Genomic DNA, 265,408 nt, shown 5'->3' with positions numbered 1-265,408 from the left:
CCTCTTTCATTCATGATTTTATTTATTTGGGTACTTTGTTCTTTTTGATAAATCTGACAAGGGGTTTATTAATCTTATTAATTATTTCAAAGAACCAACTCCTAGTTTCATTGATCTGTTCTACTGTTCTTTTTATTTCTACATCATTGGTTTCTGCTCTAATCTTTATCATTTTTCTTCTCCTGCTGGATTTAGGCTTTATTTGCTGTTCTTTCTCCAGCTCCTTTAGGGGTAATTTAGGTTGTGTATTTGAGACTTTTCTTGTTTCTTGAGGAAGGCCTGTCTTGCTATATACTTCCCTCTTAGGACTGCCTTTGCTGCATCCCAAAGGTTTTGAACAGTTGTGTTTTCATTTTCATTTGTTTCCATGTATTTTTATTTTTTTAATTTTTAAAAAAGATTGTATTTATTTATTTGACAGAGAGAGAGAGAACACAAGCAGGGGGAGCAGCAGGCAAGGGAGAGGGAGAAGCAGGCTCCCCGCTGAGCAAGGAGTCCAATGTGGAGCTTGATACCAGGACCCTGGGATCATGACCTGAGCCGAAGGCAGCCGCTTAACCGACTGAGGCACCCAGGCATCCCAAGCTTCCATGTATTTTTTAAATTCTTTAATTTCCTAGTTGACCCATTCATTCTTTAGTAGGATTTTCTTTAACCTCCACGTATTTGTAATCCTTCCAATTTTTTCTTGTGGTTGACTTCAAGTTTTATAGCACTGTGGTCTGAAAATATGCATGGTATGATCTCAATCTTTCTGTACAAGTTGAGACCTGATTTGTGACCTAGTATGTGATCTAATCTGGAAAATGTTCCACGTGCATTTGAGAAGAATGTGTATTCTGCTGCTTTAGTATGAAATGCTTTGAATATATCTGTTAAGTCCATCTGGTCCAGTGTGTCATTCAAAGCCCCTGTTTCCCTGTTGATCTTCTGCTTAGATGACCTGTTCATTGCTGTGAGTGGAGTATAAAAGTCCCCTACTATTATTGTATTATTATCAATGAGTTTCTTTAATTTTGTTATGAATTGGTTTATATATTTGGCTGCTCTCAAGTTAGGGGCATAAATATTTACAATTGTTAGAGCTTCTTGTTGGATAGACCCTTTTATTATGATATAGTGTCCTTCTTCATCTCTTATTACAATCTTTGGTTTAAAATCTAGCTTGTCTGATATAAAGATGGCTACTCTAGCTTTCCTTTGATGTTCATTAACATGATAAATGGTTCTCCATGCCCTCACTTTCAATCTGGAGGTATCTTTGGGTCTAAAATGAGTCTCTTGTAGGCAGCACATTGATGGGTCTTCTTTTGTTTCTTTTTTTTTTTTTTTAAATCTATTCTTACACCCTACGTCGTTTGATTGAAGCATTTAGTCCATTTACATTCAGAGTAATTATTGAAAGATATGAATTTAGTGCCATTGTATTCCCTGTAAAGTTGCTGTTCCTGTAGACAGTCTCTGTTCCTTTCTGGTCTTTGTTACTTTTGGGCTCTCTCTCCACTTAAAGGATCCTTTTTTATATATCTTGCAGGGTTGGTTTAGTGTTCACAAATTCCTTTAGTTTTTCTTTGTCCTGGAAACTCTTTCTCTCTCTCCTATTCTGAAAGACAGCCTTGCTGGATAAAGTATTCTTGGCTGCATATTTTTCCCATTTAGCAATTTGAATATATCATGCCAGTCCTTTCTGGCCTGCCAGGTCTCTGTAGACAGGTCTGCTGCCAGCCTTATGTGTCTACCCTTGTAGGTTAAGGATCTCTTGTCCTGAGCTGCTTTCAGGATTTTCTCTTTAACTTCAAAATTTGCAAGCTTCACTATAATATGTCAAGGTGTTAACTTATTTTTGTTGATGTTGAGGGGGGGTTCTCTGTGCCTCCTGGACTTGAATGCCTGTTTCCTTCCCAGATTAGGGAAGTTCTCAGCTATAATTTCTTCAAATAAACCTTCTGCCCCTTTCTCCTGTTCATCATCTTCTGGGACACCTATAATATGGATGGATATTATTTTGCTTTATGGAATCACTGAGTTCTCTAAGTCTCCTTTGTGATCTAATAGTTTTCTTTCTTCTTTTCAGCTTCCTTATTTTCCATCATTTTATCTTCTATATCACTGATTTGCTCTTCTGATTCATTCATCTTCACTTTTATGGCCTGCACTTGGGACTGCATCTCAGTAATAGCATTTTTAATTTTACCCTGACTAGATTTTAGTACTTTTATTTCTACAGTAAGGGATTCTCTAGTGTCTTTTCTATGCTTTTTTCAAGCCCAGCTAGTATCTTTATAATCATTGTTTTAAATTCTAGTTCAGACATCTTACTTATATCCATATTGATTAAATCCCTGGCAGTGAGTTCTACCTCCTGTTCTTTCTTTTGGGGTGAATTTCTCTGTCTCATAATTCTGTCCAGAAAAGAAGAAGGAGAAAAAACAACAACAGAAAAACAAAACAGAAAACTAGATCCTGGGTGTGTTTTGGTCTGCTTGTTAAAAGAAACTAGATCCCTCCCCCCTGCCCCCCAGGAGCTTTGTACTATCAGTTTGCTATCACTCAATAAACCTTGCTTTGCTGCCCACCAAAAGAAGAAAGAAAAAGAAAGAAAGAAAGAAAGAAAGAAAGAAAGAAAGAAAGAAAGAAAGAAAGAAAGAAAGAAAGAAAGAAAGAGAATCTAGATCCCAAAATAAGAAAGTAAAAAATAAAAAAATATGTTATATAAAAATAATTACAAAAGAATAAAAAAATATTGAATAAATAACAAAATAACCAAAAAAAAAAAAAAATACTGCAAGACTAAAGAATAGAAATACAAAGAATACCATATACTGTTTTCCCCAAGAGCTGAAGCTTTGCAGCCTTCTGTGATCAGTAAACTTGGTGTGATCCAGTTGTTTGTGCTGGTCTTCTGGCGGAGGAGCCTGTTGCACTGATTCTCAGGTGGACTTGCCCTATTGAAAATGTACTTCCCTTGCACAGAGGCTTGGCTCAGTGTAAGCGGCTCCAGATTCCACTGTGTAGCACTCTTTTGGTCCGTGCAGGATTTCAGCACTGATGGGCAGGATGAATATGGTGGTGCCCTATTCTCTAGCCCTGAGCTGAAAATTTGCACCCCCCATTCTTCAGTGAGCCCTCACAGAAAAGCAATCACTCTTGTCTCCCTGGTTTCCGTCAGAACTCTGTGTTCACCTGACCTGTGACTGTTTTTATCTCAGGCATGTGACTGAATTTCAAAACCCCAAATTTTATGGATTCCTGCAGTGCAGACTGGGGGAGGGAGGAGGGTCTCACCACCTTCTGCCTTTTGCTGGACCCCTCCCAGGAAAGTGGTTGCACGACCATGCAGCAGTTCACAGTTTATGGCAACATAGAGCAGAAAGCCAGCACCTAGACTTGCTGTTTTCAACCGGCTTCCCCACTCCTACGTCTGGGAATTCTGCCCCACTCAGGCACCCCCCATTCTTCTTCTGACCCTGGGGATCCTGAGACCATGCTGTCACACTTGGGATACTGCCCTGCTTCACCACCTAAGCACCTTTAAGCCAGGACGTCCCCCACTGTAGCAGATTTCTAAGAGTTCCAATTTTGCACTCCACTGTTTATAATACTTTGCAGTAGCCTCCATAAGCAGACTCCCTCCTCCCTGCCATATCCTCAGCGATATCACGACCCTGATTCAAGTCTCTGCACTTCCCACCTTCCAAAAGGTGGTCGCTTTTCTACGTGTTGATTTGCAGCATTTCTTTTCTCAGATCTCTGATTGATTTCTCAGGTGTTCAGAATGATTTGATAACTATCTAGCTGTGTTTGAGGGATGAGACTTAGGGTCCCCTACTCCTCGGCTATCTTAACTCCTCCTCTCCACTTTTTTTTTTTTTTTTTAAGAGATGGAGGTGGGGAGAGGATCTTAAGCAGAGTCTACACCTAGCATGGAGCCCAATGCCGGGCTTGATCTCACAACCCATGACCTGAGCTGATATCAAGAGTCAGATGCTTAACCAACTGGGCCAGCCAGGTGCCACTAAATCATGTAATTTTTAATACAGGATAGTAAGTCTTCTTTTTAAAAGTCTTCTTGGCTCTTCTTGTTTATTTTCTCTTCTAGGTAAACTTCAGAATAATTTTGTCCAGCTTCCTCAAGATTGAGAGTCAGAGCTACCTCCCATGAGAGAAACAGTCAGGTCTGGGAAACTACATTGCATTTCTCAGGAGGATAAGATCATAGACTTTTTTTAAAAGTTTTAATTTTAATTCTAGTTAGTTAACATGCAGTGTTATATTAGTTTCAGGTGTGCAATATAGTGATTAAACAATTCCATACATCACCCAATGCTCATCACAACAAGTGTACTCCTTAATCCCCATCACCAATTTTACCCATATCCCTACCCACCTCCCCTCTGGTAACTATCAGTTTGTTCCCTATAGTTAAGAGTCTGTTGCTTGGTTTCTCTCTCTTTTCCCCTTTGCTCATTTGTTTTGTTTCTTAAATTCCATATATGAGTGAAATCACATGGTATTTGTCTATCTCTGACTTATTTTACCTAGCATCTCTGGCTCCATCCATGTCATTGCAAATGGCAAAGATTTCACTGTTGTTTTTTTTTTTTAAAGATTTATTTATTTATTTATTTGACAGAGAGACACAGTGAGAGAGGAAACACAAGCAGGGGCAGAGGAAGAGGGAGAAGCAGGCTTCCCACCGAGCAGGAAGCCTGATCCGGGGCTTGATCCCAGAACCCTGGGATCATGACCTGAGCTGAAGGCAGACACTTAACGACTGAGCCAACCAGGTGCCCTGATTTCATTGTTTTTTATGGCTGAATAATATTCCATTGTATATATATACATCTTCTTTATCTATTCATCAATCTATGAACACTTGGGCTGCTTCCATATTTTGGCTATTGTAAATAATGCTGCTATAAACACAGGGGTGCATGTATCCCTTTGGATTGGTGTTTGGTGTTTGTGTATTCTTTGGGTTAATAGCCAGTACTGCAATTGCTGGATTGTAGGATAGTTCTATTCCCCACCCCCCCTTTTTTTAAGTAGGTTCCACGTCCAGCGGAGAGCCCAATGCAGGGCTTTAACTCACGACCCTAAGATCAAAACCTGAGCCGAGATCAAGAGCTGGACACTTAACTGACTGAGCCACCTAGATGCCCCAGGGTAGTTCTGTTTTTGACTTTAAGGAACCTCCATACTCTTTTCTAGAGTGATTGGACCAGTTTGCATTCCTACCAACAGTGCACGAGGATTCCTTTTTCTCCACATCCTCGCTAACACCTGTTGTTTAGATCACAGACTTTTAAAAAATAGCTGAGGAGATGATAACACAATGATAAGGCAGGGATTTTATGGTTCTTCATGTAATCTCTGTTCCTCCTCTGGCCATCAGCAAAAATTGCTAAACATCATGAAGTTATAACATGAGTAAATTTCTTTTTTTTTTTTAAGACTTTATTTATTTATTTGTCAGAGAGAGAGAAACAGCAAGCACAAGCAGAGGGAGGGGAGGGGGAGGGGCAGAGGGAGAAGCAGACTCCCCGCTGAACAGGGAGCCTGATGTGGGACTCGATCCCAGGACCCTGGGATCATGACCTGAGCTGAAGGCAGACACTTAACTGACTGAGCCACCCAGGCATCCCTAACATGAGTAAATTTCTTATAGAAAATACCTAAGGGGCCAAAATCTGCACATTGGGCAGTACAAAAATAGAATTATGAGGAAGTTCAGGTATCTGCACAAATTATAGGAAAGGTGAAACTGGGATGTTTAGTTACTTTCACTCCAGGATTTGAGAGATTATACAGATTAAGTGGGATGGAGTTGACATTTTTGCACTATTAGTCCCCCACTTAGTGACATACTATATATCCCTGTGAGGAAGATAGAGAGTTGTTGGTGTATCCCTGGGAAGCCACTCTTTTGTGCATTATTACGATCATGTCTGTATAGTTACTTTGCTAGCAATACATATGAGTCTTCCTTGGGCTAGGTTTATGATCCAGCTATGCACCTTCTAGTGTGTTCTACCAAACTAGTGCATTTCTTTCACATTGTTTCATTCTAGTGATTACTAGGATTAAGTGAATAAAGGTGGGGAAAGTTGAAAAGGAACTGATAGGATCTTTTGTTGTGCCTTGTTTTGACAAGTTAGTGGCTTATTTACAACCTTGTGATACAAGAACTTCAGCTAACCATTGTAGCTTAGGTTATCCAAAGAAGTGGAACATGTATGGCTCAGATAATTTAGCTGCATCTAGGATTTAGAGCTGCTAGTTGGCCTATGCTATTTGTGCAGGGGCTTTTTCAGGGGCCCAGATAGCTGCCTGATTATGGCAGAGTATCAGGGTAGCATTGGTATTTCTACCAGTGTTGAGGTTATTCAATCCCTGAGTAGGCTAATCTACTATGTTCATACTCAATAAGCTTAGGCAATGATAAGTAAAATCAGTCTCTCCCATGCCATTTGACCCTCTAATCATACCCAACCAACCAGCACAGCCTCTCCATTTATTAAAAAATATTACTTTATAACTCTTCATAAAGTTCTAATATTTTCTTATTGAATCTTACATTGCTTATTAAATTTAATCCTAGATATTACTATTTTTTAATTTACTAAAGGTCTAACAGGTTTTTCCAGCAACTCATCTGGGTGCAGCAGACTATTCGCTCTAAGCCCATCAGTCCCAAGATATACATGGAGTCCAGGCTCTGTACAACAACTTAATACATACCTCCCTCTTTGAGTTTAAGAGTAAAGTAAAGCAGGGGTGCCTGGGTGGCTCAGTTGGTTAAGCGGCTGCCTTCAGCCCAGGTCATGATTCCAGGGTCCTGGGATCGAGCCCCATGTTGGGCTCCCTGCTGAGCGGGGAGGCTGCTTCTTCCTCTCCCTCTACCTGCCGCTCCCCCTGCTTGTACTCTCTCCAATAAAAAATAAAAAATCTTTAAAAAAAAAAAAGAGTAAAGTAAAGCAGGTAGATCCCAAAGTTCAGAGCCTGAGTTGGTGGAGACAGACTAAGACTCTAAAGTGGGGGCAGGAGTAACCTTCACCTAGTTCTGGCTCTTTGATATCACATCTTTCATGAAAGAAGAGAAGGAGAAAAGAAAGTAGGATTTCCAATAGGAAGGGAAGAGGAATTGAGGGCTAGAAAGTCAGATTTCAGAAGATGCCTCTAAAAAAGGAAAGCAGGAATGATGAGAAAAGTGGTTAAAATGTCAGTTGGCACAACCATCTAGGAGAAGAAACTCAAAGTCTGAGTGAGACAGAAGACAAGCCTAAGGAAAGAAAGTAGCCAGTCATGTTTGAGACAATAAAGGCAGTCAGGCAGTTATTTTTCAGACTGGATAATAAAAGATTAATTCAAGATTCACCAAAACGACAACAACAACAACAACAACAACAACAAAACCAATTTGCTAGGGCTTGTGACTACTGTTGAGAAAAGACTGGGATGACTGATTGTTTACCCCATTACTTGTTAATTCAAACTTTATTTCTGTTTGGCTGAAACAAGAGTGACAAAATGTGAATTATGGATGAGAGGTTAGAACTATAGAAGACTAAAAATTAGATTAGACAAGGAGAGTCTAGAAGACAGTCTAGTTGAAAAGGTCCTGACTACAGAATTCAAGGGCACAAACACCTAGCTTAGCCTCTGGTGACTGGAAAATGCATCCATCTTTGGTAACTAAGGGTTGAGTCTACAGCCTGTTGAATGAAGGCCTGGTTTCAAAGGGACCTGTGTTGAGATCAGAGCTAGACTGTGGGTGGTGAAAATAATTGAACTGAAAGGGCCATTTTGGTGAAGCAAGGCAACGTGGTATTATAAAATGTGCACTGGACTTAGAGTTTAAAATTATGGTAGCCTCCAACAGTGGTTAATAACATGAGCAACTGAGTCAGGCTGCCACGGTTCAAATCTCAGTTTTCCACTTACCAGCTATGTAGCCTTGAGGGAGTTACTTAACCTCCGAGACTCATTTCCTTCATCTATAAAATTGAAATGATAATAATACCTATTCATAAGGTTATTGTGAGGATTAATAAATTAAGGCATACAAAGCATCGTTTTAGAACAGTTCTTTTTTTTTTTTTTAAAAAGATTTTATTTATTTATTTGACAGAGAGAGAGAGAGCACACGCAGGGGGAACAGCAGGCAGAGGGAGAGGAAGGAGCAGACTCCCCGCTGAACAGGGAGCCCCACGCTCCCTTTTGAACTTTCAGCTATCTCCTGTGGATTTACAAAGCTAATCTGGTCAGTAGAGAAGGAAGAGTACAAAAGCCACAGTCTAGTGAGGGGAACTCTACTCAAGCCCTTGGTGGGATGGTAGTAGAAGAGAAGTGTCAAAATAGGAGAAGCCTCGGGGTACCTGGGTGGCTCAGTTGGTTAGGTGACTGCCTTCGGCTCAGGTCATGATCCTGGAGTCCCTGGATCGAGTCCCGCATCGGGCTCCCTGCTCGGCGGGGGGGTCAGATTCTCCCTCTGACCCTCCCCCTTCTCATGTGCTCTCTCTCATTCTCTCTCTCTCAAATAAATAATAAATAAAATCTTTAAAAAAAAAAATAGGAGAAGCCTCTGTCTAACAGTGTTCTTAGTATTTTGATTCAAATGCCAGGGTGAAAAACTTAGCTCTTATGCAATCTGGATATAATCCAATCTCAGGTTTTAAAGGTTAAAGCTACCGAAGATTGGAGATTAGCCTAGACAAGGAAATGGCAGAAATTAAAAAGGAAAATGAGCTCTGTAAGAGGGAACTAGAGAAAGAGGCACACTGAAAAATAAGTAACAAGGAGGAAGGAGGAGGAAGGGAGAAAAAGGGAAGAAGGCCGTTGGTCAGGTGGCAATTAGGCTTAGGAGGATCTCAGCAAATATCTCCTTGCTCATAGTGGGAACTCAATCACAAATGGAATTTTCCAGCTAAGAAAGAAAAGCAGTGAGATGACTCACTTCTCAGCAGGGAGCCCAACTTGGGGCTTGATCCTAGGACCCTGGGATCATGACCTGAGCCAAAGGTAGATGCTTAACTGACTGAACCACCCAGGTGCCCCTTTTGTTGATCTTTCTATGCCAAGGTCAGCAAACAGGACGATATTCAGCATGGTTGAAGAGGGTGGGTAGAGTGTAGTGTCAAAAAGAACCTGGAGACTTATTCAACCATAACAGGAAGCCTGTATTTCCTGAAAAAGTCATGGGAATAAAAGGCACAGCATCAGCAATATAGTCAATAATATTTTAATAGCGATATACTGATGTATCAGGATAGATGCAAGCTACACTTGTAAACATAGCATAATGCATAAACTTGTCCAATCACTATGTTGTACACCTGAAGCTAATGTAATATTATGTGTCAACTATACTCAAATTAAAAAGAAAGAAAGTAAAAAAGAAAAAAAAAGAGGTAAAAATGTTGAAGACATGAAAGGCAGGGAAAAATAGAGAAGTTTCACACTGGAGGAGGCTAAAGAGATAATAGGAGCATGTGTTACTGAAAGGGATAGCATAGACAGGAAGAAGAGACATTGTTAGGGAAGTTGGTGAAATTTAAATGGAGGTGACATGGGGGGTACAAGAGTCTATTAATTGAATGATAGTTTTGTATTAATGCTGACTTCCTAACTTGGATGGTTATATGGTAAAGTAGCAAAATGTCCTCAATGTGGAGAAATATACACCCAAATATTTAGGGGTGAAGAGACATCATGGATGCAACTTGTTTTCAAAAGGCTCAGAAAATGGGATGCCTGGGTGGCTCAGTCAGTTAAGCATCTGCCTTTGGCTCAGGTCATGATCTCAGGCCCCTGCTCAGTGGGGAGTCTGCTTCTCCCTCTCCCTCTACCCCTCCCACCACCCCTCCCCACCCGCTCATGCTCTCTCTCTCAAATAAATAAATAAAATCTTAAAAAAAAAGGCTCAGAAAACAACTAATTATTATATATATAATAAATATGTTATATATAAACATAATATGTATAGTAGGTACACACACATATAGAGATGAAGCAAATGTGATATTAGCAATTAGGCATCTGGGTGAGGAGATTATGGATATTTGTGCTGTACTTGTAATTTTTTGAAAGTTTAAAAATAAAATTACATATATTTTCAATTAAAAAAAAATAAAAGAGGGGCGCCTGGGTGGCTCAGTCATTAAGCGTCTGCCTTTGGCTCAGGTCATGATCTCAGGGTCCTGGAATTGAGCCCCCAATCGGGGTCCCTGCTCTGCGGGAAGCCTGCTTCTCCCTCTCCCACTCCCGCTGCTTGTGTTCCCTCTCTCGCTGTGTCTCTCTCTGTCAAATAAAAAAATAAAATCTTTAAAAAAGAATTTAAAAAAAAGAATCTGGAGAGGAAGCTCACTAAAGTCTTGAATGTCATGAAAAGTCCAATTCTTGAGGTACTAGCTCTTCTGTTACCTCTGCCTCTGCCCATTCCCTCCATAACTTCACTAACTTTCCTGTCCAAGCTGAGCAGAAATAAGAGTAGAATTACTCAAAGGACAATCAAAATGGTAATAAAAGAAAATAAAATAGTAATAAAACAAATAGAAAATCAAAATAGTAATAAAAGCAAACAAAACAAAACAAAACACCCAGAAAATCCTAATTTAGTAATAGGGTGACACAGAAGATTGGTCAGTTGGCACAGTTCAGGACATGATCAGAACTAAAGGGGGGGCTCTTGGGTGGCTAAGTCAGTTAGGCGTCCGACTCTTGATTTCGGCTCAGGTCATGATCTCTGGGTCATGAAATCAAGCCCCATGCTGGGCTCCGTGCTCAGCAAGGAGTCTGTTTGAAATTCTCTCTCTTCCTCTCCCTTTCCCTTTGCCCCTTCCCCCACTCATGCTCTCTCAATCTCTAAAATAAATAAATCTTTTAAAAAACCAAAAAACAAAACTAAAGGTCCTACCCACTATTCCTGTTGGAGACCTTTGGTTTCTTCCCTCTTCTCTCAAGGGAGAAGCTGACAGGAATATCATTCATATCACTCCATATAGAGCGAAGTTGGGAGTGGTGCTTTGCCATTCTGACATCATTTGGAAAGTAGAGCCAATGATTTTTTATCAATGTGGTAAAGGTAAAATTAATCATGTTTGACTGAACTGCTAGATATCACTTTCAGGGTTTCCCAGTCATGAAACCTTCCTTGGGATAGGAGATGAGAGGTTGGAAAACTTATAATAAAGGCCATCATTTAGAAACAAAATGCCATTCACACAAAGCTGGATCTAATAGTAAATCCTAGTGATACTAAAGAAGCAATTTCACTCTAAGAGATTCAAAACTTAATTCCCTTTGTTTAGGGTTGCCAGATTTAGCAAATAAAAATACAAAGACAAGTATGTCCCAAATATTTACGTGGGACATATTTATACTAAAAAATTATTCATTATTTATTGAGATTCAAATTTAATTGGGAATCGTGTATTTTATCTTGCTACCCTGCTCCTGTTACTGAGGTCAGGAAAAGTTCCTACAAATTAGTTCAATTGTTGCTTTATATTTTCTAAAGAAACATAATTCTAGAAACTAACTCTAAAAACTGTAGATGTCTTTTTTATCCTAAATAACTTTATTGAGATATACATACCATATAATTCACCTATTTAAAATAAAATGTACAATTCAATGGTTTGTAGTATGTTCACACAGAGTTATGCAATATACATGGTCTATTTTTTGTTTTTAAGTGTGGTATTGTGTAGGATTCTATTACTAAAGCTCTGATTAATTTTCTGCTCTAAATGCCACAATATCTATGCCCTTCCTTCTTCCTATTGTTTTCCTTTTTTTTATTTTTCTGTCCTTTCCTTTTAGTTTCTCCAACTTTCTTCCCTTTGTGATTACACTTTTTTCTTTAATGATTTTTCAAATAACCCAAAGTAACACATAAATATATTTTAACTGTAAAAGATCTAAAATCAGAAATATAAAGAAAGAAAGTTTCCTTTCCCCTCTTTCTCCCTTTCTCCCAGACAATTTAGTAGAACCATTAACAGACTCGTGTATATCCTTTGTGTCCCTTCCTCTTCAGGGCATTTACATATAAATGTATACATATATACTTTCCAGAACAGAGGAAACTCTGTAGGCACTGTGCTAGGCAGACAATTTAGTAGAATCATACAAGATATATCCAAAACAGCAAAGCAACAATTCAATATAGGATATAAGTAAGACTTAAAATTAATTGCACATTCAAGAGAATTGAAATGATATGTTCACACAAAAGCTTATACATGAATGGCTATAGCAGTATTGTTCATAATAGCCCCAAAGTGGAAACAACCCAAATGTCTATCTACTGGTGAATGGATAAATTGTGGTATATACATACATTGGAATGGTATTCAGCCTTACAAAGGAATGGAGTACTGATACATACTACAACATGAACCTTGAAAATATTAAGTGAAAGAAGCCAGTCACAAAAGGCCAGATATTTTATGATTCTATTTATGTCATGTCCAGTATAGGCAAATCAACAGAGATAGAAAGTAAATTAGTGGTTGCTAGAGGCTGGGGAAGGCAGGAATTGGGAGTGACTGCTAATGGGTATGGGGTTTCTTTTTGGGGTGATGAAAATGTTCTAAAATTAAATTATAGTCACAGTGGCACAATTCCATTAATATATTTTAAAAATCACTAAATTGTATGCTTTAAAAGGGTGATTCAATGGCATGTAAGTTATGGTTCAATAAGGCTATTATTTTTAAAAACTCCAGAAGCCAAGCACTGTAAGAATTCAAGATGGAAAGATAATGCAGGGGAGGGGGCAGGGGAGGTTGGTGGCTGGAATTGCTGGAGAAGGCTTCATGGAGAATTGTCATGCACTAAATGTCATGCGCCATTGTAACTTGCACTAAACCTAAACGATGAATATCGGTTCAATATAAATATAGGAGACAGGTATGTAAGCAGGAAGAAGAACCTAATGAAAAGTTTGGCACTGAGACTGGACAAGTTGTATGATATTACAGAGGTAAGAAGAGTCTGAAGGAGGCAGGAAACAAGACTATAAACAAGGGCTTTAATGTTAGGCTGATGACCTTAAAATTATTAGTAGCTGACAAGGAATCCCAGAAAGACTTTGAGCAGGGAAAAACACGATAAAACTGGAATTTCGGAAGATTAATATGACGGATAGAATGGAGAGGGTAGATAAGCAAGACACTAGAACCAGTCAATATTCACTCTATGTACTCTAAGTTTTCCAACTAGAATAGGTTGATAGCCTAGAAAAGGGCAGAAGCCAAATTACTGGGTTTGCCACTGTTATTTTGTTGACTCAAGCTAAGAGGCCAACATCTTGGAAGGACCAGTATTAACTGCTCACTGCTGAAAACAGCACAAGCAATAACTCTACTGTAGTAGGTAGGCCTCGCCTACTTAAAGGGGTTTAGGCCAGGAAAAGTGGTTTCAATTATTTTTCACTGGAAAAACTTTGGACTTTTGAAATAACCCCCATTTATAAATGTTCAAGTTCTTAGTTATCTTCCCGAACAACAACAACAAAAAAATCAGAGCTCCTATAGATTAAATATTTTTTTTTACATATTTACCTAGTGTTTACCATGTACCAGATACTGTCCTAAGTGCTTTACAAATATTTCTTCATTCAATCCTCACAACATACTTATGAGGTAGCACTGTTATTAGCCTGATTTCATAGATGAGAAACTGGAGCATAGAGAAATTAAGAGACTTGCCCAAGATAACATAGTCAGTGGCAGAGCTTGGATTCAAACCTAAACAGTATGGCTCCAGAAGCCATGCTCTTAACCACAATGCCCCCATATGATCTTACTTCACAGCACTTATTGTAGATATAATTTGATATTTCTCTGTGCTATTATTTGATGTGTTATTACTTAATTAAAGATTGTCCTTCACTAAGCTGTAATTTCTGTGAGAGCAGGGATTCTGTGTAGGTTTGTCGCCATTGTATTACCAGCATGTAGCACAGTGGCCGGCATTCATTTGGTGATCAATAAATATTTGTTGAATAAGTAAATCAGTCTTTACTGATTATTGCCACATCGTTCTTTTGCCTTGAATTTACTGTTCCCTACAGTATTCTCCTCTCCCATATTTTCTGTTCATAAGAAGATGCGGGAGAAATTGGTCAGTTAACTTGTTTTTTCCCCAGCCTTCTTTCCTTTAGCAGTTCTGAGAGTAGGAAAGGACTCCCTGGTTTTTCCCTCAGTTGGGAGGTCCCTGACTTCCTCTTCCTGGAACTAAAGCCTGTGCCCTTGGGATGGAATTCTTCTTTATGGAACTATGTGCCCTTGAAATGAGTTCCCTTCAGGAATCAGACAACTGCACAATGACAGAAAATAAAGGTTTAGTGTGACCTGAAATCAGTGACCTAATTTCATTCTCTGCACCTTCTTCATTCCTCAAAAGGAAGCCTAAATATAGAACTATATTCTGGCTTGCTTTTCAAAATTTTATGTCAGAAAAAAATTTTTTTTCATGTCAGGCAGTTCTAAATATAGAACTACATTCTGGCTTCCTTTTTGAAAATTTTATGTCAGAAAATTTTTTTTTTTCGTGTCAGGCTTGGGTGTGATTACCCCAGCTCCCTTTAGTACTTGGATTCACCACAGGAGAGCATGGAAGTGGTATGGAAATCCTCCCTAATACCATAGCCAGATCTATTTGCTCTGTCCATGAAGAGTCTGCAAAGGATGACCTTATCTGTTTCAGCAGCCTCTTTTCACACTGAACACTTCTTTTTAGCAGGAGGCCGTTGTGAAGGATGGGGAGAGGAAAAGGAACACAGGCTTTTCTGGTGAACTTCCAAATAAAAGTACAAAATAAAATAGAAATAGAAATAAAAGTACGAGAGACTGGAACTACTCACATCAGAATTCTCAGATAACCAAACAGTGGAGTTTGTACTTGTAAGGACAAAGTATTTACTTCTGCAAAGTATATTTCCTTTCCTGGTCAGTTGTTTGGTAGATTGGTGGTTTGAGTGATAGACTGGCCAGTCTATTTGTCTGTCCTATGTACATTAGCACGTGTACTCAATGCACACACACTTACTTTTAGAGGCAATAATAATGACATAGAGACTTAGATATTTACTGAGTTCACCTACCTTCACTTTGTCTGTCCTCACTTTGGCTTTCAATTAGAGACATTGCAGAATAGTACCAACTATAATTCCATGGAATTTCTGTAAAGGAAATAAAAAGATTCAGTATAAGAATTTCTCATGCCAATACCATTTCACTTAAACATGTGCTTAAGAAACATGTGCTTAAGAAACATGTGCTTAAGAAACTTGGAACTTGTTCCCTGAATTCCAAAATAATCTACCTCTAAGATACATATGCTAAATTTTAGAATTCATTTCATATGTCCTCATCATAAAGTTATATTTTCAAAGCTTGGCAAACAGATTCCACTTTCTGGCAATCAAGTCTAGGCTGATGACTACACTTTGTCAGAAAAATTATCTGTTTTACAGATGTAACAGATCATTGGAAACAGACAAAGAATTATTGGGTGATCTCTTAGTGCAGTTCTGGATTGACATCTTTAATTTTCTATTGATGGGACTATTCTATAACTCTGTAGGCAGAGGTTAACTTGTAGATTTTTATCCCATAGAAATAAAAATATTTTATGTTTGGTGAAAAAGATAACTCCAAAGGTTATGACTTGTGCACTTTAGGAATTCAATTAGTTTTATGTATAATTCAGAAATCTTATCTTAACCTTTATTAAATTTCCTGTAAATACTTAGCTCCTACATTTTCATTTGAACTGGTCTTATTACTGATTACCTCACTAATTAATGAGTTAAATAAAATATTTGACACCTACAAATAAAATATTTGTATTTATATGACAGTCATATTTTTTTTTTTTAAGATTATTTATTTATTTATTTGAGAGAGAGTGAGAGAGAGAGAGAGCACAAGACGGGGGAGCGGGAGAGGGAGAAGCAGACTCCCTGCTGAGCAGGGAGCCCGATGCGGGACTCGATCCCGGGACTCCAGGATCATGACCTGAGCCGAAGGCAGTCGCTTAACCAACTGAGCCACCCAGGCGCCCCAGACAGTCATATTTTTTAACTTTTTGAAAATTATACTTTATGAAACCCCATGAGTTTGCTACACAGAAAAACTCTTCTTTCTCTTTATCCTTAACCCAACCCAGAAAAGGCCAATAAAGTATATTTATTTTAAACAATTTCTTTCAGGTCTCCCAAGCCACTAAGTGTGGATAAGCCAAGACTAGAAAACTTTATAGGTATTTTCATCTTAATCACCCCAAACAGGATTAGATGGGAAAAAAATTCATATCTTTAGGGAAATGTAAAGTCTAAATAAAAGGATATTTCCAGCCAAGAGATGTTCAGCTATCAGAAAAAACAACAACAAAAACAACAACAACATAAACCAAACCAAAAAAAACACAACTAGCTGGAAAACTGTGATTTGGAATAACAATGTATCTTCCAGTTCTGCTGTGAGGCCCAAGTGACCTCATTAAGGATAAAATGCATATTTCAGTAATCTAGGCAGAGTTGCATCAAATAACTCAAATAGGAGCCAGGAAGTTAACAGCAGTTAGATGTAAAACAATAGGAAATGAAATGCTGGGTACTGGGACAAGTGCTTGGAGAGTGCATGCTTCCTATAAAAGTATCCAAATGAAAAAGAAAGAAAATTAAATATTGTGCAGGCCAAACAAAATTATTTGTGCTTGTTGGCTACAAGGTTTGTATCCCAACCTAATGTCTGTTTCTTCTGTCAACAGAATCTGTGTTTTCCTAAATAATTTTAGCAGTTCTAATATCACCATTCTCTAGGAATCCAATCCTACTGTAAGTTGCCTACATCTTCACAGTAGGCTTGGGGTTTCTACAGCTGCCAAGAAAGGAGAGCCAAGGATGGGATGTCCTGAAGTTCTGGCTTCTCTCCATCCCCTGCAGGGCCATCAGCAGCTCTGAGAGGGTAGTCTGGCCAAATCCACACAAGGAGTATAGCTAGGAATGTGAAATGGTTATAAGGGACTTAATGGCCAGCCAGGGGCCTGAGTAATGACTGTTTAGCTAGAATCAGGAACTCACCCAATCTGGTGATGTTCTCTGCACACACATCACATTACAAAGCACCCATGTGGAAAGTATATTTAAGCTGTTAAACTCAGAGGAAGAAAACAAAAACAAACAAACAAAAACCTCAGAGACGGAGAATGTGAGGGAAGGGAGGAAGAAATGGAATGTGGGAGGAAAAAGGGAAGAGAGAGAGAAAAAAAAGAGAAAAGAAAAAGATTGGGAGCTAGGGAACCAGGTTTAATTTCAGTCTGCTACTAATTAATGACAGTGTGAGCTGGGGTAAATTATTAACCACTTAGAAACCAGAGAGCCTTCCCTCAAATTTTTTCTAAACTGAGATTTAAAAAAAAGAAACAGGAAATAAATTAGGGAGATACAAGATGGAGAAAGACCCACTAAAGAATAAATCTGTCAGAGAGAGAGAGTTAGGGGTAATTATGTATTACAAACTAAGTACAACATTTGTGTCTATTACGGGACAGAGAAGAAGAGTTATGAGAGGATTAAGTTAAATAAGGTATGAAAATGTCTGCCATAGTGCTTGATTCAGAGTAGACAATAAACGGCAATGTTTTAAAATTTTAATACACATACCCACTAAATTGGTAAAAAAAGTTTTAAGTCTAATAATACTGTGCTAGAGAAAAAGTGGAACCAGTGGAACACTTACATACTGTTGATGGTCTTAAGAATTGAACAACCACTTTGGGAAACAATTTGGCTTTATCTTATAGAGTTGATGGGGCATTTATCCTATGATCCAGTCAGTCCATTTTATGTCTACACCCTATGGAGACTCTCATAATATGTCATATACAGGATGTGTATGGTAGCATTCTTCAGAACAGCAAAATTGGGAACCAACCAAATAGCTATTAATGGTAAAATAGAGAAGTAACCTGTGGTATGTTCGTACAATGGAAAGCTACATAGCAGTGAAAATGAATGAACTACAGTTAAGCACATTAACATGATTAAATCTCAGGAATATAATATTTAGGGGGAAAATTGCAAAAGAATACATATGATGTTCCACTTACATAAAGTTAAAAATCATGCAAAACTCTATCATTAGGAACACATACTTTCAAGGTAAACCTATGAAGAGAAACGAGAGAATGAAAAGTACAAAATTCAGGATAAAGGTTAGGGAGAGGGTGGGGAGGATGGAAAAGCCATATATACTGAGAGCTTCAAGCTACACTTGTGTTTATGTTATTGTTACTCTTTACAACTTACACATTTGTTATAAACTTTACATCTATTCAACCCATAATAACAAAAGAACTAAAAAATTAAACTTAAAAAAATAACAAAAGAACTAAAAAATTAAATATACCAATCATATGAAATACCTTTCCTATCTTATTCAGGAGAGTAATTTTTTAATAACCCTTATTGAAAGAATAGACCAATTTGGGTCACCACATTTAAAAGAAAAACATTTTATTTTGAGATAATTTTAAACTTACAGAAGAGTTGCAAAAATAGTATAGAGAATTTCCATATACGCTTCACACACTGTATTCTTTTTTTTTTTTTAAGATTTTATTTATTTGACAGTGAGAGAGACAGCGAGAGAGGGAACACAAGCAGGGGGAACGGGAGAGGGGAGAGGCAGGCTTCCCGCTGAGCAGGGAGCCCAATGGGGGACTCGATCCCAGGACACTGGGATCATGACCTGAGCTGAAGGCAGACGCTTAACGACTGAGCCACCCAGGTGCCCCCCCACTGTATTCTTATGTTAATATCTTATATACCGTAATAGAACAATTATACACTAAGAAATTAACCTTCATATAATAATATAAACTGAAGTACAGAAATTATTTTTTACCAATGCTTTCCACTAATGTCCTTTTTTTTTTTTTGGCTCTAGGACCCAATCCAGTATCCTACATTGCATTTAGCTGCATGTCTTCAACTTGTCAATGTTCCCGATTCTTTGTTTTTCATGATCTTGACACTTTTGAAAGGTACTGACCAATTGTTTTGTAGAGTGTGCCTCAACTTGTGTTTGTCTGATGTGCCCTTCTCAGGGCATCCTATCAGGGGATACATGCTGTCATGTGTATTCCTGGTGATATGAACCTAGATTGCTGGGTTAAGATGGTGTCTGCCAGAATTCTCCACTGTAAACTTACTAGTTTTCCCTTTGTAATTACTAAATATTTGGGGGGGGGGGACTCATTACATTTTTAAAAGAAGGTTGAAAAACACTAGAGTCATAAGAAGAGGCATTGAAGAGAAGTCAAGGAATAGCATCAGCTTCTATAAGACATGGGGCACCTGGGTGGCTCAGACTGTTAAGCGTCCAACTCTTGATTTCAGCTCAGGTCATGATCTCAGCATTGTGGGATCAAGTACCTGTCGGGCTCTGAGCCGAGCGTGGAGACTGCTTAACATTCTCTCTCTCCCTCTCTCTCCCTCTCCCTCTGCTCCTCCCCTACCACCACCCTTACATGTGTGCACATGTTCTCTCTCAAAAAAAAAAAAAAAAAAGAAGACATGGTTATAGGATCTCAAACTCTTTCATTTAGATATGAGAATCAAAGGTAGAAATAACAGGTCCCATCTTCAGCTGATAATCTCTAAGCTGCCTTGACCTTGAACTGAATCATGTAACATAAAGACAACCTTACTGAAACTTGGGGTTGGGGGTGGAATATTGATCTACCAGTTCGCAGTCTTCCAATTGGCAAATAGTGCAAACCAGCTTCGAGTCCCTCCAAGCCCTAGCTGTGATTCTGTGCTGCCAGCATCCTGCATTCACCCCACCCAGTTATTATACACAAAAAACTAGTAAATTTACTAAGTATAAAGGTTTGGAGAAAGTCTTCAAGTTTATATTTAGCTCCATCTGAAAGCTACATAAACTACAATAAACAATGAAGTCTGGCAGCAGCATAGCTGATGACTCTCAGTACTAGAATGTCATAGACTGCATGCATACAAGTCATAATTGGCTCTTAATGAACAAATCTGTCTTTCAGAGAATAGATTTTTCATCAACAAAGGAACAAACTTCTGCATGTCAGAATCTGAGGATAGGATTCTCACACAGAAGCAGATATGCCCATCATCCCCTGACTACAACTAAGAGCTACATTTCCCCCAGACTGTCATATAAAATCATGAAAGCTTTCAGGCCATTTTATTAAGGTTTCCCAGAGTTCGCTATTATATCCACTGCACAAATCCCTAGTTACTCCAGAAATCAGGTTCTCCCATCCCAATTCATATCACGTGAATCTCAGCAAAGCTAACAAAAGTTTGTTTTTTTAAAGCAACAGAAGCACATACATAATTAAAAAGCAAGTTTACCCCAAAATGCTTTCAAGCACAGTCCCAAACCCACCAGCACTCCACATTCTCCCTTTCTTCTCAGTTACAGTCCCCACTTCATGTCCTCATTTCAATCACAACTACTTTCTGACAGGAAAACACGGATCTTCTTTAAAATTCTGGGAGGGGTGGGAGTATGTTGAAACATCTACTTGTCTATGAGGTCATTTAGATGACAAAATTTCCTTCCATTTTCTACTTCTAACAGCGTCTTGGCTTTTGGGAAATTGCCACATTTCTTTTTTGTGGATTTTTTTTTTTCTTTTTCCTCTAGAAAGGGAAAGCGAAGTGAGTCTCAGTACCCCAATTTTCAACCTGCTTCTTCCAAAGGTGATTCATAGACCTCGAATAACCTTTCAATTAACTTGGATTTAGTTTCAGGAGGTTTAAAACAAAAAAGCTAAAGATTAATATAAACTTCAAATACAAAATGGGTGGAAAGGAACCCACAAACTACTACAGTTTCTTAGCTACTGCTTCTATTTTCAAACTCGGAGTCTTCCTCAGGAGTTATTTGCTTCATCTAGAAGGCAGGTTTTATAAAGCAGTTGTGTGTTACAAAAACCCCTCTTGTCTGCCTAGAGCTTTAAATTGGGTCTGACCAAATAATCTTCTGGTGTTTGTAATTTTGCAGTCTCACAAAGTAAGCTCCTTATTAAGTAGTAAAATATGTTTTTGGGTAGTTTATTTTCTTTTTCTTTTAGTCTATAAAAGTAAGTCAACATTTACTTAGTCTTAACTGTTTTGCACGTATAGGTAGTTAACAAATGTCTGTTGAATGAAATCTTAGAAAGCAAATGTTACGTTCCTTTTTAAACAAATAAAATTTGAGTCAAGGGCCAGAAAGAATACTGACTGATGGGGAGTTTAGAAACCTCTGTTCTATTCTCAGCTGGATTCCTAAATTATTTGTACCTAAAGCAAATGACTTTTACCTTCAGTTTTCTAGCTTTTCTTACCTATAATAATAATCACTTCCCTTTCTCACTGAAAAAAAAGAAAAAATACAGCAGGGTTTTCAAATGGTGTTATGTAAAGCAGGCAGGTTTCTCAGGGCCTGAAATACAGTTTAGGGTAGAGAGGAGCAAGGAGGAGGTAGAGAGCACTTCCTTTCTCTCAACTTGAATAACTCCACTTTTATCTGGTATTTTCCTATATTTTAAGTTTAAAAAAGTTGTTTCTCCTGCTAAAAAGAAGGTTGGAAAATCATCTGGATGCTTCTGGGTAAGTGTTTCAGTAAGTTAAAATGTACAATTGTAGATGGAACTCAACCTCCAGCTAGGCCAAGCACAGTTCAAGGTCCCTACATAGCCTTTCTTGATGTCCCTAAGCCTGGCATCTATGTGGCTTTGGCACCAATCCCCAACAAAAGCTGGAGCTACTAGGAACCATTTGAAGACATTTCACCTCCTTACCTCAGTCTTTTCTATCCCGTGGCCCCCATATAGTTCATTAAGATACTTGGTCTTTTCTTTCCTTGTTCTCATGATAATTCATTTCCCTCATTTTTCTTCCCCTACCTCTTTGATTGCTTTGCAATGTGATGTAGCAGTTAGGCTGACCTAAAGTTAAACGCTGGAGCCAACACTTATTAAAGTGTAACCTTGGGGTAATGAGATAATCACTCTGAACTTCAGTCTTTCGTCTCTCACATGAAGATAATTGCTTCACCTTGGTTGCAAAGATTATATAAAGTATATCAAGCATTTTCTACAGTGCCTTGCACATGGGCTATTCCCCAAAGCATTGTTCTCCCTGTTGTCTGTGTGTGTTTTCCTTGAATTATGATATCAAATCCTCTCATTGCATCTCTGCCCCTGGCTCCTAAAACCATCTTTAATCCCAAATGTTGGACGTTTCCTCTTAGCTGCTCACTAGCATCTCAAGATAATCATGTTCCAAAATGAGATTTCTTACCTTCTCTGATTTTTAACATATCTGTTTCTCTGTCTTACTATTCTTTTTTTTTTTTAAGATTTTATTTATTTATTTGACAGAGAGAGACACAGCAAGAGAGGGAACACAAGCAGGAGGAGTGGGAGAGGGAGAAGCAGGCTTCCCGCTGAGCAGGGAGCCTGATGTGGGACTCGATCCCAGGACCCTGGGATCAGGACCTGAGCCAAAGGCAGACGCTTAATGACTGAACAACCCAGGCGCCCCTCTGTCTTACTATTCTAACTTGTTCATGAAATCCAAGAATCACCTTCAGTTGCCCCTCTGATTACCTGCCAGGTCCTATATATTCTATCTGAAGATCTCTTGAAGCTATTACTTCCTTTCTAATCCCACGACTATCATCTCAGATTCCTTTTACTTTCCTTCTGTATTCAGTATCCTGCTTCTGACTTTTACACACTATCCACTGCTGCCCTAAAGCAGAACACTGATCATGTCTTCTTCCTGACAGGTCAAAACCCGCAGTGGCTCCCCATGGATTACTGAATGAAGTCCAGATATCAGCCACACATTCAAGATGCTCCCATTTGAACCCTAACTATTCTTTCACCTTTCTTTCCCACTATTTATCTTTATTCAAACTGGCCTATGTACAATTCCCTAAAAATGGCCCAGACTTTCCTGCATCTATGCCACCACTCACGCTGTCCCTTCCAAGGGTAAAGCCCTTGCTCTGTATCAGTCAAAATCCTTCAAAGGCTATCTTAAGAAAGGCAAGCTCAAATTCCATGAATCCAATATAGTTTCTCCCTTTCTCTGATCCAGAAATAATTTCCCCACCTCTCCAAACTGCTATATTACGTCATCGGTATTATTCTCCTAATCATTTGTTCTTCCTTATGTTATAATTATTTTTTGAATTTTATCTCCTCTATCAGATTGGCTAGTGTGAGCATGTCTAATTAATTTCTGTGTCTTCTAAAGCCCTTGCACAGAGCCTGGCTTCTAAGTAGGGAATTGGGAAAAAAAAAAAAAAGAACGAAGATAAGCAGTAGGTAAAATTATTAAGAATATTAGCTCTTCTGAAAAATACAAGTTATAAGATGTCCCTTCATCAAGACAAGTGCTATAAAGAATACAAACACTTTTCAGGTGATGTTTAAAATCAGCTCTGGGATCTGTACACCTCTTAGTTAAAATCAATCCAAAGACACATTAGCTTAGCTTAATTACCTTAGCTGCCCTACTTTATTAGATACAAATGTGGCAGCCATGAAGTGGGGAGGGTCTGTGACTCACAGAATCCAAAATCATAAGTTGTGAGGAATTTTCTGGGCCCCATATGTCAGTTCTCTGCTAGTGATCTGTGCTCTACTACTCTACTTCACAGCAGAAGGCAGAATATTCCTAATGCTACCAGGTCAACAAGCTGTGGGAGTTTAAGTCACTCCAGTATTAATTAGGCTCCCTGCTATGTCCCCAGGAAATGCTGGCTTTGAGACTAAACTGGGAACATCCCTGGATCACAGTGCCAAATGGAGTTGTCAAGTGGTTTTCTCATATCATAAGGGGTTTTATTGGGTCTAAGGAGAGTCACTGAACAACCAGGGTGAACTAAATTAAACTAAGCCCAACTAAAAATAATTACTTTCAGAATTGCCCTCCACTCCCACCAGGAATGTCTGTGCTGGGAGCCAACCTGGATCTTGGATAACCTCTCAGAGTTACTCTGATCCTGGAAATTACAGAATTTCACAACTAGAACGGGGACTGGGAGATCCTTAATCCATCCTCCCATCCAGAGCAGTCATTCCCTGTGTTTAGCAACCCTGGCTGCCTCACTTAAATACTTCAAGTACAGAAGAAATCACTCTCAAGATGGTCTCTACATTTTCAGACAGCTCTATTTATAAATTCCTTTATTCATTAAATTTCTCCTGAGTCCTATAAGCCCTGGAGGCAAGCAAGAGCCAAAAGAAAAGCCTGCGTAAGTTCCATCCTTATCTCTTCCCAGCTGGTGAGTACTGAGATAAACCCCAAGTTCTTGAGTGTGCTACTTAATATAGTACCATCCTCACCTTCCAGCATATGGTAACTGTGGTAACTGCACTGGGTATTCAGGGTCCTGAGGCCTAAAATCTGGCTGATCCACTTACTTACTGAATGAGCAGCAGCCAATAAAATGAATTATGAGCACTTTACTAGTTTCTCAGCATAGATCTAGGACATCTCAGCTTTGCTGCTTAAATGCACTCCACTCCAAGCTTATCCAACCTCAAACCATGTTAGGGATTTCAATTCTCCAATTTATCTTTCAGAGATTTCCAATATCATTACTGACATTCACTGTACATATTTTCATTCTAGTCCAACAATTCCAAATCACATGGTAGCCTGGTCAGTTGGGCCCACCCAGATAAATGCCATCTAAAGCAACAGTAACAGTTCTGACAAAAGATTGAGCAGGTGGGCAACTCCACCTAACAGAGAATCCTGACAATCCCTGAATTTCAATAACTACTGATGGGTCATGCTTAGTGGTCAGTTTTATAGTTGATCTCAAGAAGCTATGTTATGTTTGATAGGGAAGCTATAGGACCAAAAAAGGTATCTATAGAATTTGGGGACCAGATTTTAAACATACCTACCATACCCTTGAAAGGCAGTTAACAAGTATCAACATTAATAAATGTTTAACCCATCTATGGAAATATTCCTGAAGTAATCTGCTTAAAAGATGATAGGGGCACCTGGGTGGTTCAGTTGGTTGGATGTGTGACTCTTGATTTTGGCTCAGGTCATGATGTCAGGGCAGGTTGTACTCCGCACTGAGTGTGGAGTACCGAGCCTGCTTCGGATTCTCTCTCTCCCTCTTCCTCTGCCCCGCCCCCATAAATAAATAAATAAATAAGCAAGCTGGTAAGATTAAAGTACAGCCTAAATACATTTCAGCATGGAACTTAGGGTTCTTCTCTAGAAAGGAAGCCATGGAGTTAAAATAGAGCTAATCTAAGAGAAGCTCTACTCTTTTAAAACTAACATGTTGGTCACGAGAGAGCGAAGGAATGACAGTTTTTAGAAGAGAAAATACTGAAACATTTATCACTGTTTCAGCCATTGCCTAGGGAAAGTTTTCTCTCACTATAATGCCTATCAGAGTTATTTGGAAAGAAATATCATTGGACATTTATCTAATATCATGATTAAAACAGAAAAGAATATCAGAGTACCATATCTTAATGTAAATACCACATAAAAACATCCCGTTCTCTTTGCTGTGATTCTGGGATCTCTAATTTGCTCTCCTGAGTAGAGCTGGCCATGAGAAGATAATGCCCTGGATGTTATTAGATTTTCCATGTTAAACTGCCAACTTAGCTGTCTTGTTGATAAATTTTTCTTGCCAGAAAGAAAGGAGTGAATTGATCTCCTGAGACCGGATCACTCCTAAGACAAGCTGTACATTGAATTTCTGAATTTGTAAAGCTTGGATTGGTGATGACCACATCAAGATACAGATTTAAGAGGTCCAACCTTAGCAGTCTGTTGTCTCAGTCTTGCTCCCTTGCCTCTTTACAATATTTTGTCAAACTCAATGACTAGAGATTCATGAGATCTAAGATTTCAATCAAACCTGTTTGGACTACTCTGAGTCTTATCTGTACATGAGAAGGTTGGACAAGAAAATTTCCACTGCCCCTCCTTTCCAATCTTAGGACTACTCCATAGAAATAACAAGATTTTGGTAAGGTGCCCAGTCACAAAATAAATTTACAATGAAATAGCCTTTCTAGATACTTATAATAATCAGTTAGAAAAAATAATGGAAAAAGTACCACTTAAATAGCAACAAAATTTAAAATATCTATGAATAAAGCTAACAATAAAGGTATGGGTCTAGGGGCGCCTGGGTGGCTCAGTCGTTAAGTGTTTGCCTTCGGCTCAGGTCATGATCCCAGGGTCCTGGAATCGAGCCCCACATCAGGCTCCCTGCCTGGCGGGAAGCCTGCTTCTCCCTCTCCCACTCCCCCTGCTTGTGTTCCCTCTCTCGCTGTGTCTCTCTCTGTCAAATAAATAAAATCTTTAAAAAAAAAATAAATAAATGTATGGGTCTATATGAAAAGATACAAAATTTTACTGAGGGCCACAGAAGAAGACCTGAATTAATAGAGAAATTGAGAGAAATTGAGTCTCCTGGATAAGGAGACTCAATATTGCAAAAAATACAAATTATCCCCCAGATTAATCTATAAATCTAAAGCAATCACAGTCATTATCCAATAATTATCCAATAATTAAAAATGTATCTGTAAAGAGACCATTCATTCACTACCTCTTCGAAATAGGATTTCCTAGAGGAGGTGGAAATTCATGAGTCCTTTGAATAAAGGGAAACATCTGTATACTTTTTGAGGTCAAAACCCATAACTTACATTGTTTAATACATCATCAAGCCTAGCATATATATGTGGTACTGCAGACCTGGCATTCTCAGATTCAATATTTGTATAACTTTCATGAGCAACCTTGAAAGCTCACAAGACCTTGAAAATCCCCAGAGTGATTTTACTGAAGCATAAATCTCAATTGGATGCTCTGTGTGGTGTGCAGTACTCATTAAGGTAGTGGGTGAACCTAGCCAACTGCTTAGGATTTTCATCTCAAAGATTTTTTTTTTTGTCTACTTGCTATCGTTTACATAGTAATTTTAAGAGCCAGAGGTTACCTACATTTTCAGTTACATTTTATTTAAACTATTTTTATTCAATCATATTGTATTCTATGGGAGGAATTATACATATATATATATATATATATATTTTAATAAATGACAAGATTCTGCTAGAATCTTGAAATCTCTCTCTCTTTTTTTTTAAGATTTTATTTATTTATTTGATAAGAGACAGAGAGACAGCGAGAGAGGGAACACAAGCAGGGGGAGTGGGAGAGGGAGAAGCAGGCTTCCCAGTAAGCAGGGAGCCTGATGTGGGACTCAATCCCAGGACCCTGGGACCACGACCCGAGCCGAAGGCAGACGCTTAACAACTGAGCCACCCAGGCGCCCTGTGAGGAATTATATATTAAAATGATATTTCACAAACTTGTGATACCTGACAATCTCCTTAATGGACACACATGCACACACACATGGTAGTTTGTTGGTCATATGGCTCTGAAGAAACAGCAAGAGTGTGACAAGTTCAAAGTGGGGAGAAAAGTAGCTAGGGATAAATGTTCAGATCGGAAGAGATGAAAGGAGATGCAGAACCTTGTTGAAGTTTAAATGAAATGAATAAAGTTATAAGAGAGGTTCTTAAATTCATTTAACAGATCAAGTATTATACTAAGAGCTAGGGAATATAGAAAAGATTCAGACAATATCCCTATCGCTGCTGTGAAGAAATTCACTGTCCAGTAGGGGAGACATATGAGTAAACAATTGCTCTATAGTGTAGTGGATAGTATGATAGAGGTAAGGACAGGATGTCATGGAAGTGCAAAAGAGGAATATCTAAACCAAATTGTGGGGGTCAGTTAAAGTTTCTTGGAGCAGATCCTGTGCTGAGTCTTAAAGCATTAATATAAGTTAGCTTAATGAATATGGGAGACAGAATTTTCCAGGTAGGGCTGAGGAACAAGATATGAAAGGTAATGGAATGGAGGACATTGCAGAATACCATTAAATACTTTAAAAGTTAACATAATGAAACTTACGTTTTAAAGATACATCAGTGTGCAGTGTATTCTGACTGATGGCCAGAAAATGAGTTGAGATACTATTATTTTAATCCAGAGGAAAAATAATAAGTAGGTGAATTAAGGCAATGGCAATGGGGAGGATGTGAAAGGGTTACATTTGACAATTATATGAGGTAAAATTCAACAAAGTGGAATTTATCTTGTTGAATTCACTGAAGTCCAGGATCTGGACTTCAATTTTTAGGCTCAGAAACTTGGTTTTGGCTCTTTACTGAGATAGAACCTACAATTCAAACTAACATTAAAAAGGGGTCAGAGGCTGATGTAAAACCAGAATGGTAAATGATTCTTTTCAATGAAATAGATTAACTGTCATAGTGATGATAATACTTGCTTTGGCATGAAGTTCATTTTCTCCTTGTAGAAAGATACACATAAGAAACGAGTCATAATCGGAAAGAAAGTTGCTTGATGAACTTGGAATTTGAGGTAGGGAAATTAAATTGCATGTTTCAAAGGTTTAATAGCATCAGGCCACAGATGGGAGATAGGAATGTTCAAGCTGGTTGGCTACATTCTCTCCCCTGGACAGTAAGGCACAAGCTGAGTACGCCTCTCGCTGTCCTATTTCTATGTTTCCACTGCTAACCAACAGTGCTTCAGTGAATGTTCTTTAGATAAATATCTTTAATCAAGTCTTAATTTGTCCAGTTTTCCTTTTTAAGATGATTTTTGATAACTTTGCCTTGATATATGTTAATGTTAAAATTTAATTCTCAGTCATAAGTATAACTTCCCTTATTTCCAAGTTCTTAGAGATGGTGGTGGAGTAACAACTGACCTCTCAGTCACTATTTACTTCCTACAAACTCCAGGTGAAAGATGAAAGACAATGAGATAGAGAAATGGGTAGGATCCAAACAAAATGTGGTTTACAAAGAGAAGGCTCTTAAAGGTGCCTGGCTGGCTCAATAGATACAGCATGCAACTCTTGATCTCAGGGTTGTGAGTTAAGCCCCATGTAGGCTGTAGAGATTACTTAAAACAAAACAAAACAAAATCCCAAAACAACAACAACAACAACAATTAAAGAAAAGGTTCTTAAGGGCAATTAACCATATCATAGGCTGAATACATAAAATTCATCATTTAATCAAATCCTGACATTTTACCACTAAGCCATCTGAAGAGATTGTCTTTGGTACAGTCATTTGGCCAGAATCCTTGTCAGAATATACTTTATTTATATTAATACATCTATCATTTATTTAATACCCACAATGTTCCAGTCCCAGAAACTATGGGGAAAGTGGAAATTACCAACACACAATCCCTATCCTTAAAGAGCTCACTATTTAGAAGGGAAGACAGACACATAAAAAAGTAATTACACAACAGCGGGATAATAGAAGTAGCTTCAATTGGAGCACAGAGAAAACAGTAATCACTTCTGTTTGGGGAAAGGCAGGATGGGGACAGTAAAGTTATGTCACAAAAGACATAATGCCTGTGTGCTAACTTGTTATCACCAAAGTTAAACTTGGCAACTGGCTTATTGGAAAGACCTAACTGAATGGATACCTCCAACATAGCAGAAGGATTTAAAACACAACTTCTAACACTGGTCATAAAACACCTCAAATTGTTCTAGCTTTTTCTAAAATAATGAAGAGATCCTAAAAATTAAATCTATTAAAGTTCACTTTTTAGTTTATTAAAAACAATAGAAACAACAATAGCAGTCTTATAGTCATTTTAAGGAAAGGGTACTGTAATATCAAAATCATAGTTATGGGATATCACGGCTGCAAAAATGATGGGAATCCCTGACACCTTATTTTCTTCATTTTCTAATTTAATCTTTAGTCTATTAAATGTTCACTTAGTACCTACTATGTGCATTTTGCAATATATATCATGTTGTACATCTTAAACTTACACAATATATGTCAATTATATCCCCTCAAAGCTGGGGACAAAAAAAAAAAAAAAACAACCAAAAAACCTTACCACGTACATGTTACAGTGAGATACGAAAATGAAGACTGTGAATAGGGAAAGGAATTAGCTCTAATGGTACAAATAAATATAATGCAAATGGTAATTGCCTTAAGGGAACTTGGAGGAAGGGATAGTAAACAAAGTACCAAAATGGTTTGGAGGGAAGATAGTTATTCTAGTCAGAGAAATCAAGAAAAGTTTAATGGGGAAAATGATATTTGATCTGTGTTTTACAACAGCAGTGAAAGTCTTGGTGAAGAATAGATCCAAATATTTTTTCCCGATAATCAAATAACCTTTTTAAACAAAGATAGGTGTGTAAAGGAAAAACTTCAGCTTTCCTTCCTAGGTAGGGAAAACCCAGTCTTCCCTACTGTCTCTCCTTTGAGTCTCCTTTACTACTCACACAGAACACTTCACTTCTGACACTTTTGGTCACCAAATGTATGAGACAGCAGTGGGGGGGGGGCGGGGAGGGGTGTCCTTACAATAAGCAAGTCTCTGACAACACCAGCTGGGTATCCTATAATTTAAGTCAGTTCTGACACTATCTACCCAGAGATAGCATCAGATCTCAAGGTAAAGGTACAGCCTTATGAGAATCCCCCACTCCCCAATTTCAGATATTAATTGTAAGCTCAAGCTATTACCTGTGCTTCTGACCAACCAGCTGTAGATCAGAGGTTCCAATGACCCTCTTCTCAAGTTCAATTAATTTTCTAGAGCAGCTCACTCAGGGAAATATTTATCAGTTTATTAAAGGCTATGATAGAGGATACAGATGAATAGCCAGATGAAGAGATACATAGGGCGAGGTCTGAGAGGGTGCGAGTGCAGGAGCATCCGCTGCAGTGGAGTTGGGTTGCAAAACCAACTCCTCATGTGAATGTATTTGATAGCCTGAAAGCTCTCTGAACCCCGCACGGAATTTTATGGAGGCTTCCTCACATAGGCATGATCAATTATTAACTCCGTTTCCAGTCCCTCTCCACTCTCTGGAGGATGGGGGAGTGGTGTGGAGCTGAAATTCATGTAGGCCTTACAGAAAAGACGAGACTGAGCAAAAACTTGAAGTGGACAAGGGAGTTAGCCAAAGGCTTATCTGGAGGAAGAGTGTTGGCAATCAGAAGGAATAATGAGAACAAAGACTGTTTAAGGAAAAGCAGGAAAGCCAGGGTAGCTGCAGCAGCGAGGTGAGGAGCAGAGTGGTAGGAGAGATCAGGCAAGGTGGGGGCAGAATATTCACAATCTAAAAGGCCATTGCGAGGACCTCGACTTTTTTTTTAACTGAAGTATAATTAACATACAGTGTTGTATTAGTTTCAGGTGTACAATATAATGATTCAACAATTCTATACATTACTCAGTGTTCATTATATAAGTGTACTCTTGATTCCCTTAATCTGTTTCACCCATCACCCCACCCACCTCCCCTCTGGCAGCCACCAGTTTGTTCTCTGTATTTAAGAGTCCTGGGGGTTTTGTTGTTGTTGTTGTTTGGTAAGGACCTTGGCTTTTACTCTGAGTGAAAATGGGAGCCACTGTATATCATTGAGGAACATGCCCTGTTTTGCCATTTATTCAGGCCATCTTTTTTTCCATCAGTAGTCTTAAAGTTTTCTTCATATAGGTTTTTGTGCATTTCTTTTTATGCTTAGTCTTAGATATTTTAAGGTTTTGTTTCTAATATGAATGGAAGGGAGGAGGGAAGAGGTAAGGAAAGAATCTCAAGCAGACACCTCGAGCTGCTCGAACCCACAACCCTGAGGATCGTGACCTGAGCCAAAACTAAGAGTCTGACGCTCAACTGACTAAGCCACCCAGGTGCCCCTGCTCTATTCTCTTAACATCTCCCTCCCCGTACACTGGTGGCTTAAAAAGTTCTTAAAGTACTATAGTCTCAGGGTGTCTTTCCAAGTTTTTTGTCCCAAACCTGCTCCATTGCATCCATTAGGATGGCTACTATTAAAAAAATAATAAGTATTGTCAAAGATGTGGAGAAATTAGAACTCTTGTGCACTATTGCTGGGAATGTAAAATGGTGTGGCTGTTATGAAAAACAGTATGGTGAGTCCTCAAAAAATTAAAAATAGAATTACCATACAATCTAGCAATTTCACCTCTAGGGACACACCCAAAAGAATCGAAAGCAGGGACTTGAAGAGGTATTTGTACACTCATGTTCATGGCAGCACTATTCATAATAGTCAAGGAACAGAAGCAACCCAAATGTCCAAAAACATATGAATGGACAAAATGTGGTATATATACATACACTGTAATATTCAATCTTAAAAAGGATATTATGACACATGCTACAACACAGATGAACACTGAGAACATTATGTTGAGTGAAATACGCCAGTCACAGAAAAAACATACTATGAGATTCCACTTACATGAGGCACCTGTAGTAGTCAAATTCATAGAGACAAAAAGAAAAATGGTAATTGCCAAGAACCAGGGGTTGGAGGAATGGGAGTTAATGCTTAACGGGTACAGAGTTTCAGTTTAATAAGACAAAAAGAGTTCTGAGATGAATGGTGGTAATGGTTGCCCAGCAGTGTGAATGGACTTAATGCCACTGAGCTGTACACTTAAAAATGGTTAAGATGGGGGTGCCTGGGTGGTTCAGTCGTTAGGCATCTGCCTTTGGCTCAGGTCATGATCCCAGGGTCCTGGGATCGAGGCCTGCATGGGGCTCCCTGCTCCGTGGGAAGCATGCTTCTCCCTCTCCCACTCCCCCTGCTTGTGTTCCCTCTCTCGCTATGTCTCTCTGTCAAAAAATAAATTAAAAATCTTAAAAAAAAATGGTTAAGATGGTAATATTATAGGGGTGCCTGGGTGGCTCAGTTGGTTGAGCATCTGCCTTTGGCTCAGGTCATGATCCTGGGCTCTCTGCTCAGCAGGGAGCCTGCTTCTCGCTCTCCCTCTGCCTGCCGCTTCCCCTACTTGTACGCTCTCTCTGTCAAATAAATAAAATCTTTTTTTTTTAAGATTTTATTTATTTATTTGAGATAGAGAGAGTGAGAGAGAGTGCACGAGAGGGGGTAGGGTCAGAGGGAGAAGCAGACTCCCCACTGAGCAGGGAGTCCGATGCGGGACTCGATCCCGGACTCCACGATCATGACCTGAGCCGAAGGCAGTTGCTTAACCAACTGAGCCACCCAGGCGCCCTAAATAAAATCTTAATTAAAAAAAAAAGATGGTAATATTATTTGTGTTTTACCAATTCAATTTTTTTTAAAAATTAAAAACAAATTTTAAACCTGGTCCATCAATATTTTTGTGTTTCTTGTTGCCTCTTTTATTCTGTGAGGCCCAGTTTTGTCCTCTACCTAGTGCTTTGAACTCAACCTTCCTCACTGACCTTTGTCTCCAATGTTACCTTTGTCTGGGTTTGGAACTCCTTGAGTCCCTCAACATTCATCTTTGCCTGGATTATGGTTCGTTCCCCTTTTCTTGGAGCTCTTATCAGCCTTTTTTTTTTTTTTAAATCCAATCTTGCTCCTAAGACCCCCCCGTTTGGGCCAATCTCACTTCTTCTTCTTTTTTTTTTTTTAATTAAAGATTTTATTTATTTATTTGAGAGAGAGAGAATGAGAGAGAGCACATGAGAGGGGGGAGGGTCAGAGGGAGAAGCAGACTCCCTGCCGAGCAGGGAGCCCGATGTGGGACTCGATCCAGGGACTCCAGGATCATGACCTGAGCCGAAGGCAGTTGCTTAACCAACTGAGCCACCCAGGCGCCCGGGCCAATCTCACTTCTAAAGAAAGATCTGAGAAATAAAGCACACAATCGTAGAATACAGACTATCTGTACTCCAGGTATAACTATGAACTTAATGCTGTTTAATATAAATTAAGAAATCACATTTATGCAGAATTGCTTGAATGATATACTGTTTAGCCACTGCCTGGAAAGGGTTTGTTTGCTTGTTTTTGTTTTCTTTTTTTTTTAAGTTTATTTTTTTAGTAATCTCTACACCCAACTCACAACCCCAAGATCAAGAGTCATACGCTCTACTGACTGAGCCAGCCAGGCATCTGCTTTTGTTTTCTAAGCCAAGGCTCAAAAGAGGAGCTTCAGAAACTTTGTGAACCTCCTGAAATTGTCTGTAAAAACCTGTATGATTTTATATATATTCTAAAACTTGTTATTCCTTTGATTGAAACAGATCATCAAAGCCTTACCTCAACTGAAATGTTCTGCCCCAAGCTCAGAACGGGTTTCACTGAACAATGCTTTGACACTATATCAACAACCTACATTGAAGGACATTAAAAAGAAACAGTCTCAGCTCTAAAAATCTGTTCAGGGAACTACCATAAAAACAAAGAGAACAAGACAAAGATGGGCACAGGATCTGCCTGGATATCTCAAGATCTTAACCAGATAATATGTCTGTAAATGCAGAAATACGCTGATGCTATCATGAGACAAGAAGAGATTATGAACAAGGCCAAGGAGAATGAAATTCCCTATGTAAGAACTGAGTCAAATGTAATGGCAGCACTAAAGGTTCTTCCTTCATAAACACAAGCATAGGATTTGGAGAGCTACCAATGCAGATAATAATGGCAATTTTCAGATAAATGTATGTAAGATTTTACATATGCATTGAGTGTACCTAAGTTAAAGAAAGGTTCAAACTACAAAAGATGTCATGTGAGATTTTTAACAATTCTCCCTTCCCAATTTCAGGATAATTCTCTTTTATGTAACTTGCACATTCCTTGATTTAGCTAAAATCCATCCACCCATTCTTCAAAGCTCAGCTTTAAAAAATATATATATATAGGGGCGCCTGGGTGGCTCAGTCGGTTAGGCGTCTGCCTTCAGCTCAGGTCATGATCCCAGGGTCCTGGGATCGAGCCCCGCATCGGGCTCCCTGCTCAGCGGGGAGTCTGCTTCTCCCTCTCCCTCTGCCTGCCGTTCTGCCTACTTGTGCTCGCTCTCTCTGTGTCAAATAAATAAATAAAATCTTAAAAAAAAAAAAAAAATATATATATATATATATATTTTTTTTTTAAGGCTCCACACCCAGTGAGGGGCTCGAACTCACGACCCAGTAATTAAGAGTCTCATACTTTACTGACGGAGCCAGCTAGGTACCCTGTCAGCTTCTAAAATTATGACAACAAATGTAGTTCAAATAGAATTGCTTTTTTTTTTTTTTAAAGATTTTATTTATTTATTTGACAGAGAGATAGAGAGAGAGCCCAAGTAGGCAGAGAAGCAGGCAGATGGAGAGGGAGAAGCAGGCTCCCCGCAGAGCAGGGAGCCCGATGCGGGACTCGATCCCAGGACCGAAGGCAGCCGCTTAACCGACTGAGCCACCCAGGCGCCCAAAATAGAATTGCTTTTGTTTCACTAAACCGAAAACCACCCTCTCTCTTCCTCAAACACACACACTCATAGCTCTTTTACTATTTTAAAAATTTTTCAAAAGCATATCCACAAAGAACTATGACAAAAAGTTTTCCTTTTGTTGGAGGGAACCCTCTCAAATAGTCAACAGTCATTTGGTTGGAATTATGTGGAGAGTTTAGTTCCAGACATTGGTGGCAAGTCTAAGCTTTCTCCAAAATAGCCACAACAGAAACTGACTGATATTAATGAGGCAAACTGTGATACTAAGGATGCAAATTGTATGGTCTGGGATTGGAGAAATGAGTTATTAATTTAGATCTCTATAGAAAGGGAAACAAATTCAACAATACCCTTTTGATCATCTTAAGCTCCCATGGAAAAAGGATGTTGAGTGTTCAAATCATGGTTCATCTTACTATAATATCAATAATTACAATTACATCAATGAGCCCAGTGAAAGTTTCTGTTGGACTACTCCTATTTCCCTTTGAACGTACACAGATGAGAAACATTCACTCACCTTTACTTTTTGCTAAAGATACACCATGGTTTTCACAGCAGACCTTTGGCTTTCTGTTTAAACACCTTCAAAATTAAATCACTTATCTGTCTGCCTTAAGGCTTTAGGTAGAACATTCCTCTCACTGCCCTCTAAACAAACAGTCAGGGGTGCCTGGGTGGCTCAGTCGTTAAGCGTCCCAGGGTCCTGGGATCAAGCCCTACATTGGGCTCCCTGCTCAGCGGGGAGCCTGCTTCTCCCTCTCCTACTCCTCCTGCTTGTGTTCCCTTTCTAGGCTTTCTCTCTGTGTCAAATAAATAAATAAAATCTTTAAAAATTTTAATTTAATTTAAAAAAATTTAAAAATTAAAAAAACCCACTTAAACATTACTCTCTATGTGAATTAATGTGAACTAGTATCCTCAGTGGCTATAGCCAAAGAATTTCTACAATAACCTCAAGTTCAATTTTGTAATTTTTTTTCCTCCCACCTTTGCAGCAAAAATAGTCTCAAAGCCAAATCAGAGGGAAGTCAAGTCTGTGTCCTCCCCTAAGAAGTTTCTTAGAGATCCAAAATTGTAAGAAGCTTCTTAGTGGGATTTAGTTCAATCCTTTAATGAGTGCTCTGAGAGCACAGCAACCAATTTCCTGGCTTTGTGGGTAGAACATGGTACAGTAGAGTAGTAAGTAAGATGTTGAACTTGAGAACCTCAGCAGATATAAGATGAACACTTACCTGAAATAAAACGTTTTATGTATTTCATTTCAGAGAAACACCACCTAAGGATAAAACAAAAACTGCTTATCAGTCCAGACCCTGCTGACATAATACTTACTATTTATCAAAATTTACTGTGTGCTGGAAACTTTACTGTGTGCTTTACAAAGATCATCTTGTTTAATTTTCACGAAAACCTGGGCCTAGAAAGAGGGTTTTATTCTTTCCTACAGATGAAAAACATGGGCCTAAGATTAAGTGACTTGCTCAGAGTCATACAGAGAGCAGTTGAGTCACAGTGGTAGAGATCTGAAACCCTACTTGCCTGACTGCTCTTGACCACAATTCTTATCATCTCTCTTGCAGACTTGGCCACAGATGAAAAGATGACTGTCAGGTGCATTTCTAGGGCAGTAACTAAGAACTGTGGTCAAGGGGCGCCTGGGTGGTTCAGTCGTTAGGCGTCTGCCTTCGGCTTGGGTCATGACCCCGGGGTCCTGGGATCGAGCCGAAGGGGGGCCTGCTTCTCCCCCTCCCACTCTCCCTGCTTGTGTTCCCTCTCTCGCTGTGTCTCTCTCTGTCAAATAAACAAAATCTTTAAAAAAAAAAAAAGAACTGTGGTCAAATACCATGGAATAGAATTTAAAGTCTTAAATGCCCACATGCTTCTCTTTGGTAGATCTGGCACTGAGCTCAGGAGAAAATCCACTATTCCACTATGTCCCCACATTTCAGCATCCCTTATTTCTTTACTTTACACTGAGATCGTCTTAGAGCAATCATTCCCAAAAGCATGGTCCATGAACCAATTGTTTCAAAAACATGAAAAGTTGTTTGTGGAAAATACAGACAACCTGGCCCCCACTCAGGATGTACTGACTCAGAATCTCTGGGAGGGGTGGCAACAAGAAACCCAGGAGGTCTTTTTGCCTATTAAATTTTAGACTATTCATTGCCTTGCAGCAAAAGAGCGAGCGTAATGCGTAATCAGCAGGAGGTAAATTGAAAGCCAGCCTCCAATAATCAGTCTGACACTGGGTCAGATTGGTGTTAAGAAAAAGGACAGAGATCTTGTGAGAAGGCATAGGGTCCTAACATTGTTTTGGAGCTGGAAGAGATCTTGAAAATGGTCTATTCCAATGTTTTTCTAACAGTGTTCTATGAAGCCTTAGGAGTTCTAAAATGGGATATGAGAAAAAAGGATTGGCGGAGCTTAAAGTCCTAAAAAAATGACTGCAGAAGCTTCACTGGTAACCTGGAATTTTGTGTAAGATTGTATCTGAATAATGGTTTTGCTGATTTAAACAAACAAATAAAACAAACCTTGGCTGCAAAAGAGAAGAAAAAATTCTCAAGGCCTAGCATGCATCCCAAACCAATTAAATCAAACTTATGCTAGTTAGTTCCAGGCATCAGCATTTTTCAGTACCAGGTGATTTCAATGTATAACCAAGGGTGGGAACCACCATACCAATTTGCTCTGTGCTTCTCATTTGAGATAAAAGAAAATTAAGGCCCAACGAATTTAAAGGGGATCAGGATTAAAACCAGCATCTCAACTTCTAGCCCACTATACTATCTTCTCTCCACAATCCAGAATGAACTAATTATTCCTCTAAAATAGAGAGCATATAAATCAAGATTATTATGTAACCTCATATTTACAGAGTTCTCTGGACTTTTAAAGAGTACTTTATATATATTCTTTTTAGATTCTTATAAGATACTGGGAAGTAAGCAGGATAAAACTCTGTCTCAGAATGAGGGAAACAGAGGTCAATTAAGTTAACTCAAAGTGGCTTAGAAGTAGAGCCAGAATTAAAACTCTTTATCTTCTAACTTCTGGATTAAGTAAATCTAATTTGGCAAGTGTTTGCGTGCCTAGTGTGTGTTAGTTAAAACATGGTCAAAGATAAGACATCATCCATGCCTTCAATTAGTGTACAATCCTCTTAGAAAAACAGAAATAACTAAAATACTGTGCTGTCTGGCTTATTCCTTGAACTAGCAGAAGCTGAAAACACTCCCTGATTGGCCTTGATAACAAAGTCCAATTCTCTTCAAATTCAGTCTGTGGCTTCTACTTTTTTTCTGACTACGGCAACTAATGTTAGGGAACACAAGGGACTTGTACATAGCTATTGCATCTCTAGGCAAGGCCACGTAGCTGAAAAATGTCTTGATAGGGGTAGAGAAGAGAGAAGAAGGGTGCAATTTCAGTGAGGTTCATTTCATAATCTCTGAAGCCAAGGCTATGACTCAGAAGACTGGGAGATTCCAAAACAAAGGGCTGGATGGATAAGACAGAGTATTCACATAAATAATTATTTCCTTTTCCATGGCATTTTAATAACTTGACAGTTTGCAATTTATGTTGAAGATAAGTACTACACACCAAAGAAGAAAATAACATGTAGGGAATAGTATTTGTATCAGTAATTCAGAGTGGTGGAGAAGGTCACAAATAGACAAGAATGTTCAACTTTTTTCACGAGGAACTTATCAGACATTGCAAAATGTTGCCATCCATATCTTACCAAATAAAAGTTAATGAAAGAACCAGGAAACCAGGTTTTATTTATGAACTGAAACAAGTTGGCCAGGAATGGTCTATCTCAGTTGTTCTCAAACTTTAACTTACATCAGAATCACCTGAAAGGCTGGGTCCCATGAATTTCTGATTCAGCAGGTCTGTGGTAGGACCCAACAAATATTTCTTACAAATTCAGGTGATGCTGATGCTGTTGGTTCAGATCCCATACTTTGAGAACTACTGATTTATCATAAAGTCCACAATATACTAGATACACACAGGCGTGCACACATGCTTGTTGCAAATTATGACAGCTTAGTCAATTCTCTATTATTGACTTTGTAAATGATACTCTCCCCACCAACCTAATGGCCAAAAATAAGACTAAATCAGGAAGAAGTTATGGCTAGTCACTTAATTAGACCATCTATTCAAGAGCACAAATGAATGAGTTTATGAAATGAATGTTTGGGTATTTGACAAAGGCAACCTGTGAGGTGTATCTAACAACTAGGAAATGACATTGCCCTTTAAAAGCCTTTACTTATCTTGAAGCAGACATGAATTTTATTTCTTGTATTTAAAACAACACCCTTTGGACCTCTCTATACCTTAAATGTTACCCAAGGTCCCATCCTCATTCTTTTCTCACTACTCACTTTCCCTGAGTTTTCTTAACCACTTCCCCCCCCATCCCCTCACCGGCTTCATTTACTATAAGCATCATTGATTAGTAACTTTGTTCAGGTTAAGAAATTCCTTTGAGAATCTGATTAATGCTCTTTCTTCATAAAAATAAACATACACACTGGGGCACCTGGTGGCTCAGTCGGTTAAGCATCTGCCTTCGGCTCAGGTCATGATCTCAAGGTCCTGGGACTTGAGTCCTGCTCAGTGGGGAGTCTGCTTCTCCCTCTGCCCCTCCCCCCCCAACTTGTGTGCTCTCTCTCTCAAATAAAAAAATCTTTAAAAAAACACAACATACACACCTATATACATTTTACATCCAATTCAAGACTGGGATTTTCACTCAGGTTCATAGGCCGCAGGTTAAGAGCTCCCTATCTATATGCTAATGATTCAAAAATCTATATCCTTCAGTCTGAATTTTTATTTTGAGCTTCAGTATTACATATCCAAATAGCTACTTAACATCTGTTTTTGGATGTCACACAAATGTCAAAATCTACAGGTACTGAGGAATGACTGACTGCTTAATATGGATGGGGTTTCCTTTTGGGGTGATGAAAAAGGTCTGGAATAAGTATTAGAGACAGTTGTACAACATTGTGAATAGACTTAATGCCACTGAATTGTGATTATATTTTTATATGGTTAAAGTAGTAAATTTCACATAATGTGTATTTTACCACAATTAAAAAAATCTACATTTACAAAACTGAAAGAATCTCTATTCCACATCTCTCACACACCCAAAATCTGTGCTTTCTCTTGTATTTCCTGTCTTTGAACATCAGTTACTAGTCTTACCATTCATCTAGTGGCCCAAGCCAGAAACCTAAGAGCCGTCTTTGACAATGCTTTCTTTCACTCTCCCATTTGTAATTAATTATTAAATTCTGTACATTTTCCCTCATTAATAAAGAGTTAACTTGGAATAGTCATCTACTTCCTCTATCCCCAAAGCTTCTACCTAAGTTCAGGCCACCATCATTAACCTCAGAGTCTCCAGTTTTGTACCTTCCCACCCTCCATAGAATCCTCACAATCACCCTGGGACAAAAGCATTACTATCCCCATTTCACAGCTAAGGAGACTAAGCCTTAAAGTAGATTTTGAATTTATGAACTTAGGTAAAACTTTCTTGGTAAGAGTCCAGAGTGGTGACTTTTCCTTGCCTAGATCCCTTGTACGCTGGTTATTCTGTGTGCTGTGCCTCCTCCCACCCAACTCCCTCTGCCCTATTCGGGGAAGCTGACCTCTATGAACTGCATCACCCAAACTACCTTACCCCTAGGCTTCTGTTTGGATTTTGCCAATGGAAAGCATTAGCTGGAGACCTGAGAGCAGGAAGAGAGAGAGAAAGGTAAGAGCATCTATTTCTTTACTTCATTTCTGCTTATAGCAACTGCTTAGCCCTTATGGCCATAGCTCCTGTCAGGCAGTCCTTCTTCCAGATTGTAGCCGTAAGTGGGCTCTGGTAACAACACTCCTTCCTCTTTCCCCTCAGGCCTAGGAGTCCTACTAACTTGCCACTGTTGATGTATTTCAACATTCCTTTCTAATTCCTGCGAATACTGATCATATTTCTGTAAACAACCCTTTGGTTAAACTCTCTTCAGTTAAACCCTTTTGAATGCACCAGCTGTTTTTCTGCAAGGATTCTGATAAACTAGGAAAACAAACAAACAAAAAAAATGGCATGTTGTTGCAGTTCCATTCATTAAATTTCTAATATCTATAATAGACTCTCCTTCCTTCCCTCAGATCCAAAGTTTTCCATCCTTCTGGGACTCCCTGGTCTTCCAAGAAGCCTCTCTAAATACTCTGTTACCTACAGAAAAACACTGTTGTTACCACTACTGTGCTGTATCTAGTGTGACGTTAGTACTCTATTGTCCTACAGTTCTATGATCATTCAGTTTCATTAGTCTGATCATCCCTGCAGGACAATAAGCTTTTAGCAGTAGGGAACTTCAGCAATTAGAATCTCTAATGACAAACGTATTTTAGAAGGAGCCTTAGTGGTTACCTTGTCTAACTTCCTTATCTTATAGATGCGGAGGTTTAGTTTTACACAGCTATAGAATAGTGGCAAACCTAAACCCATCATCTAGATTCTTCATATTGCTTCACCATGCTGTGATACTGCACTGGGTACTTAGTGGGCACTTAATATGCTAATGACTCACTCTTAAATTTATTCAGTTTTTGTTTTGTTCAATGCTAGGCCTTGTGCCTAGGTAGCTATCTGGCATATAGGATGTGCCCAGCAAAGATTTGCTCATTCTGAAGCTGTGATGCAAGGCTAATTCCTTAGAAGTTAATCAGAACTCAGAGGATCATTTATAATAATAGTCCTTATAACCTAGAGAAAGTGTATAGTTTTCAAAGTGCTTTCACATTTAAATGAGCCCATTTGCTCCCTCTGAGGTAGACATGGGAGGAATTATTAGTCTATTTTAACAGATGCAGGAAACTGAGCCTCTGAGAAGTTAAAAAGCAAGGTCCCTTTATTAGTACGTAGTAGAGCTGATACCAGTATTCATGTTTTTTGACTTCTACTTCAATACCATTTTCATTATTCCATGTGGCTTCTTCAGCTTTGCTGTTCTGCTTCTATAGCAGTTTCATTTAGGGAGTGAGTCCGAATATTCACAATGAATAGGTAGATCATACACTTGTGTTCAAAGAAGTGATTTTGCTCCTTTAAAAATCCACTATTGGGGCACCTGGGTGGTTGGTTAAGCAAAGAATTCTTGGTTTCTGCTCAGATTGTGATCTCAGGGTCATGAGATTGAGCCCCATGTCGGGCTCTGCTCTCAGCGCGGAGTCTGCTTGAGATTCTCTCTCCTTCTGCCCCTCCCGCTCGTGTTCTCTAAGATAAATCTTTTTTAAAAAATCCATTATTAAAGGTACTTCTATTCTACTTCTGATTAGATATAGCCTGCAGATTATCACTTTTTTTAAAGATTTTCTTTATTTGGGGCACCTGGGGGGCTCAGTCGTTGGGCGTCTGCCTTCAGCTCAGGTCATGATCCCAGGGTCCTGGGATCGAGCCCCGCATCGGGCTCTCTGCTCTGCGGGAAGCCTGCTTCTCCCTCTCCCACTCCCCCTGCTTGCATTCCCTCTCTCGCTGTCTAACAAATAAATAAAATATTTTTTAAAAAAGATTTTATTTACTTATTTGGTACACAGAGAGAGAATGAGAGAGAGGACAAGCAGGGGGAGCGGCAGGCAGAAAGAGAGGGAGAAGCAGGCTTCCTGCTGAGCAGGGAGCCCGATGTGGGGCTCGATCCCAGGACCGTGAGATCATGATCTAAGCTGAAGGCAGACACTTAACCAACTGAGTCACCCAGGCACCCCAGATTATCACCATTCTTGATTATTATGAGGCCTGTTATTTTCCTGAGGGAGGAAGGAAGGTTACCATCCGTGTGTTTTGGAACAAGGGAGACAGCACCTTTGAGACATCACTTCCTATACAGACCAGAGCCAGGCCCTTACAAAACTAGGTCTTCAAAGAGAAACAAGTAACCTCTTGTCCTTGGCCTGACCTCACCAGAGAGGGGCTGGGCAAAACTGGCTTTCTTCAAGAACAAATGTACAAGAGAGCTACCTATAAGTATTTTGATTGAATTCTCTTACCAAAAAAGACTTTGGTACAGATTTCACCCTGGGTTTTAGCTATTAGGATGATTTCTGATCCTAATCAGAACACTGCAGAAACCAAAAAAATCTAAACATATTAGCCATCTCCTTTGGATTTCACTTTCCATTAAAAGCTCAAAGTGTTGGCTCAAAAAATGACCCCAACCAAAGTCCTACATAAGCGGCACAAACTCAAATGCCTACCAGATGCCAGGCAAATAAAGCAAAGCCCACTGTAAGTAAACAAGGAGTAATGGAGTCTGTAATGAGCTATCGTAAATTAACAATTGCTTCTCAGTTCCAACCACCAGTTGCTTTGTGGGAATGTGAGTTAAAAGTTAACAGATCTTCCTTTAAAAAAAAAACAACAAAAAACTGGAAATCTGCATTTTTTAAATGTGAAATCTGGTTTTAAATAGCTACTAATTCAAACTTGCAAGGCTGTTGCAAGCCATGGATACCCAGTCAGAGTTTGATTTTTCTTTATGGAGGTCTCCTGTGCCATATCAGAGAATGATAGCTAATGTGCCACTTTCAAATCAAATGTGGTGGAAGACTTATGCTTTTTCTCGGTGAATCTGGATATTGCTGGAGAAGTGGAAAAACTCCGTGAGTTAATATAATGTGCCTTAGCTAGAGGTTTGGGGTTATCTGTTTCAGAAGGTAACTGGATAAATGTGTCCCGCTTTGGGAAGTATTTAGTGGGGAATAAATATCCCCTTTGCTAGGTATTTGGGCAAATAGATCTTCTCTGAAGTGTCTGGGAAACCCTTATGTATACTTCAAGTATGGGGAGGGGGCAATAACCTCGGGGAGTATCGGGAGAACTGTTTACAAGAAAGTATGAGGATAGACAGGTATTAGTGGGAAGTACACAGAGCTGTACGAATGTCAGGTAGTACGGGGTTAGTCTCTTCAGTGTTGGGAGAAGATGGCAATAACCTCTCCTCCGGCGCCACCTTCGGGCGCTTCTTGCTCACCATTGCCGTGCAGCCGTCAACTCCACCGTTCTCCATCTTAACGCTTTCTGCGCAGGCGCCCTAGAGCCCCAGGTTTGGGCCTAGAGCAGAGCCCCGCCTCTGACCACGCCCCTCCCCACAAGCCCACCTCCAACCACACCTCTCTCCTCAGGAGCCCGCCAACCGCCCCACCCTGCCTTGGTTTCCCGAAGGGGTCCTGCAGCTGTTGGCCTGGCTCTAAGTACCTGAGCGCCCTCTGTGCCGGCTGCTGGGGAACACAGATGAAATACTCAGACCCAGCCTTTCGGTGGATCACAGACTTTTGAGGAAGACAAACAAGTAAATTATAACTATGTAAAGTGCTGCTGTGAAGGGGTTCAGGTTGGTTGGGTCCTAAAGGCTGCCACGAAGTATCAGAACCTTGAAGGCCATGAAAAAGACTGCAGGCCATTCCAGCAAGGGGGAACAGAATGTGCCAAGGCACAGAAGGGTAGGAGTGCACAGTGTGTGTATGGGGTTGTAACTTCAGGGAAGTGCTTTAGAATAGCTACAGGATGGTAGGGGGATGTCTGCACTGTCTTGGAGGGTCTTAGAATTTCAGCCCGAAGGCTACGATAGATAACCACTGAATAGTTTTAACAGGAGAGAGACTTACCAGAGTATGTGAGGAAGGGAGGGGCAGAACGGAGGCAGGTGATTATCACAGTAATACAGACAAGAGGAACTAAAAGCCACTATTCCACTTGTGGTACTGGGAACTGAGGTAAGACAATGGATTCAACAAATAAGTTTAAGGCAGAAATGATAGAGGGCAAATGGCTTGGGGAAGAAGGAGGAAATTTAAAAATGACTAGGGGACTTAATTGTAAAGATTTATTTAGCAAGCAAATGGAAATGAGGAACTGGAAAGCTGGAGTTAATCCCCTGTCTTGTGCTCCCACTCAGCTCCCACCCCACAAGGGCTAAGAAACTAGGTAAGCACTTTCTTGTGACAGCTTCTCCGATTCCCGTTCCAAGAGCCTCACTTTTACCTTGTTTCTTCCAATATAGGAGGAGACTTTTTACTCCAGCTTTCCTTCCTTGAATTTTCCCAAATGAAAGGCCAATTTCTACTCCTAGGACTACTCCTCTGTCCTGTACATGACAGCCTCAGCCTTCTACCAATCCCCAGAGTCACACCCTTACTAGCACATGACATCTGGACTTTCTGCAGGAAGCTGATACCTTGGGTCCCATGACTCTGTTAACTGGATTGGTAGTCTCAGGTCAAGGCCAAGATGCTAACCCATTACCTGCTTTACCGCATGGTGCTTATCCAGAGCTGCTTTAGGTTCCATCACTTGTTGGGGGGACAAGGCAGCGGAGCGCCAGGTACAAAATTTACCGTTATACAGGATTATACAGGATAGTCATTTCTACAGCTTTCCACACCTTAACAGAATTACCAGACCCCAAAGGCTGCTATAAGATAATTTATTACAGACTAGCCAAAAATGTCCCGTAACAATGGCACATACAATAATTAACAACAGCAAAGATGCTTAGTTTCTTATTACATGTAATGGCCAGTACAGCTGTGGATAACACAGAGTCCTCAGGAGGTCCAGGAGGCTGCTACCAAGGATATCCAAGAACCATGTCACATCTCTGATCAAGGGCCTGAGAAGTCCATACAATCTCCTAAAAGAGTTTGTCTCGGACTTCCCAAGGAATGTTGATGCCCCCTCCATCCAGCCTGTACAGAGGGACCATAGTCCAAGCTCCTTCTGTAGGGTTGAATATCTGTGAGGGGAACAGCAGCTGACCTAGATGAAGGGGAGTGAGGCCAAAGACTAGATTCTTTCCACAAAGGAGAGGACAACCAGAAGGCAGTAGCCATAGGTGAGGAGGACTCCTTCTAGACTGGTTTCTACAATTTTTGGCTTTGTTCAGAGCCTACCCAAGAAGAAAATACAGCCCTCTCTTCTGGATCCTTCAACTAGCCTCAGGTGCATACACAAAGGAATAGCCTCTCATGTCCTGAAATATCATTGCTCCCCTTCCTACAGGAATGAGGGAGGGAGACTCCTGAGCAGGTGGCCTCTGGTGCTTGCGTTCCAAAGAATATTCTGCTCAGGGCTCTGAAGTATCATGTGAACCTCATTCTACTCATGACATATAATTTGGGGGAAAAGATTAGCACAGCTCATTTCTAGAAGGCATCTTGTTCAGTCTCAAAGCCTTGTTTTCATGGAGCCACACAAAACCAGTGGATCCTGCTCAAGGGAGAGTCTAAATTCTATTCTGTATGTTCCTGCCCTGGCCATACTCCAATACAGACTATAGGGCTCAGCAACACCTGGAGGCTCAACTGACTATTTAGCTAACCAGGTACATGCTCCAAGCTCTCTAAACTTGTTCTTCTAATGGTTGATATGTACGGGTCTAGCTGGATAAGATGTGGCATGGAGAGGGGTGGAGATGGGGTGTGGGGTGAAGGAGTGTCTACCAAGAATGGCTGACACTCTCATAAATGTCTGTCCCTCCCTTTATGGAAAACCTCCTTATGCAGTAACCCCCACAGCCCAGCTCCTAGCACCACAGACCTGCTGGTCAGGGATTCATGACCCTTTCTGTGAAAAGCCATATTCTTATCACCCCAAATTTTTCCTTTAATTTCCTTAAACTGAAGGAGTCAGCCTCTCAACAAGCTGGCTACATAGTAACTCTCACTGGCTATGACTTGTGGAACTGATGCCATCTGGTTGGCACAGGAACCCAGGTGCTCAGCTCCCCTCTTCTATGGAACGAGACTCCGATTTGAGCTTCACAAACTCTCGAGCCACTTCGTCATTGCTTCTCTGAGATAGAATCCGGAGAATAGTCATGCCTGTCTCATCCATGTGGATCTTCCGGCCCAAGGGGCACCAGCAAGCACAGCTGCCTTTGGCTGCCACATCCCTCAGAGGCATCACAGCCAGCCCCAGAACACGATCCTCACGGGCAAAGCAGTAATCCTTCACACATATTTGCAATTCATAGGCTTCTGGTCCCTCTTCATTTCCCAGGAGGCTGTGAGCACAAGGTGGGTGAAAGGGAGGAGGCCAGAGCTGAAAGAGTCTTCAACTGAATTCACCCCAGCCACCATCCAACCCATCCCTCCTTTCCCCTCTCAAGTCTTACGCCCCTGCTCACCCCCATCCCAGAGTCCTGCAGGTTCCCTACCCCATAACTCACAAGTGAAATGTCTCATTGTACTTGGGAGCCCAGTTGTTGCTCTTTGATTTTGTTGTGAACTTCCTCTTCTTGTCACTTTGGTGTGGGCCAATCATGGTCACTTCCACAAAGGGCCGGAACATACCCGCTGTCTGCCATTTGAGGTCATTGGCAGCTACCACTGCCCAAACAAAGGAAGCCTGTGAGGGATCCCACCAAGTGTTCCCAGTTTTTAAGCCCCCAGGTGGCATTCCCCTTGGAGGAGGGCTAAGTAGGAGGACTGAGATAAAGCAGCCCCTGCCTTCAACTGATGAGGCCACTGCATAAGAAAAGGTCTGAGACCTGTAAGTCTGTGCCACTCACCTTTCACTGTGACCTTGTGCTCCCCAGTTCCAGGATGTGTAAACAAGTCCACCTGAATAGAGACTTCTCCCACAGGATCATCCACACCAGACCCTGAAAGACAGATGGACAGTTGATCCCTCACTGAAGAACTCTTAAGACTTCAGGCCTAATTATCCCAGGTAAAACTGAGGAGTTAGGAGGCCACCACCTCACACCCTAAAGCCTGAAGCAATCACCCAAAGTAGCCATGGGGAAGTAAGCAATGGGAGAAGGGAAAGCAAGGGGATAAAGAATGAAGCTATGTATTAAAATACATTAGGCTGACAACATCTCAGGTGAAATGTTCCAAAAATGCACCAGGAATCTCTCAGGTTCCCCAAACCTCTCTTATCTCCTAGGCTGAAGAATTTTTCATTGAAAGACATTAGAGAGGACAGTACTGCCACCTTGTATCTTTGTCTGGGAATTATGTCCACCCCATGGTGTCTCAATGGAACAATGTGGGTCCCTTCTAGCCAAAGGTAATACTCTCTACTCTCCCACTTATCCTCAGATTCCAGGAGGCCCCTGGTTGGGAGGCTGCCCTGCTCAGACTTTGTCCTATTCACACCTGGACCCCTCTACCAGCGACTTCCCAGTCCCAATCTCTGGCCAGTTTTTTTGTTTTTGTTTTTTAAGATTTTATTTATTTATTTGACAGAGAGAGACACAGTGTGAGAGGGAACACAAGCAGGGGGAGTGGGAGAGGGAGAAGCAGGCCTCCTGTGGAGCAGGGAACCCGATGCAGGGCTTGATCCCAGGACCCTGGGATCACGACCCGAGCCGAAGGCAGACGCCTAACCACTGAGCCATCCAGGCACCCCTCTCTGGCCAATTTGTAGGCTCCCTTCAGCAGAGGTCTAACTATTTTGGGAAAATACCAGTACCCTGCACCCCAGGTAAAACTCTGTCCTCAAGCGGAGGGGTGGGGGAATCCTGAGGATAGAACTACTGTCAACCCCATCTCAGACTGTATGAATACATTGCTCATCTCTGAGACTTGGGATAAAGCTTCTGGACTTTGACACATAGCTCCCCTACCGCCAGCCTAAGCAGCTCATTCTAGTTCATAGGGAACAGTGTTAGCTTATGTTAGATTCACGTGTGCAAGGTATACAACATACCCTTTTCCGGCCGAATGTCCTCATTAGCTGTAAACCTAATACCTTTCCCATCATGCACTGAGTGAGAACAGGCAAGTCAAGAAGTAGTAGCAGCAGCAGGACAGAGAAAGAAGAATCAGTTAGAGGTCTAAGGAATTAACAGCCATTCAGAGCAACTCTACACATATTTTTTTTTTTTTTAAAGATTTTATTTATTTATTTGAGAGAGAGAGAACGAGAGAGAGGGGGGAGGGTCAGAGGGAGAAACAGACTCCCTGCCGAGCAGGGAGCCCGATGCGGGACTCGATCCAGGGACTCCAGGATCATGACCTGAGCCGAAGGCAGTCGCTCAACCAACTGAGCCACCCAGGCGCCCACTCTACACATATTTTGATGGAGCACAGAGATGAGGTGAAGAGAGGTCAAAGAGCTGGGGTCAATGCCCCAGTGCTCCAAATTAGACTTCATGGGTCAAAGGTCAACCAGATCATTGGGGAAAAGCAAAAGAACATACAGAGAGAAGGTATTTGAGACCATCAGGCCAGGAAAGAGAGCCATTGTAGGCTCTAATTTCCTAGGCCTTAACTGATAAAGCAATGGGTACAAAAGGTACACACACACACTCGGATCCTCCCTGCAGTATCCACCCTTCCTCTTACCACATATATGCCCATTTCAGCCTTTCCTTATCTTTACTTCTAGCCTAAAGCTCAGGATTTCTAAAAAGCCTTTCTGGATTAACTCAGATCCTCCCCTGGATGTTACAGGTCTTTCCATGTACAGCTCTGTAAAAGATCTCCCTGTTCCCTTGGGCAAGGTTCATAACTTCTTTGCTCTCTCTTCTTCCCATCCTGGACTTGAAATAAGAACAGATGTGGAGGAAAAAAAAAAAAAAAGAACAGATGTGGAAAATGGAGCAAGTCCCTTGCATCTTTTCACCTTCCATCAATTCTAGTCTAACTGCTTAGATCCCTCTTCCCCTTGAGGTCAGCTCTGTGCTCTGAATCCACAGCTCAGGAAGGCCTAAATCCTCCCACTCTCGCCATCAGATTCATTCTTCCAGGCATCACACCTGGGTTTCCCCGGAAGAAGAAATAACAAATGTGCCTGAAAGTCTTTCCTGGGAAGGCCCTGCTCCAGGGCTAGGGGCAGAATTTCACAGGGCCCGGGGCAGAATTTCAGTCTGAACCATATCTAGATGGATGTGTTTTGTTATAGAGAGGCCTGCCTAAGACAGGGTGGGGTTCTAAGGACTGGAAGTCCCTGGGAGAAAACCATCTGCCTGGGTCCCTATGCATTAGCATCACCCATGAGGCTGGAACCTCAGATATGCACAGAGCCCCATGATCCATATCCTCTCTTCAACTGCTCCCATAGTTTGACTCTCCTAGTCTTTTTCCTCATCCACACCAGACAATCTGTAGTCTTTTGCTTTCTCTCCCCAGGACAACTTCCAACAAGATTCCCAAAGCTATGAGTTTTCATCAGTGTCTCAACCACTCATTCTCAAGGCTTCCTGACAGATACTTCCTAACAGACAGGGTACACTCCTTGATAAACATGCACTAGCAGGGCAATATCTGGGAAAAGGATCTCTGGCACATTTCCCAGGTCCCTGTGATTTTCCTGTCTGGTATGGGTATGGTGTGGGGGTGAGTATTGGGGTCCCTCAAGAAATCCTGGGATCTGAATTTGATAGGCTCTCTGAAGAAGTACCTAGATCCTCCTTAAGGGCTGGAAGATATTGACTCCCTAGAGGCAGAAACGTATCAAGGAGTGGAGATAGGGACCCAAAGTTCTTAGGCCTTACCCTGGGCAGTCTGTGAGCGCACAAAAGTTTTGATGAGTGTGTCTGTGGTCTGTGTGTACAGAGATAGGGCATAGCGTAGGGACTGCAGATCTGGGCTCTTCTCCAGGAAGGTTTTCTTCAGCCCATTACCTCCAGCATGAAAGTATTGCTGAAAGACAAAAGAATACCTGCTACAGCCTTCTCCTCTTACAGAGAGGCAGCTTTCTACACTGTCCTCAGAGAAATCACATCTGAGCAGAAGCTCAGTGAAGATGCCAAAAGAGGATGGTGAGGACAATAAGCCATTCAATAAACAACAAGATCAGGAATACCACGTAGAGTCACAATCTCTCAGGTGAAGAGTATTATTTGGGTAGGAGCAGTAAGGGATGGCCACATTCCTGGATGCAGGTCTGTGAAGTATGGATCTATCCAGACAAGCAAAGATATGGAATAGAAGCATTTCAGAGAGTAGCCAGAAGTGCTCTTTTACCCCTCTGAACTCTTAGAGAACATTATACTTATGACAAACCTCTTCCAAGTGCCCTGCATCACGGTTCATGTGTACCTGCCTTATTACAGCCTTACCAAATTATAAGCATCTTAAAGCTAGGAACTATATCTGATTCTCTCTGTATCCTTCATAGTGCACAGTGCCGTGTGCATATGTTGCCTGGTTGAGTGAAGGAATGGGTAGTAGAAAACCCAAATAAATTTATATATAAGTGGAAGAGGGAAATTTCTGCTAGATCTGGGGTATGAGGATCTGGAAGATTAATTCCCAGTGGAAAATATTCAGGAATGGCAACGAGGAACTAAGTAAACTGAACTGTACTCAAAACCCAGGAATAAGTGCTCTGGGTCTGTGGTAAGTCATCTGAGACCATAAAGGAGGTAACTTTTGGTTGCTCCCAAGCAGAAACATGGACATAGCAGAGAAAGAAACAGACATAAAAAATCACTCCCTTCTGGATGTGGGGTGGCAAGAGCCCAGGGGACATCAGTCTGGCAGAGTGGAATGCCAGGGCCACGAGGTAGTGTGACTGAGGTAGGGTAGTATGATTGTCTGGAGAAGGGGGAGGTCTCCACCTTGATGGTGTCCAGAGCAAGGTCAAGGATGGCACACTGCTTTGGAGTGAGACTCCGGGTTTCCTCTCGTACCATGTGGTCCTAGAAACGCAGAGAAAGCAACAGCATCAGCACAGCTTGGGGCTGTCATGACAGTCTTTCCCCCACCCGCCAACTCACACTACACGTTCCTCTCATTCTCTTCCTCTTCTGTCTCCAAAGCTCATATTTCCTTCCTCCTGGCACCCTGTCACCCCCAGCCTCAGAAGGATCCCATACATCCACAGTACCTTGAGTTTGGAAAGATGACTCAGCTCCTTGGCAGCAGTGAAGATCAGCTGGGTGCCCTGGGCAGAGAGGGGATCGGTCAAAAGCAGAGGACTCCAAACTCAATCAGGAAGTGTGGGGCAAGACAGGGGAGACAGCCAGAGGAAGTGGAAGGGGAGTGTCCTTACCGTCTGGTCAGTGAGTGGGGGTAGAACAATCATCCTTTCCATTGTGTTCATTACCACTCGCCAGAGCTCCTTCAGTACACGCTTCAGGACTGTCTTCTCACACACAGTGGCAAAGAGTGTGAGGCTGTAGGCCCACGTAACAGGTAAGACTAGAGTGAGTTTGAGAGCCCCCTTCCCTGAGAGGCTTCTCCATCTGACTGCCTCTGCTTTGCCTATCCCATAGGACAGTCAAGTGCTGTACTCACTTGCCATCCAGGAAGTCCATGAGAGGCCGGAGCACACTATCTGCATCCTGAGCCACCGAGGCCCTGGCGTTGGGGGATGCATTCCCTGGGCCCCGCACCTGGCCCAGGATGTCAGCCATTTGTTGAACACACTCATCAATCCGCACCTGAAAACTACACATGTGCCCACAGTGCAGCCCTCCCCTGCCCAAACAGACACTGTCCTTGGAGCAGCACCAGCTATTCAGTCCCACTCCAGCATACTCCTGGTGCAGCTCCAACAGGAACAGCCAACAGGAGGAGAGGGAAGATCCACACACCTGCAGCTGGATGGAGGGTATGGGGCACGGGCTTTGCGATTGGCCAGGGGCCACACCTGGCTCTTACGGCTGTGTGTTTGGGGCCACTGACCTGTTTCCAAATACCATGCTGAGCTCATCCAGAACTGTATTCAGTTTCACCTGCAGCTCCTTCAAACTGTCTGCAGCTTCAGGGTCCAACTATATCCACAGAAAGTGTGCTCAGCTGAGCTGGTTTTTGTACACTTTTCTCCCCTCCTGTGCCCCTAACTCCTCCCTCAGAGAGCCTTTACCCCAATGCCTACTTAAATCCCTCAGCTTAAACCAGCCCAGACCCTAAGCTAAATTGCTATGTATACCCAGTCAGGAGAGGATAGAGTTCTATGGCCAGGGGGCTCAGGAACAAAGGGAAAGTGCAGCAACCCCACACCCTGAGACCTACCTCCTTGCCTCCCATGGCCTCAAACATTTTCTCCAGCTGGACCCTCAGTTGCTGCATGTTGTTCATCAGGATGCAGGGCTTTGGGGACAGATGGAGCCGTTGAGTCTTGACTCCTTTTGGCACAGGACCTGTCAGCCTAGGGTACCTCTCTCACACTACTCCAAAAACCACAGGGAATTTACAACACATATTATATGCATCTCTTCCTAAGCACTGAGATCTGGAACCAATTTAGACAGTTCTCCTTGAATGAAGACTAGAAACAAATGTTTCTGTTTTTAAGCTGGGTGGTGGGCCTCAGGTGTTCATGGTATTATCCTTTTAACTCTTTGAATGTCTTAATTTTTTTTTTATTAAAAAAGAAAGATTAAGTAAAGCTCTAGCTTAGTAGAAAATAAAAGTACCAAAATGGAGGCTCAGAGGAACTCCTAATCAAGTTCTTATTATTTTGTGTCATAATCTCAAGAGAAGCCCTACTGGGAATCAAGTCAGGAGCATCACCCCCACCCTCAGCTCTGAGGATAGCCTCAAAAGCAAGGATTCAAATGTCTTCCACTCTCTTCTCTAGGGTCCCAGGGCCTGACCCTCACCATTTTCTCCTTTGTGCAATAATCTGGGAAGCTCTTTGATAAGATGTTTGCATACTGCATCAGCACCTTCCCGATAGTCTGAAAAAAAAAAAAAAGAGAAAAGGAAAGGAGAGGGAACCCTTAGCTCTCCCTACAGGGATCTTGCCTGAGGTCATACCTGTCATCCCAGAACAACAACAACAGGGAGGTACAGGGGAATCTCACAGTAAGGGACAAAGCTCCCTCTCAACCTCAGAACAACACCAAGATAAACCCACCAGTCTGCCCCAGACACAAGCAAATGAGAATGGGGTGATGCCAGACTTGAGGTCACCACAAAGAGGAATTGAGCTCGGGCCTGTGATGAGGCTGTGAGCATGGTAAAGGCAAATGGAAGGGAGAAGGGAGGGTCATGGTCACCTTAGCAAATCTCCTCATGTAGTGGGCAAGGATGTTGGGGTCTGGGCATTCCAGCTTCCGGATGATCTCAAAGCTCTGGTTGAGCTGTGTGAAGACATCCACCACAGAGCAGGAAAAGAGTGCATGTTCTGATGTCTGCTGGAACTACGGAAGGCCAACAACAGGATCATCATCTTCAGCCACTACCTTTTCCCAAGTGTGTAGGGTTCAAAAGGGCTCTGTCCAGTAGTTGCGGCTCTCTGGCCCTCAAAGGTCCTCCTTATGAATTCCACAGGGAAGAAACTAAAGCCCTGGAACTTTTGCTGGCAGCTAATTGCTGGGACACCTGGCCTGACCCCTGTGCAATCCAAGCCTCCAACTTACCCCATCCTTCTTATCTCGTTCCAGGGCCCCACGCAGGAATTCCAGGGACACATCCTCATTTTCATTCAGCCACTGCAGGACAAACTGCTCAAACCACCTACAGCCAGGCAGGAGAATTGGGGGTTGGAGCCAGTGGTTGGCATATGCCATGTGCCTAACAGCTCCCCCAGACTAGGGTCTTTGGGAAGATAGGGCACAGTTTGATGTTTTCTCTTTCTACAACAGAGCCCAGAACTGGCAGTCTCAAGGCTTGCTTGCTAAACTGAATTGAGGACACAGGTCCTGCCCACCCCCTAAGATGGAGGGACCCCCTTCCCTTCCCTGTGTAGTGCCCACATGATGACTCACACTGGGTACTCAGGCACCTGCCCCTGGAGGGCAGGCAGATCTCGCACATATTCATTGTGGAGCCACTTCACCTTGAAGTGTAGGTTCATGTAGTCAGCACTCTTACACAGCCGGTCTTTCTCATGCTCTAGTGGTGGGGAAGGAGGCTGAGTCAGGTCCCAGCAGTAGAGGCCACGGTTTCTGAGCTTTCCCAAAGCAGCAGATCTGGTCAGGCAGCTCTATCAGATGTCTTAGAACAAGGGTGACTCCCAACCACTTCCTCACAACCATCTCCCCCTACCAGTACTCTGCTCTCCAAGAGCCTGGCCCAAATCTTCTTTTAGAGACTAAGCCAAACTCCCAGATAGGGTCAATAGTCTTCTTGCTCTATCTTCTGGAAGTGTCAACTGAGATACTGGCCTCTGGTGAAGAAGAGGAGAAAGGGATGTGGGTGCTAATGTTGATTAGTGGGGAGACTGCCCAGGACTAGAAAGGGATGGTGGTTTCCTAGGACTTCTCTAATCCTAGTAGCTGGGCCATTCCCTCAGATGGGCTTAGATGCAGTGATGAGCAGCTATACACGGCATGAATGAGTCAATGACAACTACACAGAGACAGGGAAAACCACAGTGGGCCCAAGCTGATAGAAAGGGCAGTTAAGCAGCCAGAGTGTAACAGCATCTTTGAGGTAAACTGAAGTGCCCCAGAACACAGTGGAGACACAGAAAATGAACTCTCCAAAAAGTATGCAAACATGAATAGTCAGTTTGGAAACCATGGAAACACAGCCAGATGAAAGGGCTATCATGGTGTAAAAACTGGGATGCTTATTATGGACTTTTAAGGTCATCTAGCTGGATCTCCAGAACCTTCAGGAGAATCCAGGACAAACATCACCCCTGCCCAGAATGCCTGGAGCACTGGCTATAACCACAGGTTCTCTTCATCCACCCCTTTAATAGATAAACCATTAATTTGAAATAACAAAAGCCAACTGTGTGCTTACATATAACAATGTAAAAAGCAGGTAAATGGGGAAGAGTACTGAGCGACAGAGAAAGGAAGGTCAGGGTCCTTGTGACTCTCTACTGTTTAACTTTGAGTTGCTATGGGTGATGCTCCTCCACATCAAGACAGAAATCCAATCTGCAGCAGTTGGCCCTTGTGCATTAGTACAACAGACACTTGAGGAGGAAATAGGAGCCTGGGATTCAGCCTCAAAAGGCTCCCAGTCCCAGGAAATTTCATCTCCTGGAGCAGGCAGCACCACTTCTGGGGACATCAGAGAGACTTCTCAGGGCTTGCCCCTTCTCTTCCACCCCACACTCTGCTATCCTTAAACCAGTCCATGAACCTAGAGACATAAAAAGGTACCATGAGGAGGGCTCTCCTTCCTTCCTGTTAAGTAACCTACTAGAAGTGGAGACAGTACTGCTCCATCACTCCAAAACTCCCTAACTGCTTTCTTCTAGGGACCTTTAAGTTACTGTATTTATATAATTCTCCCTTTCTGTCAATCCATTATCTGTACTCTGGTCCCAAACCTCAATTTCTATATTAACTTCTGTCATACAGAAACTAACAGGATGACTGCTGAAACACTGGTCACACTTTATTCTAACAAGTCCCATGGAGTCATGCTCCAGTAAAGTTGCTTGAGGTTGTTGGGGGTAGAAGTACAGGGATGATTAGTCTCTCAAAAGGGGCAATCAAGTCTCTAAATCTTTCCCTGCCCCTGATTTCCACATTCTTCCTTCCATGCATCTTTCATCTTTGAAGAGTTCTTTCAACCTCATGATTTCAATTATCCAGCTTACTGCTATCTCCCCCAAATCTCTCTTTGGTTCTAGTACTGTCTAAGACTTTGATGGAACATCTCACTTGGCCAGAGTTTAACTCTAGTCCCCATCTTTCGCCATTTAACATCTCCAGCTGAAGCTGAACAGAGTACACACACTAACCATAGCCTCTTGCTCAATGCTGAGCATCATCCTCAAGTCTTCTTTCTTCCTCTTTATTCACATCCAGTTAAATCACCAATCCCTATTGATTTCACCTCCAAAATTTCTCTGGAATCTATCCATTTTACACAGTCATCTGCCTAGGTCTTGTTCCCACCACCTTTAACCTGGATTACTGTAATAGTCTCCAACCTGGTCTTCCCTCCTCCAAACCATTTTCCACACCATAGCCACAGTGAGTGGCCTTTCCACGTTATACACCTGATCTTGTCAATCCCTTGCTTAACATGGGATTGCTGTTCAGTGGCTCCAAACTGCCTTAGGATGGAGTCCAAAAGCTTAAACATGGCTTACCACCTCCTTGATGATTTGGCTGCCCTGTTTTTCTATCTTCATCTCCTACTTATCTCTTCCCCCTACACTCTAACGTGCTAGTCACACTGAACTACTGCTTCCAGTTCCCCAAGCATGACAGCTCTTTCTAGACCCCACATCTCTGAACATACCGTATCCTCTGCCTAAAATGTTCTAGGTCTCCTTTTCCCATCACTACTACCTCCCTTCCCCACTGGCTAAGTCCTCCCATCCTTCAGGTTTCAATTTGTATATCACCTCCTCCAGGAAGTGTTCCCAGGTCCTTTCCTCAGGTCCTCCTAGAAGCCTTCCCAGGTGTGGATTACACTGTTCTCCTCTCAGCACCTTATTCCTTTTGTGGCACTTATAACTTTGAACTGGAACTGCCAATTTATATGTCTGTTGTCTAGACTGGTGTGTGAGCTTCTCAAAGGGCTGGGTCTATGCCTCATTCATCTCATTGTGGTTCCAACAATTAGCACAGTGCCTGACATATAGAAAATACTTAAAAAGCACTTAGTGAATGGGCTGAGGATCTATTACAAAAAGGCATGAAGAAACTTTCTGTTCTATATTTTAATTAGGATAGTGGTTACACAAGTGTGTATATTTGTCAAAATCATCAAATTATACTCTTAGAATGTTTTTATTTTATGTATGTAAATTATACCTCAATAAAACTGACCAAAAAAAACTGGGTGAAAGATACCATTTTCACAGTTGGAGTCAACGCTATCCTTTTATCATCCAGGTCTCCAAACTCCTCCCCTTGTCTTGGCCTCCATATTCTGACAGTCATGAAGTCCTGTTACAACTTCCTTCCAGTGGCTATCAAAACCCATTCTTCCCTCTCCAATTCTCTGCTCTAACCCCATCCTCTCAGCCCTAAGTTACTATAACATCATCTGCAGTCCCTGCTTCTAGTCTCTCCTTGTTCTAGCTGCCCCATTTTCCCCTGATGTGAAATCCTATAAAAATGCTGGGTGATAGGGGCGCCTGGGTGGCTCAGTTGGTTAAGCGACTGCCTTCAGCTCAGGTCATGATCCTGGAGGCCCTGGATCAAGTCCCACATCGGGCTCCCTGCTCAGCGAGGAGCCTGCTTCTCCCTCTAACCCTCCCCCCGTCATGTACTCTCTCTCTCATTCTCGCTCTCTCAAATAAATAAATAAATCTTTAAAAAAAAAAATGCTGGGTGATATACTCAACTAATGAATCAATGAACATTATATCAAAAACTAATGATGTACTATACCTTGGCTAATTGAATTTAAATTAAAAAAAAAAATGCTACTTTGCAGGGTGCCTGGGTGACTCAGCTGGTTAAGTGTCTGACTCTTGGTTTTAGCTCAGGTCATATGACGATCTCAGGGTTGTGAGATCGAGCCCTCATCGGGCTCTGCATTGGGTGTGGAACCTGCTTAAGATTCTCTTTCTCTTTCTTCCTCTGCCCCTCCTCACCCATTCACAAGCTCTCAAGCTCTTGCTCTCACGTGCTCTCTCTCTCTCTCAAAAAAAAAAAAAAAAAAAAAAAGCTACTATGCTCACACTGCCTCTCTGCTCATGAGCCTATGGGGTTTCTTATTGTCCTTAATAAGATTTATTCAGTGCCGAGTAAATGCCAAGCAGTATGCTAAGTATGTTACACATTACTTTATCAGCTCAATGAAACAGATGCTATTATCACTCCCATTTTACGGATAAGAAAATGTGAGCTCACAAAAATTGGCCTAAGAACACACTGCTGATTAGGTGGTGAAAGTGAGATTTGCAACCAGGTCAACATTCTTTCTTTCTTTAAAGCAGTTTTCAATCCTTTTGTGTTTGTTGTAAACATTAGCAGAACTCCCCTTTCAAAAGAAATCTCACCTAGAACCCCATATAAGATTGACAAAAGCAGAACTGACTTAACTGGCACCAGATGAAAGGCCTGAAGCCCAGCAACCCTCTCCCCCTACCTGGCTATTCCCTTTTCTCTTAGCTCCTAAGATACCTGTTTGAAAACCGCTGCCCCACCTCATACTATCCCTCTTGTGAAACTGATTCACTTTTCACAGGTATTTATCTTTTTTTCCCCCCAAAACCCATCAGAGCTGGGATTCTTCAAGAACTTGGACCATACTCCCCCCATTAGGCTTGCTGAGTGCTACCTGGAGAGGGGACAAGTGACTTCCTCACTGGCCTGCAAGGCTAAGCCCTGGGCTACAGCCCCAAGCTTGACCCAGTGTGGGAAAGAGGCAGCCATTGCTCTGGGGCAGAATTACAGAATGTGCATGTACAGTCTCTGGCTGTCTCAAACTTAATACAGATCTTCAAGGTTTCTTTCAACCTCAAAACTTATTGCTCCTAAACCTCAGAAGTTTCAGTCTGAGGGTTACCCATTTTCCCTGCCACTCCATCAAAATAACAGATCCAGACTCTGATTTGTCCTTGCCCCAGACTGCTCCCTTTCCTTGTAGGTCCACTTGCAAAACTGAGGAGACAAACTAACATATATAAACAACAGGAAAGGCAGCTAAATAAGTGAACACAGAAGGGTACAAATGGGAAAGTTGGAAACAGGCAGACAGTGATATCTTTGTGAACCAAAGCAGGAAATGAATAAAAGAATAAGCTGAATGAACAAGATGAATAGTAATTTGTCCATGACATTGCTTTACAGGAGAAGGTAGGGAAGAAGTATCTTTCTGGCTCCAGAACAGCTTTTTAGGAAAGCCAGGTCAGGCAGTCTCTAATAAAAGCAAATAATCTTATCTGTGTATTTAAGGTTCTACCATTCTTTAAAACTGTAAAGATAAACTTCACAAGACCATTCATACTCCAGGAAGTGGGCCACTTGAGACTACCCAGAATGGGATGAGTTGATTTTTGGGCTACGGAAAGTCTTAAACAGGCACTTGCTCTAAAGCTGGAAGGAGAAATCCACATCCACACAGCCATTTCCATTATTACTCTGGCTGAACCTCTGCCTACCTAAGGGCTCCTGACACGTCAGCCTAGAATCCCTCTGGTTTCTCACCATACCATTCACCCAGAACTTATAATTGTCTGGGAGAGGAAAGGGACGGCAAACAAGGTGCTTGGACTAGAGGCCTACAGCCCACTGCCTTGGGCACACCCTTACCCTCCAGAGCATATTTCATGTCTTGGGCAAAGAGCTGCCACATCACTTCTGCGCTGACTTTTCCCACATTCAACTCCTGAGGAAACCTGGATGATGGAAAGAAGCCACAGTCAGAGAACAAAGCAAGAGCTATTTGATTTGACTGATTCCAAAGCTAATGTGCCTAATCTCTTAGAGGTCAGATTGAAGAGAGGAGAAGCCTAGGAAACAGGACTAGGCTCAATCTGGAGAAAAGGGACCCAGGAGCCAGTGGAAGGACAAGTGGGGGCAGAGGATCCCCTCAGGCAAGGTGGGCCCAGGGAAGAGGATGCCCAGAAGGCAGGGATTTGAGGCCCAGGGGAGAAGGGCTGAGGCTAGAAGGCAGGCCCAGGCTAAAGAAGGTGGACGAGAAAGTGCAAGGAGGTGGGCGTCAGAAAGCCCACTTTATTCACAGTGGACAGACACATACACACATGATCTCTGGATCCCCTGGGACTCCTATGGCAGCCATTCCCAGGGGCCTCTCACTCCAGGGAGGCTGGCTCAGTCTGGGCAGGGCCCCCCATTATGTTTCCACACCTGTCTCCAGAAACAGTTACTCAGACAGATACAAGGGACAGAGGGACAGATGGACGTACAGGAGGAAGAGGTGGCACTGCAAACACACAGAGATAGGAAAGAAAGAGGCTGTTAGACAGATGGACCAGCCAACCACCAACCACACAGGGCCAAGTGGGTTGATACGCACTGGTTCAGAACAAGTGTGTAGGAATTCTTATCTTCCTCTATGATTGACACAATGAGTGTGATGAGTTTGGGCCAAAAATCCAGGTTCCGAATGCTGGGTCCTTGTTCCTCTGGAGGTAGTTCCTGTTTCTTGTTCCAGAGGAGACAGTGAGAATCAGAGTAGAATATGGAGAATGTCTCCAATCTTCCTCTTTCTCTTCCCCTCCCCATACCCCTTCCTTTAGAATCAGGTACTCTTCTTTTCCTAGAGCCTGTCTTCCACAAGACTGCCCATGTTCTGTCAGAGGGGTGACTGTTGGGAGGTCCTTATACACAAAAAGTCCATCCCAGAGAACTTCTCTCCCCAGCTCCAGGGCACTAATATGATAAGTTTGGTCAGTATAGGAGACATAAGGATGCCAGCCCCTCTTCTTCATTCTCTCAGTAGCTATGAGTATAGTGACTCCTCAGCCAAAGTAAGTTGCTCCTCCAGCGTTACTAAATAGGTCTAGTTCCATGTGACCCCCAATGGCAGTCTCCTCCAACACCTCCCCTACATCATCACACATGTACATATACATCTCAGCTCTGAGAAACTCCTTCAAGTTCTGCAGGAGTTACTGCACAGACCTAGCATGCAAGTGGGTCCAACCTTCAGTGGGTTAAGGACTTCCCTTAACCTCATGAATGCTATTAGGAGGAAGAACTGTTATCTAGGAAGCTATCTGCCTAGCTGTATAAGAAAAGGTCTTGATGAGACAAGAATACTCAATGGGGATAGGATAGTCTCTTCCATAAATGGTGTTGGGATAACTGGATATTCACATGCAAAAGAATGAACCTGGGCCCCTATCTTATACTGCTCACAAAAACTAAGTCAAAATAGATTAAGGACTTAAATACAAGACTTGAAAACATAAAACTCCCAGAAGAAAACATAGGGGAAAAAACTCCTTGACAATGGTCTTGGCAATGATTTTTTGGATATGACACCAAAGTACAAACATCAAAAGCAAAAATCAACAAGTGGAACTACATCAAACTAAAAAGTTTCTGTAGAGCAAAAGAAACAATCAACAGGGGCGCCTGGGTGGCTCAGATGGTTAGGCGTCTGCCTTCGGCTCAGGTCATGATCCCAGGGTCCTGGGATCGAGTCCCACATCGGGCTCTCTGCTCCTTGGGAGCCTGCTTCTCCCTCTGCCTCTCTCTCTCTCTGTCTCTCATGAATAAATAAATAAAATCTTAAAAAAAAAAAAAAAGAAACAATCAACAAAATGAAAAGGCAACCTACAGAATGGGAGAGAACATTTGCCAACCCTCTATCTGGTAAGGGATTAATATCCAAAATATAAGGAATTAATATAACTCATTAGCAAACAAAAAAATCTGATTAAAAAATAGGTAGAAGACTTGAATAGACCTTTTTCCAAAGAAGACATACAAATGTCCAGCAGCAAGGGGTGCCTGGGAGGCTCAGTCGATTAAGTCTGCGTTTGGCTCAGGTCATGATCTCAGGGTCCTGGGATCAAACCCTGAATCGGGCTCCCTGCTCAGCTCTCTCTCTCTCAAATAAATAAACAAACAACAACAAATGCCCAGCAAGTACACGAAGAAGTATTTAATATCACTAAACATCAGGAAAATGCAAATAAAAACCACAAAGAGATGTCACCTCACACCTGTTAGAATGAGTATTTTCAAAAAGCTAAGAGATAACAAATGCTAGCCAGGATATGGAGAAAAGGGAATCCTGGTGCATTGCTGGCAGGAAATGTAAATTGCTACAGCCACTATGGAAAACATTATGGAGGTTCCACAAAAAATTAAAAAGAAAACTACCCTATGATCCAGCCTTCCCACTTCTAGGTATATATTCAAAGAAAATGAAGTAACTATCTCAAATATTTAATGGTACCTCCATGTTTATTATAGTATTATTCATAAAAGCCAAGACATGGAAACAACCTAAGTATTTACCAGTGGATGAAAGGATAAAGAAAATGTGATATATATATATATATAATGAATTATTACTCAGCCATGAAAAAGAAGGAAAGCCTGTCATTTGCGATAACAGGATGGACCTTGAGGGCATTATGCTAAATTAAATAAATCAGACAGAAAGAGACAAATACTGTATGATCTCACGTCTGTGTAAAATCTGAAAACATCAAACTCATAGAAAGAGTGGAATGGTGTTTGGCAGGGGATGAGGGGTAGGGGAAATGATGAGATACTGGTCAACAGGTACAAACTTTCAGTTCAGATGAGTAAGTTCTGGGGATCTAAGGTACGGCAAGGTTGACTATAGCTAACAATACCATACTATATACTGGAAAGATGCTATGAGAGCAGAGCTTTAATGTTCTCACCATAACAACAAAAATGATAATTACGTGAGGTGCAGGCCTTACTGTGGTAAACATCTCACAACATACACTTGTATCAAATCATCACATTGCACACCTTAAGCATACACAATGTTATACATCAGTTATATTCCAGTAAAGCTGGGGGAAGAAAAAAAGACTTGGTTGGGAAGAGGTAAAGGAATACAATGGTGAATCTCAGGAAAGGAGAAGCAGTTCTACATTCAGACCCTGGACAGGAGAAGAGGGGTCACTGCTGGAATGGACATTTATCTCCCACTGGGACAAAAGCAAAGTTGGAACCACCCAGAAGAAGAGGGATAGGACTTTTATGTGCGATGCCATATGTCATCACAGACTTCACAGTCCTTAATAAGCCTGCATTACAAGGAAGTTACTAGAAACAGGACAGAACCCACAGAATGTGGATTCTGCCCGCTTAATATCACTTAAATACATCTCTTCCTTTAACTTTTTCTGCCACTACCTTATCCTTATCATTCAAGGGTCTCCTAACTGGTCTTTAATCTTTATTCTAGTCCTCTTCCACATAGTTGTTAGTGATCTTTCTGCAAGGAGACTCTCATAGCGTGACTCCTCTGCCCTTCAATGGCCTTCAGTCAAGGTCTTCAACAACTCCACCACTTAACACAAAAGGCCTTCATAATATGACCTCTCTTCTCAACCCCACACCTTACCAATTCCCTTTCCTTGCAGCCATTACCTCCCCACTACCACCACTTATTTAGTGCTTATTAGGTGCCAGGCACCCTAAGAACTTTACATGGGTTATCTCATTTAATACTCCTAACAACTCCACTGGGTAGAAATTATCATCACCTTACTTTGACAGAAGAGGAGACTGAAGGCAGTGAGGTTAAATGACTTGTCCAAGGTCTTATAGCTATAAAGAGTAGAACCAAGATCTGATCCCAGATAGCTGAACTCCAAAGCTCCTGACATTGTAACTACCCTAATTAAACTGCTTATATTTCGGGGCGCCTGGGTGGCTCAGTCGGTTAAGCGTCTGCCTTTGGCTCAGGTCATGATCCCAGAGTCCTGGGATCGAGCCTCACATCGGGGTCCCTGCTCAGTGGGAAGCCTGCTTCTCCCTCTCCCACTCCCCCTGCTTATGTTCCCTCTCTCACTGTCCCTCTGTCAAATAAATAAATAAAATCTTAAAAAAAAAAAATAAACTGCCTTATATTTCTTCAAATTAACATACTCATTTACAATTTTGTACCTCCAAACATTCTACTACCTCTATATGGTATCCCTCTCTTCCCCAACCCCTTTCATTAACCAACTCCTGCTCATTCCTCAAAATTCAGGTTGAGCTTTACCTTTTCTGAAAAGTTTTCCCTGATACCACTGGTCTGCTTAGATGCCTCTCTTGTAGGTTCCCAGAACACGCTCTATGAACCTTTGGCAACTACAATGAAATTCAGTAATAATAAATAATAATAATAAAAAAACCCAATAAAATAAATTAAAAAAAATAAATCTAGTAATTTGTGCCACCTACCTCCACCAAATGATGAGCTCGCCAAAAACAGAGATGTGTTTTAATCAACTTTACATCCCTACATGTTCAGTTTGTTAAGGCAATAAATGGATGAATGAACCAATTACTAAAGGTAAGTAGAAAGAAATAAAAAGACTCCAATGGTTTACCTCAGTGTAAATAATGAATAATGAGAAAATGAGAGTGAAAAAAAGTAAAAAAACAGTTGGCAAAATTCAAAGGCTAAATAAAGTACCTGAATGGTTTATAAGCCCTCTTTCAAAGTCCAGGTTCATCTCATGCTAGGGAACAGAGACTAAATATTCAGATAGACCCCTGCATAGTTGAAAAATCAAAGCTGAGAACAGTGTCTTCTCCAACCAAAGAGAATCCACAGATGGATGACAGAGGAGCCCAGAGTGTGGTAAGCTAAACAAACAAAGCTAAACATGAGCTTCAGAACCAATAGGACATTTTATAAAACTTAAAAGGAGGAAGCCTTAAAGATATGGCTGGCACAAAAAGTGCATTTGGTAATGGGAGGAGGCAGTGTGAACAAGAGTTTAGTCTTTAGTGAGGTACTCCTAGGAAGCATTACAAATTGGATGTATTTTTTTTTTTTTTTTAGCCTTCTGATTTTTTTTATTACTCAAAAAAGCTTCATTTTTTTATTTAGCTTTCTGACTCTGTGCTTGGGCCTTCAACACTTTCACAACGATTTTCTGCTCCTCGATAAGGAAAGCACGCTTGATCCTGTCACGAACACACTTAGCACACATGGAACCACCATAGGCGCTGCTGACGTGTTTTTTCGTTTTGGACAACCTCATAAGGACTTTAGGTCTCACAGCACGAACTCCTCGAAGTCGGCCTGGGCACACGCCACATGCAGATTTTGGTGCTTTCCCAACCTTCTTGGTATAAAGGTAAACGATTCTATTACCAGGGGTTCGGGACAGCGTAGTTTTGTTAGAGGCTGTATTATAGGACAGCCTACGACAGTAGGTCAAACGCTGGACCATTCTGAATGCCTACGGACACTGTCCCCGGAAGAGCACAAATTGGATGTATTCACCATAGGGCAAACGTCTAAGAGATTTAGGTTGTCCTCCCATCATTTGCTGTCCAAATCCTACTGCCTTTTAAGGTCTATGTCAAATGCCCTTGTTTTAGTAGCTTTTCCCAGTATCTGACTTCTTCCTTCTTGGAATCCCTTCAATTTTACTGAGGTTTCAAGGCACTTCTCACAGACTGCTTTGATTAGAGTTCTATATACGCTTAGGAACTGCGAACTAATTGAAGGAGCACTATGCTTTCCTCAGACCTGACTCATTCAATACATATTTGTTGGACTAAAGGGAATCTATTCTGCAAATGCATGGTCTGCAAGAATTATTAAGACAGGGGGCGCCTGGGTGGCTCAGTCGTTAAGCGTCTGCCTTCGGCTCAGGTCATGATCCCAGCGTCCTGGGATAGAGCCCCACGTCAGGCTCCCTGCTCCGTGGGAAGCCTGCTTCTCCTCTCCCACTCCCCCTGCTCGTGTTCCCTCTCTTGCTGTGTCTCTATCAGACAAATAAATAAAATCTTTAAAAAAAAGAAAAGAATTATTAAGACAGAAATTGTAAACTAGTAACTAGACCCAAAAAGAAGTCCTGGCTTTGAAATTAGAAAATAAAAGATACTATTGAAAGGATCTAGAAAAATATACACAGTCACCAGATAGTAGGTTAGGATGTCAGCATAAAACAAGTGAAGTACCTCAGCCTCACAGAAGGGTAAGAGTCAGCCTTGACAGTCAGCTAATGAACAAATCTCAGAAGACCATGCTGTGCAGAGAGAAGTGTCAAAGAGAAAAGTTAAATTTCCACAAGCCGGTAGTTCAGAGAGACAACTACGGATCTCAGAGGAAGGCAGCCTGGAACAAATAAGCTTGGGAGAGAAAAGAAACTCTGAGATGGACTGAGAATTTACCTACTCACCCCTAAAACTGCCCAAATTTTGGTCACTTAGATTAGCACCAAACTAAAATTTACTGTTGCCACTTCTGCTCAACTCAGTTATGTCACATCTTGTCCAATGGTCCCTATCAATCCACAAATGTCTCATGTGGTCTAGAAGGTCCTCACTCTACACTTTACTCACCCTCAAGAACATCAAGGACTTTGTCCTGAGCTCCCTTCCACCATAACCACAGTAAAGAAAAACTGAGGATCCAAGGGCCACTGACAGTTGGTCCCACCTGATCCTGAGTCTCTTACCAGCTGGTACTGGCGACTGTACAAGTCATGGCAGTTGTTGAAGATATATTCATATGTGGAGTTCAAACAGGCCTTCACACAATCCTTTACCACCTGGCTGGCTCTTGGAGGGCTCTGCAGTTCTTGCACCTGCCAATTAATAAAAGAAATATGGGCCCATGGTCCTGCTCACCTGAGTGGATCTCCTCCTAGAGTTCCCCTCAAACTATTCCAGATCCCAGCATCTCTCGATGGGTCCCTGCACCCTGCCCTAGGATGAAATTGCTAGGATATCTGATTGGGAGAACTGCCCATCCCATCCCTGCTGATCCATGGTCTTCTCAGATGTAACCCAGGGAACAGGTGTATGGAAATGTGGGCTTAGAGGTGATGAATACTATAGCCTCAGATTGTGCCCAGTGATTCTTATTCTCCATGTTCCTGTGGCCAGGTGCCCAGTCCATCACCATCTAGCCCAGTTTATCTCTTACCTTCATTCTGAAGAAAGTAATGCTGGTCAGCAAATCCACTGTTGACTTCAAGTCCTGAAGCCGCTCAGGGCTTCCAGCAGGAAAATTATTCTGTTGCAAATTAAGCAAATTTAAGAAAGGAAAAGAGAAATATGAAAGCCTTCCCTGCCAAAAGCAATGAAATGAAAAGCTTCCTTAACTACTACCCATTGGGATTTTCCCCAGTTGAGCTGAACAAAAAAGCTGTAAAACTACAGGTCTCCCCTCTCTTTTCTACTGACAAAGACAGGCTCTTGCCAAAAGCAGGGGTTAATAATCCCCAGCCCGGCAAGCAACACCAACCCTACTTCCCATGCAATGTGTAAGCATTTGCACAAATGAACACACAGACACAAACACACACATTTTATACACACATTTTTCTTGGGTGAAGATTCTTACACCTAAACAGTGAGTTCTTCAAAAGTTACAATGTAACTGTATATTCTGGAATATAAGTGGAGCCACACTACAGACCAGACTTAGATCAAGGATATATACTTTCTGCGCAAGGGACCTCAACTATTCCACATTCCTTCCAGAGCCAGAAGATGGCAGAGCTCTGAGCAGAACTGCTTTGGAGTGACTTCCTTAGGACCTTCCCACCATGCCTCACTTCATTCCCCTTGGCATGAGTTTTAGGAGGAAGCTGCCAAGGAGAGCTGAAGGGAGATGTTGAGCCACTCTCCATTTTAAGGGTTGCTTTTTTAAACCTTCAAATGGCTACTTACATGCCAAATATAAGATATACTGTCAACTCTCCATTATTCATGCAAATGGAGGGCACTGAAATTGCAGATAATTAAAACTCCACTTCTTTTTGACTTTGAGGTTATTTTTATACTTACTTTTTAATGTGGGTATATTGCCTGTTCTGGAAATTCACAACACTTTAAAGCAAGTAACAAAACCATTCTAAGAAGATCTAACTTAGGAAGAATTGGGAAACTGCCCATTTTCCTATCCTGCCCTGTCCCTGGTACCCCCTCTCCTAGTATATCTATTTCCTCCCTCCATTCTAGGAATGGACATGACCCTTGCTACAAATCAACTGCCCAAGCCAAGCTCCTCTTTCTCTCCCCTTAGCCAAATTCTCATACCTCCCGTGAAAAATAAGAAGAATATGAAAAATACAAAAAAGAAATATAAGTATCTAATTTTTAAAGGGGCATTTCTGGAAGAGATTATCCTCTTCCATAATCTGGAAGAGATTATCAACCCTAATGAGAATGTCATCAGAGGATTTGACAGAGTGACATCAGTATGGCTGGAAAGCCAACTGCCTATAAAAAAAACAGCCACACCTGCTATTTACACACTGCATGGTCTTTGGAGTTTGGAGAACCACAGATGTCAGTGGCACTGGCATGTACGTAGGTGTGATGACAGGGACCGATTTTCCTTGCCTTTAATCTTTATAGCTAAGATTGGACTACAGGCTCTCTAGACAGAGCTTGATATTATCTGTTATTCCATCTCACAGTCATGTCTTCACTCACCCTGTAGGTAGAGAGGTCAATCCTCAGTGAGTTGTGCAGCTGGTCCAGTAGTTTTACAAATCTCTCTTTCTGAGGGTAGGAAACAAATAACAGGGAAGAGAGAAATAATCTGAGTTCCCTAGACTGTAGCAGAAACAGAACCATCTCTGGGTGAGGAGGAGACACTGGTTTAGGGACACATCCTATCTCATCCCTGCCCATGAGAACGAACAATGTAACGGAGGACTGGGATAGGTGGCCCCTGTTCCATCTCTTAGTGGTTCTGTCTCAAACTGGGGAATTTTCTTACACTGGCAAGGGGACACAAAGTCCCCAGGAGAGAAACAGCTCTTTCTATATAAGAGTCAACAGGAGATGACCCATGCATCTCCATCCCTTTGGGACTCTAACTCCTCTTAGTCAAATAAAAGGAAACTCAAAACACATTCTCCAACTTGTTCCTGAGTCTGTGGTCTCCTGACTTACCTTCAGGCAGCTCTTAACAGTTAAACAGCCACAGCATACCAGTAAGGATAAGAGGGAGAAACTGATTCATTTGGAAGGTGATCAAGCAGACCTGAGAGGGTTTCTCTTTCAACCATGTTCCATATCATTTTCCTTAGTTTATACTTGTTTAATGTTAAAATAAATAACATACACTATTTATTTGTATTTTATATGATTTTTTAATAAATATATAATGTATTATTTGTTTCAAGGGTACAGGTCTGTGATTCATCAGTCTTACAGAACACCCAGTGCTCACCACACTATTTTAGTAGTTGATTTTTATAGAAAAGGTAAAATTAAATGTGGAATCACATGCCTATAGGCTGTTGGTATAGCACTCCTAGAATTCATACACTGATTGTATGATAGATCATTAGGTCTTACATAAATATATATAATGGGATGAGATAATGGAACACATATTTGAGTGGCTTAATCAATGATGTTAATTAATCTACAGAAAGACTCTATCAAAATAAGGGAAGATGGTTACTTCCAAAAAACAGAGCTCAGAGACCCAGTAGATTTGGGAGTAGCCCCAGTAATGTTATTCCTTAAGAGGTAATCTTTGTGGTTGGTCAAAGATATTTCATTCGGTTTACATTGAACTTGTGTCAGGTGACATTCTGAATAAAGATTCAACTTCTCAAGTAACTTAAAACCAGGAAAGGGCACATCCTGGATAGGGTAAACAGTCCAAACACTAGAAAAGGGATAGGCTCAGGAATATATTGGTATCTTCACTTAGACATCAGTCGCATATGAACTTGAGTGGTATGAGTCAGAGAGAAACAAAATATTAAGAAAGGTCTACTTGTGGACTTGCAGGACTAAGGAACATGGTGACTCAACCAAGTTCTTGGCCTAGAGAGGTTCTGCCCCAGCCCAGGTGGTACCCCTGAAACCACAGTGATGCTAGTCCACTTTCTCTCATGTATCCATGTCTGAGGAGAGTCCATTAGTAAGTCTACCTATCCATAATGAAATAAGGAAGAGTCTCTTAGCATAGTCTACACACCCATAAGGAAACAAGTTCATCTAAGTGGCAGCTCTCTGAATTTTAGGCATATTAACTCTATAGTGCCTACTGGGAAAAATCAAACTTTATTAACTGATAACAAATGATTAGGTATGTTTTTACATCACACTCACCCCAAAGTTGGAGGCTGCAAAGCGATCAGATGCAGAGACATTGGTGGAGGCAGTTGTGTGGGCATAGTAGGCATTGATGTTGGCCAGTAAGGTGCTCATCACTGCTGGCACACCAGGACACATGTACTTGGATGACAAACATGCAAAGTGCCTGAAAAATAGCATCCTCAGCCTCAAAGACTCTTCAGGGCTTGCAGCAAAAACTAAGTAATTAAAAGAGCTCATTGGTGTGTATGAAGCTTTCCATCACCTTGGCATACAAGGATCTTCACAACTGATTCATTCAAATATACATTCAATGAATGCCTACCATGTGCCAGGCCCTGTTCTAGGTGCTAGAATCGAAAGATGTGATAGCCTGGCAGAGAAAGGAAGTGTTAGAAAGTCAATAAGCGAAGGCATGCTAGGCAAAACCACTGTAGAAACATACAAGATCACCTCAATCAGAATGGTTGGGGGCTGAAAGGGATTAGAATAAGATTTCTCAAAGAGGAGATGGCTGAACCAAGTCTTAAAGAATTAGTAGAATTAATCAAATGGAGAAGTGTGCAGGCAAAGGAAAATTGCATTGCAAAAGACAAATATATTCATGAGAGACTGATTCATTTGGGAAACCTCAGTTATGGCCACCGTTCAGGTATTTGATAGAGGAATACCAAGAAATGAGAGAAGAGAAGTAAGCACAGAATAGTTAACAGAAGAGTTTATCCTCAATACCATGGTAAATTTTAACATAAAGGCACAGTGTGATCAGCTTAGTCTTTCAGAAAGTTCCCTTTGATGATAAATTGGAAAAGAAGGCCTGGAGAGAGGTGAGACGAGGACGGAAAGAGCAGTTGAAGAGTTACTGCAATCATTCAGAAAAGAAGCAATGAAGCACTAAATGGAACAGAGAAATGGCTAAGAATATAGATTCTAGGGGCGCCTGGGTGGCTCAGTTGGTTGGGCGTCTGCCTTTGGCTCAGGTCATGATCCCAGGGTCCTGGGATTGAGCCCTGCATCGGGCTCCCTACTCGGCGAGGAGCCTGCTTCTCCCTCTTCCCCTGCTCGTGCTCTCTCGCGCGCACGCTATCTCTCTCTCTCTTTCAAACAAATAAATAAAATCTTAAAAAAAAAAAAGAATATAGATTCTAGAGCAAGACTGGTTTTGACTCACAGCTCCACCACTTACTCAGTGACTTTGGATAAATTACTTAAGCTTCTCTATGCCTGTTTTCTTTTTTTTTTTTTAAAGATTTTATTTATTTATTTGAGACAGAGAGAATGAGAGAGAGAGAGCACATGAGAGGGGGGAGGGGCAGAGGGAGAAGCAGACCCCCTGCCGAGCAGGGAGCCCGATGCGGGACTCGATCCCGGGACTCCAGGATCGTGACCTGAGCCAAAGGCAGTCGCCCAACCAACTGAGCCACCCAGGCGCCCTCTATGCCTGTTTTCTTACCTAAAATGGGAAAGATAATGATACCCCCTCACAGGGTTAATATGAGAATTAAATGAGTTAAAATTCATCAAGTGCTTAGACCAGTGCCTGGGACATAAGGAAATGCACAAGGGAGTTGTTGTTATTATTATCATTATTATTGCGCTATAGTAATAGTGATAGGTTAAAAACATTTTTAGGAGATAGAATCCAGGTTTTAGAGTTTGGATGTGGGGATTTAAAGGGACAGTAGTAATTAAGAAAGAAAAGTTTATGCCGACTCCTAAATTTGTGTGGATACCTGCCTAGAAAATTGTTCCATTTACTAAAATAGGAAATATAGGAAGATATCACATATTTGGTGGAGATGATGTTGATTTGGAATTTAGCATACTGAGGAAGCACCAGACAATGGATCTGAAATTCAGGAAAAGGTGTGATCTGGAAAAAAAAAATTGGGAGTCCCTAGCCCAGAAGTAGTGGTTAAGGTCATAGGTTTGAATGAAATCATACAGGGGAATGAACAGAGTAAGAATGGTAGGGAGGCCATTCTCAAAGCTCATTCCTCACCATATTTTTTCTTGCCATCTATAATGAACTTCCTGTAATTCCATGTTCGGCTGCATCTCAACACCCCAGCACATGCCCTACCGGAAATGCTCTTCTACCTCTCCTGTATTTCAAGACTCAGTGTCATCTCTTTAATGGCTTCCCTCACATGCCTCCCCTAAAATTTTGATGCTCTCATAATACCCTGTTATTACTTCTACCATAGCACTGATCATATTATATTGTAATTGTTTGTTTACTGGTCTCTCTTTCCTACTAGACTCAGTTCCCCAAGCACAGAGGCCCCATCTTATTCATCTTTGTGTTCTCAGCACCTAGAACAATGTGTGACACATAAAAGGAACTCAATAAAAGTTTTCAGAATAAATGAAGCACATCCAGGGAAATAGTTACCCTCTGTTTACCTGGGGCTGCTTCCTGAGCACAGCTCTAGTGGCAGTCTCACCAATATACAAACAATACCTCTTCTCATAGTAGGCAAAAATTTCCGGCATAGGAGTCTTGGTCAACTCCAGACACAGCTGCTTTCCCTATAGTTTAGTGACCTCTCTGACATCCAGGCCAATCTATGAAAGCTTGTCTATCACACACATATATATAAGCACACATGCGGTATCTCCTCAGGCCTGTGATGTTTGGGCAAGTTTGTCCCGACATACCCTCTTACGCCCTTTGCCCTTCCTATCTCTGAACCCTGGGGGAGACAAATAAATACCTTCTCCCTGAATTCCTAATAAACATACTCCCTTTATACATATATCTTCTTTGCCTTGGGGCACAGACCCACCTCACCTCAGCTCAGGGAGGAAAGCAACAAATCACTGCATACTACCCCACTAAGGACCTGTTCACTCTCTCCATGTGCTTTCATTAGCCTCCCTACGAGTTAGCAGCCACTTCCCAAAGCCCCAGGGGAGCCTCACGTCATGGCCTGATATATGGACTCGATGCCATAGCGCATGGCAAATTCATCCACAATTTCTTGGGCAGTCTCATCAAAGTACACCTTCCATGCATCATCTCCTCGAGCCTCAGGGATCAGGACTCCTCCACTACCCTGAATGTCTGTGAGGTAATGGAAAAGGTTCTGCAGGAGACAGAGCAAAGGAAAGAGTTAAATACATATTAAAAACAAAACCAAAAACTGGTGGTAAAGTCCAGGAGAATGTGAATAGGGTGCCAAAGAAATTCTGTCTTTCAAGTCATTGCTAGTTCCTCGTGTGGTCCCAGTAGGCTGCACTTACATTAGTGAAAGAGAACTAAGGCTGGGACTATTACTTGGGCTGTCTGGGGTAGCACAGTGAATAAAAAACAGGTCCCAGATCTTCAACCATTCAGCAATCCTATTTACTGTCAAGGGCCCTTCCCAGCACAGCTTTCTGACACCCCATCTACCCAGGGCTGGCTCACCTCATGGAGACACGTATACTGCACATGATATGGTGCTACCTTCTCCTCCCCCTTGATCTCCACACTGATTTGTAGTCGGATAGCCCCTGAGACGGCTGATTTATCTGTCCTCTTCTCTAGGAAGAAAAGAAGAACCAGAGATTGACACCAATGCAACTACAGAGAACACAGACATCCCCCATCCTGGCTTAACCCAAGGAAAAAGAGGCACTGATGTAGGCGCTCACCTAATAGGGTGAACTTACTCCAGCGACCACATCGTCTATAAATATCCCAAATATTCCCCATAGAAATTCTCTTATGCCATTAAGAGAATAGGGAGCTAAAACTATTAGAGGTGAGCATGAAGATTAAAGGGCCTTCTGAAATCTGAAGAATGTCCATCCAGAGTGAGTTCCAGCCACTTCCACACCTCTATCCCCCATCTCCACACATGATTGGTTCTCTGCAGGTAAGGCAGACTCTGTATAGAGGAATGCTTTAGGGACTGAGTGATGGTTTTAGTAGATAGGATTTTCCCCCAGATTTTCCATTCATACTATCATTTCTCAGCAACTTTCTCTGGTCCTGTTTCCTTACCCAAGTTGTACCAGACGTCCATCTCGCCACTCAGTGTCCGAACCTCAATAATGGTTTGGCCAAGGAAATCATCAGACTCTCGCTTTAGCCGCTGCTTTACTCTCGACTTGATGTCATCATCCTCATCCCATACACGTACCTTGATGCGGTCAGAAGAGTTGTGGCATTCACTGTGAGAGAAATAGGCAAGCTCTGTCAGGGACCAACCAAGCAACACCCATTCTTAGTACTTCCAATTCCCTCCCAAAGCTCCATCAACTGTACTTGAGGTCCTGCAGAGGAAGAGAAGGAGTCAGGGAACAGTGGTACTAAAGTTCCAAGTGAGTCAAACTATCTTAGTCAGCCTGGGTGGCTCTACATACCATTATCCAGTCCTTATTCCCTGACACAAAGAAGGGTGGGGGTTGGGAGGAAGAGTAATTAGGGACAATTCTGATTTCCTGTGCAGCTAGCTGTATCAACAACACCAAAAGGTGGACAAATGCTAAAGACCCCTAGGAAGCAACTGCTAGTTCCCTTCCCAGAGTCAGTAAAGGTGTTAGTGTTCATGATATGTCCATCTGGTCATATCTGCTTCGCTTTCCATCCAGCTCCCCCATCTATCTAAGTATGTGCTTGGTGAACTTCATTCTTTAAAACCCAGTTGAATTGTTATTTTTTCCTATCATGTTTGCTTTGGAAAAGGGAGTTTGGCCAGGTACCCCACATGTTCTCCTTCCCTCACAGGTGCTTACGGGATCCTACTGCCTCATACGATGATAGAATTTGCTGCTTTTTTTCTCTGTGTTCTCATAGTATCTGCACATTCCATTAAAATACTATAGTATAACTGCTGGTCTACTGAAAAATAGACAAATCGACAAGGAGCTTCTTGAAGGCAGATTGCCTTATACATTTTATTTTTTTTAAGATTTTATTTATTTATTAGAGAGACAGAGAGAAAGAACGAGCAGGAGGAGGGGTAGGGGGAGAGGGAGAAGCAAGCTTTCCACTGAGCAGGGAGCCCAGTGGGCGCGCGATCCCGGGACCCTGAGATCACAACCTGAGCTAAAGGCAGACACTTAACCAAATGAGCCACCCAGGTGCCCCATGTCTTGCACATTTTAGATACACAATATCATCTACAGTGTCTTCTACAGAATAGGGGTTTAAGAATGTATTTGTTATTCATGTCTTCTGCCCATTTACTGACTTATTTGTTTTTTGGGTGCTGAGTTTGAGAAGTTCTTTACAGATGTTGGATATCAACCCTTTGTCTGTAGTATCATTTGCAAAAATCTTCTCCCATTCTGTGGATTGCCTCTTTGTTTTGTTGACTGTTTCCTTTGTTGTGCAGAAGGTTTTTATCTTGATAAAGTCCCAAAAGTTCAATTTTGCTTTTGTTTCCCTTGCCTTTGGGGACGTGTCTTGAAAGAAGTTGCTGTGGCCAATGTCGAAGAGGTTACTGCCTATGTTCTCCTCTAGGAATTTTTTTTTTTTTTTGAAGATTTTATTTATTTATTTGACAGAGGGAGAGAGAGAGCACAAGTAGGCAGACAGGCAGGCAGTGGGAGAGGGAGAAGCAGGCTCCCTGCTGAGCACAGAGCCCGATGTGGGGCTCGATCCCAGGACACTGGGATCATGACCTGAGCCGAAGGCAGACATTTAACCGACTGAGCCACCCAGGCGCCCCTCTCCTCTAGGATTTTGATGGATTCCTGTCTCACATTGAGGTCTTTCATCCATTTTGAGTTTATCTTTGTGTATGGTGTAAGAGAATGGTCGAGTGTCATTCTTCTGTATATAGCTGTCCAATTTTCCCAGCACCATTTATTGAAGAGACTTTTTTCCATTGCATATTTTTTCCTGCTTTGTCAAAGATTACTTGACCATAGAGTTGAGGGTCCATATCTGGGCTCTCTATTCTGTTCCATTGGTCTATGTGTCTGTTTTTGTGCCAGTACCATGCTGTCTTGGTGATCACGGCTTTGTAATATAGCTTGAAATCAGGCAACGTGATGCCCCCAGCTTTCTTCCCCCCCAACATTTCCTTGGCAATTCGGGGTCTTTTCTGATTCCATACAAATTTTAGGATTGTTTGCTCCAGCACTTTGAAAAATGTCATTGGAATTTTGATCGAGATGGCGCTGAAGGTATAGATTGCTCTGGGCAGCATAGACATTTTAACAATGTTTATTTTTCTGATCCATGAGCATGGCATGTTTTTGCATCTTTTTGTGTCTTCTTCAATTTCTTTCATGAGTGTTCTGTAGTACCTAGAGTACAGATCCTCTACCTCTTTGGTTAGGTTTATTCCAAGGTATCTTATGGTTTTTGGTGCTATTGTAAATGGAATCGATTCTCTAATTTCTCTTTCTACAGTTTAAAAAAAAACAAATAAGCAAGTCAACAAATGGGCAGAAGACATGAACAGACACTTCTCCAAAGAAGACATACAAATGGCTAACAGACACATGAAAAAATGTTCATCATCATTAGCCATCAGGGAAATTCAAATTAAAACCACACTGAGATACCACCTTACACCAGTTAGAATGGCAAAAATTGACAAGGCAAGAAACAACAAATGTTGGAGAGGTTGTGGAGAAAGGAGAACCCTCTTACACTGTTGGTGGGAATGCAAGTTGGTACAGCAACTTTGGAAAACAGTGTGGAGGTGCCTCAAAAAATTAAAAATAGAGCTCCCTATGAGCCAGCAATTGCACTACTCAGTATTTACCCCATAGACACAGATGTAGTGAAAAGAAGGGCCATATGCACCCCAATGTTCATAGCAGCAATGGCCACAATAGCCAAACTGTGGAAAGAGCTGAGATGCCCTTCAACAGATGAATGGATAAAGAATATGTGGTTCATATATACAATGGAATATTAATCAGCCATCAGAAAGGATGAATACCCAACTTCTATATCAACATGGATGGGACTGGAGGAGATTATGCTAAGTGAAATAAGTCAAGCAGAGAAAGTCTATTATCATATGGATTCACTAATTTGTGGAACATAAGGAATAGCATGGAGGACATTAGGAGAAGGAAGGGAAAAATGAAGGGGGAGAAATTGGAGGGCGAGATGAACCACGAGAGACTATGGACTCCAAGAAACAAACTGAGGGTTTTAGAGAGGAGTGGGGTGGGGGATGGGTTAGCCTGGTGATGGGTATTAAGGAGCGCACGTATTGCATGGAGCACTGGGTGTTATACGCAAACAATGAATCATGGAACACTACATCAAAAACGAATGATGTACTGTACGGTGACTAACATAACATAATAAGATAAAATAAAAAAGAATATATTTGCTAAATGGATAAAAACTGGCAAAACTGACTACAGAGTCAATTCATTTAGAATTAATTTAGAATAAAAAGAATTCAAGCAGGAACCACTCAGATTCTTAAAGAAGTAGGTGCTCCCCCCCAGTAACTACTGCCTCTGAACTGGAGGCCAACTGTACTAGGCCCCAATCCCTTTCCACATGAGTTCTCCAGGTAGCCAAGAGAAGAAGGTCTCTACCTAACCAGCCGGCTTAGCTAATTCAGACTCTAAGTCCTGGTCCTAGGCCTTAGGGGTGTGACAAAGCATCTAGATTCTCCAAACATTATTCCATGTCCTAGATTAGAGCTTGCCACTTTTCAACAACCATCCTTTACTGTCTTATGAAATAGTCTGTAAGAAAATGAGACAATGGGAAAGGGAGTAGGAGTAGGAGCTGAGGCAGAAGAAAAAGCAGAGCCTTTTAAGGGAAATGGAAACTTCCCCAGACCCCAGATTTCTATCTTCAAGCCAGAATTACTCAGACATTCCTTCCCAACTCTCCAGAAGAGTCTAATCCTTCCTAGGCAGGATGGCAAGGCTGAGAGGTACACAATAGGGTGGTCAGTCCCTGGTTTTCTCACTGAGCAGTAGGAAAATCTTTCTAACACTAGAAAAAGCAGTATGGAGTGCCCAGGGGTCCCTTTAATAGCCCTACTTAAGACAGGGCCTGGGTAAAGTAATCCTGATGTAACAGTCCATGAAAAGAAACCCAGGAAATAAATGGCTACTGCCCAATTGAAGCCTGTGAGAAATGGGTTTTCTCCAGTGCCACTGCCCCATCCCTCTTAGGGTCCAAGCCAAGAATAATAGGATTTAATGTTGCTTCTAAAGTACACACAGTCCCAGGTAAGACAAAGCCTTCTGTGACTTACAAATGGAACTTCTCTTCCCAAACAGGATTCAGGTTCCCAAAAATAGTCTTGGTACGCTTCTTGGTTTTGCCCACTTGCACAGTCACGTAAGGGTCACTGGATCCTGTCTTGTCCTTGGCTTGTAGGCCCTGGGCACACACCACTGCAACCCAATTACAGAGGAGGAGGCTTTAGAGTACACTCCAGAAGTCAGAAGTCCTCCATAGCACCACTCATATGTTCTCCATCTTAGAGCAGTCTCTATCTGCTCCTTGCAAGGGAACACTAATCTCAGTCCTCCACATCTACGCTTAGTCCTGGGCCACCAGTCTTTCTCTCAAACGTTGGCCCAAGAATCCCACCTGCTCACTGACCACTTACCCCTGTATTGATATATACATGCTTCAGCCACACCCACCAAGCTAGTAAAGCACTAGTTTAACTATTCCCTGATCTCCTACCTATCCTGTTTCCCCCACCCCTAGCTCTTGTAATATGAGACTGTTAACCAAGTATATAACATCAGATTGTTACCAAATCCTTCATTATCATTCATATCACTTACAGATGCTGGCCTTGCTCTCCCAATACTTGATGGCACCAGGGTCTAGGAGAGGAGGAAGGCCCTCCCTTCTTCCCTCAATTCTATCTTCTTTCCCTCTAGCCCCCTGTTCCCTCAACTCAGGATGCTTCTTCCCCAGGTTCCTCCCCACAGCCTAGGCCTTCCTGTCCTCTCAAACTTTGGCCTACTCACCAGTGATGGTAATTTTGGCCGACCATTTGGAGGTGCCATCCAGTACACTCTGCTTCACTGTTTTCATCTGTTGCACATGGGCAACTTTGCTCACAGTAAAGACATCTCGGATAACCTCAAAGATCTCTGGCTTATTCCGCTCTCGGATCTTCATGCGGTCCTTCATGGCCATGATTATGTTCTGGGTCCGGTCCTCAGCTCCATGTTTAGAACTTTTTTCTGCAGCCCCTGAATAATGACCAGAGACAGAAAGTAAGATAACCAATAGGCCACCCACCAGACCAAGGGTCAAGCTGAGGAATGGGGCCTGGGAGAGGTCACTGAGAAGTAGAAGGAGCTTAACACTGGGATGGCCCTGGGAAAAGTTAATCAATATGGGACCTGCTGAAGTTTAATGCCTGGCTAGTGGAATTTAAGTAGCAAAAACTTGATAATTATTATGGGGGTTTATTATACAATTTCACTTAGATATATATTGAATTTTTCATCAAAAAAAGAAAGAAACAAAAAGTGTAGCTTAGCCTGAAGTTGGCCTTATCTTTCTTCTATCCCACATGGTTGAGAGGTACCCTTCAAGTTTAAGGCCAAAATACCACCAACGGGTATCTCAGTTATTAGGGAGGGTGGGTGGGTGCACATGACAACTCCACCAATCTCATCCAACTTCCAAGCCATGATACATTTCCCAGAGTTCCTCAGAGCATACACTGGATTCTGCCTGAGGACTCTAATGCCTTTAATTTCAGAAAATAATGTAGTATGGAAAGAAAAGTACGGCCTTTGGTATGAGACAGGGTTGGGTTTAAATCCTCACTCCACCACTCCTAGCTGGGTAAACCAGTTTCTTCTAAGAAATTAGCACTTAACTCTCGGGATTGTAAGAAGCATTATGCTAGCATATATAAAGCATCTGGCCCAGAGCCTGGCACCTAGCAGGAACTCAAATAAATGGTCGCTTTTATTGTTACCAGCATCATTATTATCCTGGCAGAGATGCCGAGGGACATCTTTACTGGCTGTGACGCCAGATAGCTCATCTCAGAGGCTAGCAGGTTTTCCCTGCTGCCCTAAGGATTATGGAAGAACAGACTCCTCTGATGTATTTCACCAAATGGGCTTGTCAGAAAGGGGCCCTTCCTTCTTTTACTGGCTCTGCAGACTGGCCCTTACCTCTCTCTATTCTCCAAAGGCTTAGGGCTTTTCTACAAAACCTGGAGCAAAAATTAAGGCCAACATCTGCATCCTAACCCTGGAAGATGGTAAGTGGATCTTCTGTCACAGGAGGCCCATAGTAGGGCATTTCATTCCACCCTGCGCTTCACAGAAGCTTTAGGCAAAAGATACTTTCTGATAAATAAAAAATGACCTGGGCTGCATCCTAGTCTTACCATTTAGCTAGCATATCCCATGCACTGCTACTTCCTTGGATTAGGACCTCTAGAAGGCCCTTGAGAAAAAGGTAGACACTCTTGCTACAGAGCAGCATTTCAGAAGGTTTCCAGCAAGCTGCCTATACAGTCTGTCTGGCTGCCAGTTCTCAGCAATTAAAGCAAGAGTCTGCTGACACCTGTGCTTCTCACCCCCCCTTATGATGGGTTTGGGCAAAGTCATCACCAGCATTCATATTCAGTCTTTCCAGAGCCCCATCTCTTCCACTGACTTTGTTCTACCTGTTTCTGCATGTCTGCTGTAGCCATGCCACTGGCACCAATCTAGGGCTCTTCGCAGAAAGACATTTTAAGGGAACAATTCTTTGAGGCCTCTCTCTGGGCCCCATTTATGTCACATATCTTTCCTTGTGATAATGAAGTGCTTATGAGTCTAAAGGTAACCTTCCTTTCTCCTGCCACAATTCTTGAAACTTTCTTTGCTATGGCTTAGCTCTGAGTAACACCTGAAAGACCTGGAGGGGCAAAAAAATACTTTCCCAGCAAGGAGCAAGAATTTGGAGGGCTGCCAACTCCTTTGACAGAAACTTATTGCTTTTCCTGCTCCTATTCGCCCCACTCCATGATGGCACCACAAATCACGTATTTAGTCAGGGCCTTGGGAGTCTGGCACATTCTCCTCTGGGACCTCTGCCTGATCCATTTGATGGTTCTGTTCCTGGCACTGTGTCTAAAAGCTGCATCTATAATCAAGGGAAAAAAATGCCACCTTCCCTGGGTCCTAGGGTCTATACTTTAAGAGGTTCTTCTGTGAAGTGTGGAAACTCACAGAACTCTCTCATTAGTTTTGGTCCCCAATTAAACATACTCTAGTCATTTGGGCAATATGGCCACTGCAGCATGTACACTACTCAAGCAGATTCTGGGATCATCTGAATCCTAGAAGAGATCCAGTTCTGCCATAGGGCCACAGAAAGCTCAAAAAATGGGCGCCTGGGTGGCTCAGATGGTTAAACGTCTGCCTTCGGCTCAGGTCATGATCCCAGGGTCCTGGGATCGAGTCCCGCATCGGGCTCCCTGCTCAGCGGGGAGCCTGCTTCTCCCTCTGCCTCTCTCTCTCTGTGTGTCTCTCATGAATAAATAAATAAAATAAAATCTTTAAAAAAAAAAAAAGAAAGCTCAAAAAATGTTTTCCTAAAGGTGCTTGAGCGAGTGCTATAAGACCTGTTATTTGGAAAGGCAATGCCCCTTGACTCAGGACCGTACTTTCTCTGAAAAAGAAAGAGCTTCACAATCAGGAAACCAGAGGAATGACAGTCTAGCCATCCTAGCTCTTTGTTGCAAGACTATTTTGGAGAGGCCCTGCTGCCCCTGCTCTATACCCCTCACCACAGGGGCACTCACGCTGCAGGCAGTCGGCGTTGAGCAGGTCCTGGCACTTCTCATGGCACTTGACTCCACACTCACTGCAGCGCATGCCCTGCCGGGCAATGCCCCAGAGCAGACCTTCACATTCATAGCAGTAGGTCGGGGTAGTGGCCGTCCAGACCTCAAAGTTGTGAGGTGTGGTGCACGAGATGGGGTAGATTAAGGCCTGCAGGGTTTTCTTATACACATGGGATTTCTGAAAGACACATACCCCATCACCCGCCAACAACTTTAGGTCTCTGCTGAGAGATACCAGAACTGAAATCCTTGCAGGGTAATCAAGACCCTGGTTTTTCCTCTGGCAATAAAGGAGATACTCTAGCCTGGCCCAGCCCATAGCCAAGACTGGAAGAAAGAAGCCCCCAATGTCACGTGCTCCTGGTCACCCAAGAGAGATCTGACTTGAATGCTACATCTGAACCTTTTCCCAGCATTCAAGCTTTCTAAGGAAACAGAGGATACTAGCCCCACCATAAAACCCTGAGTTCATCAGTCACATACTAGAACGTGAGACTTGGTCTTACCTTTGTTCTGGCTCCTTGCCTCTTCCAGCGTGGAAAACTCAGACCCAAAGCTTTTTATCTATTTCATTAATGATGTGTGCCCAACACTCTTGAATTCTGTTAGTATGGCTATAAAGATGATAACCAGTTTTTAGGCCAGTGGACTCACAAAAGCCCATGGGTCACTTACCAGCTCTTCATCCTTGAGAGAGGTGCGTGTAGCCATTGCAGAAGAAATCCCTGCCTTCCGGGACTGGACCAGTGACTGCGAGAGAAGACCTGCTATTAGCCTTGGGTACTGCCAAGGGCTGGCAAGTCCTAGGAAGGGAGTTTCAGTGACCAAAGTGACTTGACTACTTGACTTACTACCTTCTCTCTAATTTTACTGTCATTCACAGGGACTGCCCATGGGTTCTAGGTAATAAAAATGCCAAGTTAAGATCTAAAACACAAGATCCTCAGGACTATTCTAACAATGTTAGAATGGCACTTCTCTTAGGGCACCTATCATCCAAAGAGTTTCTCTTTCCTTCCCTATTGGTAGGTTTCCTACCCCTCATTTATAGGAAGGCAAAGGAAAATGACAAGTTTAGAATTATAGTAGGAAACAGGTCATTAAGAACAGAATAAACTATGTCAGAGTCATATTTAAGAACCATCACTGAGAATGATGCCATGCTATCCTTTATCCCTGGGTACCAACCCACACCCACACAATCCCAGGTGGTTATAGAGGCCAGCAGCCCAAATGAGCAGGACACTTGGCAAGTGAAAGGGGCAATGTAACCTCAGTCAATCAAGGCAGGGGATTAAATCTGAGAGCTGGGACTGCTCTGCTAGCCAAGCTGTCATGTAAAGGAGCCTAATGTATCTGCCAAGCCCAGGCTTTAGGGACAACCCCTGGAGAGGCACATGGTTTCCCTAGGGCAATGGACACTGGGTAGCCAGGAGGTATAGTATCAGCCTAAGCAGGAGAAAGAGTTGGGAGGGGCCCAGTTGGTTTGAGATGTGGATTCTTACGGAGGATGGAAAGGGGCTCTGGAGACACTCACCATAGCCTGTGCAGAGGACAGCAGAGAAAGGAACAACATGATGTTAAAGCCACCCCCAAGAGCATGAAAACGCTCGCAGAGGCAACCGAAAGGTTCTTCCCTATAGTCTAATCAATGTAGGGAACAACATCCCAACCCCCTCTGCCTCTATCCACTAAAAATTATCTTCAACCCAGCCAGCTGTCTAGGGCCTAGAGCTTCTGCTCTAAGGAAGAGTTAAGCCAGAAAGTGAAATATAGGCAAGGTTAAAAGATGGAGGATGGGAGTAGGAAATGACTAAGACACTGCCATCCAACTAGTTAAGCAAAGAGCAGCTGGTATGCAAGAGAGAGGGGGTGGGGAGAGGTGGAGAAAAAGTAGGAACAGAAGAAAAAGGAGATGGAAGACAATGAGAGAAAGTAATAAAGAAGAGATGACCTCAGAACTTATCCTCATCCAACCAGCTTTATGATAAGAGGAGATATACATTAGAAAGGAGGAAAAAGAGAAAGGAGAAATACACAGGCAGTAGGAAAGAAAGGAAGGAAAGAAAAAAAAGAGAGAGAAAACGGGAGAGGATAATTCCATTCAGCCAACTAAGGATAGAGAAACTGGTGGGGGAAAAAAGAGCAGGGAATGGAGGAGAAATGGGAAAAGGAGTGGATAGAAAAAACAAAATAGACTGAATGGTGGGGGGTAGAAAACAGGAGCAGAAAACAGTAATAAGAAAAGGGGTTCAAGTCTTACTGAACTTCTAGCTTTAGAGTTCTAGGACTCTGGGAAAGCCTGGGCCCTACTCCACCCCCATCACCCACTAGGCTATAGAAAATTCCTTGAGTTGATCCTGCCGCAGGAGGCATGACCCAAGTTGGGACCTTCCAGTCATTCTGGAGGTCCTGAGATCAGCTTTAACTCCTAAGCTTGTTTCAATTCAATTCCACAATTTTTTTTTTATCATTACCTCTCAGTGCAAGACACTGAGTTAAGTACTAGGGACACAGAAATACTCCAGAAAAATCTATCTTAGGAGGAGACTGTCACTTTACCTCCAAGGAGTAGCATCAGTCATGCTCATTATATACTAAACTCAATGATCTAGGTCAGGGCTAGAGGCAGTTTCCATTCCAGATCATCAAAGAAGGTTGTAGAGAGGAACAAGATACCTAGAAGACTACTTTGGAGCCCAGCTTTAAGGGCCCAAGCTACAGTTCTAGGTAGGAGCTTTAGCTAGTGAAGAACCTAGGGCTCTAATGAGGGAGTAAGATAGAACAAGTCCAACTAAGGTCTCATCATTAAGTCTCAGTGAAGCTTTAGATGATACATCTTCAGACCAGAATCTGTCACTAAATGGACCACTACCAGTCCTAAGGGAGGCCCAATGGGAGATACCCCAAGCCTGCTGCCTAAGTCTGCAAAGAATCACTCACCAGATCACTGACAAGCGGCAGTGGCTTCTTTCTGCGTAGATCTGGCATGCTGTCAATGCCATAGAGCCCTCCAGCTGGCCTGAGGAGAGAAGAAAATATGTCAGGACCTCCAGTCCTGCCTTGTTACTGGCAGGTTCAGTGTTCTATTTTCCTTGCTCACCCTCTCCCCAGAGGAAGATGAACTGATTTCCATCATATGTCTCTGAGAGGGGTAAGGAAGACACAAAGTGAGAGAAATAAAGCCATGGAATGATGAGCAATGGAATCTGCTCTCAGAGTGCCCTTCTGAGTCTCCTTCTATAGTTTTAGCCAAAAATCAAGAGCTCTTTTATCCCATAACAACACTTCAAGGCACCTGTTTATTTGAAGGCCTCTGTACTCCATAATGCAAGGAGGGAATTGGTAGTTAAGAGGGCCTCTCCCTACACTCAGGCCAGAGACACTGCTCCCCTAAGATAAGTGTTTCCTCTTCTATGCTAGAACAGAGCCCATGGGAATGGCTCTACAGAAGAGCTGCTGCCTAAGTAAGACTGCTAATGACATGTAGGAGATGACCTTCTCCATCCTGAGTAAAAGAGTCACCAGTTCTGTCCATCCAATCCTCCTGAAGAAAAAAGGTCTCCATGGAAAGAGGAGTCTGCATAACCAAGTGGAGGCAGGAAAGGTGGGATAGAAGATTTCCAAAAGACCACTTAGAGGGGAAAAAAGACATTCAGGAAGGAAACAACAGAAGGACTCTGAAAATCTGGCCGAGCCCTATGGATACATCAACAGGGACCAGGAAAAAAAAATTACAGCTGGAGCAACTGGAGATACCTAAAATTTTTATAATACCTTTTCTATGCTTATTAATTTTGTTGTTCTTTGCCATTTCTTCCATAACTATATGCAATAACAATAAAGAAAATGTCCTAGAACACCATGCTCACAATGAGATAACCTGGATTTTATCCCCAACTCTTCTACTAATTCACTACATGTCCTATGCCAAAATTACTTCCTCTCTTTGGGTCTTGATGCCAATTCTATAAAAGGAATGAACTATAAAATTTCTCTGACCTTTTGGAAGCTGTTATTCTGAGCCTCAATAAAAAGAACTCATGTACTTGGCCTTAATGAAAACAAGGAGATGGGAAAGGTGGTAAGGTAGTTGGGTGGTACACCATGACTGGTCTAAAAAGAGATGTTGCAGAAGATTAAGTAGGTACTGCCAGCTAGCTATATAGGCAAAAAATGGAGCCACAAACTAGATCAAGGCCAAGAGTTGCAACAGGCAACCTGATATGTTCATTTCTAATAAACTAGCTTCCTAAACACAGGAAATGAACTTTGCTTTCAATGAGACTACCAGACCTAGGGAAGTTCTAAACCTGTAACAGCTTCCAAGGACTAAGCTAAAGGAAAGACAACAGGGAGGCATTTAGAAAATCACTGCATGGCCTCATTTAAAAATAGCTTAAAAGGGGCGCCTGGGTGGCTCAGTCGTTAAGCGTTTGCCTTCGGCTCAGGTCATGATCTCAGGGTCCTGGGATGGAGCCCCGCGTCGGGCTCCCTGCTCAGCAGGGAGCCTGCTTCTCCCTCTCCCACTCCCCCTGCTTGTGTTCCCTCTCTCGCTGTGTCTCTCTGTCAAATAAATAAATAAAATCTTTAAAAAAACATAGCTTAAAAAATTAAATATACAAATAACTTAGCTATGTTCCATTGTCATGTATGTATTTTACAACCATTAGAAGAAAAAAGCTAAAGTTCCGAAGAAGGTCTGTAGAAAAAGCAACTGGTACCACAAGTTTGTGGTTAATTCTAAAAACTATAATATGTACCACTTAAGGATTTTGCAACATAAATGAGCTTCAGACAACAGAAAAAAGGATAGTTCATTCAAATGACCAACTCTTGATTTAAAAAAGACAAATCACAAAGAAAAGGAGCATGTAAACATATAATAGATAACTTTATGATCTGATCTTATTTCTTCCCTGGTCATGAGGGAGAGGAGGCATCCACTGGGAACTCTCATGTCAAAAGGCCTATATGGGACAAGGAGAGAAAGAAGATCCTGAGAAATAATGGGCAGTTTATGTGCCAGGGGAAGGAGGGGGAGGCACTTAAACTCTTTCCTCTCAAGAACAGTCAGTTATAGGCAGCAGCTGAGCAGCTTAAAATGACTCTCTGCTGCAGTCACATGGGTCTGAGACTCTCAAACAAGTAGCACAGACAGAACACACTGAGCTCATAAAGGATGCTACTTATGTCTTGACTAGAGTGGAATGGAATAAGTAGGTGACTCACACCAGCTGAATTCAGGACAGAACCCAGAGAGTAATCTAATCAACTACACTATCAACAATGGAATAAAAAGGAACTGTGTCAAACACAGATATTTTTCTAGTTTCCTCTTTCTTCTACCTAAAGGGTATATCATTACTAAGATGCAATGAATCAGAAATTCTAGAGGCAAGGATAGGGAAGCCCCAAGTCTCCCTTCCCTGCTCCAGGGGAACCACTCTATAAAGCTCTCTCTTCTGTCTCTGAGCAATCAGTCTGCAGAGTTCTCTCCTCTCCCCAGAGAACCAACCAATCTGTATAGTAGAGCCTCTTCTTTCCCAGGATCCAATTTATGGAGCTTTTTCTACTGCTTCCCAGGGGAAAAGCTGGAAGTCGCGTGAGAGACTATAAAATCCATAGAAACCTTGTAGGGAATCACTTACCCTTCCGGGAGCCACTGGGGCAAAGAGGGGTGACCATCATCTGGAATCTTTAAAAAGAGATAGAAAAAAAGTTAGATCCTAGAAAAGATGAGAGATAGCCATCTTTCTTTGGTCAGGCAGTGAGCAGTAAAGTAGGAAGCTCAGAAAAGTGTAGGTTACATACAAAATGTGGTGACATAGCCAGACTGATGTCTAAGCCAATGCCCTGATCAGCCAGAGCAACAAGCAGGTTGCTGAAATGAGAACTTCCTTGTCTCCCTTCTCCCCAGTGAATAGGAAGGATATAAAGTCAAGCTCACTGAGATCTCAAGGCTAAGGTTTCACTGGGGAGTGTGAGAGGTGCCAGAACTTATATCCCCCTCACACAATCCACTGGTATACATAACAGTAAGCCAAGGCTTACAAAAAAAAAAAAAAAAAAGGTCCACTTGGGGCTTCCAGGCCTCTTAAGAAAAAGGACAACTTCATATAGAGTCTTCTAGTTATATTCATAAGTTCCCTTTGCTGTCACAGAGTGGTGACTTGGTCTTTCTGGATTCCCATCTCATCTTGTGATTTGACTTGGCTTAGGTTCCTTAAAATTCTAACTCATAGACACTCTACATTTGATAAGCTCTCTCTATATATAACAAGAGAACCCAGGGTAGATTAGATACTTAGATCATCTTCTGGTGGACTTTATGAGCTCTATAATGAGAAATTGAAAACTGAGGTACCAAACAATTCAAGGAAGAAACAGTTTGAGAACAGTTTTTAAAGGTTTCTCCATAAACAAACGAATGAACAAACAAACCCACAGAAAAAACATCCTTTAAGCAGTGTACAGAACAAAGTTCCAAAGCTTCCAGGGCTCTCCAGAGAACCAATGGTAAATGCTGTTTAGGCTCAATAAACCTAGTGCTAGCAGGTCTGGGGCTTCCTGCCCCTTCCTTGTTCCCTTCCACCCCCCAAAACTTCCGCACCTCCTGATACCTGGGCTCCAGCTAATTATCCTGGAACAAACGAGCTCCAAAGCAGGGAAGGCAGAAGTAAGGTGTTTAACTTTGTACAGGGGGTGAAGTTTTGGGAGAGCCACAGAAGGGAGAAGTTATAGATAAAATTAGGCAAGACAAAGTAGAAAAGGGAGAGGTAGGACAGCCATGTATATAGGGTGATATAAAAGTGGGTAAGAATTACCCTGGGTCAACAGTAGGCTCAAGATGAACTTTGGACTTAAGACCCTTCTCACATTGTCTGTATTCTAAGCAAGCCTATCTGCCTATTGCCTACAGCCCTTCATGAACCCATTTCACCTTATCTGGCTCTTGTCCTGGTTCTGTGGGTGGGATAATACCGGCGAAACGACAGCCAAGCCCAAAAGGAAACCAGAAGTAGTTGATACACATCTCCTAAGGTTGCTTCTGAGGGGCAGCCCTATCCCTAAATCCCCAAATCCTACCACCCAGGACTTATCTTCCCTTTGAAAATAGTCACTCTACTGAGCAGATTTTTATTTCCTACCTAGAATTAGATGTTTGCCAGAAACCACAGACCTTAAGGAAACAAAGTCACAAAAGGTCTCTGGGAACCAGGGTTCAACAAGCTCAGATCATACACATTAGAGGAGACAAAGGATCTGCTAAAGCCTGCAGACAAAGCATAGAGCATGCACACAGAGGTACTGAAGGAGGACTGAGAGTGAGAGGAGGTCTAGATAAAGTACCTACAGCAGGTACATTCGTAGACACAACTTATGCCTGAGGGAAACACAAGGTGATCATGGATCCTGCACATAGGGTGATGAAACATGTGCACACCCATTTGAAGAAGGATTCACTGTTCACCAGGGCTGGAATTACAGGCAACAGCAAACCCTCACTGTCAAGAACCAGTGCTTACAGGCACAAAGCATTAGTTATACTGTGCATTCACATGGCATGGGGGAACCACATCACAGGTCTACAGAAGCTTGTGCTCACAGAGAGACCAAGAAACCTGCTCAGAAGCACAAAGCACATTCACACTTAGGACCCCAGGCAAGAGGCACAAAATGCCCACAGCAACTCCTGCTCCCAAATACAAAGTATATGCATGCTGGGCTCAGCAAGGGTTTACAGCATATGCCAACCTGCAGTAACAAGCAAAAGATGGACAAACACTGTGCAAAGTAGAAGAGGAGGGCAATCAGTGTTTGGGGTAGTCAAACTGAGTACGAGTATAAGCACACACATGCTACAGTGAATGTGCACCATGCTGGCACACACATTCTCACACTGTGCTCCAGGGATGTCTGCACACAAGAATGGAGCATGCCCACAAACTGCTTTCAGGAAAAACAGACTATCTGCATGAGCCAAAGCTCAGAGGCACAGATCATACACATGTGTGCATGCGCGCACGCATACACACACATGCACACACACACACACCGTGCTCAGGAGAGAAGGGTTGAAAATAGACAACAAAAAAGGCCCAAAGGGCCAGAGGCACAACCTGAACAGCTCCTCGCTTTCCTTCTGCAAGGAGAGAAAGAGCAGAAAAAAAGGGCAGAAAGGTTAGTAGATTCAGTCCCATAGCACGGAACCCAAAGAAAATGCCAGCTAAATCTCAAGGAACAAAGAAGAAAGGAAGAGGTCCTCTGAACAACTGGGCAGTTCACAGAGCCTAGCTTCCAGAATCCTTACCTCCTGTATTGGCCGGCCCCTCCTTTTAGTTTAGACCATTCCTGGTTTGGCTACTCAAACTAAAGGACAAAGTCTAGCGGGGGATTTCAGTCACCCTTTTCCAAACTGGCCTGCATGCAGCGTCATGGAAACCAGAGCCACAAGCTTTGTTACCAAGGGCCACTCCAACAGGCTATCTGAACTAGCTAAGCACAAAGTGAATTCCTTCCTCAGAAGCTATGTGTACTTACTCTGGATCTGGGATAAGTCCTCAAACCCCAAAGGCCTGGTAACTGGACCCTTTCCATTTTACAATGCAGGCTTGGCAATGCATTTGCCCAGCAAACCCTGGCCTGTTTTCCCAAAGCCTAAGTTAAGGTAGGACAGGTTAAGGCCTGAAGTTAAGGCTAGGACCAGGATGCTCAAAGGCTATAGTTGGGGGCATCACTTGGCCACTGCCCTAACAGAAGTCACCATGATCTAGATGATAAAACCATGACAGCAGCCCCAGACCTGATTATCTATTAAATCCAGAACAATACTCCAAAGGATATGGATGCTTCCAGAAGGACTTTAGCAAGCCACAGTAGAGGAAGATAAAAGTCCAGAGATTACTACTTCTCCTATTCATCAGACTACATTGCTTACTAGGACACATATGGAGAGCTCCACAGGTTTCCTTCTCTAAGGCAAGTCCATTCACCTGGGCCGATCAGCTCTCCTCCACTTTCTTTTCCCTCCCTTTTAAAGACCCACTGATATTACATAACAAGTAAAAGGGAGAATCAGAAACTAATTCATAAGTTTCCAATTTTTCAGTTATTTCTAATGGCCTAATGGGTCACCTGACTTGACAGAAGAGTGAACTCAGGAATAGGAATCCTCCAAAACAGTGCACCTACAGGAATGTAGGTGAAATGCAAAAGACACTTGCTGGAATGGGGCCATATCTCTTCTACATCTACTCCCACCTCCCCTACTGTACCCTGTTCTCTTTGAAAAAGAAAATTAGGCAAGGAACACTTTAACGGACCTGTGATTCAAATTGGAAAGGTTTCCCTCTATCTCCACTACCTTAAAAATACACTATAGATCATGTCAAAGTTAATTTGTGTCTTTCTATTCTTCCCAGAGTTCCCCATAATGCCTAAGAATCTGCTGACAAGGCTCTCCATATATATATAATTTTACCCTTGTAGCCTGAGGGTTTAGCACATTTCCTATCATTTGTATATAGTGAAAGGAATCTGAACTTTCAGGACTTAGAAAACAACAGCTTCTAAGAACATGTGTTTTGCCCATCACCAGAGAAAACATAGGTCTCTTAGCCAATAGTCTGTACCATTTTTCAGACTCCAAGGAACTGCTGTACTAGCTCTTCAGTTTGTCCCATCCACTGGACAAACATAACAAAACCTTTTTCTTGCTAAGAGTCAAACTTTTTGTGCTTCCTAACTTCCTAAAATGCCTTAACATTTTTCCACTCAGATTTAGTTTTAAGTGCAGTGTATCTATAGAACACCCACTCTGCCAAGAAAAAAAAAATCTGACTCCCAAAAATGATTGCACTCTTCCAGAGAATACATTTTATAAGGAAGTGACATACTTCCTCATTATTAAAACAATCTTAACTTCATTGTCCTTGGGAGTCAAAAGACTTGAGGCACTCAACTTATTTGAGCCTGTATTTCCTTATCTGTAAAAAGCAGATAAGAACACTACCTCCCAGGGTTATAGTGAGGATTCATTTCTTCAACAAGTAGTTATTGAGAACCTACTGCACACCAGGCACTGTTTTCAGTGCTGGTGATGAAGCAAAGATAATGAAACAAACTGCCTAATCTTGAGAAGCTTCTATTCTAGAGGAGGAGCTGACGACTAATAATGACAAAGACAATGATAGTAGCTAACACTATGTGAACATATTATGTATCTGACATTTTATTTGAATAAGCTCATTTATTTCTCCCAACAACTCCACTGGGTAAATACTATTATTATCTCCATTTTTTTGTTGATTAAACTAAAGATCATCAGAGAGGTTAAGAAAGTTGCCTGAAGTCACAGCAAGGGGCAAAGCCAAAATTCAAAACAGTAATTTGGTTCCAGGATCTGGAACTATATACACACCATATCACCCGTGATAGAGACTCTGCTTCAGAATTCAGGTAAGGGGGAGCGGGGAGATAATGCCCCCTGTGGTGATGTTACAGTTACTATTATATTTTTTTAAAGATTTTATTTATTTGAGAGAGAGGGAGAGCGAATATGAGTGGGAGGAGGGGCAGAGGGAGAGGGAGAAGCAGACTCTCAGCTGAGCAGGGAGCCTGACACAGGGCTCAATCCCAGGACCCTAAGATCATGACCTGAGCCAAAGGCAGACTCTTAACTGAGCCACCCAGGTACCCCACTATTACAATTTTATAAAAGGTTATCAGGGAGGCCTCATCAATAATGTGACATTTAAGCAGAGACCTGAAGGAAGTGAGTAAAGAAGTTATTCGGATTCTAGGAAAAAAGTATTCTAGTCGGAACACAGAGAAAGTGCAAAGCCTGAGATGAGAGCGTGAATGGTGTGGAGGAACGCCACCGAGTTTGCACTGAGTACCAGTTCACATAGGACTCTGCAGGCTCTACAGTCTCATAAGCACTTTGACTTTCATTCTGAGATAGAAAATCAATGGAAGCTTTTGAGCAGAGAAATGATATGATCTGACTCATGTTTTGTAAGCATTACTCTGACTGCTGTGGGGATAACCGACTGTGGAAGAACAAGGGTAGAAGCAAGAGACCAGTTAGGCTACCAAAATCATCTGGGTAAGAGAAAACGGTGACTTAGACAAGGATGATAATGGTGGAGGTAGAGATACTGATAAGGTTTAGGTTACTTTTTTTTTTTTAAGATTTATTTATTTGACAGAGAGAGACAAAGCAAGAGAAGGAACACAAGCAGGGGGAGTGGGAGAGGGAGAAGGAGGCTTCCCGCTGAGCGGGGAGCATGATGTGGGGCTCGATCCCAGGACCCTGGGATCATGACCTGAGCCGAAGGCAGACACTTAACGACTGAGCCACCCAGGCGCCCCGGTTTAGGTTACTTTTTAAAAAATATTAAAATTCGGGGCACCTGGGTGACTCAGTCAGTTAAGCGGCTGCCTTCAGCTTGGGTCATTATTCCAGGGTCCTGAGATTGAGCCCCGCATCGGGCTCCCTGCTCAGCGGGGAGTCTGCTTCTCCCTCTCCCTCTGCCTGCCGCTCTGCCTGCTTGTGCTCTGTCAAATAAATAAAATCTTTAAAAAAATATTAAAATTCAATTTAGTTAACGTATACTGTATTATTAGTTTCAGAGGTAGAATTTAGTGATTCATCAGTTGCATGTAACACCCAGTGCTCATTACATCAAGTGCCCTCCTTAATGTCCATCACCGTTATCCCATCTCCCCACCCACCATCCCTCCAGCAACTCTGTTTTATAAAGAGTCTCTTATGGTTTGCCTCCCTGTTTTCCTCTTATTTTTCCTTCCCTTTCCCTCCCATATGTTCATCTGTTTTGTTTCTTAAATTCCCCATGAGTGAAATCATATGGATTTTGTCTTTCTCAGACTTATTTTGCTTAGCATAATACCCTCTATTTCCATCCACCTCGTTGTAAATGGCAAGATTTCATTCTTTTTGATGGCTGAGTAATATTCAGTATATCAGTGTGTGTGTGTGTGTGTGTGTGTGTGTGTGTGTGTGTGTGTGTGTGATCATTTGCTGATGGCCATCTGGGCTCTTTCCATATTTTGGCTATTGTGGACATTGCTGCTATAAACTTTGGAGTTTAGGTTACTTTTTAAAGGTAGAGCAAGCAGATTTACTACCTGACTGGATGTGGGCTATGAGACAAAAGGAAAAGGAAAAGACAAGAAGGACTCTATGGATTTGGGCCTGAGCAGCTGCAAGAATGGAGGTGTCATATACTGGTAAAGAAGACTATAGGAAAGGCAGGTTTGGTAGTGGCTTGCGGAAAAGGACCAGGAATTTGGTTTCAGATATGTCAAATCTGAGATGCCTATTTACATCCAAATGAGAAAGTTAAGATGTAGAGTCTGGCATTCATGGAAGATGTCTGGGCCAGAGATATAAATGCAGGAATCCTTATGAAACTCATGATATTGAAATAGGTTACTTAGCCTGTGAGTATGAATAAAAAGAAGAAATCAGGATTGAATCTTGGGATGCTACAAGGTTGGGAAGAGGAGGGACAAGCAAAGATGGCTAAGAAGGGGACGCCTGGGTGGTCCAGTTGCTTAAGTGTCTGCCTTCGGCTGAGGTCATGATCCCAGGATCCTGGATCGAGTCCCACATCGGGCTCCTTGCTCAGGAGGGAGCTGCTTCTCCCTCTGCTTGCCGCTCTCCTGCTTGTGTGCTCTCTCTTTCTCTCTCACAAATAAAATCTTTAACAAACAAAAAAGATGGCTAAGAAGGAACGGTCAATAGTACTGGGGTAGAACCAATACAGAGAGGTGGTCTAGAAGCCAAGTGAAGAAAGTGTTTCAAAAATCAGGAACTGAGGCATAAGGAAAGACTACACGAGTCTTTTTCAACAAATGGTGGTGGAATATCCAAATGCATATGAATGAAATCAGAGCCCTATCTCACACCATATAAAAAATTTAACTCAATATGGATCATAGAACTAAAAGAGCTAAAACTAAAAAACATTTAGGAAAAAACATAGGAGTAAATTTTTGTGACCTTGGGTTCAACAATGCTTTCTTAACTATGAAACCAAAAAACACAATCCACACAAGAAAATAGATAAATTGAATTTCATCAAAATCTAAAACTTTTGCACTCGATTTCATATCCATTATAATGGCTATTACAAAAAAAAGGGAGGGGGGGAGAGAGAGAGAAGTAACAACTGTTGGCAAGGATGTAGAGAAATTAGAACCTTTGTGCACTGTTGGTAGAAATGCAAAATGGTGCAACCCCTATAGAAAACAATATGGCAATTCTACTCCTGGTTATATACCCAAAGGAAATGAAAGCAAGGATTCAAAAGAGATATTTATATACCCATGTTCATACCAGCATTATTCACAATAGCCAAAAGGTGGAAGAAACCCAAGTATCCACCTACAAATGAGTAGATAAACAAAATGTGGTATATAGGGGCGTCTGGGTGGCTCAGTCGGATGAGCGTCTGCCTTCGGCTCAGGTCATGATCCCAGGGTCCTGGGATCGAGCCCCACATCCGGCTCCCTGCTCTGCGGGAGGCCTGCTTCTCCCTCTCCCACTCCCCCTGCTTGTGTTCCTTCTCTCGCTGTGTCTCTCTCTGTCAAATAAATAAATAAAATTCTTTTTTTAAAAAGTGGTATATATACATACAATGGAATACCATTCAGCCTTAAAAAGGAAATCCTGACACATGCTACAACATGGATGAACCTTGAGAACATTACAAACATTATGCCAAGTAAAACAGGCCAGTCACAAAATGACAAATACTGTGTGATTCCACTTATATAAGGTACCTACAGCAGTCAACTGAAAGAGGCAGAAAGTAGAATGTGGTTGCCAGTGGCTGGGGGGAGGGGAGAATGGGGAGTTAGTCTAATGGGTAGAGAGTTTCAGTTGTGGAAGACGAAAAAGTTCTGGATATTGGATGATGGTGATGGTTGCACAACAATGTGAACAAACTTAAAATGGTTAAAAGGATAAATTTTATATTATGTATATTTTACCACAATAAAAAATTTTTTAATAAAACACTTATGCTTCAAAAAAAAAACACCATCAAGAAAGTGAAATGACAACACAAAGATTGGGGGGCATTATTTACAAATCAAATCAAATATGTGGTAAGAGGCACATGTTGAGAATATATAAAGAACTCTTACAACTCAACAAAAAGACAACTCAACATGAATAGACATCTCTTCAAAGAAAATATAAAAATGGCCAATACGCACATGAAAAGATGCTTAACATCATTAGCCACTAGGGAAATGCAAATCAAACCATAATAAGATACCACTCACACCCACTGGGATGGGTATAATAAAAAACATAGACATTAATTTAGTGTTAGCAAGAATGTGGAGAAATTAGAACTTTCATGCCTTGCTGGTTAGAATGTAAGATGGTGCAACCACATTGGGGAACAGTATGGCAATTCCTCAAAAATGTTAAACTTAGAGTTACCATATGACCCAGCAATTCCACGTCTCATATATACCCAAGAGAACTGTAAACATATGTCTGGACAAAAACTTGTACACAAATGTTCATAGCAACATTATTTGTAATAGCCAAAATGTAGTAAACAACAACAACAAGCCAAATGCCCATCAAATACTGAACAGATAAAACAAAATATGGCATATCCATATCCCACCGCAAAAAGAAATGAAGTACTGATACATGTTACAACATGGTTGAATCTTAAAAACATGCTAAGTGGAAGAAGCCAGTCACAAAAGACCACATATTATATGAACCCACTTATACGCAATGTCCAGAACAGGCAAATCCACAGAAACAGCAAGTAGATTAGTGGCTGCTAGAGGCTGGAAGCAAAGATTGGATAGTGACAACTAATAGGTAAGGGGTTTCTTTTTGGGGTGATAGAAATGTTCTGGAGTTCATGGTTGCATAATTCCATGAATCTACTAAAAAACACTCAATTGTACACTTTTTAAGGGATTTTAAAGGTGAACTTTGTGGTATATAAATTATAACTCAATAAAGCTGTTATAATAAAAAGAAGGACGTAATCAATTATGTCAAGTTGCTGACTGACTGACTAAGAGGAGGACTAAAAATGGAACAGGAGTTTGACAATACGGTGGTCATCCGATGTTCTTGACAAAAGCTATTTTGGTAGAGTGGTAGAAATAAAAGAATTGAATTTTTATATAATGCATGTAACAGTACTTAAAACAGTGCTATGTACACCCCAAAAGAGAAGAAAAAGGATGAAAAATAAGAATTCAAATTAATGGTAAGCTACTAGTAAGCTTAGTCCCTAAGGCCCCAAGCAGAGCAATGAAGAAAGCGGATTTCTTAAATGTTTAATTACGGTAGTAGCCACTGTTACTAATACCGAATCAGTTTATCAGCTTGGGGTGCTGCTGTTGTGGGTGAAGCTATCCCTATGTGCTTACCTTGCTCTATTCTTCCTACCCTATGGAATGCTGCTGGAGTCAGGCCTCGCCCAGCACCCCTCCAACCACTCCCTCTGCAGCCCACAGACCAGACTTGATCTTGACTAGGACCCAGAACTTTGGCTTGCTTTCTTATTGGTGCTTCAGAAAACCTTTGTCTCATTATCACTGCTGCTGCCACCACCTGCTTACCTCAGGTACCACAAGTTCCTGCATTGCCCACCAGGCTATCAGCTCAGAAGGGGAATTTTGCAAGCTGAAGAGCCAAGCCCAAGTGTGCTGGGTACTCATCCTAACATCAACTGCCACCAAGGCTTAAGGAGTTAGTAAGGAAGTACTGCTTTATTTGTTGTTTCCGTTGTTGCTGTAATGTAATAATTTCTAAATGCCCAGGGAGAAGGAAAAAGGGCTGTAAAGTTAAGAGGAGAAAGAAATCTCTTACAGCTGAGGAATTATAGAAAGTTTCCTGGAAGAGGTGATGTTTTGGCTGTATATTGAAGAATTGAGTAAATTCTGCTAGGCTGATTTGATGAACACAGCACCTTAGGCTAAAAGAAAGCATGTATATGTGAATATGCTGAGAACAGACAGTACAAGGCGAATTTGTGACAGCAAAGTTTCCTTTTGGGTGGAGCATAGTGGGACAACTAGAGATAAGCCTGCAAATGTAAACTAGAGACCAACTGTAGCGATCCTGAATGTCAAGTGAAGGAATTTAGACTTTTCTCATAAGCTATAAGGAGTAGCTCTAGGGATATTTGAAAGGAACATGATATGATTTTAGTTTTGTATTTTTAAACTTAATTTTATAACTTGGTATTATATTTATTATTCAAATTCTAAAAAGTATAAAAAAGGTTTACAGTGAAAAAAATCTACTTTTCATCTCCTTAGTTTTTCACCCAATACCTTTCCCCATGGGCAATCAGGTATCAGTCTCTTATGTATCTTTGTTAGATATTCTATACAAACAGACACAAACACTATGGGTTTGTGTATTCTTTCCTGCTCTTTTTTATACAAATGTAGACATCTTATACATACTGTTCTACACCTTGCTTTTTCATATTGCAATATACCTTGGATATCTCTCCATTTTAGTAAAGAGCTACCTCATTCTTTTTATAGCTATATAATACTGTACAACATTGTTAGGATCTGCCAGCAGGTTATTTAACCAGTCCTTTTTTTTTTTTTTTTTTTAAGATTTATTTATTTGAGAGAGAGTGTGTGTGTGCGTCCACGCCTGGGTGGGAAAAAGGACAGAGGGAGAGAATCTTCAAGCAGACTCCCCCTCTGAGGGCAGAGTCAGAGACACAGGGCTCCATCCCATGACCGATGAGATCATGACCTGAGCCAAAGCGAAGAGTGAAGCTCAATAAACTGAGCCAACCAGGCGCCCCTAACCAGTCTTTAACATTTAGGTTGTTTTCACTCTCTGCTACTAAAAACAATGCTTCAAAAATAGAACATACGTGAAAATGTTTCTTTCCACATGTGAAAATAAACCTACAGGATATATTCCTGGAAGTGATTTTAGGGTTCAAAGGGTATACAGAATTCTGATACATTTTGCCAGTTGTCTTCCTTAGAGGTTATACCAATTTACACTCCCATCCCACCAGCAATGCAGGAGTGCCTGTTCCCTCACACCTCTGTCAACACAATATGTTTCATAATTTTAATTCTCCCTTAGAAACATTAATCAGGTTATATGCATAGGAGGACAACCCCATTTACATTTAAAACTGGATGAATACAGCATATGCTCTTTGGATATATTTAATTTTGATTGGGAGAAGTAATTTTAAAACTACATATCTTCACGCTGCCTAGAAAAAAAGTACTCTCATTTCTTGAGTCAAAACCATTCCATTCTCCAGTTTAGGTGAGGAGCCTTTAGCCAGAGATGGAAGAAAAGGAATATGACCTGTGAAAGGCAGTCGGGTTCTTGGGTAGGGCAAGCACTGGACAGCTTCAAGTTGAAAATAAGGTTCTGTGTTAAGTCCAGTACTGGGAAGAAGAAAGGTCAGGATAAGAGAAATTCCCACAATGGCCCATCAGCTGCTGGGGAAATGGCAATCTTATCTCAGCATGAAACCCATGAAGAGTAATTTTAAAATGCAGTGTTTGCATTAGCCCCTCCAGTGCCTGTGAGCAATATGCCCATTCCTGCCTCCTACACCACACCTACTTTACAGTGGCATATCCTAAAAGTCCTGCAGCTGTAAATTACTTCTACCCACATGTTCCTCCCTCTTTGGAAAGGTAGTTTCTTTCTTTTTTTTTTTTTTTTAAGATTTTATTTATTTAACAGAGAGAGACACAGCAAGAGAGGGAACACAAGCAGGGGGAGTGGGAGAGGGAGAAGCAGGCTTCCCGCTGAGCAGGGAGCCCGATGCGGGGCTCAATCCCAGGACCCTGAGATCATGACCTGAGCCGAAGGCAGACGCTTAACAACTGAGCCACCCAGGTGCCCTGGAAAGGTAGTTTCTAAAGCCGCCCTCAACCCCCCAATAGACTGGAAGCTTCCTAGAGGCAGGAACTCCTTTCCTGTTGCTTTAGAACCCTCTTGCACTCCAGTTCCCACAGGATTAGCTTAAAATCTGTATTCAAGTAATTTAGACTGATTTAAGCTGTGGACCTCCCCCATCACCTTGTGAAACTCACCACCAAGCTGGGTCTCACGCTAGCCTGATGGAGGCCATACCCAGCGAGCTGTGACCCCATTAAATATAGATTTAGAATACCTGAGTGTATGTCTTCTACTGAGACATGGTTTGCCTTCTGTACTAGCTCATGCAAAAGTTTTTTCTGCCTCAGTCTTTTCTCTCTCAGAACATTTTTAAAATTGTTGATGCACTTGTTGAGGTAGATAGTCTCTGCACACACTTGCTCTAGGCTTAGTCTGCCCTGCTTGGGAGATTCGGGCCTGGAACATGTTTCACCTCCCAGAAACGGAGCCAGAGCAAAACCTGGCAATGAATATGCAATAGGCGAAGAGTTAGAAGCAAGAGAGAAGTTGCTGGGATCCTGAAAGGTTTGGTCTCTCTGTGTAGGGATGCCCACTCCACCAGAGACCACACTGAGCAAGCTCTCACTCTCCTGACTCCCAGGGCTCTCCACAGAGAAATCTTGGGCACCCTCTGAACTCACTGTCCCAAGAAGTCTATCACTGTTCTCTGACTGAGAACCACTTTCATTGCTTTCCAGGTCCTCAGGACTGATGGACCCACTATTCTCCAGCTTCTGAAACACGCCCTGCAGAGCTGAACGGAAGTGGTGAATTGCTCGGCCCAGTCTGCTTTTGTAAAACTTAATTTCTACATCTTCATCCTCCTGCAAGCCAACCAGACCACAAGATGACTTTTCAAAGACATCTTTAAGGACCCGAGAAGCATGTTCCTCCTCTTCATTCAAGTCAATATGAACCATGTCACTGAAGGTCTCAGGCCCTACGATAATTTCTTCCATCATGTGGTCATGGCTCAGAGTTGCAAACCTTTTGGACTTGTCTGTCAAAAGGTCCTCTAGCTGCTTTGAGCTCAGAATACCAAGCCCAGCTTCACAGGCCAGGAGGTTGTCTTCTGTCTTCAGTAACCCAGACAGTGACAGGCAGCTGCCCGCCTCATTTTTATTGCCGCAGTTATTTGCTCTTTTTGTTTCAAATCCTTGGCTGGACTGTTTGAAAACCTGGGATTTCCCAGAGCCCTCCTCTTCTGGGATTAACACTGGGGAAGGTTCCTCAAATTGATGAAAGGTGGACAGAGAAGCTTCTCTCCCTGTCAGCTCACCACAACTGCCACTGATAACTTGGGAGGCTCCTGATGTTCCTTTTACTTCATCTCCTGGCTTAGATATATCGCTTGGCTTTGTGAAATTATTCTTGGGTGGAAAGCAAAGGCCTTGCTGCTTAGGAGTTTGAGGTTCTTTGTGTTGATTCTGAGCCCTCATTTGACACGCTCCTGGGTCCCCTGTTTCCATCTGAAAAAGTGGTTCATGCTGGTTTAAAGAATTTGCATTATGATCCTGAAGTTGCAAAAACGATAGAGACTCCTTCTGGGGATTCTTATAGCACTGTGGCCAGCTTGGTTCTTCTTTGGTGGCAATCCGGACCCCTACACTCTGCAAAAGGATGGATTTCTGCAAGATGAAGTCCCTATGCTCTATATGGGCAAGTTTCACAACAGTAGGCCTGGGGGCTGGGGCTTTGCCTGCCCTGTAAGCTTCTTTGATGTACCTGTTGCACTGCATGCCGTTAACACAGAGGTGCATGGCCAGGAAGCTGTGTACCAGCTCCACGGTATTTTCCCCATCTTGCTCAGGAAGTCCATACAGATACAGAATGGCATCCTCACCGGGGCTGTCCACATGGGGTTCCTGGGCCATTTCCCCCACACACACCTTGGCCAGTGAGCTGCTGCCCACCTGCAAGCCTTCTATTTCACTCAGAACTGAGTCTACACAACTAGACACTTCATCCACTGAACCCCGGACTTGGCTCAAGTGTTGCTGCAGCTCAGCAATTTCAGTTTGGAGACGGCTGATGCCTTGTAGCTCTCTGATTATATAGTCTACTACATCCCCCAAAGGCTCTCGCTGTTCACAGCTGCAGCCTTGGTGATAGCCTCTAGACAAAAGGGACTTGGCTTGATTCCTTTCTGAGGGCTCTTGACAGCTTGTGCTAATGCTGACAGAGGAGAGGTCCTGAGAGCCAGATCCCGAAGCACAGACAGTAGAGCCCAGAGGAAACTGGCTGCCAGCCTGCTGCTCAAAGCTGCAATGCTCGGCCAGGCCCCCATCTCTATCCCCACCAATGGCTGAGGCTGTTGACCCACAGTGAGGGAGCAGGGAGCTATCCTCTGGTAAGGATTCAATAGGGCCTGAGGACTTGCTCTTGATGCCACACACAGTCTCTGACTTAGGCTTATCTGGGGAAAGCCTGGAGGAGGGTCCCAAGGTGACCATGATTTCTTCCTCTGACTCTTGCAACAATCGTTTCATTTTCTCCCTCAGGGTCTGAGGTATTTTCTTGCTTCTTCCTCTTATTTCTGGTCAGGGTGCTTAACAGAGACTGTCTTAGAAGACAATATACTGCCCTGCTCTTTTCAGTCTTTTTCTAGCAATTATGGCTGGGTGATGCCTTGGGATTAGCCCACAGTACTGCCTGGAATGATCCCATGTGTAGTCTCCAAACCTGGTACATGCCCCTGGATCCTGGCTTGACTCTTATCCTGCAGCTAGTGAAAAAGGGAAATAGTGCACTCAGGTCAGAAAGCAGCAGGATAGTTTTAAATCCGAATCAAACTGTCAAGCAGGAATAATAATGTTACCTTCTAAGACTGCAGAAGTCAACCCTGACCTGTCTCCCACTGCTGGCCTTCAAAGCTGTAGGCAGTCACTTCTCTTTCCTTGGCTTCCCATCAGGGTATTGATGTATCAAGTCCTTGTGTTCTGGGCAAGTACCCAAAGGCATCAAGATTAAGACAAACTCCTGGGAAGTAGGTGGGTAAGGTCAATGAGTGACTGAACCTTTACAAAATTCAACACTAGGGTCTGATTCAGGAATGAACAAATAGATGCCTAACTACCAAAGCTCAAATTACATACACAGTGAAAGACAGCAACAAGGCATGGAATGTTTGTTTTCCCAGTCAGATGTTCTGCTGAAAACTCAGCAACTCCAACTGTGTTCCTGCCTGTGCTTATAGTGACAGCAACCCTTCACTTGGAGAAAAGACCATGGCAACTATTTAAAACTTGGAGGAAAAAAAAATGTTTTCTAAAAATTCTAGAATAAGGTGGCATGGCATAAGCAAAAATCACTGTCCAGACTCAGGTACATTAAGCACATTTGGATCTAGTGGGGCATGTGGCCAAAGACACACATATGGTGGGCTCACAGCTGGGGATGAAGGAAGCTCAGGAACAGCCTGGAGTCCTGAACTCCATTTAATAGTCCCCAAGCGCTTGGTGCAGCCTAATCAACACACAGGTTTGGCTTTCCTCCTCCACGGTGCATCTGGTCTAATACCTCCCTTCAGAGCACCAGGTAAGTGATTTTTCAGCACTCCTGGAGTAACAGAGGATTGCTCTAGCCCTCTGACGGCTTGGAGAGAACAATGCATGGGACAGGTGGGGAACTGGTTATATCACAGAGGGCTCCAGGGTACTTTGCTATTCTCCAAAAAGGTGAAGCTAGCCTGCCACTAGTCCTGCCCCTATACCCTAAACTACCAGTGACTACTACAGAGGTAAAGATGACTATTACCTTATAAGGAGTGGGTATCCATTCCCTTTTTACTGGGAACATGCAGAGTGTAGGGAAGGAGCAGAATAGAAAGTACAAAGGGAAAAGCTAAGAGCCCCGGAATGCCTGGGACTGCTAATACTTTCTGGCTTTGCTGGGTTACCCTGGGAGGGGTAAAATTGGTTGGTGGGAAACATGCAATCCTTTATGTTCTTCAATCAGAGATGATTTCCCCATTTTCTAGATTTGATCTAGATTTCTAAATCTAAACTCCTGCCTCCTTTTCTTTTCCCAGTAACTCAAGTTAACCCTAAAAGGGGAAAACGGCCTGTGAAGAGCATAGGCTGACAGCTCCCACAGCAACTCATTTTCAGGAAGGGCTACCATCTATAGTTTATGGGCTTAAAAATTAAAAGCACTCTATTTTCCCTGACTAGAAAGAATCAGAAGCATGAGTCAGAAGACTTGGGACAAAGATTAAGCTGACCCGTTTTACTGGAAATAACAAGGCCAAGAACCAAGAGACTAGAGACCAAGAAACGAGATTAATTCCCATTTCACGTCTTCCCTCCTTCTCTGTAGTTCATCTAAAAACTCTACTTCATTTAAGAACTCCTCACCTAAAAATGCTATCCATTCTGTGAGGCACTGCCAAGGTCCAATTACTGCTTTTTAAGCATTTTTGCTTTACTCCTATGTCTCAAGGGGCCAGGATCAGCCATACTCCTAATCCTGCCAACTCAGTATAATCTGTGTCAGAGAGGGAGAGAGAGCGAGAAGACATACTCTATGTGCACAATCAGAACTGCTGGGTCTTGGGCTAGTGCCTAGCTGCCTAGACAACAAAGCCCCCAATTCTAGGACTGACTGGTCAAATTATTCCTTCTCTCCTTCCGCAAGTGCACCTGTACTTCCAAAACCACCCCTCTCTTCTCCCGCCCCCCCCCTTTCCTGCCCCAACTGTGCAAGGTCTAGGTTCACCTGATTTGGTCTTGGCACCTGGTATTAGGTTTGAACAAGGTCCCTGGTCTGGGTAATCAGCCTTTCAAGTTTGTCTCAAAGAGAAAGACTGCTTACTAAACCAAGATGGAAGGTGTGCATATGACCACATGAAGCCATGAGCAAGTGCTACTAGACTAAGAATGAAAAGACTTAAGTTGGTGTTTTGTTTCATCAGTGACCTTGGATTAAACACTTGACTTCTCTGTTCCTTAGTTTCCTCATCTATAAAGTGGGAAAGATAGTCACAGGAATGTTGCCAAGCATGCAACCACCTATAAAAGGGTATGATTTGAGTAAACCATGACTTCTATACAACCCCAAAACCCCTATCTTTCCCGGTCTCTTTTAATGGTCTGCAGCACTGCCTAGAACCAGACCACTGGAGCGTGTCATTCTTTGTTAATCCTGTTTTCTTCTAGAAGTTTTTTCTTAAGATTAAAAAAAGAGAGGAGCAAAACATTCAGTTCCCAACATTTTATTCAGGTGACAAAAGGCTTGCCATGCTCCTTCAGGCAGTCTGAAAGCATGAGGAAGGGGCAAATAGCTATAGGGGGCAAACTTTTCCTTTCTAATGTTGGTGAGGCCCAGACCACCCTCACTTTGGTCCAGAGAAGGCAGCTTTTCGGGAGCAAAAATGAAGCTGATTCAGTGCAGGCCAGGTTAACTTCAGGCCTATCTCTGCTTTTCAGATCAATACTCAAGATAGGCTTGGCTTAACTTCCTGGACAGTCTTGCCAAGTGTCTCCTCTGAGAGAACAGTGCCTTCAACACTGTCTGGTAGCCATACACGGGGCAAATGGCATGGCTACTGTGTTCAGAGTCCTTTCCTCCTGAAGGACTGAAGGCAAAGCTGCCTGGTTTCCTATGTTACTAACAAATAGGAAATTTCCAACTAGAGCTGCCATAGCAACTTCTCCCAGCCTCAAAGGAAGAGCTTGCTTCCATATCAAACAAACAAACAAACTCCCCACAAAACACTACATCAAAAACTAATGATGTACTGTATGGTGACTAACATAACATAATAAAATAAGATTTAAAACAAAAAAAATTCTTATGAGTTAGTAACCACAGCCCCTAGATGAACTTAAGAATCACCTCCTGGGGATATGGGTTCCCTAAAGGCACCAAACCCATTCAGTCATCCAGATATTTAGGTTTTGAAGCAGGGGACAGAGTTCAATGTAATGCCCAAAGAATCAACCAGTCACTTGGCTTAGAACCCAATAGGATACTGGAAGCCAGGAAGCCCAAGTCAAGTCCACCTCCTTCCCTATACTCTCTTTGCTACTACTGTCCACAGGAATGAAATAACAAGGGCTAAAGAGTGAGGACAGTTTGGTCTCTAAATCAATTCAACTGATTTGTCTGGCACTAAGCTATGTGCCAGGGATATAAGATACTGTTCCTGCTCTCTAATATATTAAGGTTTGGAGAGGGAAATAGGCATATAGACAATCACAAAATTAAGTGAAACATGTTATAATAAAGTTGTAATAAATCATAAATAATAAGCATTTAATTCCAGTGATGGGAATGAGAAGACAGTGAGAGGCCCAGCAAAACCAGGACAGGGAAAGCCATAGAGAAGTAATATTTGAGCTGGAATGGGATAACAAGGCACTGGGGTCCATCCAGCTCAAAGCTGACCCTCTGGATTCCTTCAAGGTACCTAGTGCTCTAATTCTGCCCTGCTCTATTAGCCTCTAGTCAACTCTCCAAATTTCATACATACACTCTCAAAAATGACCACACCTTTCTGCTATCTTTTCCTAAGGAATGCCTAAAGCTGGGAAAAATAAGGCAGCCCCATTCAAGGGATATCTCTGTTTGAAAAGACAACATATCAAGACAAAATGTATCAATCCAAAGGAGAAAACATGAAGGATGGAAAGCTGAGAACAATGGCAGGGAGTAAACCCTTAAATCATATCAGCACCAGACTACCAAAAAAAGTCAAGAGGAAAAAACCCCTCCGTTTTCTGAAATGGCTGATTCTTTTTGTCTTTCTCTGACATCAAATAAATGTGATTACGAATGGGAGTACTCCTTGTAAAATTGCTTCTGACCCAAATCTTGGCTGGGAAGAAACAACTGGGGACTTCTGGGAATAGGGCAGGGCTCTCTGTGCATATATTAATCAGCCTCTCACTTTGTGTGAAACAAACCCAGAAGGCAGAAAGCCAGGAACTCTGAGCACACCTCCCCACAACCCTTCTACAGAGGTCAGATCATTCCTGGGCCATTTACCAATTATGCTGTATGGCTAATAAGGTGGGAGGAATGGATTTCTAGGGCTACAACAGATAGGAGTACTTTTAGGATGGTAATCTTTGGGCAAGAATCAATGTTTACAAAGATTGTCAGAGAAAGTGGACAGAGTCACATGGTATAAAGAGTGAGATTAGCCAACAGGAATTAAAAATGCCCTAGATTAAACTAGATACTACAGTTCCTAGGACTTGCCATCCCTCCTCGTCAACATTAGGAGGAACCCCATTTATAGGCCAGGAACTAAACATGGTAAAGGAAAGAAAACCTCAAGCATTACATCCAAAAGGAGAGACAGAACTTCTGGTAACATACAGTAGCATCAGGGAGGATGCAGCCTTCAGAGGGTTAGCATATCAAGACTTCAAAATGAAGAAAGAATGCCAGCCAGGAGAGCTTGGTATTCTTAGCCTGTTCAGGGCTCCCTTTCAGCAGTACCAAGGTTTACTATACCAAGGAATATAACCAACCATAAAACAATACATATGCACCCAGAGTCAGATACTCATGACAAAGACTCTCTCTTTTGACCAAAACTGAGTCTGGTTGCTCTAAGTCCTCTTTCTGACTAGGCCCCTGACCTTGAGCTCTGTTTAGTCCACTTTTACCAAGAATTCTGCTGAGTCAGTTTATGAAAACTCTTCACATTTGATATCTGACCAAATTCCTTATCCACCACCTTGGCCTACCTCCAGCAAAACTCCTGTCAAGTCAGTTTAGCCAGACTTCACCCTACCCTTGATGTTTCCTCTTAGTAATTTTCCATCCACTGACCCTCAACCTGCTCCTTGGCTATAAATTCTCACTTTTTCTTATATTCAGAGTTGGGCTCAATCTCTCTCCCCATTACAATACCCCAAGGTAATAATCACCTTGAATAAAGTCTGTCTTACTGTCTTTAACAAATGTCACAGTATTTTTTTTCTTAAGCACTCATCATAATCTTTTTTCCTCACTACTTCATGGTTCTCGTGAGTAGACTTGAAGAAGGCATGTGAGCAGGAATCTAGCTAGCCCCTGAATACTAGCCCCTCCCAACAAAAAAACCCCACATTCTCTACCTCCTTACTCTGCTATAGTTTCTTCAGAGAACTTACTACCACCTGCCTGATAGATAATAAACAAGCAAACAAATATAGGATCTATCTCTCTAACCACCTCCCTATTCTGGAATGTAAGCAGGGACTTTGTTTTGCTCATTACTATATCCCCCACACCTAGAACAGTGCCTGGTACATATGGTGCTCAAAACAAACAAACAAATAAAATCTTGCCATTGAATAAAAGGAATCAGAACACCAAATCAGGAAAGTTTAGAGTTAAAGGAGTCCTTTACAGAATACTAGATCTTGAATCTCATACTACATCGTGATCTAGCTTGTGGAGTTTTATTTAGGTATCACAGTGTTTTTCTAAATTTTAAATGTGTAAGTCTTTATAGGCAGGGCAGCTACTCTAGATTCTCAGAAGTCCTATTACCCAAGTTTAAACCCTTGACCTAAAAATGACACCCTTGTTGTTGTTAATCTGTTTTACTTTGGCAGACCCCTAAATGGGAGGTTCTTGCTTGAGGACCCACAGTGGATATGAATTCATGACACCGGAAGCTGTGCTTTGTTTTTTAATTCCCAATGCCTAGCACAGGGCACTACTATGCCAAACATATGACCTGGCACACAGTGAGAACTCAGTGCCATGGAAAGAATAAATGAGTGATGGCAGAGCTGCATTAGAATCCAAGTCTCCTAATTTCTAATTCACTTTTGTTTCCATAACAATATGCGCCTTCGCATTCTAGGTTTACTTCTAGATTGATGGCTTACAACCTGTTTTTATTGTAAAAACTAAGTTGGAAACTTCTCCCCAAATACATTTAAATTTTCCTGGGGACTCACACAGGACAAATAAAGAAGATAGTGGCAGCGGCTGTGCCATGGTTCCTGTCATCCAAAGAGCTGCTATCAGGGGGCTTCCATTTGCCCTTCCAGCTGGAATAGCTACCCCAATCCTTCTGCTGGATGACAGGTCTAGAGCAGCACTGTCCATTAGAAACATAATGTGAGCCACATATATAATTTAAATATTTCTAGTAGCCACGTAAAAAGTAAAAAAAAAAAAAGAAATTTATTTTAATATATTTTATATAATTCATTATCCAAAATATTATCATTTCAACATGCAATCAATATAAAAATTATTCATCATGTATTTGCATTTTTTTCATACTGAATCCTTGAATTCTGGTATATATCTTACATTTGCAGTAAATCTCAATTGAGACTAGCCTGCCTGCCAAGTACTCAACTACCACACATGGCCAGTGGCTACCATATTGGACACACAGGTCTAGAAGGCTGAGACAGGAGACACTCTAGAGAGCCTTCAAAACCTGGCACAAATGCTCATTGCAGGCTGCCATCTCAGGGGCAGCAGAATGCTCTGTTCTTTTACTCATTTTTCACCTGCTCACTTTGATCCTAGCTGGAGGTAGCATATTTCCATTTTGTGACAGGTTCAATCCTCAAGGCTACAAAGAACAAAGTATTAAGGCCCAAAACTACAGAGGATGAGACCTTTTCTCTCTCTCAATCTAACTCTTTCTAAATACTCTCTAGCAATAGGTAGCTTCTTTCCAATACTCTGGACAAAACTACAGGTTAAACCTAATTACTTCAATAGAAGCTACCCCTTTGCAGAGAAGACTTAGAGACCTCTCAGACAAGAGCACAATCTCAATGCAGCTGAGTCAAAGACTATCCTACACAACTCACACTAGAGGGACATGTAACAATAGTAAAATTATATTTGTTTATAGTTTTACAGTTTACATGACTCCTATTTTATCATGACATATTTTATCATCATAACCCTATGAGGCAGGAAGGAAGATTATTCTTATTTCATAAATGAGAAAAATAAGCTCAGAGAGGTTAAATGACTTGACCAAGGTCACTGAGTAGAACTAGGATTTAAAAGGGGGTCTTCGATCTATAAAGTTAGTGCTGTTTTTATCATACATGCATGGTGCAAATGGACAGATTATTATGCATATGTATACACACTCAAGACTGAGAAAACTCAAGATGACTTTTCTGTCTATATGGCATATACACACGAGAGGGAAGAATCAATACATCAGACAGAAGGACAGTACACACACACACTCACACACTAGAAAAATAGAAGGGTTTGTTAATATACACAGGCATATACCAGAAGAGGAAAGTTACCTGAGTATATACACATATGCATGCGATAAAGAGATTATATCTATAAATGTATGCACATGGAGGGAGATATGGCTTGTGTATATTCATGTAAAATGAATGAATGAGTTGAATGAGTTTCTATTATGTACGTACACACAGGAAAGGAATGGTCAGTTTATAAACATATGGACATATCAAGAGGGAGAAACAGGTTATTTGTATAAAAGTATGCACACATTCAGAGGGGTGGCTAAGTTATTTATATACATACAGGAGAGTACCAAGGAAGAACCGATGGTCAGATTATCAGCATATCAACACATGCATGTGAAGATTCTACCCTCAGTGCTGAGTATGCTATTTTTCACTCATTCTAATGACCCCCACCAGCAAACTGGCTCAAGCAGTTATGTAATTAATGTAGCTACTCTGAATTCCACCCACAAATGCTTTGCTTTTGTCCCTGCTTGTCGTTCAGAGTCAGTCATACACCCAATACCACTTACCTTGCTGCTGCAACCAAAATAAGAGTTAAGGAAATGAAAAGAAAAAAAAAAAACATTAAAACCACAAATTCTTTAAAAAATTAAAACCATTAGAATGCAAGTGCTGTCTTTAAGAGGAAATCCGTTCAGGAGCACTCCTGGTTTGACAGAGAAGCCACAGGATGAACTTTCTAAGCCACACAGCATGGCTGCTTGCCCAACGGACAAACAGAGCCAAGGAGCTATTATTCTCAGTTGCACCAGCTGGCTGCCTCCACGGTGCAAAGTTGATGATATGAACAATGCCCAGCAGAGAAATCCCCTCAGTGAAAGGCTGGGCAGGAGTCTCGCTGGCTACAAATCTAGGAATCCAATCTGGTCCACACCTCTGCTGAGGGGGACTCTGATGACCGGCCTGCTGAAGGCAATAGCAGCCAAACTTCAACTGGATGTGGAATTCTAACCCAATTGATTCCAGGCTTTAAGACTGAGACAGAAAGCAGGGCAGCTACTGCTCCTGCTGCTGCTCCTCCTCCTCTCCAGCTGCTTCCTGCCTGCAACCTCCCATAGGGCACCAGCCCTCCTCACACGTTCCTGGCGCACACACCCCCTTTCCCAGAACACTCACGCACACACAAACCTCGCCAGCAAGCTCACTCACACACCCTTGGTGAGTGTCTCTCCCTCTCGCTAAATATAGATCTTACTCTCTCCCTTCCCCCATTTCTTCCTCTCATTCTCCCCTCTCCTTTCTTCTCCCCTGCCTATCTACCTCTGTCATGTCTGGGCTATAGGATATAAAGGGACGTAAGACCAAAGACCTATACTTTGAGGAGCTCCCAGTCTCAGAGAGAAGATAGAACACAGAAAGAAATTGCCAGAGCAATACAAAAGGAGTCTTGCCTTCTACTGAAACAAAATAGGTTTTTTTGTTTAGTTGGTTGTTTTGGGGGGGGGGGGTTTGTTTTTGTTTTTGTTTTTTGCTATATATAATCTGTTTTCTCCATTTGGCAAAGCTGGAAAACAGGTGAAGTACCCAAGTTCAGTTAACATCAAATAGCACTATGCTCTCAGAGTAGATACCTAGTCCAGTTCTTCCTGAACAGCCACAGCGAAAGAACCAATTGGAAAACAAGAACTCCCTTAGGCTATGCCAAGGCTATGATTAGGGAGAAGTAGGGGAAGCTGGGTGGGCTGAGGTAGCCCCTCTACTGCAGAAGTCTGGACCACAGACTGTTTTGGGATCCAGAATTAGGAACTAAATAGACTAAAGTGAAATCACATTGACCAAGAGCTACTGAGCCTGGTGATGGGTATTAAGGAGGGCACGTATTGCATGGAGCACTGGGTGTTATCCACAAACAATGAATCATGGAACACTACATCAAAAACTAATGATGTACTGTATGGTGACTAACATAATAAAAAAAAAAATTATAAAGAAAAAAAAAGATGCAAGGCCCTGGTTTCATGATCCCAAATTTTGCAGTCCCTCTTTGCCAATGGCAGCCCCATCTCCATGGTGGCTCTCACATGGTCCTAATTCCTAATACCTCAACAATTCTACTTAGGACTCATCAGAAAATTGAATGTCCTTATCTTCAAAGAGCACTCAAGTTGTGCATTGCAACATAATGCCAAACATAAGCCAGGAACCCTTGAAGCCATGGAGCATAAAATGCCAAATACATCAAATATACAATACCCCTTTCCACTCTGCACCCACAGGACAGGAAAAACACTGTTTGAGTCCAAAGAACGTCAGAATTCTTCTCAGTATAGGGCTCCAATTAACCAGTAACAATCCAGTGAAGCCACTGCGATTCCACCTCCTTAGAACCTGATTAAATGTGAGAAGGCCCAAGGAAGGTGGACAAGTTTCATTCACCCAGCATGTCCAAGCCAGGCTCTCAAACCCTGCTACTTCTGCTGCCCTGCAGCATTGTTCATGACAATCCACAATAAAACATGCCCTTGTTAGCCAGGAATCAGGAAGTCAGTCTATGGGGACCACCCTAGAAACTGTCACCGCGGAACAGGCAGCCCTATATGGTAGATAAAATAAGCTTTTAAATGAAGAATGATTTCCTTGGCTTATCCAAGATCCTGAGGAGAAAGTGTTGATTCCAGAGCCAACATTTGCCTCCCTACTGCCTTTTTTCCAATAACATTGCTTCCCCCTCAACCTAGGAAGAAAATTTAGATTCCAAGAGACGTTAAACAACCCATTTCTTAACCATCCACCTCATTATGCAGCCAACACTAACAGCAGAGCAAATATCTCCTAACCCAGTCGGGAGCTGGCTGGATGACAGAAGAGATAAAGACTGACAGCGCAACTATAACCACATCTAAATACAGAAAAAAAAATCACTTGAAAAGTGTCAAATTTCAGTGGAAGTCACAGCCAATTTACTAAGGAGCTTCCCATATTTCAGCCAGAAGAAAGAGGTAAAGGGTTTAAAACAAGAAATACAGGGAAGACTGATTAAATCAGAATTCCCTCCCACTCATAAAGAGCCCAGAGAAGTGGCTGTCATTATCAGGTTTGGGTCTGGGCTTCCTAGTCTGAGAAGTAGAATGATCTTCAGAGCTAGGACACTGACTAAAAAACCTACTTCTTCCTGCCTCATCCACCAGTGGCTCCAGGACCTGGCTGAGGCTTTAGATGTTATACCTGAGGTTAATGTGACCCTGTCTTATCCATTTGCCTACTCAAACACATTCAGCCCATCTTCTAATCAACTTGGATTTTCCAGAAAAATAAAGGCTCAGACAGGAGAAGACGCGTTTACAACGTGAGGCACAACAAATCTGCAATCTCTAGTTATGGTCTTCAAACTTCACAAGAGTTCATATAGCTTTGACCATAAATTACCTTTGTATCTTTACACCTTCCCATGTTTCAGCAAAAGCACAGAGAATAAGTAGGAAAGTGATAAATAGCTGTCAGTACAAGCTCTGGTAAAAAAATAAATAAATAAATAAAAATTAAAATTAAAATTAATAAAGCAGGCTCCTTCTACCATTCAACAGGGCCCATGGACTGCCAGACATCATATGACCAAAGGACAGTTAGACCTCTTCTGTGGACTAGCCTTTTGGGATAGACACATAATTTCTGTTTCCTGAGCCGTATGAATAACAATGCAGCCTCCTTGTCAGAGTGCATTCGGCTCTTGGGAATCCTGGGCAGGCTAAAAGGATGGTTGGTGCTTTTTAGAGGTAGGAAATAGCACAAGCACCCACCTCAGTTGGGAAGCTTCCTCAAAGCAGGGCTTTTCAAGAGCTAGCTGGGCAGAATTGGAAAAACAGATTGGGTTAAGAAGGAAAAGGCATTTATCCAGAAGCTGTGAAATGCTCTGAACAGACATTCTCAAGGTCTGGTTCCCAATTTAAATCTTTGCAGGGATCTTCGCCTAGAGATAGATGAGTCAAGATGGAAATTCAACATAAGACACTGACACTCACGCAGAGTTGTGGGAAGGTTCAGAGCTGCAGGAGCTCTAAAGGGGAACTGAATGGGTGGGTTAGTCAGAAGACCACCTGGCACACAAAATTCATCCTCGGTTGAAGTATCTGAGTGCAGTTACAGGGATACTGGAGGAGGGGCTCACCAACCACAATTCTCCCCTTTTATACAAACCATCTAAGTCTCCCTCAGGCCAGATATGACTGGTCCAAAAGCAAAGAATGGGCCTGCTCCAAACCTGGCCTGCCTTTTCAGGTGTCATTGCCAGAAAATGGCGGAGTCAGGACCAGCAGGTGCCTACCTCATCTCTCAATGTTGACAATCACATACAAGGACGTAAAGGATAGGTGGAGCCAAAGTCTGACTTACATCAGAATAAGTCTGTGACTCTTTTTCTTCTCTACCACTAAGTAAAGCCAGAAGCAACATGAGAGGCTGACACGAGTCACATAAGTAGGATCTGTTTCATGAGGAATATAGTTTGTTCTGGTGGCTGAGAAAATTCTTTTTTCCCCCTAGAATTATGCCCTCCATAAACTACTCAGAAACTGCATGCAGCAGAGAATGAGGGCAATGGGAGGTGATTCTCCTTCGTCCCTCAGGAACATGCCACTCTAGGGAAGTGATGAGCCTGGCAGAGATGTGCTGACTTTACTGATGTACTGGGACATAGCTGCTACACAGACTAAATCAGGCCTGACAAGCTGCAAGGCAGGCCTAAGGAGCCACAAACTGCTGACAAATTTCAGTCCTACAATCAAGTCAAGCACCATCCCTGATTAGCAAAAACTTAAAGAGGGATAAACTCCTCGGGACTACCAGGCTAAACAGTTAGGTTTTTAGCCTGTACCTCCAAAGGCTGTGGCCCCATTTCCATTCCAGGACCAAATCATTAAAAACTCATAAAGTAGTCTACATGTCTACTGCCCTCTCACATAAACCTGCTCAAAAGTCACAGCTCCCAGATTTAGAACTAAGGCTGGTCCTGAACTAGTATCTACTTATATATGTCCCAGTCCAATCCATAAAGTACACTGGCCCTGCCTCATTCTCTATACCCCAAGGAAGCCAAGGGGCCATATCAGAGGGTTCTATAATAGGAATCTAAAATTTGAAATTTCATGGGGAAATGAACCCTTTGTACTATAAGGTGACTATATTCTAACTGGCTTCATATTGATCAAGTATCTCCTTCAGTTCTTTGGCCTGTTCTGATATATACCTTAGGGTAAATCCAAACCTGGAGAATTCTCTTGGTATAGGACCCTGCTTCCATAAGTTTTTCAAAATATGTTTTTAGCTAACACATGAATCCCAAGTGTCTTGGAAATCAATGAAGGGACCTCAAAGAGGAGGGGTTTTCCTATAGGATTCTCCATATATTCAAAAATATCTGGTATGAAGCACTGAATTATGAAAAGGTAGCTAACGTTCAAAGGGGAAGAGAAGACTTGGAACAAATCTCTTAATGATCTCTGAGAAGTAACAGGGAAGCATGGTGGGGAGAAAGGGAAGTACTCAACTAGGTGAGTCAAGAGAGAGAGCTAGACTTAGCCTGCAAAGCAAGGAATGCCAAGGGAAAGCCTGTTGGTGGCAGTGGCATGAGAGTCCTACACTACCAGCTCACCCATACCAATCACACAGGGAGATGACCTCTGCTCAGACACAAGACCTTTCAAGCCTCTATATTCTAATTCTCCATCCAGTGACAGAATCCCCTGCAAAACCCTTTGTCCGCCTACCACATGTCACCAAGTCCAACCTATTGTACCTTCCTATCTATAAAATCTGTCCCCTTCTCTACAACTCTTAATCTAGGTTTCATTATTTCTCACTTGAGTTACAGCAAAATATTCATCCTCCCTAGTATACCCTCCTGCAACACTACCTCCCCACTCCCAATCCATTTTTGACAATTTGTTAGAGGAATACCTACCTTTTATAGCCCTTAGAAGGAATTAACCCTGCTGACACCTTGATCTCGGACTTCTAGCATCTAGAATTATAAGACAATATACTTCTGCTGCTTAAGCCACCCAGTCTGTGGTACTTTGTTATGGCAGCCCCAACAAACGAATACAGTATATCTGAGAATTACTAATACATTTCTACCAAAAAAATTTTTAAATAAGTAATAAGTGAATACTTATTAAGTACTTAGGTGTTGTACCAGGCATGATGAAAAGATATGATCCTTGCCGTTAAGTAGGTCATAACCTAAAGGTAAATGTTATGGCATGGGCATTATTATATCTATACTATATATTTCAAGGGAGAGGAGTATTAGATTTTGTGCTTGGGTGACTGGTAGTGCCATTTACTGAAAGGATATACAGGAGATGAGGTGGAGGAGAAAGAAAAGACAATGAGTACAACTTGAACATACTGCATGTGGTGCCTGTGAAAATTCTGGAAACAAGATCCATAGGCAGTTGGATATATGAGTATGGAATCATGAAAGAAGACTGAGGTAGAGATAGCAATCTGGGATTCATCAGTTTATGGGTAAAGCCATGGGTGAGATTATCTAGGGTATAGAGAAAGAGGTGGAAAACAGAGCCCTAGGAATCACCAAGTTTTAAGGGGCAAGCAGATAAGGAAAAATGCTGTATAGGAAACAAAGATGGAGCTGTCAGATATAAGAAAAGCACTTGAAGGGAAAGATATCACAAAAGCCAAGAAGGAAGAGTGTTTTAGGGAGAAACCAATCAACAGTTTTTATCTCACCTGTCACAAGAAATGCTCCAGGATGCTCCAAGGGCACCTATAATGCCCTCCCTAACTTGTCATCATTGTCTATTTATGTTTGAATGTCCTCAGGTGTGGACCAAATAAACACATTTCCCTAGCATGCTTGAAGATGACAACCAGCAAAGGGAAGAAGAAGCCTAAGGAATAAGGGAAAGTTATTTGTTACAATTTACCTCTTCCCTTTTGCTTCAAGAAGTCTTATTTTATACACCATGACTGTACTTCAGAATGTGCCTGTTTTGGAATGGTGGTAAATCTCACCGCATTGTTTACAGAAAGAATGTTACTTATAAGGAGCCATGGATCCTTATAACATATGTTTATAAACACAGAAAGCAAGTTACCCCTTGATTTCCATCTTTCTAAGCTCACATTACTTTATTTCTTGGGCATTTCCTGATACTTAATGATACTTAATAACAATTCCTGACTTAGTACCCTCTGGGAATTTCTCTGACTTTTTTAAGATTTTATTTATTTGAGAGAGGGAGCGAGCGAGCAAGAGAACACGAATGGGGGCAGAGGGAGAGGGAGAAAAAGACTCCCAGCTGGGCAGGGAGCTCGACTTGGGGCTTGATTCCAGGATCCCGAAGGCAGACACTTAACCAACTGAGCTACCCAGGTGCCCCTCCTCTGACTTTTCTGACCACCCTAACTCAAAGGGTTTGCTCCCTCGATTTTCTGTTACAAGTATTAATCATTTCTTTTGCAACCAATTACTTATATTGCCTTATAACATCATCTCATAGTTTTAAGCAAAACTTTACTGTCTTTTAAGTATCAGAGCTATACTAGGAACTATAATCAGTTCCTGACCTCAAGTGCAATCTAGCAAAGGAGTTAAAACACATATATGGACATGGAAAATGCAAGTAGAAAGCAGAAGCAACAAGAAAATAAGTGGCCAGGAATAGGATCTCTAAATCTTTGAACTCTGTTTCCTACCTATGTGTACTAGGCCCCCAAGGTATATTAAGCAGGGAAGATACTCGAGGTGAATATCCAATCCACTCTTAATTCCTAAGACTTCAGACTCAGACTCCCACATACCTCCTACCTTGATAAGCCAGGCTGAGCTATAAAGATGTCTTTAAAGACCAATTCAAAATACAGGTCGCGCAGTTTGCAACTTGACCCCTTGGCTCCTGGGTCACATCCTTGACTAAACATCTGAATTTCACCCAGTGCAAGAGGAGAATATACATATAATATCAAAGGCCCAAAGCAGTTTTCTCAACCTGCTTTTTCATGCTCCCAGTTTATTCCAACTGGTAGAGCTCCTGCCTCCAGCATCACAGCTCAATTAAAGCACCTATTCTTTGGGCCTGGAGTGAGAGGGCAGCCTTCAGCAACTCTAAAGATTAGAGTGAGTGACTAATATTTATCTTAAGAGACACAGCTCCCACCCCCTGCAGAGGTAATCACTATTCTACAATCTGACACCACAGATTACTTTGACCTGTTTCTGAACTTAATAATAAAAGGAATCATACAGTATATATTAAGAAATACATAATCTTGGGGGCGCCTGGGTGGCTCAGATGGTTAGGCGTCTGCCTTCAGCTCAGGTCATGATCCCAGGGTCCTGGGATCGAGCCCCACATCTGGCTCCTGGCTCGGCGGGGAGCCTGCTTCTCCCTCTCCCTCTGCCTCTCCCCTGCTCATGCTCTCGCTCTCTCTCTGTATCTCTGTCTCAAATGAATAAATAAAATCTTTAAAAAAAAAAAAAAAAAGAAATACATAATCTTGGGGTAAAATGCTCACATATTTCCAGGATAATATGATAAACACCAAAATTGACTGTATATGAAATACTACAGAAAAATAGAAAAATTAGTATCTAACTACCTGGGGACTTTGAGGAAGGCTTCAAAGGACGTGACATCTAATTTGAGCTCTGAGCTTAAGTGGTAGCCATGACTAGTGCTCTGTTTCAGGAAGACAATGCTGGCAGTGTTATACACAATGTAGTCCAAGACAAATAAATAAAAGCAAGGCAACCTTTGGAAGGCTAACACTATAGACTAAGCAGTAGAGAGGACCTGAACACAAAAGGGAACAGAGAAGAGACTTATAAAAGAAATCATGGAGAGAAAAAGAGCAAGGTCTGGCAAATGATCCAATGTGGGAGGCAAGAGAGAAGGAAGAATGACACCATGATTTTGAGTGGGTGACTAGCAGAATGATGGTGATTTCAATACAGAGAACAAAGCACAGAAGAGGCCCAGGAGGGAAGTTTCAAACATTGGAAAATTGTGGTGAAAATAAATAGTAAATAACTAGACATGAAGGGTGGAACCTAAGGGAAAAAGGAGGGTTAGAAGTATAGATTTGGGAATTATTTGCTTAGAAAGGCTAGCTGGAAGTCAATTGGATGCCTAGCACAAAAGCCAGGATCAAGCACAGTAGTAGCCATATAGTAGTTGCTCAATTAAGGACTCTGGATTAGAGGCTAAGCAGAGACAGATTTGAGATGGAAAAAAAAAAAAAAAAAAAAAAGCCCAAGGGGAAAACTGTAGAAAGAGACAGGCAGGGGCGCCTGGGTGGCTCAGTCGTTAAGCGTCTGCCTTCGGCTCAGGTCATGATCCCAAGTCCTGGGATCAAGCCCCGCATCGGGCTCCCTGCTCGGCGGGGAGCCTGCTTCTCCCTCTCCCACTCCCCCTGCTTGTGTTCCCTCTCTCGCTGTGTCTCTCTCTCTGTCAAATAAATAAATAAATAAATCTTTAAAAAAGAAAAAAAGAGAGAAACGGGCAGGGAAGGAGATAGGCAAGGTAAAAAAGGAAGGAAGAGAATGGGAAAATCTAGAATAATGGAAGTCACAAAAATAGGAAGTTACAAATAGGAAGTTTCAAAACATACACTGGAATGCTGCAGAGAAAAATGACAATAAAGACCTGAGGAAAGTATCTGGGGAAAAATGAAAATATTTAACTTAATTATTTCTATCTCCCCTCTGACCTATAAACTCCTAAATGATAAGAAAATGTCTTAAAATAGCCCCAACACACCCAGTTGTACCCACTTATTGGTTGGCTTGATTTAAAATGGAATAATTTTATCAGTTGTTTCCTTTTGCATAACTTGAGCAACACGATTTTCTCTCACAGAGGAAGAGTTCCTTCCCAGCAAGTATCATCAAATGTTCCCATTGGTTAGATGATCAAACAAGCATCACAAGTCAGAGAAAGTAACAGAAAGCAAGAAGGGCTGCTTTGTTATCTGGAAACAAGTAATTTTTAATTTTATACAGAGGTCGATCAGACTAGTTATATAAGAGTACCCCTCTTTACTCTTTACCTCTTTACTGATACTATGCCCAGAAAATACTGTCAGCTGGAGCTAAGCCTGCTACCAGTATCTGATACCCTCCTCTGACTCTAGGCAAGTCAATGGTATCATGGCATTCCTCAGAGTTGTTTTGATATGCACCTCAGAAACCAGAGCCAAACTCTACCCCTTCAAAAAAGCTGCCCCAATCTCAGGCACAGATGTGACATCTTACAATTCACAAGGTTCAGTCACAGCCTAGAACCAGATTTAAGATTTACAGAAGACCAACCACTGATAAACATTTGGATCCAGGCCATAAACACGTCCAGAACACTTCACGGGAAAAAAACCCCCTGAGAAATGTTAAGCATTTCTCCTGACAAGCACACAAAAGCAGCTCTTAGAAAATGTTCCCACCAGTGCCCTTGACAGCCTTTGTCCACCTCCCCTAGACTCCTCAGGGTAAGGCATTCCACTGACTTCTTCCTCCCTGGCCCCAGAGAAGCACCAGTATACTAGATAGATAGCCTCCTCTGAGTGACCCTTATAGTTATCCCAGAAACCCCGTGCTACCAAGGAGTCTAGATCCCTATAAAAACCTGAAATCCTATGGCACTGGCTCCTTGCTGCTTTAGCCATCAGAAGCAGTTTCACTGTGTTCCCACTTGGTAGCAAAGGCTCCAGCTGTGGGCAGCAACAACTCTGGCAGGTCACTTAGTCCTAGGCTAGGAAGGTTATGTGTGAGCCCTGAAAACCAGCAATGCTCGTAATAAGAGGCCTGTTGGTAACTCTCAAGCAATTATTTCTAGAGCTTTACACTTAAAAAATGCATTTTTCGGGGCGCCTGGATGGCTCAGTCGTTAAGTGTCTGCCTTCGGCTCAGGTCATGATCCCAGGGTCCTGGGATTGAGCCCCACGACGGGCTCCCTGCTCCGCGGGGAGTCTGCTTCTCCCTCTCCCACTCCCCCTGCTTGTGTTCCCTTTCTCGCTGTGTCTCTGTCAAATAAATACATAAAATCTTCAAAAAAAAATGCATTTTTCTATGATCTCACTAGAATTCTGTAAAAGAGGACAGTTATCCTTAATTTTACAGTTGAGGAGACTGAGAAATAGAAAATAGTGATTTGTTCAAGTTCTCTCAGATTTTAAGATTGACCTACTGCAAGGACCCAATTCTATTTCCAGTTTAGCCCCACATTTTAGTAATAAGAGGGATAATAGTAAACAGATACAAAAAACATTGTATATCGTGAATGGGGTCTCCATATGTCAGCCTGGCGACCACATTTCCCACCAACTAGACCTCAGGAAACAGAGACTCACAGGTGACAGACACAGAAGCTTCTTCTATCATCTTCTTTCCCCTTCTGCCTTGAAGGTGTATTAGTTTGCTAGGGCTGCCATAACATAATATTACAGACTGGGTGGTTTAAGCAACAGAAATTTATTTCCTTACAATACTGCAGGCTAGCAGTCCCAAGATCAAGGTGTCAGCAAGGTTGGTTTCTTCTGCAGCCTCTCTCCTTCGCCTCAGATGGCCATCTGCTCTGTCTTCACAAGCTCTTCCATCTGCGTCCTAATCTCTTTTTATAAGAACACCATTCAGACTGGACATGAGACCATTCATATGACTTCAATTTACCACAATTACCTCTTTAAAGGCCCTCTGTCCAAATACAATCACATTCTGAGATACTGGATACTAAGATTTCAACATATGGGGGGGTGCACAATTCAGCCCATAACAGTAAGAAAAGGTGAAATCAGGGTTTTGGGGGTATTATGAATATAAAAAGCAGAAGAAAAAAGGAGACAATCCAGATTCAGAAGCCAGGTACCCTGGTGTCTTCCTTTCCTTTGTAGGGAGACTTTGGAATGGAACAGAAGAAACATACTGGCTGGTCGCTTTAGAGAAAGAGAATTAGGCCAGTCTCAGCTTCCTTCTCTGTTCTGGTCTGCTTCCTAACAGAACATGGGCAGGAGAACCATGTGTGTCCTTTCTGGGTACTAGTGCTCTGTTCAGTGAAGATGGGGGTGGGAAAGGTAGAGGGCCTGTGTTCATGTGTAAAATAATAAATTTTAATTTCTTTTTTTTTTAAGATTTTATTTATTTATTTGAGACAGAGAGAGAGCACAGAGGGACAGTGACAGGGAGAAGCAGACTTCCCGCTGAGCAGGGAGCCTGATGCAGGGCTCGATCCCAGGACCCTGAGATCATGACCTAAGCTGAAGGCAGACACAACCAGCTGAGCCACCAAGGTGCCCCTAAATTTTAATTTCTTAAGGATACCACTATTATCACCCACTCAGCTTCATCTTTGGAACTTCATTCTACCTAAGATTTTAGTTTTTACCAATGCACATGAATTCCAAGGACTGAGCGAGATTTGTGTATCAGAGGAACAGAAAAGGAGGGATAGACATAGGCTGTAGGGAAAACTGGCAGCTCAAGAGCATGCTTTTGTTACTTACCAACTGGGCAAGCTACTTCAAAACCCTGTAAAAAACAGCTTCTTATTATTTCAGAGGCACACGTGATGTTGCCAATTTCTCCATAGACAGGCAAGACAAAGAGGAGAAAGAAAGGTTGCAGGTTAGGGAACAGTTAAGGCAGAATGTGGCAAATCCAAGAAAGGTCCAAAGAAGTTTAAAAGGAACAGGACTGGGAGATATTTGCAAATCATATATTTGATAAGGGACTTCAATCCAGAATATATTAAGAAATCTTACAACTCAACAATAAAAAGACAGGGTGCCTGGGTGGCTCAGTCAGTTAAATGTCTGCCTTCAGCTCAGGTCATGATCTCAGGGTCCTGGGATCGAGTCCTGCGTTGGGCTCCTTGCTCTGTGGGAAGCCTGCTTCTCCCTCTGCCTGCCACTCCCCCCTACTTGTGCTCTTTCTCTCTCTGATAAATAAAATCTTCAAAAAAAAAATAGTAATATCCAATAAGTATGGTTATGATGATAATGATGGTGGCAGCAGTTGAGATCAAAAGGAAAACTGTGATGTAGGTAATCAAGTTTTCATTGAATGAGGAGTTATGGAACAGCTGGGACCTAACTGCAACAAGGAAGGTGAGTATGAGAATAGGTTATGTAAATATCTAGTAATGGCCTGGAACTGGCAGAGACAGACTGAGAAAACTAAGCCTCATTCTTGACCCAGTAATGGGGCATAAAAAAGGCATTTACCCGCCCCCCCCCCCCCCCCCCCCGCTTTAGAAAGGGCTTTAGTGGGCACCTGGCTGGCTCAGTCGGTAAAGCATGCAACTCTTGATCTCAGGGACATGAGTTCAAGCCCCACGTTGAGGGTAGAGTTTACTTTTAAAAAAAAGGGCGTTAGCAAACAACCAGATTTTAGTCAGTAGAGAATGTATTGATTCTGGTCTCAGAAGTCAGTAAGAACTCCAGTTTGCAAAGGGCAGAAGGGGTCTGTTGTAGCAACAGCTAGAGCCCTCATCTAAGAGAGCTTTCTCTAGTTTGTGAAGCAGTAGTAGGGCCTGGTCTTGGGTAGGGATCACCACGAAGTTTGAAGACAGATGCTAAAAGCTGTGGTTGAGCGAGGTCTTCAAGTATTCAGGCTTACTACAGGATTTGCATTTCAACAGTGTAAGTAGCACAAGATTAGAAACAATTTAAAAATCCATCAAGAGAGGACAGAGTATGTAAATTATAATACATCCACCAGGGGAAATATTACGTAGCTATTAAGAGAATGCAGTAGCTCTATTTGGACTAATAAGGAAAAATCTCCAAGATATGACATTAAATTTTAAAAGGTGAAGGACAATGTAATATACCACACACATGCATGTGCACACACATGCTTGTATATGCACAGATTATCTGTGGACTGATTCACAAAATACAGGTAACAAAGAGATAGGGGAGACAGGGACTAGAAGCCTGGAAGTTTGAAGTAGGAGGGAAATACTGCATTCTACATGTATAAGTTTATGTTTTGTGTAATTTTCTATTTTTACACTTATTACTTATTCAAAACATTCTTTAGTTTTTTAATTGTTAGAGTAGCAATGGTTAGGGAGAGGGCTGACAGATTGTGAGAAAAAGAAGGGATAACTGGTGGCCTCAATGAGGGCAAAGAGTTGAGGTAGTAAAAGTTAAAGACAGGCAGCTGTGATCAGAGCAAAATCCTGGAGTTTAAAATTACAGAAAGAATATTTTCCTGGTGCAACTAAGTCTAAGAGATGGGGTCCTCAAAGGTGCTCCACTTGAGCATTTTTCCCCAAAGGGAATACCTTTTTCAGGACTTCAATAATAGCATGAGAAAAGAACAGAACAGAACTTCGTGAGAGAGAGTCAATTCATTCTGTCCTAATGATCTTCCCTGAGAAAATGCTGATACATCTCTCAGGCTGACCAGCTGCAACCTTGGATCTCATGGGATTGCTCCAGTTAAACACAGGCCTTCTAATCTATTTGCTCAGTTCCATCCCTGCTTACTAAATAAGTCTCTCCTTCAGCTTTCTTTAGCAACCCAAGAGCTTCTGTCAAGGCTTCCTCACGGCCTACCTCCATGTCTTCTCCTTCACTGTCCCTTCCACCTGGAACACCCACCCACCTGCTGCCACCGCAGTCTCTGTTTCTAGAGCTAAAAGTCTCACCTCCTCCCCCAGATTTTTCGGCAGCTAAGCCAAATAAGGTACAGAATCATTTTCATTCCACCCACACTACTAACATTACTGCAATGTCATCAAATACTTATTAAGTACATTTGGCTAGGTACTCAGCCAGCCCAGATACAGAGATGACCTGTATGATCTCTTCCCTCAAGCTGCTTATAGGAATGGCATAAGGGTAGCCAGGTTCCTATGGTAGTTCCTCAAAGTCTATGGAATGCAGTTATCAGATGAAGAAGTATGAATGTCCCATAAATTTATGGGAAATATTCAAATCACAATCAAAGAAATGCACATTAAAACAAGGAGATACCATGCTTCTGCCAAGTTGGCAAACATTTTCTAAAATGATAATACTCAGTGTTGGTGTGGCACATTCAAATACTCAAAGTACAAATTGGAAACACCTTTCTGAAAACACATGCAGAAGTTTATCAGAAGCCTTTAAAAGGTATTTATTCTTTAACAGTAATTTATTTGAATCTACTTTGAGAAAGCTAAGTTAAAGAAATAATCAAAATAAAAGATTCATGCACATTGATGCTTATCATAGCATTACTTATGAAGAAATATCAGTTGTTATGGAACATCAACATAATGTAATATTATTAATCTAATAATCATGAAATCATGTTTTCAAAAAATATTTATAACCCAGAATAAAGCTCACAAAAATAATCTAAGTGAGAAAAATTTTAAATGCACACATAGTATGGTCTAAATTCATTAACTTTACATTTAATGTATATAAAAATTATGTAAGAAAACATAGCTAATGCCAATAGCTAATATTTTATAGTTAGTAGGCCCTGGAAAAAATTAAAAATAGAATTAACTAAGAGATAAATGTATACTTTGGAGTATACATTTTGGAGTATACTTTGGAGTATGCATGTGGAGACTTCTGTGAAAATGCTGACAGACTTTTTTGGCTAGGTAAGCATCCATAAAAGGTTGGCTAAACACTCTGCTAGGTTCTATACCGGGCTTTAGAAGACCAGCAATAAAAAGCATAGCCTCAGCAATCAAGGATCTTACAAGTACACAGGAAAGTTAGATCAAACAATAAACAAGTAACTCCATTACATCATAGTAAATGCCAATCTAGAAAAAGTACGCACAGAGTCTGGAAACTTAACCCCCAAAACTGACACTTCACTGCATTTTAAAGATTTTTTTTTTTTTTTTTTATTTGAGAGAGACAGAATGCAAGAGAGCAAGCACATGAGAGGGGGGAGGGTCAGAGGGAGAAGCAGACTCCCTGCCGAGCAGGGAGCCCGATGCGGGACTCGATCCAGGGACTCCAGGATCATGACCTGAGCCGAAGGCAGTCGCTTAACCAACTGAGCCACCCAGGCGCCCACTTCACTGCATTTTAAATGTGAATAAAAATTTAGCTAAGTGGAGAAAGAGAAAGAGTATTCCATGCATGGCAAACAGCAAGTACAAAGTCTCTGAGATTTTGAAAAACACATAGTCCTTTATGTTGGAAGTGTTGACTAAATAGAGTAGCACAAAGAGCTAAGACCAGAAAGGCATATAAGGTCTGTATCAGTGCTTTTCCAATTCTTTTTGTAGAGGATGTGGTTTTTTTAGTCCAACATGTCATGGACTGATATTTTTTGTCTAAACCCTGTTCAATGAGACTAGGATATTATCGTGCACATGGTATTACAGCAATCCAAAATTGGTCACTTACTTATTTCAATTTCAGTACTTATTTCATCAAAGAGTAGAAACAAACACTTCCTGGGCTGGGCTGGGCTGGTCCATGGACCACACAGGGAGTCACACTGAGCTAGATAGATTATGAAGGTTTTATTTTATCATGAAGGCAATGTGGAGTCACTGAAGTATATTTTTTTCTGATTTCGTCTTTTTTAAATCATAGTTTTACTAGATAATTTACAATCCTAAAAAAAGGGTACTATTATTCTCCCCATCTTGTAGATCAGGAAAATGTGGCTCATTAAGGTTAAAAAAACTTTCTCACAATGATACACTGAGAAAAAAATATGGCAACTAATATTACAGGCAAGGATTAATTTCCCGAAAACAATAAAAGCTCCTGGGAATAAAAAGTTCAATAGAAAAAAATGGGCAAAGAATATGAATAGACCGTTCACAAAACAGTAAATACTAACAGCCTTGACTTGTATGAAAACATGCTTAACTGTACTAAGATACACAAACTTAAATTCTACTGAGAAAACATTGCCTAGCAGACTAGCAAAAATCCAAAAATTTGAACAAATCACTCTACTGGTGGATTTGGGAAGAAAAAAAAAAAGCACCCTTACAACATTACTAGTAGGAGTATAAATTGGTACAGCATCTGTGGAAGGCAGATACCCTTTGGGGTAGTCATCAAAGCTGCTCACAAATATCCTTCTCTTTCTCTTTCAAAGTATACCATACTGTTCACTTGAGGTTAAATATGGTTATATGATTTGCTTCAGCCAAGGAAATATGAGCAGAAGTGACATATCTTCTGGGTGGAAGTTTTAAGAACCAGAGTGCAATTTGCTATGTTCTCTTTCATATATCTTTTCTTTCCCTCTACCACTCATACTGACAATGTCTTCAATGCAGGCTGTTCCCCCAGTCTGGACTGCAGAGAGAAGACAACTTAAAGCAGAACTCCTGGACATGCAGGATGACAAGCAGCATAAGCAAAATAAACCTTTACTGTTTTAAGCTACTGACAAATGGAGGGCAATGTGGCAATTTTTATCGAATTTATAAATACATATCCCCTCAAATATACTTGCAAAATGACGTATGTAAAAGGTGCTCATTTACAACATGGTTTGTTATAGCAAATGACTGGAAACAACCAAATGAACCAAATTAACATCAACAGAATACTAGTTAAAATACTTGCAGGACCTTCATACAGCAAAATATCTGTAGCTATGGAGAAAAAATTATCTTAGAGCTAATATGGAAGGATCTCCAAATGAAAAAACAAGATGTTCTCAGTATGTGTACCAATTTTGTTTAAAAAAAAAAAAAAGAGTGGGGGTTACAATATATATTCATGTTTTCTTGCACTTGCACAAAGCAACTCTAGAGCAATAAACTAACAATTATTACATTGGACAGAGCATTAAAGGGTGACTAAGTGGAACTTCCAATTACTCAGGAAAAAAAATTTGGGGTGCTGTACTTAACTTCCTAATGTCACAACCTCAATAAGTCAAGCAAATCTCATGTTAAGTATAAATAGTGTACTTCTACCTCTATCTGACACCCTTCATTAAACTCTGGCTTATCTTTATCCTCTTGGCCACATCTAATCAGCTTCTAGTTACATTACCTGTGTTAAGAATATATTTACTGTTGTTCTCTTATTCAATTAAGTAGCAATGGTTCTTGGTTACTCTTAAATAAACCATGCTTTTCCCTAAATGATTCCAAGCTTCGGCAACTGTTTTTAGCTATTCTTTTTGAGACTCCAAATTGCCTCTTAAAAAGAAGAAAATCATAACAAACTGTGTCTGCTCCAATATATTCTTGTTTTTCTCATTCAGAACTTTTAAGTGAATGTTATTTGTTTTACTTTCCTTTATAATAAGTATTATGAGACCCTTACTTATGGGGAAAATTAGAAATAAAAAGTTCGTATTATAACACTGACTCCATAAATGTTCACTTTAAATGTTTATCTCATGTCAATCTAGATCAACAGACTCCAAATCTAAAACCTACATACATGTATAACTGTACTAATACATTCATTACATTATAAATATGTAAAAAGCATAAAAGAAACAATTTAAGATTAATGATAAAAAATATTTTTTGCTGTCACTAAAAGTACCAGCAGTAATAACATTTTTAGTGAAAGCAATGTGATGCAATACGCCTCATTATTTTTTAAATCTTGGTTTAACATTTTGTTACAGAATTATTTGAAGGACTGGTTCCATTTTCAATTACTTCAATACTTGGTTTTCAAAGCTGTCAAAAAGATACAGATACATCAGTCAAATGAAAGATGTGCAATTGGTTCCTACATAGCAATTATTCAAAGATTTTGTTGAAATTTGGCTAATTAAATTCTCATTTTCTCTGATATCTTCCCAAATATTTTTAACAAATAAGTTCAAACCTCACTGAAAATTTTCATTAGAAATATTTTTAAATATGTTAATAGTTTCTTTTTTTTAAGATTTTATTTATTTATTTGACAGAGAGATAGCGAGAGCAGGAACACAAGCAGGGGGAGTGTGAGAGGGAGAAGCAGGCTCCCCGCTGAGCAGGGAGCCCGATGCAGGGCTTGATCCCAGGACCCAGGGATCATGACCTGAGCCGAAGGCAGACGCTTAACGACTGAGACACCCAGGGCCTCCATAAACATGTTAACAGTTTCTTTCCAAGATTTTAGAATATGCAGTTATGGGTTTTTATAGGTAACAGTCATTGTTTCTGATAAAAAAAAAAAAGAACACACACACACACAAAAGAAAGCATTTTCAAACATCTGTATTCAAAGCAGCTACCTTTTCAATCATTATTAAAACATTATCTTCTCTCTGAAGGGTCAAATTAACAGTGCTTGTAAGAAGCTAGAACAGGGCGCCTGGGTGGCTCAGTCGTTAAGCGTCTGCCGTCTGCCTTCGGCTCAGGTCATGATCCCAAGGGTCCTGGGATCGAGCTGTGCATTGGGCTCCCTGCTCCTCGGGAAGCCTGCTTCTCCCTCCCCCACTCCCCCTGCTCGTGTTCCCTCTCTCGCGCTGTCTCTCTCTGTCAAATAAATAAATAAAAATCTTAAAAAAAAAAAAAGCTAGAATATGAGCAACAAAATAAATGATAACGATTATAACTGTAAAATGCAATACATTATATAATAAATTAGGTATCCATGAGCCCATAGTGATATAAATAAATTGATGGGAGAAAAGGGAAATCTCTTCCTTACAGGAGAATGCCAACTAATGAATGTAGAAAGTATACTGGAAATAGAAAGTTACCATTTGGCAGCCACCACTAGTGATGGTAGATTCAGAGAGAAGTCATCAATGGATGCTTAGCTCATAGGTAGAGATGCAATGAGGAATAAGATATTGGCATAGTCTCAGAGTACACAAAACACGTACCAGTTACATCAGTTACAAAAGGAAAAAAAGGTGTCTTGACAGGTTGGAAACCTGGCCAATAAAAACTTGAGTAGGTGATTGAGATTAATATTAAGAAGGGTAGCACATGTTGACACATGTACTTTCTGATACAATTCATTAAAAAGAGCCCAGCATCATTTTTATGTAATTCTTGCCAGGAAAGCATGGCCTGAGTCTGAGCATGAGGAAACATTGGATGGACCCCAAATGAAGAACATGCTACAAAATAAAAGGCCTGTACCATCTGTCCAAGATAAAACTGAAGAACTGTTCCTGATTAAAGGAGACTAAAGAGGTATGACCACTAAATGAGACATGTCAGCCTGGATTGTATCCTGGACCAGGAAAGAAAAGAGACATTGTTGGGACAGCTGGCAAAATCTGTATGGTGTTTTGATGATGGTGTTGCCATTGTTGATTTCCTCCTGTGGATAGTTACATTGTAATTATATAGGAGAGTAGCCTTAGTTTTTTGGGAAATACAAATAGGACTATTTAGGAGTAACACATCATCTCTTCAACTTTTTCTTAAATGGTTCAGAAAAAGATTAATCATAATAGATGGAGGGTGATGAAGCAACTGTGGTAATGTCAACTATCGGGGCATCTTGGCAAGAAAGATTTAAGAGTTCTTTATACTGCTATTTTGGCAACTTTTCCCTAAGTCTAAAAGTATTTCAAAATAAATTATTTTTCGGGGCGCCTGGGTGGCTCAGTCGTTAAGCGTCTGCCTTCGGCTCAGGTCTCCTGGGATCGAGCCCCGCATCGGGCTCCCTGCTCTGCGGGAAGCCTGCTTCTCCCTCCCCCACTCCCCCTGCTTGTGTTCGCTCTCTCGCTGTGTCTCTCTCTGTCAAATAAATAAATAAAATCTTTAAAAATAAATAAATAAAAAAATAAATAAATAAATTATTTTTCAAGTGTGTTTACACATGTGAGCATGCTGGCATTTTTAATATCTGCCAGGTATTATACTACTGACAGCCCCTTGTCATCATTTAAAAACATCCTCCATCACAAAGACCCTCTGTAATAGGCCAGCCCAGTGGCCTTGAACTGGGTAGCAAGGGAGACAACTGACTCTAAAAGGCCTTGTAATGGTTTCCTGTCCTAAGCTTAAAATAAAATGGCCTCAAAGTGACAATGGTACTGAAAATAGCATATAACTTAACCTTCAGGCTCTCAACCCACTAGGTCTATTTGATTTCCATTAATCAGCATAGAAGGAAGCCAACAACCACCTCCCATCCCTTAAGGCTCTAACTTACTTGTCATGCATTCCCAGAAGCACACTATAAGATGACTAACCACTGACTGCTTCTTCAGCACCATATGTCTCCAAATTTCAAAGGAAAAATTGTCCCAACTAGTACTAGAAAAACAGATTTCCTACCTCCTGCAGCCGGAGTCGGACCTTGGTAACTGCTCGGATCCAGTGTGCTCTGGCTTGGGTAAATGGCAAAGAAGCATTTTCCTCAGGAAAACTTGTAACAAAGAAAAGAATGTTACTTTAAAAATAGCCCACGTCATGGTCCCGGGGTCCTGGGATCGAGCCCCACGTCCACCTCCCTGCTCGGCAGGAAGCCTGCTTCTCCCTCTCCCACTCCCCCTGCTTGTGTTCCCTCTCTCTCGCTGTGTCTCTGTCAAATAAATAAATAAAATCTTTAAAAAAAAAAAAAAAAAGCCCAGGCCATAGGGTGACTGCTCAAGGCAAACTGCCAAATATCTTAAGTAAAATGGTCTGTATTCATGCCTAGACTTGTTTCATGAGTCAGGCCACTAAACAGCATAGTCCTAAATAGCCAATGTGGGGAAAAAATGCTCTCTAAAATGACAGCTCCTTTTACCTTTTTATCCATTCCCGCTCTTCTTTCCCCATTTTTCACTCACCCAATGAGCCAGCTCACTGGGACAGTCAGGTTTCAGGATTCTAGTAAAAGCAATGGCAAGGGCCCTGAGTCAATGTTAGCACAAAAACTACGCAGACATGTGGACTAATCCTTGCGCCTTACCTCTCAAGACCACCAGTCTCCCTTGGGTGTTCTACATGTCATCCATCCTTAGGGCAGAATTTTGTTCCTGCAAACCCTTCCTGCTCCACTAAGAATTTTGGAAGGCTTACCAATTCCTAGACTACAACAAAAATGCTAAGGAAAAAAGCCCAGCCCTTTTCCTACCATGGTCTTATTCCTTGAGCTGCCTTAGGGACACCCTCAATGAAACAACAATAAATGTAACAAAGTAGTTTTGGGACAGAAACACTTTGCTGTATTAGAACAAATCATCCTCTAGATTCTTGACTGTGGAATAGTGGTCAATTCTTGGTGACAATGCTTCTCCTCTCTCCCACTAAGGTCTAGTGCCAAGGCAGCAAATAAGCATCCACCATCTAGATATCTGAAATATAGGTCAAGCTCTGACGCCATCCAACTGGATCAACTGTTTTAAAATATTGTGGGCACTGCTGACCAAGGTAGAACTGGACTTCACTTGCACAGCTAGGATCTGAAAGGACACAGCCAGTAGAGAAGAACAAATACTCGTTCTGGGCCCTTCTGCTGCTCTACCAAGAACTCTACCCAGACAATAGCATCTGCCAAATCTAAGGTCTACAAAGAGCCATTTTTCACTGGGTCATCAACCACACCTCTTGGATGTCTTGTCTATTAGATGAACCACCACCAATGACTAAAGATCAGGAAAAAGTAAGGAGAAAAGAAAATAAGTTTATATCTTCAGTGGTGGAGTAGATACACCAACAATTCTTCAAACTTCTACCACTTATAACTGCACTCACTGCTCTGACCTTTTGGTGGAGGCTTTATTTTTAGACCTTGAAATTTGAGAATCCAAGTCACACCTAGCCCTTATCACTCTACCCCAGTGGTTTTCAACTGGGGGCAGTTTTGCCCTCCATGGGAAATCTGACAACATCTGGAGACATTTTTGGTTGTCACAACTGATGGTTGCTACAAGCATGTAGTACAGAGGCCAGGGATGCCACCATACATTCCACAATGCCCACAATAGCTCCTCGTAACAAAGAATTATCTGGTCCCAAATGTCAATAGTGCCAAGACTGAAAAATCACACTCTGCCCCAACCTATGAGCAAATCTACTGACCAATTCAGCTCAGTAACAATAACACTCAAACATTGTACTAAGCTTCATTATAAGACTGTTAAAAAGACAAGTTTAAAATTTTTCTTCTTATGGGTGCCAATTAATTCCAGACACACTGCTAGACCCTGGGGAAGCAGAAGGGTGAGTTTGATCTGGCTTTTAGACCAATTCTTTCTTCACTCTGTCCTGGTTTTCTCCACCAGGAAAAAACAAAACAAAACAATGCTCACATAAGAATTTTAAACATTAGGGGCGCCTTGGTGGCTCAGTTGGTTAAGCGACTGCCTTTGGCTCAGGTCATGATCCCGGAGTCCTGGGATCGAGTCTCACATCGGGCTCCTGGCTCAGCAGGGAGCCTGCTTCTCCCTCTGACCCTCTCCCCTCTCATGCTGTTTCTTTCTCGCTCACTCTCTAATAAATAAATAAAAATAAAATCTTAAAAAAAAATTTTTTTAAACATTAATAGGCTGGGAAGCCTATTTCATCCAAAGCAGCTCCTTTTAATGAAGTAAGTTGTAGGGCTTAGATCAGTTCCAGACTCAGAGGCTACCAAAAATAGGTCAATTAGTAGGCCAATAACTACAGATTCAAGGCGGCCTGATACACTGCAGCTACTACAAAGAACCCATGTTCTTCAGAGATCCTCAAAATATTTAGGGAATTATACCAAAAATCAAAGGAAGCAGCGCAGAGCTAAACCTCAGTATCCTGGATCACTACCATACCCACCTGTAGGGAAACAAATGAAAAGCACTTATACCCAGAAATACCACAGGCAGGTACTGAGGAAACCACGTGAACTCCTCAAGGCAGCCATCACCTACCTCTCCTGGGGGCCTAGGATGTGGTCTTTGTGTAGCACCAGATCTGGGGGAGGATGGATTGTGGCATCTTCTTTCCTCTCCTTGGGTTCACAGGCTCTCCCCTTCTCTTCTTCACCTGTCACCTCCAAGGCTTTCTCTTGTTCTCCAAAACCCACTTGGCCATCTCTAGAGAAGCTGTCAGAGCTGTGGCACGAATTAATGGAGTCCCTCTCCCGACGGTCATCATCTCGTTCGTGACACTGGTCTAGTTCACTCAACTGAGAGCTTCCTTGACTCACATTACAGGAGGAGCCATACCTACTACTGCTGGTGGGGCTGTGAGAATGAGAGGAAGACAGATGAGTACGTACATGCAAACTAGGGACGAGGACAAAAGTAATGGATAAATCCAGAAATAATGATTCTTTCAGTGGCAAGAATCACAAATAGGAGGTTCCTGGGAAGACAGGACCAAACTTCACAATCTAGAAGAACTAGTTTCTAGTCAGCAGAAGCACAAAGGAAAAACAATACAACATGCTGGATTCTCTAATAGCACTTAACCTCAACCTGTGAAAGACTTTGAAGCATATTTGTCTGAAAGTGATTTTTGTAAGCAGGGGCTTAACCTTAATTATTAAGAATTACTAAATATAAAAGTAGCCTCTTGTCTACACCTAATATTCTTTACCCGGATTCTAAAGAAACTTGTCCAGTGGCTGTGATTAAAGTTTTCTAATTTCCATAAAGTAAAATGGATGAACTCTACTCCCTTTTTTTATTATTTACTAAATTGATGCCCCTTTTCTTCCTCTATAATTGTAAATGTGAATGTCTGTTCCTTAGGATGAGCAAAGGAGATTGGTAATGTTCCTTCAATTATCTCACAGCTATCTACATAATGAGGTAATGGAAACCATTAGGAGATGAAATCTATTACCAAAAAAATTCCTCTGGGGAATGGTCTCATCAACATGAATGTTACAACGACATCCCTGGCAGCACAGGGAATGTCCCAAAGATAAACTTGCCCACCCGTAACTGAGTTGCTCTCAGGACATGGCTCGTTTGGGATAAAGTGGACAAAATCCAACTCCTGGCTCTGGGTCAGGACCATAATAATGCATTTCTATACTTGAAGAGAGGCCAGCCCAACCCTTTCTCAATCACCTGAATTCCCATACCCAGAAAGGAAATTTGTTCCCCTGCTATGAGAGATAGCACCTATAGCAGAGAAAGTGGCAGTGAATCATGATTAGAAAGAAGAGCAGTATCCACAAGTTACTCCCTTGAGCCATATACTGAATTTAAGGCTGTCAGTCCTACTCAAGACAGAGGTTCTAGGTGTTGGTCTGTAAGATCTATCCCAGCTCATAGGGATAGTTCTATCCCAAGTCAGGGCCCCCCCCTTTCACTTCCGGTACTCTGCTAGAAAGCCTCCATGCAAAAGGACAAAGATCCTTGCCACAGAGTCAAGCCTTTAACTAAAGGGTTTATGTTCACCCTTGACTAAATGAAGATAAATCATTATTGTTTCCCAGGGATATTTTCTCTATGATTCCTCCCAATTACCTGGTATTTTCAGGCTAATTTCTGATCCTTTGTCCCATGGCAGCAGGACAGGTACCAGGTCACTGTTATGAACAGTTCCTAACACATGTGTATACACACATACACACACACACATGATCTCTAAAACCAGCCACTTTGGACAGGTTTGGGCAAGAGGTCCTGGCAGCATTCTTAAGCTGTACTGTATATGGTGCTTCTTCTTATGGGAAATAACAGGATCTTTTCCACATGGACCCAGCACAATGCTCCAGAATAAAGAACTACAGCAAATGATAGCCTTAAGCTCCTGTGACACTTTACTCAAAGCATTTACCAGACACCAGTCTTAAGGGTACGAAAAGGCAAAGACTGAAAGAAGCTATGCAAATCCATGTGGAATAGGATATAGAATATAAATTATCCCAACCTTTGCATCTTGCATTTTACTTAATAACCTCATTGCCACTGGAGAAAGCATCTTAGAAGACTTGGAAAGGCAAAGCACAGTAGATCTCTCCTAGCTAGTACAGATGTAAGTGCTGAAGGCCCAAGGAAGCATCCTAGCCTATCATTAATATATGCCACACTACTACTTGCTGCCTCTTCCTGCCCTCCATTCTCCATTCCACTTTACACAAGGCAGAGCAAACCAGAGTGAGTAAATCCCAGGGCCCAGCCTTTCCGTTAGCAGTAAATTCCTTCTCCCAATAAATGAATTACATTTGGCACTAGAGAGATGGGAGAGGATGAAAAGACCCACACATTATTTCTTGTTACTTAACCTCTAGTTAACATGAAGCTCAGATGCTAGGAAAGACATAGGAAAAATAAAAAGCAGGCTACCATTAAACTACCACTAAGTCACTGCATCATAAATGGTCAATTTCTTAAAATCATTTATGATGCTTAGGTTGAGAACAGGCCTTTTGTCGGTCTTTGGTTCCTTGATGCCATGGAGAGTAACTGGCTGCTGTACGTTTGAAAGAGAGTCAGTACTAGCAGGCATCACCTCCTCCTTTTGAATTTCTGGCTGGTGAAGTAGCTCAGTAACAGTGCAGTGTTCTTCCTTATGACTCCCTGAAGGATAGGTGGAGCTAGAAAGGTTGTCTTTGGAACCCCAGTGTTCTCCTGATGCTGAGACTTCCTGCTGGTTTTCCATTTCTCCAGGCCCTGAAAGCTCATGAGCACATATACTTGGCCTGGTCTCCTGCTGCTCAGAGGTCCCAGAGGGTTGAGTAGCTGGCTCAGCATTAGCCTCAGACATTTGAGAAGACTCTAAAGCTTTGTCAACCTCCCTAGCGTTAAGGTCCTGATCACTGCTGATAACCAAAGCTGGAGAAGAGGATTCTGCAGGTGTTTGTTCAGGGCCCCCTTTGTTCTCTTTTGGCCATGTGAATGAAAGATCCAGCTTCTTTCCAAACCTTAGTTTTAGATCATTTGCAATGATATTCCCTTTCCCCTCATTACCCCCCTCAAATAGAGTTGACAACTTTTTAAAACTGGCCATTAAACCAGGCTCTGCTGCTCTATCGCCAGAGGAAGGAGATGGGGAAAAGAAAGAGCTCAGTGGTTTCCCACAGTCAGTGGCAGAGGATGGGAAATGGAATTTTGGCCAATTGGTCATGTTTGGGATCTCAAAATGAGGTCTTGGCTGCTCTGTTTCCTGGGGGACTGCAGGTAGATCTTTCTGGGTATCGAGTATCCCATAACTTTCTTTGGCACAAAGAGCAGGTTCCTCTAGCACAGGGTGGGAAAGGTATTCTTGGGTTTCTGGTGTGGCACTCTGGCCAACACTTGCCTCACTGAACAGTGCAGTACTGGTTTCCAGTGAACTGGCTGCCTGTAGTTCCAAGAAGTCTTGGTTTGTGGAGGCAGACTGCATAGCTGGCTTTGCCTTAAGAGGAATAGGTGGCGGAACCGGAGGAGGAAGCTCTTTGGCAATACAGGTAGGATCTGAATCCAAATGTGGTGGCAATGGAATAAGCTCTGCTTCCAATGATGCCTCTGTGTCTGTGCCCTGCAACAACCCCATGTCTCCTTCATCACTCAGAGACAATACTCCTTGCCCAGCATCGTCCCCTGAAACAGAAGGTGCAGCCCCAATTATTTCAGAATCTTGGGGTTCTAGAATATTGTCAGGGATATTATTGTTTTCCATTTCAGTTGTTAGTTTAGTATCATCTGTCAGGGTCTCTGAGTCTGACTTTGCACTAACTACAGTCATTGTACAGTCACTGAGAGTAGATTCTGAATTGAGTGCTGAAGAGGAAGCTTCTCTCCACAGATTTTCTGGAGGTACTGATCCTACAGTATCTCCGCAACTACCATTTTGAGGCCATGCAGTAGGTGGGATAGGTGATTCTTGTTTGTATGTGTCTGGTTTGGGACTTTTAAAAATTCCAAATAACTCACCTTTGAAGGACTGAGATGATGCACCAGAAGAAAGAGAGAAAAAGGAGTTTTTCTTTGGTGGTTTAGGAGAGGAGAAAAGTCCAGAGAAAGTTTTGGGAGGTTCAATTAAGCACCCAGAGAAAGATTTCACTTTTGTCACAAACCCTGAAAGCACCTCTACTGAGGAGCCCAACACTGATTTGTCTTCCTCTTTATCTGCCTCTCTACTCTGGAGGTGCCTTGTACACCCTGGCTCCAGAGAGGGAGAGGTTGGCTCCGGGATCTGTGTTAAGACCTCATCAGGGGCCTTTTCCAATGGCAAGTTTAAGAGGTCACCAGTAAATCTTTCATTTTGGTGGTGGTTAGTACAAGTGTCTGAATTGTTGAGCTTTTCAGTCAAACGGTTATCATGTGGAAAAGACTTGGCCAATGAGCCACTAGGGAAGGCTTCCTGTATGAAAGGTTCTTCTTCACAAGGAGCTACCCCAAGGGTCTCTGGACCAATGAGCAGTGTTTCAGTCTGTGCCTGAAATTCTGGTGAATGAGGAACAATGTCATTTTGCAACTGATTCATCTGGAAATCTGCTAAAGATGTCCCTAGTCCGTTACTAGAATCTAGTTTTCCCTGATAGTCCTTCTCTACATTGAGCTCATCTGTAAGGGAAGTAACCCCGATGGTGTTGCTAATGGAAACACAAGGAGCCATTTGCTGTTCATGAACCACCTCCTGGACTATACTATCTCTATTGCCACTGGAACCTTCTCCAGTTCTTGTGCCACCCATGTCTACAAAAACACTTGGCTTCTTACAGGGCTGGGAAGTCACTGGAGCAACAGTTGAAAGGCTGTGTTTTTCCCCAGAAGTCTGCTGCTTTCCATCCAAAAATGATAAGTTGAAGAAACTAAAAGAGCTATTATGAGAGGCATCCTTCTTGCTGCTTGAGTTAGTAGTGGAAAAAAAGGAAGGAAGTGTAAACAGCCCTTCTGCTTGAGATTTGGTTCTCAGTAGAGGAGCAGAGCCTCTGTTCTCAGATTTTTCAGATCCAGTCAGGAAAGAAAATACACTCTTTCTGGTGGGCAACTCTGGTTGAGAGGGAGAGGTTGTGGGAGTTGAATAACTCCAGTGTTGGTTGGAAAAATGATCTTGTTCCTTTGAATTTCTTGGGCTGAGAATATCAAAAGATAATTCATTACTTCTTGAAACTTCTGTCACTGTAGACACACCACTAGTTTTTATTGAAGAATCTCTGGAAGACTCTTCAAGACAATTTGCTGAGAAAGACTGACTTGGTGATTGCTGGATTAGGTAGTCTCTGGAATGTACCTCTTCCTCAGTCAAATTATTACTCTGTATATCCCTAGTCGATGGTTCTTTTAGCCCACTGTCATCAATAGTAATCTGCTTGTTCAGACTCCTAACTCGAACCTTCCTTTTAGAGGCAACTGGTGTAGCAGAAAAGTTCCCAACATCCTGGATAATTAGCTGTGCAGGATTAGGACTTGATTTGACTTCATCCTTATTAACCGATGAAGAAACAGACATATTTTCAGTTGTCTGTATAGAAGATGCATTGGTTTTAAATAAATCCCCAAGGGTACCAAAAAAATTCGAACCACCAGGAGATTCATTCTTTTGCTGAGAAGGTATCTTTCTATTTTTATCACCATTCTTTTCTAAATTTGGTGGTCCTTCTTTATTCACCTGGGTTTTAAAGAGGTTCAAAAATCCAGATGCCTGTTTTCCATTTGATACTGTACTTACTAAAGAGTCTTCTCCCCGACCAAGGAGTTTCAATGCACTTTTAAATAATGTTCTCTCAGACTCTTTGGAAAACTGGTCCTGAGGAATCTCACAGTTCTTGGGTTCATCCCTACTAAACTGTGATGTAAGAGGAACTGAAATAGAGTCAACTGTAATTATTTCATTATCTTCTACATCTGATTTAGCCTGAGGAGTTGTTTGGCTTACCTGGATAACAGATTTTAACAAACTTTGTTTTTTTACATGAAAACTTTTATTTAAAGGGAATTCTTGCTTCATACTTTTAATAAATTCTGGTTGCTGCACATTGGATACTATTTGTCTTTCTACATCCTTCTTGAGAAGACTTTCTTCTTTATCTTGGGAGTTACTCTCTAATTGTTTATTCAAGATTAATGACTGAAGACCATTATTTGTGAGTTCTGCCAAGTCTGACTGCTGATCCATTTTCTTCATGACCAAAGACTCTAAGGATTCATTCTCAACAAAATACAAAGTATTTCCAACTAAAGCAGAAAATAATGAAGTCACTTTGTTCAATGATGACATTTCTCCTGTTTGCTGTGGACTATTAGTCATATTTTCAGGATGAACCAAAGAGGTAGCTTCTTCAGAAGACTGAACCCAATGTAAACGAGAAGGGTAAACTAATGAATCCTTTGCTGGAGACTGGTTCTTATCTCCTTCTATAAAATGACTTTTATTTAAGTCATGATTTCCAATAGTTTGGGGCTGATTCCTGAGATCCAATATATATTCAAAGTCTTCAGAACCACATACCCTTTCTTCAAAAGATCCAAAATTTCCTTTAAACTTCTTAAGATTATAGCCTGAAAAATCTAACGGTTGATCCTTTTGGCCACAACCTGACTCTTCAAATACTTGTGAAAAGGTTCCTAAATTTAGATACACTGGTCCCTCACTTCTTGGCAAAACTACAGATAAATCAAGAGGGTCATCAATTGGTTCCTCTTCAACACACCAGAATAATTCATCTTCCTTAAAACTATAGGCAGAAATAATGCTGTCATCCAACATAATACTTGATAGATCATTTGTCTGTAAACCACAATTCAAATACTCTTGATAAGAACAATCAGGTATAAATAAATATGCATACTGCCCAGTAGAATCAGTGAGGAGATAATACATATACTGACCATCATGGAACATATAATATCCATAATCTCCATCTTCTGATGGCCACCACACTCCACTTTCAAGACATGACAACCATTCTTGGTATTCATAACCAACACTTGAAAAAACAAAGTTTTCATCCATTCTTAATAATTCTTGATCAACTATGGAACATGTAGTCTTCTCATAACCTGAAGAACAACTTAAGTCAATGGGTAATTCTTCTAGTGAATTCTTCGTCTCATTAACTGGAAAATAAGAATTTCCATATAATGAGTGAGCTGCCCACATATCACTTAATAAGTTATCTTCATTAAATGCTAACTGCTCCAATGATTCATATGGTAAGTCACGCCAAATGACACTGTTTGGATTTGTTTTCCACTCCAAGACATTTGCATTTTGATCCTTTTGGCAAAAATTTATTGCCGAATTTTCTGAGTCAGGCCACAAGAAAACATCACCTGATGGGAATGTATTTTGATTTAACATATAATAAACTGGCTGAAGTTTCCTGGAATTTTTGGAGAAGTCTTTTATATCAGAGTCCCATTCATAACAGAAAGTATTATTCATCTCTTCAAAAGCCTGACAGTGGTTTGATATATTAAGAATGTTAGTATTTAGTATAGATGGATTTAACTTGTTTGAATTTTCATGTATTTTCGCCTTAAGAACATGGTGTGGTGTCAGTCTCTCAGCCAGAGATTCCTCTAAGAGGCCCCGCTGAGTGCTTGGAGCACAGTGAAATACCCTGTTCTCAGAAGAGGGGCAATTGTTTTCCTTTTGCTGTTTCTTCCATGTGGGAGGGCAGTGATGACTATCAACCCAAGCATCACATAATGGTATATTTTCTTTAGGTAAAGATACAAAGCTTTTTATAAAGCCAGATGTTTCTTCTTTTTCAACATGGTTCCTCTGGTTTCCAGAAGTCACACATGAAGTAACAGGGATCTCATCCAAGGATAAATGTTTATTTCCATTCAAACTTGTTATGTTGCCTAAAGACATGGACCTTGCTTCATCTGGTTTATGAACAGTCACACTGTTATTGGATATCAGGTTAAATATTCCAGAGAGTAAGCCTGGGTTATTATTCTTATGATGAGAATCATCACTCTTCAAATTTAATTCTTGTTGACTAGACAAATTTTCAAGAGAAGAAAACCTGTTAAACAGACCAGAAAGGAGGCCTCCTTGGGTTCTTGTCTTGGAAGCTTTATCTACAAGTCTATCTTCATTAATTTCATTAACCAAGGTGGATTCTGAAATGATAGTAGATGCTAATGAACAGTCTGATACTGTTAAAGATGTCATTTGTGTAAGAGTTTTACTTTCTTCTGAAGAATCTGAAGGAATATATTCTTTGGACACAATTCCAAGGACGGCTGAGGTATCTCTGTGACAGTTACCTACTGCTGCGTGGTCACTTGAATTTAATTTCTCTATGTTCCCAAATTTCCCAAGATCATTACTAATAATTGGAACTGAATTAGTCTTTATTTTATTAAGTGTGTCATCTTCAGGAAAATTTATCTGGTCGTTTTTATTAAATGTTTCTGTATCATCAAATTTCCCTAAATTATTATGAATATTTGGAACTGAACTAGATTTTATTAAACCAAGTTTGGCATTTTCATGGCAGTTTCTTTGGATCTCTTCATCAATGGTTACTGCTGAATCAGGAAATCTCTGGTCAGTGACAGTGTTATGGCTGTCAGTGAAAGGAAATTTAAATGAAGGAAAAATGCTTCCTTTCTCTCTTAAATCCTGCTTTTCGGAATGACTAAGAACTCTGAAAAATGGAATATGTAGTTTTCCACTAAAGGAAAAGGAATGTCCATCTTTCTTAGGGTCCCTCTCCCACCCATCCTCCTCCAACTGGTGAATTTTCATAGATTCTGACAAAGTTTCCTTTGAACAGGTCTCAGGTGAATTGAGCAAAAACTGGCTAAATGATTTTCTGAGTGGCTCAAGAAAATCATCATCACTAGTAACTTTGTCCCCCTCTAATGGCTTTGAAGAAGACTCTTTATTTGCAGTTGTACTTCCAGTTATACAAGGTTGTCCTTGAGTGTCTTTAGCACATATTTTTGATTGATCTGGTAATAGAGACAGATCTATACAGGGTTTTATTTCCAAGAGACTCTCAATATCAACATTTTTATTTGCAGAACTGCCTAAGTTTGAAGGTTCATTGGCCGCTTGGGAAGATAACAACAAATCCTCACTTGTGGGCATTTGGGTTGAGCTTGTATTTTCTCCATCATTCCTACCTAGAGTGATAATACTACTGTTATTGCCAAGAGTGTCTTCCCTTTGATTTGACTCTGATCCACACTCAAAAAAGTTTTCCTTTCTTATTGGCTTGTTCTGGCCATCATCTTTTTTGGTTTCATCCTTTTCCGAAAAGATCTTTAAGGGATTTAGCATGCTAAAAACAGACTTTATAACTGAACTCTGACTCTGTGGAGTGGAGTCCCTTCCAACAGTCTCTGCTACATCCTGAAAGCTTATATTTCCAGTTTTACTACCTGTGTGCTCATTTTCAGAGGTTTTGTCATTTCTCCCAAAATCCTTATTATCAACTGCTTGAGAGGATAATGGAGATTGCATGGAAAGATCCTTCCCCAATACTGACTCGGCTCTGGGTTTAGATCCTGAATTAACTGTCTCTATTTGATTAAGAGTTTCTGTTTTCTCTGGAACTAAAGAAACCAGCTTTTCCACAGAGGTTGTTAGATGCTTTGTGCCCGAACCCACTTTTTCTGTGAGTGAACTGAACAAAAAACCAACAGCACATTTCACTCCATTCAGCTCAGGGAAAGAGATGGCCTTATCCTTGTCATTCTTGACAATGTTTGAAGGTGGCATTTGATCCCCAGGCATTTTCTGTTCCTCATTATCAACAGTACTGTTGTGTTTAAGTGATTTTTTAGTTTTTGAAAGGGAACCAAATCTATTAATCTCTTCTTCCTTCTCTGCTAAATATTCTGATACTGTTTCTACCAAACACTGAAGCTCATCCATTGTATCAACACAGTCCTTCTTGGGTTCCTCAAGAGAGGAAGGGGTCATCTCTTCCATGGGGCACCCAGACAGATCTCCAAGTGTTTTTGCCTCACAATTCACCTTTGGTAATGAGAATACTGGACATGTTACAGGATATTCTTCAGGTAAGCCTCCAATATGATGGACATTGGATGGAGGACTTGTTGGTGACAGTAAACCTTCCTGTATATCAGTAAGAGGAGAACTCAGAAGTTCATCAGAAGTACTGCTAGTAGAATCTTCAAGAATATCTAATGGAGTGAAATTAGTGACATGCTGGTTTAAGCCAGATGACTTTTCACAGTTCTTAAAACAATCAGAAAGATCATAATCATGATTTTGCGACTTAGTGGTCCACGTGCCACTCTTAACCACAAAACCATTTTTATAAGGGCGCAAAATTGGATAATTTTGTTTCTTCTTTTCAATGTGGCAAATGTTACACTTTTCAGTGTTAGGATATGTACTTTCCAAGTCAGTCTCAGTTCCTGATCTATCACCATACTGTCTTCTTTCACGGTCTCCAAAATGATGGTATAACGGCTTGTTTTTCCTTCTATCTATTGTATCATATTTCTGAGGATATCTGGAGAACACAGATGTTTCAAACTTATGGTCAAAATTAAAGGCAGCAGGATATTCAGTTTCTTGACCCTGAGATGGTATCTTTTTCCAATTCTTGTACTTCAGTTGTTCTTGTTGGTTGTAATATTTATCAGTTTTTGAAAGAGCTCTAATTTCTTTTACTTCTGCTTTCTTTATGTTACTGCTTTCTAGAAACTCTTGTGTTATTTTCCCCTCTCTCTCCTCATATATACTTTCTTGCTCTTCATAGTCAACATCAGAGAAAGCTGAAATAATCCTAATTTTGTCATTTTTGGCCTGCAAACCTTGTCTGATGTAAAGGAATAAAATCAGAGGAATAGTAAGGCAAAGAAAAGAGAAGAAACAGGGAAAAGGAAGAAACAAATTATAAAATTTAGTGCATGTTCAACGAGAAAACTAAAATAAAATTGTCAATATGATAAAAACCATTCAGACTGAAAAAATATGATAAAGAAATCTCTATGTTCTTAAATCAATATTAAAGCAATTTAATCCAAGAGTTTTTCCACATCAGAAAAAGAACAGCTATAGTAATAACCGTAGCTACTTGCTACCATGAGCTTTTTAGGATGCTTTTATTTTTCAAGAAAGGCAGAAACAAGCAAAATGAACATGTTTCCTCAATATTTAGAATGTATTTGCAATGCCCAGGTTTAGAACTGTTAAGTATTCAACATATCAAGGGATTTCAAGAAACCCAAATTTGTTGATTAATTTGGGTCTGAAAAGTCAAGCTGTTAACTTGCTGAAAGTTATTATTTGAGGCAGTATAGCCAAGAGTATGGCCAAACATATTTCTTTTTAAAAAAAAAAAGAAAAAATAGGTGTACCTGGGTGGCTTAGTTAAGTATCCGACTCTTGATATTGGCTCAGGTCGTGATCTCAGAGTGGTGAGATCGAGCCCCAAGTCGGGCTCTGTGCTCAGCACGGAGTCTGCTTGAGATTCTCTCCCTCTCTCTGCTCCTCCCCCTGCTCCCGCTCCCATGAGCACACTCACACCCTCTCTCTCAAATAAATAAATATATACATAATAAAAATAATCTTTGACTGTCAGAAGTCAAACCTTGTTATAGCCCAATGGAACAATTATTTAAAGCGTTATAATTTGTGAAATCTAAAAGCTATATATGCATTGAGGATCACAGTGAAAGGAGTATCTTTCCCTATACTGATTTTTTTTTTAAAATTTTATTTATTTGACAGAGAGAGACACAGCGAGAGAGGGAACACAAGCAGGGGGAGTGGGAGAGGGAGAAGCAGGCTTCCCGCTGAGCAGGGAGGCTCAATCCCAGGACCCTGGGATCATGACCTGAGCCTAAGGCAGACACTTAACGACTGAGCCACCCAGGCGCCCCTTCCTATACTGATTTTAACACTAGAAGCTACATTCCAACTGAAGTCAATGAATACATAAGATACCTGACCTTTCTTTCAGTTAGATTAGAAACTGCCTGCTTCCTGTGTACTCATGTAGGGGTACACAGAGGACCTGCAGACTAGGAGCTTATCATCTCAGTATGTTCCTGTGTAGATTTAACTTCCAATTGCATTTATTTAGGAAACAGAAGCAAGATCACAGTGGTCATTTAGTCACTAAAATTCTTCAAGAGAGACTTGAAGAGATATTAATAATAAACTTCAAGAGATATTCTTTTGACCCCTCTCAACACTAGACACACTTTAGCAACAAACCTCAAATTATGTATTTTTACATAATTTATGTAAGTTTCCAGTTATTCTGGATTCATTAGGCAAAAGCCCATTTGGTTGAGCAAAGAAATCCAATCTACTTTTTTTACATGCAGTTTCATTATTGTCCAGTATCCTCAAAAACTCAAACTAAACTAACTCCAGCCTAGAAGTCTTTATACTTCAACTTAAATGAATAGATAGCCATTGCTGTAGTGAATGAAGCTATTTATATTTACACTTCTAATTTACTGGGAGATACTAAGAACATGTTTGTTCCCTTAGGATTTTAAATGTTCTTCCTAAAAAACTGTGTAACTTCAAGACTTAGACCATCTCCAAGAACTTGATATCTACAGTAAGAGAGAAGTTTAAAATTCAATGCTAGTGATAAAATGTCTTTAAAACTTTCTGAAGGATAAATCATTTCAAAATTTAAGTTAAAAATGTCTATGATAAAAGGTTACTTAAAAATCATGTAATTTTGGGGGTGCCTGCGTGAGTCTTTAGGTTAAGCGTCTGCCTTCGGCTCAGTTAAAGATCCAAGGATCGGGGCGCCTGGGTGGCTCAGTTGGTTAAGCGACTGCCTTTGGCTCAGGTCATGATCCTGGAGTCCCGGGATCGAGTCCCACATCAGGCTCCCTGCTCAGCGGGGAGTCTGCTTCTCCCTCTGACCCTCCTCCCTCTCATGCTCTCTGTCTCATTCTCTCTCTCGCCAATAAATAAAATCTTAAAAAAAAAAAAAAGTTTAAAAAAAAAAAAAAAAAGATCCAAGGATCTTGGGATCGAGCCCCGCTTCAGGCTCCTTGCTGAGTGGGGAGTCTGCTTCTTCCTCTCCATCTGCCCCTCCCCACCTTGTGCTCTCTCTTGCTCACACACTCTTTCAAATAAATAAATAAATAATTGTAATTCTTTTCTCTGCTGGAGATGAAAAAAATATTCACTCTTTAACCTCATTTCATATACTGATACAGTAAAATCAAATTTATATGGGATCAATTAAAAAATCTTTAGCAAAAAATTTACACTTTAAAGTGTATCACTAATGCTCCTCTAAGTATTATTATAGCAGTAGCCCAGGAAATAACTAAAATAATAATAGGGTAATAACTGGTTAAAATGCAGTGTTCTAGAAGAGTATGTAGTCATTTAGGTTGATATGCCACTATTACTGTTGGCCTACACATCTAATGCTTACAAATACAGAGGGAAAGAGGGCCAAAAGTATTGGATTTTTTGCTATTTTTTTTCCTTAAAGTAGGACAATATAAACAACTAAAATCAAATAATTAAAAAATAAAATTTTCATCTAATAAACCAGCAAGGAGCAGAGACCAACTACAGTAGGATTCCTGGCATATTTCTTTTTTAGAATCAGATTATAAACAGTAAAAATTCTATGTGATGGTTGATATATAAAAAAATTCATTGAAAGTATTTCCAGAGATGATAGTAAACTGAGATAGGATGTTCTCTCGCAGACAGGCAACCAACTGAGGACCAGGATAAATATTCACCAGTTTGGTAAAATGAGCAAAAAGAAATGATATGTTATTATGGTATGGTGAATTTTAGCAATCAAAAGTATGAGCTAAACTGGAATGGTTTTTAAAATATTAACTTCCAACCAATAATTGATTCAAACAAGGATCATCAATGGATGCTAAAATCAATGGGTAAAATGTTGGGGAAACAGAATAATGACACAATCTGAGAGAGAATGAAATAAAAAGTAAATGTGCCAGAATGTTAACACAAGTGATGAACCTAGGCAACATGAATATGGGTGTTAATATAACATTTTTCTGAATTTTGTTTGAATTACTTTTTAAAGTGGGGGAAAAACGGGGAGCATATATGTAAATATTTGTTTTTATACTCATAAATTATATGATAGTAGTCTATGGAAGGGCACATAAGAAACAAACAAGGGTGGTGTGAGAACTAAGAGATAGGAAGGGGACAGAGTAGAGGAGGAGAGGACAGGTGTGGGTGGGAGATTCTTCACTGTATGCTGTATTGTACCCTAACATTTTTTAACCATGTCAATGTTTTATATATTTAAAATTTTTCTAAAGTTCCAGCATAAGTACTGAATCTGCTATGAAGAGATCATCTGAAGTTCCCAGAAATATTTAGGTAGGAAGGATTATCCAAACATTTAACATCTGTGATTTTTTTTAATTGTGGTGAAGAGTGTATCAGAATCACTGGGCTGGGCAGAGGCATGAGCTGGTTTTTTTCAGTCATCCACCCCAAGTTAGCATGCTCTCACCAGTTGAGAATCACTGATCATAAAGAGAAATACTAATGACAGAAATGCCTAAATGTGAATGTACAGAAGAGAAAAAAGAAGACTGAGAATCTATACAAAATGGCTGTATTTTGGTCTATCATACCTTTATACTTCCACTACCACCTCAGATTAAAGCATCCAAATACTGTCAGTTGCATCTTGGAAACTACATATCAGGAAGAGAAAGTGCTTGGTTTCCAAAACCCACCTGAGAGCCCGCCGCTCTGGATAATCAAGATCGTAACTTTGGATAGAGTCATTGCAGGAATCCCGGGAATTGCCCTGAAGTAGCAGCTGCTGTGGCAATCCCACCGGCACAGCGAACTGGTGCACAGAAGCATTGGGCTGGGAAGTCGTATGGTAAGGAGGTGGGATGCTGTTGCTGGTCTCACTGCGATAGTCACTATCTCGGTCATCAACGGCACTATCAGGATCTTCAAAAGCTGTGGAATAAACACAGTCAATCAAAGCATCCCAGCTTTATTTAGTTCTTTAGAATTTTTTTCTGCTTCTAACTTAGGTAACCACAAGCCTAGACCTTGAGAACAAGAGCAAGCTGAGCTGCAAGTAAGCCAAGTGACCTCAAACCCATGTGCAAAACTGTTTCAGTTAATACTCATAAGTTTCTTTCCTTATTAAATGAGACAAGATCCTTGCTTTCATTTTAGTGTTGATTCTTAGAGGAATTCCAAACTGTATTTTCCCAATGCAGAATTCTCTGGAATTCTGATTCTCCAGCTATCACAACTCTAGTGAAAATCTGTTTTTAAACGTCATAGATTCTATTCCTCTCTTGTTATCAAAATGGGTAGAAGAGAAATTTTTATTTAGAGTTGGCTTGCTGTTGTTAGACTTTAAAAATACTTGGCTGAACCCAATAAGCAGGTCCAACATCAGAAGGTGGTCAAATATCAGGAGGCGCAAAGCCAAGGCTCTGAAGAACCAAAAGTTCTAGATACAACTAAGAACAGTAGCAGTCTTTTTTTTAAGTATTATGCCAAATTTTATTTGTTTTTGTTTTTTTTTTTAAGTAAGCTCTATACCCATTGTGGGGCTGGAACTCATGACCCCAAGATTAAGAGTCACATGCTCCACTGACTGAGCCAGCCAGGCCCCCGAGAACAGTAGCAATCTTACTGTCTTGCTGCAGCAACAGGTTTTTCTAACAATTCCTATCAAGTACCTCTACCCTGGGGCTCAGAATTTCCATCCAAAGTCTGGGCTGAAGGGGAAAAGGAAAACATAAGCACTACCAATGGGATCTTGCTGACAATGCAGCCAAGTTTATCTAACAACAGTGACTATAATACCATAGAATTATTTCTGCTTTTCAGGCCAGCACCTGACTGACTAGTTTTATTCTTGATGTTAACTAAAATGACCACAGTTACAAATCCTGCTCCAAACAAAAATAAAAATATTTAACACTGTACTTGGAAAGGGAGCTCAACCTAATAGTGCTCTGTGGTTTATTTTATAGAGAAGTCATTTCTGACACCAACCCCGTATGTGTATAATTAACAAGGTCCCAGATGTCCTGTCTTGCCAATTTCCTATTTGGCTCAGTGAGGAAAAGGAACATTCATTATCCCAAAATGGAGATACTTTTAGCAGATGATGAACTCCTTATATTAGTAATTTTTTAAAAAATCTTGGTAGTTATGTGGCAGTGAGAGCCTTCTGAAGACCATAAGATTAGACTTTCACAATCACTCAAGCAGGAGATAAGAACCTGCATCCATGCAGTAGAAATGGAAAAGAACTGATGAACTAGAAAAAGAAAAATCCAGACAAATGATAAAACATGGGGACAAATGGAAGGTAAAAGGGAAATGACACCTTGGCTTGTACATCAAACTACCTAGTAGATAATAATTCCACTAAAAGAGACAAGGGGGCACAAACGTGGGTTTTACAAGCAACGAAGAATATTTGAACACCAGATTGCAGACAACACTGTGGGTATAGCTGGGAGCACGGGTAGAAGATCTCATGAGCTTTTCCCTTTTGAGTTTAAGTGTGAACATAAGACAAGGAGAGTGATCAGAACCTCAGGAGAAAAAAATCAGTATGAGAAAGAGGCTAGGGGCACCTGGGTGGCTCAGTCGGTTAAGAGTCTGCCTTGGGCTCAGGTCATGATCCCAGGGTCCTGGGATCAAGCCCCGCATTGGGCTCCCTGCTCAGCAGGGAGTCTGCTTCTTCCTTTGTCCCTCCCCCTGCTCATGCTCTCTCTCTCTGAAATAAATAAAATCTTAAAAAAAAAAAAGGATATATAAAGAGTATTAAAAGGAAGGAAGGAAGGAAGGAATAGGCTAACCTTCAAGTGGTCTGGAAGGGTACTAGTCAAACAATAGGGGATGCAAAGAATTCTGCTCAGAAAGAACTCTGATCACGTATTAGGAAAAAAAAAAAAAGACTTCAGAGGCACTGGTTTCAGATCTTGATGCATTTGTTGTTCTGAACACTAGAAAGAAAGGATCAAGGGACAAAATCCAGTATGTCTTTCAGAATTAATTCTTTCTGAACCCACAAAAGGAGTCAGTGTGAAGAAGTCAGATGGATTTTTCATGCATACAGATGAGAGGGCAGAGGCAACAAAGGAGACAAAGCCAAAAGTCTACTTAAACCCCAGCAGAAGTATCAACACATACCCCAGAGAACCAAAGAGGGAACAGCGATAGACAATCCCACTGATTATGGGGCCAGGAGAGAGTAGCTCAACCAGAGTTAGGAGCCCACGATCCAGAGCCAGAAACTATGTTGGACAGACCCTTAGTTTTTCACTGCATCTGACCTATTACTCCTAAATAATGCTCTGCTTTTTTATTTTGCTAGGCTAAGGAGAAGAATAATCCAAAACTTTTCTAAAAGCTGACAATATTCCTATACTAAAGAAATAAAGGGCAAATATTAAGAAACAGAGTTTTTATGGAAAGAAGAGGCTAGGAATAGAAGAGAATATGAAAAGTAGGAGGAGACAGGAAAAAAGAAATACAAAGAAGTGAGGTGAGACAAAGAAGAGAAACAGAAAAAAGGTAGATGAGGGCAAAGACCAGATTTTCTCCCCTGATACTATCCCTGATCTCCCTAGAAAGAAAACTTCCTGGAACGACCAAGGCTGATTAGAAACTAACGAGGGAAATTAAGAAAAAGGCTTGAACGAAAGAACTGTGCTTTCAGTGTGGCAGCAACAATCCCTTACTGGCTCTACTCTACTTCACAACATGACTGCAGCTAAAACAGAAAACTCCTGGCTTCACTGAGAAAAAGAACCTGAGTGCAGGTTTGGTTACTCAGCCTAAGGAGGACTTGTGAGCTAGGTTGAGGGCAAAAATTGAAAAGCCCTTGGAAAACTAAAAGGCTGGGAAAATTAACTCATTCAAGTATTTACTGAGTGCCTTTAAGTACAAAGCTAAACAACACAGAAGATTCAGAGTATACAATCAGTCTAATAGGAGAGAGAAAATATGGACACAAATACAAGGAAGTAACTATCATGAGAACAGTACAAACCAAATGCTATATAAGTTGAAGGTAAGGTCACTTCCTGTTAGGGTGAGCAGAGAAACCTTTATGGAGGAGACAACTTTGAAAGACTGGTAGGTTTTCAACAGGTGAAGTTCAGAGGGGGAGGGTAAATACCTTCTAGAATCTGGATAAAAACAATGGCATGAGTAAAAGCCCAACAGTGAGAAAGGCTATATGTATTTTTGAAAAACACTTTGTAGCTCATTTGGTAGGTACATAAAAGGACATGGAAGGGAATGACAGAAAATAAACCTGGGGCAAGTAATCTAATCCAGGGCAAAAATGGGCCCCAGGTACAGAGAAGGCACTCAAACAATACTGAATGAAATACTGAACAATGAGGCTTTCTGGTATGTGGTGGTCCTGGATTGAATCCCTGTCTTTAAATCCAGAATACAGGTAGAACTTTATCAGCCTGAGTAAAAAGGAAAGAGAATTCAAACCATTTTTTTTCATGGCTTAGTTACTTTTTTCTTGGAAAACCTTAAGTTATCTCAGCTCTCTTAGGCTGCCTTTGAGCAGTTCCTTAGTGGAAACACTAAGGATTCAAATCACAGAAAGTACAAAGTCATAAGAAATTCCAGTGACAGAACAAAATTTGGCCCCTCTTAGCACCTGCTGGATACCTAAGCACTGGGACTCAACCAATCCCCCTGTAAGATGGGTAACAGAGCCAGTAATGTCAGCCTAAGGCTGTGTATCTTGCTGGAAAGAACTAACTGCCCACTCTCAAAGCTCTAGAATGAAGATGGCCTCCAGCCTACCTGGGCTGCTTCAAGGAAAGTCAAACCATGTCCTCAGTGCCTTGTTTACAAAAATAAACTTCCAGAAGGAACCTTCTTCTAGTCACTGTACTCCTTAGCCAAGAGACCAAGGGAGAGGGTTTCCTGCACTAGGTGCTGATGATATTACCTATCTCTGGGAAGGAAAAATCTAGAGATACTGCCAAGATTGTAACTGGGACTTTGGTTTGAAATCTCTCTCTCTCTCTCTCTCTCACACACACACACACACACACACAGTCTTCAAAAAAAAAACAGCATGAAAGGATATAACATCCCACTGCAAGTAATGGTCTCTGAGATTTAAGTAGGGGAGGAGAAGGGAGTGGAATTATGTATACTTGTACACATGAATATCCAGCTTCATAGTTCAGACAGAGTGTGTTAAAGGGTAAAATCAAGAGAATTATAAGGAATTCAATTTCTTACGTACTCTGCTGCTCTCCCCAGCCCAAATAGGTCCAGTGACCTAAGAAAACCGCAAATGGTAGCAAAAAAGAAGAGTGACAGAGACAACTTTAGGAATAATTCAAAGACCGTTTCCCCATCCCACCAATGATTATACACCTTACCTTGCTTGAACCTGCCCTACTTGTATTCCATTAATTTTACATAACATGTAGAGAGCCTTCTGCTTCTATCAAGCATGAGACAAATCTACAAAATACCCTAGCTTTAATTCACCATATAGAGAATAACAAAAAACTACTTCTACACTCTTTCAAAAAAGTTTTATTTACTTAAGTAATCTCTACACTCAATGTGGGGCCCAAACTCATGACCCTGAGATCAAGAGTCGGACACTCCTCTGACTGAGCCAGCCAGGTGCCCCTGCTTTTATACTCTTAAAACTCCTTCTGGCCTAGGTCTCAGAACAGCATCATCTAGGGGCTAATATACCCTTCCTTATTCAAAATGACAAAAATTCGACCTGTCTCTAAGAAATCCTTCCTGTCTCTTTGTTCTCCAAACCTGAGCCTACCATAGTATTTCCATGAGAATCTCAAACCTGATACAGTGGAAAAGAGAGTGATTCCGTTATCTGGGAGCGATTATGTCTAATTTTGATGCTCTCCATTGAAAATTAAAAGGCCAAAGAATGGCATTAATATCTAATCTTCCTGCAGAGAAAGGGGAACCCTCCTACACTGTTGGTGGGAACGCAAGCTGGTGCAGTCACTCTGGAAAACAGTATGGAGGTTCCTCAAAAAGTTGAAAATAGAGCTACCTTACGACCCAGGAATTGCACTACTGGGTATTTACCCCAAAGATACAAATGTAGTGATCCGAAGGGGCACAAGCACCCCAATGTTTATAGCAGCAATGTCTACAATAGCCAAAATATGTAAAGAGCCTAGATGTCCATCAACAGATGAATGGATAAAGATGATGTGGTGTATATATATACAATGGAATATTATGCAGCCATCAAAAAATGAAATCTTGCCATTTGCAATGATGTGGATGGAACTAGAAGGTATTTTGATAAGCGAAATAAGTCAACCAGAGAAAGACAAATATCATATAATCTCACTGATATGTGGAATTTGAGAAACAAGGCAGAGGATCATAGGGGAAGGGAGGGAAAAATGAAACAAGACAAAACCAGAGAGGGAGACAAACCATAAGAGACTCTTAATCTCAGGAAACAAACTGAGGGTTGCTGGAGTGGAGGGGGGTAGGAGGGATGGGGTGGCTGAGCAGCGATGGACACTGGGGAGGGTATATGCTCTGGTGAGCGCTATGAATTGTGTAAGACTGATGAATCACAGACCTGCACCCCTGAAACAAATAATACATTATATGTTCATTTAAAAAAATTAAATAAAAAAATCTAATCTTCTAATATGTAATAAAACACTATAGCCTCTGCTCAGAATTTTTTCAACTGTCTACAAAATTTAATAAAATCCATTAAAATACAGAAGCTTTGAATGATGAGAGAAAACTGAACATTTTCTACTCATTTTTCAAAATAAAATATTCAATGTTAATTACATTTAAATCCTATTCCATACCCAAAACTGAATTTGAGGCAACTAATGTCACACACACACACACACAAAATCACTAAAAATAGGTCTTTATCCCCAGAAACAAGGAGTAATTTAGCTTCATAATTAAGAATGTGAGTACCCAAGCCAAAACTAAGTTCTTCTAGCTTTGCCACTACTAGCTATATGGTCTTAAAAAAGTTATTTTAGGGCGCCTGGGTGGCTCAGTTGGTTAAGCGACTGCCTTCAGCTCAGGTCATGATCCTGGAGTCCCGGGATCGAGTCCCACATCGGGCTCCCTGCTCAGCGGGGAGTCTGCTTCTCCCTCTGATCCTCTTCCCTCTCGTGCTCTCTGTCTCTCATTCTCTCTCTCTCAAATAAATAAATAAATAAATAATCTTTAAAAAAAAAAAAAAGTTATTTTAGATATTTCTTCAACTGTAATATAAGAATATTATGAGTCTCACTGGTTACCGAAGGATTGTAAGAGAAAATGCATGTAAAGTACCTAGTACAGGCCTCTGGAACAGGGCAAGCAATTGGCATTTCTTCTTGTTTCGTCATGTTGCCAAGTTTTTGCTTGCCCTTATAGGTTCCTAATAAATAGGTATCAGGAAGACCCATACACTGATAGCCCTAGTATCTGTTCAGGGATTGTCTGTTTGGGTTAGAAAGTCCTCAGTGTTCTAAGGGTGCAGTTCCCTTGAAAATTTGCAGTTAAGATTCAAAATTCTGGAAGCACTGAATGATGCCAACAGAAGCTCATTTCATTACCTGAGTTAACTCCCAATCCTGGAGATATGGGACTACTAACCAGTCACAGTCTGTTTAATATAACTATACACTAAGAATCAGTTTTCTTCCTATACTTATCTTCTTCCTACTAACTCCATCTCTTCTCTTTATCCCTCAGGAAGGTTATGTTGGCTTACTATGCCATTTTTTAAAATTTTAAGAATTTACCTAACTTTCTAACCCTAGGGAGAGAAGGAGTTTAAAAGAAAATTCTCCCAGGCTACATCATAGTTGCCATAACAACTGTGAGAGGGTAATTACCTTGCTTCTTAAAAAAAAAAGAAAAGAAAAATAATCACATAGAACTTCAGAACAACCTTCAGCCTATCAACCTAGATTGCTCCAAGCAAGTAACAATGCTGTTTCTCACTGAAACTCTGGACCCAAAGAAGCCTCTCATTGCAGGATGATGCCTCATCCTTGAATGCACCGTAACACTGCAGAGCAGTTTCTTATACATAGTAGGTGCTCAATAAATATCTATTATATGATTAAACCAAATTAATGATTTGATGCCATCTACTAGGTCCAACCCTAAGCCATGAAAATAACAGTTATGTTCTCTGACCAATCAGTTCCCTATTGTCACTTCAATGTGGTACCATTATAAGAGAAACCACACCAGTTTAATTAAGCAAGTTTCCTTCCCCACTCCAAAAACACACTAAAACATCTCACTAGCCAATAGGACAATTACTGAGGATAGTTAGGTTTTGCTAGGCATAAGTACCAATTAAAGGGTTAGGGATGTTCCAGGAAATGTAAATTATACACACAAAAGCACATTCAGTGAACTTGAAAATAGTTCTAGCATATCTGTATAGGACACTGCAGGGTTATGAAAGAAACTAATCAAAGGAGGTGCCAAGCAACGTTTAGAAATTTAGTAACATTAGGAATTTGGAATTATCTGGAGGTTAATGCAGAGCCATCACAGCTTTTTCTTTTTTAATTCCAGTATAGTTAACACAATGTTATACTGGTTTCAGGTGTAGAATACAGTGATTCAACAATTCTATACATTAGTCAGTGCTCATCACAGTAAGTGTACTTTTTTTTTTTAAGATTTTATTTATTTATTTAACAGAGAGTAAGAGAGATCACAAGTAGGCAGGCAGGCAGGCAGGCAGAGGGAGAGGGAGAAGCAGGCTCCCTGCTAAGCAGGGAGCCCGATGTGGGACTCGATCCCAGGACCTTGGGATCATGACCTGAGCCAAAGGCAGCCGCTTAACCGATTGAGCCACCCAGACACCCCACGGTAAATGTACTCTTAATCCCCTTCACCTATTTCACCCATCCCCCCACCCACCTCCCCTCTGGTAACCATCTGTTTGTTCTCTATAGTTAAGAGTCTGTTTTTTAGGGACGCCTGGGTGGCTCAGTCGGTTAAGCGTCTGCCTTCAGCTCGGGTCATGATCCTGGGGTCCTGGGATCAAGTCCCGCATCAGGCTCCTTGCTCAGCGAGGAGCCTGCTTCTCCCTCTGCCTGCCACTCCCGCTGCTTGTACTTTCTCTCTAATAAATAAATAAAATCTTTAAAAAAAAAAAAAAAGAGTAGAGTCTGTTTTTTAGGAGCGCCTGGGTGGCTCAGTCATTAAGCGTCTGCCTTCGGCTCAGGTCATGGTTCCAGGGTCCTGGGATCAAGTCCCACATCGGGCTCTCTGCTCGGCGGGAAGCCCGCTTCTCCCCCTGCTTGTGTTTCCTCTCTCGCTGTGTCTCTCTCTGTCAAATAAATAAATAAAATCTTAAAAATAAATAAATAAATAAAAGAGTCTGCCTTCAGCTCAGGTCATGATCCCAGGATCCTGGGATCGAACCTCGCATCGGGCTCCCTCCTCAGCAGGGAGTCTGCTTCTCCCTCTGCCTCTCTCCCCCACTTGTGCTCGCTCGCTCTCAAATCAAATCTTTTTTTTAAAGTTTGTTTTTTAGTTTTTCTGTTTACTTTTACATTGTTCGTTTGTTTTGTTTCTTAAATTCTACATATGAGTAAAATCATATGGTATTAAGCATGGGAGAGAAGAATCAGATTTGACATTTTAGAAAGAGAATGGTGGTACAGTGTGGCCAAAAGTTTGTAGGGTAGATGGACTGGAGACTGGTGTCAGGGAGGCCAATAAGGAAGCTACTGCACTCACCTAATGATGACCTAAACTAGGAAAGTGGCAGAGGGAGTGGAGAGATACATTCATGAGATAAAATCAGTAGGGTTTCATAAGTAATTAAATGCGGGAGGTGAAGAGGATAAAGCCTAAATAATATTGCCTAGGTTTTTAGCTTGAGCTACTGGATGGATATGACATCATTCATTAAGAAGAGAAAGACGAGAAGGGCAGATTGAAGGCAATGATGAATTCAGTGTTAGATTACTGGCTTTGAGGTATCTACGAGGTATTTCAAATGAAAATGTTTGAGAAGACAGCTGGATATATGGTTCTGGAGCTGAGGAAAGATAAGTAGAGTTGTAAGTTTTCAGAATACAAGCTGCCATGAAGACAGAGATTTTTCTGCTTTGTTCCTTACTATATCTTTAGTGCTTAAACAGTGCTTGGCACAAAATAGCAACTCAACAAATATTTGTAAATTAATGGATAAAAATTACAATGTAAGTGAGAAAAAACAATAAGGCGGGGTGCCTGGGTGGCTCAGTCGGTTAAGCGGCCAACTCTTGATTTCAGCTCAGGTCATGTTCTCAGGGTCCTGAGATCGAGCCCTGCATCAAGCCTCCACCCTCAGTAGGGAGTCGCCTTGGGATTCTCTCTCTCCTTCTACCTCTGCCCCTCTGCCCCCCACTCTCTCTCTCTCTCCTTTTTACAAGAATGCAAAGTGATAGGCCACTTTGGAAAATAAACTGGGCATTTCTTATTAAGTTATATATACAATCATAAAACCCAGCAATCCCTCTCATATGTATTTACCCAAGAAAAACAAAAACATGTTCACATAAAATCCTATACATGAATGTTTGGTTGCTTAATTCATATTCACTAATAACTGTAAACATAAATGTCCATCTGCTGAATAAACAAACCATGGTATATCCATATAGTAGAGAGCTATTCAGGAATAAAAAGGAATGAACTGACACACACAGATGAATCTCGAATGCAATATGATTAGTGAAACAAGCCAGACTCAAAAAGCTACATACAATATGATTCCACTTATATGACTTTCTGGAAAAGGTAATATGGGCAGAAAACAAATTAGGGTTTTCATGGGCCAGGAGTGGGAGAGGTTGACTACAAAGGGGTCTAGAAAACTTTTAGGGTTGATGGAACTGTTCTTTATCTTAACTATGGTTGTGGTTACAAAACTGTATGTGTTTGTCAAAACTCATAGGACTGTACACTAAAAGGGAGAATTTTACTGTGTGTAAGTTATACCTTAATAAATCTGACTTAAAAAAAAAAGGAAGAGTCCATGAAGGAGGTTGTGAAGAAACCAAAGAGGAAGAAAACCATGGTGGTGTGGTCTCTGAATCAGAAAAAAAAACAAGGTTTCAAGGAGGCAGTGGTTAACAAGTGTTAAGTGCCATAGGGAAGTCACACAAAATAAAACAAAGGCCTACTGGATTTAGAAATAAAAAGGTTACTAAAAACCTCAATAGAAATTTTAATGAATGAAAGCTGGAGTAGAGACTGTTAAGAAAATGGAAGCACATACAATGGAATAAGGAGACATCAAGAGATTCCACAGTTCATACAGTAAAACACTGAATGTGAGCAAGGTGGTAGACACTGCTTATCACAGATGCCAAAAAGAAGCAAGCAAGGAACAGACAATGGCCAAATGTGTTACAGAAAAAACTGAGTACACTAAGAGCTTCTAACACAACCAGCAACATTCTCAAATTGGGCATTCACACATAACAAATGTGTGTCAAACTGACAATTATAATGAGCACGCTAATGTTTCCCACCTCTCGAGAGCCTCAAACCTCTTCAGTTCACATATTTAACAAGTGAATAACCAATTACCCTGTAGCTCAGTGGCACCTGATGCTAAGAGTCAGGCGGTCTAGAAAACTACAGCCTCCACTGGCAATGACATTGTATTTACAATGTTATGAGTTCCGTGCAGATTAGCTTTACTAAGTGTACGTTAAGCCCAAAACTACTGAACTCCCAACACTTCAAAACCAGAAACCACAAGACCATTCCAAAATTCCTCTCTACTTTATCTCCCATGTCCAATCTGTCAATAAGCTTAATAGTTAATTCCACTCAAGTCTCCTTCCTACTGACCAACCCTTCCTCCTAGGTTTCACAGTTCTTATCAAGGAACTCATTACTTCCTGCCTGAATTACTACAGATTTTGGCTGAACTTACGACCTTCTAATCCCTGTCTCCTTGTCCCATTCAATCTACTCAGCAGATGGCAACTAATTTTCCTAAATCCAGCTTCTAATCACATCATTGCCCTTTTAATAATTTATAACCTTCTCACTATGTATGAAAGAGTATATTTATCTTTCTGGCTTTCAAGTCCTCTATAATCTGATACCAAATAAATATCAAATCACACTGTAAAACACTCACCCAAAACAAAGTCGTTATTGGCAAACAGATATTCTCACAGTTCCTGTGCTTGCCACACTTGGGAGATCGAGGAATGAGCCTGATTTCCCTTATTTGTCCCTCAACTTCTGAAGCTGGAATGTCCTTCATTTCCACGGTTTTTTGGTATAATGGAAATGTTTTTGAGTTTTGGAACCAGATAAACCTAGGTTTAAAGCCATCACTTAGTAGCTGTGTGACCTTAGGCAGGTTAACTTCTCTGCCCTTGTATTTGTCATCTATAAAAAATGAAGAGTAATACCACTTACCTCTCAAATTTGCACAAATATTGAAAATCATGTACGTACCATTTAACTCCATGTGCTAGACAAATGATAATTACTCAATAAATGTTCCCTATTCTTCCTTATTTGGTTGGTACCCATTCTTAAGTTCCTTTTAAACATTTTTCCTTAAACAATGTTCAATGACTCTAGTACAAAAAAAACTACTGACCAACCTTCTTTGTGAATATATGTATTAAAATACAAGCAAATTTAACCTACCATTATAGTAAAAGAATAATTTACCATAATCAAATAGGGTATATTACAGGAAAACAAAGATGATTTATTAATAGAAACTGATTAATGAATTCATCACATTAATAAGTCAAAGGAAAATACCCACCAACAATTGGGTAGGTACTACTGAGCAATTTTGAAATGTTCAACATCCACTCCTTATTTTTAATATAGAGGCTCTACTGAAGTATAAGATGCAGAGAAGTACACAAATCATAAGTGTATTATTCTCTTTTTTTAAAGATTTTATTTATTTATTTGACAGAAAGAGATAGCAAGAGAGGGAACACAAGCAGGTGGAGTGGGAGAGGGAGAAGGAGGCTTCCCGCCCAGCAGGGTGCCCGATGTGGGGCTCAATCCCAGGACCCCGGGACCATGACCCAAGCCAAAGGCAGATGCTTAACAACTGAGCCACCCAGGCACCCCATAAGTGTATTATTCAACGAATACTGTAAACACACTCAAGTAACCAGCACACAGATGAAGAAACAGAACAGACCAACATCCAGCAGACCTCTTCCTACCCCTTTTCAGTCATTCAACTAGACTTTTTTTTTTTTTTAAAGTAGATTCCACACCCAGCGTGGAGCCCAATGCAGGGCTTGAACTCACAACCATGAGATCAAGACCTGAGCTGAGATCAAGAGTTGGATGCTTAACCTCCTGAGCCACCCAGGAGCCCCTCAACTAGCTTTTGAACCAGCTATTTCCTCTGTGCATCACACTTTCCCCAGAGAGCCACATCACTAATTCCCCCACCTCCAAGTTCTACTCAAAAGTCATCTTCTCACTGTGGCGTAAACACTAACTACCTTATTTATAATTACAACCCAATTTCAATTATAGCATTCTCAAATGCCTTTCACTATCTACTCTTTTATTGGTTCACTCTCTAAAATTCCTATATAATTTCCTTATTCATTATATTTACTGTTTCCTCCCACCCAGGATCTTGGTTGTGTTTTGCTTCCAAATATATCCCAAGCACCTAGAACAGAACCAAGAATGTATCAAAAAAATGTTTGTAAGGCGCTTGGCTGGCCCAGTCAGAAGAGCACCCAAATCTTGATCTTGGGGTCATGAGTTTGAGCCCCACGGTGGGTGTAGAGATTACTAAAAATAAATAAACTTTTAAAAAAATGTTTGTAGAAGGAAAGGATCAAGAGACAGAGGGGAAGGGGGGGAGGGCAAAAGGGGCAGTGTGGCTGGATGTGAGAAAATGAGTATCAGCAGTACAAATATAGATACAATCTTTCTAGAGTATAATTTGACAATATCTAAAAAAAACTTAGGGCACCCTGGGTGGCTTGGTCGTTAAGCGTCTGCCTTCGGCTCAGGTCATGATCCCAGGGTCCTGGGATCCAGCCCACATCGGGCTCCCTGCTGGGAGGGAAGCCTGCTTCTCCCTCTCCCACTCCCCTGCTCGTGTTCCCTCTCTCACTGTCTCTCTCTGTCAAATAAATAAAAATTTAAAAATCTTAAAATAAAAAATAATAAAATTTAAAAAACCTAAAATGTGTATTCCTTAACTCAGTAATTCCACTTAATAGAAATGGACTAATTCAACTAATATTATTGAGCAAAGGTACTAGGAATACACAAGCGTTTTCCTTACTCATGAAATTTATGGCCTAGAGAAGAAAAATATTAATCGAATAATCAAACATATTAAGTACTATGAAGGAAAGGTACATAGTCTACGGCCATACCACCTCGAACGCGCCCGATCTCGTCTGATCTCGGAAGCTAAGCAGGGTCGGGCCTGGTTAGTACTTGGATGGGAAAGGTACATAAAAATACATAGAAGAATATATAATAGGGAAGGGGAGATTCATTTGCACCTTTACAAAAAACATATTTGTACTAAGTTGCTAACTATAGCATTGTTTTAGTAGCAAAAATTTGGAAAAAATCCAAATATCTACCAATAGGGGAGAAGTTTTAAATTATACATTTCAAATGGAATATATCAAATTTGAATTTCATCAATCTTCTGGTGCAACTACCAATTCACAAAAAAATATAAAGGACAGAAAAGTAAAATATGCAATGGGAATATATAGAGCAAAATTCGCAATATAGGAAACTGTGAGTCAAACAAAGACATGTAGTTAAATGGCTTCATTGCCTCAATAAAAAACTACAAGGAAAAAATTAAGAGATGGAGGAGGAACCGACAGATTAAAAAAGAATTATAAACTATATCAAAAAGATAAAACAGGCAAAAATAAATTCTAATGTTTAGTGATGCATACTTGAGTGATAAAACATAAAGCAAGGAAGTCATTGTCATAAAGGCTGGTAGTTACTTTTAGGGAGAAGGAGATTGGGATTGGGAAGGGGCATGTGGAGAGCTTTCTAGGGTGCCTGACAAATGTTATTTTTTTCCTATCTTATATGAATTCATTAAACATTTGTTTTATGAAGTTGTGTATCTGTGTTACATTCTACAACAGATTTTTTTAATGCATCAAACAAACTGGGTATATCATTACAATTACCACCATCTGATTATTTCATTCCCCTGAAGTCTTCAAAAGCTCCTCACTGTCTTCAAGATAAAATATAAACAGTTCGCTATGGCTTTCAAACCCAGCATGATATGAAGACTCTATGCCTCATCTCTGACCCTGCCCCACACTTATCCCCTGCCCTCAAGTCATCCAGAATTTTCAACATGCTTAGTGTCCTAGTACCATAAACTCTTTTCTCCTTTATTTGAATGACTCCTACTAATCTTTCAAAACTCAATTTAGGTTTTGGAGGAAGGAAGGATGAACAGGTAGGGCCAGGTAGGGCACAGGGAAATTTTAGGGAACAGAAACTATTCCATATATTACTAGAGTGAATACATTTGAAGAAAGAAAAGAAAAGAAAAAGAAAAATCCATAGGTTACATTATAGTTCACTCTTTGCATTGTATGTTCTCTGGGTTTTTTCAGAAAGGGCAACCAAAGGAGTGAATCTGCCAAATTGGGGTAGCCCTGTATATCTTCACTCTTTGAAAAAAATGATGTACAAAAGAGGGACTCATTTCCTTCTGCAGAGTAGCAAATACAACTTTGGTATCACTCTGTTCTCTCCAAGCCAATATGGTCGGCATATAATTTGGCATCTTTTTAATCCTCTCCCCATACTTTCCATGTATCCTACTATGAATAATCTTTCCTTTCAATCAACACATTTCAATTAGCTCCTTAAATATCATCTCTAAACTCATCTCTTGAACAAACTTATGCTATTCTTAACTATTTGCTTATTCCTCTGCCACCCGAGCACTTTCCTATTTCCAGAGTACTGCTTTGCACCTGAGGATCATCACATAAATAACATACTCAAGTTGCTGCATTTGTGTATTTGTCCTCTTCTGACCTATAAATAGGTTATGAGCTAAATCTTCTGATTCTTTTTCCATCCTCCCACCCTTCTTCTTTGAACTCCACAAATACATTCTCTTGTCTATGTATCAACTCATTAAAAACAAGAATACTCCATGAAAATATAGAAGCTTTTGGAGAGGAGGAAACAAAAACATGTAATGGATAAACTCGTACCCAGAAGCTTTGAGTTTCTTCTCTGTAATGCTTGTCTGGAGTTTCCAAGTGTCGAAACAGAAGTTAAGAAAAGTATGACAATTCTCTTTCTATCTGGGATCTGCTAAAAAGTCTTTATTTCTACCAAGAATAAACATGAACACTTTAATACTTATAAATTACCTTACAATACAGTTGACAAAGCTTTAGTTACTGCCAATATCACCAATCAGTTACCTGATTATGAGTCTTAGGAAATCTATACGTTCTGAAGAAACTAAATTTTCAACCCAAAGGAAAAGAATCCTCCCCTCCAACAAATACGGCAAATTACACTTTTTCAATAATTATCTTTTTTCTTTTTTCTCCAGAAAAGCTTTTCCCCAAAAATCCACATGGGCTGACGTCTCTCAGAGGCCAACAACCAAGCTTCACTCCCTAGTACCTAACATATCACAGAGTGAGACATAACTGTGCAAATTCCAAAAGAAACAGAAGACTAAGTCCTTGCTCCTGCAACTCACCAGCCTAGTGGAGAAAAAAATCCTACCAACCAGGAAAGAAAGGAAAGTCTAAGAAAACATGCAGAGTACATCACACTAAACTCTACTAGAAGATAATGATGGGTGGTGGGCTATTATTTCCATTATTCCTCTCCAAAACTTAAATGTTACAAGTATTCTCTCACATATTCAGATACTGCATAATTAAAATTTTTTTGACTTTTTTTTTTTTTAAAGATTTTACTTATACATTTGAGAGAGAGACAGTGAGCAAGAGGGAGAGAGCACAAGCAGGGGGGAGAAGCAGAGGGAGAGGGAAAAGCACACTCCCCACTGCAGGGGCCTGACGCGGGGCTCGATGCTGCGACTCCAGAATCATGACCTGAGCTGAAGGCAGATGCTTAACCAACTGAGCCACCCAGGTGTCCCAAGCATAATTAAAATTTAACTTATTTTTTTTTTAAAGAAAAATTAACAAGTTGGAAGAGTATACTCCAAACTATGAAAAGTAGTTACCTTGGAGTGGACTGGAGAGGAAGTATTACAGAGAACTGTAACTTTTTATATTACACATTTCTCGATCACTTAAAAATTTTTACAGTGAAGATGTTACATATTTTGGGTTTTTAAGTTTAGACTAAAAAGGGGACTGATTTAGTATGTTGGGGTGGGGGGTGACAATTCTTTGCAACACCCTGCAAAGTAACCACAAAGTTTCCTCACAAATTTTGAATTCTAACACATTATCTGGACATGATATGCCAGAATTTCTTAACCCAGCAACAAATGTGTGAAACTCATTCTAGCAGGGTGAATGAGGACAGAGGAAACATTCCTGTTGTATTCAAGGCCAGGATTTCAGGGAAACAGATCTTTGCCATGGGAAGCAACCCAAAAAATAAACAATTTATTCCCTATGGCTTCAAGAAATTTTTAAAACACAGTAAGAACTCAAAAGAACCCAACTGATGAAGGGGTGTTCAACTCACAGTTAGCTGTGAATGTTTTATTTCAACACATGGTACTCTACTCTAAGACCAAGTCAAAGGATGGAAAAAATGATCAAAAGGTATCTCTCATGTATGCAAACATACATTTGGACATGTGTAAAATCTCTCGAACGATTCATAAGAAACTGCTAATGATGACTACTTCTGGGAGAAGACCCAAGTAGCCGGGTATAGGAATGGAAGGGAGACCTTTTTAACTGTATTCTCTTTAATATTTTAAAGTTTGTGTGCCATATGCATATTTCCTATTTAATAAATGAAGTAATTTTAAAATAACACAAAAGGCAGAAGGCAAATAAGAAAAGCATATTTTTCTGAACAAATTATATCTCATGAGATTTTTGTCATCATGGGATGGTAGGGAAAAGAACATGGACCTTAAGACTCAAATAGACCAAGGTTTTAACCCCAGTTCACCCACTTCCTAGAAACAAGTGGCACAAAAGAAGATAACTGGTGGGAAGACCTGATAAAAAGACTCTGGGCTGCTTTCTTCATGATACCATGCAAAGTGGCCACCAAGATTCATAACAAGGAAAACAATATATTGCCCAACTTTTTATTACAAGTGACTTGAAATGAGACCAAATTTTAACATTGAGGACATTGAACAGAACCCTTAAAATTCATATGTACTGAAAGCCACATTATGACAAAAAATGGGAAAGTTATGGAGCTATAACTTAGGAGGTAGCACCACAATGGATGGAGCTAAAAGCCAGCTGGCATAGGGACTAAACAGCCCACTTACCAGGCTTTGAATTTAAATGAATAGCATAAGTATTATGGCTTGGGGGAGTGGATATATTTGTAATTAAATCCAAAGTGACAGTGTCCCAGACAAACCTGGGACACAGGAATTCAATAATTTCCCAGGTCTCCCAGGACTATCTTGAACACCTATCACCCAATTTCAGTGCAGGGCATTAAGAAAGCTATCAGAAGTCTTAGTATACCATGCTAATGTATTGAAGGAGCCTGCCATGCAATAGCAACATAGCATTGCAAAAACATATAGAGGACAGGCTGAGTCCTGTCCATTCAAAAATTATGGTGAGGGATTCTTAATCATAAAACATGGATTCACCCAGTATATGCTCCTAAAAGGACACTACTCCTAGTTGAGACTGTGAGGCCACAAAGTTCTCTAAGAGTTAGATCTCCTGATAGGTAGGGGCTATCAGTATGGTGGCTACTGTTATCTCAAAATAGTAATACAGAAAAGAAAATTACTGGAGAAGAGGCCACAGGATCTGATGCCAGCCAAGCTTCCTGTTTATCTGGAGCTGTGCAAGGTGGTTAGGTCTGACAGTCATGAAGTGAAAGGTCCTCTCAAGTTGGTGTCCTCTAGTATAAAATGCTGGGGTGACAGTCTCATGGTTTACTCCATATGATCATACCCTGACGCAGTAAGTACTTGCTAACTGGGTCTACTCCTTCTGGCATGGGGCGGGTCCAGAATGGAAGAAAGAAATTCTGAATCAGAAACAGATAAAATTTACTGCCTACTAGAATCCACCATCACCTGACCGGGAAAACAAGTCCTGGCGCCATTGGGAGGCAACCAGAACACCCCATAAGCTTAAAGTTAGTCTTGTTTATGGTAGGGGAGAAATGGGATTAAGAGCGGCATTGGCAGTATCAGCCCAGAGTTTTGTGTTTGATTTTGGTCAAGGAATTTTACCATCATCTGTATAGTACACTGGAATCTAATCTTCCAGATGGGGAATAACTGGTTATATATAGAATGGCCCATTTCTCTGCCTCCCCAAAAAGGTTTATTAGAAATAATATTAGAATAAGTCACAGCGGGGCGCCTGGGTGGCTCAGTTGTTGGGCGTCTGCCTTCGGCTCAGGTCATGATCCCAGGGTCCTGGGATCGAGCCCCGCATCGGGCTCCCTGCTCCGCGGGAAGCCTGCTTCTCCCTCTCCCCCTGCTTGTGGTCTCTCTCTCTCTGTCAAAATAAATAAATAAAATCTTTAAAAAAAAAAAAAAAAAAAGAAGTCACAGCATGGCAGTGGACAATTTTAGATGGAAACCAAGAATAATAGGAGAATATTAGAGGACTATTTGAATGTAGTACAGACTAGGGATACTGCATGTCAGGCCTGATGGCTTAACAGTAGTGGGAAGCACTGAACACCTCCAGCTTCCTGTCAAAGAATCAACAATATCAGCATTATGGATCACTGGGAAATAAAACAAAGAGTTGGAAAGGTAAGGTAAGTCATTTTACACAAACATGTCTCCTTTTGGTATGTTGGCAAAAAAGATCCTTTTGAAGTTAGTGGTGCCCAAATAAGATGTCACAACTTGGTAGCCAACCTGTTGGTAATACTTCTCAACACTTGGTCTCTATCATTCATGGATGTGACTCACATCCAACTCTTCTGAACTTATTCATACTTTAAGAAAAATGTTAAACAATAAGTTCAGTTATGCCCTATTTTACTAATTTAAAAGACTGATTCATACTCAGGAAATTTTGGTTTATGCTCTGATCTGTCACTACTTATAAGCAATATTGTAACAAAACCAGTGAAACACACCCTTCACAATCAGAGAAATCTCTGAAACACCAATGGTAGCCTGTATCTCAAAAATTCAAGCTATCTTCAAGGTCATATTACAAATAAAAATAACAAACCCCAGGGGCGCCTGGGTGGCTCAGTCGTTAAGCGTCTGCCTTCGGCTCAGGTCATGATCCCAGAGTCCTGGGATCGAGCCCCGCATCGGGCTCCCTGCTCGGCGGAGAGCGTGCTTCTCCCTCTCCCACTCCCCCTGCTTGTGTTCCCTCTCTCGCTGTGTCTCTCTCTGTCAAATAAATAAATAAAATCTTAAAAAATAATAATAATAATAATAACCCCAAAACCATTTTATTTCAGACATAGTAATTGATTAGGAGAGACCCTAGGGATATCACTAATAAAAGCGACACAGAAATTTTAAGAACTACTTAGAACTCCCTATCAAGGAAACACTAGTATTTTTTTTTAATTTTATTTATTTGACAGAGAGTGAGCGAGAGAGGGAACACAAGCAGGGGGAGTGGGAGAGGGAGAAGCAGGCCTCCTGCCAAGCAGGGCGCCCAATGCGGGGCTCAATCCCAGGACCCTGAGATCATGACCTGAGCCAAAGGCAGTTGCTTAACCGACTGGGACACCCAGGTGCCCAAAGGAATCACTAGTAAACTACACTGTGTCAACCTCAACAACCAACTATTGTTCAATTAAGTCTCAAATCCAAACGGAAAAAGTAAATCTACATGACTTGCCTCTACACTGTCAGGCCATTTTCTAATATTTATTGCTTTTTTTTTAATTATCATACACAAAATGCATTTAGAGAAAAACTGCAAAGTACAAAACAATATAAAGAAAAAATAAAACTTTCCTACAATCCTATCCCTGAGAGCCACTATTAAAACTGTATTTCCTGGGCACCTGGGTGGCTCAGTTGGTTAAGCGTCTGCCTTCAGCTCAGGTCATGATCCCAAGGTCCTGGGAGCATACGGCTTCCTGTTCAGCGAGGAGCCTGCTTCTCCCTCTCCCTCTGCCTCCTGCTCGCCCTGCTTGTTCTCTCTGTCAAATAAATAAATAAAATCTTTAAAAAAACAAAACTGTATTTCCTTGGAGTTTTTTTTTTTCCTATGCTTAGGTGAATATAATTTATTTTTTAGATAATTGAGATCATACTATTTAATCACCTTAGGATCCTACTTTTTAAAACTTATTCACATAACTATCTCCTGTATCTTAAACTATTTAAAAGCATAGCACTCCATCACATGGAAATGCCACAATTACCCATTCTTTCAATATTTTTGCAATTTTTCTCCACTATAATTAAAGTCTATATGTAAATGTTCCTTTGCATCTCAACTTATTTTCCTTGAATATCTCCTAGAAGTGAAATTACTGAGTTAGAAAGGTTGTGCTAATTTTGACACCCTGGCAGAATATGTAAGCAGTCATCCCATCAAATCCTTGGCAGATACTAAATCACTTTTGATTCACTTCTCAATTGCAACCAGTGATACCATCATCGATGATACGGTGGGTGGGCTGTAACAACCAGACATGTATAAAAATTGAAAATAGCACGGGGTGCCTGGGTGGCTCAGTTGGTTGGGCATCCAACTCTTGATCTCAGCTCAGGTCTTGATCTCAGGGTCATGGGTTCAGGCCCTGTGTTGGGCTCCATGCTGGGTGTGGAGCCTTTTTAAAAAAAATTGAAAATAGCATTAAGTTGTAGAAATCAGTAGTCCTAAGATTGTTTGGTGTGGCAACATGGTGTGCTGTTTCATTCTTTGACAAGACATAGGTAGAAATATCCTTACTGAAGAATGAAGTTTGAATACCTTAGAAAATTTAAATACCTTTGGAAAAGGAATAAACCAGTTTACCTCTCTACACCAACTTCCTGTATGTTTAACCCTGTGACTAAGGTAAATATTCACATTATACCATTTGCTGCAAGTGAGATGTGTATCTAATATGCAGACCAAATTGCACAGCCTCAGAATATCTCAATAAATTGAGCAAAAATTAAATATGAGAAAGCTGGCATGCAGATAAGACCTGCAAAAGTAAATATGAGGTTCAAACATTCAAGAACCATGGATCTGTTGGTATCTGCCACCAACCCTCAGTTGAGGACATAGCTGAGGAACACATCTTAAAAATGAAAGTGTATTTGGGTAACTGGGTGGCTCAGTCGGTTAAGCATCTGCCTTCCACTCAAGTCACAATCCCAGGGTCCTGGGATCAAGGCCTGCATCGCATCAGGCTCCCTGCTCAGTGGGGAGCCTGCTTCTCCCTCTCCCTCTGCCAGTCCCCCTGTTTGTGCATGCTCACTGGTTCTGTCAAATAAATAAATTAAAAATCTTAGAAAAAAAAAAAAAAGTACATTCACTCTCTTTTATGTGACTCTATAAAATCAAATCTGCTAAAATGTCCTGGAACAAAAGTAATGGGCTATTGTGCTGGTAATCAGAATGATCTGAAACAAAGATATAAAGGCAATCAATGGGGGAAAAAATAACAGCCTTCTTAACAAATGATGCTAGTACAATTGGATATCCACATGCAAAAAGATGATCTTAGACCCTTAACTCACACCACATACAAATGCAATGAATGAACCTTAGCTGGATCCTAAATTAGGACAAAAAGGGCAAAACTATTTTTGGGAAAATTAGAGAATTTTGTATAGAGAGTAGATATGAGAAGCCACTATGAAATTTTGTTAAAATTTTTAGGTGTGATAGTTTTGTAATCGTATGTGGGTTACATTCAAAGGTAAAAAACAACTTTCAAGAACCTTGAACTTTAATTAGTAGGCTTGTTGTTAGTAATAGCATTACATTAATCCCGAAATTTGCTTATGCACATTATAGGACAGAGCAAATGAATACATAATTTGGTATTCTTGGGAACAAGGGTTCTCATTGAGAGAAAAAGGAACATATAAATATGGAATGATGGAAGGTGAGGAAAAACCTGTGGTGAGAGTGTTAATTGGTAATAACAGTATGAACACAGAGTTAGGTATGTAGTTTGTTTTCCTAGCTCTGTCCATTCAAAGAGCCAAAAAGCAATAGTACTCCAGTAGCAATAAGCATGACCAGTTCCAAGATCTTGATTTCTAAATACCATTCCCCATTAAAACGAACCAGGGCTCACTGGAGAAGTGACTTATTCTAAGACTGAGGCAGTAAAAGGACAAGATGAGCCTGGAACATTCAGCACCAGGAATGGAAGGAAGTATTAAAGAATGATGGGGCCATGTCAAAAGGACACAGGATCTGGTTTAAAGGGATTCCCATAGGCCAAATTTGGGACAATTTGAGCGAAGACAGTAACAGAACTGTATTATAAAACACTGAGTTAAAAAAAAGAATTCACGAGGGGCGCCTGGGTGGCTCAGTCAGTTCAGCAACAGACTCTTGATTTCAGCTCAGGTCATCACCTCAGGGTTGTGAGATCAAGCCCCACATCAGGCTCTGTGCTAGGTGTGGAGCCTGCTTAAGATTCTCGCTCTTCCTCTCCCTCTGCCCCTTCCCACTCCCATGCACTCTCCCTCTTGCTCCCTCTCTTACAAAAACAAAAACAAGGGGTGCCTGGGTGGCTCAGTCGTTAAGCGTCTGCTTCGGCTCGGGTCATGATCCCAGGGTCCTGGGATCGAGGCCCGCATGGGGCTCCCTGCTCCGCGGGAAGCCTGCTTCTCCCTCTCCCATTCCCCCTGCTTGTATTCCCTCTCTCGCTGTGTCTCTCTCTGTCAAATAAATAAATAAAATCTTTAAAAAACAAAAACAAAAACAAAAGAGTATATCCAAATAATTGGGGTCAGACACACCTTCAAACCAAAGCTAGGAGTAAGGGCTTCTTTAGAGGAGCAGTCCAGTCATTTGTGAAAATATTTTGAAGGCATCTCACAAGTAACTGCAGATGACTAACCCTAAAAGAAAAGGTAGTGGAGGGACCACACCTGTGAAGGTTCAGTACTAGTAAGTTATAGGGTCATGTGATATGACAGCTAAAAGAAACCTAGAGAACAAAGTCTGCAGGGGCGGGCAGGCTGTGGGGAACGTGGTGGCAGCAGACCTCGCCCAGATCGCTGATGTGGACATTGATTCCAACGGCATCTTCAACTGACATCTATGACAAAGTATCGAGCAAGATGCAGAAGAAGGGCTATAGTTGTAGTGCCTGGGAGGCGGGCCCATCTCCCACCAGAGCCAGGACAAGAAGATCCACGTGTATGGCTATTCCATCGGTTATGGTTGTCCCAAAACTCCATCTCCACCAAGAAGATCAAAGCCATGTACCCTGACTACGAGGTCACCTGGGCCGATGACAGCTACAGAGGCCTGCCCAAGGACCCAGCTGTATCCCGTGGCCAGGCGTTGGAGATCAACACCAGGCTGGCCCAAGCACCCCGGTTTACCTCACCCACAGGAATTAAAAATGTTATCACCCCTGCTGTTCGCCCCCACCCTGGACAAAAAAATTTTAAAAAAAGAAAGAAAAGAAAGCTAAAGGCCATTTAGACCAACTCTCCCCTTTTATACATCAAGAAACTGAAGAAGAGGGGCACCTGGGTGGCTCAGTCATTAAGCCTCTGCCTTCGGCTCAGGTCATGATCCCAGGATGCTGAGATCGAGCCCCACATCGGGCTCCCTTCTCGGCGGGAAGCCTGCTTCTCCCTCTCCCACTCCCTCTGCTTGTGTTCCCTCTCTCGCTGTCTCTCTCTGTCAAATAAATAAATAAAACCTTAAAAAAAAAGAAAAAAACTGAAGAAGACTTCCAAAGTCACTCTAAGATATAGCAGCAAACCCAGATCTAGAACAAGGATTCAATTATTCCATTACTCTTCTTAACAAGTTTTAGCTATTAAAAGTAGTACATTGTTGGGAGTGCCTGGCTGGCTCAATCAGTTAGAGCGTGTGACCTCTGATCTCAGGATCATGAGCTGGAGCCTCACACTGGGTGTAGAGATTATTTAAAAAAAAAAAAAAAAGTAGTACACCGTTAAGTATTAGAAAACGTAAGATGCAAAACAGGATTAAAAAGTCATAATGCGGGGCGCCTGGGTGGCTCAGTTGTTAAGCGTCTGCCTTCGGCTCAGGTCATGGTCCCAGGGTCCTGGGATTGAGCCCCACATCAGGCTCACTGCTCCGCGGGAAGCCTGCTTCTCCCTCTCCCACTTCCCCTGTTTGTGTTCCCTCTCTCGCTGTGTCTGTCTGTCAAATAAATAAATAAAATCTTAAAAAAAAAAAAAAGTCATAATGCCATAGATGAATGAATAAAGAAGATATGGTATACATAATGGGATATTACTACAGCCATAAAAAATAATGAAATCTTGCCACTTGCAATAACATGGATGAATCTAGAGGATATAATTCTAAGTGAAATAAGTCAGTCAGAGAAAGACAAATACCATATTACTTCACTCATATGTGTAATTTTTTTTTTAAAGATTTTATTTATTTATTTGAGAGAGAGAGAGAGTGCAGGAGCAGAGGGAGAGGGAGAAGCAGACTCCCCGCTGAGCAGGGAGCCCGATGTGGGGCTCGATCCCAGGACCCTGGGATCATGACCTGAGCCGAAGGCAGACGCTTAACCAACTGAGCCACCCAGGCACCCCTCATACGTGGAATTTAAGAAGCAAAATGAAGAAAAAAAGAGACAAACAAAAAAACAGACTCTTAAATATAGAGAACAAACTGGTAGTTACCAGAGCAGAGGTGGGTGGGGTAATAGGTGAAATAGCTATAGGGGATTAAGAGTACACTTATCATGATGAGCAATGAGTAATGTATAGAACTGCTGAATCACTATACTTTATACCTGAAACTAATATAACACTCTATGTTAATTATACTGAATTAAAACAAGAAGAAAAAATAGGTAGTACCATATAAATGTAAGTTTTTGAGTCCTTCAAAATAACCTGCTAGAATTTCATTTGGAACTACTTACTGATTTCTTTTAGATTAAAATTGGAAGAACAAAAAAAAATGTCAATCCCACATACCAGAGACAAATTTGATTAATATTTTGGTATGTCTATTTCCAGATAATTCCCCTAATTATATAAATACATTTATATACATGTATTAATCTGCTTAGGCTGCCATAATAAAATGCCATAGACTGGGTGCTTAAACAGCAGAAATCTATTTTCTCACAGTTTCTGGAGGCTGAGAAGTCAAAGATCAAGGTTCTGGCAGGGTTCAATTTCTAGTGACAGCGATCCTACCTTAAAAATGGCAACCTTCCTGCTGTGTCCTCACGTGGTAGAGAGAGCTTTGGTGTCTCTTCCTCTTTTTAAAAGGGTACCTGTCCTATTAGATTAGGGCCCCCCATGACCTCATTTAACGTTTAACACCTCCTCACAGGTTCTCTCTCCAAATACAATCACATTAGGGGTTAGGGCTTCAACATATGAATTTTAGGGGAACACAATTCAGCCCACAGCATTCCACCTCTGGCCCCCTAAAAATTCATGTCTTTATCACATGCAAAATACATTTTTTCCATCCCATCAGCTCCACAAGTCTTAAATCCAGATCAATCCTAAAGTCTAAAGTCTCGCTTAAATAGCAACTAATTAGATATGAGTGAGATTCCAGGTATGATTCATCCTGAGGCAAAATTCCTCTCCAGCTGTGAACCTGTGAAACCAAACAAGTTACAGGCTCCCAAAATACAATGGTGGGAGGGAGAGGCATAAGAGAGATTCCCATTCTACAAGAAAGAAAAAGAAAAGAAGGAAGGGCTGATGGGTCCCAAGCAAGTCCAAAACCTAGCAAGGCAAGTTACATTAGATCTTAAGGCTGTAGAATAATTCCCTTTGGTTGATGTCCCAACTTCCAGACCCACTGGGGTAGGCACCATCACCCCCACAGTTCTCCAGTATAGCTCTGCCCCCATGGCTCTTTTCAGTGGCCTCCCTCTGAAACAGAAGGAAACAGCATCCCACTGGGCCTGTGCTGGGAGTGGCAGCCCTGATATTCTCTGAATCACCTTCCAGGTCATTCCTTTCTTCAAGAAAAGCACATGTTCATAGCCAAATAATGCTATGGGCTGATCCTGCAGAATCCAAGAAGTCCAAGAGTCTTCATTCCTTCCTTCTTTGTCCCTGTTAGTTGAAACTGGCATATATACACACATATACAGAAAATTTTATATACTTTTTAAAAGATTTTATTTTTAAATAATCTGTACACCCAACATCGGGCTTGAATTTACAACCCCAAGATCAAGAGTCCTCTGACATTCCTCTAAGCCAGCCAGCTGCCCCAGTTTTATATACTTTTTAATGTAAAGTTTTTTTTTTTTTTAAGATTTTATTTTATTTTGAAAGAGAGAAAGTGTGTAAGTGGGGAGGGGTTGAGGGAGAGGGAGAGAATCCCAAGCAGGCTTGATCTCACTACCCTGAGATCATGACCTGAGCTGAAATCAAGACTGGGATGCTTAACCAACTGACCCACCCAGGGGCCCCTTTAAAATTTCATAAACAGTCCCTTTTATTATTCAGAGCATAATTTTAAATTAATGCATAATACTCAGTCTTGTGATTATCATTTACTATTAACTATATCATTTTTAAACTTTATTTAAATATTCTGTAATCAACATCTTTATAAACAAATGTTTATCTGCTTTTTGATGAAAGTCCCAAAAATTGAACTGTTGAATCGAATGATTTTTTTTTTCTTTTAAAAGATTTATTTATTTATTTATTTGACAGAGAGAGACACAGCGAGAGAGGGAACACAAGCAGGGGGAGTGGGAGAGGGAGAAGCAGGCTTCCTGCCGAGCAGGGAGCCCGATGCGGGGCTCGATCCCAGGACCCTGGGATCAAGACCTGAGCCGAAGGCAGACGCTTAATGACTGAGCCACCCAGGCACCCCTCGAATGATTTTCTAATTGGAAAAAAATATACCACTGTCATAAATGACCAAAAAGGCAAGGATTTTTTTTATTAAAGTCTATTAAAAAGTCAGGACAACCAAATAAAATGTGTGATTCCTGACTGGATCATACAGTGGAGGAAAAAAGAGCTATAAAAATATTTGGGGGACAATTGGGGAATTCTTAATATGCACTTTTTATTAGATAATATTACTATGTCAGTGTTAAACTTCTCAATTCTGATCATGGTAGTTTGGTTATGTAGACTGTCCTAGCTGTAAGGAGATACATGCTGATGTGCCATGAAGTCTGAAGATTATATCAAAATGATTCAGAAAATATATATATTTTTGTGTATGTATATACAGAGAAAGAGATAAAGACATGAGAGAGAGGTGGAAACAAGTGAGAGCAAATGTGGCAAAATGTTTCCCACTGAATCTAGTAAACGGTAAATGGGTGCTTATTATACTGTGCTTTCAACTTTCATTTTAAATTTTTCAAAATAATATGAGGGAATAATCAAAAGATAGGAACAGACTATTCACAGAAAAATATATTAGCCAATAAACATTTGAAAATTATTAAACTTGATTTTTTTTTAAGATTTCATTTATTTTTTATTTGTCAGACAGAAAGAGCAAGCACAAGCAGGGGGAGTGGCAGGCAGAAGGAGAAGCAGGCAGACGGAGAAGCGGGCAGGGGGAGAAGTGGGCTTGAGCCCGCTGAGCAAGGAGTCCGATACAGAACTTGACCCCAGGACCCTGGGATCAGGACCTGAGCTGAAGGCAGACGCTTGACTGACTAAGCCACCCAGGCGCCCCAAACCTGTTGATTATTTATGGCCTTTTATTTCCACCAGCTCTCTTGGCATTTGATCTCTAATCACTTCAACTGCACTTCATCAAATGGGTGCAGGAAGGAATGGGAAGTGAAACTTCAATCGCTCCATTTCACATCTCATTAGCAGTCCTGGAGAAAGGTTTAAAACATTAAAAAGGTCAGGGGCGCCTGGGTGGCTCAATCGTTGGGCATCTGCCTTCGGCTCAGGTCATGATCCCGGGGTCCTGGGATCAAGCCCCGCGTCGGGCTCCCTGTTCAGTGGGGAGTCTGCTTCTCCCTCTCCCTCTGCCTGCTGCTCCCCCTGCTTGTGCTCCCTCTCTCTCTCTGTCAAAAAAAAAAAAAAGATTAAAAAGGTCAGGGGTGCCTGGGTGGCTCAGTCGGTTAAGCAACTGACTCTTGATTTCAGCTCAGGTCATGACCTCAGGGTTATGAGATCAAGCCCCACATGGGGCTCTGCTGGTCATGGAGCCTGCTTAAGAATCTCTCTCTCAGGGTGCCTGAGTGGCTCAGTCATTAAGCGTCTGCCTTCGGCTCAGGTTATGATCCCGGGGTCCTGGGGTCGAGTCCCACATCGGGCTGCCTGCTCAGTGGGAAGCCTGCTTCTCCCTCTCCCACTGCTTGTGTTCCTGCTCTTGCTATCTCTGTCTCTGTCAAATAAATAAATAAAATCTTTAAAAAAAAAAAAAAGAATCTATTTCTCTCTCTCTCCCCCTTGGCCCCTCCCCTCCCCCCCACACACACACTCAAAAAAAAATTTTTTTTAAAGATTTAAAAGATCAAAATTAGCTCATTACTATGAGTTCTGGAAAGGACCTATAGACTTTAATTCACAACCTGGTTTTCAATTCAGATTCTTCTGGTCTCCTATGACTCTAAATGTTTGATAAATTTAAAGTCCTATATGGGAAAAAAAAAGTTAGCAATAAGTCATATGAAAAATAGCAAACTTTCTTTAAAGAAAGAAAAAATGTTGAGGTCTGCCATTGGTCTTACCTTTTATCAGGAAAGCAGCCTATAAAATGGAAGACAACCAATGGATTTACAAACCTTGAATGGAAGTTTTCCTTATCAGAAACACTATGAAGGTTATAATGGTTCCAAGCATAGGCTATGGAGTCAGGTTGTCTGTGTTAGATTACTTACTTCACCACCTACTACCTATGTGATTTGTGGCAAATTACTCAATCTCTTTATGCCTCAGTTTCCTCATCTGAAAAATGGGACAACAGTAAAAACTATGTCTTAGGGTTATTGTGAAGGATAAATTAGTACATTTTAGTTCTGATAGCAGCATCTGGCATACTGTAAGACCTCAAAATATGTTAGTTACTATGGTTCTTATTATTACCACTATTGCTACAATAACTACTACAACTACCACTTTCAACCAGCAGTGGCTAAGAGTTTGGCATTTGGTTCCGAAAAACCATAGTAACACAAAAGAAGCACAAAACACACACACACACCCTTGAAAAAGTGAAAGACAACAGACTCCAAGTCCTTTAGTGTCTCCTCAGGCTATTTTGAGAGAAACTGAGAAGGCAGAACTATACCAACAATACACAGCTCATTTCAAGAATGAATCTTTGTAGTCTGAATAAATTAATCTCAAGAGAAATGACAAATTCACTCAATTATTTATCAAACTTCATTGAGGCTTACTATACTATGTATCAGGTATTGAGAAAGAGTCTAGAAATATAAACTAGGAGAATGTCTATGCCTATAAAAACTTTGTGTTCTTGTCAAAGAAATATTCATAGATTATAATATATAACGAGTTATATGATGAACGTATGCATAGGTTACTATGGAAGCAGAGGAGACACCTAAGCTACACATGGGGGAAGGAGGAAACAGCAAGAAGATTTCCCATGGGTGATGACATTTAAACTGAGCTTTAAAGAACAGTAACAGGGGCGCCTGGGTGGCTCAGTTGGTTAAGCGACTGCCTTCAGCTCAGGTCATGATCCTGGAGTCCCGGGATCGAGTCCCGCATCAGGCTCCCTGCTCAGCGGGGAGTCTGCTATTCCCTCTGACCCTCCCCCCTCTCATGCTCTCTCTATCTCATTCTCTCTCTCAAATAAATAAATAAAAAATCTTTTAAAAAAATAAAGAAAGAACAGTAACAGGTAGGGGCGCCTGGGTGGCTCAGTCGTTAAGCGTCTGCCTTCGGCTCAGGTCATGATCCCAGGGTTCTGGGATCGAGCCCCGCATTGGGCTCCCTGCTCAGCGGGAAGCCTGCTTCTCCCTCTCCTGCTCCCCCTGCTTGTGTTCCCTCTCTCGCTGTTTCTCTCTCTGTCAAATAAATAAATAAAACCTTAAAAAAAAAAAAAAAAGAACAGTAACAGGTAAACAGGATAAAATGGTAAAAATCATTCCTCCATGGTAAAAGCGTGCAAATGGAGATAAAAGATGAGCACCATTGCCCAGCCTACAGCCACACAAAACCAAAAGGACTCTTCATAAAGCTAACGATTAGACAGCCACTGGAGATATGGGCCTGAATAGGTGTGCTTCCAGAACATCTTTTGTTTACATCTCCACCCTCCCCAACTCAAAAAAAGCCATGTTTCGAGAACTGACAGAAAGTTGTGATTAACGACATTCAGAGACAAATTTCTCACTTACAACACTGGGCGGCAGCACTGGGCAATGGCTTCCTCTGGCTTTCTTCTTGAATCGAATACTAGAAACAGAAAGGAGAAAGAGAAAAAAAAAACACAGGTAAGAGGCCCAAATACAGGGCGGGAAAAACAATCACAGCTACTTGTAAAAAGGTTTAGCGTTTGACTAGAGTTAAAGTTTTATTGAACAGAAACAAGTCATCCTGCTGATTTCCCTGTATGATCCTGACATATAGGCCAGACTATGAAATATGGCCCTTGCCCAATATAACAGGCTAAAGCAGGACAGCAGAGAGACTGTTTTGACCAAGGGAACCTAGGTATGTACCAGCTCTGCCAGGCAGCTGTAGAAGGCTTAGAGGAGCCTTAGAGTGCTTAGGAAACATTCTTCTGAATTTTCTTATGGATAACGTAAAGATTTTCCTCATTTGGGTGATGGAACTGAAGACCTCTCTGAAACGGAGTTTTCTCATCTTTAAAAACGTAATAGTGCTTCTTCCCTCACAAGGTCATGTGGGAAGTGATATTACTTATTTAAGCATGTAATGCAACATCTAATACCTACTAGAGTCCCCTTCCCACTTATATTCTAGCCTCCCCAACCCAACACCACCATCACAACCAAAAAAACAAATACATATTACTGAAGTCATTAAAAAAAAAAAAGAGGAAGTTCTATAAAAGGGAGCAGAACTAAATGCAAGTCTTGAGGATGGGCAAGATTTGTAAAGGCAAAACAAGAAGAGAAAGGCATAAACAAAGTTAACATAGGTACAAGTCCAAAACACAGAATAGTTTGATCAGAGCCTACTGGAGGATTCAAGACATAATTTGGTCCAGCAATTTGCAAATATTAGATCTAGAGTTCTCATCCTGACTCTGCCACTTATTATTATGCTCTGCTGTACTGGGCAAGACAAAACTCTCTAACACTGTGAATGAATGAGTCACTCATTCAGGAGATAGTTCTTTTTTTTTTTTTTTCCTCTATTTATTTATTTTTTTGATGTAGTGTTCCATGATTCATTGTTTGCGTATAACATCCAGTGCTCCATTCAATACATGCCCTCTTTAATACCCACCACCAGGCTAACCCATCCCCCCACCCCCCTCCCCTCTAGAACCCTCAGTTTGTTTCTCAGAGTCCATAGTCTCTCATGGTTCGTCTCTCCCTCCAATTTCCCCACCTTCATTTTTCCCTTCCTACTATCTTCTTTTTTTTTTTTTTAACATAGAATGTATTGTTTCAGAGGTACAGGTCTGTGATTCATCAGTCTTACACAATTCACAGCACTCACCATAGCACATACCCTTCCCAATACCTATCACCCAGCCACCCCATCCCTCCCACCCCCCACCACTCCAGCAACCCTCAGTTTGTTTCCTAAGATTAAGAATTCCTCATATCAGTGAGATCATATGATACATGTCTTTCTCTGATTGACTTATTTCGCTTAGCATAATACCCTCTAGTTCCATCCACGTCATTGCAAATGGCAAGATTTCGTGGGTTTTTTTGATGGCTGCATAATATTCCACTGTATATATATACACCACATCTTCTTTATCCATTCATCTGTTGATGGACATCTTGGCTCTCCCCATAGTTTGGCTATGTGGACATTGCTGCTATAAACACTGGATGCATGTACCCCTTCAGATCACTACATTTGTATCTTTGGGGTAAATACCCAGTAGTGCAATTTCAGCAGATAGTTCTTGAGTACCCATTATGTACAAAGGCCTTGACAGAGTTTGTATATCATGGTAAAGAGTTTGGATTTTATTCTAGTGTATTGGGAAGCCATTTATAATTTTAAACACAAAAGGGTTATGACTTGAATTGAATACACTTTTTTTTTAAGATTTTTTTTTTTTTTTTGACAGAGAGAGAGAGCTAGAGAGGGAACACAAGCAGGGGGGAGTGGGAGAAGGAGGCTCCCAAGCAGGGAGCCCGATGCAGAGCTTGATCCCTGGACCCTGGGATCATGACCTGAACTGAAGGCAGATGCCCAATGACTGAGCCACCCAGGTGCCCCTTGATTACACTTTAAAAGTCTTTCTGGCTGCTGTGTGAGGTGAACTATAGGGAATAAGAAGGAAAGACTACTGCAATAATCCAGACAAAGGTTTATGGTGGCTTACATAGGAGTATTAATGGTAAAGGGCATTTCAAGTAGTTGAATACAAAATACAAAACAGTTTTGTACGTAAATATACTTTTATATGTGAAGTACTTTACCAGCAATAAACTATGATGCAAATATCAGAGGTAGATACTGCTATTACTAATTCCAATAGGGAATAATGTGAAGTCAAGCACAACTTAAACAATAGTAATAGTAAATCTGCCAATCATAAAAATGCTCAAAAAGTTCTTGAAGGTTAAGCAACCTACCACTCCAAAGTAAAAAACGGACTTAGTTATAAATAGTAACCATTACAAATGATGATGATCTTTGTAGGCAGTACACAGATCTAACAGTGAGAAAATTCTGAAACTTAATTTTTAATTTTTTTTAAGTAGGCTCCACACCCAACATGGGGCTTGAACTCACAACCCTGAGATTAAGAGTCACGCGCTCTGACTGAGCCAGCCAGGAACCCCCAAAATTCTGTAACTTTAAATATTAAACTAGAATAATTCAAATTTAAAAGATGAGAGTAGAGGGATGCCTGGGTGGCTCAGTTGGTTAATCATCTGCCTTCGGCTTGGGTCATGATCCCGGAATCCTGGGATCAGGTCCCCATCGGGTTCCTTGCTCAGCGGGGAGCCTGCTTCTCCCTCTGCCTACCTCTCCCCCTGCTTGTGCTCTCCCTCTGTGACAAAAAATAAATTCTTTAAAAAAAAAAAAAGAGAGAGAGACAAGAGTAGATATTTTCAGAAGACATATTTCATGAATATCCTACAGGCTCAAAGCAGAAAGACGAAGACCAACTAAAACCTAATTAAAAATATTAAGAGAGCTAAGGAAAAATCTATTATACATATGTACCAAAAAAAAAAAAAACCCAGAGGGGCACCTAGCTGTCTCAGTCAGTAGAACATACTCTTGATCTCAGGGCCGTGAGTTTGAGCCCCACATTGGGGGTAGAGTTTATTTAAATTAAAAAAAAAAACAAAACCATACACATCTCCCCCAGGAAAACAAAAACTCCTAGATAATTATATCCAATCTCATCATGAATATAAATGGAAAAATCCGAAAGAGATTACTAAACTAAATCCATCACATATTATTTATCCATAATATGTAAGTGTTGTAATGTTACTATGTAAATAGATATGTATATGTGTGCATATGCATGTATATTGCTATATAAATGGCCATATATCATAACCAGTTGTGCTTTAAATGCAAGGATAGTTTAATATCAGAAAATCTGTTAATGTAATTCAACACAATACACAGATTAAAGAAAAACTTTGTGGCCTAATGGATGCAGAAAGCCTTGATAAAATCCCTTACTTTTTCATGACAAAAATTCTTAGACAAGAAAATAGAATTTCCTTAATCTGATAAAGTACCTATCAAAATCTATAGCAAACATCATACTTTAGGATTTAGTAAGTATTCCCCTTATGGTCAGGATAAAAAAAAAAAAGGTTCCCACTTTCACTCCAAGTATTAAAAATTACACTGGATGTTTTATGCAATTAACTTTTTAAAATAAGGGAACAGCAAAAACAAGCAAAGTCTGAGAAAATGACCGGCCAAGAGATGACAACTAAATGTAACACAATGTCCTGGATGAGATCCTGAGACACAAAAAAGGCATGAAGTAAACACTAAGGAAACTTGAAAAAACCATGACTTTTCATTTTATTTGTAGTTAATAAAATATAATAAAACATTAACTTTTAAGTTCATAATAACATATCAATATTTCTTCATTAATTATAACAAATGTACTATACTAATGTATGATGTTAATAAGAGGTACAACTATAGGGAGGGGGTGAAAAAGAGGTAATAAGGAAACTCTGTAGCATCTGTTCAGTATTTCTTTTTCTGTTTTTTTGGTTTTTTTTAAGATTTTATTTAATTATTTGACAGAGAGAGTGCATAAGCAGGGGGAATGGGAGAGGAACAAGCAGGCTCCCTGCTGAGCAGAGAGCCTGACGGGCGCTTCATCCCAGCACCCTGAGATCACGACCTGAGCCGAAGGCAGATGCTTAACCAACTGAACCACACGGGCGCCCCCTGTTCAGCATTTCTATAAATCCACAACTGCTGTAAAAAAATAAAGTCTGTTAATAAAAATATATGTATAAAACTTCAAATGCTAAAAAAATAAAGCATAAAGATTGGAAAGAGATTAAAAACTATTATTATTTTCAAAGATGTGGAAACTAGTTACATAAAAAAATCTAAGAGAATCTCAACTAGTAAAACTATTAAGAATTGCAGAAAAAATAAACTATTGGGACTACATCAAAATAAAAAGCTTCTAGGGCACCTGGCTGGCTCAGTTGATAGAGCATGGGACTCTTGACCTCAGGGTCATGAGTTCAAAGAACTTACCTTAAAAAATTAAGTATTTTTTTAAAAATAAAAAGCTTTGGGATACCTGGGTGGCTCAGTTGGTTAAGCGTCTGCCTTCAGCTCAGATAAAGATCCCAGGGTCCTGGGATTGAGTCCCGCATCAGGCTCCTTGCACAGCAGGGAGCCTGCTTTCCCCTCTGCCTGCCACTCTCCTCACTTGTGCTGGCGCACATGCGCATGCTCTGTCTTTCTGACAAATAAAAAAATAAAATCTTCTAAAAAATTAAAAATAAATAAATAAAAAGCTTCTGCAGAGCAAAGGAAAAAAATCAACAAAGAGACAACCTACTGAATAGGAGAAGATATTTGCAAATGACATATCCAATAAGGGGTTAGTATGCAAAACATATAAAGAACCTCTACAACTCAACACCAAAAAAATAACCCAATTAAAAAACAGGGAGAAGACATGAACCGACATTTCTTCAAAGAAGATATCCAGATGACAGACACATGAAAAGATGCTCAACATCACTTATCATCAGGGAAATGCAAATCAAAACAATGAGATATCACCTCACACCTATCAGAATGGCTAAAATCAAAAACACAAGAAACAAGTGTTGGCAAGGATGTGGAGAAAAAGAAACCCTCGGGCACTGTTGGTTGGGAATGCAAACTGGTATAGCCACTGTGGAAAACAGTATAGAGGTTCCACAAAAAGTTAAAAATAGAACTACCATATGATCCAGCAATTCCACCATTGAGTATTTACCCAAAGAGTGTGAAAACACTAATTCAAAAGGTTATATGTACCGCTATGTTTATAGCAGCGTTATTTACAATAGCCAAATTATGGAAGTAACCCGTGTCCATAGACAGATGAATGGATAAAAAAGATATAGTATATATACACAATGGAGTATTAATCAGCCACAAAAAAGAATGAAATCTTGCCATTTGCAACAACATGGATGGATCTAGAGAGTATAATGCTAAATGAAATAAGTCAAAGAAAGACAAATACCATGTGATTTCACTCAAATGTGGAATTTAAGAAACAAATGAACAACAACAAAAGAGACAAAAAAACAGGCTCTTTTTTAATACTTTATTTATTTATTTGACAGAGAGGGAGATAGCGAGAGCAGGAACACAGGCAGGGGGAGTCGGAGAGGGAGAAGCAGGCTTCCCGCTGAACAGGGAGCCTGATATGGGTGGGGCTCGATCCCAGAACCCCAGGATCATGACCTGAGCCAAAGGCAGATGCTTAATGACTGAGCCACTTAGGCGCCCCAAACAGACTCTTAAATACAGAGAACAAACTGATGGTTATCAGAAGAGAATTGGCGGGGTGGGGAATAAGCTAGGTGAAGGGGATTAAGGGTACACTTATCATGATGAGCACAGAGTAATACCTAGAATTGTTCAAGCACTATACTGTACACCTGAAACTAATATAAGGTTGTGTGTTAATAATACTGGAATTAAAATAAAATTTAAAAAGTTGCCGAATAAGGTCAATACTAAAAATGAGCACCAAAGCATTGCCTTATAACAGCAATGAACTATTAGAAAATGTAATTTTTGTTTGTTTTATTTTGTTTTTATTAACATATAATGTATTATTTGTTTCAGGGGTACAAGTCTGTGACTCATCAGTCTTTTTTTTTTTTTTTTAAAGATTTTATTTATTTATTTGACAGAGAGAGAGACAGCGAGAGAGGGAACACAAGCAGGGGGAGCGGGAGAGGGAGAAGCAGGCTTCCCACGGAGCAGGGAGCCTGATGCGGGGCTCGATCCCAGGACCCTGGGATCATGACCCGAGCCGAAGGCAGACGCTTAACGACTGAGCCACCCAGGCGCCCCTGTGACTCATCAGTCTTACACAATACACAGGGCTCACCACAACAGTAATGAACTATTAGAAAATCTAATTTTTTAAAAAAAAAACATGATTAGGAATAAATATCTAACAAAAGAAATGCAAAACCTACACGGAGAAAACAGGTTTCCCTTTACAGTACTTCTCATACTTTAACACTTACATATTTATTTCATTTCCTGCTTATTGTCTGTTTCCTTCTATTCGATCTATGAGAACAGGGATCTTTGTTTAACCTCTGACCTTTACCAAGCATCTGAAACAATGCCTGGTATTTAGTGTTTGGTTACGTTATTTGTTGAGTAAATGAATGAATGGATGTCACCAATAAACAGAGAAATACAAATTAAAACAATAATGGCCTAAACCCATTAATTAGCAAAAATTTTTAATCTGGTAATATCAAGTATCAGTAAGTATACAGAGAAGCAGGAAAATCGAATATAAATTGGTACGATTATTTTGGAGAACAATTTACCAATATCTAGTAAAACTGAACAGAGCATATCCAACAACCAAAAAATTCTACTTTTCTCGGTATATATTCAGAGAATCCCTCATACATAAACACAGAGAAATAGACTCAAAGATGTTCACTGTAGCATACATTTGTAATAGTGGAAACCTAATTGCCCATGAGTAGGAAAAGTAATAAATGGTGGTACAATCCAACTCTATCAAATGGTAGATCCCTAAGCCAGACCTGACTCAGTGCTTCTGAGCCAAGGGGTTCCTGTGTATGAAAACTGTTACATATACACCTGAGAATAAACAGATAAGACCCTACACTGTGTTTTTTTAAATGATTTTATGGCCAAATATGACAAGATCTTGATAATTACTGAATCTTTGGGAATAAGTATACAGATTTCATTTTATTATTCCCTCTATTTTTATGTCTCCTTAAAATTTTTACATGATAAAAACAAGAAAAAAGAAAAAGCACACACAATCCAACTTGAAGAAGATCCCACTAACCAAGATGAGATGATTTTAGTATCAAAAAGAATAATGACTGCAATGGATTGAAACAAATCACTATCAAAATCCATAAATTCATAGTGATACACCACTAAAAAAAAAAAGAAAACGCATTTGTTGCCTTGAGAAGTTGCCTATTACTTTGAAAATGGACAAAGAGAATGTTGGTTTTTTTTTTTAAGATTTTATTTATTTATTTTTAAGAGAGAGAGAATGAGAACAAGCGGCAGAGGGAGAGGGAGAAGCAGGGTCCCTGCTGAGCAGGGAGCCCGATGAGGGACTCGATCCCAGGACCCTGGGATCATGACCTGAGCCGAAGGCAGGCACTTAACCAACTGAGCCACCAGACGCCCAAGAGAATGTTTTTCTTGAACAGACTTTATTACAAGTGAACCAAATAGCTTGTAAGAGAAAGTTCTTTTATAATTAGAAAATCAACATTTTGCAAGCCCTACTAAAATAACAATTATTGCTGCTAAAACCAGGTGGGAAAAGTCTGGTGGGAAGATTTTATTATGGATAAAACTGGCTGACACCAGTTGAATCCACTGATCCACTGCTGAATTTTTTTTTCTGCATGGATGATGTTTATTGTGAAAGTAAATGAAGTAATACATCCATCTCCACTGTTGAATTTTAACATCACTAAAGTGAGATAAGACAACATCTCCCTACAAAAAAAAAAAAAAAAAAACAAACTTCAATCTAAGTCTCAATCTAATCCTCAAACTATTAGATACAATTTTCAGTTTAAAGGAAGAATCTGAGATAGAGGAAAATGGTAAATGAAACCTTGGGGATCATCAGCCAAATCCAGAATACATAGCGTTCTATAAAACAAATGGGGGAAGAGGAAACAGTTATAGAGTAAAAATGATTTAAGAAACATAGTAGGAACAAATTGGATCCTGAATTGAACAAATCAACTGTAAAACAGATTTGAGACAGGGGCGCCTGGGTGGCTCAGTTGGTTAAGCAACTGCCTTCGGCTCAGGTCATGATCCTGGAGTCCCTGGATCGAGTCCCGCATCGGGCTCCCTGCTCGGCAGGGAGCCTGCTTCTCCCTCTGACCCTCCCCCCTCTCATGTGCTCTCTCTCTCTCTCTCATTCTGTCTCAAATAAATAAATAAAATCTTTAAAAAAAAAAAAAAACCAGATTTGAGACAATAAAGGAAATCTGAAGTCAGTAAGTATTAAATGACATTAAGAAATTATTGTTGGGGTATGTGGGTGCCTCAGTCGGTTAAGCATCTGACTCTTGATTTTGGCTCAGGTCATGATCTCAGGGTCCTGAGATGGAGCCCCACATTGGGCTCTGCACTGGGCGTGGAGTCAGCTTGAGATTCTCTCTCTCCCTCTGCCCTTCCCCCTCCCCCAACCTCATGCTCTCTCTCAAAAAAAAAAAAGAGAAGGAAGGAAGGAAAACGAAAAGAAATTATTAAATGTGATGTGTTAAAGGCACGTGGGATTTTTTTAAGGCATTATCTAATAAAGATGTATACTACTGTATTTATGGGTGAGACATGATGCTGTCCGGGATTGGTCTTAAAATATTCCAGCAAAAAAGATGGAAGAGTAATAGAGTAATTCTATATATTTTTCATGGTAGAAAATCTCAGTAATAAAATTTTTAAATAAAGTGGTAATCACAATGAGATACCACTTCACACTCAATAGGACGGCTATATTCAACAAGAGTTAGCAAGGATGTGGAGAAAATAGAACCCTTGTACATTGCTGGTGGGAATGTAAAATGGTACAACCACTTTGGAAAAAAAGTCTAGCATTTTTAAAACAGTTAAACAAAGTTACCGTCTGATCCAGCAATTTCATTCCTGGGTGTATACCCAAGAGAAAACTAATGTCCAAACAAAAAAATCTGCACATCAATGTTAATAGCAGCATTATCCATAACAGCCAAAAGTGGAAACAACCCAATTGTCCACCAACTGATAAATGGATTAAATGCAGTGTGACCATAAATGGGATATTATTTGGCAATGAAACAGAATGAAGTAGTGATGCATGCCACAACATGGAAGAAACTTTGAAAATATTATGCTAAGGGAAAGAAGACAATCATAAGAACCACATACTGTATAATTCCATTATATAAAATGTCCAGAATAAGCCAATGTAGAGAGATAGAAAGTACATCAGTGTATGCCTAGGACTCAGAAGATGAGGGAATTGGAATATGATGGCTAAGGGCACAGGATTTCTTTATGGAGTAACGAAAATATTCTAAGGATGTACAACTCTGAATATACTAAATTGTATACTTTAAATGTGTGAACTGTATGGTATGTGAATTCTATTTCACAAAACTATTAAATAAACAAGAGGATGGGGCACCTGGGTGGCTCAGTCAGTTAAGCGGCTGACTCTTGATTTTGGCTCAGGTCATGATCTCAGGGTCTTGGGATCAAGCCCCGCATCCAGCTCCATGCTCAGCAGGGAGTCTGCTAGAGGATTCTCTCTCTCCCTCTGCCTCTGCCCCTACACCCACATTTCTCCCTTTCTCTCTTTCACCCTCCCTTAAATAAACAAATCTTTAAAACAACAAGAGGGTTATAAAGGAAGGAACAGAAGAGGTAAACTTAGTAAACTCCAAATCCTAGAATAGAAACAAAAAGCAAAAATCTTAGAGGGAGTTGAGAACCACAGACCAAGAACCACCATTTTTAGAACTTGTAAAATTCTGCAATATTTGTATAAGTTACATTTGGTTTTTTATTGTTTTAACTTCTTCATCTGATTCTACATAGTGACACACAGTAAGCCTATAAAATCAAAAGTACAATGTGGGGGGTTTTTTTTAGATTTTATTTTTAAGTAATTTCTACACCCAATGTGGGGCTCAAACTTAACCCCGAGATCAAGAGTTGTAGGGGCGCCTGGGTGGCTCAGTTGGTTAAGCAACTGCCTTCGGCTCAGGTCATGATCCTGGAGTCCCGGGATCGAGTCCCGCATCGGGCTCCCTGCTCGGCGGGGAGTCTGCTTCTCCCTCTGACCCTCCTCCCTCTCATGCTCTCTGTCTCTCATTCTCTCTCTCTCTCAAATAAATAAATAAAATCTTTAAAAAAAAAAAAGAGTTGCATGTTCTATTAATTGAGCCAGCTAGGCATTCAGCAATGTGTTTCTTTACTAGGAAAAAAAAGAAGATGGGAGTTTGGAAAACTGTGTACCAGCTATGGGAAAACAAAATGCACAAAGGGTAAAATGGATACAAAGATAGTGTCAATCTGGCATTTATCAGGGGAAAAAGAAAGATTGGATCAAGGGAAAAAGAAAGATTGGAGATTTCAATAAACAAGAAAAGTTGAGATGTTGGCTTGGGCATGAGAAGAGTTATGTAGTTTAATAATAGGAAGCCTATAGAGGATTCAGTTAAATTATGAGAAAACCCTGACAAGAGTAGTTTGCACTTGTCACAAATTCCATTTCTTCATCTTTGATTTAACTCATTGTGGGTTGAATTGTGTACCTCAAAAAAATATGATGAAGTCTTAATCTCCAGTACCTATGAATGTGACCTTATTTGTAAATGGGGTTCTATAGATGTAATCCAATTAATCCAAGGACTGTTGCCCTTATAACATAAATGTAAATTTGGACAGAGACACACCAAGAGAACACATTGTGAGGACAGACTGAGAGACAGAGAGGCATGTGATAACAGAGGCAGAGATTGGAACAACGTGTCTTCAAGCCAAGGAACAGCAAGGACTACTGAAAACCACCAGAAGGCAGAAGAGAGGCATAGGACAATTCCTTAGAACATCCAGAAGGAACTGACCCTGCCAATAGCTTAATTTCAGAATTCTAGCCTCCGGAATTGTGAGAAGATAAATTTCTGTTTTTGTAAGCCACCTAGCTAGTGGTACTTTGTTATGGCAGCCTTAGGAAACCCATATACTCATCAAAACACTTCATTTTGGCTTCCTGCACTAATCCAAAGATACTGGTCATTAATTGCCAAATGCAACAGCTCCATTTCATTACTTATCATCTTTGTTCTTAATAACATTTGACAGTATCAAGAATTTCTGCCTTAAAACCCTTTTTTCCTTTATTCCATGATCCTTTTTCTCCTACTTGCTCTCTTCAGGCAACTCTTTCTCCATCTCTTTGTTTTTTTTCCATATTCTATCTTTGATGTTCCCCCAAGGTTTTGTCCTCATTCCTCTTCAATACTTTCTATATATTCTACCTGAGTGAGTTCTATTCCTGGGACTCCAAATGCTACCATTATGAATCATTGCTACCATTCATGAATCCAAATTCTATGCCTATAGCTCCTCACCCTATCTAACCCTGAGTTTCATATTCTTCCCTAAAGTTCCCTATCAGACATTTCCATTGAAATATCCACTGGCACTCCAAATTCTACCTTATAATCAGACCAATTTTCTAACAGCCCAACATGCCCCAAAATGAAAATCTTATCTTTTCCCTTCACCACCAATAACAAACACATCCCCCATTCCTGATGGCTCAGACTAAGTTGACTGTGTTCCCTTCTGTGCACCAGACTTCTCTCTGGAGATAAGACAGGACCAAGCAATGTAATACCCTAAGCATCCCTAAAAATAACACACAAATAACAATATACAGTTGACTTTTGAACAATGGAGGGTTACAGGCATTGACCTTCCACACAGGCAAAAGTTCACATATAACTTTTGATCCCCCAAAAACTTAACTACTAATAGCCTACTTTTGACTGGAAGCCTTACCAATAAACAGTCAATTAAAGCATATTTTGCATGTTATATGTGTTCTATCCTGTATTCTTACAAGCTAGAGGAAAAAAATGTTAATAAAATCATAAGAGTAAATACATTTACAGCACAGTGTTTATCCAAAAAAAAAAAAATCTGTGTACAGGATGCCTGGGTGGCTCAGTCAGTTAAGCGTCTGCCTTGGGCTCAGGTCATGATCCCACCATCCTGGGATAGTGTCCCGCATCAGGCTCCTTGCTCAGCGGGGAGCCTACTTCTCCCTCTGCCTGCTGCTCCCCCTGCTTGTACTCTCTCTCTCTCTCCACCCCCCTCTCTGACAAATAAATAAAAATCTTTAAAAAAAAAAAAAATCTGTGTACAAGTGGACCCACGCAGTTCAAATTCCTATTGTTCAAGGGTCAATTGTACATCCAAAAATCTGGGGATTAGCAGACGAAATGCCTTCTGCTCATCTGTGTAACAAGAGGACAGTTTCCCTAGTATAAGCTCTCACTCAGAGTCTAGAGTCAGACTAAATGCCAACTCAGCCATTTATGGGGGACAATGAGAAAAATAGAAAAAGTGGGAGACAGATCCTTCTAATGAATGTCCAGTGATCTTCCAGTTGCCTTCTTTCCTTAATGCAGCTTAAATTCTTTCATTTTTTAACATGCTTCTGGGTCCCTCCCTTGGCAAATTATAGTGTCCTAGAAAGAAATTTTCCCCATCTCTCTGTATTGCAAATAAGGCAATTCCTACCTCACTGTCAGCTCCCAAGACATTGATTTGTTCCAATTTGTAGGTCCAATATCTGGCTTCCTCCTCTGGGATATCTACCATGAAAAAAGAAGAAACTACATTACTAGGTTATTAATTTAATCATGGGTCAATAATCCTTTATTCCATCAAATAATCAAAGTTAGAAAGTGATGGATTAATTTTACTGGTGGGCTTGGTTCTTGCCATGAACTTGATCTTGAATCTTCACAAAAAAAAACAAAATAATGTACTATTATTCCCATTGGATCAGAAGACTTAATATTGTTAAAATGTCAACATTACCCAGTGTGATCTACATATTGAATGCAATTGCTATCAAAATCTCAATAATGGTTCTTTGCAGAAACAGAAAACTCCATTCTATGGTTAAAGAAGATCTGGTGTACACACACACACACACACACACACACACACACACACACACACACACACACACTGGAATATTACTCAGCCATCAAAGGAATGAAATCTTGGGGCACCTGGATAGCTCAATCAGTTAAGCATCCAACTCTTGGTTTCGGCTCAGGTCATGATCTCAGGGTCATGAGATCGAGTCCCTTGTTGTGCTCCACACTAGGCGTGGAGTCTGCTTGAGATTCTCTCTCCCTCTGCTCCTCCTCCCATACTCTCTTTCTCAAATAAGTATTTTTTAAAATATTTTTGAAAATAAAAGATACATGTCAACATGTAAAAAAAAAAATCTCTAGTTGATAAGAAATTTTAATGTTCTTTTTGCATACCTGTATTTTCTGAACTTTCAACATAATAAAAAAATTCATGTTACTATTTTTAAAAAATAATGGTATATAACTGAATAGAGTATTTCACAGGTTTTTGAATTATCCAAAAGAAAATTCCATTGCCAAAATATGGCACACTGTAAGCTAAAATTCTTCCCATAGAAAGACCCTTTATTAAGCCTTTTATTTTCAATTTTTTTAAAGATTTATTTATTTATTTGAGAGAGAGAGCGCACACACACGCATGCGAGCAGGAGGAAGGGCAGAGGGACAGAGAGAGAAACAGACTCTGCACTGAGCAGGGAGCCCCACTTGGGGGTCGATCTCATGACCCTGAGATCATGACCTGAGCTGAAATCAAGAGTCGGAGGCTTAACAGACTGAGCCACCCAGGCGCCTCCCTTTATTAAGCCTTTGAAAACTGTATGCCAAATGTGGTTATCACAGAGGCCCAAGCTTAGCACAGTCACGTTAACTCACATCAAAGACAGACCTCACTTATCTGAGGTTTTACCTTAACATTTACTCAAAAAACCATTTATCAGACACCTATTATGTGCCAAGCAAACTCTAAAGATACCAAAATAAAGTACACAAGAGCCCTCATGAAACTCAAAATCTAGATAGAAATGTACACTGCCACCAATGACACAATATAAATGATGCAGTGTTGAAAGAGGAATGTCTTTTTAAAATGCCTTGGGGGTTGCTGGCTGGCTCAGTCCGTGGAGCATGCGACTCTTGATCTCAGGGTCCTGAATTCAAGCCCACATTGGGCATGAAGCCTACTTAAAATAAAAATAAGTAAAATAAAATGCAATGAGGGATGGACTGACAGTTGTAAGGAGCTCCACAGATCCACTCTCTAGCAAAACTGTATATATACAAAAAACCTATTTTTGCCATGAACATGTATTTTTTGTTTTTAAAAATTATTTTTTTTAGTTTTTTATTTAAATTCAATTTAGTTAACATGTAGTGTATTATTAGTTTCAAGGGTAGAATTTGGTGATTCATCAGTTGCATATAACACCCAGTGTTCATTACATCAAGTGCCCTCCTTAATGCCTATCACCCAATTAGCCCATCTCCCCACCCACCATCCCTCCAGCAACCCTCAGTTTGTTTCCTAGAGTTAAAAGTCTCTTAAGGTTTGCCTCCCTCTCTGTTTTTATCTTATTTTTCCTTCCCTTCCCCTATGTTCATCTATTTTGTTTCTTAAATTCCACATAAGTGAAATCATATGGTATTTGTCTTTCTCTGACTTATTTTTAAATACTTTTCTATTTATTAATGCTACTTCAATGTTTAAATTGACAAATCACAAGGTATACATTCACTTCAAGACAATGAATGTTAAATTATCAAAAGAATAAATCACTGCTCTCTAACAAGCAAGTATTTCCTAAGTCATTAAAATAGTCAGAGAAACCTATTGACTTGAAGAGAATATGCTTAGTGTGGATTATTTAATGAGTATCTACAGCCTGTACCATTCCTGGGCTAGGTATTATAGGGACTAGGGTAGAAGAAGACAGAATGCCCTCAAAGGAGACAGCTGACAACACAAAAAATACAGTAATGAGACTAGCGAACAATTGTTAACAATATGGTAAAAAGTGTTAAATGGTTTTTAAAGTCTAATTCAATAGACTCACCAAAAGGCAACTCAAATCTTGTATCAAGCAAAATCTTATGAGGAGTTGGGTTTTTAGTTCCACAGATCTCATCATCTTTCATCAATGTCTCTGCCTCCAACGTGGACCACTCCCCAGGCCCTTCCTAGAAAACAGAGATCTAAGATTAAACTTTATTTCTTCATGGCTCCCCTCCTCCTGTTTTAAGAGCTGGTGTTTTTTTCTCAATGTCATTGTTGGAGAGCTCCTGGGAACCACTCACATCCTGATGAGGCAAACACACCACTGTCACCACCTGCCTCTGCTGCTATGTGGTTTCTGTTCTCCCTCTTTGGTGGAAGAGCAGCTTTCACCGTGCTCAGCTCTCTGCAAGCCCACTGAACATAGAATTCTGGAGTACCCAAACTCAAAAACCAAATATCTTTATAGATCAATATTTAATCTGCACAATTTTTAATGACTGTGTCACTTAATATGTGTTACTACTTCTAATCAGTAAAGAGCTACTAACATTGCTACTTAAAATAGATCTGAACTGGAGCCACAATAAAAATGAACGGCCCATCTGCCTGGGGAAGTAGAGACAGCCAGAACTAAAAGACTTTAGGAAAGAGAGGCACACCTGCACTATCCCAACTCCCAGAGAAAACACATAGTCAATGCTAAAGCCAAACAGGAATACAGTACATTTTTTCCAGGTTCAAAGTGAGTGTCTATGGGGAAATGATGCTGAGTTATGTTTTAATCTGGGAAAATGGAGTAGAAAACCACTCTTGGAAATAATGTATAGAGACAGAGTGTATAACAATTGCCACCCATGTTAATTCCTTAAACTCTGTTAGGGTTATATGTGGAAGATGGAAGATTGAAACCAGTTCCCTGGGAATTGGTGACTCAAAGAAATAAAGCAGAGAACGGGATCCAGGCTGAGGAAGTTTAATGGGACTTATCCCAGGATAGCTTCTTAGAGGAGAATGCAGAAACCACAGGTATCCTAGATCACATACACACACCTACTCCCCTTCTCCTCTCCTTCTCCCTCACACACAGTACTCAGAAGGGGCTATCAACCTGATATGGCTAAAGAGAAGTTCTGGCACCGCTGAGTTCAGTCATAAGGTAGAGAGAAGACAAGACTTAAATAAAATCCATTGAACCTCTGTGTGAGGTTAAGAATAGGCTAGTTGCATGCTCACTAGTTAGAAAGGGGGACAGAGCAATCTGAGATGCATGGTGAATATTAGCTGAATGGAGCTAGGATGGGGACAAGCATGGGCTAGAACTATACCTCCAAACGGGCAATGCATTGACTAACCTCATCCGACTGACGAACAGTCTTCAGTGCAATCCACACGGTCCCCACCATGGTGTCCCAGATCAGTCCTTTGTTCCATACCTCCACACTTAGACCCAGGTCCAGGCGACTAATCTCACTGAAGGAAAGAATAAATCCGTTTAAAGAAAACCAGATAGGGGTGCCAGGCAGGCTCAGTAGGAAGAGCATGATATCAGGGTTGTGAGTTTGAGCACCATGCTGGGTGTAGAGATTACTAAAAAAAATAAATTTGAAAAAAAAGAAAGCCAAATAATATGAAATATACATCTCCTACATCTACATCTCCTGTTTTGCTAAACCTTGAATACTTTCTCACCAGGATCCTATTGTCAGGGAAAATCAAAATGTCCCAGAACGCTACAACCATTCTTTAGGTTCCTAGAAAAGTATGTAAGTATCCATACAAAAATGCCTTTGTCCATCCATCCCCTCACCTCTGGAACTACAAACATGGTTAGATTAATGCGTTTTCACAAAAAAAATGGGGTAAGTAAGGAGGGCATTACTACCAGGTCTGCAAGTCTATAATCTCTACCCTTACCAAGCAGTTTTATATGTTTTATTATTAATAGTAACATTGCCCTCAACTTACAAACTATATATAGGAAACTTAGGAAAAGGCAAGGCTTCTTTACAAAATTTATGAAAGGGAGTCCAAACAGAAGTAAAACAGCCCATGAGAAGATCTAAATCTGATGGGAAATTGTGGTCAGAGGCAGGTAAGGGACACTGGGAGTATACCAGTTCACTCCACTCAGTGTCTATTTTAACTGGAGAACCCAGTTAAAATAGACACTGTCATTTATAAACAAAATATTTGTCAGAGGATAGAGATAAACACAATGATTATCCTGTAATAACAAATAGGAAAAAATTTTTTGAAAAGAAATCATTCCAGAAAGAGCCACATAACCACTAAGCAAAAACAGCATCATACATGGTAGAATATCAGCTCGGAAGGGCCAACTCAAACGTAATTATAGTCTTAAAGTGGAACAAGCAAACACTTATATTATGCTAAAAACATCCTCCAGAAAGCTCTTATTGAAATACGGGGTTATTTGAAAGGAAATGCAAGAAAAATGAAAAAAGGCCCATTCTAGCAAAAAAGCAGAAAGGTATTCTCAGGGAGACAAGAGCTATCCATCACATGAAGTTTCAAGTTCACACTTTAGAGAAAGTTTGGTTTCCCTGTTCTATTAAGATACATGTTCTCAGGCACCTGGGTGGCTCAGTCAATTAAGCGTCTGCCTTTGGCTCAGGTCATAATCCCAGGGTCCTGGGGTCAAGCCCTGCATCAGGCTCCCTGCTCAACAGTGAGTCTGTTTCTCCCTCTCTCTCTGCCCCTCCGCCTGCTTGTGCTCTCTTTCTCTCTCTCTCAAATAAATAAATAATCTTAAAAAAATAAAATACATGTTCTCAGAATCACACATTTAGGATGTGGTAAGACAGCCATAGACTTCTCATCAAATGTGCTGAAAACAAGTGAAGCAAAGAAAATTCACCCCTTTTACTTAAATACACTAGAACAGAGAATGTACTGAGTTCATTTGTTCATTTAATTAATGTTTCCTCAGCACATATAATACGTATGGTTTGGTACTTTGAGCAAGACACACAATATAGGACCTAATTCTTATCTCTAAAACCTTCTAAACTATCTTGAGAGCTGTTCAAAGCCACAAAGTGGGTGACTAAACCCAGCCAGTAAGTTAAGGTGTTCACAGTGTGGGGAAATTAAGCTTTTGTCCCACAGTTTCATTCAGCCTAATTAATCAATTTGCCTTGGAAAAGACATCTGACAACCCCAAATCTTTTGAATCTGGAAAAGAAAAATTGCATGGGGATACATACATAATGTTCCTAAAGCAAGTCCTAAGCAACATCTCAAGCCAATAGATGAAAGAAATAGCCAGAGATCTTTACAGCTTGGCTTGGATAGAAAAAAGTTCTTTAGGGAACTCTGGGGAATAAAACTCCAAGAGGTTATCTCCCATAAGAAGCTTCTCATCTCATCTATGTGTGTCCAGCAGGCCCAACTTAAAAGAAGTCTGAGAGCTTTGTTCATGCCTCATCCCCAGAGCTCTGGGAAACTTCTTTTCTCTATTAAATAATCAATAGTATATGTGTGTATACATATACAAGATTTGGAGCTAGGCAAATTCACAGTAACTAAAGATGCCCTGCTTACCCTTAAATGAATAATCTAGTCCTGGAAGTAAGACACAGAAATATTAAAGATAAACAACAAAAAATACAAAAGTGAGTATTAGATACTGCCATATAATACATCAGGAAGAAGGAAAAAGGAGAAAGGAGACAAGAGACCAGCAATGGAGCTGCCAGTAACAAAAGAGCAGGGTAGGAGGAATAAGGAATAGGAGCACAAAAGACGAAAATGTAGCTAATAAAATCCATGTGTAACAGAGGAGAAAGCAAAATTCACACAGCATCTCAAGGTGGGAGACGAAAAAAATTCACACATATCACAGAAGGGTTGAAAGAGGAAGTGCTACAGGAAACTGGAAAATAAACACGTAAGAATAAAGCTAGTTATGCTGAGAGGCTACAGAAGATCGCTAGGTTTCACACAATGGGAACACTTGTAACAGTAAGTGATTATTACTGCCAATTGGAAATCAGAAGAAGGTAGGATTTCTGGATTTTCTATGCCAAACAGCCATGGGAAGAGACTTGAATAAACCACTCATAGCTGACTATACACACTACGGGTATAGAGAAACACAGTCTCACTCTCACGGCACTGTAACTGAGAAAGGGAATGAACGAGGTTTATAATTTTGAGAGAGAGACAACCAGTGAGAAATGTGACAACATTGGCTCTCTTTATTCTTGAAGCCCCAGTTCTCTCTCAGTTTCCTGTTTCTCCTATCTCTCTGTTCATTCCTTTTTAGTCCCCTCTGTCCCACTTTAAATGCTGGTGCCCTTCCAGGCTTTACCCCAGGCCCTGTTCTCAATTTACTCACCATCTCCCCAAGCTTCCTCAACTACGCCTACAGCTCCAACTGACTAAAATATTTCTCCAACCCCTACTTCTTTCCTGAGTGCCAGGTTCAAGCTCCTATCTTCTGTACCTCTCTTCCTACTAGTCCTATAAGAACCTCAAATATAAGTCTGTCCATAAGTGAATTTATATTGTCCGCTATCCTAATGAGTAACACAGTACCTACCCAATCATGCAAGACAAGTCTATCTCCTTAACACCTTCTTTCCATCCTTTTCTATCCCTTCTGCTACTGTCTTATTAGCCCAGCCACTCATAATCTTACCCTTAAAGTATTTATAATCTAGTTTCCTAAATGGTACTATAAGAAGCAATACATCAAAAGCCCGAAGGATTGCAATGTAGCTACGTGAAAATAATCATCCCTACGTGCCTCTGAGATGCACTACAAAACTTGTAAAGTCAATTTCACTTCCATTTCAAAACTCACAGCAATTTTAATACATTTTCTTGTTTGACACCCTCATGCCTAACTTCCCAGAAAACAAGTATAACCTTGTAAGAAAGACAGACCTTTACAGGTAAAGTAACTGGCACTCAGAGAAGCTCAATGATTTGTGTAGTCCTTCAAAATGATATTCTGTATTTTTCTCCCCTTCTCTAGAGCAGAAAAAAAATGCCTCAAATTTCAGAGGAAAAAAATGAAGTGTCAAGTTTTTAAAGCCAGAGCTTACAATAATATGCTACATTTTGTGTCATATGTAAGAAATCCTAATGGTTACTCATTTTTATTAATTAGAGGAAGGTAGGACATTTCACTCCATAAAGCAAAAGGATTTTAAGCACAGAAATCCTCATCTTCAATAGCAGGTAACCTGGGTATACACACACATACACATTCTCTTTCTCTCTCTCTCTCTTTCACACACACACACACACACACACACACACACACTCATGTGCGCACAACGCATTCCTGCAAGGAGCCTTCTGAGAATTGAAGCAAGATTTAAATTATGTCTACTATCATGCTAAGTATATTGTACTATATCCTAATTCTGACCACTGGGAAAATCTGACTAGGCAGTATATTTACCCACATAAATGAATTGGGAGTTTATTTGCATTCATAATTCACATAATGTAGAATCAATTACAAATGCAGGAGAGAACAAAACTGCAGATGTACTTCACCCCACCATACCCCTCACTTGTTCCCATAACTCTGTAGTTTTCATAAATATTGCAGGCGGCTGCTGCTGCAAAGTACTTACAACATAAAATCTTGTTCCCAAGAAGGTTGATCACCACGAACTGCTACGGTTGTGCTCTTCACATTCTGCACTTTCAAGGTCACATATGTATTAAATTTATCTTTAAAAAAAAGCAAAAAAAAAATGCACAATGAAGATGTAATACTTAGTGCTCAGACTGTTACTCAATCTCACAAAGTCTTTGGAACTGAGTAACCCAAATTAAAGTATTTTATGTTGAAGAAAAAATAAAACTATATATTGTACTATATGCCATCATTCTAAGCATACAGAGCTGTAAAAAAATTATAAAATACATTCTATTCTCAAAAGTATAAGCTATAATAGTTTTCCAAATTTTAGAAATACATATTTGACCCTGTAGACACACATATACACAAATGAAAACAAAAGCTTCATGAAATACAAGATGTGATACATTGATATTTCCTGTTATTTAAACTATTAAAACATTAATCATGGGGCGCCTGGGTGGCTCAGTCATTAAGTGTCTGCCTTCAGCTCAGGTCATGACCTCAGGGTTCTGGGATCGAGCCCCACATCAGGCTCCCTGTTCGGCGGGAAGCCTGCTTCTCCCTCTCCCACTCCCCCTGCTTGTGTTCCCTCCCTCGCTGTGTCTCTCTCTGTCAAATAAATAAAATATAAAAAAAAAAAATTAATCATAACCAACTGAATTGATTTTATAACCCATCTTCAGTTTGAAAAAAACAAATCTAATTAATCTAATAGAAAAGATAAGATACATAAATTAACAAAAAAAGGAATAAGTACCATAAGAGAAAGAGAAAAAATGATAAAGGATTGAAGGAGAGGAAAGGGTTACATCTAGCTGTTGACAGGGACAAGAATTGAGAAAAAATCCTCATAAAGGAAAGGAATTCCACGCTTGATCTATTCAGGCTGGCATAAACCACAACTTACATAAAAAGCCAGCTGGGTGGCTCAGTCCATTGAGCATCTGACTCTTGATTTCAGCAGGTCAAATCAAGTCCCCCACCCCTCCACCCAAAGACTCCCCACTCAGCAGGAGTCCGTTTGGGATTCTCTCTCCCTCTCTCTCTGTCCCTCCCCCACTGTGCGCTCGTGCTCTCTCTCTCTAATAACTAAATCTTTTTTTTTTTTTTTAAGATTTTTTATTTATTTGAAAGAGAGACAGCACAAGCAGAAGGGGCAGAGGGAGAGAGAGAATCTCAAGCACACTCCATGCTGAGCACAGAGCCCGATATGGGGCTGTATCCCAGGCTCCGAGATAATGACCCCAGCCGAAACCAAGACTTGGTGGCTTAACCGACTGAGCCACCCAGGCACTCCTCAAATAAATAAATCTTTTTATTTATTTATTTATTTATTTGACAGAGAGAGACACACAGAGAGAGGGAACACAAGCAGGGGGAGTGGGAGAGGGAGAAGCAGGCTTCCCACCGAGCAGGGAGCCTGATGTGGGCCTCAATCCCAGGACCCTGGGATTATGACCTGAGCCGAAGGCAGATGCCTAACGACTGAGCCACCCAGGTGCCCCATCAAATAAATAAATCTTAAAAAAAAAAAAAAGGCAATATTATCACAGAGTTGGGAAAAGGAGATTCTTTAACCTGAGAATATAAATTGAGTACTACTGCTTAAACACAGCACCTTTTGCATTCCCCCTACTACATTTACATGAACCGTGATTAGAGGCACTGAACTGAGAGTTCACTTTTCTGTGTAAGAAATTAATCTTAACATTATAAAATGAAAAAAAAAAAAAAAAGACTATCATTTTTGACTCATCAAATAGGCAAAGATTACTTAAAATGATTACCTAATGTTAGGAGTGTGAGAAAATAGGCCCTGCCATGCACTTTTAGCAGAAGGTAAATCTTCTCTGGAGCATCGTTAAAATTATGCAGTTTTACAAAAAGCAGAATCATGGGGCACCTGGGTGGCTCAGTCAGTAAAGCATCTGCCTTCGGCTCAGGTCGTGAACTCAGGCTCCTGGGATCAAGTCCTGTGTCGGGGTCCCTGCTCAGCAGGGAGTCTGCTTCTTCCTCTGCCCCTCCCCTCACTTACTCTCTCCCTCCCTCTCTCTCATAAATAAATAAAATCTTAAAAAAAAAAAAAAAAAGGCAGAATCAGACCTATAAATAAAGAGAACAAACTGATGGTTGCCAGAGGGGTGGGAAAGGGTAAAATGGGGAGTGGGAGATAGAGGCTTTCAGTTATGTAATGAGTAAGTGGAATAAAAGGCACAACAAAAGGAATAGAGTCAATGGTATTGTGATATTACTGTATGGTGACAGATGGTAGCTACTCTTGTGGTGAACACAGCATAATGTATAAACTTGTAGAATCACTATGATGTACACCTAAAACTGTAACATTGTATGTCAACTATACTCATTTAAAAAAAAATTTTAGGGGTACCTGGTGGCTCAGTCAGTTAAGTGTCCGACTCCGATTTTGGCTCAGGTCATGATCTCAGAGTTGTGATACCGAGCCCCACGTTGGGCTCTGCACTGGTCATACTGCTTAAGATTCTCTCTCTCGGGGGGCGCCTGGGTGGCTCAGTTGGTTAAGCGACTGCCTTCGGCTCAGGTCATGATCCTGGAGTCCCTGGATCGAGTCCCTCATCGGGCTCCCTGCTCGGCAGGGAGTCTGCTTCTCCCTCTGACCCTCCCCCCTCTCATGTACTCTCTCTCTCTCATTCTCTCTCAAATAAATAAATAAATAAAATCTTTAAAAAAAAAAAAAAAGATTCTCTTTCTCCCTCTCCCTCTGTCCCTCCCCCACCCAAAAAATTTAAATAATAAAAGTGAGAATAATACAATGTTCTAAGTTTGTTGTGATAATTAAATAAGACATTTGCGAAAGTATTTAGGCAATGCCCTGATACAGCAAGTGCTCAATAAATCATAGCTCTTTTAACTATTAGGACTATTATTAAATCCTTATGAAATCATTAAAAAATTATATAGTTTTATACTTAGACATGGGAAGTTTACCAGAATTATACCTAAGATATATGAAAATACAAGCCTACCCACACGAGAGAATCCCCAACCATCTCCAGTAGCAGTGAAATAGACGACTGAGCTATGTTTCCTATCATGATTTTGTACTCCACCCCCCACATCCAACCACAGCTGACCAGACCAGATTTAGATGCCACCAGGAGCAGCCAATCCATGAACTGGCCAAAAAACAGAAACCAATCCAATTCCCTCTCAAAAGATCTTAAATAAGGAAAACAAAGAAATATTAAGGAGGGCATGTATTGCATGGAGCACTAGGTGTTATACACAAACAATGAATCATGGAACACTACATCAAAAACTAATGATTTACTGTATGGTGAATAATATAACATAATAAAAAAAGAAAAAGAAATAGTGACACAATTGGTAGTTGGTGCTGGAGCTCAGAGAAGTATATATACTCCACTGGAGCAGCCATCATGGGCTGTGTGCAAAAAAGTTAAGCATAGAAAGCCAGCTAGAAGAGAAAGGAAAACAAAACAGATTCTAAGAAAGAAGAGAGACCTAGCTAGTGGAGAGAACAACAGGCTCAGTAACTGTCTTAGTTCCTACTGTACCCAAGGTTTGGTTTTTTCAGCATTCCATGGATTCCCAATCATGTTCACTTTTTCCCAGTAATCCCCAGTACCTTCCCTTTTCCCCAGCAGTAACCAGAATAAGTCTCTGTAACTTGACATTCATAATTAAGAAAATGTGTATTGAAACAAGTAAATACTATTTTCACCTTCTGATGGGCAAAGATTAAAGTTTCATACTACCTAATGTTGATAAGGATTTGGATAAACACTCATTTTTTTTTTATTATGTTCAGTTAGCCAACACAGAATACCTCATTAGTTTTTGATGTAGTATTCAATAATTCATTAGCTGCGTATAACACCCAGTGCTCATCAACACTCATATACTTTTAGTTTAAGTATAATCTCCCCCAAAACTTTCAGAAGTGCAGTGTGGCAGCAGCTACCAAATTTTTTAAAAATGCATACCATTATCCCAGCAATTCTCTATTTCTGGACTCTAGTGTATAGATACATTTGCAAAGCAGACAATGATAAGTGCACAAAAACATGTATTTGCTTAAAATAGTAAAAAATGGAAACAAGCTAAATATTCATCAATCAGGAACCCAGGGTACAAACTTATAACAAAATTCTGGGCACATACTGGGCATAAAATTAACTTTATTTTTTTTTAAGATTTATTTATTTAGAGAGAGAGACACAGGCACAGTGGGGAGGAGCAGAGGGGAGTGGGAGAGAAACCCAAGCAGACTGCGCTGAGCATGGAGCCTGATGTGGGGCTCAATCCCTAGATCCTAAGATCACAACCTGAGCCCAAACCAAGAATTGGACGGTTAACCCACTGTGCCACCCAGGTGCCCCCAAAGTTCACTTTAAATAAAGAAAAAGAAAAAGAAGAACCAGATATATGTATACACACACTCAAAGTAACGTGTTGTTGGAATAAAAGCAGGTTGAACAAGGTTAATCTATTCATTTATACATGCATATACACAGAAGAAATCTGAGAAGGTATATACAAACCTCTAAATAGTTACTGGGGAGAAGTGAAATTGAGGTAAGGGGACTTTAAGTTTTCACTAGATAAGATTTCTTTAATGTTTTACAACAGCATTGATTTTTTCCAGCTTTACTGAGGTTTGACAATTTAAAATTGTATGTATTTAAGGTGTACAACTTGATTTGATACATACTGTGAAATAACCACCATAATCAAGCTAATTAATATATTCATCACAACTCACATAATTACCATTTTCTTTTCAAGTGTGTATATGTGCACATTGACAGCTCGAGATCCACCCTCTTAGCAAATTCCAAGTATACAGTACTCATTAATTATAAAATGTTGTATGTTAATTCTCCAGAAATTATTCATCTTGCATTACTGAAACTTTGTACTCCTTGACCAACATCTCCCCATACTGATTTTTAATAATTTAATAAATTTTGTGAATTTATTTAATCAATGAATTAAATGAAATTAATGACTGTTTAAAAGATTGATTTTTTTTAAGGCTGATTTTATTTTATTTAAGATTTTATTTATTTATTTGACAGAGAGAGACACAGTGAGAGAGGGAACAGAAGCAGGGGGAGAGGGAGAAGCAGGCTTCCCGCTGAGCAGGGAGCCCGATGCGGGGCTTGATCCCAGGACCCTGGGATCATGACCTGAGCCCAAGGCAGACACTTAACGATTGAGCCACCCAGGCGCCCCTAAAGGCTGATTTTAAATCACAGCAAGTATGAAGGGAAAAGACATAATTAAAGGCCAGCCTTACCTGGTGAGCCCTGGAATTTGGCTCTTTTAACTGCAAGAGAAAAAAAAGAGGACACCATGAAGAATTTTTGCAAATTCATTAACTAAACCAACATTTCTTGAGCATCTACTATATGCCAAGGTTAGAGTTTTAGACTAGATTTGTAAGTCTAAGTCTAAGAGAAAAGATGCTGAGACTTCTGACCAAAGGTTGAAGGCAGAGTTAGAAGGGCCCTTACAAATCATCCAATCTAATCTCATCCTCAATGCAGAAATCTCTCACAGCCTCTTGACAACGATAGAGGAAACTCAATTACTCCTTTGGCAGGCAACCTGTTTCATTTCACATATCTAAGGTTTAAGTTATATATGTTTCTCATTTAAAGCCCATCATAGAAATTCCCCCCATTTCATTCATGCCAAAAGAGCTCAACAGGCCAGATTTAGACAACAGATTTTAAACAAGGGGGAGAAGTAATTTCTTGCTGGGAATAAACAAGGTAACAAGAAAAGCTCCTATCCAAATGACCACAAAGAGCTATTTACAAAACATCAGTGCAGGACTGCAAAAGAAAGAATCCCACATTAGGATTGCAGCATGCCAGCTTCTAAGAAAGGTCAAAGACAACAAAGATGCAGGAGAATTGCCAAATTCCAGTAAACACCAAATATTTTCCCATCAATGAAGATTAAGACTAAGTGTGCAGGAGTAGGGGGAAAATAAAAGGAAATCCCAAAACAATGCCTGAAAAGGATACTTGAGGGTACAGATCTGCCACTCTCCTTGTCCTAAATTACAACTGAAAGCTTCACCTTAGCTGACATCCAAGCTCTGCCTAACACATCCAAGAGAATGGGTAATTCAGTACGTTTTTACAAGACCCTCTCCATTTTCAAGCAACACTTAATGCTAAAATCTATTTTACTGAATCAAAGTATGTCTCCCACTGGACTGTCCCTTGTAGTCTCACATCAATCCTTCTTCCCAATTATTCTTTAATAGTTTCATTTAATCTAAGACTTACTATAAAGCTACAGTAATCAAGATAGTGTAGCACTGGCATAAAATTAGACATCGATCAATGAAATAAAATTGAAATATATATATGGAATATATAAATATAACATTATCTTTACTTCATACCACACGCAAAACTTAAAATGAATCATGAATATTACTAAATATGAGCCAAAACTATAAAATATCTAAGAGAAAACAGAAAATCTTAGTGATCTTGGGCTAGGCAAAGATTTCTTAAATTGATTAAAAAATCATGTACGTTAAAAGAAAAAAATGGATAGACTAGACTGAGAATTTAAAAAATGCATTCCTCAAGACACTGTTAAAAAAGGCAAGTTTGGGGCGCCTGGGTAGCTCAATCGGTTAAGCTTCTGACTCTTAATTCCGGCTCAGGTCGTTATCTCAGGGTCATGGGATCAAGCCCTGAGTCCAGCTCCACACTCAGTGTGGAGTCTGCTTGGGAGTCTGCTTGGGATTCTCTCTCTCCCTCTTCCCCTCCCCTGGCTCACAAACGTGCTAAGTAAATGAATAAAACCTTAAAAAAAAAAAAAAAAAAAGGCAAGTTTAAGAGGAAATATTTACAAACCATGTATAATAAGACTGATAAAGGACTATAAGAAGAAATCTCAAAAGTCAATACTAAGAAATCAAGAATCCACATTTAAAACTGGAAAAAGGGAGAGGGGCGCCTGGGTGGCTCAGTTGTTAAGCGTCTGCCTTCGGCTCAGGCCATGATCCCAGGATCCTGGGATCGAGCCCCACATCGGGCTCCCTGCTCAGCGGGAAGCCTGCTTCTCCCTCTCCCCCTCCCCCTGCTTGTGTTCCTTCTCTCACTGTGTCTCTCTCTGTCAAATGAATAAATAAATAAAATCTTAAAAAAAAAAAAAAAACTGGAAAAAGGGGGTCACCTGGCTGGCTTAGTTGGTAGAGCATGTGACTATTGATCTAGGGGTCATGAGTTCCACCCCCACATTGAGTGTAGAGCTTACTTAAAACAAAAAAAATTTTTTAAAACACACTTAGCATTTACATTAGCACAAAAAAATTAAATACTTAAGTATAAATCTAAAAAAATAAGTACAAGATCTAGATTAGGAAAACTGATGAAACATATGAAAGAAGTAATCAGAGAAATAATCCATGCTCATGGATAGGAATACTCAATATTGTCAAGATGTCAGTTCTTTCCAACTTGACCTAGAGATTTAATACAATACTAATCAAAATCCCAGCAAGTTAAAATTAAAATTTCCTCCATCACTTAAAAAAAGCAGTTCAAAAATACTACTCTACACCACAACCCTGCATGATTGAGATTTTGAACACCTAAATTGATGGTTTTTACCCAAGAGTTATTTAATATTGTTAGCACTATAATGTGATTCACTTATATTTGTATTATCATGTGATAAACGGTAACTATGTAATTAAACAGAATTCTGACATAGTCTGCTAACCTTTAAAATGTCACTTATTCCCTCATTCACCGGCCTGCTACTTTCAAAATAAAGTAAAAGAAGACCCTTTACTAAAAAAAAAAAAAAAAAAATCCCAGCAAGCTATCTTGTGGATATGGACAAACTGACTAAAGTTTATACAGAAAAGCAAAAGACCCACAATAGCCAACTCTATGCTGAAGTTCAAGACCAATACTACCCAACTTTGGAGACTTACTATAAAGCTATTAGTGATCAAGACAGTATGGTTTTAGTGAAAGAACAGACAAATAGATCAAATGGAACAGAACAGAGAGCCAGAAATAGACCCACATAAATATAGTCAACTAATTTTTTTTTAAGATTTTATTTTTAAGCAACCTCTACATCCAATGTGGGTCTCAAACTTACAACCCCGAGAGACACATGCTCCATCCACCATCTGAGCCAACCAGGTGCCCCAGTAAACTAATCTTCAACAACGGAGCAAAGGCAATACAATGGAGCAACAATAGCCTTTTCAACAAATGGTGCTATAACTAATGGACTTGTAAATGGTGGGGAAAAAAAAAAATTTCTTAGAGACAGACCTTCACAAAAATTAACTCAAAATGGATCATAGACCTAAATGTAAAACACAAAATTATGAAATCCTAGGAGATAACATAGGAGAAAATTCAGATGACCTTGGATATGATTAGGACTTTTTAGACACATCACAGAGGCACAATTCACAAAAGAAGTAACTGATAAGCTGGACTTCAGTAAATTAAAAACTGCTCTGGGTAAGGCCAGGTCAAAAGAATGAGAAGATAAGCCACAGACTGGGAAAAAGTATTTGCAAAAGACACATCTCATATAGGACTGTTATCCAAAATACACAAAGAACTCCTAAAACTCAACAGTTAAGAAAACACACTACCTGACTTTAAAATGAGCAAGACATTAATAGACACTTCACCCCAAGAAGATATATAGATAGCAAGTAACTCCATGAAAAGATGTTCAACATCATATGTCATTAGGGAATTACAAATTAAAACAATAGTGTTAGGCAAGAAAAAAAAACTGCCTAAAAACTGAATTAAATGGATGAGGTAGCTATTTGTCTTTTGGGCGCCTTAGTATCAAAACACTCTTCTTCTTCTGAAGGAATCCTGAGAGAGATGGGAGGCAGGACCTAAAACACACGACAGAAGCCAAAGGCAGCCGACCTAGATGCAGTAATCACATGCTCCCAACTTCAATTTTGAGGGAGTGAAACAAAGATGCAGGGTTGTTTAGAGAAAGCTGTAGAGAAGTTGGTATTCCAGTAGAAGGTCATGAATGTCTAACAGTAGAGCTCTAAAGGACAATAGTAAATTTCCAGGGTGTTAGAGCACCACAATGGACCGTTCTTGTTAACAGATATTGGGAGCTTACACTAATTTTCCTTTTTATCTCCATTTCACAGATTAGCAAAAGTCAAGCTCAGAGAGTTTCTGTGGCTGGGTCAGATTAAGAATCTGTTGGCAACATCATATGGATAATAAGTAATGGAGCTTGATAAAGGATTTATGTCTTTTGATTATAAATCTAGTTCTTTCCATTTCACCAAAATGCCACAGCAACAGCAGAAGGAAGAGAAAGAATGAAAAACCATGGTCTCTACCCTAAGGAAGTTGGAAAAAAAAAAAAAATGCAAGCACACAGAGTAAAGATCCAATCATATAATGCACTGTCAGTCTAGAAACCAAAATGCAGTGTTCAGATAAAATGTGCCACAAAGAAAGGACCGGTGAGGAGGGTGGGATAATAATCAAAGACTTCATCAAACAGAAGTAGGACTAAGGAAATGGGTAAAATATAGATAAGAAAAGAAACATAAGAAACAGCATTAAAAAGGCATGAAAAAAATCAAAGAGGAGCGCGTTTTTCTACATGTTAGTCATGAAGATAACAGCACCTAAAATCTGAGTGTTTCCCAACATTCCAAAGACAGGCAAAGTCCACTAGCCCCGCAAAATCTCCAAGAGTTTGGGTACAGGTATTTGGAGCTAGTTAGACACGGGGCTAAAACAAAGGAATTACAGTATCTTAAATCCAGAGCTTTTCCTATTTAAGAATAAATTAAAAAAAAAAAAAAAAAAGGAAATCTTTCTAAATCTCCTTTGGAAAGACAGCACAAGGATACCAGAAAGTCCAGAAATGAAGTAGATACATTTTGTTTGCTTTTCAGTTTTTCCTAGGTATAGTCCCTCTCTTTTTTATCATCACTTGCTCCTCCTTGAAACTGTGCCAACATGCCTTCCCTCCCGTTGTGTATTACTGTAAATTCTTAACCTTTTAAAAGTTAGACTCCTTTGATAATTTAACAAAAGCTACAAATCTGCTCTCCAGAAAAAATGCACATCTATCCACAAAACAGTGCATATCAAGGGGAAATTCATGCATTAGCATCTGCTAATAAAACTTCTTTTTGCAATGTTGTCATTCTCATTAGATTTTCCTATTTTATGTTTGCAAAAGTCTGCTTTTATTGATTAGTCTTATGTTTATTTGCTCTATTAAAATGGGCTAATTACATGGTGTTTGCAAGTATCTCTTTGGAACTGGATGGAATCATTGCTAATTCAAGGTCTACTCTAGCCCTAGGTATAATAAACATAGGCCCTTGAGAAAATCATTATCATAGGAGCATGTTTTTCTAAGTATTTGTCATGAAGATACAGCACCTAAAATCTGAGTGTTTCCCAACATTTCAAATGACAACTCCTGAAATATTATAATAATCCTACAGAAGTGGAACAAAAATAGCAGCTGCTAATGCTAGAAAATCATTGCAGTTATTTGGGAAAAGCACAGGACAAGAAACCAGACTTTGACTCTAGACTTGCCTCTGACACTGCTCATCTGTGGGCCCTTACACACACACAAAAAAAGTAATATCTTAGTCCTCGGGGTTTTCACATAGAAGGTGAATATTATGTCTGTTGTGGAAAATGAAGGTTTTTGTATATTGAGGGAGATAAAAGAATTGATGTAAAAGGACACTGAAATGTAAAAAAGCATTTATTTCAGTTCCCATTTTTAAATTAACTAATTTTGTAAATTAAAATGTTTTCATGACATGCATCATATTTTAGTAAAAGCAACAGCACAGAAATTCACTTGAAAAGTCAAACTGCACTGGTGTTACTTGAAAAATAAAATCCTTAGAAGTCTTGGTGACCTCGTTTTACTGATTTATTCTGGAATTTGGATACTTATACCTAGAGAGTAACAAAGATTGGTTCAGCTATCATTATTTTAAATCTTAGAATACTGTATCAAATCTGACCTACATCCTATTTATTACTTTGCCATAATATATGTATATTTAAGTATTACATACTTCTCTCTATATAACTATAATGTTATTCTTGAAATCTTGATACCAGCTAAGGCAAGAGATTCCTGCCTAGTTCTACACTGTTATGCTTACTCCTTTTTTGCATCTCTTCACATAAGGTTTTTCCCCATTAATTTCTTAATGTCACTATTACATAAACAGGTTTTCAGATGATAACCAAACCTTTGTAAATTTTAGAATCAAATGGCAAGTTCCCAAAATCAGTGGTAAGATTGATCAGAACTACAGTTAACATCTATAAATCAAATGAGGAAACTTTACATTTTTAAAATATTTAAGTTGGGGCGCCTGGGTGGCTCAGTCATTAAGCATCTGCCTTCGGCTCAGGTCATGATCCCAGGGTCCTGGGATGGAGCCCCACATCGGGCTCTCTGCTCAGCAGGAAGCCTGCTTCTCCCTCTCCCACTCCCCCTGCTTATGTTCCCTCTCTCGCTGTGTCTCTGTCAAATAAATAAATAAAATCTTTAAAAAAATAAAATAGAATAAATAATAAAATATTTATGTTTCCGCTGGAGGGTGGCACAGAAATTTTTAGGTTTCTTATACTTGAAAACAGCATGTCTACTTATTTAACCCTTCTTTAATGTCTTGGTTATAATTTCCTACAAAATTAATTTAATTTTGTCCCATACATATTTTGCTAGATTTCACTACAGCATTCTTTTGTTTTTGCTATTGCCAATGATATTTGTACTACATAGAAATGCAGCTAACTTTTGTAAACTATCTTAAATGTAATAATTCTGTTACACTCTTCTTTTAGGCCTAGATTCTCTAGTTTTAATAGAAAATCACATCATCTATCATTTTTTTATTTCTTTCCAAACCTAAAATCTTTTCATTCTTTTTCTGATCTTATGGCACAGGTTAGGACTTCTAATAAACTACTGAATGTAAATAATAAAAGTTGGCATCCTTGAATTGTTTGATTTTAAGTGGGAATTTTATTTTTTAAGATTTGTCAGAGAAAGAGAGCATGCGCACGCATAAGCAGGGGGAGCGGCAGGCAGAGGGAGAAACAGGCTCCCCGCCAAGCAAGGAGCCTGATGTGGGGCTCGATCCTGGGAGGCTGGGATCATGACCTGAGCCGAAGGCAGACACCCAACCGACTGAGCCACCCAGACGTCCCAAGCGGGAATTTTTTAAATATTAACTCCTTGAACTTAAATTTTTTATTGACGTATAATTCACATATAGTTAGTTTCAGGTGTACAACAGTGATTCAACAAGTCCATATGTTCACAAGCATAGCTACCATCTGTCATCATACAGTGCTATTACAATACCATTGACTATATTCCCTATGCTTTATCTTTCACCCCTGTAATTTATTCACTCCATAACTGGAAGCCTCTATCTGCCACCCACTCCTCTTCACCCATTTTGCCCATCTCCCCTCCCATCCTACCACACCCCACCCCCATAATTGCAACCATCAGTTTTTTCTCTGTATTTATGAGTCTGTTTCTGCATTTTGTTTATTAATTTATTTTTTAGATTCCACTTACAAGTAAAATCATATAGTATTTGTCTTTCTCTTACTTATTTTGTTTAGCATAATACCCTTTAGGTCTACCCATGTTGTTGCAAATGGCAAGATCTCATCCTTTTCATGGCTAAGTGATATTCCTCTGTGTGTGTGTGTGTGTGTGTGTGTGTGTGTGTGTGTGTATACACATAAATAACTATTTTTTAACGTTTCAATATTGAGTATAATGTTTACTATAGGATTAACTTTTATTTTGAAATAATTATAGATTTACAGAGAGTTGCAACAATAATAGAGGGGTCCAATGTACCCTTCACCCAGTTTCCCACAAGTTAAATCTTACAGAAATCTTACATAATCTTACATAATGATAGTACAATATCAAAACGAGGAAATTAACATAATGTGTGTATATGTTTTTCTACAGTATTTATCAAATATGTAGATCCACACAACTACCACTGCAATCAAGATATAGAACTATTCCATCACTAAAAAAAAAAAAAAAATTCCATCATCACAAGATCTTCCTCATGATACTACTTTATAGTCATGCTTATCCCCTCCTTCATCATCTCTAACCCCTGGCAACAACTTATCTGTCCCCCATCTGCATAATTTTGTCATTTCAAGAATACTATATAAACAGATTCATATACAAAGTAGTCTTTCAAAATTGCCTTTTTCCACTCAGCATAACAACCCTGAGGTCCATCCAAGTTGTTCTATGTATCAATATATAGTTATGTTTTTATATCCACTCTGCCAAACTCTTATGTACTTAGATCATTTACATTTAATGTACTTCTTAAACTGTTATGGCTTAAATCTATCATTTTTTGTTTTCTGTTTGTTCTCAGGCTTTTTCTCCATTTTCTTTTTCTTGCCTTCCTGTGGGTTAAAGATTTTTTTGGAACTCTGTTTTTATTTGTAATATATTTTAATGTATCACTTTGTACAGATTTTTTTAGTGGTCTCTCTTAGTATTACATTTTACATATATAACATCACAGTCTAAGGTTGTCAACATTTTACCAGTTCAAGCGAAGTATAGAAGCTGTTATATTGCCTTTAAGCCACCTTATCATTCCTCCACTTGTAATATAATCATCTTAAAATATTTCTACTACAAAGATGAGAACCACATAGGACAATATTTCTATTATTGAACATAATTTAGAAACTAAAGAAGCCTGTTTTATTTACCCATATTTTTCTTTCCATTGTTTTTTTTTTTTTAAGATTTTATTTATTTATTTGAGAGAGAGAGCACATGAGGGGGGGAGGGTCAGAGGGAGAAGCAGACTCCCTGCCGAGCAGGGAGCCTGATGCAGGACTTGATTCAGGGACTCCTGGATCATGACCTGAGCCGAAGGCAGCTGCTTAACCAACTAAGCCACCCAGGCGCCCTTTTGTTCTTTCTTCCTGATATGCCAAGGTTTCTTTTATCATTTCCTTACTGTTTGAAGAAATTTCTTCATCTAAGAACATCTTCATTCTTCAAAGATATTTTCACTGGATATGGAATTGTGAGTTGACTTTTTCTTTCTGCTTTTGAAAAGTGTTGCGCCACTTCCTTCTGGTCTCCATGGTTTCTGATGAGAAATCCAGGCATTTAAATTGTTTTTACTCTCTCTATATATTTCTCTTCTGCTGCTTTCAATATTTGTCTTTTTTTTTTTTTTTAAAGACTTTATTTATTTATTTGACAGAGAGGGACACAGCGAGGGAGGGAACACAAGCAGGGGGAGTGGGAGAGGGAGAAGCAGGCTTCCCGCTGAGCAGGGAGCCCGATGTGGGTCTCGATCCCAGGACCCTGGGATCATGCCCTGAGCCGAAAGCAGATGCTTAACGACTGAGCCACTCAGGCACCCCTTTCTTTGTCTTTAAAGTTTAATTATGATGTGTCTTGGTGTGGATTTCTTTTATCATGTTTAAAGTTTGCTCAGCTTCTTAAATCTGTAGATCTATGCTTTTTGCCAAATTTGAAAAGCTTTCAGCCATTATTTCTTTTTTTTTTAAAGATTTTATTTATTTGACAGAGAGAGACACAGCGAGAGAGGGAACACAGGCAGGGGGAGTGGGAGAGGGATAAGCAGGCTTCCCACGGAGCAGGGAGCCCGATGCGGGGCTCAATCCCAGGACCCTGGGATCATGACCTGAGCTGAAGGCAGATGCCTAATGACTAAGCCACCCAGGCGCCCCTCAGCCATTATTTCTTTGAATACTTTTTCATCCCCATCCTCTTTTTCCTCTCCTGAAAGTCTGATGACATATCAGATCTTTTCCAGTAATTCCACAGGTCTCAGAGGTTCTCTTCATTTTCTTTTTCAGTCTATTTTCTCTCTCTTATTCAAACAGCACAATTTCTATTATCCTATCTTCAAGTTCACTGAATCTTTGCTCTCTTCATTCTGCCATTGGGCTCATCCATTGAGTTTTTTGGTTATTGCATTTTTTAGTTCTAAAATTTCCACTTGGTTCTTATTTTTTTTTATTTTATTTTTTTTTTAAAGATTTTATTTATTTATTTGACAGAGAGAGACACAGTGAGAGAGGGAACACAAGAAGGGGGAGTGGGAGAGGGAGAAGCAGGCTTCCTGCCAAGCAGGAGCCTGATGCGGGGCTCGATCCCAGGACCCTGGGATCATGACCTGAGCTGAAGGCAGACGCTTAACGACTGAGCCACCCAGGCGCCCCTTGGTTCTTCTTTAGATCTTCTATTTCTTTCCTGAGATTTTCTAGCTATTCATTTATTTCAAGTGCATTTGTAATTGCTGACTGAAGCATTTTTATGATGGCAGTTTTAAAATCCTTGTCAGATGATTCTAATACCTGTATCATCTCAGTATTGGCATTTGATAAACACAAAGCAACGAAAATATTCCCTTGAAATAACCAAAGTGATAGTCTAACAAGTATGAATGGTTTATATGAAAGGGCAAATACGTCTTAGGTTGTGCCTCTCCAGTAGCATTTAACTATATAAATACCAATGTTTTAGTTAACCTCAAAATGGATGGATACATTAAAATGGAAATCAAAGTACAGCCTGAAAGCAAGTGGTCTAAAGTTTGGTTTTGAACAGAGTCTGGATCAATACTCAGCAAGTAAAGGTAACTGCAGGTAGACTCATAGGTATCAATGCTCCCAAATGGGAAGTTTACAAATTAGAAAAGTAACACCTTCTTTTATTCATAGACTTTTAAAAATACATAAACATATAAATGACCAGAAAAGATATCCAGGATGTATTACCAACTAAAAATATATAATACACTTCATGTAATTCTGTTGTGTAAAAGCAAACCGAAAACCTCACATCATATATAAAAATTAACTCAAAATAGATAAAAGACCTAACTGTAAGAGCTCAAACTATGAAAACTCTTAGAAAACATAGATGTAAATCTTTGTGACTTTAAATTAGGTGATGGTTTCTTACATAAAACACCTAAAACACAAGCAACAAAAGAAAAATAAACTGAACTTCACACTTAACTTTTCATGTCAAAGGACACGATTAAGATTAAATATAATATGAAAATATAACCAGAGAACAGGAGAAAATATTTGCAAAGCATAAACAAGGGTTTTGTATCTAGTATACAGAACTCCTACAAGTTAATAAAAATAACCTGATTAAAAAATGTGCAAAGAATTTGAACACTTTTCCAAAGAAGATATACAAATGACCAATAAACACATGAAAGATGTTCAACATCATTAGTTACTAGGGAAATGTATATGAAAACAAAACAAAAATGTAAATCAAAATTAGTAAAATGAGATACCATTTCACACCCACTGGGATGGGTAAAATAAAAAAATACCCTAATAACTGTTGGCTTTTATGTGGAGAAATTGGGATCCACATTCACTGCTGGTTGGAAATGCACAATGGTACAGACACTTTAAAAAACAGTTCACAGTTCCTCAAAACGTTACACACAGAGCTACCATTTGGCTCTTAGGAACAATTCCACTCTCAGGTATATATCCAGGAAAAATGAAAACATATGCCCACACTGAAACATGTATACAAATGTTTAAAGCAATATTATTCATAATATCAAGCAATATTCATAGTATCCAACCCAAATGTCCATGAATAAATAAATAAAATGTAATATATCCATACAGAATATTATTCAGCCATAAAAAAGATGAAATACTGAGGGGCACCTGGTTGGCTCAGTTGGCTGGGCATCTTTCTCCAGCTTGGGTCATGACCTCAGGGTCCTGGGATCGAGCCCCGCATTGGGTTCCCTGCTCAGCAGAGAGTCTGCTTCTCCCTCTCCCTCTGCCCCTCCCCTCGCTCATGCTTTCTCTCTCTCAAATAAATAAAATTTTAAAAAAGACAAAGAAATACTGATAAATGCTACAACGTACAAAAAGCCTGAAAACATTATGCTAAATTAAAGAAGCCAGTCACAAAGGACTACCTACGGTATGATTCCTTTTACATGATACAATATATCCAAAATTGGAAAAGCCAGAAAGCAGATTAGTGGTTACCAGGAGATGGAGGAAGAGGGAATGATTACTTAATTATGGGGTGTTTTTCTAGGATGATGAAAACATTTGAAATTTTGAAAGAGGTGGTGATTGTACGTTTTAAATATACTAAATGCCACTGAACTATAATTTAAAATGGTTAATTGTATGAGTTTTGCCTCAATTTAAAAAAATATATACCTACACAAAAATTGTACATGAACGTTCTTAGCAGCATTATTCATAATAACTCAAAAGCAGCAACAACCCAAACATCTATTAACAGATGAACGGATAACAAAATGTGGTATATCCAAACAATGCAATCTTACTCAGCCATAAAAGGGATAAAAGTACTAATGAAAGCTAAAACTTGAATAAACTTCAAAAGCATGCTAAGTGAAAGAAACCAGCCATAAAAGACAATTATATTTTATAATTCCATTTATATAAAATGTCCAGGAAAGTAATTGTATGAAGAGAAAAAGTAGATTAGCAGTTGCCTACGGCTAGAGAGCTTGGGGGGAAAAAAGCAGAGTAACTGCTAATGGGTAAGGTGTTTCTTTTGGGGTGATAATGTTCTAGGACTGATTGCACTGATGGCTGCACAACTCTGAATATACAAAAACCAGTGCATTGTAAACTAAGTGGATGAATTGTAGGGTATGTGAATTATCTAAAAAAAAAAAGCTGTTATTTAAAAAAGGAAACCAAAAAACTAATATATATGTATATATGCTTATATATTTGTTATAAATAGGAAGAAAGGCATAGAAAGATACACACCATGTGGGCTGTTAGTTACCTCAGGAAATGAGATAGGGATAGATGTGAGGTTACCAAGTTTTTAAAAGTTTTTAAATCCTTACATATCTTCATATTGTTCACTTATTAAAACAAACAGGTATTAATTTGGAAGTCTGAAAGGTTTAAAGTTTGAAAAACATTAAATATGTATTTAAAATAAAACATTAGGGGTGCCTGGGTGGCTCAGTCGTTTGAGCGTCTGCCTTCAGCTCGGGTCATGATCCCAGAGTCCTGGGTTCTAGCCCTGCATTGGGTTTCCTGCTCAGTGGGAAGCCTGCTTCTCCCTCTCCCTCTGTCGCTCCCCCTGCTTGTGCTCTCTCTCATATAAATAAAATCTTTAAAAAAAATTAAAAAATAAAATAAGGGGCGCCTGGGTGGCTCAGTCATTAAGCGTCTGCCTTCGGCTCAGGTCATGATCCCAGGGTCCTGGGATCAAGCCCTACATCGGGCTCCCTGCTCAACAAGGAGCCTGCTTCTCCCTCTCCCTCTGCTGCTCCCCCTGCTTGTGTTCTCTCTCTCGCTGTCAAATAAATAAATAAAATCTTTAAAAAAATAAAATAAAACATTATACGGCTCTACATTATCAACTATTTCCTCAAATTATTAAAAAAATAGATTGATAAACAAACCTGATATCTAATTATGAAACTAATTTAAAAGTAGTATTCTCACAGACAAAACTGGGAAGGGCTCCAATTCCCTTTTATCATCTAATTCCACACTACTACTATGTATTAAAAAAAAGTCATAACTGAACATTTAGGCTCTTTAATACTCCAGCAAACATGGAAACCCTAGAAGTCAGGACTAAAGAGAGAATCCACCGGAAGAGCATTTGGCCCCAGGCTCCTTACAAATAAAAAGCAGAAATAAGAGAAGATACACAGTGCCTAACCCTCAAACTGTTAACTTCAGCTCTTGAGTTTCTCTGACCTTCCTGAAAAATCAAATCTACAACTGGCACCCTTGAGATTACAAGAAATAATCCTATTCACACTGACTCTGCATCCAGTGACCTGGTTCCTCAGACATAGGGAATGGCTAACCTGCCTTGTTCAAGCCTATCCTGCAAGAAACACTTCCTATAGCGCTGCAGCACTAGAGTCCCTATTTGCAACTTTCCTGCTTTAGAATCTATCATTAAAGGAGTGTGCCAACTCTCAAATAACCACCATTTCCTTTTTCTTAGAAGTTAACATTTCAAAAGATAGAAATCATATAATCCCACTGCCATTTCAATCTGGCACGGTACATATTTTATATATACATATGTGTGTATATATATCTCTGCAATTATTAATTTGCATATTTTGCTGTATTATACTTTTACATTTGTCAAATTATTGGACATAAAATTGCACTACTGTGACCTCTGTCAGTCAAATGACCACAGGAGTTGACTTAGTTGTTATGACTGGCAAACAAGATGTCCTTTTTCCTTTCCCCTCCTTTATGAGTAACTAGCAAATGTGAACGCTCTAAAAAGAAAACTATACAGTGAAAAATCATTTTCCTCTCAAAGTGATAGCAAATATTTTTTCATGTCTATTCAGTCTTTACAACTATCATTTTTAATGGTTCCCTAAAATAATCATGTTTTAAGTACCATATTATATATTAAACCATTCTCCCATGTATCACATATTTACAAATTATTACTTTTACACTGTCTCAAGCTATTCATTTCTATGAGGGAAAATGAAATTTGGTCCTTAAGGGGTGCCTGGGTGGCTCAGTTGGTTAAGCATCTGCCTTCAACTCAGGTCATGATCCCAGGGTCCTGGAATGGAGCCCTGCATTGGAATTCCCACTCAGCAGGGAGCCTGCTTCTCCCTCTGCCTGCAGCTCCCCCTGCTTGTGCACACTATTTCTCTCTGACAAATCTTTAAAAAAAAAATAAAATAAAATTTGGTCCTTAAGTAAAAGATGATCCCCCTTTGTTAAAAAATGAAGTTTCGGGTGCCTGCGTGGCTCAGTCGTTAAGCGTCTGCCTTTGGCTCAGGTCATGATCCCAGGGTCCTGGGATCGAGCCCTGCATCGGGCTCCCTGCTCCACAGGAAGCCTGCTTCTCCCTCTCTCACTCCCCCTGCTTGTGTTCCCTCTCTAGCTGTGTCTCTGTCAAATAAATAAATAAAATCTTTAAAAAAAAAAAAAAAATGAAGTTTCTGGGGCAACTGGGTGGCTTAGTTGGTTAAGCATCGGCCTTTGCCTCAGGTCATGATCCCAGGGTCCTGGGATCGAGCCCCAAATCGTGCTCCCTGCTCAGCGGGAAGCCTGCTTCTCCCTCTGCCTGCCGCTACCCTTCCCCCTGTCAAATAAACTTAAAAAATCTTTTTTTTTCTGAGCCGAAATCAAGAGTCAGACGCTTAACCAACTGAGCCACCCAGGCGCCCCCATTTAAATTGTTTCTAAGACGACCATTAAAAAAAAAAAAAAAAGACCATGAAATGATTCTAAAACAATGTAAGAACATAACATTCAAAGGTAAAGAAACACTTTTGAAATTATGGATCGCAAAAAAAAAAGATTTTAGGTAGATTTCACAGTTTCTAAATTTTTTTTTAATGGAGTCACAGAAGCAAAAGAGAAAAGGTAAAACAAAAGACTAAAATACTAAGGAAGCTTGGTGGCGCCTGGGTGGCTCAGTCGTTAAGCGTCTGCCTTTGGCTCAGGTTGTGATCCCAGGGTCCTGGGATTGAGCCCCGCATCGGGCTCCCTGCTCCACCGGAAGCCTGCTTCTCCCTCTCCCACTCCCCCTGCTTGTGTTCCCTCTCTCACTGTGTCTCTCTGTCAAATAAACAAAATCTTTAAAAAATAAAAAAATAAAATACTAAGGAAGCTTGATAAGAGGCAGATAAAAAGGAAGCTCAGTGAGATAAGCATATTGAAGTAAACATGAGAAAAGTTTTATTTTGTTTTGTTTTTTTAAGACCTTATTTTTTTTTTTTAAGTAACCTCTACACCCAACAGAGGGCTCGAACCTACAACCCCGGGATCAAGAGTCACATGCTCCACCAACCAATCTTTTTTTTTTTTTTAGATTTTATTTATTTATTTGAGAGACAGAGAAAGAGGGAGAGACAGAGAAAGAGTGAGAGACAGCATGAGCAGGGGGAAAGCCGGGGGAGAAGCAGGCTCTCCACCGAGCAAGGAGCCTGATGCGGGGCTCGATCCCAGGACCCTGGGATTACGACCCGAGCCGAAGGCAGATGCCTAACCGACTGAGCCACCCAGGCGCCCCTCCACCGACCAATCTTAAAAATAAAATCTTAAAAAAGAAAAAAAGCACCATCTATCTACAGCTTCTAATGACAAAATATTACAAGCCAAGAACTCTATGCCCAGCCAGTTAACCACTCACATATGAAAAAGGAGTCCATTATGCTCTAGATGCCTCACTAAAATATATACCTTATCATTGGCCCTCAGCTAAGGAAAGCAGCCCAGTGCAATTCTTCACATTTTTAAGTACTTGTGCCCACAATGTAACCCCATCATCCTGTCCTCCTTTGATTTTATCAAGGGTGATTCTCAGGTCCAAAGGCAGTCAATCAGTAGACTACACAGCAGCTTAACAAATGTCCTGAAGAAAAAACTGTGCCAAAAGTAAACATTTATAAGGGGCAGTGACTAATCAAACTAGTCAGCAACTTACTTAGGGGAAAGAAATGTAACTCACAGACACAAGTCTGAGAGTTGGGAGTAAGGCCAAATTAGGGGAGAAAAAAAAAAATCAAGGAGAAGAACAAAACACTGTCTCTGCTCCATTTTAACAAATTCCTGAAGCTTAAGGGGTAACAAGATAGCCTGTTTATTAGAATTGCATTCATTCCTGAACAACCTTTTAGTTCCCAAACTCTAAGTTCTACTTGGAGGGACTGATTTCTGTTTTTCCTAGGAAACCTAGTTGTGTGGCTTTGCTGGTTTTCATGAAGCTAGGTTGCACATTTGACAGTTATCTTCATATCTTTACTTCTACATGTATCATCAAAGGTGAGGGAAAAAATAGTACATTTAAGAAATCACTGGTAGTTTGGGGTGCCTGGGTGGCTCAGTCATTAAGCGTCTGCCTTCGGCTCAGGTCATGATCCCAGGGTCCTGGGATCGAGCCCCGCATTAGGCTCCCTGCTCAGCGGGAAGCCTGCTTCTCCCTCCCTCACCTCCCTCTGCTTGTGTTCCTTCTCTCGCTGTGTCTCGCTCTGTCAAATAAACAAATAAAATCTTAAAAAAAAAAAAAGGGGGGGCGCCTGGGTGGCTCGTTGTTAAGCATCTGCCTTCGGCTCGGGTCATGATCCCAGGGTCCTGGGATCGAGCCCCGCATCGGGCTCCCTGCTCGGCGGGAAGCCTGCTTCTCCCTCTCCCACTCCCCCTGCTTGTGTTCCCTCTCTCGCTGTGTCTCTCTCTGTCAAATAAATAAAAATCTTTAAAAAAAAAAGAAATCACTGGAAGTTTGATTATAATCAGAACTTAAAGAGTGAGGATAGGAAATGGCAAAAGGAGGAGAAAGCCAGGGATAGCCATGAAGGGTCTTATAAACCAGGTTAGGAATCTGAGGGATTTTAAGCAGGGTAGGGCCCTGATCAGATTTACATTTTGGAAAATTTATTCTGGCTTCAGTGTAGAGAATAAACTGGAGGAAGGCAAGTTGACCAGTAAGAAGGCTGTTGCAGAATCCCAAGTTAGAGAGGACAGCAGCCTGTACCTAGGCAGTGAGAACTTGAAGAAAGATGAAGCTAAGAAGGAAAAGGTGATGAAGTTCTTGACAGGAAAGCCAAAGACTGGGAGAGCTGAGCAACTGCTACAACTCATGGCTGACATGTCCTTATAGAACTGGAGATGCACTGAATGCCAGCCACCCTATACCCCAAGGTAAAGTACAGCATAAGGAAAGCAAACAGTAATTATCTCAAGGGGAGAGTGGAGCAAATACACAGCTTCTCCTCCAATACCTTGCTTGTAGGAGCAAGCACTAAACTTAAACTTCTAATGAGAAGGGGCAGGGGGGGAAGGTGTTGTTTGTCCTAACAAAATTTATAATGTTTACTGATTGGCTGTTTAAATTATATGCACATATAACTTTTATAAAAACGTAAAAGAAAAAAAAGCAACATCTGGCAGAAAAGAAAAAGGCAGGAAAAAAAGATTATAAAGAGAAAATATTTAGGGGCACCTGGGGTGCTCAGTCAGTTGAGCGTCCAACTCTTGGCTTCAGCTTAGGTCATTATCTCAGGGTCCTGAGATCGAGCCCTGCATCAGGCTGTGCACTCAGCGTGGAGTCTGCTGTCCTTCTCCCTCTGCTCCTGCCCTGCTCTCTCTCTCATAAATAAATAAAATCTTTTTAAAAAAAGAGAGAGAGAGGGGCGCCTGGGTGGCTCAGTCGTTAAGCGTCTGCCTTCGGCTCAGGTCATGATCCCAGGGTCCTGGGATCGAGCCCCGCATCGGGCTCCCTGCTCCGCGGGAAGCCTGCTTCTCCCTCTCCCACTCCCCCTGCTTGTGTTCCCTCTCTTGCTGTGTCTCTCTCTGTCAAATAAATAAATAAAATCTTTTAAAAAATAAATAAATAAATAAAAAATAAAATAAATAAAAAAAATTAAAAAAGAGAGAGAGAGAGAGAAAACCTCCAGCTTAATAGTTGTAGTTGGTCCTAGAATCAGACTACAGAGGTTGGAACCCAAGCTACTTCCATTTATTACTGTGTGATCTTGGGCAAGTTAATTACTTAATCTGTCTGGGCCTCATGTCTCATTTCCTTTAAAATAAAGATAACCGGTATTTGAAAACTGAGTTAATATATGTCAAGCATTTAGAACAGATTCTGGCATAGAATAGGCAGTCAATAAATGTCAGGTATTATGATGACTACTCATACTGCTTTCAAAAATGGCCAAGAAGGGGGCGCCTGAGTGGCTCAGTTGATTAAGCATCCCACTCTTGATGGAGGGTCAGGTCAAGATCTCAGGGTTGTGAGATCAAGCCCCCACATTAGGCTCTGTGCTCAGCGGGGAGTCTGCCTGGGATTCTCTCCCTCTCCCTCTTCTTCTGCTCCTCCCCTCTGCACGTGTGTTCTCTGTCTAAAATAAAAGAATAAATCTTTTTAAAAAATAACAGCCAAGAAGATTACATATTATTAATATGACTCCTGTCTTTAATAAGGACGTTCACAATATACTTCATTTCCACATGTTCAAAATATTCCTTTTTCAACACCAAACACAAATATTATCTCTCCTACTAAACTTCCCAATTTTTTCCCCCAAATACTATCAGTCAAAAATACTGTCTCCTTGTTCCAAATTCCCACAGCAGTTTTTATGTACCTCTTGCTTTCTATCTCTTCCCCCGCCCAGCTGTTATTTATACCAAATCCTAACTCCCATAATGAGCAAAAGCTCTTTAAGGACAGGATTCTTTTTTTTTTTTTTCCCCATCATTTTATTTCTCTAAAATTCATTGAGTGTAATCTTGGTAAGAAGTCCCTGAGACAATTTCTTTTTCGGAATCTATAACACTCTTCCAGATAATATAAATACCTTTTTGCCACAAGACTTTCTTTAGTAACCCAACTAACAATTCCCTAATATAATTAGAAATCTATGGGCCTTACAAATAAAATTGGCTGATGCAATCTAGTTATAATAAAGCAGTTTTGAGTTTAGGTGCCAATGCTACATATAAAATATAAATGTATGATTGGCTTTTTACTTCCACATTTTTTAAGAAGGGATTATCTGTGCCCAGCCCCTGAATGCCTAGACATATTAAAGAGTCAAGACAACATTTAATTGGCCCCATAAAACAAAAGGACCAACGGCCATTTCATTGGGACAGCTAGAGACAATGGAACTGGTGGTTGAAGGTCTCAGGTTCTTTGGGGACCCAAAGGCTGTCAAAAGAATTCTACCCATCCTTCTTTGATGTTGGTATACAGCAAAAAAAAAATGTAACTCTCAATTTTCATATTTAGCAAAGGAATTATCCCTTTCTTCCCCACCAGATCTTGGGAGGCAATATAAAAGCTTGCTTGTTTTATCCATACTTTTTAAATCTGTGTACTGTGTACAAAAGTCCACTAATTTAGAGAAACTCAAACATTAGTCTTTATTCAGATTAACCCAAATATAGATGGCATGTCAAGTATACTAGGCACTGTGGAATACAAATTTTAAAATGAGCCTCTTAAAGTCTATGGGAAAATAAATATAGAAATAGAAAGTTACAACACAAATGCTATAATGGAAATAAATAAAACACTTCCTTGGAATGGGGTAGGATTATAATGGTAATAGTGAGAACTGTAAAAACAGTAACTACAACATTTTTGAAAACACACTAACTATACTTAATCTCTTAAATGCTCTCTTAATCCCTACAGAAACTTTCAGATAAGCAGCAGTATTATTTCCATGTTACAGATAAGGAAACTGGGTCTTAGAGGGGTTTAAACATCTTGCCCAAGGTTATATAGTTAATAGAGCTGGGACTCAAACTCAGGCAATCTGGCTTCAAGATCTAGCTATACTCTTAATCAATATGGTAGACTACCATTCTCATGGCCTGGATAGTATGGATAGGTATCCTTGTTAGATTCCTTCATTTTGAGTGGAAGAGGCTCAAGGAATTTAGTAATTATTTCTCCCTTCAGACCTAGAGAAAGGCTCAGTCGGTGCATGCCATATGTATTGCATTAGAGAGCCTTCCTGAGGAACTAGATGAGATGGTTAGAGAGGTAGAAGAATCTTCACATTCATGTTTTAATTGGATTTCAATTCTTTTTTTTTTTTTTTTTTTTTAAGATTTTATTTATTTATTTGACAGAGAGAGACACAGTGAGAGAGGGAACACAAGCAGGGGGAGTGGGAGAGGGAGAAGCAGGCTTCCCGCGGAGCAGGGAGCCTGATGTGGGGCTCGATCCCAGGACCCTGGGATCATGACCTGAGCCGAAGGCAGACGCTTAACGACTGAGCCACCCAGGTGCCCCGTGGATCTCAATTCTTAAAACGTATTTCTTCCTCTCTTTTGAAGCTTTTCTGCCTGCTAATGTTTTTCCAGGCATATTTTCGGTGGTGGGAGGGAGGAGATGGGGAATAGCAACACTCTGTAAAAGAATCCTCCAGTATCAGAATCTCAGCTCTCCTAATTCAGGAAATAGAACAGATTTTAAAAGTGAGAGATATATACTGGGAAGCCACTGGAAGACCAGAGTAGACAGGTGACATGATCTGATTTACATTTTTAGAAAAAATAGCTTTGATTACTGTTTGGAGAATGTACCTCAGAAAAGCACAAATGGGGGGCGCCTGGGTGGCTCAGTCGGTTAAGTGGCTGCCTTAGGCTCAGGTCATGATCATAGGGTCCTGAGATCGAGCCTCACGTTGGGTTCCCTGCTCAGTGGGGAGTCTGCTTCTCCCTCTTCCTCTGCCTGCTGCTCCCCTTGCTTGTGCTCTCTCACTTGCACATTCTCTCTCTCAAATAAATAAATAAAATCTTAAAAAAAAAAAAAAAGGCACAAATGGAAGAAAGGAGATACATTAGAAAGCTATTTCAGTAGTCCAGACAAGAGATGACAGTGACTTGCATTAATGTAGTAGAGGTAGAGATGGTGAAGAAAGAACTAGGAAAATAAATTCTGCGAAGGATTATGAATTTGCTTCTGGAGCCAAGGCAGAACAGATGAACATTAACAGTCTCTGATACACAGATGTTTTTCCGTTTTCTTTCTTCATTTTTCATCCCTTCGATATTAAGTGCCTACTGTCAGGCAATGTGCCACATAACAGAATAAGAGAGATAAGGATATTGTCTCTGCCCTCAAGGGTCTCAGAATCTAGTAAGGCAATGACTGCACCAGACAGTGTGCTGTTGATGTCCAGATTCTGTTTGACTCTAACCATCAGAGCTGAAGGACATTCTTTCTCCAGTTTCAATACCACACCAACAATTTAATTAGCATTCAGGCCCACAAAGGGCTCCAGTAGTCAACTTTTTTTTGAAACCCAACAAAAAATGAAAACAAAAACAAACACACAAAAAAAAACAGCAAAGGGTGGGTGCCTGGGTAGCTCTTGATTTTGGCTCAGGTAATGTCTCAGGGGTTGTGAGATCAAGCCCCGCTTCCAGCTCCACACCCAGCAAGGAGTCTGTTTGAGATTCTCTCTCTCTCCCTCTGCCCCCCACCACTCCCCACTCGTATGCTCTCTTTAAAATAAATCTGTAAAGAAAAAAAATACAAACAAAAAACAGCAAAGGACTGATATCTCATCTCAGTCCTGAAATGTTTGCTAGACCCATCTTAAATTTAACTTCCCAACCTGTAACTGAGTTCCTTGGCTCATTTCATATTTTCAGGTATTCAACTCATTCCTACAATTTCTTGTATTTTTCCTTTTATTTTAAGATTTTATTTATTTGACGGGGGGGCACAAAGGGAGAGGGAGAAGCAGACTCCCCACTGATCAGAGAGCCCAACATGGGGCTCGATCTCAGGTCCCTGAGATCATGACCTGAGCGGAAGGCTGATGCTTAACCAACTGAGCCACCCAGGAGCCCCTCCTTTTATTCATTTATTTTTTTTTTTAGTTTTTATTTTAATTCCAGTTGGTTAACATACAGTGTTATATTAGTTTCAGGTGTACAATATAGTGATTCAACACTTTCATACATCACCCAGTGCTCATCACAACAAGTGCACTCCTTAATCCCCATCACCTCCCTCTGGTAACCATTAGTTTGTCCTCTATAGTTAAGAGCCTATTACTCGGTTTATCCCTTTTTCCCCTTTGCTCCTTTGTTTCTTAATGCTACATATAAGTAGAACCATATGGTATTTGTCTTTCTGATTGACTTCTTTCACTTCACATTATACTCTCTAGTTCCATCTGTGTTGTTGCAAATGTTAAGATTTCATTTCTATCAATGGACACTTGGGTTACTTCCCTATCTCGGCTACTGTAAATAATGCTGCTATAAACATGAGATGCATGTATCCCTTTGAATTAGTGTTTCTGTATTATTTGGGTAAATACCCAGTAGTGCAATTGCTGCATCATAGAGTAGTTCTATTTTTAACTTTTTGAGAAACTTCCAGTGTCTTCCAGAGTGGCTGCACCAGTTTGCATTCCCACCAACAATATAAGAAGATTCCTTCCCCTGCCAACATCCTCGCCAACACCTGCTGTTTGTGTTTTTGAGTTTAGCCATTCTGACAGGTGTGAGGTGAAATCTCATTGTGGTTTTGATTTGCATTTCCCTGATAAGTGATGATAAGCATCTTTTCACATGTCTGTTGGCCTCATTCCTGCAATTTGATAATTGATACTTCTTCTCTGAATCTAAATAAGCAGACTAAAAGAATTACAAAATTATGAGACCAGGAAGTAGTAATTTTCTCATCTCTACTCTTTTGACAGAGCACCAATAATGCCTTCTCTTTAGGAAACCCCTGTGGCCCAGGGGATTTAAGCAGTGCTAGGGCCAGAAAAAAATAATCAAGTAGGTACTTAGGCCTGGACCTGTATATACTGAGATTTCCTCAGATCCCTACTTTGCTCATTGGAAAAGGAAAGCAGATAAAGCATCAAGGTAGATGCCCTGGTTTAGAATAAAGAGTGTTTATTAACCTGAATAATCTGCTGGATGTGCCTCTCTTAGATCCCTTAACACAGTAAGAAATATCTAGAGGGAGAGCACAGAAATGTTCAAGACAAAGGAACACTAAAAGGAGAAGAGTAAAATGATAAGAACTTAGGAGAATATACTCAAAAGGAGGAATAACTAGCATAAACTCAATACTTAAAAACCAGCTTGGAGGGGTGCCTGGGTGGCTCGGTTAAGCATCTGGCCCATGATTTCAGCTCAGGTCATGATCTCATGGGATCGAGCCCCACACTGGACTCCACGTGCTCAGTTCAGAGTCTGCTTGAGATTCTCTCTCTCTCTTCCCCTCCCCCTGCTCGCAAACTCTCTTGCTCATTCTCTAAAATAAATAAAAATCTGGGGCACCTGGGTGGCTCAGTCGGTAAGCATCTGCCTTCGGCTCAGGTCATGATCCCAGGGTGCTGTGATAGAGCCCCACGTCGGGCTCCCTGCTCAGAGGGGAGCCTGCTTCTCCCTCTCCTACTCCCCCTGCTTGTGTTCCCTCTCTTGCTGTCTAATAAATAAATAAAATCTTTTTTAAAAAATTAAAAATAAAATAAAATATCTTTAAAAAGAAACACAAAAAGTTCAAATTCTAGGGTGGCTGGCTGGCTCAATCCAAAGAGCATGAGACTCTTATCTTGGGGTCGTGAGTTTGAGCCCTAGCTGGGTATAGAGATTGCTAAAAAAAAACTGCAAAAAGTTCAAATGTTTTGCTTTTAACCTAGCAATTCCACTCTTAGAAATGTATTATTGTTTTTTTCTATTATGAAACTGTTATATAGTCATTGAAAACATCAAAAAGGATCAATATTTTCCACACTTCTACCATGTTAATCATTTTAACATTACTATGTATATATTTTTAGTCTTTTATCAATATATATTATTCTAATTTTACTTAGCTAGTTTGGAACTTACTGTACCTAGCTGGTTTTACAATCTGTTTTTCCCCCATTAAAAATGTTTTATGGGGCGCCTGGGTGGCTCAGTCGTTAAGCGTCTGCCTTCGGCTCAGGTCATGATCCCAGGGTCCTGGGATCGAGCCCCGCATCGGGCTCCCTGCTCAGTGGAAAGCCTGCTTCTCCCTCTCCCACTCCCCCTGCTTGTGTTCTCTCTCTCGCTGTGTCTCTCTCTGTCAGATAAATAAATAAAATCTTTAAAAAAAAAAAAATGTTTTATGAAGCATTTTTCCATGTTATTAGATATTCATTTATAACACGATTTTTATTAGCTGTTATGGACTGAATGTGTCCCCTCAAAATTCATATGCTGAACACTAACCCTCAATGTGATCATATTTGGAGGTGGGACCTTTTAGGGTAATTAGGTTTAGATGAGGTCATGAGGGTAGGGTCCTCATACTGGGATTAGTATCCTTACAAGAAGAGGCCAAAAAGCTAGCTCTCTCCCACTCTACCATATGAGGTCACAGTATGAAAGCAGCCACCTGCAAGGCAAGATGATGGCTTTCACCAAGAACTCAACCATGCTAGAAACTTGATCTTGGACTTCCCAGCCTCCAGAATTGAGAAAACTAAATGTCTGTTGTTTGAGCCACCCAGTTTATCAGATATTATTGTTATGGGATGAATTGTGTTCCTCTAAAACTAAAATATTGAAGTCCTCACCCCAAGGAATTCAGAATGTGACCTTATTTGGAAATAGGATCCCTGCAGATATAGCTAGTTAAGGTTAAGTCCTCAGGGTAGACCCTAATCCATTATGACTGATACCCTAAAAAGGGGGGAAATTTGGACACAGAGACATACATACAAGGAGAATACCATGTGAAGATAAGGCAGAGATGCTTCTACAAGCCAAGAACCGCCAATGATTGCCAGAAAGCCAGCAGAAGCTAGGGGAAAGGCATGAAATAGATCCTCTCACAACCCTCAGAAGTACCCTGCAGACACCCTGATCTTGGACTTCAAGCCTCCAGAACTATGAGACAAATTTCTGTTGTTTAAGCCAGCCACCGCTTGTGGTACTTTGTTAGTGGTCCTAGAAAATTAATACAATTATAAATAACCTTGGATGACAGATAATCAGGGGTATACAAAAATTTTACTTTCTTAGAATAAAGTCTTAGAAGTAAAACTGAAGTCAAATAAAAAGTACAGTTTAATGGCTCTTAATATATAATATCCCATATGACTGGTCTTTTCTCAAGAGGCTCTCCTTTAACTTTTCTCTAGAATCCCCAGAGGTGGTTAGGGCAAGAATTATTAGTCCCCTTTTACACACAGGAAAACAGGTTCAGGAAATTCACTAATGTGCTAGTAATCAAACCTAGCACTTTTTTTTTAAAGATTTTATTTTTAAAGTAATCTCGACACCCAACATGGGGCTCGAATTTACAACCCCAAGATCAAGAGTTGCATGCTCTACCGACTAAACCAGCCAGGTACCCCAAACCTAGCATTCAACAGACTAGAGCTGCACTGTCCAGTATGGTAGCCAGCAACCCCAAATGGATATTTAAGTTTTAAAGATTCTGTCCCTAGGTCATACTAGCCACATTGGAAGAGCAAGATAGTTTCATGTGACTAGCGGCCACCAGACTGAAAAAGCACCAACGTGGAACATTTTCATCATTGCAGAAAGTTCTATCCAACAGCACTTGACTATAACATACTGAGAATCTATAATGCAGCCTTACAATGCTTGGTACAACAGATCTTTGAGTAAGTACTACAACTAGTTAACCAGGATCGTCAAGAAATTGTTTATGATGATGCAGCAAAGGACATATGTAACATAGTAAGGGCAGGAGCTAAGCTAAGACATACTAAAGCATAACTATAACAAAAGTCTATCTGAAAAACTACAGGGGCCTCTTAAGGGTAATCACAAATCTGTGACTCATGCTTGTAGAGCAATGGGCAAATAACATGCATAGGAAGGAGATAGATTCATACAAAGAAAAATGTCTAGGTTGAAGCTTTGGTTCCTTATCATGGAAATACACCCAATAATTCTACTTGATGTATTTTTACCTATGTCTACATTGAACTGAAATCTTACTGGAGGGGCGCCTGGGTGGCTCAGTCAGTTAAGCATTTGCCCTTGGCTCAGGTCATGATCCCAGGGTCCTGGGATCAAGCTCCGTGTCCATGTCTACTCCCTGCTCAGCGGGGAGTTTGCTTCTCCCTCTCCCTCTGCCCCTCCCCTGGCTCATGCACTCTCACACTCTCTCTCCCTCTCTCCCTCCCTCCCTCCCTATTACTGGAAAGTCTGGAAGATCACCTAAGTAGGTTAAGCCCTCGTTCATAGAAAATTCATTATTCTCTAGATCATAAAACAATGTGCTATTTTTAATAGATACCACTGAGTGTTTTATCAGTGTCATGAATTGAGCACTAAACTTTTTAAGAAAATGCATGTTTTATTTCAATATTTAAAACACACAGTGAAAAACAAAAAAAGATTATGACCACCCATGTACCTAACAGCCAGACTGGCCAGACCATTATTTTGCCATATATGATTCAGATTTTTTTTCTCTCCAAAATTTATTACAGATACAACTAAAATCCCTACTTAATCCCATTCCTTCCCTCCCTTTAAGTGTCCATTATCCTGACACTAATATGTACCATTCCAGTCCAAATTTTTATTTTTATATTTGTATCCATAAACAATATATGGTACTGTTTTTGAATGATTTTAAGTGTTAAATATATGGTGTTGGGGCACGTGGATGGCGCAATCGGTTGGATATCCAACTCTTGGTTTCGGCTCTGGTTGTGGTCTCACGGTTATGAGATCAAGCACCTCGTGGGACTCCATGCTCAGTGTGAAGTTGGCTTCGGATTCTCTCTCCCTCTCCCTCTGCCTCTCCCACTCATGCATGCTCTCGCACGTGCTCTCTCTTGCTCTCTTTCTCAGATAGATGAATTTTTTAAAAAAAAAATATGGTGTCATACTGTATCTGTCTGCAACTTGCTTTTCTACCCATTTTGATTTGAGATTGATCATTATTAATACAGGTTACTATTCATTTAACTTAGTTAAGTTTAGCATTTCATTTTATTAACATATCACATTTATCCAAACTTCTGAGATGGGACTTTTAAGTTAAGTTCTTGCCATTACAAACAATGCAGCAATCAACATCCTCCTGCATGTCTCCCTTGACACAACCACAAGAATTGAAATCACTAGGCTGTAGCGTACACTATCTTCAACTTTACTAGGCATTGCCAAATTGCACTCCAAGTGGTCATATAAACTTAGACTCCCACCTACTATGTATGAGTTCCCAAAACCATACTTTCCCAAAACCTTTCTGTGTCAAGTAATTTTCTAAATTTGAAGTGACAATCCAGTTTTTTATTTTATAGCTCTTGGAACAAAGATCAAATCTGTATAAACACAACAAAATACAAGAAAGCCAAAATATTCAATACGATTTCTCCATCTTTCTTTCAGTGCCTATCTATGTTAAGCACTTAATCCTAATAACTTTATAGGAAAATATTTTTTAAACTTTTTTTAACCCTGCCTATGGTAAGAAATATATCTTAAAATGCAACAAAGCTTCCATCTGCTTACCCACAAATGTATTACATATGTATGCATATTATGAAACAAAAGTCTCACAAAACAATATTCTCCCTTATTAAATGCAACTGTTTTTTCTGTATCTTTTTCTCCTTTCATCAACTAATCTGATTTCAGAACTAATGAATCAGGCCTACAGTTTGAAAAAAATACTGCTATAGAGTGCACAATTTCCACTTTAGAGATTAACTAAAACAGAGATGTTAAGTAACTTGTCCAAGGTCTCAGACTTAAAACAGTGATACCTGAAACTCAAACCCAGATTCAAAAGCCTATATACGTCTTGTAGTCACAGCTTTCTCCCTGCAGTATTAATGCCAAAATCACACCAAATTGACAGCTAAAGCATCAATTTATGCCCACATAAACCAAGGCAAAGAAAAATAAATTGTATAAAAATACGGTGGCATAAAGTAATAGAAAAATCAAAGTTGCAAACAAGTAAATACCTATGATTTCATTCATACACATTTCTGGAAAAGTCTTAAAAATATCACTACTAAGCCTCTACTTTACTTCATAGCTATTTATCATAACTTAAACAGAATACTAACGAAGAATACATAAATATGCTACCCAGCCCTTGAAAAAAATTTCTGCAAGAATCAAGACTTACTACCTATAAGCGTCTTCTCAAACCAAAAGACAAACAAGTACTTACGTCAAACTTCAACTAACAAAGCCAATGACTAATTCTAAAGTAAACACAGTCCAGGCTATAACTGAGCACATACAAGTGCTCACATACCTTTTTAAATGTTTTCTAAATAAATAAACCTTAGATGGAATAGAATTTACATTAATATACAATCAGATTTCTATGGTTACTATTTATCAGAAATAATTCAAGCTTAGTTATACATGGACTGCACAAGGTCAGTCTAGCCATTTTTCCACTTAACTCCTTCATTAAGCAACTGTCTTACAGGCTATAATGGAATATAAAGAACAATCAGGACATTATTTAGTTCACTCAGCCTAATGTTTTAATTTTAATAACTAAAACCATCATAGTAATATACCTTATCTTGCTGATAACTCCTATTTCTTGGTCTTTATTAAAATCCAGTAATTAGGGGCGCCTGGGTGGCTCAGTTGGTTAAGCGACTGCCTTCGGCTCAGGTCATGATCCTGGAGTCCCGGGATCGAGTCCCGCATCGGGCTCCCTGCTCAGCAGGGAGTCTGCTTCTCCCTCTGACCCTCCCCCCTCTCATGTGCTCTCTCTCTTTCATTCTCTCTCTCTCAAATAAATAAATAAAATCTTTAAAAAAAAAAAAAAAAAAAAAAATCCAGTAATTATCCTACCGAGAAGCCCACAGGATAAATGTTGATACATACATATATTAAATCAAATCACATGTTTATTGAACATCACTTATCCTGTAAAAGGTTCCCTGGTGCTGTTTAAGATACTCAAACTAGCTACAAGCTAGAACTCAAGTCATCAAAGTGTGTGTGTGTGTGTGTGTGTTTTATATTTAAGTTGGGTCAATACCTTGAAATGTTGATGCTGTATAAACATTATAAATAAAATTCAAAGTCAAACTACAAAATGGAAATGTTATTTGCAAGTACTATATACAAATATATCATTAACATACTAATTAATCATTAACATATCAAAATATCAATAATTAATGATAATATATAAAGAGCTCTTACAAATCAATATAAAACACTAATATAAAAAAATAGGCAAAGGCACCAATAGGTGATTCACAAAAAAAAAATTTCTACTCTAACATGAAAATTTATTTAACTTCATACATGTACAAAGTACATTTAGAAAAATTCCTGAAGGAGTGCCTGGGTGGCTCAGATGGCTAAGCATCTGCCTTCGGCTCAGGTCATGATCCCAGGGTCCTGGGATCAAGTCCTGCATTGGGCTCCCTGCTGCTTGGGAGCCTGCTTCTCCCTCTGCCTCTCCCTCTCTCTCTTTCTCTCTGTCTCTCATGAATAAATGAATATAAATCTTAAAAAAAAAAAAATTCATGAAATTTACAGCAAAAGAAAAATAAGGTATCAAAAATAGAGACAGAAAACTGGATGCTGGTGAGGGTTTGATGAGATGAGCACTCTTACACACAACTCATGAAAATATAAATTGATATGAGGTAGTAAATAAAACAAACTCCTTTTCTTTCTACGGAGTAATTTGACAAATTGTATGAAGAGCCTTAAAAAATACTCATTCATTGAAGTCTAATAATCCCAACTTCTGGGACTTTGTCCTTGAGATATAATTAGAAATACAACCAGAAATTTATTGACAAGGAATTTTTTTTAAGTTTTTATTTTTAAGTAATCTCTATACCCAATGTGGGGCCTGAATCCATGACCCCAAGATCAAGAGTTGCATGTTCCACCAACTGAGCCAGCCAGTTGTCAATCCTTACCAGGATGTATGTGTGTGTGTGTGTGATTTTTTAATAGCTTACCTCCCTTCTCTAGTTGCAACAAAGCAGGCATAGACCTAGATCTCAAGAAATATAGAAAGCAAGTTTTCTGAACATTATAAAACAGCATTCACAGATCATAGCAAGAAACACCTGTTATTGCCCTGAAAGCCTAGAAGTTGTAAGTGACTCTCAACTGCAGTACTGCTAGAAATGGCTGGATCATTCCAACCAAAGCAACAGATACTGACACCACGAAGACTTGTTTGGCACCATCCTCAAATATCAAATATTGGTGCCTTATTTCATTTCAGTGATTTACTGTGGTTTATTTCATTACATTGATCTCTTAATAGTGAGCAAATTAGATTTATTGATATAGCAATTAATATATGCCCCAGACTACTTTATTTTTCACATACTTTCTCAAATAGCTTATAAACTATTATCATAACTTCAATAAATCATCACACTAGTACATTTTAGCTTACTAGAGTTTTAGCTTACTAGATTCTAAAAATCCTTTCCAATTTCCAAAAAGTAAAGATATAACCCAGAGAAGCCTTATCAAATTCTAATATATATGATAATATTCCACCAGGAAAAAGAAATCAGGATGAGTTGTACATAAAGTAGGATACAATTTTATGTAAAAGAAAAAAGTTTAGGGATGCCTGGGTGGCTCAGTCACTTAAGCGTCTGCCTTCAGCTCAGGTCATGATCCAAGGTCGTGGGATTGAGTCCCGCATTGGGCTCCCTGCTGAGCGGGAAGCCTGCTTCTCCCTCTGCCTGCTGCTCCCCCTGCTTGTGCACTTTCAATCTCTCTCTCTCTCTCTCTCTCTGACAAATAATCTTTAAAAAAAAAGAAAAAAGAAAAAAGTTTATATATACACACACACCCTACACAGAAGACCAGTGGAATTATGATTTTTATTTTTCTCTTGATGATGTATTTCCCAAAATTTCTGAAGTGCACATATATTGCCCATATGAGAAAAAATATTACCAAAGAGCATTCCCTTATCACTCCCCAGATGAAATCTGTTCTCTTTCAGTTTTCCTCTATAATGTCACTTACATTCTGTTTTGTGTCAGGCATATTCTCTCATATTTGTCTTCCCTATTAGAGTGCAAAGTAGTTGGAGGATGAACCAGATGTGTTTATCTTTGTAAGCAACACAGTATGGGGTACACAATAAGGCCTTAATATGCATTCTCTAAGACAGTTTTATGCTTCAGCTGAAAACAGGCATATGAAGTTACCTTCACAGAGAGCACTTAGACTCTTGAATAAACCATTGCTTTGGCAGCAACAAAAACTTTCATAGATAGATAGATATCATGCATCTACCAACATGACAGTTCTCTTAACTAGGTATATTCAAGACCAGTATCATTTGCCTCAGGCCAGCAAACCAGCACCTTGCCAAACCTAATCAAGTAGTAAAGTCTACAATTTTATCTCTAATGTCCCAATATAATGATTACCTTTCTCATTTTACATGAAAGGTGGCTGTGTTTCAGTTAATTCCCAAGTATTTCTTATATCTTAGGTCAGGCTTTAATTTTTTTTTTTAAGATTTTATTTATTTTAGAGAGAAAGAAAGTGTGTGCGCATGGGGGGAGCAGCAGAGGGGGAGGGAGAAAGAACCTCAAGCAAACTCCACGCTGAGCATGGAGCCCTATGGGGGCTCAATCCCACAACCCTGAGATCATGACCTGAGCCAAAACCAAGAGTCAGTGGTTTAACTGACTGAGCCACCCATGTGCCCCTTAGGTCAGGCTTTATGAATAGTTTCCAGCTCCTAAACTTTTCAGAATAATTATACCTACCACTCTGCACTGAGTTTTTTAAAACTAGGGGCGCTTGGGTGGCTCAGTCGTTAAGCGGCTGCCTTCGGCTCAGGTCATGATCCCAGAGTCCTGGGATCAAGTCCCACATCGGGCTCCCTGCTCAGCGGGAAGCCTGCTTCTCCCTCTCCCACTCCCCCTGCTTGTGTTCCTGCTCTCGCTGTCTCTGTCTCTATCAAATAAATAAATAAAATCTTTAAAAAAAAAAAAAAATAAAAAAAAAAAAATAAAACTACATAGTACTTTTTTTATCTGTCAATTTGACCCTCACTCCAATCCAGTAAGACCGATACAGGTATTGTATTTCCCATTTCAGATGATTCTGAATGAAGTTAAAAGACTAATAGATAAAATTTTAGTCACTACCTAGTGAGACTCAAAACAGTGTTCTCTTAAATCCAAAATCCTGGATTTTCCATTATACCACATGTCATCCCAAGAATAAAAGGAATTTAAGTTGCGAACAATATTACAGTAGAGCCAATAATGAACTCTCCAATCTATAAAACACCTGTTATTATACTGCCCCTGAATACCTCCTAAACAAACAGAAACCACAGCTATAGTGACACTCTGATTCATAACCAACAGTGCACCAAGTTATCTTCCTCTAAACATTTATAAAGATTTTTTTCATGTTCCAAAGCATTATCCTGTATTATTAATTTTTAGCTTATACTGTGGCTAAAAAATCTAAATTCAGCTTTACAGTATGTTAAAGTTGTAATTTCTGTGAGCCCAGTGCCCTCATCTGTAAAATGAAAATAAAGATAAACTAACAAGATTATTATCAGAATTATTTTCTTAAGATTTTTTTTATTTATTTGACAGAGAGAGAGAGCAAGAGAGGGAATACAAGTAGAGGGGAGTGGGAGAGGGAGAAGCAGGCCTCCCGCTGAGCAGGGAGCCCAATGCGGGGCTCTGTCCCAGGACCCTGGGATCACAGCCCGAGCAGAAGGCAGACGCTTAATGAATGAGCCACCCATATTGAGCCTCCCCTCTACTTGTATTCCCTCTCTTGCTCTCTCTCTCTGTCAAATAAATAAAAAAAATCTTAAGAAAATAATTCTGATAATAATCTTGTTAGTTTATCTTTATTTTCATTTTACAGATGAGGGCACTGGGCTCAGTTATTAAACTTTAATAATTTAAAGAGTTAAATTATTAATGCTTACCTGCTTATTGGCAGACAGCGTGGCAAAGAGAAAAAGGCTCATTAAATGTTAGCTTCAGTATTTCATTGATTCTAAGATGGTGGGACATTTTCTCATTTAACAACTGAAATCAAAATGTGTCTTAAAATCAATTATGTAGTTGTTGTTTTTTCCCCAAAGATGACACACAGATGACCAACAAACACATGAAAAGATGCTCAACTAATCATCAGGGAAATGCAAGTCAAAAACAATGCAATATCACCTCAAACCAGTCAGAATGGCTACTATGAAGAAGACGTGAAATAACAAGTGTTAGAGAGGATGTGAAGAAGGAACCCTCCTGCACTGCTGATGGAAATGTAAACTGGTACAATCACTGTGGAAAACAATATGGAGGTTCCACAAAAAATTAAAAATAGAAATACCATATGACCCAGTAATTCCACTACTGGGTATTTACACAAAGAAAACAAAAACGCTAATTCAAAAAGATATATGCATCCCTATGTTTACTGCAGCATTATTTACAATAGCCAAGAAATGGAAGCAACCCAAGTGTCCACAAATAGATGAATGGATAAAGAAGATGTGGTGTATATATACTCAATGGAGTATTACTCAGCCATAAAAAAAGAATGAGACTTTGTTATCTGTGACAAGATGTATGAACCTGACGTATTATGCTAAGTGAAATAAGTCAGAGAAAGATAAAAACCATGTGATTTCATGTATATGTGGAATCTTTAAAAAAAATTACAAACAACAATAAAAAACAGAAACAGACCCTTATGTACAGAGAACAAAGGGGTGGGAGGGAAGGAGGTAGGATGGGCAAAAGGGGTGAAGGAGATGAAGGAGAGTAGGAGGTATAGGCTTTCAGTCATAGAATGAATAAGTCACAGGAGAATGAATAAGTCACAGGATGAAAGGCACAACATAGGGAATATAGTCAATGGTACTGTACATACATACTGTACATACTGTACTATACACAATAGCATGTATGGTGACAGACAATAGCTACACCTGTGATAAACACAGCATAATGTATACAGTTGTTGAATCACTATGTTGTACACCTGAAACTAATATATCATTGTGTCAACTACACTTCAACTTCAAAAAAAAAATTTAAAGCAAAAAAAGGTCAAAGGTATGTTGTAGTACAATCAATAGTATTTTTTTCTTAGTGGTGTGTCTTACAATCTCTAGCTTCTTACAGTTGATGAAATATGGTATATTATAAGTAAATGTTTACCCTGCCACCATTCTTCCACCCAACAGATCCACAAAGAATAGAACAAATCTACACCTTCAACCATGATCTCCCTAGTCATGTTTCCCACTGTAAAACATGGACTGCAAGACCCTCAAATTTAACTTGTCCAAAACCAAAATCATCATCTCCCCAGCTGTTATTCTTTGTTTCATATTCCAATTAATGACACCACAATGAAAAACATGACTCCACTTTTACCTCCTTCCTCCTCTTCCTCCCCCAGCTAAGGCCTTTCCTGTCTCTCAGATGGAATCAATCACTCCATTTCTACACCCCATTTTATTCTGTACCTCTGTTTTAGAAATTACCAAACTGTATCTTGCAATACATTTAGTTGTATAAATGGCTATCTCCCCATCTTGGCTGTTTCTTCAGACCCATTTCTTACTCACTTCTACATACCCAAGGTGACTAGTTCAATGCCTCACCCACAGTTAAGTGTTCAATAAATGTTTATGGAACTGATCACATCCTCTTTGTTTTTAAATTTCAGAATACTTAAGCCTCTATGGAGAAAAAATAGACTATCCAAAAGTAAAAGTTATTATAACATCCAAGGGACTTTCCCACATATGATCTCATTTAGAGTTTCTCAACTCAATGAGATACACTGAACAGAGAGTAACACTTCATTTTAAATTGTAACTTAATAGGGGCACCTGGGTGGCTCAGTTGGTTAAGCCTTCAGCTGGGTCATGATCCTGGAGTCCTGGGATTGAGCCCCGCAAGGGCTCCCTACTCAGCAGGGAGTCTGCTTCTCCCTCTCCCTCTGCCCCTCCCCCCCACTCATGTGTGCTCTCTTGGTCTCACAAATAAATAAACTCTTTAAAAATAAAATAAATTGGGGCGCCTGGGTGGGCTCAGTCAGTTGCCTTCAGCTCAGGTCATGATCCCAGGGTGCTGGGATCAAGCCACACATCGGGCTCCTTGCTCAGCAGGGAGTCTGTCTCTCCCTCTCCAGCTGTCTCCAACTGCAGCTTATCCTCTCTCCCGTTCTAATAAATAAATAAAATCTTTTAAGAAAATAAAATAAATTATAACTTAATAGTCAAGAGGCTTACCGAAAGTTCTCAGTGATAGAAAAAAGAATTCAGGGGTGCCTGGCTCAGGTCATGATCCCAGGGTCCTGGGATTGAGTCCCACATGGGGAGTGGGACTGCTCAGCGGGGAGTCTGCTTGTCCCTCTGCCTGCCACTCTACCTACTTGTGAGCTCACTTGCGCTCTGTCAAATAAATAAATTAATTTAATTAAATTAAATTAATCTTTGGGGGGAAAAAAAAGAATTCAAACTCAAATCTAATTACAAATCCCATGCTTTCAGTTTATAAACTTCTGCCCCTCCCCCTCAGTCTCATTCCCATTCAATTTCTAATGTGGCCTACAAGGGCCCCACATTTGGGGCCTTGGTTTTTTGTTTTGTTTTGTTTTTAAGTAGGGTCCATGCCTAACATAGCACTTGAACTCATGTCCCTAAGATCAAGAGTCCCATGCTCTACTGACTGAGTTAACCAGGCACCCCTCTCTAGCCTCATTTTGACCCATGTTTTCTCTTCCTCTGTGCACAACAGCAATACTTGCCTTCTTTCAGCTCCTCACCCTCACCACAAGGCCTTTGTACATACTATTTCTTCTGCCTAGAATATTCTTTTCCTTCCCTTGCCAGGGTAAGCCTTCCTCTTCCTCCAGATCCTCCCTTCCTTCAATCTTCATTAGGTAAGGCTTCTCTGAACTGAGTAGGTAACTTTCCCTATCACATGTTCTCAAAACATTACGTACTCACATTCTCACATTTGTAGTACAAATAATGGTTGTATTTTTCTCTAGTTATAATTTTTAATTGGTATGATTCTTCTTGCTTAATGTCTAGGTCCCTCACTAATTTGTACAATTCCCAAGAAGGAAGGGTTTTGTTTCAAATACTTTTTTTTTTTTTAAGATATTATTGATTTATTTCACAGAGAACGAGCACGAGCACAAGCAGGTGGAGTGGGAGCAGGCAGAGGGAGAGGGAGAAACAGGTTCTCCTCGGAGAAGGGAGCCCGATGCAGGGCTCAATCCCAGGACCCTGGGATCATGACCTGAGCCGAAGGCAGACGCTTAACTGACTGAGCCACCCAGGCACCACTGTTTTGTTTTTTAATCACAATTCTGCCCCAAGTACCTGGCACAATAGCTGCTGAAAGAATGAGTGAATGAAACCTTTAGCACTCTACTCAAACTTGCTAAATCATCCCCACCACCTCATTTTCAGCTAATAATCTTGCACCCTACTTTATAGGGAAATCATTCATCATCTCTCCTTTACCCCCTTCTCATCTTGACTTTCCCTTTCAGGCTCCAAACATCCAAATATCCTCCCTCTTAAGACACACTCAACCCTTCTCTTTTTTTTTTTTTTTTTTTTAAGACTTTATTTATTTATTTATTAGAGAGCGAGCGAGAGAGAAACAGCATGAGAGGGGAGAGGGTCAGCGGGAGAAGCAGGCTCCCCGCTGAGCCGGGAGCCCGATGTGGGACTCGATCCCAGGACTCCAGGATCATGACCTGAGCTGAAGGCAGTCGCTTAACCAACTGAGCCACCCAGGCGCCCTCAACCCTTCTCTTTATTGTAATTCTTCTAAATGAGTAGCCTACACTTGCTAATTCCACTTCACTTCCCAAATACTCCTGGAACCATGTAATATGATGCCTACTCTCCCACTATTCTAATGAAACTGCTCTAGTTTTCAAACCCAGTGACCTTGGTTTGTTTACCCTCAACCAGTATCATTAATCATTCCTTCTTGAAATTCCCTCTACTCCAGGCTTCAGGCACTGACAAAGCATTCTCCATTTTCCTGCAGTTCGGACCACCTATCAACTCTTCTTTTGCCCATTCCTTTAGCTACAGCATTAGCTCATTTTTCTCCTCTTTTATCCTCTATAAAGATAGGCAATTTTATTCAAGCTAATGGCTTTATACTACCAAACACCTACAACTCCCAAATATTTAACAAGTCTCTAACAAGACTTCTAAAGCTATAGATCTACATTTTCAGGTACTATTTTTAGGGTCATGTGGCAAGATTATTGATACTTTCATCTCAACATATCTTATAGGTAACTTACTTTACAGACCCCATAAACTCAACTGAACCTAACAACTTTTTTTCCTCTCTGTATTTTCTTCCTCGATTGAGAAACCTAGGATGACTTCCAGCTTCCTGACTTAGATGAATAGATGGCATAAAGCTGAATGAGAACCATTAATACTATTTTTATAGTAAAATAAGTACTCATTCTAGGCCTGGGATAGTGCTAATCATTGTCACAACAATTATCTCAGCAACACTTTGCTATAGATATTTTCACCATCTCTAGTACTACCACCCTAGTCCAAGTCACTATCCATCTCTTACCTAGATGCTCCAAGTGGTCCCTGCTTCCAGTGTTGCTAGCCATGGCTTCCACCCCAGTTTATTCACCACAAACTTGCCATTTGTAAAACATAAATCAAAGCATTGATCTTGCTTAAAGCCATTCAGTTAGGCCCAATGCTGTTTAGAATAACATCAAACTCAGGGCGCCTGGGTGGCTCAGTCGTTAAGCATCTGCCTTCGGCTCAGGTCATGATCCCAGGATCCTGGGATCGAGCCCCGCATCGGGCTCCCTGCATCGGGGTCCCTGCTTGGCGGGAAGCCTGCTTCTCCCTCTCCCACTCCCCCTGCTTGGGTTCCCTCTCTCGCTTGTCTCTCTGTCAAATAAATAATTAAAAATCTTAAAAAAAAAAAATAGAATAACATCAAATTCTTGGGGCACCTGAGTGGTTCAGTCGGTTAAGTGTCTGCCTTTGGCTCAGGTCATGATCCCAGGGTCCAGGGATCGAGCCCCCCGCATCTGGCTCCTCACTCAGTGGGGAGCCTGCTTCCCCCCCATACTCATGCTCTCTCAAATAAATAAAATCTTAAAAAAAAAAAGAAAGTCAAACTACAGGACCCTGTATGATTTAGTCTCTGCCTACCTGTCACCCTAACTTCCAATAATTCCTTCTTTTTCTCCTTCCCCTCAAAATATTTGCTTTCAATTCTCTCTGCTTAGAAAACTTAGATATCGGGGTGCCTGGGTGGCTCAGTTGTTAATCGTCTGCCTTCAACTCAGGTCATAACCGAACCCCCACATCAGGTTCCTTGCTTGGCGGGAAGCCTGCTTCTCCCTCTCCCACTCCCCCTGCTTGTGTTCCTGCTCTTGCTATCTCTCTGTCAAATAAATAAATAAAATCTTTAAAAAAAAAAAAAAACTTAGATCTCTGATGATTCCTTCTCATCATTCTGGTCTCAGCTCAAATGCCACCACCCTAGTGACACCTTCCTGGACAATCCTACTTCAAATAATTCTTCCACTCAAATCACTCTCGGTCCCTTACCTTACTTTCTTCACTGTACTTATCGTTATCTGAGGCTTAATTATTCATTTATTTTATTTCTTTATCTTCCCTTAATATAATGAAACTCCATTAAAAACAGGGACTTAAGGAGCACCTGGCTGATTCAGTCAGCAGAGCATGCAAGTCTTGATCTGAGTATCATGATTTCGAGCCCCTAGAGCTTGGTGAAAAAACAAGCAAAGAAAAAAGAATAGGAACTTAATACTTTTGGAATGGATATATGAATAATAAAGATGTGGAAATTAAGATTCAATGAGATTAAGGGCAGATTCAATTATGTAAGGGCACACAACTCATAACTGGTAGAGATGTATAATTCATCAACTCAAGTCTGTCTAAAACCAAAGCTTTTTAACATCTACCGTATGTTAGAGTAGTAAAAACACAGTGAGACTAAAAGCTGAAAAGACACACTGCAGAATACAATCAGATAGGTGATGAAATTTAAGATTCCAAAAGCAGGGCGCCTGGGTGGCTCAGTTGGTTGGGCGACTGCCTTCGGCTCAGGTCACGATCCTGGAGTCCCTGGATCGAGTCCCGCATCGGGCTCCCTGCTCGGCGGGGAGTCTGCTTCTCCCTCTGACCCTCCCCCCTCTCATGTGCTCTCTCTCATTCTCTCTCTCTCAAATAAATAAATAAAATCTTTAAAAAAAAAAAAAAAAAAAAAAGATTCCAAAAGCAGAGCACCACTCCGAGGAGTGACATGCTTTATAATGTGATCATGGGTGTGGATGAATGAAATGAGGCAGACATAGATGTCTATATCCGTATCATTTACCCCCTTCTCCTTAGCAAGCAGATTTCCTTTATCCTTTTGTACATGAAAGTCCTACAAATCTGAATCATAATAGCAATCATTCAAGTGACTAGCCCTTTTATTAAATCATTTTTATCCCCCCATTAATCACATATAAGAGCAATTCTCCTCCCATTTCCAACTACTAGTCCCTCCTTAGCTTCTAGGTAGATCTTCCTCACTCACTGTCCTCTAGCCTCTTCCTTCTCAACATCACTCACAATAAAATACTATAAAAATTAATAAAGCCGGGATGCCTGCGTGGCTCAGTCAATTGGGCATTTGGCTTAGGTTTTGATCTCAGGATGGTGAAACTGAGCCCCGCCCGGGGGGAAGAGCCCCGCCGGGGGGAGGAGCCCCGCCGGGGGGGGAGGAGCCCCGCAGGGGGGGGAGGAGCCCCGCAGGGGGGGGAGGAGCCCCGCAGGGGGGGGAGGAGCCCCGCCAGGGGGAAGGAGCCCCGCGGGGGGGGGGGGGCCCGCGGGGGGGGAGCCCCGCCCCAGCCAGGGCCTGGTCACCGCCCTGCCCCACCCCACCCGGGGCCCCGCCCCGCCCCGCCCCACCCCACCCCACCCGGGGCCGAGCCCCGCCCTGCCCCGCCCTACCCCGCCCCGCCCCACCCTACGTGGGGCAGGATGGAATCGCTTGAGGTTCTCTCCCTCTGCCCTTCCTCCATTCGACCTCTTTCACTCTGAAATAAAAACTTTTTTTAAAAATTAATAAAGCAGGGGCACCTGGGTGGCTCAGTCGTTAAGCGTCTGCCTTCGGCTCGGGTCATGATCCCAGGGTCCTGGAATCGAGCCCCGCATCGGGCTCCCTGCTCCGCGGGAAGCCTGTTTCTCCCTCTCCCTCTCCCCCTGCTTGTGATCCTGCTCTCACTGTGTCTCTCTCTGTCAAATAAATAAATAAAATCTTTAAAAAAAAAAAAAATTAATAAAGCAAACAATTCCAAGAGAAAATTAACCGCCCAACACAAGGCCTATCTGTTCTCCAGTCCCAAATAAGTACTTACTGCACAGAAATAGAAGCCACAAAAGCAGTAATAGAAAACAAAACAGGCTTTTCTTGGAAATCTGTATTTCCTAATGACTGAGAACGGCTTTTCCCTATTTATAATATTCTTTAGGAGAAAAGAGTTTGTATACATACACACTAAGACAAACTTGTTCCTGTCATATTTTGACCACATTTTTTATCACTGTGGGGTTCACAAACACAAAAAAAGAAGCCCTCATGACTTTTCCTTTGATGCCATGGGCCTCTCTCACATGTTCAGTGGATAATTGCTTTTGGAGACACCATGAGAATGAACATTCTATTTTTACTGAAGATAAAGAGAAAAATGAAATAGTTTCCTTGCTAAATTGAACACAAAATTCTACCTCATGCCAACATTTTTGTTCCATTTCTCAGTAATCACAAAGAATCTTAACAAAGCAGGAAATGCAAAGCTGTTTACCTAACTTTCCAAGCAGCTACACCTAAGTATTCCATACAGAAGGAAACAGGACTTATTTTTATGAGACCTAAAAAATGAATTTCACTGCTTTTCTGTAAGTTCAAATTTCAAGAAATTTTAATTTACGTTCAATCTAAATTACTATGATTTAAGTTCCTTTAATTTCTCCCCCACTTAATCCAGCTTACACAGTCACCAGATTAATAAATACACTAAAGCAATACTTTCATTTTGTCAGGCAGATTCAAATTTAACAAACCCATGTGCATGACACTGTCTCAGCCACTTGGACAGAAACTGTTCTATTTAGTCCTTACTTTTATTTTTTTAAGATTTTATTCATTTATTAGAGAGAAAGCAGGAGAGGGGGTCAGAGGGAGAAGCAGACTCCCCGCTGAGCAGGGAGCCTGATGCGGGACTCAATCCAGGGACTCTGGGATCATGACCTGAGCTGAAGGCAGACGCTTAACGGACTGAAGCACCCAGGTTCCCCAAGAGTTTTTGATGCTATTCTACACAGCATTAGACCTAACTGAATGACCCAACTGAGCCACCCAGGCACTACCCCCTTAATTTGTTTTTTTAAGTATGCCCCATACCCAACATGGGGCTTGAACTCATGACCCTGAGATCAAGAGTCACATGCTCTACTGACTGCGCCAGCCAGCAGCCCCTGTTGTATTTAGTCCTTATAACATTCCTATTATGCAGAATATGTGGATGGTTTTTAAGTATCTCCTACAAGGTGCTTATAAGTTACAGGGAGCAGAGAGGATACAGGAGAAAAGTCAAACAATATTTAACCAGGTAATCAAAATTTATTTCACCAAAGAGAGACATGATGTGTGTTTTCTGATGTTGATACCCTGAGCAGGACACAAAGTCAACTACATACTACTCCAATTCAGGTTGCTTAACATCAGACAAACCAAAAACTGATGAACAGTCTACTAAAAAGGGAGAGGGCATTGTATCCTTTAAAAAAAAAAAAAAATGCCAATGTTACCAAAAATGGCTATGGAAATGTTCTACATTGAAGGAGGCTAAAGAGACATGACCACTAAATGGAAAACCAACTCTTAGACTGGATCCTATAAAAATGTTATAATGGACATTTGACAACTGGAACAACTGACAAAAATGAATATAACTGGCAGATTAAATAAAATTATTTTATCATTGCTAAATTTACTGAAAGATTACTGTGGTTATGTCAGAGACCATCTTTATTCTTAGGAAATATACAATGAAGTATTTAGGGGATAGAGAGCAATGTTGTCTGAAACTTAACACCAAGTGACTGTTCTTTATTTTCACTTTTGCAACTTTTCTAGCAGTCTGACATTATTTCTAGATAAAAAGTTTTTTAGGGGTGCCTGGGTGGCTCAGTCGTTAAGCATCTGCCTTTGGCTCGGGTCATGATCCTGGGGTCCTGGGATCGAGCCCCACATTGGGCTCCCTGCTCCACGGAAGGCCTGCTTCTCCCTCTCCCACTCCCCCTGCTTCTGTTCCCTCTCTTGCTGTGTCTCTCTCTGTCAAATGAATAAATAAAATCTTTTAAAAAAAAGTTTTTTAAAAAATTACTGACAGGGGCGCCTGGGTGGCTCAGTCGTTAAGCATCTGCCTTCAGCTCAGGTCATGATCCCAGGGTCCTGGGATCGAGCCCCGCATCAGGCTCCCTGCTCGGCGGGAAGCCTGCTTCTCCCTCTCCCACTCCCCCTGCTTGTGTTCCCTCTCTCGCTATGTCTCTCTCTGTCAAATAAATAAAATCTTTAAAAAATAAAATAAAATAAAATAAATTACTGACATGTGAAAATTGAGCTTAAGAAAAAAGGGGTGGGGAGAGTGGCCAAACAGTATGGGGAGGGGTGCCTAAAAGGATACACATCAAAATATGAACAGTAAGTAGCTCCTAGTGGCAAAGATGAACAATTTGTATATCAATAATAACAATCACATAGACTGAAATATGCTTAAATCTATGACTTCATAATAGTACTGAAGACAACAGCCAACTAACTTAGTCACTATTAAAGAATGCTAAGAGACCAAATCACTATTTTGAGAATTGATAAATGAAAGGAAAGAACCAAGCATTTATTCTGACTTTCCTGTAAGAACCCACTGAGTAGCTAAATAGTAAACATGAGGAAGTCTCTCAGGGCATCTGGGTGGCTCAGTCAGTTGAGTGCCCAACTCTTGATTTGGGGTCAGGTCATGATCTCACAGTTGTGGGATCCAGCCCGAAGTCGGGCTCCATGCTCAGTGGGGAGTCTGCTTCTCTTTCTCTCCCCCTCTTCCTCTAACCCTCCCTCTGCTCACGCACTCTAAAATAAATAAATCTTGGGGCACCTGGGTGGCTCAGTTGGTTGGGCGACTGCCTTCGGCTTGGGTCATGATCCCAGGGTCGGGGGATCGAGCCCCGCATTGGGCTCCCTGCTTGGCGGGAAGCCTGCTTCTCCCTCTCCCACTCCCCCTGCTTGTGTTCCCTCTCTCACTGTCTCTCTGTCAGATAAGTAAATAAATCTTAAAAAAAAAAAATTAAAAAATTAAAAAAATAAAATAAAATAAATAAATCTTTAAAAATATATATGGGTAAGTTTCTTTTTATTGAAATATTCCAGCTAACAAATGAAGGAATTACTAAATTAGATTATCACCATTTTGCAGCCCCTAATGAATTTACTAGACATTAAGCCTCAACAGAAACCAGTATCACCAAAAAAAAAAAAAAAAAAAAGAGAGAGAGAGATACAAACAGACATTCTGAGCCTTCTGATGAAGAATCCAACATTACTCATGAAGTAGTCTTAACCAAAAAAAAAAAAAAAGAAAGCAGTAGGATCAAGTCTCTAATTCTAACAAAAACATTGTAGGAAATATATATAGTTGGGTTTTTTTTTTAGATTTATTTATTTGATTGGGAGGGAGGGAGCGAGCACAAGCAGGGGGAGTGGCAGAAGGAGAGGGAGAAGTAGGCTCCCCGCTGAGCAGAAAGCCAACACAGGGCTTGATTCCAGGACCCTGGGATCATGACCAGAGCCCAAGACAAACGCTTAACAACTAAGCCACCCAGGAGCCCGGAAATATATATAGTTTAAGACTCAAGAACATGTTAAACTATGCCATGGGAATACAGTCAGCAAAATCCAGACTGGGAGACAAGACATATGATCCAGTTTCTTCAACAAAGAAGTTGCAAAGAACAAAAAAGAGAATAGGAGAGATGGAGATGAAACCTAAAGATTAAGAAGCACAAAAGAACTATCAACCAAAAGCAATGTGTAGACCTTATAGTGGTCCTGATTCAAACACTCAAACTGTAAAAAAGAAAAAAAATTGTAATATTTATGAATGAACTGTAAATTCAAACACTGGATATTTGGTGGAATTAAGGAATTTTCTAAAATGTGATACTGGTTTTGTGGAGGTTTTTTAATCCTTATCTTTTGGAGATACATATTGAAATATTTACAGATGAAGTGATGGTGTATGGATTTGCTTCAAATAAAGAAAAGAGGGAGACTGGACGGGGTTATTCAAGAAATAAGAGCTGATAAATGTTGAAGCTAGGTGACAGGAACCTGTAGATTCATTATACTGTTCTACCTACTTTTACGTATTTTAAACTCTCCACAGTAAGTTTAAAAAGCAAACAAAATATTAACAGTAATACTGAGGGATGAGATTTTAAGTGATTTTGGGGTTTTGTCCTTTGTGTTGTTTTACTTTAGCACTTTCCCATATTTTCAAGTGGTCTTCATTGGGCCTGTAATAATATCTGTAAGCTCTGTGATGGCACAGACCACATTTACCTCGTTCACCTACCTCTATATTCTCAGTGTGCCCAATGGTGCCTGACATATACAAAGCTGGTAAATACTTGAAAGAATAACTTCTCTTTTTAGAAAAATGGTATTCCTTTTTAAAAATATGTAAATGCCAGTAAGTTCAGGGACTAGGCTATTATCTTTATTCAACATTATAAACATTATCTCAGTATTTCTTTCAATAAAATGTTGGCCACAAATTTTAGTCTTTTTTTTTTTTAAGATTTTATTTATTTTTATTTATTTATTTTGACAGAGAGAGAGAGACAGCTAGAGAGGGAACACAAGCAGGGGGAGTGGGAGAGGGAGAAGCAGGCTCCCGGCTGAGCAGGGAGCCTGATGCGGGGCTCAATCCCAGGACCCTGGGATCATGACCTGAGCCGAAGGCAGACGCTTAACAACTGAGCCACCCAGGCACCCCGGCCACAAATTTTAGTCTTAAATGTGAGAAATCATCTCAAGCATAATAGATCTCTTCAGGTCATTAAAAAAAAAAAAAAGATATTATCAAGCTTGCAGGATTAACATGTAAAAATTATGTATTAAACCCCTGAAACAAATAATACATTATATGTTAATAAAAAAATTATGTATTAATGCCTGTAAAATGGTTTGATAACCTGGCCAAATGCTGAGAATTAAGGGCCACTCAATTCTTTTTTTTTTTTTTTTAAGATTTTTTTGAGAGAGAGAAAGCTTGCTCTCGCACAAGCAGGGGGAGGGGCAGAGGGAGAGGGAAAGAATCTTAAGCAGACTCCCCGCTGAGCAGGGCCTGCTGTGGGGCTTGATCTCACTAACCTGAGATCATGACCTGAGCCAAAAATCAAGAGTTGGCCGCTCCACCCACTGAACCACCCAAGCGCCCCTCAATTCTTTCTTTAAAAAATATTAGAGGGGCACTAGCGTGGCTCAGTTGGTTAAACGTCTGGCTCAGTCATGAACTCAGGGTCCTGGGATCAAGCCCCGCTTGGGGCTCCCTGCTCAGCAGAGAGTCTACTTGTCCCTATCCCTCTGCTTCTGCCCCTCCCCGCCTTGCGCTCTCTCTCAAATAATCTTTTTAAAAAATGAATATTAGAAAAACAGTTACTAGGAGAGTAAATTGATAGATTTTGGAAAACTGTTTTATGTTATCAACTACAATTGAACATAACCATAAGTTATGACCCAGAAATTTTAATCCCAGATATATATACACTATATATACACCCAACAGAAATACACACAAGGTAGGACCAAAAAATATAAATGGTAAGATGGGGAAAAAATATCCAAAAATAAACAAACTGTGGTATATTCACATAATGAGATACTACATAGCAACTAAAAATCAGTGAACTACGGTTATGCATCAAGTGGAAACTTCTGACAAGTATGTTAGGCAAAAGAAGCCAATCCAAAAGATACTATATAATTCCATTTATTAAAAGTTCATTTGTCACTTATATCTTAATTTTTTTAAGGATTTTATTTTTAAGTAATCTCCACACCCAACGTGGGGCTTGAACTAACAATCCCGAGAGCAAGAGGTGGCATGCTCTACCAACTGAGCCAGTCAGCCAGGTGCCCCCTGTATCTTGGTTTCTTAAAAAGTTCAAAAACAAGCAAAACTTTACGCTCAATTTTGCCGTGAACCTAAAACTGCTCTTAAAAAATGAAGTTTAGGGGCTCCTGGTTGGCTCAGTCGTTAAGCGTCTGTCTTTGGCTCAGGCCATGATCCCAGAGTTCTAGGATCGAGCCCCGCATCGGGCTCCCCGCTCGGCGGGAAGCCTGTTTCTCCCTCTCCCACTCCCCCTGCTTGTGTTCCCTCTCTTAATGTGTCTCTCTCTGTCAAATAAATAAATGAAATCTTTAAAAAAAAAAAAAAAAAATGAAGTTTATTGGGGCACCTGGCCGGCTTAGTCTGGAGAGTATGCAACTCTTGATCTCAGGGTTGTGAGTTTGAGCCCCACATTGAGTGCAGAGATTACTTAAAAATAAAATCTTTTTTAAAAAATTAAGTTTAGGGGCGACTGGGTGGCTCAGTCGTTAAGCGTCTGCCTTCGGCTCGGGTCGTGATCCCAGGGTCCTGGGATCGAGCCCCGCATCAGGCTCCCTGCTCGGCGGGAAGCCTGCTTCTCCCTCTCCCACTCCCCCTGCTTGTGTTCCCTCTCTCGCTGTCTCTCTCTGTCAAATAAATAAATAAAATCTTTAAAAAAATAAATAAAAAATTAAGTTTAGGGGAGTGGGGGAATGGGTTAGCCCGGTGATGGGTATTAAGGAGAGCACATATTGCATGGAGCACTGGTGTTATACAATGAATCATGGAACACTATATCAAAAACTAATGATGTATTGTATGGTGACTAACATAATTTTAAAAAATTAAGTTTATTTAAAAAAAACAAGTTAAACTACTCTGGTGTTAGACAATGTTAGCTTTGGGAAAGTGGGAGGAAATAATGATTAATAGGATTACTAAGACGGTCTTCTGAGGTGTTAGCAGTGTTCTACTTCTTGACCAAAGTAATGGTCACGTGAGTATGTTCACTTTGTGATGATTCAGTGAGCCATACACTTAAGATCTGTGTACTTCTCTGTACATATACTGTAAATCAATAAAAAAAAAAAGTTTGATACACGAATAGCAAATCTTCCCTGACTTTTAATAAAAACAGTCCACTAGACCATCTAAAACATTCTCCAACTTAAAGAATCTCGCTTTGAACGTTAGAAAAAATAGTGCAGGGCGCCTGGGTGGCTCAGTTCGTTAAGCAACTGCCTTCGGCTCAGGTCATGATACTGGAGTCCCAGGATCGAATCCCACATCGGGCTCCCTGCTCAGCAGCGAGTCTGCTTCTGCCTCTGACCCTCCCCCCTCCTGTGTTCTCTCTCTCATTCTCTTTCCCAGATAAATAAATGAAATCTTAGAAAAAAAAAATAGTGCAGTATCTCTCCACTCCAGTAAGAACTTAACTTACTCTGCTTATCTAGGTCAGACTTAATAGTCCTAATTCTGGATTTATCTAAGAAAGGTGATTTTTGCTTTGTTTTGTTGTTTAACTTTTATTTGCATTTATTTTATGCTGATTTACTCCTGGACCATAAGTTTTTGTTTCTTCAGGGGTATCTTTTTCTTCTGTGCAACCTCTTCTTCTGCTTTAGGAACAACCTGCTCTTTTGAGTAAGAATCACCTCAATGTGGCGGGGAGAGTTCATGTACAGGTTAACCCAACCATGAGCTCTGTAAGTTCAGTATCTCATCTTGAGGGCTTTGTTCACCCGGATGTGCTCAATGCCCAGAGAATCTACATCTAAACCCTTAAGTTCAGCATTACTCTCCACATTTTTTTTTTTAAGATTTTATTTATTTATTTGACAGAGAGCAAGAGAGAGATAGTGAGAGAGAGAGAGTACAAGCAGGGGGAACAGCAGGCAGAGGGAGAGGGAGAAGCAGGCTCCCCGCGGAGCAGGGAGCCCGATGTGGGGCTGGATCGCAGGACCCTGGGATCATGACCTGAGCCGAAGGCAGACAACCGACTGAGCCACCCAGGCACCCCTACTCTCCGCATTTTTAAGCATGTGCAGTAAAAATTCAGCAATTTTCTTGGGCCACCAACTCTGCGTCCAACCCCACTGTTTGGCCTGGGCATACCTACCAACTCCATTCTAGCAAAAGAAATGCACACAACACTTCAGTAAAGTGATCCTTCAGCTACTTGGTGGCTTTTCAGATATGCATATCCTTGATGGCCTGGGCAGTTTCATGTGTGTACTTTAAGTGAACATGAAGATTTGAACCTCCTGATTTGCATGATTTTGTAGAGTTTTCTGGGTCAAGGGAATAGCAAATCATTTTCAGAGATCATCTCAGGCTGCTTACAGGAAGAGAGAAGAGATGTTTTAAAGCCCATCTAGGGCGCCTGGGTGGCTCAGTTGGTTAAGCGACTGCCTTCAGCTCAGGTCATGATCCTGGAGTCCCGGGATCGAGTCCCACATCGGGCTCCCTGCTCAGCAGGGAGTCTGCTTCTCCTTCTGACCCTCCCCCTCTCATGCTCTCTCTGTGTCTCATTCTTTCTCTCTCAAATAAATAAAATCTTAAAAAAAAAAAAAAAAAAAGCCCATCTAGATTCCTTGGGCTCTTATCTACTATATAGATATGTATCATAAACAGGCAGAGAGAAGGTACTCAACAAATATTTACTAATGATACACAGCCCAAACTTTAAACAAATTCACATAGCAAAGTCTGAAATATACAGCACAGGCAATATAGGGTAAAAACTCAGCTCACTGGCCTAAAAAGTACAACTTCCAGAAACCCCACTTTTAGAAACTAGGAATTACAGAATGTACTGCTTTTTAGGAAGAGAACAATTCATGACAACAGCTATCCATGGCAGAGGAAATTGGTCCTTTCCCCCTTTCACTGCTGCCTGGCTCAGACAAGGCACAATCAACTTCCTGATGCCATAGCTAAGTGAAAAGAACCCAGCAGCAACTCTGCATTTAAGGGCAGGAACTAACGACTCAAACCATGATCTGATAGAGAAACCAGCAGCAAGGAGTTAGCAGAGGCAGATGACAATGTTAGGGAAAAAATAAGGTGTGAAGAAAATACCTGACTAAACTGTTTTTTTGCCTGAAAAATTCTAAAATCATTACTATTCTGGGGCACCTGCCTGGCTCAGTTGGTAGAGTGCAACTTTTTTTTTTTTTGAAGAGTTTATTTATTTATTTGACAGAGAGAGACACAGCAAGAAAGGGAGCACAAGCAGGGGAAGTGAGAGAGGGAGAAGCAGGCTTCCTGCAGAGGCCCCTCTAGAGTGCAACACTTGATCTCAGGGTTGTGAGTTTGAACCCCAAGTTGGGTATAGAGATTACTTAAAAAATAGATAAAATCTGGGGCACCTGGGTGGCTCAGTCGTTAAGCGTCTGCCTTCGGCTCAGGTCATGATCCCGGGGTCCTGGGATCAAGCCCCGCGTCGGGCTCCCTGCTCAGCGGGAAGCCTGCTTCTCCCTCTCCCACTCCCCCTGCTTGTGTTCCCTCTCTCGCTGTGTCTCTGTCAAATAAATAAAATCTTTAAAAAAAAAAATAGATAAAATCTGGGACCCCTGGGTGGCCCAGTCGGTTCGGCTCAGGTCATGATCCCAGGGTCCTGGGTCGAGTCCCGCATCAGGCTCCTTGCTAGGCGGGGAGCCTGCTTCTCCCTCTGCCTGCTCTGCCTGCCATTCCCCCTGCTGTGCTCTCTCTGACAAATAAATAAAATCTTAAAAAAAAAAAAACTTAAAAAAAAAAGAAAAAGAAAGGAAGAAAATCATTACTATTCCTGCTTTCCACAGTGGCAGTAAGCCAAAATATATTTGAGGTCCCCTCAGCCTAAAACTGACCTATAATCAATATGTGTCCTGAATGTCCATCAGAATTCACCTTTAAGACTTTTTTTTGGGGGGGGGCGCGTGGGTGGCTCAGTCGGTTAAGCGGCTGCCTTTGGCTCAGGTCATGATCCCGGGGTACTGGGATCGAGCCCCGCATCGGGCTCCCTGCTCGGCGGAAAGCCTGCTTCTCCCTCTCCCTCTGTCTGCCGCTCTGCCTGCTTGTGCTCTCTCTCTGTTAAATAAATAAAAATCTAAAAAAAAAAAAAGATTTTTTTTTTTTTTAAATTTGAGAGAGAGCATGTGCAAGCGAGCACCAGTAGGGGGGAGAGGGAGAAGCAGACTCCCCACTGAGCAGCAGGGAGCCCGACCCAGGGCTTGATCCCAGGACCCTGAGATCATGACCTGAGCCAAAGTGAGATGCTTAACCAACTGAGCCACCAAGGCACGCCCAGAATTCACTTTCTAGGAGTTTCCCAGTAGTATTCTTTCAGTTAACTAAGTAACTAATAAATGATGATAAATATAAGCTTTTCTAAGGGCAAGTAAACATAAATGACCTGGTATAGTTCTCATCACTAGTGACACTGGTTTAAAACACAAGTAATTAGGGGCGCCTGGGTGGCTCAGTCGTTAAGCGTCTGCCTTCGGCTCAGGTCATGATCCCAGGGTCCTGGGATCGAGCCCCACATCGGGCTCCCTGCTCAGCGGGAAGCCTGCTTCTCCCTCTCCGTCTCCCCCTGCTTGTGTTCCCTCTCTTGCTGTGTCTCTCTCTGTCAAATAAATAAAATCTTTAAAAAAAAAAAAAAACCACAAGTAATTAATGTTCAGTATGGAAAATAATTTTGCAAAAAAATTTCTGGAAATGTATTTTTTTAAGTTATTTAAATTCTAGTTACAGTGTAGTATTAGTTTCAGGGGTACAAAGTAGTGATTCAGCATTTCCATACATCCCCCAGTGCTCATCACAGTAAGTGCAACTCCTTAATCCCATCACCTATATTACCCATCCCCCCCCCCCACCTCCATTCTGGTAACCATTTGTTCTCTATAGTTGAGAGTCTATTTCTTGGTTTGCCTCTCTTTTTTTCCCCCTTTGCTCATTTGTTTTATTTCTTAAATTCCACATTTGAGTGAAATCATATGGTATTTGTCTTTCTCTGACTTATTTTGCTTAGCATAATACTCTCTAGCTCCATCCACGTTGCTGCAAATGCCAAGATTTCACTTTTTTTTTTTTTTTAAGATTTTATTTCTGGGCGCCTGGGTGGCTCAGTTGGTTAAGCGACTGCCTTCGGCTCAGGTCATGATCCTGGAGTCCCAGGAACAAGTCCCGCATCAGGGTCCCTGCTCAGCAGGGAGTCTGCTTCTCCTCTGACCCTCCCCCCTCTCATGTGCTCTCTCTCTCTCTCATTCTCGCTCTCAAATAAATAAAATCTTTTTTTTTAAAGATTTAAAAAAAAAGATTTTATTTATTTCTTTGACAGAGAGAGAGACACAGGGAGAGAGGGAACACAAGCAGGGGGACTGGAAGTGGGAGAGGGAGAAGCAGGCTTCCCGCTGAGCCACCCAGGCACCCCGATTTCACTCTTTTTTTATGGCTGAGTAATATTCTGTGTGTGTGTGTGTGTGTGTGTGTGTACACACACATCTTTATCCACTCATCAATGGACACTTGGGCTGTTTCCATAATTTGGCTATTGTAGATATTGCTGCTATGAACACTGGGTGCATGTATCAATATGGAAAATAATTTTTAAATAATACAAAGATTTTTAAAAAAGAAGAGTACATGGAAATCATAGGTCAGACTTAAAAAAGCTGAGGTCTTTCATCTTCTTGATAGGCATAAAATAGTTCCTACTGGTAAGGACCTGCCTCTATGGAGGATGCTGACCTGAGAGATGCTGAGGCATTTGATTTGCTAATGGATCCAGCTGAGTGTAATTATGCCAAGAAAACAGCAATGAGCAAAAGACACACAAAGTCCAGGTGGAAAGCTGATTGGAGATCTTCAAATATAACAAAACTATCCACAAGGATTTCCATGGTAGCATTGTTATAATAGCAAAATGAAAAAAATTATGACTGTCCATCAATATAAAACTGGTTAAATTATGTATGCTTATAAATGTGTATGGAATTATACATGGAATTCTCTGCAGCTATTAAAAAGAATGATTTAGGGGTGCCTAGCTGCCCTCAGCTCCAGTCATGAAGCTGGGGTCCTGGGATTGAGCCCCACGTGGCATCTCCCTCTCCCTCTGCTCCTACCCCCAAACTTGTGCTCTCTCTCTCAAATGAATAAATCTTAAAAATAAAAAAAAAGGGGGGGCACCTGGGTGGCTCAGTCGTTCGTTAAGCGTCTGCCTTCAGCTCGGGTCATGATCCCAGCTCCTGGGACCGAGCCCTGCATCGGGCTCCCAGCTGTGCGGGAAGCCTGCTTCTCCCTCTCCCACTCCCCCTGCTTGTGTTCCCTCTCTTGCTGTGTCTCTCTCTGTCAAATTAAAAAAAAAAAAATCTTTAAAAAATTAAAATTAAAATTAAAATTAAAAAAAGAGAAATATGGAGGGGCGCCTGGGTGGCTCAGTCTTTAAGTCTGCCTTCGGCTTAGGTCATGATCCCAGAGTCCTGGGATCGGGTCCCACATTGGGCTCCTTGCTCAGCGGAGTCTGCTTCTCCCTCTCCCACTTCCCCGCTTCTGTTCCCTCTCTCACCATGTCTCTGTCAAATAAATAAAATCTTAAAAAAAGACTCAATCTCAAAATGCTTATAATTGGTTTGGAAAAACTAGTGACAAACACCAAGACACCAAAAGTTAAAGAAAATCCTTGATTTAGTTTACTCAAATTGCTCATGTGGTACTAGACCCTATGGATGTAAAAAGATATCAGTAATATGAGGAACGTTGTGCCAAATTTTTAAAGAAAGACTAAGTGAATTCTATGAAAGGGCGGTTTCTTAAAATTCATCAAGTCTAACCTCCCACTCAATGTCAACATCTCTTTTAGAACACCCTTACCACTCATTCAGTTTCTGCTTAAAATGTCTTAAAAAAAAAAAAAAATCCTCCTAAGTAGTCCATTACCTTTGTTAAGAACTCTAACGTCCGGGCGCCTGGGTGGCTCAGTTGGTTAAGCGACTGCCTTCGGCTCAGGTCATGATCCTGGAGTCCCGGGATCGAGTCCCACATCGGGCTCCCTGCTCAGCGGGGGGTCTGCTTCTCCCTGTGCCCTCTTCCCTCTCATGCTCTCTGTCTCTCATTCTCTCTCTCTCAAATAAATAAATAAAATCTTTAAAAAAAAAAAAAAGAACTCTAACGTTCTTCCTTACATTAAACTAAAATCGTTTCTTCTAATTTTTTTTTTTAAAGATTTTATTTATTTATTTGACAGAGAGATAGAGAGAGAGAGCAGGAACACAAGCAGGGGGAGTGGGAGAGGGAGAAGCAGGCTTCCCGCTGAGCAGGGAGCCCGATGTGGGGCTCGATCCCAGGACCCTGGGATCATGACCTGAGCCGAAGGCAGACGCGTAACGACTGAGCCACCCAGGCGCCCCTTTTAATTTTTTTTTTTAATTTAAATTGGCGAACATATAGTACATCATTAGTTTCAGATGTAGAGTTTCTTATAATTTTCAATCACTGGTCAACTTGTCCCAGTTCTGGCCTCTGGAATGAAGTTTGTTTTGTTTTTTTAAGTAATCTCTACACCCAACTTGGGGCTCAAACTCACAACCCAGAGATCAAGAATCACATGCTCCACTGACTGAGCCAGCCAGGCACCCCTGTAATGAAGTTTTTTTTGTTTTTTTTTTTAAGATTCTATTTATTCGACAGAGACACAGCGAGAGAGGGAACACAAGCTGGGGGAGTGGGAGAGGGAGAAGTAGGCTTCCCGCTTCTCTCTGTCTCTCTGTCAAATAAATAAATAAAATCTTTAAAAAAAAAAAGTGTAAAGGAGAAAAAGATCACTGAGGACAAGAACTCAGAAACTTTTCAACAAAAAAATTAAACTGTACTGAGAAAGGAAGAATACATTTTTTTTTAAGATTTTATTTATTTATTTATATCGGAGCCCGATGCAGGACTCGATCCCAGGACCCTGGGACCATGACCTGAGGCGAAGGCAGACGCCTAACGACTGAGCCACCCAGGCGCCCCAAGAATACATTTTTGATAAGCAGAAAATTCAAAAAGAATATTTCAAGGGGGTACAAATCCAGAACAGTGGTGCAGAGGCAGGAATGAGCAGAGTTAGTCCTACAGCTAAATATCTGTATAAGTATAGGAAAGAAAATAGGGCCAAAAAGGAGGGCTGGAGTCAGACTATTGAGAGACCTTAACCTGTAGGCAATAAGCCATAATTAAAGGGTTATATAAAGAAACTTTTTTTTTAAGATTTTTGAGAGAGAGCTTGCACACGAGTACGAGTGGGGGGAGGTCAGAGGGGGAAGCAGACTCCCCCCCACTGATCAGGGAGCCCAATGCAGGACTCGATCCCGGGACCCTAGGATCATCCCTAAGGAAGATGCTTAACCAACTGAGCCACCCAGGTGCCCCTCTTCTAGTGATTTCCAATGACTGTGCCTTTGGTAATTTTGTACTTCTCAGGAGAGATGTAGAGTTTCTTATAATTTTCAATCACTGATCAACTTGTCCCAGTTCTGTCCTCTGGAATGAAGTTTTGTTTTTTAAGTAATCCCTACACCCAACGAGGGGTGCCCAAAACTGACTTCTTTAGATCTCTGGGGATAATTAAATACCAGTTTGCTCATTTCTGCATCAGTTTCTACTACTGTTTGAACTTTGACTACAGGGAAAAAGTTTCTAATTCAATTCTACTCCAAGATGAACTGATATTGAGTTATACAATATCATTACACAGGCTTCTTTCATAACATGAACATTCCTAACTGCCCAAGTATAATGCAGGAATATCATTTTAGAAAGATTTTATTTTGATCTATTTCTGTAAATTTCCCCAGATTGGATACTTTGCCATTTAATATGAATACTTCTGTACGAGGTACCTGCTTGTTTCAGTAATTAATAATCTTCAGGATCTCCATTCAAAAGACAATGACCTGCTGGTCTCCAATCCCCCAGGTTCAAAAGAAGAGACATTCGACTAATATAATGTGAAAAGGGAAAGAGATTAGCTAAATAGCAGAATTTTTTTTTTAATATTTTATTTATTTATTTGAGAGAGAGAGAGACACAGCAAGAGAGGCAACACAAGCAGGGGGGATGGGAGAGGGAGAAGAGGCTTCCCGCGGAGCAGGGAGCTCGATGCGGAGCTCGATGCGGGGCTCGACCCCAGGACCCTGGGATCATGACCCGAGCCGAAGGCAGACGCTTAACGACTGAGCCACCCAGGCGCCCCTAAATAGCAGAATTTCTAGACAACGAAAGTTGCCCAATATTAGAACAACAGCAGCAGCTCCTTCTCTGAAGTTATTTAAATGCAATTAAATAGGAATTTCTGGTTTAAGAGAGTTGCTGCCTAAAGACTCTTTCATAAGAACTAGCACAGTAATACGGTATAGCAGTAGAGATTTAAACTGTCCAACGGACGTTGCAAAACCCAACCTCCCAAATCCTGCTACTCAACAGCAGGGATCTAAAGGAATAAATAGATTCCCAGCTGCTGAGAGAAAATGTCTTACTAAAAGCAAAGCAAAATTCTCATTACTGAAAAAATCAACCATGAAGAAAAAAAATTGTCTCGTAATCCCTGGAAATAGTCAAATCCATTTTGGGTTAGTGGAGATTTAACAAAACAGTGGAAGAGAAGGGAGCAAAATAGTTCCCTTTGCCAGCAGCTGGGGGAAACACCCATCTGAGAGATCACAAATAACAATGCTTCTAATCCACAGAGCCAAAAAAAACACGAACTCTATCCAGTGAAGGGTACCAGGAAAAGGCTTTTTTTTTTTTAACAATTTTTTTTTTTTTTTTTTTGACAGAGAGAGACACAGCGAGAGAAGGAACACAAGCAGGGGGAGTGGGAGAGAGAGAAGCAGACTTCCTGCAAAGCAAGGATCCCGATGCGGGGCTCAATCCCAGGACCCTGGGATCATGACCTGAGCCGAAGGAAGATGCTTAACGACTGAGCCACCCAGGCGCCCCCAGGAAAAGGCTCCTGCAGATAAATTCTCTCTCACCATCAAGCCACCTTATCCTACATCTTGTTGAAAACTGATATGATAGGCTGTAACTTAAATTTTCCAAGATCAAATTCAATGAGTAATCCAAACCCTGCTTTTTCTAATCAGATAATCTCTAAAATCACAGTCCTTGCATGCATTTATTCAAAGCCAGTATTGAGCTTCTGTGTCAGTCACCAAGAATACAAAAACCAGTAAGAAACAGTCTCTACCCTCATAGAGCTTAATCCATGCACCTTGCCTCATCTTAAACCCCAAAGCCCTTGCCTTAAAATATCTTCTTAGATGGGTCAAGTGTCCTCAGTGAAAAAGCAATAAAGGCCCTTTAGCCACTGTAATAGAAGATAATAAATATACATATAGGTCACAAGACTTATGTTCTGCTCCAAAAGGAGAGAAGACAACACACCTTCCCAAGTCGAATATTAGCATATCTTAGCCTACACTACAAAGAAGCAGGGAACGAGACAAGCAACAGAAGGTGCAAGCCAAGAAATATAATGGAAGAAGGGATGTGACAGCTGTACCACATCGCGTTCAAATAGCGATAAAAAGAACCTTCTACTAATCCGTCTGCAGTTTCACGGTGCAGGGAAAAGGAAGAAAAAGAAAGGGAGACGGCCCACTGTTGACACCAACTATTCGCGGTTTCTTAGCTAGTCCACTCTCACTAGAAAAGAGCCCCAGTCACTGTTTAATAGTATCTGGGCCTTCCAGCCAACAACTCTGTCACATGGCCACCGAAATGGAGAGGTTAACAGTCCCTCACAGGAGAGTGAGGAAAAACAAGGAAGAGTAGAAAGAACCTCTTTAAATGTTTATAACTGAGTTAACATAATCGCCCCCCGAGGCACTGACGGGAAGTGAAGTCTGGAAAAGGTGGTAACCCCAAGCCCACTGGAAACATGTGTAGACCCCTCGGCGACCCCCGCCCCTCTCCCCCCCGATTCCACACACTCACCGCGTACACAGAGCAGCGACATGGCCGAGGCACCGGCGAGCCTCCGCCGTACCCCAGCCGCGCCGCCGCACCCGGCCGCTCCCTCTTTCCTCTCAGCAGGTGCCGCGGCTGCTCCCGCTATCGGCCCCACAGGTCTGACGGCTCCTCATGGTCCCGGTGGCAGGCAGCGTCCCGCCGCTCCCTCGGACCCGCTTCAATTCTCACCGTCTGACTGGGCTCCCAATAGCTGTGAATACGGGCGGGCAGGCAGGAGACTGGGCGCGGCACGGCGGCGCCATCGCTGGGAGGCAGGAGCTACCGGGACTAACCCCCTCCTTTCGCTCCACCGGGATCCCGGCGAGCGTCTGGAAGGAGCCAACCCGTGGCGCTCCGCCTCCCAGCCAATCAACTCCCGCCCAGTCCTTCGACCCCGCCTTCCATAAGCACGTAAGAGGCGGGGTTTCCTTCTCTTTCCTTACGTGCAAGAATGAAGGCAGCTCCGCCCACTAATAAATCTTGGAACAGAGAGGGAGGGGCTTTCCCTCACGGGTGTGAGGAGGTAACTGAAACCCTCTGCTCCTCACACCGAAGAAGATTCTTTTCATTGAAGAATTTCCATCCGACTTCTTAGTCTATCCATTACGGCTGATGGAGCCTCTATCTGGAATAATTTTTTTTTTAAAGCTTTTATTTATTTATTTGAGAGAGAATGAGAGAGAGCACATGAGAGGGGGGAGGGTCAGAGGGAGAAGCAGACTCCCTGCCGAGCAGGGAGCCCGATGCGGGACTCGATCCAGTGACTCCAGGATCATGACCTGAGCCGAAGGCAGTCGTTTAACCAACTGAGCCACCCAGGCGCCCGATCTGGAATAATTTAACAAGATCGTACCACAAGTCAAGCATATTTTAATTAGCAACTACAGCAAAAAAAAGGAAAATAACTGAGTGAGCATACAGTAAAATGTTTGGAGACTTCAGTTCTTATCTAGACCTTTTTTTTCTTGTACGCCATTGTATCTCCAATGGCTATAGTGGTACCTGGTATATAGAAATTAGTCCGTAAATATTTACTGAATGAAGGATAGAGGGAAGATAGGTCTTTTAAGCTAGGACTTCTGGTAAGATGACAAATGAACATGTGAGGATGTGAAAAAGACCGGAGCAGAATACAGGAAGACAGAGTATAAAGTACAGGTCCAACACCCCTTCCACATCACAGTTCTAATTTAATTGGTGGGGGGGAAAGCTCAGGGATTCTATGTTTTAAAAGCTCCCCTGGAGGGGCGCCTGGGTGGCTCAGTCGTTGGGCGTCTGCCTTCGGATGGGGTCATGATCCCAGGGTCCTGGGATCAAGCCCCACATCGGGCTCCCTGCTCTGCGGGAAGCCTGCTTCTCCCTCTCCCACCCCACCCCCCCGCTTGTGTTCCCCCTCTCGCTGTCTCTCTCTGTCAAATAAATAAAATAAAATCTTTAATAAATAAATAAAAATTAAAAAATAAAAGCTCCCCAGGTGATTCTAATGTGATGCCAGGGCTGAGCACCATTAGAGGAGATGCTTTCCAAGGCCTCATTAGCCCAACTCAGATTTCAGCATTTGCAAGCTCTTGGCCCCATGGGATTCTGCCTGCCAGCCCGAGGGAGGGTCTGACAATCTAACAGGG

At 40.6% G+C, this 265,408-nt stretch overlaps 1 protein-coding gene and 1 pseudogene across 12 annotated transcripts; both read right to left on the bottom strand.

Annotated features, from left to right (window-relative positions):
- Positions 1–45,896: 45,896 nt before the first annotated feature.
- Positions 45,897–264,122, bottom strand: UNC13B (unc-13 homolog B). 12 transcript variants are annotated; one of them, XM_078061428.1, is made up of 41 exons: positions 263,769–264,122; positions 206,282–206,311; positions 200,966–201,065; positions 196,706–196,823; positions 195,412–195,535; positions 192,993–193,066; positions 180,161–180,218; positions 153,780–153,815; positions 149,245–149,479; positions 134,572–134,886; positions 132,017–132,107; positions 88,361–88,407; positions 85,661–85,731; positions 83,385–83,473; positions 82,668–82,887; positions 79,876–80,103; positions 79,143–79,284; positions 74,954–75,123; positions 74,375–74,490; positions 73,888–74,051; positions 70,978–71,128; positions 69,337–69,405; positions 67,820–67,909; positions 67,350–67,478; positions 61,241–61,368; positions 60,514–60,599; positions 55,099–55,225; positions 54,751–54,847; positions 54,388–54,531; positions 53,989–54,066; positions 53,399–53,476; positions 53,069–53,157; positions 52,679–52,831; positions 52,434–52,557; positions 52,269–52,325; positions 52,000–52,080; positions 50,932–51,079; positions 49,143–49,199; positions 47,998–48,090; positions 47,656–47,815; positions 45,897–47,490 (listed from the first exon to the last, which is right to left on the bottom strand). In XM_078061428.1, exons 1-41 carry the CDS (start codon positions 263,788–263,790, stop codon positions 47,205–47,207), a joined length of 4,875 nt encoding a protein of 1,624 aa, XP_077917554.1. In that variant the 5' UTR covers positions 263,791–264,122; the 3' UTR covers positions 45,897–47,204. The 12 variants fall into 12 exon arrangements, 11 of the variants coding, with proteins under 11 accessions (XP_077917554.1, XP_077917558.1, XP_077917557.1 ...); XM_078061432.1 differs by lacking the exon at positions 49,143–49,199 and having other exon boundaries at positions 83,385–83,459; positions 85,653–85,731; XM_078061431.1 differs by lacking the exon at positions 153,780–153,815 and having other exon boundaries at positions 83,385–83,459; positions 85,653–85,731.
- Positions 65,691–66,163, bottom strand: LOC118528734 (large ribosomal subunit protein eL34 pseudogene; annotated as a pseudogene).
- Positions 264,123–265,408: the final 1,286 nt, after the last annotated feature.

Source organism: Halichoerus grypus, chromosome 14 (assembly GCF_964656455.1).
Source record: "Halichoerus grypus chromosome 14, mHalGry1.hap1.1, whole genome shotgun sequence".
Classification (NCBI taxonomy): domain Eukaryota; kingdom Metazoa; phylum Chordata; class Mammalia; order Carnivora; family Phocidae; genus Halichoerus; species Halichoerus grypus.
Note: the sequence above shows the minus strand (reverse complement) of the source record. Positions and strands in the feature narration are given on the sequence as shown.

Coding starts and splice junctions, on each gene's coding strand:
- UNC13B (XM_078061424.1), bottom strand. CDS start 103,157: ATGAAACGATTGTTGCAAGAGTCAGAGGAAGAAATCATGGTCACCTTG. Junction 82,888..83,384: donor CTCTCAAGGATGAAGAGCTG/GTAAGTGACCCA, acceptor TGTGTCTTTCAG/AAATCCCATGTGTATAAGAA. Junction 67,910..69,336: donor TTGACCTCTCTACCTACAGG/GTGAGTGAAGAC, acceptor AATTTGCAACAG/AATAATTTTCCTGCTGGAAG.